Here is a 286,806-nt window from a genome sequence, read left to right as displayed (position 1 = left end):
CATTGCTTTTAGTTTTACAGAAATGTTCTTTTTGTGGAAATGGATAAGCTGTGCAAACATTTCCAGTGATGTATAGTTAGAATTCTGGGGAAGAGCACATCTGGCTGGTGTAGGTTTAATATAGAGGTGTAAATCAAGCTTTAGTGGCATCAAACTGAGATTCTCAAATGAAGTAAAAGTACCTCAAACGTCTACTTCAGCACAGTATGAGAGAATTTTGGAACAATATCATGCAATACTCCACAGAGGAAGTTGCATGTTTTACTTTTTAACAGTGGAATTTCCTAAAAAAGAATCCTAAAAAATCATGAAAATATGGACGTAAATATTGTTTCAATGGTTGTTTCAGAAGATTGTATTCTATTTTGAGCACACAAGGAGATCTAAAGACTCCATATAGAAGAATTAGATTGGCGTTATATCATCTGTTAGTGTCAGCTTGATTAAAAAAGGATGTGTTGAAGTATTTTGAGAGAAATGAGAGGAAGTTTTGCAGTGGAATACATTTGTGTTTCTGTGGATAGAGGGATTGGAGTGGGAGTAAACTAAGAAGGAAGAAAGAGATGCCAAAAGGATATTTTCTCATCATCGGGAGAAAATGAAAGTGGATGGAAGAGCTGGAAGATGAGATACGAGGGCAGAAAGTCAAGACGAGCTGTCGAGTCCTGTGGACCGATGGCAGTCTGAGAGGAGCACAGATGAAAAGAGGAGTTTTCTCCTTCTCCGTCTCACATTGTGTGACCTGCTCTGTCTCTCCCTGTGGGTTTAATCAGGCAGACAGTTGGTCCGACCCGATCCGGGGGGAGGTTTATCATCAGCGGGCATTAATCTGTGTGACAGGGGCTTATTAGATGAGAGCGACCACCCCTGCTGACTTACACAGTGGATGGAGCCGGAGCTGACAGAGAGAGGAGGCTGAGGTTTGGTTTGAGAAGCTACCTTCTTCTTATCTAAACGGATGGAAGGAATAAAGGGAGGGATTTATTTTTGTTTGCGCTGACGTGAAGGAAAATTAAAAGCGCAGGAGGGATCTGCTGTCTTTGTGTGGAAGGTCAACATCAGTCATATGTGCAGTGGAGGCTGCTGCTGCCCAAGTCAATATCATTACACTCCTGAGTGTGTGTGTGTGTGTGTGTGTGTGTGTGTGTGAGGCAGACACACACACACTCAGCACACATTCAGGATGCAACCTACATACAGGGTTTGTTGTGTTTGTTTTCTCTCCCCACTGCGTTCACACACGACTGGCTGATCTTTAGTGCTGATTACGTAATGACACAGCAGCTCTCCAGAGTTTTTGTTGCAGCAGAGTCTCTCCTGAGGCCAAGAGAGGATGTAATGAGACTCTTCCTTTCAATACTTAATAAACTCCTGGCTGCTGCGGCTTCTTTCGCTTCTTTTCTATTTTTTTTCTTTTTACCCAGCTGCAGTTTCCTTTCAATCTCCTGGAGTCATGAACGGTAGTTTTACTGCAGAAAGCAGCCAGAAGGGAACGTAAATCACCTGTGTTGTGATGGTGCACTGTGCTGAGTCACACCTCGCTGTGCTAACAAACGCTGTGGAGCAAGGCCAAGGTGATCTGACGAGGATTACTTTTCATCTTTTACGGATTTACCTTGGTCATCAGTTGATAGTTTGAGCATTAACTGCTGTTTTATGCAGTTTTCTGAGTGAAGAATTCATGATTAGGTGTTTGGATGCACAACATTGGACTTAATTTCCACTAAAGAGAGAAGAAACAAGTTTTTATTTGTGCTTTATTTGTGCTTGTACAGTTTCACTGGAAAAATGCTCCTCTCAAAACAAGAAAAAAGCTTATTTCAAGGAACTTTAAACTTTGAAATAAATGAAAAAAATCTGCCAATAGAACAAGTGAAAAATGGCTTGGTAAGGTTTCTTGAAATAAGATATGATATTTAGAATACTGAGATCTTAAAATTAGCTGGGAAAACTTATTTTAGCTATATTTTACCAGGATTGTCAAGCTTAGGTGTCTTAAAATAAGCCAGACATGCTTAAAAAAAATAGCAATTTTCACTCAATAATAGATTTTTGCTTTCATGTAACCTCCTAATTTGAGATGTATTAAACTTATTTTGAGTTTTCTTGTAAAATACAACTCAAAACAAGATAGTTTCAAGATTGTTTGACTTAACAAGATATTTAAGATGCATTGTCTTTAAACAAGTCCCTCCATCTTGCTGAAATGTCACTTGTTAAGTGAATTTATCTTAAATCAAGTGGGATGAGACATTCTGACTAAAAATAAGACAAATAGGCTTGATAGAATTTGAGTTTTTGCAGCGTTTATTCTAATTAATACTCATTTCTGTGCTGGCACAACAGCAAACTTTTTCAACAGTAGGAAATACTGAGTGTACAACAAGTATAACACAATATACCAGTACTAGCAGAAAGGTTTCACAGTATTCTACCCCAAAACTTTATACATCAGTTCTTTGAGGATGACAGAGTTTTCTAGAAGTCGTATTTCCTGTGATGTGACAGCAGGGCAGTATGTGTGTGAGAGTGCAGCGCTCTGCTTCCACTCTCTGCAGGCATCATGGGTGTGTCAACCACTTTTATTTCTCATCTCATAAGCACACTGCAGCTTTCATGATGCTACAAGACATGACTCCAAAAACATGCTCCGCTGCAGAGTGTGGTTTATTTTGTGGCACGCAAACTTTTTATCACCATCAAAATTCGATGAGACAGTTGATAAAATTTGAATTAACTTAATTAACACAATCAAAACTATTTCTGAATAAGCTCATTTTTTTGTTATTTAGCTAATTAGAAGGTGGTTGTTATTAAATTTGGAAGGCTATTTATTTGACATTTTAGTGATATCCAGTCATAAGTGATTGTTTCTATAATAAATAATCATGAAATTTGTAAAGAAATGATAATAAAGAACATAAAAAACATGATTTTTTTTTTTTACTTTTAATAAAAATTCATTCAAAGCTATATCCTATAGACTTCAAAAGTCCCTCAATTATATATTGACCCAGTACCATGATTCATTCCTCTTGTTTTTTGGCTTTTTTTCACGCCTTCTATCTGGTATTGATGTAGTCCAAAGTATATTCAGATTTTCTTTTTTTAATTCATGAAAAACCTGATGTTCTACATTTGTACAGTATCGGAATAAAGTTGTAATTTTGGTTTTGACGCAACACTAACATAATACATGGGTAAAAATGCAGTTTACAGTGATTCTTCAGTATGAATCCTGGCAAAAAGGCCAAAAAACAACATGAAAGAAAGAAAAAAACATCCATAGCAAGTGATTTGTGGATCTTTTTTGCCTTTGTCACTTCACAAAAAGTCCAGTTTTAACTTTCAGACTACAATTTGTGATTGTGATATTCCTCTAACAGCGACTAGAGATAAACAGAAATCAAAGATGACACAGTAAAAGTCGTGCATATAAATACTGTACGCTCTGAATTCATTAATGAAACTAAACTGGATTTAAGTGCATCTATTATGGAGCACTGTGTTACTACTTTTTCATCAATCCGCCATTATTTATGGAAAAGATGTCACAGTTGCTTTTATATTGTGTTCTCATGTTGGTACAGTGTAGAACTGCAACTGCAGGAAGTGGCTCTGAAGAAAAGTATGCCAGTGACAACATTATTCAGGAAGTAAATGTGCAGTATGTGTTATAAGAGATATCAAATCTTGAGATGGGAGCTTTTAAAAAACAGGTCAAGTCCTGCAGCAGAACATGTGATCGGCTGTTAGGAGGAAACACATGGAGGATGTTGCGACTGTACGAGTTGCATTCCAGGAAAAGACTCCAGGCTAATGCAATTACCTTCTCCAGCCACCTTACATTACAAGCGTATCACCGTCTGCCTCTTTCTCTGCCTTCCTTATCTGCTTTCTTGGCACTGCAACAAGCTGGCAGGTTGAGGCCGATGATTGACCCTCCCGAGCTGACCCAATTTTAGCGTTTCACAACACAAAGACTCGCACACATTAATCAGTACGGAGCTGTAGAGCAGGTCCTGCATGTTTGTGTGATTGGAAGAATGAAAGACTGAGGGGGCGGGTAGTACCTGGGGATATGGGTTCTACATAACAGCCTGCAGGCAAGTGTACAGAGCAGCATGTGTTACTGCGTATCTCCTTAAATCTTCCCTTTTATGAGTAGGTTTTTTGTTGTTTTTGGATTTTTTTTATTTTTAAATGATTATTTTGACTATAAAACAGGCTTAAATTCTCTACAAAATACAACATCTGGGTGAATATCTGCACACAGTTGGCAGTTCTTGCATAATAAGCAGCTCATTTGTGCTTTCCCGCCTTTATTTCTATCCTTATACTACCCATGGAGTGTGCAAACAGTGCTAATCCCAGCTGGATCTCATTTAGTCTCATGGCTGGTGGTCAGCTTTGTCTTAAAGCAGGAATATGAGGACTTTTAGGCTGCATCGGGACGCTGACATGTTAAATTATAAGTGGCTCCTGAAGTCTGGTGACGTCTTGGAAATTTTATTCATTTGTTTGTTTATGTTCTTGACATTGGCACTCCTGCGCTATTATAACATGAACTTTATGAGAAGCACAAAGAGCAGCCAAACTTGTTTCTTTACTTGAGAAGATCTGCTTACTGGAAGTCATCAGTTGCTTCTACTGAATTTGATTTCAATTCTGTTTCCTTTTTTGGTGTGAAAGCTCTTTGCTGTGATTTCTTTGCATCTTACTTTATTTTCTCTTCACTAAAATGTCAGTCAGACAGTGGCAGCAGTACTGTGATTACCTTTAATCGGTTTCGGTTCAGTTTTTTTGGTCCTGAAAACTTTCAGAGCACACATTTAATTTCCACTTCCTGACTGGTTTCTGTAGCCAGGAGGCCACCTGCTCTTTAGATTAACTCCTGATTCCTCCTGCATGTGGAACCGATCCTAAGCTCCTGCAAACCCTTTCTTTATTTATGACTCCAAACATCACCGGCAGTGCGGAGTTCATAAACCATAGAAGACAAACACACACATTTACATACACACTGTTTGCATAAAGCAATACGAGAGCTTTTCCTGCACTCACCCAAAGCTGTGTGTCTCCATTGTATTGGAGACGGTGTCAGGAAGGAAAAGCCCCGCCTCTTTATTTCCCCCTTGTCGCCCAGAGTGACGATGACGTCACAGAGGACCCTGGAGCTGCAGGGCATCGTGGGAAATGACCTTAAGACCTCTGCACATGAAGATCCACGCATTCAAATGTATTCACATTGTGTGCAGGAGTGTGAGGCAGAAAAAGAGAAAGAGATATATGAAATCAGGTTAGGGGGCTGGACTCATGGGAATCTCATCTCCAGACTTGGTAATATTCTACCCATGTCAGCGATTTGTCTCTCTCTCTCTCTCTCTGTGTGTGTGTGTGTGTGTGTGTGTGTGTGTGTGTGTGTGTGTGTGTGTGTGTGTGTGTGTGTGTGTGTGTGTGTGTGTGTGTGTGTGTGTGTGTGTTGGGGTGAGGGGAGAGATAAATGGATGAAGGCAGCCCCGGTGACATGATTAACGACTGGACATACTGTGTTCAAATGTTTATTCCTGCGTGTGTGTGCTGCTGTGTTTACACTCTCCATATGTGTCTGGATTCTGTTAACATTCATTGAAGCCCATGAAAATAAACTCAGTAAAATCTACTGTGTGTCTAATAGATGAGAGCCTCTCAGTATGGAGCTATGTTGCTTTGAGAAATGTGCACTGAGCAAAAAGGTGCATGAATAATAGCTCATTTTGTCTCCTACATTTGCATCCTCTATTGATTAACCCTCCTGTCGTCCTGCGGGTCAAACTGACCCGTTTTAAAGTTTGAAAATGTGGAGAAAAAATATATATTTTCACAGTGAAAACTTCCACATTTTCAACATTTTTGGAAAATTTTTGAACAATTTTTGGTCCAAAAAAAAGAAATGCTAAAAAAATAAAGTTTCTTTAAGAACATTCAGAAAAAAATCAACCAAAATCCAGCGAATTTTGCTGGATTTTGGTTGATTTTTTCCCAAATGTTCTTAAAGAAAATATTGGAACTTTTACTGATATGTATGGAATCACTTCAGATATTGTAAGGATTTTTTGGAAGATTTTTATTCATTTACATTTTTATTTTTTTTATTTTTAAAATTTTTATTTCTTGCTAAATTTGGGGATTTTTAAAAAAAAATACAGCTTTCAAGGGAAACTTTTAATGAATTTTTGGAATTTTCTTCCTGAAGATTTTGCAAATTCTCACAAATTTGGGGAATTTTTTGCTGAGTTTTTGGATTTTTTTCAGACAAGGGAACAACTTTTTTTGGTGCCCGTAAATGAAGACAGAGGAGGGTTAAAGTTCTTTAGTCTGTGATCAAGATGGTTTAGCATTAACATAGCATTACACAGCCTGTATTGTTATTTTTATCGACACCATTCTCACGTCTTTAGGATGAATATGAAGCTGCAGCCAGTAGACAGTTAGCTTAGCTTAGCATAAAGACTAGAAGAGATGGAAAAAGCCAACCTGGCTTTAGGGTTTATGGGTGCTGGGTTGCTTCTTGGTCGGGTTCTTGATGACAAAGGCAGCACTTTGGCTTTTGTACATCCAAATTAGCCCTTCCCGTTGCTTCCAGTTTTATGCTAAGCTAGGCTAATTGTCACATGACTGCACGTATTTTGGGTGCTCTCCAGTCCCCATACTACTTTATGGGATTTACCATGTCCCAGTACATAGTATGTCTCATGTCGTAGGCCAGAAATACCATGATGTCCAACTACAGCTTGTTTTCTTTTGCAATATGCAAGCCAGCATGCTTTCCTGGCGCATTTATCTGTGCAGCCAAAGGAATACACGTTGCAATGTCTTGTGCAATTATAAACAAACTTGAGCTGCCAAGAGTGCACAGACAAATGAGAGCTGATTTTGCACGGATATATGAGCAGGATGAGCGAAGTTTGAGGAGCAGTTCTGATGAAGGAAAATGTTCCAATTTTAAATCTAGTTCAGTTTTAGTTGTTAATTTTTAGTTCTAGTTTTAGTTGAGTGCATGTAACAGTCCTTACACTTAGTAAAGGCAGCTGCAGCACACACTGAAAATAAAGAAAAAAGGATGCAATTTGGAATGAAGCATTTATGAACAGACCTAGAAGTGGTACTAAGCAAGTGAGTTTCTCAAAACATTGAGCCATTCCTTTAAAAATTTTATTATACTCTACTCAATCAGTATAAGTGAAGACTGGATAGAGAAAATCAGCATTATTTTGTTGTTTTATTTAAAATCTTAGCCTTTTTTAGTTCAGAGTTTCCAATTTCAGTCAACATTTTGTACACTGTTCAGGATTATTTTATGTAAATGCTTCGTTTTTTTGCACAAAATTAAATTCTAATGCAATATTAGGAAGTTCAAATCCAATAATTCTAAACAATCCGTAGCCCTAATCGCTGTGCATCCAGTCAGAAAAGGATGGAAGTCTCAGAGGCTCACAGGGGAGCTGATGCTGACTAATTTGGTTGATCCAGCTTGCAGGCAGGAGGCAGGTTAGAAATGTAGAAATTTAACAGATCTGCCAGCATCCCTGAACAGCAACAGCACTGGAACACGTTCACTTGAAATATGCATTAAGCAGCTCAGCAGGGCGGTTATCTATTTGTTAATAAATTATGTGCGAAATGACGTGTACAGTTAATTTATTTTATTTGTTTTTTTTATCAGTGCGATAAGTAAAAGGTATTTGTGGGAAGCATGTTTTAAAATGGTTCATATATAATTGAAAGGTCGTGTTTGCAGAGGAAGATACAGGGAGCATCCAGGGTCTGAGTGTGGGGGAGGGAAATAGCTTATGGGTAATGCGGTCTTTATAGATACAGCTCCAGAGGTGAAGCCCACCATGCATCTAACGCAGCCCAGTGTGTGTTTGTGTGAGTGCATTATATATGGAGCTGTTTGCATCCTCCCTCTCTTGCTCTCCACAACTGATATTTTCTAAATGTCAAACCTGCATTATCTCAACCCCGCAGGCCGATAGAAGATCTATTTAGCTTCACTGCCACATCAGCAGAGGGGAGTGAAGCAGACGCATCCTGAAAAGGCATCAGGGACAAACAGCTCTGTGTCTGCGCTGTGTTTCAGCTCTCACTGTCACATTCTTGTCTTGAACTTACAAACATTTCTCCCAGAGTGTAAACAGAGAGTGTGCATTGCAGACAGGCAGTAAATGAAGAAGCCCCCTCCCTACTCTCTTCATCCACCCATAGGTGGGAGCATTGATTTCTGGTCAGGCATTAATCATATGAAGGACACAGAGGGAGAAAAATAGCTTTTTATTGATTTATTGGATTCCTGGGCTTTACAGTTTTAGTGATGAATTAGAATTTTGAATCTGATCCAGTATGACTGTTCGCTGCAGGCGTATTTGCAGAAGCATCTTTTAGGTCTAACAGAATTCCACATCCTCACTTTGTAATGCAGCCTTTCTGTAAATCTGTAATTTTACTGATTTACCAAAAATAATTTTAAAAAATTAAAAGCAGATTTTTTTCCCCATATTTTTGGAATACATAAAAAAATATTAATACAACTGCAAAAAACAGGTTGTGAATTTACAAAATAACAATGAAATTTTTTTTGACATAATGCACTTGCGATTTTATCATAATTTTACAGATGTTTCCTTTTTATTTAGATAAACTGTTAAGTCAAGCTTGAAACAAGTTTAAATCTATTACTAAATTTAAATACGATTAGTGACAACTCACAGAAAAAGAAGTTTTGGTTTAGAAATTTTGCATAAATTTGTTTGTAAAATGACAGATCTATCTACCTACATAATTATTATTATTATTATTATTATTATTATTATTATTATTATTATTATTATTATTATTATGCTTTATAGGTAGTTTTTTGGTTCTTACATGTGTAAATATACTCATATAAACATTAAACATACCAAAGAATATATGTGAACTCATGCAAAATTGATGCTAGAAACTTTCATTATATTAAAATTATGTATAATTCTATGTCATTTTAATTATGGAAGTATGGTTTTCTGTTATATGTAATGTTTTTTGGCACTCTAGCTGCAGGAATAGTGTATTTTTTTTGTTGCTGTTTTTGGTTATTGTTGTTTTCTTTTACAATGCACAATGACGTAGAAAAATCTGCAGAGTGCCCCTTTGATTGTAAAGGCATTTCCACGGTAACAGTTTCAAGTTGATTGCTTTGGGTACTTTCAGTCACACATCAGTAATAACAGCGCTGCGGTAAGAAATTTAATGCAAAGCAAAACAAGCTGGTGATACAGACGACTGATTCCATCGTCCTCTTCCACTTCACCACCTGAAGTGGCTTTAGGGATCCTGGTTTCCTGTTTTGGGCTGGAGGCAATTTCGAGTTGACATCTAATCAAAATGAGCGACATGCATTTTGAGCAGGAAACTGACAGACTGGGGAAAGAACGACTTCCAACGCTCAAAGTATTTTTGCAAGGAGAAAAAAAATGTGTAGAGCAGCTCGAGCTGAACCTCCGTGTTCGTGTTTTCCCCTGCAGGGAAGTGTAAAACCTGACCTAAACTTGATACCTGTTGCACAGAAACACTTCATGTAACTCAATCTTCTGTTTGTTTCCTCGGTAAGAAGCTGGTGTGACAACATTTCCTAAGAATTACTCTTTTTTTTGTTGTTGTTAATCAAAAGAAAACACAGATGAACCTGAAGCTACTCGTCCGATCCCGAGGCTCCAGCAGGCCTGAGAGCTGCTGGCTGGATGAACTCGGTCTCACCCCTCATCCTGCCTCCCTTTAAAAGTTTCTCATAAACAGTCTTCCATGACTTCTGCCTCACCCTTTAACTCCCCCCTCTGTGTCAGAAGGTTCTAGCTGCCTTTATCATCGGAGACTGGAGCTCAGGAAAACACCATGCTTCATGTTTAATGTTTTAGTGGAGCTTAATGGTGTGTGCATGCGGGATGTGTGTCGGCTGAACCATACGTGTGTGTGTGTGTGTGTGTGTGTGTGTGTGTGTGTGCGTGCTTCGGCTCTCTGACGCTGCAGTGAATCAGCACAGGACCTTCAGCCATGTAGTAATAATACACATCATTTATTTAACATTGACTGTCCCTGTGTGTGAGTGTGTTTGGGGAACAAAAGCTGTCAGCGTTGTATTTAAACGAGTGTATAACGTGTGTGACTGTATGTTGCTTTCTCACCTGTCTCAGATTACCGTGCTGCAAGATAGTGACTGAACAAAGATGCTCATTACTGTCACATAGCATCTTCTTGGAAACACACACTCAGGCGAGCCCAGCGTTGAATGCTTTACACACTCACAGAGATGATGTGTTGTGGTATGTGACAGCGCAGTATCCTCTGCTAGACATTACTATGATGCGAACAGCCACAGCCTACATATCGGCTTTTTCTCACGCACACAAACAGATGCATGACTGATGATAGAATTGCATCTGATGATAGGGATCGTGCTTACGTGCACACATTTGAGCTGATGAATGTGCACGCTCTCATTGAAGCACCGATAAGAATTGTGAGCGGTGTGCTTTCATTTCAAGATATGCTGTTTTGCCCGCATTGTGTATTTATGTGTTGCACTAATCTAGTCAAGTCAGAGTATTTATTGTTGAGCCAAGTGTTTTTTCTTCTTTATTACTCAACAAGTTTAAATATAAGAGCCTTTGAAAATTACTAATGCTGCAGATTTACCTGAGTTATTTAGATATTGTGGTTCAAATGTTGTAAAATTATATGAAATGCAAATATATCTGACAAAATTAAACTAAGGTTAAGACTCAACAGTATAACACATGAACAAGTTCAAAGATTCCCTCTGAGAAAACATATTTGTGACATTTTAGAAGAAAAACCCGTCCAGCAGAACCAGGCGCAGGGAGGGCAGCCGTCTGCCTCACCCAGTTAGAGCGAGGGTGAAGGGGAAAGAGAAAATAAAACCAGAGACAGACAACAAGAACACAAATACAGGTCAGATCTGTGCTCCTCCAGTACCAGGAATACCTGCAGAGAGACAAAAGGAGAGAACAAAGAGGACAAAACACAACTCAAACACAACACACAAAGATGAAATCAGATTGTCCTTAGAGGGCAGAAGGCTGAATGATTAAAGGTTGTATGGGATCTTTCCCATTTGAGTCCCATTGCTATAAATCCCTGATGTCTCTTAAGAAAATGTCTCTGATATTCTGTTGAGGTCACATGACTGATACAGAAGTCCCGTTCACACTACAATAGCTACATGTAGTCTCACTACCGTTTGTTTCTAACACCAAAAACACAGAAACATCCACTGGGGAACGCTGCAACTTTGCATTTTATCATTCAGTTACAAGTTGGGCCGTTGCACCTTATCAATCTGATTTTTCTTGAGATGTATTCAGTATAGTGAGGAAACATAGCACAGGATATCTGGAGATATTAGACCGACATCTTGCATTTGGGCATCATCAATGGAAAGCAAATCAAAGCACCTCCAAACTCCGGCAGTGACTGCTTCAATTGCAACTCTTTTAAAAACGAAATATAAAGGTGTGGATGATGACGAATCTACTCTAAGCAAGTATTTATTTTGAGCACCAGTTGTTTTCCTGGCACATGTCAATTCATTGTTTCTGCATGACTGATACGGACATTAAAAGCAGATTCCTGGATTTGTACTGAACACAGACAAACACAGAAACATCCACGAGAGGCTTTGACTTTACATTATTTACAGGAAACAGTAGCTAGTTACAGGTTGGGCTGTTCCACCTTCGTCAATCTGGTTAAACCGGAGATGCACCAAAGACAGTCAGTGACATAGCACAAGATATCTGGAGAAATTAAATATTAGGTGACAAATTTTTATTTTTTCATCTGAAACATGTTGAGGATCTTCATATGTGCTGCTATACTGATGTCTTAACCTTCAACCTCAGCAGCCAATTACTAAATAAAGGTTCCTACATGTGATAGACATTTGAGGGACGTTCATTTGTTATGGCTCTGATCTATTGTTGTGACACACCCTGATCCTTTAAAAGAAATGTTTTATTCATGCATGACTGTGTGTGTGTAGGAGGTGTGGCTCTAAAGTCATTCGACTCAACAACAAACTGAAGTCCAGAGACTTCTGGGGTCAGAGATTCATATCTTACAGACTAATTCTCATGTAATATTTCTTTCCCCTTTAGACATAAGAGTGTTTGTTTTGCGTTTCTTTCTTCCTCCTGCCTGACGGGTTTTTAATTTATGTTTCTTGCTTCAGCCGAGAGATTATATCACCCAAGTTTCATAACCTCTTCGATCATGAAAATCCATCTGAAATTAAATTTTCTAAAGTACATGGACATCCTGCCAAATTTAAGGCCATGCTTCATTAATTTCCTGGAAGATGACATTTCCATCCAGCAACACATTTTTCATCCAACTTACACGGGACATTTACAGCTCATCAGCAGGGAAAGCACATTTTACATGTCACCTGCAACATCCGTCATCAAAGCGGCAGTTATTGATAACTGGCAGTTATTTCCCCTGGAATTTGGAAGTCTTTCTAGATAGACAAATCTTTAAAATCCTGATGGTTGGAGCAGAGATGCGTGATGTACGACGCTCCATCTGCGATTTCAGTTTGGTCTCTTGATCCTGAGAGTCGCCTGCAGGACAGACAGAGATATCAGTTCTGCAGAGACTCTCAGCACCCGTTTCACCAGAGCAGAGCACTTAACCCATCGACCTTTGCTGCCATATATCACCTCAGACGCACACTGAACCGCAGCAGCAGCAGCTCTGCCAGTAATAGCAGACTCAGAAAATGGCCCTGGTTTCACGACAATTCGGTTTCTGTCCACCCTGCACTTTCTATCTCTTTCTCTCATGTCAGCAAGTTCATGGCTGATTGTTTCACGCAGACACAACAAGTCTTTTATTGATAATCAAATCAATCAATATGGATATTAAGAATATCGAGCCTTAAGCCCGGTTGTAATTTATTTTAACTCAGCTCACTTGACATAGGCAACTAGAAATTGCTTAATTTGTCATTTTAGTGTCAGAATTCGGTTTTATAGTTTGGGATTTAGATATGTGAATGTAGGTTATCATAAAAAAATGTAAAATACATTTTTCCTGCACATTTTTGTACTATATTTAAAAACTGGGAAATACAGTAATGTTCAAAAACTAAAAATTGTGAAAATAATGGCAAATATCAGAATAATCATGACTTTTTTTGCAGTCTAATTATACAGTCACACATCCGAGAAGAATTATGTGTTATTTGTAAATATACAGACTTTTGATGTGGACATTATGTAGTTTTGGCCTTTTTTACAGTCCATGTGTAATTTAATGCTGTTTTTTCTTTAATTCTATTAGATTTTGGTATTACTTGTAATTTAACAAAACAGGGAAATCTGTCGAACAATTTAAAAATCCTTAATACACACAACTGTTTCTTTCAAATTACAACAAATATTTGTAAAATTCAAATATTTTCACTGAAAATTGTGCAATTTATGGTCAAACACTGTAATAGAATAAATTACCATTTATTAGGTTATAGATATTTGACATTATTTGCAGATATGGCTTTTTTAAACTATTACATTTAGAATAATACTTATTTTCTGTGATTTTACCAGTTATTATCTGTGACTTCACAAAAAAAGGAAAATATGTCAAATAATAGTACATTTATAAAAAGTAAAACTATTAAAAGATGTCCTTTTTACCATCCTTAATAGTCAATAAATACTGATCCACCACATTTATCAGTTAAAGTGGATATACAGGGGTCTATAAAATAACAGAAGTCTCTATACTAGTACTAGTACTATGTCCTGGTACTATGTATGTTCCTGAGGGTGTGTTAATGGCTTTTAGTACAGGACTGTGCATTAGATTTAGTGCCAAACTTAGACATTTTGGAACAAAGACATCAGATGGCTTCTTTCTGTTTGCTCTTCATTCCTGGACTTTTCCCTCTTCATCTCTCCATTCCCTCTCCTCACTACCTTTATTTATTGAGACTCCCCTGTGCCTCTTCCTCTCTCTCCCTCTCACCCTCCCCCCTTTCTCCCCCCCTGTGGAGCTCCTCTTCTGTGATTTGGTGGTATGCTAAATAGCTTCTAAAAAACACACTCGCACGCTGAGCGAGAGAGGTAGCGATCAATTTGAAGGAGCATCAAAACAAACCTGGGATCCAGCTGACCTTGATAAAGCAGCCAAGTACAGAGGGAAGGATGGGCAGCAGGGAAACGGATAGAGGAGGGAGGAGAGCCGAGGAGGAGTGGAAGTGGGATTTTGTATTTCCAACAGGAAGCATTTATTGCTCCCTATGTTTTTTCTGTCTCTCTGCCGCTCTGTTTTGGAATCTCTCCATGTTTTCATCATGTCACTGGTTTCTGTGCAGCTGCAAGGTCGTCGTCCTGCTTCGATTCAAAAGTGTTATCAGTCGCTGTGGCGGTAAAAGTGTGTGAAAAGATCAGACTGCATGGAGAGAGGGGTCACAGGTCAAAGAGGGTGTCATGTTTGTGTCAGTGTCTGGTGAGAACCACTGGACTGGAACCCTTAATATAAATACACTGACAGCACCATGGTGAGGTGTGGAGTTTGTATGGTTCTAGCGGTGTGACACATGAGGGAGGTTGGAGTTTAGACTGTACAGTTCAGGAAGAGGCAGTTATTTTGGTAATGTGAGACACGGAGACATACAGAGACACTTGTGTCTCAGAAACAATGTGTCCATTGTTCTTTGCACTGAATGAAAAATGAAAGAAGAGGAGAGCATCACTCCCTGATGTGGGAGTGCCAGCAAAGTCTCAGATCTATGAGCAGTACTGTACCTGGAGAAAGGCCAGCGGGGTGATGAGGAGAGGAAATGTGAGGAAGATTTACACCGGCTGATAGATAGTAAAACACAGTATTACAGAGTTTTAATAGACTTTGGAGGACCATTCAATTTGCCTTTTATTCAAGCTTAAAAACCGCTGATTGGGGAGCTTGTTGGCATTCCCACAGCTCCCCTCACAAACACACACAGGCCCTCAGGGTTAGTCAGTTGCCGGTGGTGGTTAAGTGTTGGTCGCTTTGATCTGTGGTCTCTGTCAGTGGCCAGACTCAGTTCGACACACTGGCCACTTTGTTCTGTGTCAAGAATAGGCCTAGCCCTATCCACGATGAGCGCAACGGGTGCTTTGGAGTCAAATTATGTTGTTTTCAAGCAATTTATCAGCTTTGAAGGAGAGGGTTGTTGGGAAATTGGGCAATTCTTCACCATATGATTTATGTCCAATCCTATTACCAATGTAGGAAGTTGTATGGAGAGTGTATAGTGTGGCTGTTCATACATACAATAGACTGAATATTAAAGATGAACGTAGTCACTATAGCGATGCCCATTGATTTATCAATACTGCTTCAAAACCTTGAATTTGGAATTTGGCCATCCAGACGTAGTAAACAAGGGGTGTATCTGTCTGTAGAAGCTGAGGACACGACGCATGATGATAATGTTAATGTTTTAGTTTACCCCCACCCTGAAAACATTCCCTACTTTAGCATCTATTTTGCTCTGAATGGGACCATAATTTACAAAATGAACATCGTGCTGTATTAAAGAAGACTCAACACTAGCGATTGAGACCAGAAACCCATTAGAGAAGCGTTTACTGAGGTAACAGAACAAGTGAAAAGTAAGGTCATTTTCTCTATATAATCAAACTTCCATTTGCAGCCAGTGGAGTCGCCCCCTGCTGGCTGTTTAAAAGAATGCAGGTTTAAGGCACTTCTTCATTTTTCAGACCTGGAGGCTACATACATGTGTTATGTACAATCTATGATACAGACAAACCTCACAAAAGTCGGACTGTAGCCCAACAAATCAAATCTTAGTCAACTGAAATTGTACCTACTCTTCAACCAACTGATTGATTGCAAGGAAAAAATATCATATTATCTACAAAATGCTTATTAGCTTGAAGGAACTATACTTAGGCATTAAAAGCTAGTATTTGTGGCTTAGTAAACTATTCCCAACCTTATTGTTATGTACTGAAGTGATAACAGTCAGACTTGATCAGAGTGCAGCTACCCATAATCATGATGTCTGGAAATGTGTCTTAAGGAATGTAAGACATGCCTTTTGACTGCCAATATTAACAGAATGCAGCCACAACTACTTCTGTCAAGTAGTTCAGAGTTGACTCTGAGCAAATGTTCAGGTAAAGTTCAGGGCTGCTCACAGGTGGTATGTTCCAAAACATAATGGATGTATCCTGGGAGGTTATTGATTTTGCACTTTTCTTCGAATGAAAGTAGCGCCGCGGTAGTCTGACCAAAGTGAAATGTGGTTGAATGAGAGATTATCGACCAACCAATTGACCTGGAGACTACAGCTCTACAATAGTGTGCTTTATCTTCAAGACTTCAGGTTCTCCATGGGGAGACTTTTGAGTGCTGTTTTTCAAAGGTTTTCTTCACAGAGAATGACAACCTGCATGAGGTGAGGTGGGAAATGTAGTGTGTTTGACTTTCTTGCAGTTCTTTCTTGGGTCTTGCCGTAGTCCTGTAAACATAGTCCTGGAACCCCCTTCTTTTTACGTGTGGTCGCTGAACCTTTATGACTTCTAAAGGTAAAAATGACAAAAAAAATTATTTGGGAAACACTGAACCCTTGTATACTTTTTTACAGCCACAAAGGCGGATATAGTAAGAAGCGAGAACCTAAAAAACTTTGGCATTTGTTCTGACGAAATGTTCATGTGGGTTTTATTGACATTCTTGTAATAAGGTTGGGTTTTTAGGTGGCATGTGATGGAAATGTGGTCCTTGGAAACCGATGTTTATAACACCGTTTAGCAGTGTGTTGGTATGATTAGAGGGCTAGGTTGTGGTCTCTAGGATATCGGGTCACTTGCTGCGTATGTGTGTATTTCCGTGGTTGTCTCAATTGGCTCTATGGATGGAAAATTTTTTCACCAGATGGGAGGTAGACCTTTTTGGTTTCTAGTAATGGTAATGAGACATGTGCAGGACTGGTGTGCTTCCCTCGCTACATTTAATCGCTCCATGTTGTCTTCTCATTCCTCCAACTTTGTGTTAAAGTGCTACACTTTAGCCTTTGTCATCAGTCACTGGTGCTAAAGTCAGAAGAACTCTTGACACCTCCTCAAATGAGTGCTTTCCCTTTTTGCTTAATTCGGACACACAATCAGATCACTATTACTGACAGGACTTTTGACCTCTGACTCTAGCCTCAGAGCACAATGACATCATTACTGAGGACCAAAACAGAGACGAGAGTGGACAAGGTACATGAGTGGGTGAGAGGGGAAAATAGCAGAAAAGGGAGATAATGCCGGATACTAATTGTGTTGAGAGGGTTCACAAAGCCATTAGACTAACGCTGTCAACATAATCAGTGTCCTAGATTCCTCTCCTCTCCACTCTTCTCGGCCATGCAGGCTAAGAGGCAGCTAACTGATGTATCTATTATTGATTAGCTCAGTCTCCCTTCCCTATTGGCCTTTATTACTATCTGGTCCGCTAATGGACAAGCTGCTAGCTCGCTGCTCCATTTTTCATTATTTTGCCATCTTTTGAAAGAACAGGAAGTGTGTTGGTGAGCGACGTTGGTGCATGTGAGACAGGAGCTGAGTCAAAGCACACACAAGGAGTCATTTGATATCGGCTGCGTAGGTGTGTCAACACTGTCATTACCAGTGCTGGACAGGAAATTGGGTTTGTTAACCATTAAACTGTGGGATCCACATTTAAGACACACTCTCACAGTCACCGTTTGAGTCAATTGTCGAGTTCATTTAATGAGAATGTCATGTTGCCTACTCTGCATGTCTGGACTGTTTCCACTGTACTCTTTGTGGTGATGTCAACCTTTTCTCAGACATCATGGTTTTTCTGTAGAAAACCAACATAGCCCTGAGGGTTTTCAGTGGAAAGGAAGTCATAGATAGTTTGTGGTATTAAGGAATTTCTGGGAAACAACATCAAGACCGACTTTTTTTCCAAATATGTAAAGCATCAGCAAGCGAGAGATTAAACTTTTTACAGAAAATCATGCATCAGTACTGATTAGAATTGATCAGACTTACACTTATGTGTGTGTTGGTATGTGTGTGTGTATTTGGATTAAGGTCCTTTTCTTCCTTCTGGTTGAACAGCATGTCAACTCCGACCTTTAGCTTGTGACCCCAGAGGTCATCAGTATGTGACACTGACCAGCTGTTGCTTCAGCTTTTCAGAGTGGTATCAGTCCTGTGTGTGTGTGTGTGTTTGTGTGTGTGTGTGTGTGTGTGTGTGTGTGTGTGTGTGTGTGTGTGTGTGTGTGTGTGCGCGTGTGTGTGTGTGTGTGCGTGCGTGCGTATGTGTGTGTGTGTGTGTGTGTGTGTGTGTGTCATTGCATGCAGATGTTAGCTGCAACTGTGTGGTTTGTGCAGTTTTAATGAGAAATGTGTGGGGTCTCTGTGTGGTTGTGTGCACAGCAGATAAAGACGCATAGTAAAGTTTTAAGGCAAAAAAGAGCGGCAGAAGAAATGAAAGCAGTCGCATGGATTTCCCAATTACACAAGGGATACAGTGCGGTGGCAATGGCAGATACACATGCACACAACGTCACATGTTGTTGCAAACAAAGCTGCCCGTATCGATGTGCATTTGTGTGAGCATGTGCATCCTTGTGTACTAGCCCCCGATCACATACACATCAGGTTTGTGTATTTGCTTCTCTTTCATGCTGTTTCTGCCTGTTTTCCTCTCTTTGTCACTCAATCTCTTGTTGTTTACTCTGTACCCAAGGGACAACTTCTGTGGAAGCGCTATTACTCAACTGTACACAAGTCGTGTGTTCATTCAGTCAGAAACAATATCATCTTTCTCGTACTGTAAATTCTCAGGAGACAGAAGTTTGTTGTAGCTGATTACAAGCGGCGGCGTTGATTGTTTTACACATCTTTCTAAGCTTTAAGCACTTCAGACACAAAATACATGCTTGATCCCTGTACGGAAATTCTCTTTCGTTTTAATCCTTCCGCAGAGAAGTCAAAAGTCCGGCACAGCTATGGAAAAGCTGATAGTAATGCAGTGTCTTGCATTTCAATACAGCAGATGCTGGTGACTTAAAAGTGTTGGTAATCCAGCTATACACTTGGACATAACGCCATGAAAACAGCACGTTGAACATACAGCAATGAATGCAGAAGTGTTGTCGTTCCAAGAGAGACACCGTTCATCATATCTAGAAACAGTCTGAGAAGAAAAGATGACACTGAAACTGCTCATAATTTACCTCCGTACTGAGGCCATAGCCTGTTATGTGACTTCACAAGTACACACTACCTCATTTTACAGGGTGATGAGCCAAAAAGATTCAGAACAACTGTTCTATTGTAGCAGATATTATGACTGATCCTGCTCTGTTTGGACTTGGAGACACAGATTCTCTCCTTGTTTAGTCTGAATCCACCGGCCTGAACTAAACACAGTGATCCAGGTGTGTGTGTCTTAGTGTGAAAGGTGTATTCAGTGTAAGGGTGTATAGTCATTATATTGTCTTTAAAACAAACGTTCTGTTTTAACATATATTGACTGATAGGGTTCAGGTTTTACACCGGACCAGACTTTATTTTTCTTAGCTTGTTGAGGTCAGGACTCCTTATAGGCCCAGGTCATAAAACAATACAATATCCACTAGACATTTCATCAGAAGCAATAAGGTAATTGTATATCAGAATAAGAATGTTCAATAGTTTCACTTTAATGCATTAGATGTAACCACAATGAAAGCACATAACAACAATTGTGGTTGCTTTAACAATCCCTCTGGATCACAAGCCACCTGTGCAGATTTCTGTGCAGATTTCTGTGCTGGTCTGCAGCAGCCAGGGCTTCTCATCACTTTGTTGCACTGAGGATGAGATTTCTCATGGCCAGCCTGGACCAGATATCACCAACAGGCCTTGGAGTGCATTGCTTAGTTGGAGGTGGTGGGATACACATGCAGTAAATTGCCATGAGCTGGACTGGAATTCATGACCGCTGCATCGGGGACTACAGCCCCTGATCACGGGTCGCCTGCCCAGCCAGCTGAGCTATCCGGGCGCCTGTCCGTGGGTGTTTGGACCAAAAATCCTGTCTTGGTGGAGGCCGTGGCTACCGAGCACCGGTGGTTACCTTTTCGAGATGGGCTTCATGGTTTAAAAACATCATGACCCTGTGCGACACACTCCAAAACCTGATGAACGATGCCAGTTTTGGTGATACCTAGTCCAGGCAAGTCTTTAGAAATCGTATTCTCTCTTAATATCAGTCCTTTCTGTAAATGTATTTATTTGTTTTGGTATCGTGTTGCTAATAATTGCTAATAATTATCAATATTAACCCTTTGATGCACAACATGGGTCAAAAGATACCCATACTCAATTGAATATGGGTATCTTTTGACCCATATTGTGCATCAAACCTTTAACAGAAAAGAAGCATTTTATTGTCCTAAAATTGTCAGCTACATTGCTATTAAAAGTCCTGATATTTCTCCATTTTAAAGGACTCATGACTGCATAAAATATTCTTCCAAGATACTTATATTACGCAAGCGGATGTCCTTATTATATCTAGCTAGCTGTACAGTCTTACTTACTGTAAGATAAAAATAGCAGGGTTGTGTTGACTCAGTGACTCATTCATACAGAAAGTCTTTCTCTCTGTCTCTCTCATACACACTGGGCTTTATGTACACACACCTCCAGTGTGAGGGCTGCCGAATGCTGCCGGCGCCCAGCTTCTAAACCAACACACACACACACTCTGCACACACACACACACACACACACACACACACACACACACACACACACACACACACACACACACTGCACACATGCTAATCCTGCAGGGCATGGGCGAATTTAGGGCAATCCTGATTAGTAGTGCTACTGCTTATCACCCAGAGCCAGAGAGAGAGAGAGAGGAGAGGCAGCTCATAGAAGTTGGGGGTGGGAAGGCAACTGGGAAACTGGGGGAACTGAAGAGGTAGTGGGAGGCTGGAAACAGGGAGAAGGAGGTGAAAAAATTGAAGGTACAGCAGCATGGATTCACATATTTTTTATTTGAGTACTGTTCAGCTAAAATGATCTAAATACAAACATACCAATGCATCATGCACCAAGAGGAATCAGGGAATAATAAAAAGACAAAGCGAAGTAGCCGAGCTTTCATTGATGAAGTGGGAAAACAGCCACTGTGACCTCAGACCTCCTCCTCCTCTTCTATCATTTACTTTCTGACACTTTGATTCCTTCCTCCCACATTTCCTTCAGTCTCCCCCTTTTCTCCTCTCTCAGCCTTTTCCTTTATGCTTGATGATGCTCTGGTTCCCGCAGGACCTTAACTCAGTGTGCTGCTGCTGCTGCTCCCAGTGAAGCAGAACCTCAAAGGAAGATGCTGACGTTGTGTGTCGAGGTCATTTTGGTGTTTCTGATGTCTTCACCTCTGGGTGGAGAGGAGGAAGGCCAGGCAGTGGATGTGAACTACAAAGTGGGAACCACTCTCTAATCAGGCGCTTGCTTACAAGGGGTTTATGAGATGTAACTAATGTTCTTCCCTTCCACTCAAATATGTCTTGTTGCTATTTGTTGCTTCACTTTAGTGTCTGTGATGCACTGCGTTATCACAGAAGAGCAGTTTTGCAAATTTGTGCAGATATTTTCAGAGTTAAGGGGGTATTGTTCTTTGTGCTAATGTTAAATCTGAGTTTAAAACATGCACATATGAGCAGCAACATCACAAATCCACTGGAAGCTGTTCATTATCAGATTACATGAGTATAATACAGAAACCTGAGACCTCCAGTGGACTTTCTATCATCGGCCGATATGATTATTTCAAGTCGAGTATTTATACTGTATGTGTTCAAACCATAGGCTGTATGTAAAGTTGAATGAACCCTCTGTGAGGTCACCCATAGGTTTTCTGAATAGCAGCATTAAAGCTCAGGGTTGCAGTTCCTGACTACTCCTAACTCCCAGTTAATTAAATAATGAGCCAAAAGGTTAAGTGTGAGTGCAGCTGAGGCCAGGTAATTATCCCTAGGTGATAGACTGTCCTGTGACCAAGTGACCAATCCTTTAATTCTGCACAACTTTGAGCCTGAATGCAGTTTAAACAGCTGAGTTTTATAACAATTCATCCCCTGTACAGTTGTCAGAAACTTAGGATTTAGTTCAACAGAGCAAAATAGTTTTTATACCAGACAGTAAACTTGTGTATTTTTGCTGCAAAGTTAGACATTTTAACATGGGGGTCTATTGGGATTGACTGACTTTCAGAATCAACCTCAAGTGGACATTTGTGGAACTGCAATTGTTGGTGCTTTGCATTTTCTTCATTTTTGAGTTTGCTGCTCGCTTTCAATCTGGGTTTAATGTGTGCACGTACAAGCAGCGCTATTTGGGAGCTGTTCATGGTCCAAAATGCAGCTTATACCAGTGGAAACTTGAAACCTCTGCTCTGTCTAAAAAATGTATGTGCAACTAGAATGTATGTGACTTTACAGTGAGGAAGGAAACATTTCAGTTGTTTAAGTTTAAGTATTTACATAAGCAACATTTGCATATTCATATTTTGTGCATTTTTATAGGAGGGATTGATTCAGTTAATGTAGCTTCAAGAGTTGTTTTTGACAAAAGTATTTATACATTTATTAATGCTCTTTTATTACAAACAGTTTTTCTAGTGTATAAATAAACCTTATGACTGGTTTTTACTGTCCTTTACACTTTGAAATACAAAGGAAATGACTTCAGTGGGCCACAGTTCACAAAATGTATTAATATTGATAGTTACAGATTAAATATAGTCTTGCAAATATCTTTTTTTGCTGAACATTTTACCAACAATTTCTAGAGGGGATTTTTTCCAACCTGGCAGCACAAAACTAATTTCATTTAACAGTTGAAAAAGCTGTTCCATTCACATTATAAATACCTTATAAAATGCTCCTTATTTGGCCGAGGTACCCCAATGTATGCATCATGATACGTTACATTTTAGCTTTTGCTGCCACTTCCAATAGTTTTCACATGAAACAAAACTTTGCCACGAGTACTCCAGCTTCTTTACATAACCTCAAAAAAATCCCTAAATGTCTGCAAGGTGCTGACTTGAATTAAACGCCATCTGCAGCGCTGTTAACCACACCCCATTTCACTTTGAAAGGTCAAAACATATCGTGGTTTCCCAGTGTACTGTTTTCTAATGAGAAATCAACTCAGTCACGCAAACACTGACACTTTGCTCTAAGAGGACAAACTGGTTTTTCCGTTTAGATGTTCATTTCAAGGCCACTATTGGTTTTATATTTTAATATAGATGCTGTTAAAGGTCTTACGAGCTTATTACTTTTGACTTGATGAAATTTGCAGACATGCTGGCACACAGGCAACACTTGGCTGTGCCTCTAATATATCTAACTGAAAAGAAAACAAGCTGTGAGACAAAGAAAGGCCTCGCTACATGACTATAATGTGTGAGTGAGTGGTTGTGAGTTGGGAGCGACCTTGATGTTCATTATGTTGGGTTTGTTTGCACACTGTCATTTATACGCTATATTACACTGCATGGTTTGGAATTTAACTGTGACATTGGCGCATCAGTGTAAAATGCTTTCATCTTATGGTCTAATGTTGCTACCTGAGACATGTTAGTCTTACAAAAAGATAAAGCCTTCATCTTATTGGGCTGCTGCATTTTCTATCTGCAGTGTGTCTCTATGGATGTTATGTGATTACAAGCAAATGGACCCAAAACTGCAGCTGCAAACACTTCCATGAAATTAACTTTTCAACTTCAAGTGTGTCCATTCAATAAAACATGTCGCACAGATGTTATGCTTCAGTCTTTGTGGACTTCAGCTGCATTGAAATGCAGTGATTGATGCTAAATGGAGCCAAACGATGACCCGTCTCTCTGTAGATCTGGTGTGCACGCAGCTTTGATGCTTTGATGCCTTTGTGAGCCCATTTATAGCCCAAAACAAGGCTGAAATTGACCGTGACTACTACAAGATGAGGATTGTGTATCGCTCTTTGACTCGCTGTCTCTTCATCTCACGCTCAGATTAGACTGCGTGATGTGTTGTCAATCCAAAATCTAGAGGAAAATGTAAGATCGGACTTTGTGAATCATTTCATTTTAAATTCTGAAACGCCCTTCGTTGAACTCGCCTGAATAGCTGACTTCTGTCATCAGTCAAAGCAAAGACAATGAGCCACTTAGGAACAATAACAAGGGGTTAACCTAATAATACACACACACAGACACACACAATCTCAGTAACCATTTTCATTGTCTAGACGCTGTAACAGACACTGCATTTTTCTTGTTGTAAATTACATTTTAAAGAAGCCACTGTATGTAATAAACCATCGTGTCTGGGCAGCTGAATACTGTTATCATTTTATTTCCAGTTGTTGTGTCTTCATTTAAAGTGATAGTAAAGCTTCAAAAATATACAGTTATGCCAAAAATGATTCATACCTGTGCCAGAATTTGATTTATAGCAAATTTGTGTTTAACAAATAGGTTTCTTCTGTCTGGAATTGACAAAAACAAGTGACATAATCTTGTCTTTATGTTTAAAAGGCCGTGGACAATAGTATTCATTAAGCATTTACAGTATCTGCGTTTGCTAAGAAGATTTCTGCATTCTCCACTGGGATTTTGTTCCACCCTTCTTTGTGATGCTCTCCAGGTTTTTGAGGTTCGAAGGTTTAATTGTCACTTCAGTTTCCTTCTGGTTCTCAATGAGATTCATGTCTGGACTTCCAAAATGTTGAAATAGTTTTCTGTTAACCATTTCTAGACCACGTTGGCTGTGTGGTTCACATCATTGTCTTGTTGGAAGGTCCAATGCTGCCAAAGGCCAAGTTTTTCTGCAGGCTGCCTGATGTTTTCCTCCAGAATCTTTCCACATGATGACCTTTACTTTGACAAGGTTGCCTGGTCCATTTGCTGAAAAACACACACAAAGCATGCTTGACTGAGGGGATGATGTTCTAGAGTCCTTCTTCTTTCTTTCTCCAAACAAGAGCTGTATCCCTGTGTCCAAACAACTCCATCTTCATTGCATCTGACCACAGAATTAATCACCAGAAGCTTGATTCTTTGTCCAGCTGAGCTTTTACAAAGGCTAGGTGAGCCTTTGTGTGCCTGTCTTGGAGAATTAGTCCTGTTTGGTCGATGTCCATGGAGTCCAGCCTTGTTTAGTGTCTGCTGGAGTTCTTGCCAGACTTGCTTAGATTTTTCAAGATGGTGTTGGTGTTTGAATCTTCTTGGCCTCTCACACTATTTCTTGGTCAAGCAGATGTCACTTCTGGCTTCCTGCAATGCCATTGGAGAATTTTCACAGTTGGGAACTCCTAGTACTTTTGGTGATGCTTTTCACTGTGGCTGCTGGCACTTAGAAACATTTAGACATGACTTTATAGCCTGACACTGACATATTAACTTTGGTTTTAACTGTAATTTGCAATCGACTGTCTAGAGAACTACTGCAGCTGCTCTCTGTTTATAATATATAAGAATGATGTACAGCATAGTAGAAGTTAGCAAGACCATTTATAATGTCATAGAAGCTGCGTTTTCTCAAAAATATGCAACAAATTCAAGGGATGTAAATAATTCTGGATATCAAAAAGAAAAAAACATCTAGATAGTTTGACTGTATTAGTAACATCTCTAACACAATGTTTTACTGTCATTTGTGACTTGTTTATGTCATTTCCAGCCAAAAGAAAGCTATTTGTCAAATAGAAGTTCAGTATAAATACAGAAGGGTTGTCTCCCTTTGGACGACGCTGTTTGTCTGCGGTCATTCAGCATAATTCATGCTGAAGTGCTGGCATGGAGCGCTAGAGCCTGCTAATGGCAGCGCTGTCCAACGGGACAATCTGCCAAAAAGCTGGTGTATTCCTTCAACCTGTGAAGTACGTCTGGCCCCCCGGCTGCTGCTGAAACAATTCAGAGGAAACAGCAGCTGGAAAATTGGAAAATGGCTTTGAGTGGATGATAGTGCTATAAATGTGTGCTTCTGCAGAGTGTGCGATTGTGTGGCTGGTGCAGCTGTGTCCTGTGTCACTGTAGGTAGGGGCTGAATGTGTTCAGAGGCTGCTGTGGGTGGGGGCTGGAGCATGTGAGCGCCTCTCTGCATCGCTTCTCCGCATCCCGTCAGGTTTGATTGACAGATTAAGGAGGGGGAGTGTATAATTTATCACTTCCTGGTTGGTCCAGTCCCACAATGCCCTGCAGCCAGAGACCAAGGTTGATCCCCAAGAGCAAAAGTCAGTATATTAAACCCTTAATGGACATCCCCCACTTTAGTACACACACACACACACATATGCACACACAAACACACACACACTCTCAGAGACTCTGTTGGTCTCCCTCCCTGCCTGCCTGTCTGTCATGTTTAATGTATAATGAATGAATGATTCATGGCAGGGGAGAGAGTTTTGTATTTTAGGACTGCTTATTCATTTATACTCACACCAGTCGCTTTTTACTCTGGGTGTGATTTTTTTTAAGCACGTTAAAGGTCTCCAGGTTTTCTAGACACATTATGCGAATGATTTTTAACATGCCCTTCCTCATTTTATGGTAAAACCTGCATTTTCTCTGTAGTTCCACTTATATCCATGTTGTGAAAGCTCTTTTCTACAGTGACACCGTGCTTCACATGCATGCTTAAAGCTGCTCCGATTCATTGTTATAAAATAAGTGACCCAATTTATATGTACTCGGTAAAATGTTTAGCTTGTCGTGGTAAAAGAAACCCGTTATCACCTGCTAATCTGCACTTGCCCTTAGATTTGCATTCTTGTTATGCTTTTTAGTTTTGGTTCTCTCTCATCACTTTCATGCTGTTTCCGGCCACAGACAGCAGCTGTTTTAACCCTCCTTTTGTCCTCATTTACAGGCACCACAAAATATTGTTTCCTTGTCTGAAAAAAATCCAAAAATTCAGCAAAAAAATTCCCCAAATTTTTGAAAATCTTCAGGAAGAAAATGCTAATAATTCCTTAAAAGTTTCCCTTAAAAGTTTTATTTTAGAAAAATCCCCCATGTTTGGCAAGAAAATTCTTGTAAATATTTTCAAAAAATGAGTAAAATCTTCCATAAAATTCCTAAAAATACCTGAAGTGATTCCATATATATCAGTAAAACTTCTGATATTTTCTTTAAGAACATTCTCATAAAAATCGACAAAAATCCAGCAAAATTCGCTGGATTTTGGTCTTTTTTTTGTGAATGTTCTTAAGAAACATTTTTAACATTTGTTTTTTCCCACCAAAAATGTTTAAAGATTTCCCAAAAATGTTGAAAATGTGGACATCAGAAGTTTCACTGTGAAAATATATATCTTTTTCCACATTTTCAAACTTTAAATTGGGTCAGTTTTGACCCGCAGGACGGACGACACGAGGGTTAAGCAACCCACCTCTGGCAGACTTGCTGATCAACACCAAAATTAGTAGCAAAATTAACTGATAAACACATTGGAGCACTTAACAGTTAACCAGCAGCAGCTGGTGAAAAGCTAACAGAGCTAAAAGGAGAGTAAATAATGGCTGGCAAATACAATGAATGTTATTAGAACCCAGCTGAAAGATTACATTGTCTAAACTTAATTAAATAATATATACTTCTTTGCAGAAACATAGACTGTGTGTAACAGATGGATGTAGCCTCTGTTTCTGAAAACTGAAACCAGCATGGTGCCTTAAACCTGCATTCTTTCTAACAACCAGCAGAGGGCGACTCCTCTTGATGCCAGTAGAAGTCTGATCATATAGAAATTTAAGAGAAAATTACCTTACTTCTCACTTGATTTGTAACCACAGTATGTATTTTTGTAATCAGTTTATGGTCTTAATCACTAGTTTCAAGTCTTCTTCAATACGTCATGATACTCATTTTGTAAATTTTGCTCTAGTTTAGGTTAGAATAGATGACATATGTTGTAGGGCGGGGTTACCTTGTGGTTGCCACTTTGTAGTGTCTTAGTCATCTGACTTCAAACGACAAAATCCACAAACTAATGGATGACATCACAGTCACTATGTCCATCTTTTATACACACTCTATGTGCAATACAGTGGTTGAACTCCTTTATTCTATATAGATTCTACGCACAGAAATCCAGCCTGCTCTTGTTTGCAGCAACATATGTCCTTTCAGTAATGTTACACCACACATGTACATCTGCACTCACACAACACGCACATAAACGGTCAGGGCTGCTGTCAAAGAGGAAGCATTTACCCAAACTTGCACAGCATCCTTTTGTCCCTTTTTTACGTGTCACGTCAAATTTATTTATTCATTTATTATTAGTCCGTCCAACAAACTATGTATCGACGACGAATGAGATTGAAAAGAAGAGGAGATTCTTTTCTTTCGTGTGTGCCTGAATGTATAGGTTTAGAGGTGTGTGTGTGTGTGTGTGTGTGTGTGTGTGTGTGTGTGTGTGTGATGAAGGCAGATGGTGTAGCTCTAGGAATCATCTGTACATTAGGCTACACAGCAGGTGGTGGCATCGGGTGCACGAGTCCCACAGAGGCAGCGAGGACCAGTTTACAAGGACATCTCTGCAGACCTTGCCTTTGGCCCGTGTCACTAACGCTCATGTCTGCTTTGCTGAATCTGAATGTGTGCGCACGTGCATTTGTGTGTGAGTCCAGCAAGAGGTAATAAAGGCAGAGAAGTGAGTCTGAAGAAGTTTTAATCCTGCGAGGCAGCAGGGAGACAGACAGCAGATGAAGAGAAGCGACAAAATTGACAAAAACACGAATGCTGAGCGAATGAGACTGGGAGGTCTCTAATGTTTTATTGCCTCCCTTCTCATCTCCTTCAGCTTTCATTTGAAGTCACCTTTGATTGACAGATTTAGGAGACAAGTGTTTATTTCACCAGCTCGGGGTGTAAAAGTGAAAGAAGGACACCACACTGCCGAAAACTTTTAATCAAGGGCATCGAATCAGCAGCTGTGTTGTATTGTATGAGAAATGTGTGTGTTTGTGCGAGTCGCCTTCTGTCTGTTGTATCAGTCTGAATGCGCTTCCTCGCATTGGCCGCTTTTCAGGAAGTGCAGGCCCTCTGCGAGCAAATCAGAGCCACTCTTGCTATTTTACTGCCTGGAGGCTTTGGGCTGAACAGATGGCTTCTTAGTGAATGAGAAATGACATTCATGTGAAATGTTACAGGAAACAGACACAGACTGACTGGATGGAGGCAGGGGAGGAGAGAATGTCTGTGATTCGGTTACAGGCAGATGTCAGCAGGTTTGCATCTTTTTTTTTTTTTTTGCATTTCACAGAATAACACAAGCCGACATGCAGATGGGCTCTAAGTGGAAAACCCTGTCAGTGCAGAGTGCTGTTTATCAGAGCATCCTGATGCGAGTCCCATCCAGCGTGGCAGAAACAGAGGATGGTTGTACCAGTTTAAATCTGTCAGTCCACAGCTGCCAAATTAGGGGTCATGCTCCTTTAACCCTCCTGTAGTTCTCATTTACAGGCACCAAAAAATATTGTTTCCTTGTCTGAAAAAAATCCCAAAATTCAGCAAAAAAATCCCCCAAATTTCTGAAAATTTGCAAAACCTTTAGAAAGAAAATTCCAATAATTCCTTAAAAGTTTCCATTAAAGTTTTATTTTTTTTAAAAAATCCCCCAAATTTGGCAAGAAAATTCTTGGAAATATTTTTTTTAAAAAGAGTAAAAATCTTCAAAAAAAATCCTAAAAATATCTAAAGTGATTCCATATATATCAGTAAAACTTCTAATATTTTCTTTAAGAACATTCACATAAAAATCAACCAAAATCCAGCGAAATTCGTTGGATTTTGGTTGATTTTTATGTGAATGTTCTTAAGAAACATTTATAACATTTCTTTTTATCCACCAAAAGATGTTCAAAGATTTCCCAAAAATGTTGAAAATGTGGACATCAGAAGTTTCACTGTGAAAAAAAATATATTTTTCCACATGTTCAAACTTTAAACCACTTTAAACATGAGGGTTGAACTCCATTTGTGATCCCCCAATGGATTTTCCTGATTTTTTTCTTTCATGTAGTTCGTGTGCAGTCTTTAGTTGCACAGAAATATGTTAAATACACTGTGGAATAATACAGTGTGTGCTTTGTTCTTTCTTCTTTTTACCTCTCTCTAATTTCCAGCATCAATAAGTCAGTAAAATAAGTCCAGAAGAATGTCGTTTGATCTCTTCTTTAATATTAATGGAGTTTTTAGACGCTTTGATGCTTGAAAATTAAGCAGAGGATGCATGTGTCTGATTGTGTGTTTGTATAAGTAAGTATAAATATCCTAAAATGAGACTATGCAACCGGTGAAAGAAGATACACCTCTGTCTTCCTCTTACACATGAAAAAATCATGCAGAATGCTGCCTTCAGTTCAATTTAATGCATGTTTTTGCTGCTACAGTCTTTGTCTGTCATGACCAACAGTTAATAACAGTCCAGCTAATGTTAGCAAACCTTACATAGATACTGACAATCTGAAGTCACTCCCTGAATAACAGACTCACTCTTCTGTAGCAAACAATAAACTGAGATTTTGAATGCTACTAAATCACCGTAATATTCTGTAATCACTGACAGGAGTAATGTGAATTGTAGTTTTATTTTCTATAAAATGCTGTGAATCACATTGCAAAAAATACCACAGATGCTGCTTTTTTCTTTGTTCAATTGTGGGAATTTTTGAGGCCACTATGAAGTATATAAACTGCCTAAAATGACAGACTGTAAATGTAGTGCAATATATAAATATATATAGTAAATTAGTAGTGATTTCAGACACTTGTTGTTGTTACAACTTTAGTTTTTTTGTCATTGTTGCTTGTGACCACAGTGATGGTATTTAGCAAAGATAAATTAGGCTATATCAAATGATTTAGAGAGCGCAAAACAGCTCTTTACAGGAATACCGTTGAATGTTATTTTACTGATTTCTCCTGTTCTGTTATATTACCTATATTATCTATCACAGAAAAAGTTTACAAAACTGTAAATAATGTCTACATTTTTTAAAAATCTGCTTTTTTTAGGGAAAAAAATTATTTTACAATGTTTGTAAAAATGGGTTTTTACTGTATTTAAATCTGCTAAAAATATTATTTTTGCCAAATATTTGCTATTATTTCAAAGAAAAAATACATTAATAAAACTATTTTTAAACAGTTTTACAGTTTTGTTAAATTAAGGATAATATCTAGAAAAATTACAGAATAAGGTACTGTTTTACATGCTGACTGTAAAAAACAAAACAAACTGTTCTAATTTCCACATTAAAAATTCATATTTTTACAAATAGTTATTTCTATTTTTAAAATATGTGACTGTAAAATCACCATTTTTTAAACTATATTTAAGTCAGTTAAAAATATGATACTTTTACCGATTATTTTTACAGTTTTAACACTTTTTGAACGTTATATTTTACTTTTTTTTTTTTTTTTTTTACAAAGTTTGTTTTTTACACAATTAATTTTTTTACATTGTCATCTAATACACTTGATTTTTTAGGCTGATACTGGCATCAATATTTAAGAATTTTAAAAAATCTGACAGAAGTATATTGACCATTTTTATATAAACACAAGTAGTTCATATGGATCCCCTAAAATTGTAGATGTAAAGGTGCAGTGAGCTGGAGACTTTAGTTAAATACACCTAACAACAAGATCTTGCTTGATATTATACAAACAAAGTATATTATTTCTTTCTCAGTTTATCAGCTGTTAGTCGATGTGCGTTTGTCTGTTTGCCTCCAAGAATACATTAATAATATTACTTCACCTGAGGACAGGGTGCCTCAGCTTTTTCCGTGGTTCCCTGGATCTTGTGTTTTTGTTCTTTCACCTGCTGCACCTCAGAGCAGCTGTCAGATCAGCCACCAGAGCCATGCAGCCTTTCCTTCCTTCACTGCTCTTTATGGACATACTACTGTATTTAAAGCAGACGCTGTTGCTCTGACATTTTTCTACTTCCTGTTTCTTCATAATATCCAGAATGACTTTCCTCAGTAATGTCTGAATTAATTCAGATTCTCATTTCATGTTTGCATGTGTTTAAGTGATAATGAACGCAGCTTTTATATGAAGCCATTTGCCCATATCTGCCCTGAGCACAAACATGGGTGTCGGCTCCGTTACTGTCATTAGTCATCAAGTCTTTAATTGTGCAATTGCGGTGGGTAATGAATAAGCTGTAATAACTGTTTTGCTCGTGTTCGGTTGAGGTTAAATTAACTTCCTGTGCTTTACTCGGTTAATCTGTCATGAGATCTGTGTATCTGCAGCCCGGTCTGTGTTTGTAGTGTGTGCTGAGGTGTGTAACGATCAACAGGGAAAACTGCATATGAACAGGTTTGTGGTACGTCCTGAGAATTAGCGAGGCTGGTGGAGTCTGGCAGGATGAGCTGCTGCCAAGCTGGTTGGCTGGAGAAGCTGAGAGGAACGAGGGCCGAGGGGCAGCGGACCTGAGGGAGCAGGAGGACGGGATCAAGTCAAAACAAACACAAAATGAATCAGAAGGACTGAGTAAAGCCGTGACGCTGAGGAGCAGCGCGCTGACTGAGGGAACGATCTGGCAAAAAGTGGAAAAATGGGGTTGAAACGCTGCTGAGGTGTGAAGGTTGACGCTCAGCAGGGAGACTTAAAGCTCATCTTTACACACACCAAAGCAAAAGAGACAGACGAGCTGGAAAGTGATCATAGCGCCATCTAGAAGGATGTCTCGATGCCTGAAATGTATCTCGAGGAGAGGAGGAGCTAAGAGTGAGGATGTACAGGTGTTTCCTCTGCAGAAGGCTTTTTGGCACCCACAATGTATCACAGAGGTGCTTCAATGTTTTATGCATTTTTTGTTTTGTTTTTGAACATTTCTGGCCTGTTTCTGTTTCATGAAGCTGAAAAAAGGTCAGCATGTTAGGACTTAAAAAAAACTGCAAAACTTTCCTCACACACACACACACACACACACACACACACACACACGCTTTGTCCTCCAGTCTAAAGAGTAGGAGGGAGAGTGACTGACTGAGAGAACAAACAAGAGCTGGAACACAATTCAAAAGCTTTGGGGATTTGATTCATGTGATAGTTTGGAGATTAGGGACACAAATATAGATGATAGTATACATGATGTATTATGAAAAAGATGAATCCATTTACTATCCGATATCGTTCTGCATAATTTAGTTTATTGCATTTCTCCTCTGCAGTGTATTTTAGGCAAACAGATAATAATCTAGAAGGATGTTTCAGCAGCAGTGATGAAAATAAAAAGAAACAGAGCCATGAATGGAGGTTTGTTGTGCCTTTAACTGTACAAACAAGGGAAAAAGCTTAGTGGAAAAGAATGATAAAGACTCCGAGAGATTAAAGAGTTAATCTGTGGCTCTGATTTTGTGAGAGTTCAGGGTGAAACAAGGGTGACTCTCATCTCCCCCGTCTACTCTCATCCCTCCACCCCTCAACTTGTTATCTCTTCAGAAGCTCTTGTGTTTGATTCATCCCGTCTCACAGCTACATGTGTAACGGAGGAAGCAAACAGCTGTGTTTTGTTTTGTGCATCCTTTAGAATCTATTTTAGCTGCTCTCCTGACTCACCGTCTCTGTGTTTTTGGTCCACAGACACCATTCTGGGTCCAAACACCTTCCTGGGCGCCGCCAACTTCAGCACCTTCCTGCTGGATCGGTCCACTGGGATGCTCTTCCTCGGAGCCAGAGATGCCATACTGGCTGTGGACACCAACAAACTGAACGAACGGCCAAGAAAGGTATTTTTTGCTCATATTTATTGCATTTCACATGTCAGTTATTCTCAATGGGTCCACATCCTCCTGCTGACTCACATTAAAGTGATTAAAATGATAAAAAACAACCAATTTTTATACAAATTGGGCGTAAAAGGTCTCTTCTTGATGTCCATTTCCAATTTTTAAACTGGGGCTAGATCCACAGATGTATAGGATGTTTACAAGATAAAGAATTGTATTTTACAGACTGTAGATTTAGGACTCTCTGGGCTCATTCACTAATATATGTGTGCATATATTCATGAACAAAGTTTATATACACTTGTAAAAAGCATGTATATCAATGGCAGTCTTGAGGTTTTTTTTTCTTTTTCACAAAAGCCAATCAGGCATTTTGGTTCTTTCATAAATTTATTATAGGTCTTCTGGAAATATGACCAAATCTGCTGGGTCAAAAATACACATACAACATTAATATTTGATTAAATGTCCCTTTTCGGCCATTTTCCACCTTATTTAGGTGCTTTTGGTCACCGTCCACTGCTTCTGGTTGTATTTTTTAGCATTCCTCTTGATGCATTCAGTGCAGTTTAACTGAATTTCTTCTTCTTCTTCTTCTTCTTCTTCTCACACTTTTATCCATGTGCTAACATAACTGCACAAGGGTTTTCTAATCATCAATTATCCTTTCAACAGCATTAGCTAACACAATGTAGCATTAGAACACAGGAGTGATGGTTGCTGGAAATGTTCCTCTGTACCCCTATGGAGATATTCCATTAAAAATCAGCTGTTTCCAGCTAGAATAGTCATTTACCACGTTAGCAATGTCTAGACTGGATTTATGATTAATTTAATGTTATCTTCATTGAAAAAACTGCTTTTCTTTCAAAAATAAGGACATTTCTAAGTGACCCCAAACTTTAGGATGATCATGTATATGTAGAAGAAGAAAGAGGAACTCCGGGTGATGATTCTAACACTGACTACTAATCAGCTACTGATGATCTAACCAGTTCTTTCTGTTCTCTGTTTTCACTTCATCCAGATTGTTTGGGACGTACCAGAGGACAAGAGGAGGTCTTGTGTTGGAAAGGGAAAGACAGAGGTGAGACCTGAGCGTGTTTCGTCCCACACACACCTTCTTCTTTTGTCCAATTCAGCTCAAACATAATGAGTGGTTGTGATTTATGCAAACACTAAAGTGCTGTTTTAAACTCAGACAGTTGGGAAACTCGTCGCCGACACTCATTCATGCCCGCAGGAAGTCTGATTTACACTGACTCATATTATTTACTGTCTTGCAATAATCCGGCTGCAACCCAGGAAAGTCCTAGAAAGCACAGCGACTGCTAAAGTGATGTCTAAGTGGTGCCTGGGTAATATATCCTGATCCATTTAAATGCTCTGAAACTACTCTGATGCACTAATGTGACCTTTGAGGCTTAAATAATAATGATGTTAGCAGGCTTTTACTCAAATTAGTAAAGCATCAAACTATAAACAGTAGATTCCATAATGCTTCGATGAGTTATAAAGCTGTGAAATCTCAACCCAAATCGCTGAGGGTAAATGGTGATTTTCTGTTTTTTTAATGTAAATTAACAGGTTTTTACCTTGATGTGGTTTTTAACTTTATTGTAAAGGGACCTTGATACCTTATATGCAATAATCTGCTAATTTTTAGGATGTTTCTGGAATTCAATGTGATTTTTTCAGTTTAAGTAATATAGTCTTATTTATGTAAATCTGATATACTGTTTTCAGATTTAAGTCACTGTACATGTGTGATATTTCGAAGTTTAGCCTATACTGTATTCTCTATGCATTTTTTCTATATAAATTACAAAATTGTTAATGGTTTTTGGCCATTTTTTGCGTTTAAACCTGTAAAACCCACTGCTGCAGAAATACAAGATCAGTTTCATTTTTTTTAGATTTTCTAATATATATATATATATATATATATATATATATACATATATATATATATATATATATATATATATATATATATACATATATATATATATATATATATATATATATATATATATATATATATATATATGCATGTATGTATTTGCTCTTTTTTTTCTATAATTGGGTCTTACAGGGTTAACCACACTTGATAGACACGCAGAGCTTCTCAGCTTATCAAAGTGCATATTGTGTAAATATAGGTGTGATTTTTATTGTTTAAAAAACTCCAGATAGGACTGAGATGTTGTCAGTCAGTAAAACCTTCTTTTTTGTGGCAGGTAGTAAGCAATGAGGCACTTGAAATCCTGTGAAAAACATGACATTTTAGTTTTTCTATTATATATTCCGTTATGAACACATGCTGGAATGTTCACCAGATGGTTTAAATAACTCCATTTGAGAAGAATTAATCCTTCTAGAGTGATTGGGGTGATTTTGTGGGGCAGTGAAAAAAAAATAACGTAAAAAAAAAAAAAACAGCCTTTTGGGGCCTTTCTCATGTGGTGTAACACTTGCAAAGCCATTGAAATGAGTTTTTTGTTTTGTACAACATGCAGATCTGGCTTTGCATTTGTCATCCTGAGCTCTGCAGGGCTAATTTGAATGGTCAACAAACTCACTGCCTTTAAATGGGTGTAAATGATGCTCTGTCCGACAGCCTTTTCTTGTAGATTAGTGGTGGCAAATGAGAGTTTTCTTTTTGTGTCAAGCAGCAGAAGCTTGACGTGTTAAGGTTCATTTGCCTCACATACTTCCAGCACATATTCTAATGTTAATGCTGAAACGATGCGTCTTAAGCTACTCTCTCCCTCTACTGTCAGCAAATCCCATGAAAAGATGATAACTAACAATGAATTTATCCATCTACCAAGTGTTTCCAAAGCTTAGTTTGTTAGTTTAGTCCTCTGTGTCGCAGAAATCCACATGAAAATGACTCTTAATTACTAAAAACATTGCATTTCTCATTTAGAAAGAGCTCCATAGCCTCATATCAACAAAGCAGGGGTTGCTACTTGTTATTTGAGGGGAGAAAAAACTATCCAAAATCACCAAAGCTCTCCTTTAATTATGATCTGAATTGTGAGATTTCATGTGGCTGTGCATGTATTTGGTGCTACATTTGTGTGTGTTTTTCACAACCCCTTGCTGTTAGGCATCGGATGGGAAGTTCTGGGACTTACGCCAAGACTTCATCAGGGATGGGTGTGTGTGTAGAGATGCAGAAACAGTAAGAGAGGCTGTATGTGAAGTCACAGATGTCCAGTAACTGTCTGTGGAAAGTGATTAAATAGAGCGTACTGTACACTCAAGCTGTACCTCTCATTGTGCCGCCACCGAACTGCTTACAGTAAACCAACTGCACATTTGTTGAGTTACACTTTACTGATTTGGTGGTTTTAACATGCGGTGCCAGACTGAAATAGAGCTCTGGAGGAAAAAGAATATTCCCTCAAATGACCCAATAATGCTCCACTAACGCCTCAGTCCAGAGAAACGAGGTCAAATGAAAAGACAAACAAAGCCAACGGAAGGTCGGCGTTTCAACAGAAGGGAAGTGCAATTAGTTATGACCCATTTTATGCAGTCATTATCAGCACGGTTTGCTGCCTTCCAGTGTGAGGAGGTGAGAGACTGAGAAAGGCAGGAAAGAGCAGGGCTGGGGTTTTTTTTTCTGCAAAGACATCGATTACAAGATTACATGTGAGTCTGGGGGAGAGAGGGGAGGAGACTCAACAAGAGCACTGGAAAAAATGCCCCTCTCAAAACAAGAAAAAAAACTTATTTCAAGGAACTTTTACCTTGAAATAAGTGAAAAAATCTGCCAATAGAACAAATGATAAATGGCTTGGTAAGATTTCTTGAAATAAGATACGATATTTAGAATATTGAGATCTTAAAATTAGCTGAGAAAATTGATTTTAAGCTGTAGTTTACCAGGCTTGTCAAGCTTAGGTGTCTTAAAATAAGGCAGACATGCTTTAAAAAAAATAGCAGTTTTTCACTCAAAAATAGATTTTTGCTTTCATGTAACCTCCTAATTTGAGATGCATTAAACTTATTTTGAGTTTTCTTGTAAAATTCAACTCAAAACCAGATAATTTCAAGATTGTTTGACTTAACAAGATATTTAAGATGCATTGTCTTAACCCTCGTGTCGTCCTGCGGGTCAAAATTAACCCGTTTTAAAGTTTAAAAATGTGGAAAAAATATATATTTTCACAGTGAAACTTCTGATGTCCACATTTTCAATATTTTTGGGAAATTTTTGAACATTTTTTGGTGGAAAAAAAATGTTTCTTAAGAACATTCACATAAAAATCAACCAAAATCCAGCGAAATTCGCTGGATTTTGGTTGATTTTTATGTGAATGTTCTTAAAGAAAAGATTTTTACTAATTTTTTGAAAATAATTACAAGAATTTTCTGGCCAAATTTGGGGGATTTTTTAAAAATAAAACTTTCAAGGGAAACATTTAAAGAATTATTGGAATTTTCTTCCTGAAGGTTTTGCAAATTTTTTGAAATTTGGGGGATTTTTTGCTGAATTTTTGGATTTTTTTCAGACAAGGAAACTATATTTTTTGGTGCCTGTAAATGAGGACAACAGGAGGGTTAAAACAAGTCCCTCCATCTTGCTGAAGTGTCACTTGTTAAGTGAATATATCTTAAATCAAGTGGGATGAGACACTCTGACTCAAAATAAGACAAATAGACTTGGTAAGATTTTGAGTTTTTGCAGTGAGACTGTTTGTGTGTGAATCATGCAAAATCTGCACACTCATAAGGACAAATCTGGGCAGGTTAGCAGCTTTACTCAGCGCTTTGCTACTAAAAACAGGATGTTACCAAACTCAGGAAATCAGGGATGTTGAAATCATAAATGAGATGAGATTTCACTGGAGTTTCATGTCAGCACTGCAGAAAAACGTCAGTCTTTTTGGCACCAGGCTGGTCTTTAAATGGTGCACATTTCCACCAATCATCTGCCTCATCTCTGGAACTGGGTGATACATCTCCTCCTTTCAGTAGATAAATGTCAGTAAGCGTGAAAAGCTTTTAGCAGTTACGTGTCAGGATGTATAATTTCTACAGTGAAGTCATGGAAGCTTTTAACATTAAGGAGAATAATTAGCACCAAGAACACAATAGAATTCATTCGAATCAGACAGAAGAGAGCAGAGCCATTCGATCCGCCCCACGCCAGACTGTGAATGAAGCTTATTCATATGAATGAGGTTAATTTGGGCCAGTGAAATAGCTAATCCCAAGTTGATCCCATTGTTAGCATCCTGAGCTCACGTTCTCTGGCTCTGTGCGTCCGTCTCACGTGGGGACGTCCCAGCATGCCGTGGGGCCGGTGGGGAGGGCTGCTGATCTAGGTGACATGATCTGGGCATCAGAGGTGTTCAGGTCTCTGGGAGGAGGTGACTCAGGCCTGGAGCTCATCCAGAGCACACACACATACAGACACACACACACACACACACACACACACACACACACTACCAGCTGAATAAAGTGCCTGCGTCATGGCTTCATGGTTACTGGGGCGGGACCATGGGGGTGTTTTTCCATAACAGCTGCTGACTGAATATACGAAGAGGAAAAAAACAGAGTGGGCGTGAAAAAATATGTCATCCATAATCTGCTTTTTTGACACCAACAAAAGGAGCACATGTGCTTTTAGTGTGGTTCGTATAGATATGCATGGAAATGATGGTCTGTCAGGCCTGTGTGGGTCAGTCAGGGAGGGTGGTCTCTGCTGGTAGCAGTGGGTGGATCTCAGGTGTCACTCCCAGCAGTGGAGGTCTCCAATTTCCAGTCAGAATCATTGATTGTCGAGCCGTTCTCAGAATCTCCTCCAACCTTTCTCCAAAAACAGCAGAGTGGTTAATAATGGATCACATAGAGTCATGGATAAAACACATGATATCTACTACCAATGACATTTTTTGGTTTTGGAGGGAGACATAATTTAGTATATTTGTGGTGAAGCTGAGCCTTTGGACATCATTATGTTCTACTGTGCGCTATGTTCAGTAGAGTTGCTTTGTGTTGCTTTCATTTTATGTTTTCCATATTTTGTAACACAGTTATATCCCAAAATGTACTATTTTGTAAAATTCAGAATAGAATAGAATAGAATAGAATAGAATAGAATAGAATAGAATAGAATAGAATAGCCACTGTATTGTCAACCGGAACATACACTAGTTGGTGCACATCATGACTGAAATTTCGATGCAAAAAGCTCGCCATCGGACTGATAAAAAAACAAAAACAAAAAAATTGTTCTAAATAAATAACAATTCCAATACATATGTTAAAAAACTATAAATAAATATATATATATATAAATAGGTATATATAAATATATTCACAGATGCACACATCTATCTATCTATCTAACTATCTATCTATCTACACACATATATATACATACACACCTGTATACATACACATCTGCACATATTTATTCTACAGTGAAGATATTATTCTTGTGTTGTTGCAGATCCATCTGAACACAACATGTATTTTAGACACTGCATATATCATTACATGTCATGTTAACTGTTTTTTTAAATAAAATATAGATTCTATTGAACCTGGATGTAAAACCTCTCTTTATTTCTGTGTGTTTGTCTCCCCCTGCAGGTCGACTGCAACAACTACATCCGCCTGCTGGAGTTTCTGGGAGATGGACGCATCTATGTGTGCGGCACCTACGCCTTTGACCCCCAGTGTGTCTTCCTGGTTTGTGTGTTTACCTTCTCCATGTATATATTCACCGACTGGTTCCATATCTTTAGTTCATGGTTCAATAACTGTGAATAAATATCTGTGATAAGATCCCGTCACTCATCCATAACAGCAGACAGTCGTTCGCCCACTGCAGTGAATTTATTCACATTTGAAGTTTTTCTAGAACCTTAGTTGCTCACTTTTTCACAGTAATTACTAAAAGACTGTCTGTTCTGTGAATGTCAGGCGTGGGAGAGAATAATTAGAGTCAATTATGGAGAAATTTAAGTAGCGCAACTTAGCAAAAAGCACAATATCGAACAGACACCAAGGTGAGTTTTTGTACTGTAAGAAATTGCATATTTACCATTATTGTTGTCATTTTAACTCCTCTCTCCTTGTCGTCCTGCAGGAGGTCTCCTCCTTCACCCTGGAGAAAGCTGAGGATGGCGGGGTGAAGATGGAGACGGGGAAGGGCAAGTGTCCCTTTGAGCCCAGTCAGCATTACACAGCTGTTATGGCGGGTCAGTGCCTCTGGATTATTGACTGATTAATGGACTTGTTTTCTGGTAGATCAGCATGTCGACCTTTTACTGTATTTCCCATAAGAAGTAAATAAGAAGTAAATAAAACGCTCCTCTGTCTAGGTGGGACCTTGTACACGGCAGCCACCAGTAACTTCCTGGGAACCCTCTTCGACATCTCCCGGGCGACGGGCTCCGAGCAGGAACGCATCCGAACCGAACGATCCATCAACTGGCTCAGCGGTGAGACTCACACACACATTCACACACGCTAACACAAGGCTTTCACCGCTAGGTGCGAGTAAAGTTGTGTGTTCGTGTGCAGACCCAGAGTTCGTCAGCTCGGCCTTCATCGAGGAGACCGCAGACAACAACCCGACGGGAGACGACGACAAAATCTACTTCTTCTTCACCGAGGTGGCCAAAGAGTACGACCTCTACACCAAAGTCAAAGTGCCCAGAGTGGCGCGGGTCTGCAAGGTAACACGGCGTCTCTTGATTGGATGACTGACAGATTCCTCGATGTGCTTCGACCCTCATGTTCGTCTTATCCGTCTCTGTCTGTTCAGTCGGACGTGGGAGGGATGAAGACTCTGCAGCGACGTTGGACTACTTTTCTCAAGGCGCAGCTCGTGTGTGAGGACAAACCCAGCGGCCAGCGCTACAACATCCTCACTGACGTCTTCACCATGCAACACACTCCGGGCGACCCCAGCAGCACACACTTCTATGGACTGTTCACCTCCCAGTGGTAAGCTGAGGAGGAAGCAACGAAACCAGAGCTTCTACCTTATGTCATGTTGCAGTATTGAAAATGTAGTGTTTTATTACTGCAAAAAAAAAAAAAAAATGTTATTTGAGCGTCAGAAGAGTGAAGAGCAGAGAGATGGTTCTATCAGTAACAGGTTTTAAACATCAAATTTAAGTTTCCCTCCACATATTGTGACTGTGCATTGACTGAATAGAGCATGTAGACATGTTGTTTTTAAAATGACATGTCCTCTTTCTGGAAAAACAGACACAGTAGAGTTTCAGCTAAAAACTTTGGTGCAGGAGAAGTAAAATTTACACAATTGTTGATAGCTTAGTGATACTAAGGGAATGATAAAGATTCGTACTGAGAGCTACGCAACAAGATTGAACTTTTTCTCATTAAGATGCAATAATAAGTAACTAGAATCATCAAGTACCAAAAATATATATTATCCCTGAATGCAGTAACTACAAACAATAAATAGAAAATAAAATCAAAATACAAATCATGTTGAGGTATTAAACCTTGTGAGTCACAAAACCTACTCATGTGTTTGAGAGACGTATTTTATTTTTATTTCTTGGAGTTAGAAACTGTGACAAAAGGAGGATTTTTTTGTATTTTCAACTCTTCCAATGTTTCTTGAAAAACTGAAATGCCATTTGATTGGAAACTGAACCAAACTGAAGCTTAAAAATGTGATTTTTTTTGTTGATATGGCTTCATTCTGCATGTATCATTTTAACATTTGCCAAAAAATATTTGCTTTAAATGTATTTAGTTTAAAAAAGTTTTAAATAACTTTTATCATTAGTGACTCAGCTGCAATCGAGGCACCTCTCGGCTGAACGGCAGGCAGTGTTTACACAAAATGACAAAAAGTATAAAGAATTTTTCAGTTTTAAATAGTCAAATAAGTAATCAAAAATAATTTTTAAATGGTTTATTTTTTATTTATATTTCTGACTTTATGACTTTGTTGTAATGCACAAAACAGATTTTTGAGTTCTCTACTTCTAATTGTGGCTGCACTGTTTTCATTGAGGCGAAAAACGTTTTGTGTAAGAATTTTAAGAAAAGCTTAAAAAAAAGCTATTTCTTGGCTGTAACTTCATATTTACTGTACTGCTTATGAGGAATATCTGCAGGAAGGAAAATATACGTTTCCAAAACAGAAAACTACTACTTTATTATTAAACATCTTCAGAAGTCAACTCTTGATGTGACTTTTTCCATTTTTTTTCCTTCCAAAAGCAACAATTTCACCACTAAGCTGTAACTTTTCTTCTCTTTCTTCCAGGGAGCGTGAAGAGTTGTCAGCTGTGTGTGTTTTCAGTCTGTCTGACATCAGCAAAGTGCTGGACGGTCCCTTTAAAGAGCTGAAGAAAACCTGCGAGACATGGATCAACCCTGAACCCGTCCCCACACCGAGGCCTGGACAGGTACTAAACCACGTCCCACCTTTTCTATCGCTACTCAAACTTAACACACTTCCTTTTGTTGTACTTCTTTCCCCGCAATGACTGAGACGCAGCATTTTTCTCCTTCATTTTAGTGTTTAAACAACGCATTAAAGGCCGAAGGATTCGAGTCCTCCCTGAAACTTCCCGACAAGGTGCTGACATTCGTGAGGGATCATCCTCTGATGGAGAACAGTGTCACTGCAGCACCTGTGCTGGTCAGGAAGGGAGTGAGATACACCAAGCTGGCTGTAACTCTGACAGAGGAGAGGAGGGGAGCAGTGCTGCATCTTGGAACAGGTGAGGAGAGAGGAAGGCAGATGTGAAAATAAAAGAAGAGCGCAGAACACTTTGGAGATCTGCTCTGAAACTTGATGGCAAAATAAAACCAAATTAACAAAAAAAAAAAAAAAAAAAATCAATGTCTGACTGTTTCTGCGTTTTGTTGCAGACCGTGGGGAGCTCCACTGGGTGGCAGTAGTGGGCCAGAATGCCACCTTACTGCAGGAGATCCCTCTGTTCACATCACAGGAGCCTGTTAACAACATATTACTGCACCAGGTAGGGCACATGCATCTGTACTCCACACACAGCTATGCATATATTCATCTACAGTTCCTGCAAAAGCTCAGTTTTTATTTGTCAGTGACTGGAAATGTTCCCTGTGTTTCCAGGGCCGGGCTCTGGTGGGCAGCCCTCTGTCTCTGGCTCGTGTCCAGACTAAAGGCTGCTCTCTGTATCCGAGCTGTGAGGTTTGTGCCAGAGCCAGAGGCCTGGACTGCGAGTGGAGCGCAGAGGAGAAAGCCTGCAGGCCCGCAAAAGCCGAGTGAGTACTACAGGAATATCACAATGAACTGGAAGATGTCCAAAAATGAAGCTGAAAGGCAGACAGCAGCTGTATCGGGTTATAAAATGGCTTGTTGTTGTGCAGAAACTGACCTAGTTTTATTAAAGTGTGCTAATCCTCTGATACTGAACACGATTGTAGTTAGACCTGCACATATTTGTAAAGCAGTGGAGACATGAAAGTAATATGGTTGAAGAAAGTCATCCAAATCCACAAAATGATGAAAATACAATCCTCAGGTCAGTAGAGCCAAAGTCAAATCTCAGAATGATTCAGAAATTAACACATCTGTTGTGATTTTGTGCCTGTCCAGGCCTGGTCCAGGTGATATGGTGGACGATGCCCTGAGAAAGTGTCATGCAGAAGAGGGTAAGTGTATGCAAATGTGTATTTATAATTTAATTTGTAGATCACAGTTTTCTAAACGTTTTAAATCAGTGTAACATGATTGCAGATGTTATACCTATGAAGGGAGATTAGTGGTTCAGAGAGGTACGTTGAGCTTAAAACCAGAGCGTTCAGTGTTATGACGATGACTCTCTTTTAACCTTAAATTATGCTGCTCAGCTAATCTGCTCTGAAGGAGGTTCTGCTTATAGTTTCAGATTTGAATCAACTGTAAGAAGCGTCTCCCTTTCATTAATTCATTCCCTAATGATCCTCTGGGAGGAATGCAGATTCTCAGCTGAAGGAATATGTTCTATCTGCAAACCTGCTGAGCTGTATGTTAATAATAACACATTAGGAAGTCGTGAAGTTACAATTTCACACACAGGAGCCCGACATAAATTGAGTTCATGATGCAGAAATTGCATAATTATGTTTTTATGATTGGTCCAGATTTGCTGTCTAGCTGCTGGTACTGCAGCTGATAGAAGACAGATGAGAAAATCTATTAGTCTGTTCAATTCAATTCAAATAACTTTATTTGTCCCCAAGGGGCAATTTAAAGGGCATGCAGCAGCTTAAAAAAGGACAGCCAAGCAAGACACACAATTACACACAAAAAGACAAAACAACATTAAAAAGAACATTGGAGGTGCTGTTAATTTTAAAGTGCATTTTGTTCCTGATGTCTGAGACAGTAAGGTGCTCTTAATTGCTATGTTAAAAGAATGCATGTGTTAAAATACATTTTAAAAAGTCTGCTGAGCTGAATTAAGACCTGGACAGCCCTAGGGACAAAGGAGGACTTCCTCCTCTGCGTCCTGCAGCCTGGGCAGCGTAGTCTACGTCCACTCACACTCAGGACACAGAATGTGGGAGGAATTAGTGTTTAGTATTTATCACAGATCATATCCAGGCAGTAACACTAATTTCACTTTGATCTGACCTGAATTTAAAGTAATATCTTGCATTATGAGACAGTATCAGACTTAAGACTTCAATATCATGTTTTAATGTATGAGGTTTAAAGTTTAAGAGCGTTAATGTGGAGCTGACACATTAGAAATAAGCATCAAAATTAATATATTAACACGTGATTAACAATTTTCTTTCAGCATTCCTGTCTTATATTGTTTGCAGTAGCATGATTTCTGTTGTAGTAGGTGTTCCTCTTGACTGAAGTAGGCTTTGTGTGGAGTCACAAGACACATTTTACATTTTTTTTATTTATGTGAACGAGCACAGATTCTGAAGCAGTAAGCCTGCTGTGATCTCTGACTGGGGTTTTCTGTTTAGTCAGACAAAGCCTGGCTATGTTGAACTTGGAACAGTTCTGTTTCTCTGTTATTCAGCTGCTTCACTTCTCTCCTGCAGGCCGTTGCGCTCCGTCCATCAGGGAGCTGCGGGTGTCTTTGGGTTTGCGCCTCTTGTTGCCATGTGTGCAGCTGTCTCCACGGCCCTGTAGCTGGGAACATCCCCCCGACAGACACACCAGGCAGCACCACTCTGACCTGGAGGTGACTGTCACCAAGGACAGTCTGGGAAAATACGTCTGCACGTGTCAGGTACACGGACAGAAAACTCACTGCTTTTTATCTTTCACAAGGAAAAACAGGTTGTAGATGAAAATGACTCCTTTTCTGTGTCGTCAGGAGGCAGGACCAGGCATCAGAGAGCCCACCCCCTGCCGCAGAGCAGCCTATCAGCTCACACTAGAGGACCCCACTGCTGGAGGAACGGTAGCAGCATCCGGCGGTCGCCAAGTCCTCGCCATCTACATCCTCTTCTTCTTCTGCGGTTTTCTCTTTGGCGTGTTCCTCCTCTACTTTGTGACCCGCCGTCGTAGCATTTCTCGCCAAGGCCACCACCTGCCGGATAATTCGCTGTCATCGGAGAAGGGGCGGGACTTGCTGGGCTCCTCGGCCACTCCACAGTCCCCCAGCAGCGCCAGCCTGATGTCCGAGGGCTTCCGGCTGACGGAGAAACGGAACGGGACCACGACCTCAACCACGACGACCACGCTCCTCAGCAACCAGGGTAACGGTGGTCACCATGGCAACAGCTACAGCGGCACCCTGATTAGCAGCAACCCCAGCAACGGCCACGGCAACTCCCTGTACGCCAACTGCAACACGAGCAGCAGCGGGCTGAAGTTCGCCTCGGAGATTTTAGCTGCAGACTTGCTGGATGGAAGGACGGGGGAGCGGGAGAGGGTGAGGCCAGAGGGGGGAGAGAGGGAGTCAGGGGAGGGGGACGAGGTGGACGAGGGGCTGAGGGATGGGATGGGGGAGGGAATGAAAAAACTAGAGGAGGAGCTCAGCAGCTTTCCCATGTATAAATCATCAGCACCACTGGCTAAGTGTGAAGAAAGTTCGATATGAAACACATACTGCTGATTGCACCATTTTTCATCCTCCAAATGTACTGAATGCTACTGGAAAAAAAAGTGGCTACTGCCAAATGCCTTTGACTGGGAGCTGTGGCATGAAGAGAGACGACAGAGATTTATGAGAAATATAAGTTTAGTGTCTAAGCATGTGAGAGAGACCTGTTACGGATGGAGAGAACATGAAGCAGTGTTGGGAACAACTACTTATTGTGGGTCATCAGGATGAGAGCCACAGCTGAATAAATGTGTCAGATGTAAATATAAAATGTAAATATAAGCAGTCTGGAATTGACTGTGAACATGAAAGTGAGCGGGTTTATCCTGCATTTGAAATATTACCAAGAATCAAAGATGAAATGTCTACATGTGTAGACATGGAAAAGCCATATTGTTGTTCTCCTTGACTTGTTTTCTTGTTGTTCGCTCTCATTCACTTCCTGATGGCACTGCAAAGCAAAAGTGCACTTTTCTTGCAGCACCTCTCTGTCTCTTGCTGTTTGTATTTCTCTCTCTGACACACCACTCAAATCCCAAACCCTGATGGGTCCAAAGGCACCAAAGGACCGCTGAGCCATAGACGGCCCAGTCAGACTGCATCAGTCCTGGGCTTCCACCAGAGCGACTGAAGAACTCTGAACCCTCTGCAGTCTTCAGATGGTCACTGTGATGGGGCTATTCCTGCCCACACTGCTGCAGAGGTGAGGAGGCTCACAGATAGAAGGTTATCTATCAGATCTGAGTCAGTGTGGAAGGTGCACAGCAGATGCAAGAAACTGACAGCTGCCCACATCTGTCACCGTTCACATTTACCATCACTGAAGTAGAAGGAAAAGGACTTTCAGAGGATGGGAAATTCATTCCAGTCTTGAAGAATGGACCGTGCCAGACTCAAAGCCACCATCACCTCATTTTGTGTGTGTGGATTCAACATAAAGATGTTTTTGTCATGTTGTTTTGTAATAAAACATTTAAAAGTTGCTGTTGTCCTGCTGTCATACTGTCTGGTGCACACCTGGGTGTGGGGGAATGTGGGCGCCTCAAGAATCCACTTTTCTTCTCACGTGCTTTTGTGGTTTGACTTTATGAATATACAGCTGCTGTTAAGATTTCTTGGCAAGAATTAGATTAGAAGATTGATCACATGTCTGTAGGTCTACACTCAGTTGATTAGCTCAGCAAGCCTGGAAACTCTTGCCAGAAGTTGCAAATCTTACATATGTGCACTTCTATAAGATTTCCTCTTTTATATTTTTATGCTAGACTAAACTTATTGAATGGTGCAATCTGACATTCCACCAGAAATGCCTCAATTTTTATGTATATTGCTTTTTGCTTTTGATTTTTAGACTCCAGCAGTAAAACCTTGTGAGGACACAGAGCAGCTGGAACACAGCTGGAGGCACTCACTAGTTTAGAGCTCATTGATTACCAGGCATGAACATCCAGTGAACCGTGTTTCATGTTTTGGAGTACAACTTGAATTAGTGTGTCTTTTTAAGTAGTAAAAGCACTTAAGAGCATTTTTTTTGGCAGGTTCTGGGGCCTTTCTGTGTGGAGTTTGCATGTTGTCTCTGTAGCTTTGTGCTTCCTCACACAGTCCTAAGACATGCATGGTTTGTTAATTGGTGATTCTAAATTGGCTGGAGGTGTGAGTGTTGGCCTGTTTCTTTGTGTTAGTCCTGTGATGGATTGTGTCCAGGTTTTACTCTCCCCTTTGCCCAATATCCGCTGGGATAGACTTCAGCACTCCACGATTCTGTAATGGACAAAGCTGATGGATGGATGGATGGATTTCCTAGAAGTGCCCTCTCACGTAATTACTTCCTACTGGATAAATGCTCCAAAAGAGTTGTCAATTTTTGCTCCAGTTGCTAAAAGGTAAGACAAAGAACCTGCTTTCTAAAAAAAATTTAGACTTTATTTTGTCTTAGGGTGTCTTTTTGATGATGAGGAACCGGTCAGTGTAAAAGCCAAACATTTTGCAAGGACTCAGTGTGTTACATTAGATGTAATCCATCATAATCTAGAAATAATCAGAGGTAGAGCTGGAACTCTACTGCCAATTTATATTCTGTTTCTATTAATTTATTTCACAGACAGTGGAGCACAAAATACAAACATTAATTAAATGAAGTCCATCAGCTCTTATCCAGCTGCAAAAAACACCGCAGGATCAGAGTAATCTTTATCCACAGTACCTCTCTGTTCTTCTAACATGTCATGCTGGTTAAATACAACATGATGAATAGATGGATCCCAAAAGTTCCAATGACAGCAGGGATCCTCTTCATGTTGTCATGTATCTGGACTTCCACAGTGTGTCACACTTTGACAATAAATCAACACAAAGTTTACATACACTTGTCAAGACTATATATATCGTGGCAGTGTTGTTTCCAAACACTCTGAATTTTCTATGATGGAATCATTCAAATTCATGTATTTTTATCACAAAAAAACAATCATCCATTTTGGTTCTTTGACAAATTTATTAGAAGTTATAAAAGAACTTAATTTTTGGAAATATGACAAAATCTGTTGGGTCCAAAATATACATACAGTAATGCAATATTTGGTTAAATGTTTCTTGGCTATTTTCACCTCCACTGGGTGCTTTTAGTAGCCATCCACAAGCTTCTGGTTGTATGTTTGACTACTCCTCTTAACAAAATTGGTACATTTAAACAACACGGGCTTTCTGATACTGACTTGTTTCTTCATCACAGTCTAGTGGTTCTTGGTTGGGTTTAAATCAGGATAAGGGTCTAGAACCTGGTGAAAGCTAGTCTTAAACCTTAATTTAGCCATTTTTTCACCATTTTTGATGTGTCTTTGGGGTCATGGCCTTGTTGGAACACCCAAATGCACCCAAGACTCAACCTTCTGGGTGATGCCACAAGGCATAATACTACCACCACCATGCTTCATAGTAGGTTTGGTGTTCTTGAGGCTGAAGGGCTCACCTTCTCCTCTCCAGACATATTTGTGGTCATTGTGACAAAACAGCAGCTCCATTTTAGTTTCATCTGACCACAGAACTTTCCTCCAGAAGGTCTTTTCTTTGTCCATGTGATCAGCAGTCACCAATTTCACTATGAAATAATGGCAAGTCTCTCCAAAAAGTTTGCAGATACATGAAGATGCTGCATGATAGCATCAGAATGTCTGCATCAGAGCCCTTATTTACTTCACAATTGGACAGCGGAACAACCCCAAGACCTCACTCACAGAAAAAGGTCACAATGGCCAGAAAAGCAAATTGCTTGTTAAATCTGACGGGATATAGAAGGACATCCTGGTATTTTTGGTATACCACATTTGACATACTGTTGGGACATTCTAAATCTTCTTCTGGCACACTATTTAGTATAGGAGTATGGAAATTAGAAGACAACCCATGAGTCTGAGTGTGTAGACTGGGATTGGGCTCGAGATCCAGGTTAGTCCCAGATCTCAGAGAATCCCAGAGAACTGAACATAGAACCTTCAGGGAATGTCAGTCAGTTCCTTATTTGGTCGGTCAGTTCACCACTTTGGTCCAGACTAAATATCTTGCCAATGATTAGACTTGGAAAACAAGACATCCTGTCCTGATATTCATGGTCCTGAGAGGATACATTTCCTTTAGCATCATCATGTGGTTATTTGTGGTTCAGAGGGAAATATCTCACCATGTACTGGATGGATTGAAATTTAATTGGGTGCAGCTGTTGAAGCTTCCCTGATGATGAACTCTGCTGAGTTTGATGATTTAAGTTTTCTTCTAGTGCTACCAGCAGGATAGCATGTTTGGTTTAGAGTTGGATAACTGCACATCTATGATGATTTCCTGGGAAAATTCCAAACACATTAATTTCTTTTTACAGGATGAATCCTGCTGACTGCCGAACCTTTCTCACTGACAATTTTGAAGTAACTCAACAAACACTGATGGAACCTCTTCTTTTTTCCAAGGAGAGGATTTGTATTTGGACTTGATTCCCATGACATCAAGTCAAAATTTCAATTAATACACCCATTATGGTACATGACCAACACCAGCAATGCCAGCTGCATTTACACCTCATTTGTACTTTGTGTTTAGTGCTAATTAGCCAATGTTAGCATGCTAATACAATGCTGATCTAAGATGCCAAGCATTATACCTGTTATAACCAACATTTTGTACTTTCCAGAACCTTATACTTAGCCTAAATTTCTTTCTCATAAACCCAGAAAACATCCCTAAAATGAGCCATTGCCATCCTTGCTGATGAAAAGATATTTTTATTTAAGTGTAATATAACTGCAGACCAGCCTGTATTACTTAAATACCCTACACAGATGATTTTCAGAGGCGAGAGAGGACAGTTCTGTCTGGTCAAAACACATGAAGAAATTAATTGTATAATGCTCTTATATGCTGGTATCATTTAACAAAGCCTGAGCTCATTATATGTTGAATGCTGGTAAGAAAGAGTAGGTCAACTGCAGAGAATTAGTTGCATTTATGTCTAAAATCTGTGTTTAAATATATTCTGATCTTCATCTCAGTTTCCGTTATGAACAAACACAATCTACTTCAACTCGCAAATCAATGTGTTTTTCTCATCCACACTGAATACATCATTCAGACATTAACAGTATAGGCTGGAAACTATATGTGTACCCCTAAGCTCATGACACAGCAAGGACAACAACATTAATTGCTCTCACTCAGATAGTTTGCGTTTGCTGTGCTGCTGATCTCAAAAAAAAAAAAAAAAAAAACACACAGTGTGCCATCATCAGAGGGAAAATGATCCGGGTCTTTTACTTGACTGGAGTGATCACCATCGGAAAGTTATTCCCATCCGTGTGCGTGCAGGTGTTAAGATATGGGAGCAGTTTCTTCTTGGGAAACTTGCAGCCAGTGAACGAGTAGATGTGGGTTTTCATCCCAACATCATAAAAGCAAACCTCTCCCTCCTCATGGTCTACAAACACCCCGACCTTCTTGATGGTCTTGGAGGCATCGAGCTCCACGTGATTTTGGTCACAGGCTTTCAGGTTCTTCCCATCTCTCAGCGTCAGGATGACGTAGCCATTATCGAGACCGACTTGATACAGGCCTTTCCTGTCCACTGTTTCCAAGGCAACCCCAATGTCCCACGATGTCATACCTTCCACTTTCACCTTTGGACAAAGGCAGAAGAAGTTTTGGTGACAAATAAGAATGTCAATTATACATGTAATAAGCATGTTTCCTGCATTTGGGCGCAAACCAGGAGTATAGCAAGACATACAACAAAAGAATCGCAAAGATGCTTGTTGTCTTCTTGCTGAGTCTTATGAAAAAGATTTTCTAGTTGATTCTCAGTTTGTCCTTTGAATGACTTTTCATTCATTTGAGTAACTAACTGTTGTTCTCATATAACAATAAAATTGATTTATGTGTTTCATCTGCAAAATCCAATATGAACGATTGACTGTTGGGAACTTTTACTTGGATGGTAACCACTACTTCTAGTTGTTGAGATGTAACTACTTCAAAAAAGTCTTGGCCCACCCAGAAAAAAGGGGTGTAATTACCATTTTGGAGCATAAGTGTATAGGTGGCACCTCGAGTTAAGGAGTTTAGATATGTCTGGATGTTGTTTACGAGTGATGGGATGATGGAGCGTGAGATGGATAGATGGCTTGGTGCAGCATCTACAGTAATGTGGGAGTTGTACTGGACTGTTGTGGTTGAAAAAGGAGCTGAGCTGGAAGGTTTACTAGTCAGTCTACATTCCAAACCTCACCTGTTCACCTGAAAGAAAAAGATTGTGAGCACAAGCGGCCAAAATGAGATTCCTCTGTAGGGTGGCTGGGCTCAGCCTTAGAGATAGAGTGAGGAGCTCAAACATTCGAAGGGATCTCAGAGTTGCTGCTCTGTCCTGTTGAAAGGAGTCAATTGAGGTGGTTTGAACGTCTGATTGGGATGCCTCCTGGGAACCTTCCTTTGGAGGTTTTCTGAGCGCATCCACCTAGGAAGAGACCTGGGGTAGAGCCACAACTCACTGGAGGGATTATATATATCTAATCTGGAATGGGCACACATATGATTTCCCTGGGAACTGGAAAGTGTTGCTGGGTAGAGGAAGGTTTGGAATGACCTGCTTCATCTCCTGCCCCTGAGACCCGACCCAGGATAAGTGGAAGAAAATGGATGGATGGATGTGTTCTATCAGTGTCTATGAAAACGATGTTTGAAGCAATCAAAGAAAAAATAAAAGGCACACTTTGAGCTGGAGTGCTGGAGGGACAATGCACCGGTCCACTGAGCAAAGGAGGCAGAAGCAGTCAAAGGTGTGCGTTGAACTGCTGAACCATGAGCCTTACTTACCCAACCTTTGAGTTGTATCCGTTTCTTGAACTAAAATCTCAATTGCATCCATCCATCCATCCATCCATTATCTATACACTGCTTAATCCTCACTAGGGTCACAGGGGGCTGGAGTCTATCCCAGCTGACTCGGGTGAAGGCAGGGGTCACCCTGGACAGGTTGCCAGTTGTCGCAGGGCCACATATCGGGACAAACAATCACACTCGCATTCACACCTACAGGCAATTTAGAATAATCAGTTAACCTCAGCATATTTTTGGAGTGTGGGAGGAAGCTGGAGTACCCGGAGAAAACCCATGCATGCAGGGACCAGGGATCTTCTCGCTGTAAGGCAAAAGTGCTAATCACTACACCACTGTGCAGCCTTCTCAAGTGCATGTTCACCATTTTTAAAATGTTGTTGAAGTCACACTTTGTCTTGTCATGTTGTCTGGTGAGGCCGAGAACTTTTTGAAGTACTACCATGTATTTTATTTAGCTCAGGACTGATCAGAAAAATTCTAGAAGATTGCTGTTTGAATTAGAAAACAAAAAAAACATGAAAATGAAATACCACTGACCTCAAAGTAAAAGGCACCGGAGGAGTAGCCTTCTTTTCCCAGCACACCAAGTAGAATGTCAAACCTCTCTGGGTTGTCCGGCACTTTCTGAGTCAAACCTCCATTTCTCACTTGTTTCCCATCACTGGAGACGATGAGTTGATCGTTTGCTGTATTGGAGTCCAAAGTTACATCCACTGACACGAAACAAAAAGACAACAGCAAGTTAAGTTTATACTTCTTGATAAAAACTAGAGAGTGCCTGATGTATTCTTTTGTCATAAAAGTTTTACCTGCATATTTTTGAATTCTCTTTACCTCTGCATGGACATTAAAGAATAAATGTTAGAAAAATAAGGAACTCATGCTGAAATTAAGGTGATAAATATGTAAAGAAAATATTTTAACTTATCCTTGCCTTTTCTAACAATTTTTTTCGTCTCATTTTGCATCCTGTTGTGAAGTTCGAGGAGAAGTTTACTGACTCCATTTCTCACGCTCGCCACTGCTGAATCACTGTAGATGCTGATCTCTGACCAGTTCTTAGTAGTCGGTGGCTCACTCAGAGAATGCAGACTCTAGTGAAAAATGCAGGATAAATATTTAAGCTACTGCGCTGGATGCAAGAATGCAACAAGAAATGAATGTGCAGATTTTGGTTGTGCAGGACCTGTAGAAGACGGATGTCGTCTTTTATCTGGGAGAGATGATCCAGTTCATCTTTTCTGTCCTCCAGTTCAGAGATTTCCTCTTGAACATTGTCTTTGATAGTCTCGTTGCGACTTTCACTTTTGCTATGCAGCAATGTGATCGCTGACACAAGTCGCGTCTCACTTAATTGTACTGCTTCTTTGATGTGAGTGAAGATCTCCAGGACGTCCGCAATGTCTGTTGTGGTGTTCTCCTGTGGTAGAAATTTGCTGTGCAGTCTTGTTACATGTACTCAAGTTGGCTTTACTTTAGCATTTTTATTTCATGCAAGTGTGCAGCTCCAATACAAATCAGTGGGAAATATTGAGCTTATTTTTAAATATATTTTGTCTTTATTTGGCAGCTGCAGTTAAGCTGTTGAGATTTTAGATACTAAACTACCTCACAGCTGACACAAGTTTACACACTGATACATGAGTAAGGTGTTGTGAATGAGCTGTGGCCGACTGCAAGCACAGCACAGACTCTGAAGTCAAAAGATGGAGCAGAAACCACATCAATAGTTTGGATCGGCAGCAAAATTCAACTGGAATCCTTTCAAGCTCAGGTTTTGGAGGAGGGTCTTGCCAAGCAGGCAAGTTAAGCTTAGATTTCAAAATAAACTGTGATTTTTATGCGCAGGCTATTTGTTGTTTTAATAGTGTTGGGAGGCATGACAGCTCGGAACTTTTTGTTGGAAACTTTCAGATTTTCCAGGAAGCTTTCCTGAAAACTTTTCTTGAAGGTGTCTTTCTTCCAGAATTCCAGGAAATGTTCTAGAAGTTTGCTTTGTTTCTTGGAAACCTTCCTGCAATTTATCCTGGAAACTTTTACTCTTTATTTTTGTAAACATCCTTGGAAACTTTCCTGGTAACTTTCTCTCTTCTCTTCTTTCTATTTTTTTCTTGTAAGTTTTCTAATTTTCTTGGAAACTTTCTTGGAAATTTACTTTTACTTGAAAAACTTTACAGGAAAGTTTCTTTCTCTTTCTTCCTTTCTTTCTTTCTTTCAAACTTTCTTTCTTTCATACTTTTTTCTTTCTTTCAAACTTTCTGACTATTTCTATCAAATTTTCTTTCTTTCTTAAACTTTCTCTCAAACTTTTTTCTTTGTTTCTTTCTTTCTTACATTCTTTCAAACTTTCTTTCGAGAACTGTTGTCTATCTGGACAAACAACTACCTGGAAACGTCACTAAAAGCAGTGAAGATCCAGTTTCAGGCCAAGAAACCCAAACAGTGAGCTGAGATGTGAAGCAGCTCTGTGGCTGATGATGAATGCTTTTCGAGGTGTTTCTACTCGGTACTCACACTGAATAGTCATATCTGTCATGATCTTCAGTTTGGTTCAGTGATTTCCTGTTTTATTTTGAAATGATTCCTGTCCTTGTGCATTTCTTGTAGTTTTACTTCCTCTCTCTGTCTATTTGCCCTCATTGCTTTCACCTGTGTCTTGTCTCTCCATTTAATTCTTTCTGTATAGAATGTCAACTCCCCCAGTTTTCTGCCTTGGTGTTCTCTGACCAGACTCTCCTCCTTAGTCTTTCTTTGATTTGTTGTTTGGATTTCTGTGGACTTGACTTACCTGACTGAGCTCCATTGACTCATCAACTGCGCTCAATATCTTTCTCCTGTCCTTGATCTGCTGCCGCAGTTCAGAAAGTTCTCGGTCCACCTTGGCCTGGGCACGCATGTGTAACCATGTGAGTAATTCACATTTCATGTTCTTAATATGTGCAGCTGTTACTTTAGTTGAGTTTCACCATGTTACCTTTTTCTTTCCCAAGCGGTTCTTCAGAGGGACACACTGATGGTCTTTGTGGTTGGATTTGATGCACAACACGCACACACAAGTCAGGTCACTATGACAAACCAGTTCCAGAGGAGCTTTGTGCTGCTTGCAGAGCCTGTTGGTGAAACAAATGTTTAGGATGTATACAAAGACATTTAAATATCATATATAATATTTAAATATCAGCACAATAGTATGATAACAGACTCACGTATTGCCTCTTGATACATCATTAAGATAAGATTTTCTTTAAGATAAGAAATTCTTGTGCCAGATATTGCTCAGAAATAAAAAATAACATGTTAAATTAGGGCCTAAAAAGTAGAAACTCAATAAGATTTCAGTATGATGCATTACTGAAATAAAATAAGGGCAGAATACACATGATAATGAGAAAAAATTAAATGTTGCACCTCAAAAATGGGACAAAAATGAAATGTTGCGCTGGCAATGCAATGTAAATGTAATGTCATATGACAGTTATCTATCATACATCTCATGTCACTATAACGTCTTATGAATAATGTTGTAAAAGTGCACAATAAGTCCTCACTTTTGAGTGCACCAATCACTCAGTTTGTAGCTCACCTGTCCTTCAGTCGGCTGACAGGATCCAGCATCTCATGACTCTTCAGCTTTTCGTCATCTTGGTGAGGTTTCACGTGTTCAGAGCAGAAAGATTCCTCACAGAGCAGACAGGACTTTACTGCCTTCACTTTCTTCTCCTCTCCAGCACACACATCACACAGAATATCTGGCGTTTTGTGGGTCTGGTTGGTCTCCTCCGGGGAGGTTTTTGTCTGTTTTTGCCCGATCAGATCTCTGAGCAGGACGTTCACGCTCAGCAGCGGCCTTTTGTTGAAGGTTTGCTTGCAAAGTGGACACTGGATCGTGTCTAATGAGTCCCAGTAATTGTTTATACAGACTTGACAAAAGTTGTGTCCGCAGGGAGTGGAGACGGGCTCGGTGAAGTCGTCAAGACAAATACAGCATTTAAACATGGACTGCTGAGAGGTGGCCATGGTGTGTGTCGCCTGGTCAAATAGGATCTGGACAGAGAGGAAAAAACTTGATGAAATTATTACATCTAAGCACGACAAAGGCGAGCATGACATTGCTACAAGAGTAGTAAAGGCAGCGTGTGCACAGGAAGTTGAGCCATTAATACAAAAATAAGTCCAATAAATAGAGAATTAGACATAACAGCTTCCATATGGATAATGCTGTATGTGTGCAGGTTTGCTCTCAGCTTGTCAGTGAGTCAGTAGGCTTCATAAAAGGACTTACGTTTATCAAAGTCACTTCAGTAAATGTTTTCACGACGACAGCGGTTAGTTTCACTTTCACTTTTCCCGCAGCGCAGCACTAAAGAAAACCGTAAACTTGCTGTTTTATGTCTATTTTAGCGATCTTTAGCAGATAAATGTGCCGATGTTAGTTTAGTATTTTGCTAATTCTGAGGTTAATGAGTTTAAAAACCCTGTTTAGACTTCCTGCTCCAAAAGATTCACATGAACACCCTCTCTGTGCTGTGTGAGTCTAAACCAGGAACTGAGAGTTGATCAACGAAAACGAATAGGTTTAAAATACACATTGTGCCATAAAATATAGTCAGATCAGCTTCAAGTGAAAGCCTCCGATTGATTATACTTGCTTTATGGAACAGAAATAACAGAGCAGGAAGACAGATTAAAACAAACAAGACAATCTTAGAATCATACAGAGATAGGAGTAACATATAGATGCATAAAGGTACTACATGAATAAAGTTAAAACTGAAGTAACAAAGTTTTAAAAAGTGAACATATTTGTCCATAACTGCTCACATTAGTCTCGGGGTTCTTCTGTTTGTCCTCAGCGACCTTCTCTACCTGCTGCTTACATACAACAGGAAGAGGAATGTCACCTGACTGCTCTCTTCATTTTTTGTTTTTTTTTTTTGTTTGTTTTTTTGTTTTTTGTTTTTATTGCTCTTCAGCCATTCTTTCACAAAAGCTGCACTGAGAAATCCCTTGAACGGCATTTTGAAAGCAAAGGAACCACAGAGGACACATGGAAACAACCTGTGACAGTCCCACATGTTGCCTTACAGGATTTTTTTGTTATATCTACATGCATCAGGGCTGACATTCCTCAGATTACATGTCACCAGTCAGATACAATTTACTTTCAGGGGAAGCATTTCTTTTCAACTTGGCTACTTTTTGATGTGTGACGGAAACTTTTTAGTTCCCCATATGACCATCACAGTGTGACTCTACCATTTCAAATCCTTTAAACACTTCATGTTAAGGAAGTACAGTACAAAACCATATTTTTTTCTTTTCGAAATGAAAGATAATCAAGATTTCTTTCTGCTGTGTGGCACGGATGGTTAATCAAGCAACCAGAAAAGGAATAAATAAAATCACATGATTTCTAATTCTTCATAAAGGTCAGTAAATCTAGGACATGATAAAGTGCGCAAGAAGTTAAGGGAACTGAAACACTACACAGACATGTACTTTAAAATAAGATTTCAAACCAAGCAGCATCAAGCCAACGATGTTTGTGTTGTTTCATGTAAACAGCTGAAGTGTGTTGTGTTACTCTAATGTTGTACATCAAGTAAATAAAACTGTTCATGGAGACATCAACGTAACGTTTAGACAACCTAAATCTGATGAAACCAGCAACATTACCTTTCTGTGTTGTCAGCAGTCCTGAATATCTGCTGAGTCTCTGATGTTAAACTGGATAAAACAGTAAATCCACTCAATAATAAACATTGATTGACTGATTCACATGTTGTACGTCTTACTGCAGTGTAGACTGGAAAACTAAACACCCAAAATATGACCAAAATAAAGACTGACACGACAGTTAAATAGAATATTCAAACTGCAGCACAGATAAGCAAAATAAATCCTCTCCCCTAAATGTGAAGTGACGGCAGGCCTTTCTGTCTATCAGTGCTTGGAAAACTATCACTTTAAATGAACCTCTGCTGTTGATGCTGATACTGTGATGTCTGTCTTCATCTCAGGTGTCTCATATTCACTGAGGATCTTCTGAGTGAAGAAATGAATGGACGACATCCTCAGTGAATCATTTCCTGTTTAGCTTTCACTTACAGAAGGACAGACCAACTCTTTCAGCTGTTTATTATTCTCTGTTTTTTGCTTTCACATGTTCCATTTATTGCCTTTAACTTTGTCTTTACTTTTGTAGCATAAATACAATACAGAGTACATGTTGCTGTCATTTCTAGCAGAAATGCAGTATTTAAACATTCATTGTTACCTTTACTGCACATTTAAAAACTACATTATTTAACAATTCTGAACTAGAAATATGTGTAAATGCATGTAATAAATGGAGGAAATAATGTGTTGCCCAGCTTACAGTGAAGTGTAAACACTTAAGTCACAGGACAAGTTGTATTATAAAGAGAGGAGCTGAATCTGTGACTTTATTGTTATTACTGGGAGGATGAGGAGGACGTCAGTGCTGCTCTTCCTCACAGTGATGAAGGAGAAAACACTCTTCAGACAGCCACAGCTGGATGTTCATGTTCTCTGGAGCTCTCAGTTCACATCACATGTACAGGGTGGGCCATAAGTTTCCTTACATAGAAAATGTAAAATGCATATTTTTTTATGTTTCAGATACCCTAGAAGATGTGTTTGACGCTATCTTTGGGGGCAGTTGAAGGCCATGGTGTATCAGGTGAAGATACGAGTCATAAATCATCTCAAGGAACGTATCACCAGCACCATTACAAGCACAACTTCAACTGTGCTGATGCAAGTTTATCAACAGTGGAAAACATGTATTAATATGGTACAAAACAATGGCAATCATGCAGAGCACATAATATTTTTAAAAAATGGTTGTCCAACACAAAATGTTTATTTTTCCTATGTATAGAAACTTATAGCCCACCCTGTAAATGTTCCCAATGATGTAAACCAAGGCTGGAAGGAAAAGACGGTGAGGAAAAGATCTACAAGGTTCTTCCATTCCAACTGCTGGAACATCAAATAGAGTGAACACAGCAGAATATGAATATAACACAATAGAGTGTTGTGTTTTTGTCCTATTTTTTTGATCTTATGGAAATGTTTGGTTTCCTGGTTGAGACCAAAGAACATTTTACTGCCTTAGATGGACAATAAACTTTGTTCTTCTTTTTTCTATTCCAGTGTATTTTGATGGGAGTTGTAGAGAAAAAGGAAAAGATACTCGCTCTGATTACATGAGGTCCACACATTTATTTATCATTAACAGTGTTCTGTGGAAAAGCATTAATGTAGATGCCACAATAGCTACGTCAGTCTTTCTTGAGCAGTCGTTGGGTAAAACATGTTTTCATGAGTCTCTGTTCAACTATTGCACAAGTGAGCAGTTGAACAGTCGGTTCAAAGAACAGCAATAAAAGCACATGTATGTTTCCTGACCAAAGGACAAGCTGAATGTAAACGTACAGGGTTAAAAAGTGTGAAGCGACTCCTCCACTTCTGTTCGTCTCTGACAGACACAGACACACTGTGTGACAGCAGCTGAATGAAGTCTTTCCACATTGACTGTCTCTCTTGTATGGACACGTGATCAGGGCGGAGCTGGAGCGGCAACATCGTGCCTGGAGAGAGATTGGCTGATTCTACCTGGCACTACCTCGAGCAGTAAACACAAAGTACCTGAGAGAGGGATACGTTGATGTTCACCTGATCATGTCTCTGTAATGCTGGTGACTTTTAAAGAGCTCATGTTTTACATCTTACTTTGTATAGATAATATTGTCTAGAGAACATGGCAATAAATTCAGGGGCCTTTATTTGTAGCAATGACATGACAACGCAGCTGAAAATTGTTCACAAATATATCAACAGTGGCATTTTCAGCTCCCCCCACTTCCTTCTGTGAACCTCTGTCTCAACTCGGTGTGTCTTGCCAGGGAAGGCTGCCTCTCAATCGTCACTGGCTGTGACGGAGGAATCCTTTTTCCTCATTTTGGTCCTGGCAGCGAGGCTCCAAGAACACTTGCTGTAAAAAGCAAGGCTCCAACTCCACCCATAGCTAGTAGCTGCCACGTTCCACCTCCAGTTTATGTTGGCTGCGAGGCTGCACTTGAACTCACGATAGGTGGCTGCGAGGCTGCTCCTCAGCTCACGGTTGGTGGCTGCGAGGCTGCACTTGAACTCACGATAGGTGGCTGCGAGGCTACATGTCAGCTCACGGTTGGTGGCTGACACGTTCCACCCCCAGTTTCTGTTGGCTGCGAGGCTGCACCTCAGCTCATGGTTGGTGGCTGCGAGGCTACACGTCAGCTCATGGTTGGTGGCTGCGAGGCTACACGTCAGCTCATGGTTGGTGGCTGCGAGGCTGCACCTCAGCTCATGGTTGGTGGCTGCCACGTTCCACCCCCAGTTTCTGTTGGCTGCGAGGCTGCACCTCAGCTCATGGTTAGTGGCTGCCACGTTCCACCTCCAGTTTATGTTGGCTGCGAGGCTGCACTTGAACTCACGATAGGTGGCTGCGAGGCTACATGTCAGCTCACGGTTGGTGGCTGCCACGTTCCACCCCCAGTTTATGTTGGCTGCGAGGCTGCACTTGAACTCACGATAGGTGGCTGCGAGGCTGCACCTCAGCTCATGGTTGGTGGCTGCGAGGCTACATGTCAGTTCATGGTTGGTGGCTGTGAGGCTGCACCTCAGCTCATGGTTGGTGGCTGCCACGTTCCACCCCCAGTTTCTGTTGGCTGCGAGGCTACATGTCAGCTCATGGTTGGTGGCTGCCACGTACCACCCCCAGTTTCTGTTGGCTGCGAGGCTACATGTCAGCTCATGGTTAGTGGCTGCCACGTACCACCCCCAGTTTCTGTTGGCTGCGAGGCTGCACTTCAACCCCCGATAGGTGGTTGCGAGGCTGCACCTCAGCTCATGGTTGGTGGCTGCGAGGCTACATGTCAGCTCATGGTTAGTGGCTGCCACGTACCACCCCCAGTTTCTGTTGGCTGCGAGGCTACATGTCAGCTCATGGTTGGTGGCTGCCACGTACCACCCCCAGTTTCTGTTGGCTGCGAGGCTACATGTCAGCTCATGGTTAGTGGCTGCCACGTACCACCCCCAGTTTCTGTTGGCTGCGAGGCTGCACTTCAACTCCCGATAGGTGGTTGCGAGGCTACACATCAGCTCACGGTTGGTGGCTGTCACGTTCCACTGTAGTGGAACTTCAGGAATCCTGTGACCTTTCATGTTAGCAGTGAAGTCTCTGTCCACATGAGAATATGTACTTCTAAATGAAAATCTTATTTCCAGGTCACTTTTATGTGTGAAAAGTTCGGAACGGCACACCCATTTTTTTTTTCGGAAACACAACATTCGAGGGAGGGACATTTTCGGCTCCACCCACTTGTTGCTGTGAGCCTCCATCTCCAGTCAGTGTGGACTGCGATGGAGGACTGTTCTAACCTGCTGCTGACTTTGATAGAGGGCAACTTCCCCGTGTTAAAGAAAATCCAGAACAAGTGCTTAATAAATGATACAATTATCAATTCTGATCCTAAAAAACTGGATCACACTGAGCTCTCCCATGGACAATGAAGGATTACAAACACGGACACCAGTTGACATTCCACTAACAGTGTGGAGTAAAACATGTTTTCATGAGTCTCTGTTCAACTGTTGCACAAGTGAACGGTTGAACAGTCTGTTCAAAGAACAGCAATAAAAGCACATGTATGTTTCCTGACCAAAGGACAAGCTGAATGTAAACGTACAGGGTTAAAAAGTGTGAAGCGACTCCTCCACTTCTGTTCGTCTCTGACAGACACAGACACACTGTGTGACAGCAGCTGAATGAAGTCTTTCCACATTGACTGTCTCTCTTGTATGGACACGTGATCAGGGCGGAGCTGGAGCGGCAACATCGTGCCTGGAGAGAGATTGGCTGATTCTACCTGGCACTACCTCGAGCAGTAAACACAAAGTACCTGAGAGAGGGATACGTTCATGTTCACCTGATCATGTCTCTGTAATGCTGGTGACTTTTATGGAGCTCATGTTTTACGTCTTACTTTGTATAGATAATATTGTCTAGAGAACATGGCAATAAATTCAGGGGCCTTTATTTGTAGCAATGACATGACAACGCAGCTGAAAATTGTTCACAAATATATCAACAGTGGCATTTTCAGCTCCCCCCACTTCCTTCTGTGAACCTCTGTCTCAACTCGGTGTGTCTTGCCAGGGAAGGCTGCCTCTCAATCGTCACTGGCTGTGACGGAGGAATCCTTTTTCCTCATTTCGGTCCTGGCAGCGAGGCTCCAAGAACACTTGCTGTAAAAAGCAAGGCTCCAACTCCACCCATAGCTAGTAGCTGCCACGTTCCACCTCCAGTTTATGTTGGCTGCGAGGCTGCACTTGAACTCACGATAGGTGGCTGCGAGGCTACATGTCAGCTCACGGTTGGTGGCTGACACGTTCCACCCCCAGTTTCTGTTGGCTGCGAGGCTGCACCTCAGCTCATGGTTGGTGGCTGCGAGGCTACACGTCAGCTCATGGTTGGTGGCTGTGAGGCTGCACCTCAGCTCATGGTTGGTGGCTGCCACGTTCCACCCCCAGTTTCTGTTGGCTGCGAGGCTGCACCTCAGCTCATGGTTAGTGGCTGCCACGTTCCACCTCCAGTTTATGTTGGCTGCGAGGCTGCACTTGAACTCACGATAGGTGGCTGCGAGGCTACATGTCAGCTCACGGTTGGTGGCTGCCACGTTCCACCCCCAGTTTATGTTGGCTGCGAGGCTGCACTTGAACTCACGATAGGTGGCTGCGAGGCTGCACCTCAGCTCATGGTTGGTGGCTGCGAGGCTACATGTCAGTTCATGGTTGGTGGCTGTGAGGCTGCACCTCAGCTCATGGTTGGTGGCTGCCACGTTCCACCCCCAGTTTCTGTTGGCTGCGAGGCTACATGTCAGCTCATGGTTGGTGGCTGCCACGTTCCACCCCCAGTTTCTGTTGGCTGCGAGGCTACATGTCAGCTCATGGTTAGTGGCTGCCACGTACCACCCCCAGTTTCTGTTGGCTGCGAGGCTGCACTTCAACCCCCGATAGGTGGTTGCGAGGCTACACATCAGCTCACGGTTGGTGGCTGTCACGTTCCACTGTAGTCGAACTTCAGGAATCCTGTGACCTTTCATGTTAGCAGTGAAGTCTCTGTCCACATGAGAATTGGTACTTCTAAATGAAAATCTTATTTCCAGGTCACTTTTATGTGTGAAAAGTTCGGAACGGCACACCCATTTTTTCGTGAACCAGCCTACCTCAGCCACATATCCAACTGGCACTTCACCTGCTAGCCCCCAGCCCACTAGTTTCCCCGCTAACTCCGAATCCACCCCACGTTGTGTTAGAACTGGTGTTCTTAACCTTCAGTTGGGGAGTAATCACGGACAAGCACCCCCATCTGATCACCCCTCATATCCTGTTTCCCCTGGCCCCCTGGACGATGTTTGCAGCAAGTCTTCTTTTGAGGGGACCCGTCTCGCCTTCAAGCCTAGCTCTGGTCGAAAGCGGGGTCCCCGACACCGGAGTCCCCAATCACCTCCAATCTCCATTTCCTCTAGCGACCTGTGCTCCTTCCTGCTCGATAGAGCCCTTGGACTGGACAATTTCCACCCCAGTCAGATCAGTTCCCCACCTGAACCTGGACCACAGTACCCTGACAAGCCACCCTCCAGAAGGTCTTCCAGAAGGAAGAGAGATTCCAGGAGACCCCGGACCTCACCACCGCCGAGCGCCACAGAGGTCCCGCCGCCGCTGAGCGCCGCAGAGGTCCTGCCGCCGCCGACCGCCGCAGAGGTCCCGCCACTCCCCAGCGCCGCAGAGGTCCCGCCGCCGCCGAGCGCCGCAGAGGTCCCGCCGCCGAGCGCCGCAGAGGTCTCGCTGCTCCCCAGCGCCCAGACCTCGCCGCTTCCCAGCACCCAGACCTCACCGCTCCCCAGCAGCCACCGAGGTTCTGCTGCAGAGTCCCATCTCCTGACCATCTCCGAGGGGGTCGACGCTGTCGATGCCGCCTCACCCGTCTCCGAGGGGGTCGACGACGCCGCCTCACCCGTCTCCGAGGGGGTCGACAACGCCGCCTCACCCGTCCCCAAGGGGGTCGACGACGCTGTCGACGCCGCCTCACCCGTCCCTGAGGGGGTCGACGCCGCCTCACCCGTCTCCGAGGGGGTCGACGCTGTCGACGCCGCCTCACCGGTCTCCGAGGGGGTCGACGCTGTCGACGCCGCCTCACCCGTCCCCGAGGGGGTCGACGCTGTCGACGCCGCCTCACCCGTCTCCGAGGGGCTCGACGACGCCGCCTCACCCGTCTCCGAGGGGCTCGACGACGCCGCCTCACCTGTCTCCGATGGGGTCGATGCTGTCGACGCCGCCTCACCCGTCTCCGAGGGGGTCGATGACGCCGCCTCACCCGTCTCCAAGGGGGTCGACGCTTTCGACGCCGCCTTACCCGTCTCCGAGGGGGTCGATGCTGTCGACGCCGCCTCACCCGTCTCCGAGGGGGTCGATGACGCCGTCGACACCGCCTCACCCGTCTCCAAGGGGGTCGACGCTTTCGACGCCGCCTTACCCGTCTCCGAGGGGGTCGATGATGCCGTTGACGCCGCCTCACCCGTCTCCGAGGGGGTCGACGCTGTCGACGCCGCCTCACCCGTCTCCGAGGGGGTCGACGACGCCGCCTCACCCATCTCCGAGGGGCTCGACGATGCCGCCTCACCCGTCTCCGAGGGGCTCGACGATGCCGCCTCACCCGTCTCCGAGGGGCTCGACGACGCCGCCTCACCCGTCTCCGAGGGGCTCGACGACACCGCCTCACCCGTCTCCGAGGGGGTCGACACTGTCGACGCCGCCTCATCCGTCTCCGAGGGGGTCGACACTGTCGACGCCGCCTCACCCGTCTCCGAGGGGGTCGACACTGTCGACGCCGCCTCACCCGTCTCTGAGGGGCTCGACGATGTCGCCTCACCCGTCTCCGAGGGGCTCGACGACGCCGCCTCACCCGTCTCCGAGGGGCTCGACGACACCGCCTCACCCGTCTCCGAGGGGGTCGACACTGTCGACGCCGCCTCACCCGTCTCCGAGGGGGTCGCCGACGCCACCTCACCCGTCTCCGAGGGGGTCGACGACGCCGTCGACGCCGCCTCACCCGTCTCCGAGGGGGTCGACGCCGCCTCGAATGAGCCTGGGTCAGCTGACGAACCCCCTGGCCAAAAGACTATTGAGCCTGGGTCAGCTGACCAACCCCCTGGCCGAGAGACTGTAGAGCCTGGGTCAGCTGACCAACCCCCTGGCCGAGAGACTGTAGAGCCTGGGTCAGCTGACCAATCCCCTGGCCAAGAGACCGTAGCGCCTGGGTCAGCTGACGAACCCCCTGGCCAAAAGACTATTGAGCCTGGGTCAGCTGACCAACCCCCTGGCCGAGAGACTATTGAGCCCGGGTCAGCGGTCAGCCTCCCCGGCCCAGAGACTGTTGGGCCCATATCAGCTGACAGCATCCCAGGTCCAGTGACTGTTCAGCCTCAGTCTGCTGACCAACCTCCCAGCCAAAAGACTGTGACTGTGTCAGCTGACAAAACCCCTGCTCCTGGGCCTCCAGAGGGGTCCCGCCTTCACCTGATCCGGTTCCCAGGCCGGCCTCCAGCCCGGCCTACAGAGGGGTCCCGCCTTCACCTGATCCGGTTCCCAGGCCGGTCTCCAGCCTGGCCTCCCGAGGGTCCTCGTCTCGTCCGCCGCCGCCGGCCTCCCGAGGGGTTCCGCCTCCTTCGCCGCCGCCGGCCTCCCGAGGGGTTCCGCCTCCTTCGCCGCCGGCCTCCCGAGGGGTTCCGCCTCCTTCGCCGCCGGCCTCCCGAGGTGTTCCGCCTCCTTCGCCTCCGGCCTCCCGAGGGGTTCCGCCTCCTTCGCCGCCGGCCTCCAGAGGGGTCCAACCTTCGTCAGTCCCCAGCCCGGTCTCCAGAGGGTCCTCGTGTCGTCCGCCGCCGCCGGCCTCCAGAGTGGTCTCGCCGCCGGCCTCCAGAGTGTTTTCGCCTCCTCCGTCGCCGGCCTCCAGAGTGGTCCCGTCGCCTCCGTCGCCGGCCTCCAGAGTGGTTCCGCCACCTCCATCACCGGCCTCCAGAGGGTCCCCGTGTCGTCCACCGCTGCCGGCCTCCAGAGTGGTTTCGCCGCCGGCCTCCAGAGTGGTTTCGCCGCCGGCCTCCAGAGTGGTTTCGCCACCGGCCTCCAGAGTGGTTTCGCCTCCTCCGCCGCCGACCTCCAGAGTGGTTTCACCGCCGGCCTCCAGAGTGGTTTCGACGCCGGCCTCCAGAGTGGTTTCACCGCCGGCCTCCAGAGTGGTTTCGCCGCGGCCTCCAGAGTGGTTTCGCCTCCTCCGTCGCCAGCCTCCAGAGTGGTTTCGCCTCCTCCGTCGCCAGCCTCCAGAGTGGTTTCGCCTCCTCCGCCGCCGGCCTCCAGCAGTAAACACAAAGTACCTGAGAGAGGGATACGTTCATGTTCACCTGATCATGTCTCTGTAATGTTGGTGACTTTTATGGAGCTCATGTTTTACGTCTTACTTTGTATAAATAATATTTTCTAGAGAACATGGCAATAAATTCAGGGGCCTTTATTTGTAGCAATGACATGACAACGCAGCTGAAAATTGTTCACAAATATATCAACAGTGGCATTTTCAGCTCCCCCCACTTCCTTCTGTGAACCTCTGTCTCCACTCGGTGTTTCTTGCCAGGTAAGGCTGCCTCTCAATCGTCACTGGCTGTGACGGAGGAATCCTTTTTCCTCATTTCTGTCCTGGCAGCGAGGCTCCAAGAACACTTGCTGTAAAAAGCAAGGCTCCAACTCCACCCATTGCTAGTAGCTGCCACGTTCCACCTCCAGTTTATGTTGACTGCGAGGCTGCACTTCAACTCACGATAGGTGGTTGCGAGGCTACACTTCAGCTCACGGTTGGTGGCTGCCACGTTCCACCTCCAGTTTATGTTGGCTGCGAGGCTGCACTTGAACTCACGATAGGTGGCTGCGAGGCTACATGTCAGCTCACGGTTGGTGGCTGCCACGTTCCACCCCCAGTTTCTGTTGGCTGCGAGGCTCCACTTGAACTCACGATAGGTGGCTGCGAGGCTTCACCTCAGCTCATGGTTGGTGGCTGCGAGGCTGCACCTCAGCTCATGGTTGGTGGCTGCGAGGCTGCACCTCAGCTCATGGTTGGTGGCTGCCACGTACCACCCCCAGTTTCTGTTGGCTGCGAGGCTACATGTCAGCTCATGGTTAGTGGCTGCCACGTACCACCCCCAGTTTCTGTTGGCTGCGAGGCTGCACTTCAACTCCCGATAGGTGGTTGCGAGGCTACACATCAGCTCACGGTTGGTGGCTGTCACGTTCCACTGTAGTGGAACTTCAGGAATCCTGTGACCTTTCATGTTAGCAGTGAAGTCTCTGTCCACATGAGAATTGGTACTTCTAAATGAAAATCTTATTTCCAGGTCACTTTTATGTGTGAAAAGTTCGGAACGGCACACCCATTTTTTTTTTCGGAAACACAACATTCGAGGGAGGGACATTTTCGGCTCCACCCACTTGTTGCTGTGAGCCTCCATCTCCAGTCAGTGTGGACTGCGATGGAGGACTGTTCTAACCTGCTGCTGACTTTGATAGAGGGCAACTTCCCCGTGTCAAAGAAAATCCAGAACAAGTGCTCAATAAATGATACAATTATCAATTCTGATCCTAAAAAACTGGATCACACTGAGCTCTCCCATGGACAATGAAGGATTACAAACACGGACACCAGTTGACATTCCACTAACAGTGTGGAGTAAAACATGTTTTCATGAGTCTCTGTTCAACTGTTGCACAAGTGAGCAGTTGAACAGTCTGTTCAAAGAACAGCAATAAAAGCACATGTATGTTTCCTGACCAAAGGACAAGCTGAATGTAAACGTACAGGGTTAAAAAGTGTGAAGCGACTCCTCCACTTCTGTTCGTCTCTGACAGACACAGACACACTGTGTGACAGCAGCTGAATGAAGTCTTTCCACATTGACTGTCTCTCTTGTATGGACACGTGATCAGGGCGGAGCTGGAGCGGCAACATCGTGCCTGGAGAGAGATTGGCTGATTCTACCTGGCACTACCTCGAGCAGTAAACACAAAGTACCTGAGAGAGGGATACGTTGATGTTCACCTGATCATGTCTCTGTAATGCTGGTGACTGAGTCAGTCGGTGCAGCCTGTGAGGGAGGGCTGTTCTAACCTGCTGCTGACTCTGACAGAGGGCAACTTCCCTGTGTTAGAGTATTTTCAAATTATTTTAGCTAAATCTAGATACCATAAATAGCTGCAACCTTTGCTTTTTATTGCAATTGTTAACTTTTAAATGGTTTAAAATGTAAACAACTCTTTATATATTTTATTACGGAATTGTCTCAATCCTGGGTTCTCTGAAGATGGGAGTTGTAATCAAGTTTGTACACGTGTTTAATTTCAAAATGATTGTCATTTATTTATAATCATTGCCTTAGGCCGTGTGCTGTTTATTTCCTGCTTTATTTTGACATGTGTGACTTTTTTTCTTTATTTCCTGTCTCAGTCTTTTTTCCTTCCATTTTGATTGTCCTCATCTGGTTCACCTGTGTCCTGTCTCAGAGTTTTGCCGTCCTTCTGCCGCCCTGCTGGATTCCTGTCTGTTTTGTTTTGCTGTTTGCTGCCCACTTGTTTAGTTTCCTGTTTAATCTCCACCATGTTCCATCCTGACTACACAAGTATGCGCAATGTGCTCCTCGTGTTTACCAGGTTTGAGTTTTTGGTTCTCTCACTGGTTTTGTGCTTTTACATTTGGATTCATCCCTTTTTGAGATTCACATGAACTTTTAGTTTGGAGTTTTCCTGAATCCTCAGCAGCTTTCTGTTTGCTCCTCTGCCTTTGTAACTGCCATGTGTAAAAGAGCACCACATTTACACACAAGTCTCTAAATCTGACAAAAACAATGCATAAATCTCTGCCTTTGAGTATACACACAGATTAAGCTGTGAATATACAGAGTTTTATGCATCTGGCACCAGAATTGTATAATTTTGTGGAATGTGATCCCATCATTTTAATTCATTAGCAGTTCTCCTCCCAATAGCAGGTAAGATTAACATTGTCTAAGGTTAAATTGTAAGCAGATTTTAATATACAGTCCCTTCCTAAATGTAGAAGTTCTGCTGCATTTTGTACACCTAATATTCAACTCTTTGTCTATACTTTATGTTCCAATATTACCATATTAGACTTTCATTCACTGCCTTTACGGCATTGTGCCATTATCATGTGGAATAATTGAACAAATATGGTTTTAGATGCTTTTACAACCACTTCTAATCATCATAATCAGATTTCCCTTTACATTATCTTGCTTTTTCATGATGCACTCTTTTGTTTCGCCCCATGTGAGATCATCAGATGCCTCAAAATGTTAATGTTTTCATTCTGGATTTGCAGGAGCAGCTGAGAGAAAACTTTCAGAGACGAAAACCAGAAGCAGCCAGAAGGCCAGGAACTGAGAGTTGATCAACGAAAACGAATAGGTTTAAAATACACATTGTGCCATAAAATACAGTCAGATCAGCCTCAAGTGAAAGCCTCCGATTGATTATACTTGCTTTATGGAACAGAAATAACAGAGCAGGAAGACAGATTAAAACAAACAAGACAATCTTAGAATCATACAGAGATAGGAGTAACATATAGAAGCATAAAGGTACTACATGAATAAAGTTAAAACTGAAGTAACAAAGTTTTAAAAAGTGAACATATTTGTCCATAACTGCTCACATTAGTCTCGGGGTTCTTCTGTTTGTCCTCAGCGTCCTGCTGCTTACATACAACAGGAAGAGGAATGTCACCTGACTGCTCTCTTCATTTTTTTTTTTTGTTTTTTTTTTGTTTTTTGTTTTTATTGCTCTTCAGCCATTCTTTCACAAAAGCTGCACTGAGAAATCCCTTGAACGGCATTTTGAAAGCAAAGGAACCACAGAGGACACATGGAAACAACCTGTGACAGTCCCACATGTTGCCTTACAGGATTTTTTTGTTATATCTACATGCATCAGGGCTGACATTCCTCAGATTACATGTCACCAGTCAGATGACACAATTTACTTTCAGGGGAAGCATTTCTTTTCAACTTGGCTACGTTTTGATGTGTGACGGAAACTTTTTAGTTCCCCATATGACCATCACAGTGTGACTCCACCATTTCAAATCCTTTAAACACTTCATGTTAAGGAAGTACAGTACAAAACCATATTTTTTCTTTTCAAAATGAAAGATAATCAAGATTTCTTTCTGCTGTGTGGCACAGCAACCAGAAAAGGAATAAATAAAATCACGTGATTTCCAATTCTTCATAAAGGTCAGTAAATCTAGAACATGATAAAGTGCGCAAGAAGTTAAGGGAACTGAAACACTACACAGACGTGTACTTTAAAATAAGATTTAAAAACCAAGCAGCATCAAGCCAGTGATGTTTGTGTTGTTTCATGTAAACAGCTGAAGTGTGTTGTGTTACTCTAATGTTGTACATCAAGTAAATAAAACTGTTCATGGAGACATCAACGTAACGTTTAGACAACCTAAATCTGATGAAACCAGCAACATTACCTTTCTGTGTTGTCAGCAGTCCTGAATATCTGCTGAGTCTCTGATGTTAAACTGGATAAAACAGTAAATCCACTCAATAATAAACATTGATTGACTGATTCACATGTTGTACGTCTTACTGCAGTGTAGACTGGAAAACTAAACACCCAAAATATGACCAAAATAAAGACTGACATGACAGTTGAATAGAATATTCAAACTGCAGCACAGATAAGCAAAATAAATCCTCTCCCCTAAATGTGAAGTGACGGCAGGCCTTTCTGTCTATCAGTGCTTGGAAAACAATCACTTTAAATGAACCTCTGCTGTTGATGCTGATACTGTGACATCTGAAAACGCGTATTAATATGGTACGAAACAATGGTAATCATACAGAGCACATAATATTTAAAAAAAAAAACAAAAAAACGGTTGTCCAACATAAAATGTTTATTTTTCCTATGTATAGAAACTTATGGCCAACCCTGTAAATGTTTCCAATGATGTAAACCAAGGCTGGAAGGAAAAGACGGTGAGGAAAAGATCTACAAGGTTCTTCCATTCCAACTGCTGGAACATCAAATAGAGTGTACACAGCAGAATATGACTATAACACAATAGAGTGTTGTGTTTTTGTCCTATTTTTTGATCTTATGGAAATGTTTGGTTTCCTGGTTGAGACCAAAGAACATTTTACTGCCTTAGATGGACAATAAACTTTGCTCTTTTTTATTCTATTCCAGTGTATTGTGATGTGAGTTGTAGAGAAAAGGGAAAAGATACTCACTCTGATTACATGAGGTCCACACAGTTACTTATCAGTAACAGTGTTCTGTGCAAAAACGTTAATGTAGACGCCACAGTAGCTACGTCAGTCTTTCTTGAGCAGTCGTTGGGTAAAACATGTTTTCACAAGTCTCTGTTCAAATGTTGCACAAGTGAGCGGTTGAACAGTTGGTTCAAAGAACAGCAATAAAAGCACGTATGTTTTCTGACCAAAGGACAAGCTGAATGTAAACATATAGAGTTAAAAAGTGTGAAGCGACTCCTCCACTTCTGTTCGTCTCTGACAGACACAGACACACTGTGTGACAGCAGCTGAATGAAGTCTTTCCACATTGACTGTCTCTCTTGTATGGACACGTGATCAGGGCGGAGCTGGAGCGGCAACATCGTGCCTGGAGAGAGATTGGCTGATTCTACCTGGCGCCACCTCAAGCAGTAAACACAAAGTACCTGAGAGAGGGATACGTTCATGTTCACCTGATCATGTCTCTGTAATGTTGGTGACTTTTAAAGAGCTCATGTTTTACGTCTTACTTTGTATAAATAATATTGTCTAGAGAACATGGCAATAATTTCAGAGGCCTTTATTTGTGACAATGACTTTATAACAGCAGAAAGTTGTTCACAAATATATCATCAGTGGTAGGTGCATTTTCAGCTCCCCCCACTTCCTCCTGTGAACCTCTGTCTCCACTCTGTGTTTCTTGCCAGGGAAGGCTGCCTCTCAATCGTCACTAGCTGTGACGGAGGAATGCTTTTTCCTCATCTCGGTCCTGGTAGCGAGGCTCCAAGAACACTTGCTGTAAAAAGCAAGGCTCCAACTCCACCCATAGCTAGTAGCTGCCACGTTCCACCTCCAGTTTATGTTGGCTGCGAGGCTGCACTTGAACTCACGATAGGTGGCTGCGAGGCTGCTCCTCAGCTCACGGTTGGTGGCTGCGAGGCTACACGTCAGCTCATGATTGGTGGCTGTGAGGCTACACGTCAGCTCACGGTTGGTGGCTGCCACGTTCCACTGTAGTGGAACTTCAGGAATCCTGTGACCTTTCATGTTAGCAGTGAAGAATCTCTGACCATTGGAAAAGAAATACTTCTGAATCAGCATGTAGTTTACAGGTGACTTTATGTATGAAAAGTTCGGAACGGCACACCCATTTTTTTTTCGGTAACACAACTTCCGCGGGAGAGAAACTTCCGGTTCCACCCACTTGTTCCTGTGAGCCTCCATCTCCAGTCAGTGTGGACTGCGATGGAGGACTGTTCTAACCTGCTGCTGACTCTGATAGAGGACAACTTCCCCGTGTTAAAGAAAATCCAAAACAAGTGCTTAATAAATGATACAATTATCAATTCTGATCCTAAAAAACTGGATCACACTGAGCTCTCCCATGGACAATGAAGGATTACAAACACGGACACCAGTTGACATTCCACTAACAGTGTGGAGTAAAACATGTTTTCACAAGTCTGTTCAAATGTTGCACAAGTGAGCAGTTGAACAGTCGGTTCAAAGAACAGCAATAAAAGCACGTATGTTTTCTGACCAAAGGACAAGCTGAATGTAAACATATAGAGTTAAAAAGTGTGAAGCGACTCCTCCACTTCTGTTCGTCTCTGACAGACACAGACACACTGTTTGACAGCAGCTGAATGAAGTCTTTCCACATTGACTGTCTCTCTTGTATGGACACGTGATCAGGGCGGAGCTGGAGCGGCAACATCGTGCCTGGAGTGAGATTGGCTGATTCTACCTGGCACCACCTCAAGCAGTAAACACAAAGTACCTGAGAGAGGGATACGTTGATGTTCACCTGATCATGTCTCTGTAATGCTGGTGACTGAGTCAGAAGGTGCAGCCTGTGAGGGAGGGCTGTTCTAACCTGCTGCTGACTCTGACAGAGGGCAACTTCCCAGTGTTAGAGTATTTTCAAATGATTTTGGCTCAATCTGGATACCATAAATAGCTGCAATTGTTAATAACTTTTAATAGTTTAGAATGTAAACAACTCTTTATATATTTTATTACAGAATTGTCTAAATCCTGATTTCTCTGAAGATGGGAGTTGTAATCAAGTTTGTACACGTGTTTAATTTCAAATGTCATTTATTTATAATCATTGCGTTAGGCCGTGTGCTGTTTATTTCCTGCTTTATTTTTACATGTGTGACTTTTTTTCTTTACTTCCTGTCTGTCTTTTTCCTTCCATTTTGATTGTCCTCATCTGGTTCACCTGTGTCCTGTCTCAGAGTTTTGCTGTCCTTCTGCCGCCCTGCTGGATTCCTGTCTGTTTTGTTTTGCTGTTTGCTGCCCACTTGTTTAGTTTCCTGTTTGATCTCCACCATGTTCCAGCCTGACTACACAAGTATGCGCAATGTGCTCCTCGTGTTTACCAGGTTTGAGTTTTTGGTTCTCTCACTGGTTTGGTGCTTTTACATTTGGATTCATCCCTTTTTGAGATTCACATGAACTTTTAGTTTGGAGTTTTCCTGAATCCTCAGCAGCTTTCTGTTTGCTCCTCTGCCTTTGTAACTGCCATGTGTAAAAGAGCACCACATTTACACACAAGTCTCTAAATCTGACAAAAACAATGCATAAATCTCTGCCTTTGAGTATACACACAGATTAAGCTGTGAATATACAGAGTTTTATGCATCTGGCACCAGAATTGTATTATTTTGTGGAATGTGATCCCATCATTTTAATTCATCAGCAGTTCTCCTCCCAATAGCAGGTAAGATTAACATTGTCTAAGGTTAAATTGTAAGCAGATTTTAATATACAGTCCCTTCCTAAATGTAGAAGTTCTGCTGCAGTTTGTACACCTAATATTCAACTCTTTGTCTATACTTTATGTTCCAATATTACCATATTAGACTTTCATTCACTGCCTTTACGGCATTGTGCCATTATCATGTGGAATAATTGAACAAATATGGTTTTAGACGCTTTTACAACCACTTCTAATCATCACAATCAGATTTCCCTTTACATTATCTTGCCTTTTCATGATGCACTCTTTTGTTTTGCCCCATGTGAGATCATCAGATGCCTCAAAATGTTAATGTTTTCATTCTGGATTTGCAGGAGCAGCTGAGAGAAAACTTTCAGAGACGAAAACCAGAAGCAGCCAGAAGGAAGGTGAGTCAGTCGATTCCTGACATGGATGACGATGTTTGGAGACTATGTGCAAATGTAGCTGCTAAAGATATTTACAACTGTAGGAAACAAAGCAAACTTTCATGTAATTCTGTGCATATTTAGTTTGTTTTTGTCAGACTGACCACGTATTAGACGACATTTTAGAGATAATGTGAGACACTGTGTGCTTCATGAAGCCTTTGATTAAAATAATATGAGGAAGAAGCTGCAGAACCGTGAGCTGAAGGAGCTGATGATGTAGCTGCAGTGTCACATATTTGTCTTTCTCTGGTGTAATGTCTAGTGTATCTGTAAAACTCCTGTTTCTTACTATGGAGCTTTAGTTTAAGGATTTCATAAAATTGCCTTAATCTTCACAAAAATGACCAAAATAAACACATTTAACTAGTGTTTTTACAAGTTAAAACAGCTTTTTCCTTTCTTTGATTTGTTAAAGGCGTCTTGCAGAACCCTCATGTGTATGTAAACCACTGAAGTACAGCTGAAAAGGCTAAAGCTATTTGGCTTCACAATATTTTGTTATGAAAAGATCCCAAACTGTTGAATTTATAAGAAAAAGACATCAGATGCGGCTTGTTTCTGATCAACATTCAGTGTTTATTCATGAATTTTGCAGACTTTCCCACAGGTTCTCAAAGTCCTACTAATATCCAACAACCACACTCTTAGAGAAACCAACAAACGTCTTAATGGTCTGAAAGAGTCAAACTTCACAGTCCCCACCTCACTTCTACATAGATTGTGTATGGATTAATTTTACACCTCATACGTACATCGTAACACACATAATGCTCATTCTACAACCCGACATATGTTGAAGTCCACCAAAGAATAATGTGATAATGTGATAGTGAAACTGGTTGTACCCACAAAATGCACACAGACCAAATGTGATCTTTATCTGTAAGTGACAGCATGTGGTAAATGGAGCTAAAGCAGGGACAGTATAGGCTGTCATGGCCTTCATGATGCTGTTAATGGAAACTGAAGCTGATCAGCTCCATTAAAGAACATCAGGAGGAGAAGCATCGTGTTTTTCATCTGTGTAAATGTTTAAGAGACTTTAGTCCTGTTATAAAACGGGTTCTCTGTCGTCCTGCGGGTCAAAATTGACCTGTTTTAAAGTTTGAAAATGTGGGGGAAAAAAATATTTTCACTGAAGATGGAGCTGCTGATGTTCTGTCTGTGGAGTCTCCCAGCAGTCAGTGAGGATCTGGGTTTCTTCAGATGTCCCTCCAATAAAATATTGCTCAAATTTAATTTCAATTCCCAGTAACAGTCCTAAGAATACAACAAAGTTGTACTACAGGTAATGAAAACAAGACAATAATTCAGGAGAACAAAGTCAGCGATCGAGTAAAACATTAAAAGTCATAAAGATTAACTTTGGTCTTATTCAAACCAATTTTTCTGTGAACAATAAAAAAAATACACTGTGAGGCCGAAGTGAGACCTTAAGATACACGTAAAACTACTTATATCCTTTTTTAACCGAGTTTGTAGAACCGTGAGGGTCAGTGACAGATTTGCCAAGATTAGATTGCTCTCAGCGAGCTACAGTGAGTGAACCTGCTACTTCTACTATACTGGAATTTACCAACAGCTTTTAAATGTAAAAACGTACTGCAAGATAAAAACAAACTCCTCAGTAAATGCAGATGTGAAACAAACTGATGGAAGCCTTGCTGGACAGTTTGCAACACTTAAAATGTTGAGTCTCTAAGTTAAATTCAAACTTAGGAACACAAAAACAAAAGGCACCAATTTCTGATTTTCATCATTTATTGAAAGCACAAGTTATTTTACCCCAATTATCTATATCTGAACAATACAAATGTAATCAGTAGGAATGTAGACTGAACATTACATTATTGTCTATGTGTGTAAGTATCAGCAAAGAACATTTATTTAAATTTTCCACCATTTTAGAACAACTAGAATGTGAGACAGTGCACAATAAGAGAGAAAGATCAGAATTCTATATTCTTCCTTCTAATCTTCTCAATGTCACGGTCCATGTAAACCTTGAATTCTTTCCAGAAAGTACGGATGCAACCCATGAGTGCGTCCATTGAAGGAAAGCCATCAGGTAGAGATTTGTCCAATCCCTTCATCCAAGGGCTTGAGAGCATTTGGTCCACGAGGTCCATGTAGTCACTCATCATCTCTGCAATCTTGGCTGAATCTGTCATGCGCATCTCCTAATGGGGAAAATAAAACATCTGTATGACATGGTACAAACTCAGTGTGCTATGTTGTTAATTATATCACATCAGCTTAAATCCATCACTTATTACAGTTGTATCATCCTGTCAGAGTTTTCCATCATAAAGCTTCTCTGAGACACTGTTTTCTAAGCATTGAGGAACATTTCCACTGACCTTGAGTTCTTCCAGTTCTTGTTTTAATCTCTGATAATTTTTCTTGTGCTTTTCCTGCAAATCCACAGTGAAAATAGACATGTAGTTAGATTTGAGGACATTTACATGACAGCAGGTGTAATATGGTGCATGTTGTAACAACTGCAGGTTATAAAATAGCAAGATTTCAATCAACTTGAAATGGTCTTTCAAAGCTTTCAAATTTAAATCATTATTGTTTTTGGTATATTGGAAGCTGAAACAATCAATAATTTACCAGTTGGTCCACGTCGATCGATGAACTCACGAAGCAAACCAGACACAGCAGAGTGCAGATGAAGAACAGACCTTTGGTGCTTCTGGAAGCAGCTGCTCTGCTTCTGGACAAGTCTGCTGCTGCCATCACTGTTCTGAATTCAAGCTACAGAGCATGAAAGATCAGTGAAGAATTTAGAAGGAAATGCTCAAATTATACCAGAACCTGCAACTTTGTTAATTATAAACAAGAATATTGAAGTGTTTATAGTATAAAAGTTAGTTACCTGTGATGTGAATGGATGGTGATGAATGGAAAAATGAAGTGATGATGAACCACAGAATGCTTTTATATCCTCCTGGTGTCACCTCGTTGTTGACTCAACTCACCTTTGTGAGCTGCTGTTTTCCTATCTCTCATTCTTTATCACAGAAATCCTATTTGGCAATTCACTTTACGGGAATATCAGCTGGTGTTGTCACGTACAAACAATGTAGACACTCCTTCAACTTTATTATTTGTCCTTTGAAGGGCAATTTGCTATGCAGCAGTTACACAAGCGTCCACATTAAAAACAATAAAACAATAAAAAACACCAATTCAAGGAAATGTTTTAAAAATGTAAAGAACACAATAAAACAATAAAAACACAATAAAAACCAAAAAATATCACACAAAACATAGGATAGACAGGGACATTAGCAGCAATCTTGGTCATTTAATCAGGTGTAGTTGAGAGAAAAACAGTCGCTTAGTCAGCAGCACCAAGACAGAATAAAGTAAAGTTGTTGTCAAGGTTACCACACCAGCATATGATAGAAAACGAAATCATTGGCTGGAAAAAGGAACAGTAGAAGAGCTTCATTAGGGTCCTATGTACCTGAAAGTTGGCAAGCTTTCTCAGACAGAATAGTTGTTGCTGACCTTTTTTAACCAGCAATTTGCAATTTATGTCAAACTTGATTACAGTACCCAGATAGGTATAAAAGTACCAGTTGCACTGGCTCGTCATGGACCACACTGCACTGAGGAGCTGGGAGGAACCATCTAAAATCAATGAAGATCTCCTTTGATTTAGTAACATTGATCTGAAGGAAACCTTCTTTGCACCATAATATAAAATCATAAAGAACCTGCCCATTTCCAACTTCATCATCACCAAGCAAGCTGACGATTACCTAATTGTCAGCCTGCTTGGTGATGAATCTGTCATTGTAGTGGCTGACACAATGATTTGTGTATAAAATCAATAAAAAGGTAGATAAAACACAGCCTTGAAGTGATCCGGTGGAGGAGGCCAGTAGGCTGGACAGCGTTCCGTTGACCCTGACTTCTGATTGATTTGTAAGAAAATCAAGGATCCAGCTCACAAGACATGCATGAACACCAAAGACATTAACAAGCTTCTGTACCAAAATGTGAGGCTGGATTGTGTTGAAAGCTGATGAGAAATCAACAAAAAGCATCCTGTGTAACAACATTCATGTGTGACTTACCAAGAGATTCATTCAGAGATCCCCTTGTCTTATTTGTGACACTAGTTAATCTGCAAATATCTTTGAACTCTCAGAGCCTGAACATTTCCAAAGATTTCCCAAACACCCAGTAAACATGAATCTAGCAGAACAAGTACCAGAGAAGCTATTTAACCAGCCTGACACAGCCTCTATATATAGTGTTGATCCCACAAAAGTTTCATACAAAATTTTAAAATATTTTTGTCTATCTGTGCAGAATTTCATGTCCAATAGTCAAATTCCATCATCTATTAATAGGGTGGTTTTTTTTGTGTATCTCAACATAAAGCAACATATGTAGTATGGTGGTGTTTGTTTTTTCTTTATATCTACATATAACATTAAAAAAACAAACCATAACTGTAGGGAACCTCAGTCATTTAATTTGTTTATTTACAGACATTTTTTCCACTTTTAAATCATTATCAACTATTAGCTTTAGCCATTTTAGTGGTACTGTAGTGATTTATGCTCCCACAGGAGAAACTGGAAAGTGGTGTTGGAATAAGGATAAGTGGAATAAAATGGATGGAAGGATAATGACACTGCTGGAACTCAGTGACTGGCAGTAAGTGGTATAAATATATGTTTTTAATATTCCAATGTGGAGGTTAAAGGCTTGGAGCTGTGGCCAGAATGGGGAAGACTGATTGGCAGTATGGAGAGTTTCATAAATATTCAGTCTCTGGCACTGATACATCACAATCTTTAGGCAGAAGCTACAACTGGACCCAAACTCTATGCCCCAAAAGTTCAAGTTCACAGTGTAGTTTTTGGTAATTCTCATAGTGTTTGCTAATATGGACAACAAATTATACATAAGACAGCTAGAGCAGTTTCATGTCAAGTGTAGTTGAAGGGTTTGGAAGCAGAGTGGTCTAACCCACTTTCTATAGTTTTTGAGAAAAATGGGTTCAAAGTTTTGTGTTTTCAAGAATGGTCTAACATTCAAAGCACCACTAACACTATGTTTGGATTGTGGGTTAGACCACTTTGCCACTAAAATCTAGACCATGAAATATTACAGAAATGATGTAAAACTCAGTTCGGATTTTTTTTGGTGGCCTAGACCACTCTGCTTCTAAACATTTTACTTGCAATTTTACTTAAGTAGTGTGCTAGGATATGCATAAATTAGCACAAACAAATTGACAACTGTTTTAAAAATGGATCTCATAAATATACAAACAGCAGTTGCTCTTACAAATCTTGGTATTTGAAACTAGGGACAGCAGGTCTTTCAAGCTTTGGATGTCTCCACATGCTAAAACTGTATGCAAGTGGCTTTAGTTAGAGGACAATTCAGTAAATACAGTCACTTTGCTATGACATTTCAGAAACCAAAAACAAAACCATGTGAAATAATGAATTAAACTGCTTTGAAACCAGTCTCAGAACTTGCCTGGTCCCAGCTTTCAGTCTTCTCTTCAACATTCGTGTACACATTGTTGGTTTCCAGTGTTGCTGTCATGGCTTTGTTTTCTGGGAAAATCTACTCTTTAATATCACCACCAGGGTGCAGCAGTTGACTATAGTAAATGTTAAATGTGTCGCTTTTATAGAACACATTCATTTGTGCATGTGGTTGCATTACAGCTATTGATTTATGTATTGTTCTTTATATGTTGTCAGTCCAGTGTTGCCACATGATGTAAGTATTTGAATTGTGGACAGTATATGCAATTATTGCCATCCAACTGTATAACTACTCAGACTGAGTGTCAGATATTCTGGACTCTGTGTTTCAATGCAAGCACTTAACTAATTTTCCCTTTACTTCAGATCTGGAGTTAACATAATAATGTGCAATAACTACACATCTCTGTGCAACAACACAGTATTTATTACACTGTATACTTACAAAACGTGCATTTTACATTTATGCTTATACTGTTTCTGCCATTAGGGGACCCTAAGAGGTCCTCTGGTCCAGGCCAGTGATTCAAAGCATTTTTGACCACATATGGGGGACCAACACAGTATTAGGCAGATGGTCGTAATGTTATGCCTGATTGGTGTGTACAGTATGTACAGTGGACAATCCCACTACTACACTCAACTTAAATACCATCAATATATCAGAGCAAAGCAGACCTATTAGCCAAGTTACCACTTAGTTTAATGGCACATAAACAAATGCACAACCTCACGTACAGAAAGCAGAGGGAGAGCTCCAGACTGTTCATCCTCTAACAATCAATCGGGGGGGATTGACAGCGGCCTGTTGTGCTGCTTCACCGGGGTCCTGATTTCACAGCCAGCCTCCGTCACTACTGCGTCAGCACTGATGAGCTCAGCGTTACCGGCAGGGGAGGGGGGGAGGAAGAGTGAGACAGAGAGAGAGGAGAGAGAGAGGGGGGGAGAACAAACGGGGTGTTGCCGCCTCTGAGACACAATCACGCATCACACAGTAGCAGCAGCAGCAGCAGCAGCAGCAGGGCGAGAGCATCCCTCCATCCCCCCATCCGTCTCTGGGACAACAAAGCTGTTCTGTCTGGTAAATTATTGAAGCGCTTTTTCCCTCTCCTTTCTATTATTAAACGCAATCAAAAGCCGTACGGACGCCGAGAGCGACCAAAAGCGATATCTGGGTGTGGAGGACCGTGTCAGCACCTCGGACAGAGACCATGGCTCCAATGGTGGAGGAAGGAGCTCAGCTTGGTGAGTCCAAAAAAATAAAAATAATAATTAAAAAAACAACTCCACAACCTCTCATATATGTAATTTAAAGTTAAAAATAAAAAGAAAAACGCGTCACAACTATTGCTAGGGTCGTCTCCAAAAGGCACGCGACTCGTGTCAAAAGTGTTAGCAAGCGTTAATTTAGCTGATATTAGCACGTTTTTATTAAGCTCTAAAATTCAGCCTTTTCTCTCAATGTTGCCTGCTTATTCCTTTATTTCTGTGTGTTTTATAATCAGTAATGTAGTTTATTGTGTGAAAGAATGACTTAAGTGAAAATGAATAGCTTCCCCAGCCTCCATTTTGCTGCTGTAGCCGAAAAGCGAGTGCTAATTATCACTAAACCAACCGCTAGCTTGTACGCTTTTTAATATTACCAAAGCGAATTATTTTTTTTAATCATTATTATTTTTAACCTGGAATTTGCGAGGTGTTACTATGGAACAGGTGAAGCCTGGAAAGCACCTGTTTGTTATCTTTCTTTCCTCTCGGTTCAGCAGCTCTCACTCACCGCCCTCCCGTTGACACAACCATCTGTCTGTTGCTGAAAATCATTTCACCCAGGACACTGGACTGAAAAATTGATGAGAAGAAAAATATATGGGAGAAAATAGCATGTACAGGAGCTGTGATCTGCTTGCTGCTCCTCATATTGCTCACTCGTGGCTATCTCCTCGGTATGAACACTTAAAATTGATAAATATTCCTGGAAACCTGCACAGCAACAACATCCAATAGGAAACATTAGTTACATGTGAGCCTGGAAGATCAGAAATGGCAGCCACATGTCAAATTGTTACTAAAATTCATCTATTACTATTTAGTTGTGAGGAGAGTATAGTTTATAGGGTGATTATTGTGTCCCAAGAAGAGGAAAGTGTGAATAAATGATCAAAAAATGTTGCAGATCCCATGATGTAATGATCCAATACGTACATGTGAGCTTTGACCAGATGAAAAAGCTAAATCAAAAACACAGACGTGTGAATGACTGGCCCCCACCGCCACTCCTTCTCTCTTTGCACGGGTTAACCTGAGTGCTTTTCCACTGGGTAGCCCTCTTAGCTGCAGGAAATGGTCTGCATTTCCTGCATTGAAATAAACCTATTAAATCTGCCTGCATGACGAGGCAGCTTGATTGCTGTTGAGTCAAGAACTGAAGCAATTATTCCTGTAATATGTCTCCACTGTGATACCATAGGAGACTGCTAAGGGGAATTATGCTTTTAAAAGTACTACCACTGCTGAGATTGAGAAAATTTGATCAAAAAATGGTTACCATTTTCTTCGCTGTGCTTGAGCAAACCTTCCCCTGCTGTAGGAGGAATATAAGTGGGTGTAAAACAAGGTTTGTCATACATCTGATATCAGAAAGAGCTGCTCTTCCTATACAACCATAAGAAGTACAATTCTTTGCATAAAACAAATGCAATCTAATCTATACATAATCTATACAAATCTGCTCTGTTACAGAAGCATTAATGTTTACATTGCAGCTCTGCATATCATTGGCTAGTCCTTGTGATCCTCATAATTCTTGTGATCATGTGGATCTGAGTTGAGTCATTTCATAAAACCAGCCATCGAGAAATCAACCAGTCACAATCAACGTTAGGCAATTTTCCCAGCAGTTCATTACCAACAGTTTCCTGTTAATATACTATACCCATGTTTGGAGTGTGAGCACAGTAATGATGCTACTTGATCGGGGTTGAACAGATTGCGTTGTTTTCATGTCCCTCTGAGTCAAGATTGCAGCCTGCGTCAGTCAGAGACACCAAATGGATTCAGTTGTCTGAGAACAACAATAAAATCTGTTGAAGTTGTCCAAGCTGAACAATTGTTTCGGGGTGATTGTTTTACACTTGCTTGTTCCGCATGTTTGTTTGGAAGATGTAGTCACATCTGTTTAATTATTTCCCCCCCACTCCACCTCTCTGTCTCTCTCCACTCTTTCGGTCCTTCTCCACAGTGGCAGTGCCGGTGGGTGTTGCTGTGGTGAGCGTCTTCGGCCTTGTCTTCACTGTGTCAGCCTTTGCATGGATCTGTTGCCAGCGCAAAAACACCAAATCCCAGAAGACGCCTCCCTACAAGTTTGTGCACATGCTCAAAGGAGTTGACATCTACCCAGAGAGCCTCAGTGGCAAGAAGAAGTTTGCTGCATCTGCCACCACAACAGCTAACGACACCAGTAAAACTGATGTCAATGGAAACTGCCACACCGCGTCGCCACTGAGTCCGACTGGCACCGGTAAACCGGCGTCAAGTCCAAATGGCACCAGACCGGCTCTACATCTGGATCTGGAGAAGCGGGATCTGAATGGCAACTTTACCACCAAACCGTTTCATCACCACCACCAGAAGGTGCGGAGCTCCCCGGACCTGGAGCTGCCCTCTCCCCATGCAGGGTTCACCCAACCCGGTGTGATGGACCGCCGTGATCTCCCTTCTCCATCCAGCACCCTCTCCAGCCAGGCACCCACCCCGGCTGTGGACCGGCCCCAGGGAGAGGAGAAGGAGGGCGGGCTGGGGACCCTCCATTTCTCCCTGGAATATCAACCAGAGAGGAAGGCTTTCATTGTCCATATCAAGGTACTGCATGTGTCTAAGCTGCTGTTTTAGTGTTCATGTTGTATTGACAGTGAGATTTTGACCAAAGTTTGTATAAAAAAAAGTTTCACAAAGTCATAACTGTTGATTTATTTGACCTGTTAATCCAGGAGGCACATGGTCTGACCCCAACTGATGAGCAGTCATTGACCTCTGACCCCTACATCAAGCTGACACTGCTGCCAGAGAAGAAGCATCGCGTGAAGACCAGAGTCTTACGGAAGACTCTAGACCCCGCCTTTGACGAGACCTTCAGCTTCTACGGGATACCGCTGGCCCGAGTGTCGGAGTTGGCCCTCCACTTCATGGTTCTGAGCTTCGATAGGTTCTCTCGCGACGAGGTCATCGGAGAAACCTTGGTACCTTTGTCTGGGATCGACTTGACCGAGGGCCGTGTCCTCATGAGCCGAGAGATCATCAAGAGGAATGTTAAGGTAAGATCTGGAGCAAATGTTTGAACACTTTGTGGTGCATCCCTAAAAGCACTGCAGCAGAACAGTTTAGTCGAATGTAGCTCACTAAATATGAAGTTCTTTCACTGTTAACATATTAATCAGTACAGAATCATTCTGAAAGTCTGAGATTTCTGAAAATATAATGATATGTAAATCATAGGGTTTAATCTAGATCATTTAAGTGCAAATGTGTCCTATTATGTTTCCTGAAATCTTTCATAATAAAAAGCATTAATTTCACTCTAATTGCAACATCTGTATCTTAAATGAAAGTTTAAAATTGACAGTAATTGGCTTATTATACAAATGCATCGAAGGAATTCACTGAATCACTGTACGTGGCTCCATTTGGGTTAGAAAAGAGTTAATGTTTAATGAAGCGAATGGAGAAAGCAGATAGGAAGTGTATCCCTCTGTGGAGACAGAGACAAGATCTGTTTCAACATTATGGATTTGAAGCTGATGCTGAGGTCTGAGAGTTGTGCTTAAATGGACTGCTGTGAGTTTTGATAAGTGAAAGCCATTGGGGGTTTCTTTTTTTTTAATTAGTTTAATCAGTTTTTGATTTTGTCTATTATTCTAGTTTACTAAATTCAACAAATTCTGCTTGAGCTGATTTTCCTGCAAAACTGAAATGATATAATTACGTGTGATCAATGCATTTAACAGGTGGAACTGATAGCATATTTTCTTGCAAAATACCTGGCATGGAAACTCTGATTTTTTTTTAATGTTTATTTATTTAAACAGCAATAGATAATTAAAACAGCAATGCAAGGATGATGTATTTCAAATGGACTAATAGACTATCATGTGAGCCCTTTTACATTCCCAGTAGTATATTGAATAGATGGAGGGATATCCATACCTCACCATTATGGATCTGTGGGTAGATGGTCAATAGACTGATGCTCCAGTTCCTGGCATCTGGAGGGACCACAAATGTGTGGTAGCTTATTTCCAGTATGTTTTTTTCTTTTTAGAGGAATCATATACTGTGGAAACAAGAGCAACTGTTGAGAAGGGGGGTCATATACTGTGCTGTAGCTCTGTGAACACTTTGAAATGAAAAACCAATGTGTAAAATATGTCTCTGTTTGCTGTTAATGCATTAGACTGAGCTCTGGCTCCTGGTTTTGCTAAACAATCTAAGATGATGTCTACATCCTTTTTATCAGTCTGTGGTCTATAGAATGGTACTAAATGCTTTGGCCATACATGGGCGTCTCTCAGATTGCAGGTGGAATGTGAGATGTTATCAGTGTAATTACAGATTTGTGGGCTGATATTGTGCTCTGCAGAGCTTCTCTAAAATGGAAGGTCTATTCCCACAAGGTGGGAGTGGATATGTTCACACACATTTCCCAGGAGGAATATGAGCTTTCTATAATGCCTTTAATGATATCTGATACGATATGCAGTATTACTCAAGAGAAATATTGGAAAAAGGGAGTCAGATTCTGAGAAGTTTAAAAGCTTCATTTCCTCTCCACTGAACTCTCTCCATATTTATATCATCAAGAGGATCGTATTTCTTAACATCTCTTCTGCTCTGCTCATGCTAACATTAACCACATTTTACTCAATTCCATTTCTCATTTGGGTTTATTTGCTGTTTATCAGCTGGACTCGCCAATTGATTTCTTTATCCTGTGCAGCAGAATGAGAAACATTTTATATGCAAAGAGCCCTGTTTTGATGGATTGATAATATGGTTTTACAGAGTGCAAGGGGACCGTGAATAAATAGGATAGTTTATTAAGTATTACATCTAGTATTCAGTATTTCCATGTGGTTTGTGTATAAATCATGTAAAGATACTTATTTTAATTATTTTTAGCTGAGTTCTCTCGATATGAGCCGTCTAAGTTGTTCCGTCTGATGTGATGCAGCCTTTTGCTAACAGGGTGGTGGCTCTCTTTGTCCGTGTGGCATAGATTTTGTCTCGCTGCTTTGTGTGGGTCTGCATGGGTGTGTGTGTGTGAGCGCACAGCAGTTCATGGAATCAATACAGCACACAGTAAGTGGCACAGCCATCGTCTTGTAATAAAAAATAATAGGCAGTAGTTTTTGTGCAGCATCCTAGTCTCCCCAGAGGAATAATATAAAAACACATAGGCTGCACACGCACATCTGTATGTTGAGACCTGAATATCAGGTCAGGGCTTCGAAGTTGTCGGTGTGCTACTTCTCATTTCCATGGCAACCATGAGCGGAGGCGTGAGATCGTGTTAGGTGTGATCACACCAGCCTCTCTTGGGTGTGGACACAGATATAGACGTGTATGTGCATCACAAATGGTGGTACAGTAACAAAGTGACAGCCCGACTGAAGAAGATTAGGGAGCTTCTCGGTGACACATTATGTGCTGGTTAAGACGTGAGAACACACCAAATAAGCAGGTGACGATTATTCGTCTGACAGGCGTTCACTTGTCAGGACTGAGTGCATTTGCAGAACAAGCAGCAGCAGGTTTCCTCACATCTAATTATTTAATCAATTATTCATTATTATATAGACTTTCCAACTGCCACGCCCCATTATGTGTTCATGAATATAAATGTTTGCACTGAATATGTGTATACATTCTTTAAAGTTTACGCACTGAAACCTATTTACTCAACAGCATATTAAATTCACAACTGCATATTAGTACTGAGCTTTTCTTTTCAAGTCTAGCTTGTAAGCTGATGCACGAACAGTATCTTTTTCTCTGTCTTCTTTGACAACTGCCACACATTTCTGCATTCCACCAAACCTCACCCCTCATTTTTCCCTCTCTCCTCAGAAGTCCTCAGGCCGAGGCGAGTTACTGCTCTCCCTGTGCTACCAGTCTACAACCAACACTCTGACCGTGGTCGTTCTCAAAGCTCGCCACCTGCCCAAGACCGAAAACAATGGACCCACAGGTGAAGAGATTTTAACTGAACGTTTCAGAATCTAACTGCAGACTTAAATGCACGTATGCTTGCACTTTCTTCCACATAACCGTAAACAGATGAGACCAAAATCATTTGCTCTTCCTGCCACGCAGCCCAGACTACTTTAGATGCTGCGATTGTTGCCCTAATGACAGAGCCACCACACCAGAGTAATCTGATCAGGATGTGATAGAGAGCACTTTAGTGGCAAGCACACACACATGCACACAGAGTGTTTACATAGCCGGCCTCTTTTATCCTCATCACTAACATCCATCATTTCCGCTCTATTGATTGTTGTATTGATCTGGTTTAGGAATAATATGCCACTCTGCAACTGCCGCAGGGATTTTCACCACAGCTTTTCTTGCGTCTTCCTTCATTTTTTCATCTCCTCTTGTCATTCCTCTTCTCTAGATCCGTACGTCAAGGTGAACATGTATCATGGAAAGAAGCGTGTCTGCAAGAAGAAGACCCATGTGAAGAAGTGTTCCCCCAACCCGGTCTTTAACGAGCTCTTTGTCTTTGACCTGCCCTCCGAGGAGGGCCTGAGGGACACCAGCGTGGAGCTGCTGCTGATGGACTCAGACGCAGGCAACTCACGCTGCCCCAACACTGTTATCGGGCGCCTGGTGCTGGGCACATCGGCAGCAGGAACCCCCGGCGAGCACTGGAGGGAGATCTGCGACCACCCGCGTCGCCAGATCGCCAAGTGGCACGCCATGTCAGAGGATTAGGAAGCTGGGAGTGTTGGTGGATTCTGTCATCCATATCCGATCTGGTCCAACCAGGAGGGCGATGGAATGAAGATGGGCGGGATCTGACGTCCTGCTCGCCAGTACCCGTTGGACTTTTACCGGGGGTGGGTGGGGGAAAAAGGGGGAGGGGCCTTTGATGTTGTGGGGAGGATCATTTCAAGTGATGTCATCATTCAATCAGTCATTCAATCACTTATCTTTGAAGTTACTGGGGTTCGGCGGGAGGGCGGGGCATTACAGAAAAGGGAACCCCGTAGCTTTAAACGATCCCAAAGACCGTCACCGCAAATCACCTGGAAACATGCAACATCATCTCCATGGCAACAACCAATTGTCACTGTAACCGTGTGCAGTGCAGAATGTCTTAAATGTCGCTATTACTCTTCTTCTTTTCCTTCTCTTCTCCTTCTTCTCTTCCTTCAGCTCTTCCTTCTATAAATAGTAACCTATAGTTCATAGTACAAAACCAGAATGAATCACATCTGACAATGCTGTAAAAAATGTGGATTATTAAAGCTTATTTTATAATGACGATGTTTTCTTCATAAAGATGTAGATTGTTTTTATTTATGTTCTGTTGATTTGTACCTTTCTGGTTGATTTTGTTGAACATGTTTTGTAAGTATAAGTGGTATTTCATATATCATTACTGAAGTACAAGGAAGCCTAAATTAGGTGGTTTGAGAATAGACTGGAACAGACTGAGTGCATTGGGGACAGTAACTGTGGATGCATTTGTGTGTGTGTGTGTGTGTGTGTGTGTGTGTGTGTGTGTGTGTGTGTGTGTGTGTGTGTGTGTGTGTGTGTGTGTGCACGAATGTGTGCGTGTGTCTGTCAAAAAGAGTGTGCCGACACAACTGTGTGACTGTGTGAGTGTGTGTTAGCTCTAAAGAGATGTGAGCCACATAATGTTTACTGTAGGTGTTTTGTCCCCCTTACTGTGAGCACAAAGACAGCTGAAATGTAAATGTATGTACCTTACTATAAAATATGGCAAGTTCTGAGAAAAAAAAAAGAGTTTGAAGTTTTATTTCACGTCTCCCTGTGATGGCAGTTCCATTCGTGTGTGTGTATGTGTGTGTATGTGTGTTCAAGCTGACATTAATTCCACAGGAAAACATTTTAGTTCTTTGAAGGTTGAAGCTTAATGCATAAAGTTAAGGTTATTTGCCAGTACTGTCTCATTTAGGGTTGTTCTGTCTGAGGTAGAAGCCTATTTTTACAAATCACAATACTCCAGCACATAGTCTGTGTGCAGATGTGAGTTTTACCCCCTAGGGATGACATCATTGGGCTTCTTTCCAAGCCTGATGATGCAATAACTGCTGAGTGGCTAAGTGCTCAGGGATGAAGTCATCATGTCTGAATTTAATATCGGCTAAGTGGTTCGGCGAGGGGACAGCTGCCTCAGCATGCTTAGTCCCCCCTTTGTTCTTTATTTCTTCCTTCCATAAAACTACATTTGCAAACCTTAAATATCACCTTCTGTAGCCTCGCTGTATTCTGCCTCCTTTCCTACCTTCCTCTGGTCTTCTGTCTTACACTGAGTTACATCAGGTGTTTAATAGTGGAGCCTCTGGAGCAGCAGGATGTTCTGTCACTGTGCATTAGTGGTTCTGACCTGTCAGGTCACTCTCTGAGGCTGCTTTCTATTTTAAACCTCGACTCTTGAAGCAGAAAACTAGACCTGCGCAAGATGCTGCGTCCCTCTTCCAGCTGAACAGCTACAATTAAGATATTTACTGTATCTGATGATCTTATATTCAGACTTACTGTTCTGAAAAGCTCCACAGTTCTGTTCAAGGACACTTTATAATCAGCAGATCGAACAGTTATTCTTTCAAAGCAGATAGAATTTTACTACAGCAGCTAATATTCTTTGGCACTGATAACAATTACAAGTTGTGAATCCTTAGAAATTTAAATTAGCGCACTTTCAAGTAAAAAAAAGTGCCAACAAGTTAAGCTCATCTCCTTTTTTCATTAGAAGTGAAAGTTTTGAATCTTAACATGTGACTGAATGGTTTAACTTGTGATTTTCAGTTGGTGAAAACACCATTTTTAAAGCAAATGAACAATTACCAAACTGAAACCCCAAGTTTAGCTGACTAACTCTTCAATGGATTGCTTACTTCAGTCATTGAAATTATTTGGAAACTACCTCATACCTAATTGTACAGAAATCGTTTTATCTCACATAAAAAGGGTTACATGAGGGAATTATGTATGTTTCATAGAGCACGTCTCAGAGAAGTTGTGGGATAAAATTTAGCCCAAAAAGTGATTAGAAAAAAAACTTTGCAAACCAAGAATTTCAAGATTTTTTTTCATGTTTTCTTAAACAGTGTGGATTAATCAGTGAGTTTAGCCTTGAGGAGCAAACTCAAATGATCAATAATATATGACATGGCAATGACTGAACCAAAAAGTAACAAACACCATACTCTGTATTCATTTAAAGCTGCCAATCAATATTTTTACTTGAGCTATACTTGAAGGGCTCTGCATGATTTTAGTTTTCCAGTTGTTCTTGTGAACATAGTTTTAGCAAAAAACACTCCGATAAACACATTGTACCCAATCAGTTCTGTGCCAAATGGCAGAAATATGCAGTAGGTGAAGATGATTTAATGACTAACAAGCAACACATTTCCCTTAGGAGTTGGTGGAGACCAAAACGGGTAAAAGTGAGGTGGATACTTGAATTGCAGAAACCTGAGGGGTGCTGTGACTCAGGTGGTACGGCAGGTTGTCCTCTAATTGCATGGTTGAATGGACATCTCTGCTAAACTTATCCCAGATTTCTCCAGGTTTTGTAAGTGCACTCCATTAGAACCTTGATTTAACAGCCAGTGTTGCTCCATGTAGCCACTGTTTGCTAATTACTACAAGTATATGTCACGGCTGTGCTTACAGCTTATGTTTACCATTATTAAAGTTGTGTAGTTTCCTCTTTATATTTACACTCTGGGAATATGTTTTAGAGAACATGTCTTTTTAAGCTGTTGTAAAATAATTTAATAATTGTGCATACATATTGATTGGCTCCACTGTCTTGTAAACAATTTTTCCAGACCATTTGTCCAAACAGGCCCTAAATTCCACTTCTATGCCTCCCTTTGTCCATCTGTCTGCATTTTTATGAAGCCTGTGTAATTATTATCATTGATGTTGACCACTGTTGACCACACGGTCTCCGCGCACAGAAAATCTGCACTGCGCACAAAAAAAAATCCAACCTACCGGTAAATTGTAAATAAAATAAACACGTAACAATTCATTCTGTGCTATTTTTCAGTGTGAGTCAGTGAGTGACCGGTGACTGGCTGCTGCAGCCAATGATGCGATTCACATACGTATTTACCATAGACTGTATATAATGGTATTTACGCAGCTAATCAAAGTCAGGCGTCCTTATGTGCAGCTGCCGTTGTTCTCATAGATATGAATGAGTAGATAGGACACGCCCCTTTGAGCTGTGTGCTACAGCGAGGCTAAGCAAGTGGGGGCAAAGTTTCAGTGCATTCCGTTGATGTAGACGGCGTGAAACCGGAAACAACAAATATGCCGGCTAACTGTGCAGCATACAGTTACACACTACGTCGTACGATTGAGACAAGGAAACATGGAATGACTTTTCATAGGTAAGAATAGTTTTTGGCTCTTTTTTCATTATGAAATCTTGTTGACAGCTTCCAGTCTATGAGAGCTAACTAGTTAGCCACTAGCAAAACACTAAGGCGAGCTAGCAGCTTGACAACCAAATACCAGACGATTAATAGTAGCTGTAGTATAGTTGTACAAGCAGTAGTAGTAATATAAACAGCTGTTAGAGTCGTAGAAGTAGTATCAGCATTTGTAATAGTATTACAAGTTGTAGTAGCAGTGCCAGTATCAGCAGTAGTAGTGTACTATCACTACTACTAGTAGTAGTCACATTGCTATTACTACCACCAATACTACCAATAGTAGTTATAAAGCCTAACTCATGTATATCCAGATTACCATCTATGTTCTTCCTCCAAACCCATTTTATGATTGGGATTACAGACAGTTCTTTAGGACTGCTCTCAAATAATTGAAATGTTACTAAACAAGGTTATACTTATCAAATTAAATAGCTCTGGTCTCCAGTATATTGGCGAATTCGGTTCTTTGTACTTAATTTATTAGCATGATTTCTTTTTAATATGTTGTGTACAGACTTAATTACTTCTCTGTCTACTTTTCTTACTCCATGTAGGTTTCCCAGAGACTATGGGTTGAGGAGGAATTGGAAGTTTATCTGCTTAGACCTGGTGTCATTCCATCAGTGTTAAACTTCCCGGCTCATCTTGGAAGAGTATGTGCCAGAAAGACCACGACCAAGCAGCCTTGAGATCTTAGCAGCGTCTCCCTCAGGTGGGTGTCAACGGTGTTCACGGTCAGGTCTGTGGTAATCCTGTCAAAAAACAAAACAGAAAAAAATCTAGATTATAAATCATCATGTAACCAAAGCACTCTGTGTATAACATCATATTATAGGATGTAGTTCAGAAAAAGTCAAAGTATAGTATGCTTTACTCAAGAATAACATAGTATGGCCTGTAGTTCATAGTACAGCATGTTGGCAAGAAAAAAAAAACAAAAGCGGTGGTTCAACCAACCAAAAGTGGTTCAAAAAGCGCAAAATGATAGGATGTTGCCTAAAATTGTCATGTATGATATGTGGTTCAAAAAATGTCATAGTGCAGTATATTGTCAAAATAGTATGTAATTCAAGAAAACATCAGAGTATAATATGTCATCTAAAAAAATGCCATAGAATAATAATTTCATTGCACAATAAAAGTATAGTAACTTTTAAAACTGTTCAAATTCTTATATGTTGCTAAAAAAAACTAAAAAAACTAAAACAAAAAAAACGTCACAGTAATATGTCAATTAAAAAAACCTATAGTGTAGTGTTCCACCCAACAAACATCATAGTATAGCATGTCGCTCTAAAAACGTCAGAGTATAGCCTTTAGTCCACAGCTGTCAGTAGGTGAGGAGCAACACAAAAACAGTCCAAACGCTGGTTTCCAGAGGATTAGACGAGAATTTATTTGAAAGAGTAAGTTTACAACAACACAACATGTGAGGGGGTTAAAAACAAATGGGTGTTAGTAAAATAAAAGTAAATCAACAGAACTAAAAGTGAACTTCACGTTGACATTGATGGGCATTCCAACCAGGAACAAAGTAAAAGATAATCAATACAAAAAAAACTCTTCCTGTTCACCTCTTAAAACCCAAAAACACACCGCAGTAGCACCCTAAACTAAAACCACCAATGGGTTCCCTGTTTTCCTTTGTGAACAATTCAAAGGTCCCTCTCTATCTCCCCACACATCCACCAACCACTGGAACACATCTCCAAAGTTCTGCCGGGCCAGCTCAGCTTCCCCTCAGAAGAAGTGCTGCCACCTGCCAGATGAAGGAGCCTTTTGAGAGGCAGCTGGCATCGTGATTGGACTGTACTTTGGTCTGTTCCAATCCAGCTTCAGCTCCAGAGACAGCAGGTGGGACGAGTCAACGGAGGCTGGGTGGATGAAGGCATGCAGCTGAGTACAATCCAGAAAACAACAGAGGAGGAGTGCAGTGGTCCAGAACAAACAGATTAGCATCATATGTCTCTGAGAAAACATCATAGTATAGCCTTTGGTATGAAAAAAACGCCATCATATACATCGTATATTGTACAAATAACAAGTCAAAGCAAAGAGACATACATTGTAGAATTGTAGTAATTGTGGGCTGACTGATTTACTGATTATCAGTATTTTATTTTTTACTGATTTACGGTAATAAATACATTTAAAAATGGTGCTACTTTGGCTCTGAACCTTTATCTACCTGTGGTCGTTCTGTCTTCTGGAGTGATTTGATTGGTTATGCGTCACGAATAAAACTCCTTTAACTTAACATCTGTAAACAAAACAAAAACGTATCAACAAAGTTTTCTGTTAGAGATTGTGTTCTTCTAAGTTTAACTCCAAGATTTTAAATACTTTCATTTACTGCAAATGAATATCGACTCCAAATGTCTCACTAATAATCATTGTCAGCCTTAAAAACCCACAAAACACCCCTCTATACTCGACCACACTTAGTACAGTCCGGTTCCCCCTTCTATAAATCTGCTTGGAATCTTCCACTTCCTGTTTGTCAAAGTGGCCTTCTACCTGGACAGGATTTGTTGGAGCTCATGCAACAAACATTTTGGGTAACTGCACTTTAATATGGACACTGAATTAGAGACTGTTTTAATGAGACTGAGTTAAGATGTGTAGCTCTGTCATTAAATAGTAAATTATTTCTCTGAATTCACAGAGAAAAATCTGAAATGTTTGCTAGGTTAGCATCCCACATGTTCTTTGGTTCAGCTAAAGCTAACTCTCTCCAACTTCTGGATCTCTTGAGTTGCTTGTTAAAATATCTTGCTAGAGGTGCTGAAGCTCAGAAAATCTGAGATGTTTGTTCAGAATAAGCTCATTCTCAAGTCTTATCTGAACTCTTTTGTTTGAACTTTCCCTAAACTTAGGAGTTAATGACAGAGCAGCACATCCAGACTCAGTCTCATTTATGTAGAGATTAAACTTCAGTGTCATTCATTGATGTTAAAGTGCAGTTTTTCAAATGTTTGTTGCACATGCTCCCGACCAAACCAGTCCAGGTGGAAGACGATGTGAAGAGAAAGCTCCAGAGGATGAATATCACACATTTACGTTGGAAATAAATGTCCTTTAATTAGGCATTGTCATGCAAAAGTTGGATTTCCCTTTAATGATGTTCAAATATTTGTTGAGTGTTTTGTTGATGTTGGTTTCTAAATGTTTTTTGACACTCGGCCCCAAAGATTAAAACCTTTTACGGCTCACAAGCTGCAACAATTCACACATTATCAACTATCTTTCTGACTAAACTAAGATTAAAAAGTGAAAAACTGCCTGATTCCTGCATCATGAATGTAAATCTTTTTGTTTTTTATGACCGTAAACTGAATATATTTGGGTTTGACATTTTATAAACCAAAACAAGAAATGAATTACTGGAGAAAACAACAGTTTAATGGACAAAGAGAATGTGTTTTCCAACATATATTGCTGAATCACTCCAACATTACAAGATACATACAATTTTAATTCAATTTCATTTATATAACACAGATTACAGGTCAAATTGTCTGAAGACGCTTTATTTTTATATTTTTTTGTCATATTTAAAATATAACAAAGTAAGAAATTTAAACCTCTTGACTAATCCAATTTATTATTTGGTTTTTAAGAGACTAATCGACAAAATAACTTTCTCCACTAAAACTAATAAACATGAGGTCAAATAGAAGGAACAGTTTTAAATACTGCAGTCCCACGACGACAAGAATAAAGTTTGTCAACAAAAACTAAATCTGCTGGTGGATTCCATTAAAGTCCTAATAAATGATAATAAAGTGTGATACTAAAGGTTTGTGGTGCTAAAAATGTCAAAGTAAAGATATCATGTTGAACATCTGGATGGAGGTTGATAAAAGTTAACCTTCTTTCATTTCTCTGGAGCGACTCCATGGATTTTATGGATGGTGGTTAAAGACCTGCTCTTCTCGTGGTCTTCCTTCTAGTCTCTGTAAAAAGTCAGTCCATCCTGGCTGACTTCAACACCTCTTCATGACAAGTTGTTCTGCCTCGGACCTGGTGGAAACTCCAGAAACTGGGGAAAACCTGTCGAGACTCGAAGAACTCGTGGAGACTCGAGGAACTCGTGAGGCGGGGGAAGGTGTGGTGGGTGGTGGAGGGAGGTGGGGGAGTAGAGGGGGGAGGCCGCCACCCACCTCCCCGCCTACTCTCCGCCCTGACTCCACCCAGACTCCGCCTTGGCTCTGCCCATGTGATGATGTCAGCAACTACGATGCCAAAGGGACGACGAATTTATTTCTTTGTATCTGATCTGTAGCTCAGTGAGTTAAGGATTTACCTATGGAGCTGCAGGTCGCTGGTTCAAGACCAGACACTTCTTAAATTTTCATCAAAATCCTGACAAAGACAAAGAAAGAAAGTTGCCAGTGGTGGGTCTCGAACCTGCGACCTTCCGCTTGGTAGTCCATCCTCTTATCCTCCTGAGCTACTTGCTCAGATACTAATTCTTCTTTTTTTTGCGCATTTATCATCTATTTTTTGTCGTGTTCGAGTTTTTTTTTTAACTCGAGTCTCGACTCGACCTTTTTTCTCAGGAGGTTGGGCTTCAGCCTTTGTGCTGGAGGGTTGAACCCTCAGTTCCAAGACTTTCCAAAGCCTCCACACCTCTCGAGTCCTCAGGACCTGAGCTTTCACACAGTCTGAGGGCTGAAACTTTCTAAGTCCCACAGTAGTTCTCTGTTAGATTGAACTTTCACACAGTCCAAGGACTGATATCTTCTAAGTTCCTGAGTAGTTCTCTGTTAGTTTGAACCTTCAGACAGTCTGAGGACTGAAATTCAAAAAGTTCTTGTGGAGTTCTCTGTTAGTTTGAACCTTCAGACAGTCTGAGGACTGGAGTTTTAAAAGATTCTCAGTACTTCTCTGTTAGTTTGAACCTTCAGACAGTCTGAGGGCTGAAGTTTTAAAAGTTTCTCAGTACTTCTCTGTTAGTTTGAACTTTGTGGTTAACAGAAACCTTAAAACTTGTGATCATGAGTCTTGATTTCACATTTAGACCATCCATCTGAGTTCTTCTCAGACCTTCACCTGTGGGTTTTTTAGAAATCGTCAACAAACTTTGATTCTCTTCACTGAACAGTAAAGTTTGTGGAGATCAGAAGGTAACATTAGTTTGATAAATGCCTTCAACTACTATTAGACTTTATCTGGAAAGCAGTTTTCTGAAATGAGTTCTTAGTAAATCTGTCCACAATCAAACCAAGAACATAGAAAGAGGAAATGTTTGAAGAAACAGCTTGATGTTTTCATTTCAGACTAGAAAATGCTTTAATACCTTTATCCACTTTTTCTCTTTTTGATCGTTTTATTGTCTCTTCTGTTTAATTTGATCTTCTAAAGTCTAACTGGTGTCTTTTTAAATGTTTTGTCTTTAGTTTGATTCTTCTTAAATGTTTAGTTTTTCTCTTTTCTCACCTTTTATTCTTTTCTAATGTCTGATTTGATTTCGAAATGTTTTGTCTTTTTAATGTTTAATTGTTTTTTCAAATGTTTTATTGGCTTGTTTGAAAAATGTCATTTTCTTTCCCAATGTTTAATTTTTCACTTAAATCTTTAAGATTTTTCTTTTTAAATGTTTTACCATCTTTTAGTGTTCAATTTTCTTTTTAAATACTTCATTTTATTTTCTGTTTAATTCCTATTTAAAGTTTTATTGTCTTTAAGATTTAATTTTCTAATTAAACATTTAATTATTTAATTAAATGTTTTGTCTTTTTCAAGGTTTAATAATCTAATTAAATGTTTAGTATTTTTTAAAATGTTTATAATTTAATTGTATTTAATGTTTAACTCTATTAAACAGACAAAATATTGAATGAGATCATTCAACAAGATACAATACATGTAAGTATGAAATTAAACAAAATTTTTAAAATACAAATATTAAAAATTACAGATAAAATATTTTCCATAATTAAACATTTAAAAAATACAATTAAACAAGAAGAATATTAAACATTTTAAAACATGCAAAACATTTAGATTAAACCTTTAAAAAGACAAAACATTTAATTTAAAAATTAAATGTTTAATTAGAAAATTACATCTTAAATATCTTAAATCTTTTTAATAATAAAACTTTTTAAAAGTTTTATTGTATTAATTTTTTTCCTTTGATTTAATTGCTTTTTGTTATGTAGTTTATTTCTTTAATCTTCTTTGTCTGTCAACATTTTAACCCCAACCTTAAAAATGAAATAAACCCTTAAATCACAATGAAAATACTTCCGTTGTCACAATCATGAGTTAGTCAATTATTCAGTTTATCAATTCAACTTTATTTGTTTAGCACCTTTTACATAGATGACAAAACTAAACAAGCAAAGAGAAAAAAAAACTATGCTAAAACTATGATTAAAACTCAAAAACACACACACACACACAAAAAAGATTTAACATGGCAATAAAATATGTTGTGTCCAGGGGATAGAGGGAGTTTATTGAAGTCTTCTTGGGCTCACATGGGAAATCATTTAAAATATAAACTTGATATTCAGTCTAAGGAAACTGCAGAGCGACAGAAGAACCAACAATATCTCCTGTTTTCTCCTTTAATGAGTCGACTCTTCTTGTGCTTTCAGACCAAAGAACTACAGACTCTTCACAACCTGCTCAAACTCTTGGTACAGGACCTCACCACACGGGTCAAGAAGGTTTCCTTCTCCTCATTTCTACTCTGAAGCTCACCTTCTCCTGCTCAAACTGCTGACAAATGTTTCTGCTGCAGAGATGAAAGTTTTCCGGGTTTTCCCGGAAATCCGGGATTTCAAATTTTGTGAGTTCATTTCCGGGAATCTGGGAAAATTGATCGAAGTTTTCAGTGAAAATCAGAATTTGATTGATAGTATTCTTTTTGAAAACCTTATTGTTATCGCTAATGCGTTGTTTGTTGTTTATATTCCTGTACGGAGGCAGCCATTTTGAATCTCGTTCATTGACGCGATTCCAATCTAATGCTGAATACATTGCTGCGAGAATTTGCGAGAGCGGATGCACTGAATAGCGCCAGTTTTGAGTACAAAGGAGAGATGAATCATTGAATAGCGCTCATTGAATAGACGACCTTTGCTTTTGTGTAAATGTAATGACCCGTACCTGTCAGGACAATGTTTAAACAGGTAGACAGGCACGCTGACGTGCGTGCTATAGACGCGACAGTCAAGAACGCGTTCCGGTGGTCGTGGTTAGAAGAGAAAGATACGAACGGCGATTTCTTGTCTGAATATATCAGGAAATTAGACAAACCAGGTACGTTTTTTTTAAATTTTACAAAAATAGATATCAATATATTGATAGTTTACTGTGTCTTAAGGTTCCTGTCTTAATGATATTATAATATAATCCTTATAATAGATTAGTGACACATCTAGACTAGAGTATGAAATGATTAATATATGAAATATGGGGTACTAAACTACTGAATAGTTTACATTACTGAACATGTTAACAGGAATGTTTCCGCATTTTTATTAACATTTTCACAGTTTTGTGCTATTCTTTTAATGAGGGAAGGGGGTTATGAAATTCCGGGCTTGGCCCTTAGGGGAAGTTCTGCCGAAATTTTTTTCAGGTCAGGACTTAGAATATTTTTTTCTTTTTTTTTTTGAATGAATATTATTTGTGCATGTTTTAGAAAAGAAAGATATGAACGACGATTTCTTGTCTGAATATATCAGGAAATTAGACAAACTAGGAACTTTTTTTTTAATTTTACAAAAATAGATAGACCTCAATTTTTTTCATTTTTTTGAGTGAATAGATATCATTTGTGCATGCTTTTGATAAGATAGACTCCATTGAAGATCTATATTGTTTGGTCATTTTTAAATTTTTATCTTCATTGAATATTGCGTGGTCAGTTTAATTTTTTATATATATTCTTATTGTTAATAAAGACTATAATGCTATGTTAATTTAATTGTAACAATGACACTATTATAATTTATTATTCGGCACTCGCATAAGGCTGCCTTCAGCAGCCTCTTGGAGCACCTTCGGCGCTCACTTGGCAAAATTGCTTAGAAAAAAAATTTTCAGGGTTTTTTGCCAACAGCCACTTTCATCTCTACTGCTGCTCTAAAGTCTGGTCTCCAGAACTTCCTAAAAACTCTTAAAGTCTCTTCTGCTGCAGGTTGCTTTGTAGAACTGTTCCAGAAAACCTCACTAAACCACATGGAGGGACCTCAAGATAGTCATCCAAATGAAACCATACAAAAACCAAACTAGTACAACCAAAACGCTAAAGTCTCCTGCAGCCTACCAGAGAACCTCTGAGAACAGAGAATCAGGACAGGAACTCTTACCTTCTGGACAACCAGCCTTGGTTCACAAACAAGAATACAGAATGTGTCTGAGCAAAAACCTGTAAAGACTCACTACAGCCAAGATAAAGACACAACTCAGCTGCAACAAATCCACTAATCACTGCACACATTAGCACCATGTGCTAACTGTGGCTAAAGAACCACATTCACCAAGACAACTATCCAGTACAAAGCCCTAAAACACACCAAAAAACACATTAAAGACAATTTTACTGCTAGAAGCTGCAAGCAAACGCCTAAAGAACAAACTAAAGCAAAGGAGCCAAACCCGGTTCTGTGGTAAAGAGAAACAGAGGAAATGTTTGTCTGCAGCCACATAAAGCAGGAAGACACTGAGCTGCTCAGGTGTTCCTGATAACACCAAGCTGCTCAGGTGTTTCTGATAACACCAAGCAGCCACCTGGACAGCCAATAGGAACACAGCTTACTGGGACTCCAGAGGGCTGGCTTAGTGAAGGAAATTTAATTTAAAGTTGAAGCAGAAAGTTAACAAAGTAAGTTGAAAACCACCTTCTGATCCCTGAAATCTCTGAGTTTTCACACAAAGAACACCTGAACATGTCAAACTGGTTCCATAGTAGAACCATCATTGTAAAAACGTCATAGTATGGTGTGTTGTTCAAAAAACATTATGACCCGGCTGTCAGGGGACAAACATGTAAGAAACATGAGAACAGAGAGAACCCAACCAGTAGGTCACAGTTTATCATCCCCCAGTCATCTCCTGAAGTCCATATGGTGAGAGACATCAGTATCTGGTTGTTAATTTACCAGAGGATGCTTATAATCATGCTGATGTGGTCTGTACTCTACAGTCTTTTAGTGACTCAATAAATGCCTAAGTTGTTTTTAAAAATGCTTTTTAGTTTTTAATAAACATTTAACAGCCTATATGTAATCAATAAATGGCCTTTGCCTGTCTTAAGAAAAATTCACTCAGAACTCTGATATGTTAACAGTACTAAATAAATCAATAAATACATGCATACACACATAAATAAGTTAATACATTAACTGTGTTAAGATAAGATTTAGATTAAAAAAAAGTTGTTTATGTTTTTGCAGAATCCAGTATTGCTCACTGGTTGGTCATTACATTTTATTAGTTTGATTTCACTATTTAAAATGATGCCACCTCTTTTCAGACAGAACCTGTGATAATAAAACAATACAAAATTTTTAGGTCCGTGTTAATAAAGCACTTAAAGCTTTAAGTATGGCTAAATGCTTTTTTCAAAATTAAATATATCACTCCTTAGGTGGTAGTGGCCCCAAGTTCAGTAAAGTTGGAAAGATATTCACAGATTCAGACTTCCAGCATCAATAACTCATTAGATATAGGTTGTCAAAACATAAACGGTGCCTCTTTCCCATTGTTGCAAGGCAGACAATGTGCTACAAGCCCAGTTTTATCAAAAGTAGCTGTCTTTCAAGCTACAGGAATAACATTGGTGTCTATGGAGTGAACAGGGTCCGTCTGCAATTTGCAAAACCTCTGCAACAGTAAAGAGACAAATATTCAATAACTTCACTCTTATACATTGTAGTGTCACTAAAATCACTGCAGCCTTCAACTGGCTCCTGTTGACAAAGTGTTTTAACAGAAATGTAAATGCTGTAATTTGATTCTTTTAATGTACCATGTAACTTGAATGGATGTGATGCTGGTGTGACCACAGTGCACACGTCTGATGTTGCTCACAGTGGTCCAAGGGACGCTCAGGGAGTTTGTGTGTTTGCTCACACTCAGGAAAAATTACAGGGAACATTGATGTTGACAGAAAAAAAGCTGCATAGTATAATAAAAGACTGAATGAAGAAAAAATAATGGCTTAACCAATATAAAAACACAATAATAATAATAATAATAATAATAATAATAATAATAATAATAATAATAATAATAATAATGTCCTCCAAACAGAATATTGAACATAACAACAGTCAGGTGGAGAGATATTTATAAATGTTTTCTGGTGAAAGCAAATGCCAGTTGCATTGTGGCAAAACAATGACTGATTTGGTCTGTTCATTTGATTTAAGAGCCAGACAGACAGTGCAAGGCCAGCTGCCTCCTCAGCCTCTCTGAATCAGCTGTATGAGGAGAAACAGCGTATGTTAGAGCTTGCATGGGAGTGTGTTAGCAGCGAGCCCCTCAGGATCTAATCAAAGAATGATGCAGAACCAGACCCCTGTTCTTCTCCGTATAATCTTCGGTGACTTTACGGATGGACATGCTCTGACACACTCATGTACATCAATATGTTCGTCTAGATCAGCACCCCTAAGGTCAAGTCAATCTGATATACAGAGACGAGTCCAGAAATCAAATCACTCGCAGCAGAGTGCGAGTTATCTGCAGTGAGAGAATGTGTGTGTCCATATAACTGTGCTCTAGAGAGAGATTTGTTCTAATAAGGGAATGTCTGGGAGAGCACATGAACCCAATTAGATATCTGTTCTTATTAATGCCCCTCATCTCCACGGTTGAGCAACGTTCCTCTCACTATAAATATTTTTTTTTGTTGGCTGACACACTCTCATGGTTCTAGTGATAAAAAGAAAAAGAGGTTTCAGTGTTTATTCGCAGAAAAACTGCACAGGAATAGATTTTGTGGTGAATTCAAAGACGGGCTGCCCTAGCTTTGTAAAGAAAACTCCGTCCGACATTCGTTTTGTAACTCCTACCAAGTTTCAGACCAATTTGGCATATTGGACGGCACAAATAATATCAATAATATGAATGTCTCAGCTAGCAAAGACTTCAATAAAGAGCAAACAGCTGCCAGGCAACATTTGTAACACTGTTCAGTAAATAGAAAACACTGTAATTAGAAAGTCAAGTCAATAAAGCCCAATATCACAAATTACAAATTTGCCCTAAGGAGCTTTTCAATCAGTCTATCCATAGATGCTTTAAGATTCCGTAGGTTTATGAATTGTGACAGAAATAATAGGTTCTAGTAGCATAAATGTGGGGAATTGGGAATTTTGGAGTTCCTATATTTGAGAAAGAGTAGTGAATATGCAAGTATGCTAATCTAAACAATACTATTTAATCATTTAGCCCGATGCTAGCGTAGCCCAGTCTAAAAATGGCACTTTAGACTACTCTGGTTAAAATACAAATAAAGTAAATTTATTAAAAATGTAGTTTACAAATCAGCAATATGATTAAAAACGTCATAAAATTAACATAAATATATTCGCTATCTCATTAATATAAATAGTTAAAAATGTTTTAAGCCAACATTAAGTTTTTTCCTATTTGTGATAAAAAATTTTATTTGAAGCAAATTTGTTGGAAATGTACTAGTTTTCTGTCCACTACCTAACTTGTTCATGTCAATCTTTTATTTTCTGTAATTTCATTGAATGACGCACTTTAATATCCAATCTCCGGACACTTTTTTTTTCTTTTCTTTTTTAGGAATCTCTGGGCACTCGGCTCTTAGCGTTGAAGGAAGCAGTTGCTAACAAGTCAGTCTGATAAAAATAACGTCTAAAACAGGGGGATGCAGAGTCTACTGGTTTGTTTTGGATGCTTCTAACCTTATGTAAAGTGAGTACTTGATGTATTTTTTATTTTTTTTTGTACTCAGACGGAGTGTTTTGTACAGAAATGTAAAATGCTAACCGCTCCTAGTGACGTAGCATGCTAACGCTAAGGCTAGCTTGTGTGTTTTACTCCGGTATGCAAAGTACGGAGGTATAAATGAGAGTTTAAAACTAAAGAGGAACTTTTAAATGTACAGCAGGCGAAGCACACTCTCTTTGGACCCTGCTGTGGATGAGAAGTCATTTTGTCGACTCGTCTGTCCGCCGCCATCGAGCTCATGGACATGGTCACGTCTCAGGCTAGTCCTGTCGCCATAGCTATGGATTGAACTAAGGAGTTGTAAGTACCATCCTAACAACAGGTAGAGTAATTGGGTAACAAAAGGAAAATATTACAAATTGCACTGGACTTTAAGAGGGGGATCTTGAAATTGAATATAAAACAAAAAACCCCTACCTACCACTGTTTTATTTGTATTGTGAATTCTGTTGTTTTTACTAAAAATCTACTTTTTGTAGCATTTAAATTTACTGGGTTTGTGTCTTATGTTATTTCCCTGCCTTTAAAAAGAGAAGGTTACAGTGAGATGAATAGGTTTATAAGCTAAATTTAAATTTGGCATAGTGGGATTTAAAAATGAGTTTGTTTACCATTTTTCTGCTAAGTGGAGGCACTGTCAAATCGTAATTTACATTAAAATTTGAGGATAATTTTTCTGCTGTTTCTCCTGTTTACCAAAGTTTATTTATTAGGTAGTAAAAGTAGGACCCAGGACCCCGCCCATAGTACCACCACCACCACATTAACGAGAGTGTTAATACATTAGCTACATGGGATGGGTGTTACACTAGTAGTATTACTTTACGTATTTTTCAGGTATGCTGTGTTATATGTTTAAGATATGACTTAAAGCTCCTTTCTGGTATTGATTTTTTTCCTGTGAATATAGTCCCTTTCTGGATTTAAATGGTTCAGATGTAACTCTACACCGTGGCCTCTTCTAGAATGTGCAGATGTATGAAGTCCCTGCTCACCCTTCTTCCACTCGCTGCAGCTCGAGCACACCAGCTCACCTGTGACTCTGCTCAAACACGGTTAAACTTCTCAACACAATGCAATGACAAGCTGTGTTATTGGAGTGACTCAGCCAGACATGTTCAAACTGTAAAGACATTCTGAAGAATGTCATGTCTAGCTCCCGCTCTAAATTCATAGTTTCATTTAGTTCCTGTTTAATTTTTTGCGTTTCCTGTTGTGTTTGTACTCACCCTCTGGCTCAGTTGGTCTTTACACTCCCTAGTCTTTGCTTTCCTGTTGGATTTTTGATTCACTTCTGCCCTGCGAGTGATCAGGATTGATTCCTTTGATTTTTCATGTATGAAACCTTGACTGTCTGAATTCATGTTTATGAGACAGTCATTGCTACATTGCTTTTTTAAGGTGGAAATGCTCAGCCATGTCATTGACTGTTTCATAAATGATGTGCATCTAAAGAATATGGAGATCATAGGGGGTATTTAAAATCTCCCCATTCATTATGAAGCAGTGTCAGGTGAGAATGTTGACCATATTTGATGATTTCTCTTACTTTGACCAAAACCACACCTGAAGTTTGAAGTGCTAAGTATGCATGATACTTCTGAAGCCCACTTGGAAAAGATTAATCTTCAGAGGGAACAGATGGAATGAGGAGAGGAAAGTTTTCAAAGTGAGACTGCATGAGTGGTGGAGGAAGTAGATAGATGGCCGGAGGAAGTAAGACAAGAGTCAGACGGTGTAACTGGTACAGAGGGAGGTTGAGATATGAAGTGAGAGGGGACGGAAATTAGCATAAATGAAAATCATCATGTGGGACACAGTGAGAGTTGGACAATAGCTGATGTGTGTGGGTTTGCAGACAGCCGTCTGAGCATGTGTGTTGTTTGAGGGTCATTTGTTGATCATGAAAAGATGGCAAAGGTGGAATGAAGAGGCTGAAATAATGAATGAGTGAGAACTAAAGTTGACGACTGCTGTAGGAAACACAAGAACTATTCAAGGATTTGAACTTGTGAAGGACAAGAGTGCTGTTGAGTCAGAAGTCCTTGTATGAGCAAGGGATGAAGTAAGAACTGAATATGAGAAAACGAGAAACATTCAATTAGTCAACCCAACCATAAATTTTAAAATAAAATATATTTAAAATTGTATGAAAGGGAGCTTTTTTAGCATGTAATTCAAAAAAACTCACCAAAACACTTACTATTATCAGTTATTTAAACCATGAGGGTCTTAGTTCTGTTTTTAACTTTGCATTCATGAAATCAACATGCAATCTTCAAGCAAAAAAACCATCATAAAAACACATCCTTGCTCGATATAATTTCTAACAAACGTGTTGCCAACAATATTTCCCGGCATTTTGTTTCTTGAGGTTCCAATCTGTCAAGTGGTCTTTTGTGTTGCCAAGAAAAACTCTTAGTTACACAAGATGTAATCGATAAAAATTTTTTTGCCTTTTTGTGCATTTGCAGTATTTTCCGCATACGCCTTTTCAGATCAAGCATTTCATTTCATGCAACCCCTCACTTTAAGACCGCTCTATTGTGATGACATCAGAGGAGTGGCTGACGGTGTAGAGAGTGGATTTATTTATATAAGCTGTTATCAGTGAGGTATCTTTACCTGAGGTAGACTGTGGCAGACGGAGGGAGAGAGCGAGGCCAGGAGGGGTGGAAATGGATTCAAAGAAAGAACAAGAGAGATTAAGCAGAAGGAGAAATATGTGTGGTGACACAACTTCAAAGCGGCAAATGAATTATTAAGAGATAAAATTCTTAGACGTCATGGTGGAAAGTGCGTGCTGCTCTTTTGAAGCTAATCATCACTTTGCTTTGATCAAGCCTTAATCCGGGGAATGATACCCCCTCTGGGTAACACAACTTTGCAGGTGTATTGCTGTGTCTCGTTTGAAGCAGATCTGATGAACAGGCACCGTTTTTGGGTGTTTTTTGCTATCTTTATGGAGTCCTCAGCCTATTCTGGCAGCTGACGCTACACTTCTTTGAAATGATTCATGTGGTTATTGATTTTGCCTGAGTGATTAGTGTGACGACACATTCTCACTCACAGGTTCTCCCAAAGTTACTGGCATCGACGGCATCATGACATCAATATTTTCCTGGCCGGAGGTTATATATAAGACATTTTTCTGTTGTCATGTTGACTTCCGAGCTCCCTCAGAGAAGATGTGGGAGGATTTCTGAAAGCTCTGCAGGTTGTTGGTCTCAACCATCAGCAGCAGCGACTTCGCCCAGCACTGTAGGCAGGTGTCGGCTCTGCACAGCAAAGTTCACAGCTTTTATTATTCCCCAACAGCTCCTGGCGACATGTCCAGGGCTGTCTGGAGCTTCAGAGCTCTTTAGCACTTAGACCTCCCAGAGGACAAGTAGAAGGAAGGGGAGGAGGAAGGTACATAAGAGTAGAATCCAGATTCATGTCTTGAAAATTGGATTATTTCACTGCTGTTAACTTTAGTCTAGTAAGATATTGATGTCTGTAGGATATCTGTCGACTGCCATCTTGGTCTTTAGAAACAGGATGTAATAAGCAAAGGTAATCGTCATCCAACTCAAAAATATACCCTGCTTTATCCTCTTTTTTTTTTTTTTTTAAAACCCTAAATGGGACCATATTTTGCAACAAAACCCCCCCCACCATGCTGTATTCAACAAGAAAACTCTCAACTGAGGCAAGAACTCACATGAGAAGTACCGTGATTTTTCTCATAAACTTCTGTACAATCTGACGTCTTTTTGCCACCAAAAGAGTTGCGCCCTGCCAGCTGTTACAAAGAAAGCAGGTTTAACCCCTTGATGGCGATTGTCGCGAATTCACAACATACTGCTTTCATTCAGACTGCCGCCGAGATAGCAAATGCATTCCCCCAATGCCGGTTTGTGCATATTCAATACGTACCTCGGAACCTTTTGCAAGCACTGGTTTCTCGTAGGACCGGTCGGAGTGGGACCTAAATTATTATATATCTGTTATTATTATTATATATATGTTCTATATGTAACAGAGAAATTAACTATCTCCACTTAATTTAGCATCAGCTGGAAAGCAAAAACACATTTTTTTTAATAGAATTGTAAATCAACTCAGGTGTCAGGGGGTTAAGGCATTTCTGAAACTGGTGTAATTTTTCAGAGAGGGTGGCAGCCAATGCTTAGTGACGATGCATCAATCCATACAGTAAAGCTTGAAGCTTCTGCTGACAAATTACTGTGTAGTGGTAAGACGGCTAATGAAGAAACAGAAGACTCGTCATTGCAGACGACGTTGTATCTCATATTATCAGAAATGGTTCCAACAGCACCAGACATCTCCACCGCCTCAGCTTGATGGGATTGTATGTTTTCGTACTTTGGTGACTTTTGTGATATTTAGATATACTATAGGTGTCTCTGTCCTTCCCATTTTGTGGGCCACCTTACTTCTGTGCAACAGTGCTAGCTTCTGAGTAACTGTGTGAGCTGTGTATCTTGTTTATTATCCTTTAAGCTTGTTGTCTTTGAGTCAATAACATCCTGTTTGCTATTCCTTAAACATTACTGCAATCCAGTCACTTACAGACCCACTCTTGAACAACCATTATTATCATTTTTCCTTGCAGCCTGTTCCAGAAGATTTATCTGAGAGTTTCCATGAAGCTTTTCTAAAGCCTGTCCTTTCTTTAATCTTCACGTGACTCTTTGCTCAGCGTATCTATGTTCTATGGATATCCCAAAGCCTTTTTCTTTGCAAATCTCAATAACTTCCAATTGACCTTTCTCTGCAGGAATCACTGTGGGAACATTACAGTTGTGGTAATAGTGTGCCAATCTGTTAAATCTGTTTACATCGTAATGAAGATCAACTTTGTTTATCTCCGTGCCCAGCTTCATCCAGTGCAAGGTTCAATGCAGTCTGAGTCACGGTCATTATTATCTTGTCCACCACAGGCATCATAATCTTTCAGTGTGCTCCTCTCAAACCATCTCTCAGTCTGCCTTTGCGGAGAAATCTGTCCCCAGTGCACTGTGGGATGGAGGGGATGAGTCATCGTGCAAATGACCTTCACTCATGCAGACAATCAAACAGTTTTCACTGAGACCCTTATATTTGTTCTCCATGTGCTGCATGCATACCTCATACACTTATCATTTTTGTACAGTTGTCCACCCCATCATAACCCATCATTATCTACTGTGAAGGGACACTAAAATTAACCACCGCAGTCCTTATGTTTACATAAACACACAGACCGTAGTTTTAATGCAGATTGGAGGCTGGCTATTAGTCAGACTGTGGGAGCACAGAGAAGCAGATTAGTTTGGGGTTGATGCCATTAGAGAGGAAAAAGGCCGACAATGGTTAATGTATGCAAATGCTAAGTTTTGTGGTGTTGAAGTAGCTGCTCAAGAGATGAGAACAGAACATGTGGCAAATAGAACACAACTCCTCATTAAAAGGTTATTTTAAGACTCTTTATTTTCTTTCTTTTTTTCTTTTAATTTTGCAACATTTAATTAGTCAGTGTGATGACCCATGAATGCAACGGCTTCATTTTAATATCACATTAATGAGATAAGCAGCCCTGTTTAGTGGAAGGCTGAAAGTCTGCAGGTTTTCAGTCCGAGCAGCAAACAGCTTTGCAATGAGGAACTAATCAACTGCTTAAGTGTTTGGTAGGAATGAAAATTAACAGATTCTGTTTCGCTAAATAGTTATATTCCATATAATAAAACACATGCAGCCATCACCTGTGTATTCATGTGCAAAAAATCCTCTTCCACTTATGTATGCCAGTAAACAGTCTGTTCCCAAAAACACAAAAGGCATACAGGTCAGTTCTTAATGGAGCATAAATGTGTCTAGTGAACAGGGAATCATTCAGTCTAAAGGACTCATTCTTGGTGACCTTGAATGTTTTGTACTTTACACATGAATGTACCAATTGACTAAATAAGTGCATGACAGATTCAGAAGATGGCCATTTTTTTCAATTATTAACTTTTTAGCACACACAGCGATAGTTCTCATAAAAATTTACCAGTGCAGTGTGTGTCTATAGCCATAATATTGAACAATGCTTTTTTGCAACTTTTGTCTGTCTGAAATGTCTACGCCATCAGGTTCTCTGTGTTAGCACAAACATGTCCAGATGAGCTGCAGCCACTCAGTTTGTCTCATTGATTGAACTGGTCATGTTTAATGATCAGGAGCACAATGGGTCACTCCTTCGATAAACGTGGGACAACAAGAAGTTTAATGCTGCCATAAATTCAGACTTGAGCCATCTTGTTGGGTTTACGTTTGCTTACATTTAGGCAAAGTGAAGTAAGATGCAGAATATCACCTAAAATTGTCATGATTCCTAATGAAATTTTGAAATCATAAAATTAGTCTTTTTTTCCAATGAATATTCTAAGTAGATTTATGGAAATCGGATTGGGAGAAGTGTCAAGACTGTCATTTTAGTCATCATGGTTACAAACAGGTTTTGGAATAAAATTTTCTTTCTTCTGGAACAGAACCCGGACATCCTGGTGTTACAGGGACTTTAAAGTGAACATATGTACATTTGGAGGTTTGTCATTTTATTTTTGAGGTCTACTAGAATTTGTTTACATTATTCAATGTTTGAAAACGTATTTTTCTCATACTGTACATTGATGCAGAATCTTTTTTCCCCTCTGGGTTGGAAATGTTTGTTTTTAGCTCCTGTCTCTTAAAGACCCCCTCTCAACAAACTCTGATTGGTCAGTTGGTCTGGCTAGAATGAGGAAGGGGTTGCTGATTCCTGAATATAGTGATGTAGTTATAGTGAGAAAATAATGTTGGAGTGCAAGGAAGCTGCTCATTCTTTCTTAAACTAGCCACTGTGCATGGATGATGCAAATGGGTTACATGATGATGTAAATAAGTAGCTGAAAAATAGCCTGAACTTTAAATGAGGAGTTTCAGGCAGGTAAGGAGCAGTGTTTTCTGTGGAAAAAGAACTTTGCAGATCTTTTACATGCACAAAGAAGTGGCTATATAATCTGCTAAAGGAAGAGGAAAACCCCAAAGTGTAATATGGGGTCTTTAAAGGATTAAAAACAAACTGTGAGAGTACAAAATTTATGCTACCATCAGATTTTTGCAATACTTGCAGCTGAAAATTATTTGTTTATAGCTGTGATTTCAGACAGAATTGATAAACTGAGTGCCGTTAACTAATCTGACCTATAGCTTGTCTGCCTGATCGGAAAAATCCAGACAGAGTGGTGAGGGCTACAGTTAATGAAGTGCAATCTCTGTCACTCCAACCAATCCAGACCCAACCTGAGGCCTCACAGCCAAAGAATGATCAAGTGAAGGATCCATGTGGGTTGCCATAGCAACAGCATGAAGGCCACAGGTGCCCATGCTTGAGACTGGCAGCAAAGCGAGACGGACAACAAGATCCTGTTGGGTTTACGAGACGCAGCCTATAAAGCTACAACCACCTGGGGGCTGCAGGATGTGTGTCTCAGTGAGTGATTTAAACACAAACAACAGGTTAAAAACAGGTTGGCCGATCTCTTGCCTCGACATTACGGTCGCTGTCATGGCAACAATGCGTTGTAGTCCTTCCGAGGTATGACTGCGGTGGAGTGCAGGGAGAGGATAATACATGCAGAGAAAGAGGAGGAACATCAGGCAGGAGGCAGGAGATTGCTGGAGCTGTGAAACAGAGGTGGGAAGGAGAGGGGGCGGAGAGCTCGGCCAGCCTGAACAGTGTCACTCCATCAGCCTGGCGAGGAGGCAGAGGAAATGGAAGGGAGGCAGCCAGAGATAATGGGCATGAAAAGAAAAGGGTGGCTTGACTGCACTGATAAGTTTTCGCTTTCAGTGACAATTCCCAGCGCTGAAGGAAGGCCTGTCCCCTGATGTTAGAGAAGAGCTAAATGTTTGTGTTAAGGTGTGAAAGAAATAGAAAAATCTAGACTGGATATGTAAGAGTTAAGGGGTTAAACAACTTTATAGTAAGTAGTCTCTTGAGGTCACTTTGGCTAACATTATTTCTCTGGTGTTTGTTTTTAAAGCCACAGCTCAGGAGACAGACAGAGAGACAGGGGGAAAGTCACCACTTCCTGTTTTTCTGGTCACAAAGCAAAATCTCAGATGGTAAAATGGTGTTTAGAGTGTGAACACGATTGATGGATTGACTATGAAAGATGTGACAGTTGCAGCATGAGGCAGTTGCTGGTCGGAAAGCTGAGTCAGCACTCTTGAGGATTGCTTTGGATGAAAATATTCACATTCAAAGATAATAGACACTGCAAATGAACTGGCATTTTCAACCACCTTAGTCAAACCCTCATTAGAAACATGACTAATTTCTCTTCAGCGAGTTAAAATGAATTACTCATGAGCACCAAAAGATCACCTCAAGACAGGTGAAATCATCTAGGAATCACAGAAAATAAAAGCCTGTAAGACGTTTGAATGATCAGATTAATAGAAAACACTCAGAGGGTATGTGGGTGTGCAATCCTCAAGACTTGTTACTTTAACATCTGAATATTTTAACATTTTAACCTCCATCTTGATGCAAATTGATATGGATGTTTGACATCAACTGTGTACTTTGCAGAATCCCAGAATCTTCTAAAAATATGTGAATGCGTCCCACACAACTGAATCACACCCTTCTGAGTAATGAAACTGATCATGTCCATGTGAGTCTGTTATGTCGGACTAGATGTTAATATCCCTTAATTGCACCCCTGAGATATGCTGCCTAGACTCAGCGGGGCGGCTAAGTGAGTGGTGCTTCCATGGAGTTGGAGTCAGACAAATGTCGAAGTTACTCAACAGGACTTTCCTGTCTTGGTGTAGCATCATCTCCTGTTGCAGACAGGTTATCTTACAGCCTGGAGGTGAAGTGGATGGTTCAAGGCTCCCAGTTTGAACCCTGTAATTACACTTCTCAGTACGTGGTGACATCCTCTGGCTCACAAGACTTGCAGAGGGTTCAGGAGAAAATATCTGTGTCCTGGCTTTACCCCCGAGATGCCATTTGTTCCCTAAAGAGTCTAGGTGCAGTCCTTTCTCTTCTTTAAGTCACTGATTACAATCTTCAGCTCTTCTTAAGGGGCCTTTGCTTGTCAGAGTGCCTACCCCTCAACACTCTCGTTTTTACTAGTTGTTTGGATTCTGACTACAAAACGTCTGCAGACAACCTCAACCAGTTGAACCTTTGCTTTCCAGCCTTTATCCAGTCTTCTTGCACTTGTCCAATGCTTAACGAGATAAAGAAGATAGAATGAGGTTGACCATTGCACATGATCTGATCTGGGGATGGTGAATTCTCCTGGGAACATCTAAATCTGCGGCTGTCTTCTGATCACCTGTCCTGCCTAGCTGCTTAGTGTCTGGTCTTGATGTTGTGGTTCTAGTTTGACCCTGACCTTCCTGGATAGATGTTGTTGCCAGCCAGTGGGATGAAAAAGATGAAGGGTGTTGATGATTGTCCATCGACTGTCCAGCACTGTTGCAAGACACTGTAGCTTTGGTTTTGCTGACAGCATTGAGTGAACTGGTCTTGCAGCCCAACAGGATGTGGTTTAGTGGTGTTATAATTGCCAGAGGGAACATTTGTGGTTCTTTCTGTACCATTGACTGAGGTTTTTGGGAGATGGCAGAAAACTTGCTCTAACATCTCCTCCACATTCTTCCAGGATATTTTCTTTTTTGTCGACCTCCTCTTGCCCCCATATCTTCTGCACCTCAAGACTGATCATGTTTCTCTAGATCTGTCATCATTTTCGCAGGATTGCCTGACATAGGTACAAATGATGATTATAGTTAGCTACAATTACAGACTAAAATATTCTTTTAGCAGTTTATATCAAAATCTTGCAGCCCACATCTACAAGACTCTAGGAGCCAAGGATAGAAAAACAGTTCTGCAGATTTTTTACATAATAACTTTTTTGGAATATATTTGTTATATAACCATAACAAGTCTATTATGTAGGAGAAAAAGAAACAGAAGAACTGTTTCATATTGTCTGTATTAGTCTCTGCTAACATTTGTTATGTGGTGTTTACCCTGTGCAGGTAAACTCAGTGGTTACAAACAGGTGATACAAGATCTTTTGCTTGTGAGTACTAATAATGGCGCTTGACGTGTTTACAGAATGGGACTTCCAAAGAACGTTTCAAATGTGGCAGGAGCACTGTGGGCAGTGAAGCGTTGCACAAGAAGACTACTTTGACGGGATAGTGACCAAATTTAGCTTTTTTTATAGGTGTAGTCTCGGAACGTCTTGATTGTACTTCATATACTTTTGATTACCCTTGTGACACCTTGTATGAGTCCTGATCCCCAGTTTTGGAACCACTGTAAGACCAGAGGCAAAAATCTCATGATAAGAAGCCCTGCAGGCTGCACTGATTGAGCAGTTTACTCAATGTCGCAAGGCTTTAGATTGTTCACAGCCTTCTTTATCAGTAAACTTTACTGTGGTAATGTTTTCATTTGGTGAAAGAAGCATTCTGCCCAACTGTAGCTGAAAAGAGACTTATAAAAAAATTCCACCTACTTTTACATGCAGTTTGTGGATTAGCAGGAGTTCAGAGCTGTTTTTTTCATCCCCTGCATGAAGACATTTCAAAGACGTTTTGAAGACTTTTCCATAAATCCTCAAAGTGTTTCCTTCCCTTTCACTGGTATGGTGTTTATATCTCATATACATGTCTTTCAAAATATAAACCCCTATTCTGAAATAATGTGGGAAAGAATACATTTTTGCTGTGAGAGTAAAAACAATGTGTATTTTGTAGATTACCTGAAAGGTGCTTTTTATGTGATGGATAGTTTTTCAAATATTCATTATATGAGTCAAGTAAATAGGTTCCTTTAATGGGTAGTTTGCGTGCTGGTCTACATGGCTCAAGTTTTTCTGTAGGCTCCAGAACTTCAGCTGGCCTCAGGCTAGATTACTGACTGTCTCATTTTGTCAGTTAGCCAAAGGCAGTGTGCTGGATTTCTCCTCATGCTAGGATTTCACACAGCAGTCCATGGAGGGGTTTTACTATGAGTATTTCTGCCCACTCTTACCGCTGTTGTCACAATATCATCCAGTTTTAAGCCAGTATGAGACAACTAATGTAGGATCATCATCTGCCTGCTTTAGTCTTACATCACAATCAAGGCTTAGTTCAACTGTGTTGTTTTAAAGAAATGTAAAATCCTTGTACAGACCATCAGTGCTGCACTAATTCCCTGATCTACACCATGACTGATGATTTCAATGTATTTTTGATACGTTTAGTGAAATGTGCTCAGTGTAGCCTTTGAATTATTTACAATCAGCTGCTTTAGACATTCATCTCTAAGCAGAATGCAGAGCCAAATCTGTTTCTCGGATTAAATTTACGGTCTGACACTGCTTCACGATTTTTATTGCACTGTATTTCCACAGTTGCTTGCGGAGACAGAGGGAAGGTGTGGCTCGTGGTCTGCAGAGAGGAAGGCAGAGGAAGATCAAAAGAGCAGCCAGCTCTGAACACGAAGGATTGTGGAACGTGTGATGTGAGTGTGGGTGTGTGGGATTGGTGTGAATTTCATTGCATGAGTTTTCCAGCCTGAGGCGACAGATGAAGGCAGAGGAAAACTTCCTTTTGATCTCTTGCGTGCTGCTTCTGTGTTTCTTCGTTGTTATTTATCGCTCTCATCCCGCCGCATCTTGCAATTTTCTCGTAAAGATCCTCCCCTCTTGCCCGCTGTATCATGTTTCAGATGCTGCTCTTGTTGTCGACCATCCTCCCTGATCAGTCTCCACACATTCCCTGTGGACAGTCGTGGCCTGCCGTCACTCACACACACACACACACCCTTGATCTTTTGACCCCTGTTTCTCGACAACATCAGTCTCCTGCCATGTCAAACCGCTCAGCACATACATCTCCCATCGATCACTCCTCATGCTTCTTTTCCCTCTGACATTTTTTCATCCGACTCCCTTTGATTCTCACACACAAATTTATAATACACAATAAAACATGTATGTGATATTCCCTTTTGTTCTGAAGGATAACAACACTAACATTAGATGATACAACATGACTCACTTACCAGGACGCTGCACTGCATGGCAATGGGCAATATGGACACACACATTCAAAATGACCATAAGAAGGATGTTTAACCACGTAAGACACACCCACACACACACACACACACACACACACCCACACACACACACACACACACCCACACACACACACACACACACACACACACACACACACACACACACACACACACACACACACACACACACACACACACACACATTCGCACACATACGCTGCTCAGCACATATTCCATTCTGTCCATGTTTAAGGCTAAGCTCAGTCTAATCACCTGCTTAACCTTGAGCTATTTTCCCCTGAGGAAAATACAGAATCTGCCCCCATAAGGTTTAATGTGATTTTCACACTGACTCAGATGGAAACTGAGATTGTTAAAGTTGATTTAAAATACTGAACATTACCTGGTGGATTTTTACTTCGTACATCAGTGCATGTATTGATTTCCAATATCATTAATGCCCCTTAATGGTCACTTTTATTTGCTTTACGAAGAAAATGCTGTTTTTGGACCACAGTGATACCGATTAGAATATTTTATAGTACTTAAAAATGGTGCTGTTCATTGAATACATTGGAGAATTAAATACATTTGTTATTATTACTGTATGCATACATACTATAGTCTTTATTTTGTTTAAATTAAACTTTCCTTAAAAGACAAATATTAAAGATTTTTTTTATTGGTGTTAATATTAGTAGTTTGCTCAAAAAAAGGGCAATTTGGGGGGAGAGGTCAAAATTTTCAGAGCCAAATGTGTCCACTTTTGCATAAATGTGAGCTCACTGACCGAATTAGTATTTGACCCCGGCTTCTAGATTTGTTTTTTTTCCATCCTATTCCTGCTAAATCCTGCAGAGGGATGCAAAGGTCTGGAGTCCATCTGCGTAATCACCAATTAACCTGCCATGTATGTCTTCGGACTGTGGGAGGAAGCACCCGGAGAGAACCCACACAGTCTGCTAAACACCACGTTACCATGCCGCCCACATGAATGTTTTGCTAAATGAAAATGGGTTTCATGTTTTATCAGTTTGCTGCCACTGAGGACAGGCTTAATACCTTTGTAGCTGACCTTTGGACCTTTCTGCTACATAAATTCAGTTCTGTCATCATTTTAATGGAATGAAATGCATTGAATACTGTAATATCTCACATTGTTACGACAATAACAAACAAAACAGAGCCATCCCTTTTCCTGCCCCATTTGGCAAATCCAAATGGAAAAGCTTATAACGGGTCATTTCATCTCAAATAATCACAATTTTGGAACACAATCTGTGCAACCAACTCTGATTTGCCAGAATTGTTTCTACCATCAACTTTTAGTTTTATTTAATGTCATCAGTGAAATTTTAGCTTTATATATAAAATAATTTCCAAGATATTTTTAAAAAAACAGCTGGTTGACCCACTTTTGGCATAGTTTTTCTGATGTTGAAAATTGAGACTTGGAAAATTGAAATTTGGACCACAATATCTCAGGAACTATTGAAGATAAAAGCCTGAAATTTTCACAGTTTGCCTGCACATGTCACTGATTCAGAATCTGAAAAAATGGACAAGCGGAACAAATAATCTTTGGGTGAGTTGAAATATGAAAAAAATGAAGCTTTTATGAAAAATGCCGTCTTTGAGCACACATTAGCAAAAAAATAAATAAATAAAAAATGCAGTTCTCAAAATATAACCAAGAATATTATATTTTATTAATTAGTATGACCATATTTCTGCACTACATTTGAGAGGCAATATCTTCCAGTTTCTGAGAATGTGCTTGTTTGAAATGAGATTAAAATGCAACTTAAACTGCATCAATTTAAAAAGGGCTCAAATACATAATTTTGGTCCTCTATATAACTAACACATTGTTTATGCCAGATCTATGTCAATCACCACATACTTTCTACATCTTGTCAGCCTCACCTCTTTGAAATTTAGGACCTCTGGCTCTAATCTTGTAGGAGCTGGGAATGGTTGAATTGTGTAGAATTTATTTCTTCAAAGTGGTTTAAATGGGCTTACTTCATTATTCATCAGTTTCATAAAGATTAGTCAGGATTTCCTCTGTGTCAGTGTTACTGCACAGACTTAATTTGTGGTGTTTAACATGCAGAACAATGCACAGTCACAAGATGGTTGTTCATTGTGGAGGTCAGATCACATCAGAGAACACTTCACTCATAAGAAGCCCTCTGGAGTTCACAGGTGCCCGGCTCAGTGGATTAGCAGTAAACTCATGCCGCCGCAGTTGGTGTTAAAGAGGTCGTTTGCTTGCACGCTGCTGTTTGTGCAACTTCATTTACATGAAATTCAAAGTGAACAAGACGGTGCACTTTCCAACTCTCAGCTCAGGCAGCTGCAGCACAACAAAAGCTAAATATTACCCCCACAATAAATCCTCTGTGAAGCACGACAGCTTTAGATCCTACAGTTCACTACAACCCCAAACCAAAATTCTCAGCATGCGTGGGCTGCCTACAAACTACTGGCAATTTACTTTGTTTTAGGTGCTGGTAGCTCTCGCTCTGACACCACTAATCCAGCCTCCTCCACTTCTTGTTCCCCCAGATTTAGAGGCCGCAACTTGGATTTGAGGGGGTAAGTCTGGCCCAAGAACCCCAGAGACAGGCAGCTTCGGTGGGCTTAGCGGAGGGTCAGTGCTGGTTTGTGAGGAGCACAGAGGATACTGAGAGTCTAGACATGATCCCACTGGCTGGACAGAGAAAGAGACAGATTGTGAATGTGCTGATGCTGCACTGCAGAAATGTTGACAGGATAAAAAAAATATTCAGTTTTTCTGCTGAACTAAAAGGCTTTCCTTGTTGTGGATTTAAATTAAGAACCTTAAAATGCTGCGCTTTCAGTTACTGTCCAGATCAGATTTAGCATTGCATCTAGTCAGAAAAAGTGCAGGATGGAGGAAGGAAGACTTGGTCTAATGGTTTTCTGTATCAGTCGCAGCACAACCTACATGTTTACCGACGTACACAAACACAGGCAATCAAACCCTCACCGACACACACACACAGAACTGATCGTTAAGGCTTAGCCCCTGTAATGATCTCTTGTCTTCATGTGATGCTCCTGCTTAATTGCTCTGCCGCTGGAGGGAAGAAAGAAGGTTATCGACCGGTTCCACACAACAGTGTCACTCAATCACACGACTCTCTAAGGAGGCAAAAGGTTGGACCTCTGTGGGATTAAAACATCTATCTAGTCACAGCATTCTGGAGAAATTGCAATGGATATCTACACTAAAGCTAGATTATCATGTGGGCAAGCTGTTGTAATTGTATTGTGTGAGAATAGAAAGCTGTGGTTATATGAAGTTAAAAAAATTTCAAAAACTTCCATAATTTAAGATATTTGCAACAAAATGAGGTTGTGTGGGTACATTTCTTTTTTGTGTGTGACACTGATTATTACATTTATGTACGAGAAAATGCAAAATGAAAATTTAATGTGATGAAAAAGGACATTTTCTTAAAAGCTGGGGTAAACAATTTAAAAACCAGAACATTGGTTCCTATGAAATGTTAAGGGAAGCGAAAAGCGTGACAGCAATGCACTAAATCTGTGTTTTTTTTTTTACCCAACCTTTATGTACCAGTTGGGTGTCGCCTGCCCTCCAGCCTCTGGGGGCTGTAATGAGTCCATAATGCTTTGGTGCAAAGAAGACACAGTGGAGAACTCACCTTGACAAGCAGCACACAGGTGAGATTAGTGCTCTATACGAGAAGTTCTCAAACTCTGGCTTTTGGCTTTTACACGAAAACTGACTTTAGTGATGCAGGTAAACTTGTTTTTTTGGCTTTGACTGTGAGGCTGTAAAATATTTGCAACATTCACTGTGTTGGAGCTTTGGCTTTGGTTTGTAAAGTGAGCGAGCATGCAGTTGTTTATCGTCTCATCTTCCTCTGCCAGTTATAAAAGTGTCTTCAAATTTCTCCGGCTCTTGTTTGCTTCCCAAATGAGTGTTGGAATAAATCAAAGAAACCGCTTTCCAAGGCAGGAACATTGGGTTTATTTCACCTCCTAGATCTTTAGCTGCTTGTAAACTGAAAAAACAAGTTGAAAATAAGAAATGTTGTTCAAATTGCTCAAATTGAAAATGAGAAATGTTAGTTTTCTCTTCAGCCAGGCTCTGGACTATTTATTTATTTGCATTCAGCTTTATTTTTCAGCAGCAGCTCAGAGGAAGGAAGATAAAATGCTGATCTAACGCGGGGCCTTTGGGGAAAAGAATCCCAAACTCCCTGTCAAGCTTTCACTGAAAGCTGCTGTTTTCACAGCCTGAGATCAAATAGCTGACACAAACTCAATGAAAACTATTTTAAGATCAAGGACTTCATATCCAGCCTTTGAGTTTTGATAGGACACATAAAATATCTGGGTGTTTTATTAGAGCAGAAACAATGTTCCTAACAGTTCAGGTTGCACATTTATTATTGAGTTTTTTGAAACATAAACATGTTCACTCAAGTCTACTGGTCCCATAAACCACACCTGCATTACCCACAATGCAAGAGGAAGGGTCACAACATTGTACAGGCTTGCCGAGCAATACTATCATCAGTAACCAGCAATAACAAAAATACAGCTTTAAGCTAAAGAGGAGAAAACTGGACTAGTCAACTTCAGAAAACGGCTAAAATCAGAGGTCTCTGGTGATGACAAAGAGCTGCAGCAACAAATGAAATGCTGTGGTCAGTTCTACACAGCATCAAACATTTATGGCCTCCACAGAGAAGGTCAGAGCACTTTTGTTTGGTGTCGTGTTCAAGGACATGTTATAAGAGAAGGAAACTGAATCCACCGTAGGATTCCCAAGTGAAGGAACCACCAGGATACATCAGTGACTCCTCTTTAAATGCTAAAGATGGTCAATCCCACTGACTAGATGAGGATAATGTAGTTACAATAAGCTGCAAGGTAAAAACAAACCTCACTTTGGGTTAAGTGTGAGCTTCTTTTAGTGGGAAATGTTTCAGGACATTTTGGGGAGAGTCTGGTTCAGTTTTGTGGCTGTGATTTTAATATTGAGATGTAAATTAGAGCCTTGGTTTGAAGTTTGCTGTAGAAATTCATTTACAGCACTAGAAAATGTGAAACTTGATTCATTTTTTTAACCTTTAAGGTAGTTTCTGTGCTCTGTAAGCGCTATTAGAGTGGGTAGATGTTTCTAGCTCTAAAAAATGTCAAAGAATAGACCTTGTCCTTTCACAGAAGTACAACAAAATGGTTGCATGGGGGAGGACAAAACATTACACTGACAAAAATGAATTTGAAAAATAGGAGGCCAATTCTGTGAGATCTCCAAAACACACAGCAGCCTCCAAAAGGAGAAATCAGTTCCTCCAACAACAAAGTTTCAGTTCATAGATAAACAGTCAGTCATCAATACTGAGCATGTAAAAGGAACAAAACATTTGTGATTCCTTTAATATTGATCCTGGTCACTTTGAATTTCATCACACATCTATTGTCCAATCAAATTTGAGATTCCTCATGCTCACCTACCTATTACAAGCTGCTTTTGATGAGCGCCTAGATATGTTGTTTGTTTCAATCAAACAGATGAACTTAACTTTAGGGAATAGACTAAAAACTGTTGTGAATAGACTAAAAAAAGCCCACATGAAAACAGACTTTTGAATTGAAACAAATCTTTCATGAAATATATTGAAATACTTGTGATTCATCATGTGATACAAATCATAAGTCTTAAAGAGCTTTTATTTTGCACATTCCTGGCTCCAAACTGCTCTTTATTTCATCACTCCTGATGTCACTGTGATTAAACAGGTTCATTCTGGTTTCAGACAGCATCTAATCCCTGCAGTCATGTGCACAACACACAGCTGGTGGATCGCGTCCTGCCGAGGAGCTCATATTCTCAGGTGGTGAGTCACAAACACTCGGCAGTCACTCACCGCCTCCATGTTGTTTGTTCTCTTGTCCTCTCCTTCCTCTCTATTAATTTGATTGGATTCGATTTAAATGTCCTCGTTTCAAACAGCGCAGAGCTCTGATGTAGGGAGGCCTGTGTTCAAAATCCCTTCTCATAGTCTCCAAACTGGATTATATTTACTGTGGCTGCCAGTTCAGAAACTGTCTACCAGTACTGGCTTTTATAGGCTTTTACTGCAAGATGTGCACACAGAGGATGTACATTAACACACAGCTGAAACAAAGGCATTGAAAAGCAGTAGCACAGCATTAATTTTAAAATTCATTTCATACGCAATCCGTGTATGAAAGTGGCAGGAAAAGGAAGAAAGAAAAATCACCTTAGGGAGATATAAAGTAGCTGCACGGCAACCAGAGCTCTTTGTTTGCAAGGTTGGCAGCTTTGAATGTGAATATTTTATCACTGTAAGTCTCCATTCATTGTGTCCACTGATTAATGTTGCTCTGCTGATAGCACCTCACTGGAACACAGGAAGTGATGCAGACATCCTACCAAACAAAAAGCACTGTTTATGTCACAGTATAGGTAATGTTCATGTGCAGATTCATCCGGATCATGATAAAGCAGCTGGATTGGTTTCTGGTTCTTGAAGATGTTTCACCTCTAATCAAAGAGGCGTCGTCAGTTCTGTCAGATATTTATTATCACCTCCAGCTCACATCAAACACTAGACACACTCTTGTGTATTAAAACTTGTTCAATGAATCTGACTTTATTTATATAGAACTTTTGGTACAAATCAAATGTAACACAAAGTGCTTTACAAATGGATTACAGAAGGAATAAAAATGCATTAAAACCCCACACCCAGCATCATGTTATAAATGAAGGACACCAAAACACAGGGATTGAGGCACCAAGGAAATGCTGTTCTAAAAAATAACTCATACAGTGAGAAAACACCAGATGAGCTCAAATAAGATAAAATAAAAAAATATCCCATTTTAATATGTAGATATGCCAAGGACAAATAGAAGTCAAAATTCATAAAATCTGAATAAGAAAAGACTAAATAATAGAGTAAAATAGGTGAATAAATAGAGAAATCATAAATAAAATTAGTTCTAAGAAGAGTATTATATAAAATCCATCAAATTAATGAAAAGCCTGGCAAAAACAATTGGTCTTGAGTTTGCGTTTGAAAAGAATCTGTGGTGGTGAAACTGCCTGTGGAGGGAAATCAGGACTGCATCCTATGTAGCTGATAAGTGGTGCCCTGAACAAACTTTTCCCAGTTTAACTACTCTCTAAAAACCATCTGTCTTCTCTGTTCAGAAAGAGTGTTGCTTTTAAAGGAGCTGGTTTTGCATCTGTATGGACACAAACCTCCAGTCTGCCAATTCTTTGGAATTTCATTGTATTTTTACCATAATCACAGTACTGTAAAAGTATACTCTGAGTCTGCAATCATACCTGTAGACAGAAAAAGACAGAAGGACGTGTGTGGGAAGATGAAAGTAACAGGAGGTAACAAAGAGCGAACCAAGCGAGTGATTTGCAAGGGTTGCCGAGCTGGCCATGAAGGCAAATGGCGCTCCACTCATCACCCAGAGGGCTCTCCACTGGAGCATTATGAATGATACATCCATCAGTCATTCACCTCCTCCTCCCTTCTCTATTCTTTACTCTCCAATGCTTTTCCTAATAGGCTGTGAAGAAGAAGAGTACTTTTGCAGGGACACTCATGCTTGAGAAGTCGATGTTAATTAAGATATTGGTGTCGGCGTGCGCTCCGATGATGTTTAAGGGCAAAATTGATTTGCTTGGCTGATAGATAATAAAAACAAACAATGTGTGTGTGCATTGTCAGGTCTCATTTTGCTTGTCTTTGGTGGTGACAGCTTGATTTTAGAGTTGAGATTCAGGTCAGGAATTGGGTCATGAAGACTAAAGTTGTGCTTTATGTTTAGGGATGTGTTGAGTAAGAGAAAGTACTGTAAGACATATTTCAATAAGTAATTATGTCAGCATGAGATATTGATGTCAAGTCATTATATTAATGCAAAGTGCTGAGTTCATGAATTGGTAATGTTTCACATTTACTGAGAGAGAGGGCGCCTTAAATCTGCGTTGCTTGATTCATCTTAGTTTACCATGAAAGATAAACTGCATAAATTCCGTTGGGCCTGTTCTGCAGACTTCACTTCCTTCTAGGGTTTTTTTTTTTTTTTTAAAGTGTCTTTTGTCTTCAGAGAATCAAAAACATCATCAATTAAAGTCTGGTGACTCAATGGGCAGCGGTGGTAGGAAGTAACCAAGTTGCTTAGGTTAAGTTTTGAGATACATGTACTTTAGTATTTCTATTTTATGCCACTTTATGCTTCATTGCATTTCAGACAGCCTTTATTGCTCTCCAGTGGGGAAATTTGTAGTGTTAGAGTAGCAAAAAAAAAAGTTGCAATAATGTAAGGATATGAGAAGAGACAAAAGTGCTGTTGATATTGTACAAATTATTCCATGTCGAAATTCGAGATATTGCAAAGATTTCTCTGAATGTGGAAAGTAATGACATCCCACAGGATTATTCTACACTGTAAAAATGTTTGTGTGTTCTGTGGTGAAAAACTGTCAAACCATGACTATAAAAATCTGTAAACTCTAAAACTGTTTGATGCAGTTCATATAATCACCATAAATAGGTTAATCAGGAGAAAAATGTGTTTTTTAGATTTTATTTTCTCTTGAAAAAATACATTTCCCGACTCCTGCTCAGTTTTGAATGGAAAAATGCCATAATATGTGTAATAGTACTGTAATTTTTGCATTTGTTCTCAAAATGAATACAGTTTTTCCCAGTTAAATGTACATATTGTTGTACTGGTAATGGAAACATGCTGCGATATTTACAACAAGTAACATGGCAGTTTCTGCATTTATTATTTGTAAAAAATACAGTTTTTTACCGGTCAGATTGATGTACTTTTGTGTTAATAACGGACATATGCTTTAATATTTATAACAGCTATAACTGCAATTTTTGCTAAAAATACATATATTTAATGTTAAATACACTAACTTGTGCTGATAATGGAAAAATGCTGTAATATTTATAATAAGTTACACAAACTTTATTTTATATTGTATTTTCATGTAAATTTTCAGATTTTTAAAGATTAAGTTTTTTTTCCCCAGTAAAATATTGAATGAAGAAAGTTTTTAACCCTAAAATGAACAATATCAATATATTTCTTTACCGTAAATGTAGAAAATGTTTTACCGTAATTTTACGGTAGCATTCTGGCAACCACAGCTGCCAAAATTTTACTGTAAAAACAATTTTTTTCCCCAGTGTATATGAAGAAAAACACTGACATTGCATATGCAGATTCTTTCAAGAGTAGGAAATATAATATTTCACAGATTCTTGATATTATACGGCGTCTTTTAAATGTACAGAATAGTGATAATGAGCAGGTTTAAATGGACTCATGTTGAGCCACAGTGAAATATGACAGTGACAGTTTTAGTATGACAATTTTCCACAATAGATATTATAACAAGTTTGTAATGTACAGCACATAGTTGAAGGTTAGATTGGTGGTTTACAGGCTTTTTGACTTCTGTGTTTCAAAAGCGGTGTGTAGTTGAGGTCGCATTTGAGCTGCATCACGATAGTTCCTACATGGTTTCGTTTCAGTAAATGTTTAGAATTAAAGATTAGATTAAAAAATGCAAAAGCTGAGAACAGATGTGTGTATCAGAACTTTGTTTTTTCTGCTTTCCTCTCCCTTCAGATTTATCTCACCAGATATCCAGCGTCTTTGAGTTTTTGGAAAAGCGCTTTATAAATAAATTTATTCCCTGTATATAAAACTGTATAGAAACTAGTTCCGCCTGCAGCAGCTACAACATACTGCCGCCTCATAGATGCTTCACTGTTAATAATCTCATGATGTCATATATGATAATGAATCACGAAGGACGACGATAATTATGTACTTTTACTTAAATGGGATTTTTTCATGCTGGGCCTAATAGTAATGGTTTGTTTTTACATTGCTGTATTGGTACTTTTACTTCAGTAACAGATTTGAAAACTTCATCCACCATGGATGGTAAGAATATTTTTCACCGTTTGGACTTTGGTTGTCTTATCCGCGATTGCAAGTTTACTGCTTCATTCTCCTAAAAAGGTGGGACCGTGTACGAAAAACAGCTTTATAGTCCAAATATATTGGTAGCTCGTAGCAAGTGTGCAGAGCCAAATGTAAAATCTATTATCATCTCGATACTTAAGGCTTCTGCTCAATGTTTCCCTCAAGGTATTTCTGGTCAATATGTGAGTTTATAGATGAAGTTTTTGCATTTGTGTTGAAGTTTGCCTTTCAGTAGTACAGCTGTGCTACAGATAGGGAGTGTTTTTTGGCTTTAATGACAAATAGAGTCCAAAATGTGCGATTTCAGGGTTTTAAATTTGATGCAGTTGTTTTTCAGTGGCTAATATTGTCTCAGAAATCCTGTGGGAAGCTAATCAAATTATTAAGTATCACATTAAGCTGAAGTTGCACAATGGAATAAAGTATGCGTGTATGGGGGTGTTTCACTTACACAGATATGCATGCACACAGTTTTAGGAAAAGAACAATGAGAAAAATGCCCATCACCATGGAAACAGAAAGAAATAATTGCTCATTTCCCTCTTCTCTCCTCTATTCTCTCTCGTGGATAACACAGTCCTTGTATGTCCTTCCTTTTATCTGTCTGTGTCATTTGTGCCCCTCGACTGTCTTCTGTTCAGATTCAGCAATTGAGTCTTTAAACAGCTAGCAAATGTTGGAATGCTATAAGGTGATTAGCTCTTCCCGCGCTGACTTCTGGGGAAGCTTTGAGGTCTAAGTGCCATGATAAACAGTGTGAGAATTGCATCGTGAAGTCCAGATGGGCTGTAATTTTAGCACCTCATTTGTGATGTTATCAGGAGCCTCATGCTTCATTTACTTTGGAGATTGGATTCTTTCAGCCACTTCAGTAATTAGATATTTTAGTGGCTTTGGGGAGTTTCTGAAAACCGACCCAAACACTCACATTACCGTAGTTTTGATTGTTATCTGGTTTCTTTTTTAAGTGCAAAATCTGCCTGAGGTTAATAACATAATACTTGCAAATAATATTAAGTCATTTTGATGCTCAGTGAAATTGCTGGTACACCTGTGTTGCTCTGTTCTTGACAGATTCTGATGCTGTTGAGCAGGTTGCCGTGTTGAAACATTGTCGGATGCAGTCACTAATTGTATCAGTGTTGTTCTAAAGAGAAATTGAACTGTAGAAATGCATTGTTTTAGCTAATGATGTGACTTTAACTCTGAGAAATGTGGATAACTTTGTGTGACCTTGAGCTTCTTATGACAAGGCACGGTGTAACAATGTTGTAGAACCTACCCTCGAATGTTTGAGAGGTGATTTTGAGAGCACTTAAGACTCAGTTATGATCATCATGCAGCATGTAGAGATGAAAGCTGGTTGGTTGTTCTGTGGATGATATTCAGCGTGCCTGGCCTTATCAGTCCAAATAGCTTACTGTTTACAGAGCTTCATGGTTTTAACTCATTGTTTTATTGAGCGGCTCCTCTTTTGCCCCAAGTTTTTCTTTTTTAAATCATCTTCATCACTTGTTGGGAGTAATTATTATTTGTTTAGATGCACACAAGAGTTAAAGCAGAATTAGGGAGTTGTAGCTATGAACAAACAAAAGTTTACAGATACTTGTAAAGATGATGTATATCATGGTAGTCTGTAGGTTCCGATGACTCCTATTACTCTTAATTTTCTATAAAAGACTCATTGAAACCTGTGCATGTTTGCCACAAAAACACAATCTGCGTTTGGTTCTTTCAAAGATTTATTATAGGTCTTCTGGAAATATGACGAAACCTGCTGGGTTGAAAAAAAATACATGAAACGACTTGAATAATCAATTTTAGTGGTGAAGTGTCAACCAAGACTCACCAGATATCAGCTCTGCTATTAGAAGCTGCTGGAACACAGCTGTCATTGTCCACAGTGTTTAAATCGCCATGGGCTCAGAGGCTGCCAAGCAAGAAGAAAGATCTTCCTCCTGAAGTGGTATCTTAAAACTCAAATGACGGTTCCTGCTGTTTTATATTTTTGTGACAAAGACGCGCATTTCAAAGGTTCCAGTTGTAGAAATCATTGGAAACTCAAAACTACCATGATAGTTTTGTTCATGACTGTGGTTTAATGCAAGCTTTATGGCATGTACATGCACTTTCTGTCCATCTGCAGCATCACACACATAAAATTTTACACACCGGAGTTCTGCACAGTTCCTTGTGTCGACTTACAAGATGACAAATAACCCAAAAAAATAAAACCACCTGTGATGAAACTTGATTATTCATCCGAGCAAAGTCTTCACGTGGAATCCGGTCACGGGGTTAGTATTCAGTTACTGTACAACACCCCAGTAAGACATTAGCGTGCTTCACTGTATGTCTCCACCCTCGGCTTGTGTTGTGTTTATGCAGACAGCAACCTTTAGCCTGCGTTAGCTTGAAGTGGAAGGGACACAAATAGTTGTGCAGCTGCATGTGTGTGTGTGTGTTTATCATCTTAAGAAAACCAACACATTTTCAGGTCAAAGCCGACACTCACCTGCATCCATGCTTCTTGTTACAGCTCGCTGTGGCGTGTATCCACCCGTAGCTCCTTTCCCGAGCTGTGATTGATGGAACGAGCCACGCAGCAGAGAGAGGCAGAGGGAGGCGGATGTATTTATCGAAGCAAATAAAAGATGGATAGAGCGAGGGAGACAGAGGAAGCCGGGGAGAGGGATGAGCTGTCAGGGGCTCTTGAATGGCACAACACCTGCAAAAACAAGGCTCTTGAATCGCTGCTTCTGTGGCTCAGGTGGAGTGGAAAGATCCTCTTTAGATGCTATCTGACATGCTGTTATTACCTCCACTTGTGCTAATGGAAGTGCACCGACGCCCACACTTGTACACAGACAAATACATTACTTCTTATGCACACACTTCTTAAGTGGTAGAGAAATCCGCGCATTTTTCTGTCATTCAGGTCAAACTGTGCCTTGTGTGCCACTAGAACACTGAAAAAGGTAGACCACAAGTGATGGATTCACAGGTATGTGTGCACATAAACATCTGCATTGCACTTTTCTGCTCCCAGAGTGCTGTGAACTGTTCTGAAAGTGGAAACAAAATAGAGGGAAACAACACCTTTGATGGCAGTCACAGTGTAGGAATCTGAAGTCAACAGAAAGTCCAAAGTAAAGCAAGTGGCTGTCAGAAGTTAGAATCTGGTGTCGACAGGGTTTCCTCTCCAACAATAGTTTTCTCAGATAAGGCAGAGCAGCAAACATATCTGGATTATATATTACCCGTTTTGGAAAAACTGGAGATAACACAACGTCCACTAATGGCTTCACAAATGAAGGAAAGACAAACATTCATGTGCAGGGTGCAATAAAAAGTGGATGAGTAGCTTAAATGGACAAACAATAAGTAAAGAGATGTCATAGTGGGGCTGACGGAGAACAGGGGAAGGAGAAGACAGAGGAACATGGTGATTGTGAAATGTGAAAACAGAGCAGGAGAGAGGGATGGACCAATCTTCCTCTACTTGACCAGGGCCCATGGTGTCGGACTTTGTTCTATTCTGGCACGGCTGGTCGGAAGCTGAGTGAATACATCACAAGGCAGTTTATAAATTACCCCCTTTAACCTCACCAGAGTGGAAGGAGAAGAGATGAGCCAGAAAGAAGGGGGGAAAGAAGCACCACAAGAACAAACGTAGGAGTGAACAGAACAAAAAGGAGCCGCAAAATAAAGAAGAACTTTGAGGTTTACAGGCATTGTTTCAACAACAGCTGCAGGGATGTGGATGGAAACCAAAGCAGAGGTGGAGGAGGCCAGGAGGAGTCGAGCCAGCTCCAGACGTCGTGTGTTGAACAGTTTGCTCTTGTGCACTGGAGACATGGAGCACTTGGATAAGTACATGCAGGGTAGGAAAAGACTCACCATACATTGCTACATCCTGAAACTTCCTCTGTCTGCTCATCTGAAAGTATAAAAATGAAAAATAGCACGTTAATTTTACAAAAAGTGTTGGGAAAATCTGTTTTCTCATAATGTGATTAATTACAAAACTTTTCCAACAGAGGAAGCTTCAAAACATGTGGGAAGTGTTCAAATTATCGTAAATAAATGACCCAGAAACGCTTACACCACCATTAAAGCATGCAGATGTAATCATCACACAACTCCCACAGTGAATGCTGCTGCACATATCACCCCATAAAACATCATCATCATTAAAATCCCATCTTCTTCTCTTACAAAACCCTGAATTGGCAGCAAGAAATCCATCTGAGAGATGAGTTATGTGCTGCAGTTGGCCTGTTTGGCTCCACTTTTGCAACACTTGTGAACGAGATGCTGGAAAATCTTGTTTTCAGGGACTGTGTTTCACTTCTGTGTCCTCAGACAAGTGGTTTGTGCTGCAGCTGGCCGTGTGGGGCCTCAGAGGGGTGACCAGAGTGATTCTAGCCAACAACCCGCTGAGTGGGGCTCTCATCCTGGCTGCGCTGTACTGGGCTTCCCCCTGGCAGGGCCTGCTGGGAACTGTGGGCGTACTGGCCTCTACACTGACAGCTGTCATCATGGGCCAAGACAGGTGGGATGATGTGAAAAAACACCAAAACACTAAGGATTGAACTGATTATTGATGAATTAAATGCACTACTTCGGGTCTGATGCAGCCTCGTCTGTTGTCACTTTGAGGTCTCAGAAACGTCTCTCAAGCAGAAAAATAAAAACTGAACAAAGCAAGAAATTAGCTACTTTCACAGTGGCTAAGGCTACGCTAAGGGCTAGCAACTAAGTTAGAAGACAGCCACAGATTAACCTGAAACAGAGTCTGGAAAACAATAATACTTTAAGATCTTGACCTTAGTGGGCGATTGAAGTGATAGAACAGTGAAAGATTAATAAAACTGAGAAGAGGCAAGCTGATCAATCTCAGTTGACAATGTCCTCATTTAATTACTCTTATTTCTATTTTACATATTCAGTTACAGTCACCTTATTAGTGAGGAAGCCTAATTATGAATGACAGTTTCCCAGTTATTACATGCTGTTAAAGCATTCAACGCAATGTATATTGGTTCGCAGTATCGGTTATCAGCCCTGAAAAACCCATGTTTGTCGATCCCTAAAAAACACACAAATAATACAGAAAGCAAATAAAGATCACATTTATGTGTATGTATAATCAGTGATTTGTTTTTTTGAAAAACACAAAAAAGAAAAGACAATGTCACCCTTAAACTGTTTAAACATTATTTAAAATCTGAACCTGACCTTGTAACACAAGCTATAATCTACCCAACCTTAACTTCTATTTAAAATTCATGACAGCACCACCACCATGACTGATATTCCTGCGTACACCCACCACCTACTGATTTTTATTTTAGATCTTGTCCCAATATTTACACCACGCACACTGAAATATGCTAGTCTGCCACCTTGTTGTGCGGTTTTAAAAATAATTCCAGCTGAACTGAGGCTCGTAATGTTTTTAGGTTTGACATGCTGAATATATTTACCGTCACCTTGGGGCCTTGGCTCATTATGAGTGAACAGTTTATTTAATGGGGACTCATGAAAAGCTAGGCTAATGTGTGTTTTGATCTAAAAACAAAAAGCCTTTTCATGATTTCACTACATTTTTGTAACACAAATATGTCGCTCTTCTGTTTTCAAGACGTAAAATGCAGGATGTAGTTGTGATTTTGTGTTCTGTGTTCAGTGCCGAGGTGACAGGAGGCCTTCATGGTTTTAACGGCATGCTGGTGTCTCTGCTGATGGGAGTGTTTAGCTCGGCTGGAGACTGGTACTGGTGGCTGCTGCTTCCTGTTCTTCTGGGCTCAGCTACATGGTGAGACATGCATACTGCTGCTGCTCATGGCAGATTTAAAAATGAAATGACTAAAATATATCACTGTTTCTGCACATTTTATGGCTCAGGTAAGGAGATGACTCTGAACGGGGCTTTAAAAAGTCAGTGACAGATCAGCTTGAGATGATTATTTTAAAGGGCGAATATCTAAACTTATAATCTCACTGACAATTCAACCACTAGAACTTATGACAGCCTCTGCAGTCATGAAAGGATGTAGTTCATATCAAACAGCAACATTATCTGAGGCAATTATGACTGCCAATGGTGTTCAGGCAGACAGATTTATTATTTTAATCACTTTTTTAACAAAAATACCAAATGTGCTGCGGGCTCTGTGGAGTTAAAATGAATATTTTTCACTATTTGTATATTAAGACACTAATTTATAATTGCAGCCCTATTTTCCTTGATGAATTAGTTTTTTTTTGTGTGTGTTTTTGCAGCACCAGTTTGTATCCAAGGGAGCATTAGGACAATATTGCAATGCTAATGTTGATCAACCTGCATACATGCAGATTGATGTCATGTAATTAAGCTGCAGTGATGTAATTCCATGAGGGGTGAATACATTTTCATAGGGTTTGTATATTCATAAACACAAATCAGCCTTGACATTCAAACCACCTAATCAGTTCTGATCCATCAGCACATGGACGTAGGAGCTCTAGGGTGTCTGTGGTGTCTGGCACTGGGATGTTTGCACTGGATTCTTTGGTTTCCATGGGCTGCAGGCTGAGTCTTCCTCAGATTGCACTTGTTCCAATGCATCCCACAGATACTCACAGTTTTAGGGAGTCCAGATCAATCTCTTGGGCTCTTTGTCTAGTTCCTTAAGCTGTACCTGTATTTGTAAAAATAATATGTTCCTGTCACATCAGCAACTTTCATTTCATTAATAATGATCTACTCTTTCGTCCTCCATTCCTCTCCCCAGTGTCTTTCTGTTCAGTGGACTCTCCTCACTGTTAGACCGCTGGGACCTGCCGGCCGCTGTGTTTCCCTTCAACATCATCATCATCCTCTACCTCCTCTCTACTGGCCCAAACAACCCTTACTTCCCACACCACTCAGCTACACCACCCGGGGCACTGGAGCCCAACGGCACAGAGATTGTTGTTTTACAGGTAAGGAATTTAAAACGTGAAGGGGTAAAACCTGGCTAGAATGGTTTGAACAGTGAAACACCTTCCAGTAAACACTAGCTTGATGATTTGCGTGGATCTCGGATAGTTAAAATTATATTGGGATAAAAAAGAAAAGCTTCCTGAACATCTAGATACCTTTTCTAGATGAAGACCTAAAGGTGCAACATGTTCCTCTGAACTGCACTGCTGTATTGTCAGCATGGAAATGGAAAAGCTAAAGGAAAGTACAAGTGACTCAACTCAATTTTATGCTGTTCATCAAATGAAAAATCACCAGTTCTTACTTGGACACATACAGTCGCATTGTTGAACTTCATTTGTTACCAACTGAATAACTTCACATTTTGGAGCAAGAAACCAGAGTTTACAACACTGTTTGACCTTCAAGTGGACACGAGTGTCACATCTCGGGACAGGAAGCCCAATCAAGTAAATTGGCATCATGCTCTTTGTCAATTTAATAACATCTGACTGTGTGCAGGCGCATTGTCCAGTGGTTTTCATTAAGTCTACTTCAGGCTTTAGAACCACAGAGTTGCCTTCCATCAGTCTGGAGAACAGAATATGTGGTGCTGTTGAACTGCGCTGCGCTATACAAAGCTGTGTTTCTTTTATTCAGTCATCCTCATGGATGTAAATGGAATGAGTAACAGAGGCACCATCAAGGCCCTGGACATACCTACATGGGTATTGTTTGAAATCTAACTTTTTCCCGGTGTTTTGGCCTTTCATTGAAGTGCATATGCAGTTTTAAAAGAACTCTTTTCGAGGTGAAGATGTTCTTGAGCTCTGTTTGATCGTGTAGAAGCAAACTTTTTGTCTTGAACTTGTGTCATACTCTGCACCCTTATCTCACTTGGTGACATGAGGCAGTTTTGTGCAATGGCAGATGTGCCCAAAATGTCACCGGTGCTAACCTTGCTAACAGGACTTTTTTTTACGTTGACACATAAATATAAACTTCCACTATAATGAGACATGAGAATCAGTCAGCATATGATTCTGCACTTCATGCCGTTGTTGGGATTCTACAAGAACTTTTAATGTTTGGCAGGCTTTTGATTGACCAACATGGCCTGAGGGTTAGAATTCTGACCTAACCACTACCTGTTGGTTTAACATGCATGCTCTTAATGGCACTTCAGTTGTGTTTTTGCAACTTTGTGTTAAAATAAATTAGACACTGAAGTTGTGGAGTTTTACAAAATCCAGAAGCTATTTCTTGTGAGTTAGAGTTTAGAGTGAAATTCTACTGATCTTTAATGTGCTTCTTATGCAAATCGTTTGTTTAATGGTTTATGGTAAATAGCCACACACTCATCGCACTCACACATTAACAAGCCGGTAGGATTTTAAAATTATATTTTAACACCAATTAACTGTAAAGCTGTGGTTCGTTGTAACAAGGATTTACATTGATTCTCTTCTATCATAGAAAAATTCCTAGAATCTGCTCAGAAGAAAAATACAGTTCATGGCTCATTTTGCATTTTCTTTTCATTAGCACTGCAACAGACGAGCTGCCATCAAGAGGATATCTGTCAAAGTAACATTTGCAGTGATATTTAAACAGAGGCAGCTCGTTAAGCCACATAATAAGAACAGGTGGAGCTCATTAGTATAGTCTCAAAGGGAAATATTAGAAGTGATAGAATATATGATGAGGGAAGATCAGAAAAAGACAAATCCAAGCTGAACTAAGGCCAGAGTTATCCTCAGTGTGGTCGGCATGCTGCATCCCGGTCTCCAGAGTGAACAAGTAACTGATAAGAGCACAATATGCAAAAGATCAGCCAGCTATGACTCACCAGTTACTTAGCAACAGTCAGCGGTGGAGCTCCTGTTTGGAAATTATAATGAGCCCAAACTGTTTCAATTAAGAACTGACTCTCATTGTGTGGGTTAAGCTTTGTATGCAAGTTGAGATCTTGTTGATATTTTGTTCAGTTTCTGTGGATAAAAGTCTCTGAACTTGTGATGTGGTGTAAATATCATAAGTGTCAGGAGGGTTCAAGGTTTAAACTGAAGGGGATTTTAGAGATTAGAGATTCAGCTGTGAATTTGACAAAACCAGGGAGAAAGAACAAATAGCAACCGGAAGACCTGAATACTCCTGCTTAAAATACAGTTGATTGGAACCTTACTTGTACCTCTTAAAGAAAATAGTTGTCTTCAGCCGGATAATTCAGATGAAATGAACTTACCTTGAGCTTCTTCACACAAGACACGAGCCCAGACTGTCACCAGCTGCTGCACTCGGCTTTTGATCTCCGCCAGCCAGCTGGCATTTCAATGCTTGAAGATCGACTGAATTTTAATTTTGGAAGCAGGCAGAACAGATTACGTGATATGAATCATAAAAGTTGTGTTTTCTTCTGAATGTAATGAATATACATAAAGATTACTTCTTTGCATGTGTGTTTATGTATCACTTAGTGTCTGGCAGTATGTGCTGATTATATGGACAACAAAACCTCACATGGAGATACAAAAAGAAACAAATTCCTATAATCTGTGTATATGCATATTGAGACACACTGAATATGTAGTCTTAATAGATATCTTTACTGTTCTAATTGAGTACTTTAGCAGCACAGTGTTGCTTTAACTCCAATACAGTGTGAAAATGACATATATTATCTGCATCAGCCATTATTTTCATATTACCAGTGAGTCAAACAGGCATGTGCAATGTGTAAAGGTCACTCATAATGATGAACCCACAATGAATTATCAGCCAAATCTGCCGTTATCCTCAGCTCTGCTGGGTGAATTAATATGATTCAGCTAATTGTTTTGGTTTAATGTATGATAACTGGTCCCCTCTCTCTCTGCATTAGGCCTTTTTCCAGATTCCCTGCTTTGGGGGGGAAGCGATTTGACAAACCCACTGTGCAGTAGCTGTCTAGCACCAAACAGAAAAAAATAGCAACTAGCTAGTGAACATAGTGCCATATGTGGCTGCCAAAGAGAAAAAACTAGTGAATGCTGGATTTGTGTTTGCTGATTTGCCAGAAACATGCCACAGGCTGAATGCAACAAAACGTGTCTCCATGTGACAAGTACGAGTGTAAGTCTTTATTTACACTCAGAATGATACAGAAAGACAATTTAGCCTCCGCGATTTTATTATTAGAATAGAATAGAGTTCCTTTTATTGTCATTGCAATAAACTCTTAGTGCGTTATAAATAAATACAAAGTACAAAAGGTAGGTAGTGTGACAGAGTTCAGTTCTCTTATGGCTCCGGGGTAGAAGCTGTTTTTCAGACTGTTTGTGATTTGATGGACCTGAGGCATCTACGTAAGGGTAGTGGGTCAAACAGGTTTCCAGCATAGAGTTTGTCCTTAAGAATGATAATAATGCAAGGTACAGAAGAACTATATGATTGGAAAGGAGCAAGAAACAGAAAAAATAGACAGCACTGTGGAAGTTCATTTGAATTGTCCTTGTGGTCTGAGATGAATTCCAGATTGCCATCATGTCCCATATCCAGTTCCATCTGGGGACCACTGCTGCATGCCATCCATCTTCCTTTATCCCCCTTCTTCCTGTCTGTCTGAACTGTCTGCTACTGATGGAAAAAATAAAACGGCACAACATTTAAAAGCCCCCTTCAATTTTAGACTTCTGGGTTCCATACATAGCAAATCTTAGGAACCAGTCCTGTCAGCTTATAGGGTGGGGTTTTCTGCATCATTATTCTTCTACAGGATCATTTTCTGGTTCAACCATGTGTGACTGAATTACTCCAATATTACGACTTCCCATTGTGTACTATATCGTAGTTTTACAGTGTTGTAGATGAACTTCATTTATCTGCATATTCTAGAAAGACAGCAGTGTAGAGTTGCATCGAAGCCATTTAAGGCAGGAAGGGAAAAATACCTAACTATTAGTACAGATACTGATGCATAGCTGCATTTTTAAGGTGGACTTTTAAAGTTCTGATCAAAGGAGTTTCTGTGTTCTCACAAGTCAATCTGATCATTGTCCTTTAAAAGTCCCAAAAGGTGAAAATCCAGCGTTATTGTGTTTTGTGGTGGTTATAAACATGGAGATGTGAAATAAATGCTGTTAACATATGAAGACCATTACTTCTGCCATTCACAGTTAGTTAGCTGCCCAGTTTTACCAATCAGTAAGATTTCAAACCGGATGCTACCTCACACCTAAACCACCAAAACCTCTCAGAACGAGCAGTTTCCTCACAGCCCAAGAGGTTTGTTTACTGTCCAGAGCTGCTTAGGAAAGCACACAAAATGCTCTGCTGTTGGCTGCAGGAGTGAACACAGGAGTCTTCATGCACTCCCAGCATCTGAGGAACTGAACTGGGCCAAGTAGATTGATTTATTTTATTTATTACAAAAAAAACCTATGGGAAAATTCCTTAATGCAGTTGGCCAAATTGAACAACTGAGATTTTTAATTTGAAGAAAAGATGACTATTTACATGTTTATGTTTTTCGTTCAATAATAGAAATGAGCTTTCAGGGGTTAAATCAATGACCAAAGACAGTCTTTAAAAAATATTTGACAGAGCATTAGTTTGGAATTCAGCGTGAAATTCAATCTGTTCATTCACTACCTTTGATTAAACACTGCAGGTGCAACATTTCAACTTAGATTCATCTTCTGTTGTGCAAAAACACATTCTCTCTGTCTGAGCATGACCTTGCTTCATTATTTGTTCAAGGAAAAACCCCTCTGAACACAGCACTGCAGGCAGAGTCATGACCTGAGCAGACCTGTAGGCAGCTGTCTTGGCTTTAAACAATCTGACAGACACCACTGACTACAGCTGTTGGATTTATTTAGCTCACCGCCTTGCGTGTATTTCTGTACGCGATGATGTGCATACGGATTGTGAAGTTGTCTAAACTAGATTATCTCCGCTGACTAAACCCCGTCAGTGCTGTTCGGTGTCCTGAATATAGAGTCAAGATTTACACACAGGTCTATTACCAAGCATCGCACCTCGTGGCACAGTGTGTCCTTCACACTTCATAATTACTTCCCACAAGTTCCAGCTCCAGATATTTCTCTTTCTCAGGCCATTTTCCATTTATTTAATGTTCTATATATTCATATTCATTTCCCCCTTGGTTCCTCCATCTGCTTCTCTTTATAAATGCTGTCCTTTTCGTTTCAGCAGCTCCCTTCGGTCTGTTACTTATGAGATCTGAAACCTCTAAGTCCTTGTTTTTTTTTATCTCCGTTTCTCTGCTGCTATGCAAATTTTCCTCCTCCCACTCCCTCTAGCTTCCTCTCTTCTAATCACCTCTGTCTTTTCTTAATCATCCTTCCTCGTAGTTGATTTTACAATAAACAGCCATGTGACCACATTTCAAGGACAGCTCAGTAGATGTCCGTTATGGTGCTTGTGAAGCCATCTCATCCTCTCTTTCACCTCTCCTTTCTCTTGTCTCCTCCTCTATTTTTTAGCCATTTTCATCCCATTTTTCTTTTCTATTACCCTCCTCCCTCCTTTTCCTTCCACCCATCTCCATTTTCCTCCTTCCGTCTCTCCTCTGGTTGTCTCCAGAGATGGCGATGACGTCGGTCCTATTTATATTTAACGTCTTCAGTCACTCTGCTAAGGATGGCGCTCCGGCTGCACTACCATGTATTAAAGCTTACTGAAATGCACACACATACACAGAGACCAGTGCCAGCCATGTAATTAAAGAGCATTTATGACTTGTAAATACCAGCGACGTGCAGGTGCACCCATCACATCACCATGGAAACTGTTGTCACTGACTGTTAGTAGAGCAGCAGCGTATGCGTGAGTGTGAGAAAAGCTGACTTAGATGAAGAAAAACCATCTGAATATGTTTTTTTATGAGAGCTTTTTCCTGCTCTTGAATTTTCTGGTGTGTAATTGATACAGTGTACATGCTGCCTCAAAATCCTCCTCTAATCCTGTGCTGGCCCAGGTGATTCGTGGCATCCCTCTCGGCGTGGGTCAGATCTTCGCCTGTGGAGCCCTCGGGCCCTCCCTCCTCATCCTGGGAGCCGTTCTGCTCTACTCCCCCCTGCTGGCCGTCCACGCTGTGCTGGGATCAGCTGTGGGAACGTTGGCTGGTGAGTCTCAGTCTGTGTGGGAAGAATCCTAAAGCGCTACTGTATTCCTTGTAGATCACAAATGATAGCATACCACGGGCCTCATTAGAGGTGGAAGAGTCCTGTTTCTAATGATTGGTCATAGCTGGTGTTTTTAGGATCTACTCATCAACATTTCACTGAACCATTTTTGGTGTCATTACTAACAGGGAAGCTCCCAAACTTCACACATAAATGTCAGTTTACTAGTCATGAGGAGTACTACTCAGGCTGGTTGCATAATAATGTCCTCAGAGACTCTGGTGGAGCTTCGTTCAGTCTGAGACAACATTTGGAACAAAAGCCGGCGATAACAAGGGAGGGAGGACTTCTGTGTTTAATGCTTCAGAAGACTGCAACAAAAAAGATGGTTTTGGCAACATTTTTAGAGCCTGACCAGCAGAAAAAACAGGCTATCAGCTGTAATTTTAAAATATTTTTGACATGTTAGGCCTTTATTGTAGAAAGCAGAGATGAGTGCTGGAAAGTAACTTAGTATATTTCCTTCAGTGTTCTATCTAAACTCTTAAACACCAAGTACTTTCTACTCCTGTCACACTTTTCCTCACTGTGACATCATTTTTCACTGCAGCGTAAAGTCTTGCCATATATGGAGACAGTATAACCATGGCTAGAAGTAAGAAGAACTCCAAAATATCTTTAATGCAGTTTGACTAAATCATTGTGTCATAAACTTACGAAAGTTTAATTTCTTTGATTATTTATTTTACAAAAAAACTTTAAAGCAACATGTACTACATTTTTTCTATCAGTATTCTGTCAATACAAGAAAATGGAATGGTGAATCTTCACACTTTAAATATTTTACTACTTACAGTTTTAATTTGGATCCATCTATTCTGTCGCCACACAGCCTGCAGTCCAGCTGAATAGTCCTTGATTTTTTTTGTCATGTGACTTGGTTGCAGTTCAGTCACTAATGGTTTTACAGTTGCACCAACGAACGCAGAATTTTACATTTTTTTTTTACAGTATGCAGTTATTGCAAATGCTTTATTTTTTGCAAGTTGTTAAATTAGATATGTAGAATTAAATTATTTTCATCTCAGATTTGTTCAACTTTCCCAGTGGAGAAAGAGCCTTTAGAAGCTTGAAATTCCAGTGGTTCTTGGTAAATAGTTCAATAGATAACACACTTTTCAAGCACACTGGAGTATATCTGGGTTCAGTAGGTTAAGTACAGTTTTGAGGTACTTCTACTTTACTGAAGTATTTCCATTTTAAACTACTTAATACTTCTACTCTACTGCATATCAGAGGGAAACATTGTGCTTTCTACTCTGCTACATTTATCTGACAGCTTTAAGTAATATTTTACTCAATGGATTATACAACACACGTTTAAAATACAACACTTTTATCTTCTTCCAGTGAGTTATTTTCAGCTCCACTGAACGGTGATTTTTCAGTCTAAACGTCTCACATGGTTTAATTTCAATAAAACTTTGAATGATTCAGTTTCTCAAAGAAAATATTTAATGTCAAATATTAGTTAAAACATCAAAATCTCAAAAGATTTGAGTTTCTCCTTCTTTCTTTTTTCCTTCTTTCTTTCTTTTGCTGTCCCTTTTTTGAAATCTGACATAAATGAGTTTGAACTCCACCTGCAGCAGCCGACACACTCACGCTTCAGTAGTGCTGCTAATAATGATTCACTTTTACTTTAAGTAGGGTTTTTTATGCTTTTACTTGTGATGAACTTTTTTTTTGTTATTTACCAGCTAAGATCAATTGAAAACAATTTCTCATTTACAATGATGACCTAGCAAGAGGCCCCAGCAGGAAGAAAGATAGCAAATAAACAATACATATACCAAAAAAAGACACATAAGTGTTTAACCAGAGATTAAAACCACTCTAAACTAATGGTAGCAATTCAGTGAAAACGGTCAGAATGTGCAGTGGTTAGCTAGGGTCTGCTGCAGCTTCTGCTTAAAGATGTAAGGTGATGGAAGGATGGAGGATCCTGAATCGAACTCAAACTGTGGATCCATATCTCAATTCTTATGACATTCTCTTTAATTATCTGTATCTTGTGATGTCCCAGACTTGTGAATCTATCATTTATCTTGTACAGAGAGGCGTCCCAGATGACTTTGGGTGGCAGACAGGTACATACTGGTTAGGCTGCAAATCAATCACAGGGCTGACATCCATTTACATTCACACAATTAACCCTCACTATTGTGTCTTTGGACTGTTGGTCAAGCTTCATCTGGTTACTGGAACAACATGCTGCAGCCAATAGCACATCAATGGACCGTGTTAGAGCAAACCTTCCATTCATTAAACCAACAGACCGTAGGCTGAGCTCCTCAATGTTAAATTACAGTACGCTTTAATGAGGTTAAGGTCCGGTAAGGTTTATGAACCCCTCTGGCAGCAAGACAAAATGTCAGCAGCAGATGTATGAATATGAAACGAGCAGCATGCGGCATAAAATGTTAAGCTCTTAGCCAGTTCATTGACACAGCTGGCTCGTATACAAACACAGACCCGTGGCTGTGTTTGTCTTTTACATCTGCTTCTATTCAGGGAAAGACTGAATGAGAAAGTTCAACTCTGCTTTCGTCTGTAGTTCAATTCAACGTCAGAGGAATGCTTTTTTTTTGTGTGCGTTTGAGGCTATGAGTCATGCTGTAAAAAAATAAAAAAACAGGAGTTGGAGGGAGACTTGCACAAACCTGTGGATGCATGGTAACAGTGGCAGGTACACACAGCTGCAATGAAATAACAGAGTGATATGAAGGTAGTGAAGAACTTTAATGAGATGTGAAGGCAACAGAGCCAGGAGGAGACAGCATGGCAGCTCAATGCATACAGCAGAATGCCACCATCTCTTTATCTATCATCTGTGCGTTCTGTTTCTCCTTCTGTCATCATTTCTTCCTTTCTTTCTGCTTCACTGTGCAATTCAGATTTTATTTTTTAGATTTTCTCCTGCTGCTTCTCTTTTTTTCCAAGTCAAGATTTTAGTGAAATCAGATCTTCAGTAGCCTTTGAAGTAGTCAACCATGCTTCAAATCAATTCCAATCATCAACCCCCCCTCTAAAAGCTAAAATGTGACTGTTAATCTGGAAAATACTTCAGCAGAAAGTCTTGTCTCATTTTTTAGAAGTGGGGTCAAGTATTTACTGTAAGATGTCACCCCTGATGTAAAGCATGAACAATCAAGTGATGTATAGAGTTATTTTTTCTTCTTGTTATTCCAGAGCCTGGTTTTTGAATCTGAGCGCAATATTACATTTAATCATTGTTCGGCTTCCTCTAAATCCTGCCCTCTCTCTGTTAGCTCAAATCTATTCTCTGCACTCAGACACACTATCACCGCACAAATATCCCGCAGATTGAGTGCGTCCTTATTGCTCTCTGACTGCTTCTGCCCCCAAACTTCTGCTCTCAGTTTGGCATGAACTGCGTGAAACAACCCTGTCAACATTCCTTAACCACTAGAACACCAGCTGTGACACTGACCAATAAGACGATCACTGCAGTCGTCACTCTTTTTGAGATTTCTGATGAGAATACCACGCTTCAGCGTCCAGTTTGTTGCCCAGTAACAGTGATGGCATAATGAAGACTTGAAGCCTGTTATCATGAATGCATTACCTTGCCATAAATAGGTCATTTGACAATTAAATCTGAAGAAAGGGAGCATCCATTAAAATAACATACTTAGTGAGTTCTTTGGTTCGGGTGAATGATGCTGGTGAGTAACCTGATGAACCTGGCTGAATAGAACGCTGTAAAAAAAACTTACTTTATCCAGTTTTCTCCTGCAGAAAGGGACTGTGTAATGAAGCTACTATTAAATTTAGCTGTTCTAGTAAAAAAGTGTAATTCATGTAATAACTCCAAAAGTCCTACAAGAAAGTAAGCGAAGTGCATTAAATAAGGTCTGGAAGGCAGAATTGGATGAACCCAGTTACATTGTACCTGTAAGGAGGCAGTGAAGATTTCATTGGTCAGTATCACACATGGAATGTCATTGGTTGGAGAATTGTTTCAGAGAGATCTGAGAGCGAGGAGACACACTGAAACTGAAGTAGAGGACATTTATGCAGCAATAGTACACCAGACAAACAGCAGATTGGTACCCCAGCAGGGGCTGTTTAAAGGAGGCAGGGTTTAGACAGAGAGTGTTGCAAAATCATAAAAATAAGGCAATAATACACTTCAATGGAAAGATATTAAAATAACTCCATCGTAATACAAATAAAACAGTTTTTGTGGTGAAGTGTGGAGGATGAATTCAGTAATCACAGAGCTTGAAGAAAGAAACTGCTTCAAAGTGTGGAGCTAAAAGGAGCAGATAATTCTGTATTTCTTGTCCAGTGGCTGCAGAAAGATCAGATATTAGTCGAGCTGGATGTTGTCGTTTAGTATCCTTTGGACACATCGTCTCATCAGTGTCACTGATGCTCAGTGGATGGTACCATTGTTGATCTAGACCAAACACATCTCTTAATTATTTGTGATGTTTCCAATTATTGCTCCTCTAGAAGTTGGTAAGAACTTGGGTTGGGAATGTAGCTTCCTGGAGTTTCCCTTAAGAACTGCAGTCATTTCTGTGCTTTCTTTACAAGGGTGAAGATGTGCGACCGTCACGGCAGGTTCAGTCTGATTTTAATTTCCAGCAAACTAAAATTATTCTGCTTCTCCACCTCAGCTACACTGATGTAGAGAAGCTTGTGTCTTCTTTTTTCCAATCAATAATAAGCTCCTAGGTGTCGTTGATGTTGAGTATCAGAGCTTTTTCTGTGCACCGATGCAAGACTGTTGATTTTCTCTGGCAACAACTACAAACACCAAACAACAAACATCAAAATTAACAATAAGCAACAAGCAGCAATAGCAACAAGAAAAAACTAACAAAAATCAGTGACTGCAAACAGCAATAATATACAAACAACAACAAAACAAACTAAAGGACAACTATAAACAACAACCCTACAAACAACAAACAAAAGCAACAATAATACCAGGAACAACAATAACAACACTAAGCAACAATAAACAACAGTAACACCCATGAAAAAATAATAAACATAATAATGAACAACAACAGTAATTAACAACAGAAACCCAACTGACCTGAATAAATGTAAACGCTCACAGGGAAACAAGTGAAGCGGCGGCGGACAGTGAGGGAGTTAAGAGCGTGAATAAGTGCTACAAGGTCAGATTCAAAACTTAATCCTGCTTGACAGATAACCAGAGAGGCAAAGAAGGATCAGTGTCAGGAGACAAAGAAGAAAATGTCAGACAGAGACGGAGATAAGAGAGAAAAAAGGGATACAGTGAGTGAAAGAGGGGAAAGCAGAGAAGCAACAAGAGACGAATATGCTTAGAAACGCAGCTCAGGAGGCAAAGAGGAACCCCTAAATGATCAAGAGATCTGAAGATGTGTATATGTGTGTGGATTGACACCGAAGACACTTTGCACCCCTGGCTCTGTCTTTATTCCTCTGTCTTACCTCCCACGACGAACAGCGCTTTTTCTTCTTTCAACTTCTCTCCATCTCCTCTAATCCTTTCATCTGATCAACTTTAAATATTCCTCTCATCGTTCATTTCACTTGCATCATTCTCTCCAGTGCATCTCTGCATTCGTTATCCTTCAGTGCCTACGAAACACTGAGAGTAAGTTCAGGTTTGGTTTCAGGTTTATGAGTGTAGTGTCATCGTCACCAAGCTCATCGATAATCCATTACTAATTCTAAACTTAACCCACAATTGTCCAATCATAGCTTAGAAACTGTAGCCAGGCACTGCAGGCCTTCAAACTTTGGCTTCCTTGGGTGCGATGGTGCAAATTGAGGTGTAAAAAGAGAGATGCCGCTCTGGATCTTAAGAATTTTTAAGGTGTTGTCTTTGTAATCACCCAAAAAGGTGGAGAAAATAAGAATCAAGGCTGCAGCCCTGAATGTTTTATGAACAGCCCCTGATCTTAATTTTTTAGTTTGGTGCTTGTTTTTTCTCTCTCTTGTGTGTTTTATTTTAACAAAAGCCAGAATAAATAACAATAATTGTTTTTATTTTTGGAAAAAGCCCTGGATCTCTTCATCTGTCATTGCAGTCATGCCTTAAAGACCTTGAAATAACCCAATATAGTTCATCAACAACTATTTGTAAAAGTCTCGTCTGTTGTGGATTCAAACTATTTTCTGTCAGGTGGAGTATTTATAGATTTTTCCATTTTACATTTACAGCGCTATATTGTGCGGATAGATGTTTCCCAAAACGACCACCAGAATGTGAAATCTGATCAATAAAGTATCTCAGAAAATATAGCAAAAGGCAGCTGAGTAACAATGAAAACATAATTTATCATTCCATTGTGAGTTGCTGTAGTTAGATAAGTTCTAATTTGTCTATCGACTGAATTTTCTGTGTTTTTGTCAGAAAAACAGGCAACAGATTTGCTCAGATGAGTATTTATTGACTGTATGTTATGTTATGTTCTGGAACTTCATGGGTGAACTTTTTCCATCCAAGAGCTCATGCATCTCTTCTCCTGAGCTATTTAAAGGGTCGGTCAACCAAATTACTATTGAAAAATATTAGTGAAAAGTGTTTCTAAGGCACACCTTTATGTTTCACTATAGCTCTATGAATCATAAATAAAACTGATCCCAAGACACTAAATTAGAGAACCACTGCTCTGCCCTCACTGTGATAATTACTGAGAACATGGACTAAGCATAAAAATGATTTTTTAAACATTCACTTCATTGTGAAACTGTGAAGTAACATGAAAATAGGGCAGTTGTGATTATATTATTTGTTTATTCACCATATAGCAGGACCTGCTAACTAATTAATACCTCCAGTTGTACCAAAGGCAAGTGCATGTCATTAGTTACCCACATTATTCTGTAGGATTAAAGGTTATGTTCTGTAAATACGTACTCAGTAAGGAAAGATTCATTGTGGAAATCTGAATACAGAACTACCATTTTAGAGATTTTCCCTGTCTTGGTAAATTACAAAAAGTAAATATCACTAAAAATGTGTCAACCTAGACGTTAAATGTAAAAAAAATAACATGGCCAAACATGTACATGTCAAATCCAAAAATCTGTATTTTTACAGAAATTAAATTGTTCTTAGCTGTTTGATTTTTTTTTCTCTTATGTTAAAAAAAGGTCGTAAGTCATCAAGATTGAAAGATTTCACCTTTATTTATTTTAACTGTATTTTACTGTTTTAATGTGTTTACTCTGGCACCTTTGCTGTCAAGTCAGTTTCCTAAATAGAGAATATGAACATCAGATCTAACCACTGGTTTCCAAGACTGTTTTTATAGCAGACATTCCAACTATACAAGGGATTTGTTAAAACAAACAAAAATAGCATTTTAATTACATTTTTATTCATTTTAATACACAGATTAATTAGTTTAACCCTGATTTCTTGTGGGTAATGTTCTACAGACTGTCTGGGATGTGTGCGATAAAGTGAGCTACAGTTTCTCTTTGAATAATCTTTATTTAACATCAACACAGTGTACATTAACATCCCACTATAAACAGTGGCAGGTGGGAACCACAATTACACCCAGTCAAATAATTCAGTTCTGCAACTGATAGTGAAAAATACAATTATATAAGAAGCCCAGTTGTGCAAAGTCAAAAAATAATAATGCATTATTAAACGAGTAGCTAAAATCTAAATCAGCTGTTGCTCACAAATCCCATTATTTGCTGACTATATAAATTAGAGGCCTGATTTTGTGGACTTGTGTCTAAAAGTCAGTGACCCATAGGTTGAAAAATGACTGTGTTTTTCTGTGTTTTTGGGAATAATTTAGGCAGCAAGTGTTTCCAGGTGGAATCATTGTAGCTCTCTTTGACTAGTAGCCTCCTAATGTCCGCTTTGTCAGAGTCAGAAGAAGCAGAAATGACAGAGATACAGTAGCTCAGGTCGGACTCAGAGAGAAGAGATCCATATTTAGAGCTGTCACTCATAGCGTTGTGGTGTTAAATACTCCCATGAGGGGTTTCTGTAGGAGGAGATCAGGGGCTGAATGTAGGCCAGAGCTTCTCTACCTCCTGCTGCATCCATGTTATAGCAGAATATATGAGCAGTGCTTTATAGTGGGATCAGATACAGGAGGGATTAGAAAGTCACCTGCTTGGCTCTGAGTTCACACATAAATGGTGTTTTCCTGCAAGAATCTCACATCTGTTATCTGTGGTTTGACATATTGCAGATCAGGAGGAGAAAAGAAAGGAAGATAAAGCATTTAAAAAAAAAAAAAAGATCTTTATCCATGACAATATAATCTCTACTTGAAGCAAAACAGAGAAGCCATATAATGATATATGATAATGGCTAACACCCACTTTTGCAATTTTCTTTTTGCTATTGGCAGTTATTTTCAATACTGTACACTAATGGCCTTGAGTCAGACCTCTGGGTGTTACATAAGAGGCCTTGAGAAGAGCAACTGCCAGCGCACAGTCTGAAGCATGAATGAAATATTGACTGTAAAGGACTGAGCTGAACAATTTCAACCATCTATTTAGAACATTAGCCATTCAGGCGGCACTCAGGATTAATTTAAATAACTTTGGTTAATGACATTCCCCTCACTCTCAGTGGTAGTTTGTATTTAGAGCTAATTAGCAAATGTGATGCTGAAATGTTAAGATTTTTAATGTGAAAAACATAATAATCCATATTAGCATTGTCAATGTGTGAGCTCTGCAGAATGGTCTGATGGCACCTCAGCATTATTCTGCTATTGGAGTTTTTAAAAAATGCTGATTTGTTTATGCTTCTTTAAACAAGTCACAATCTTCTCAGGTGGTGCTAAACCCAAACTGCTGCTACACTTCTAAGCTGCTCTGGAAGAGTTTGTTGGGAATTTAAATCTGCTACAAGAAACTCTTTCATCAGTTTTATTCCTGACGATTCTGTCTGAGTGATACAGATTCCCCGATGCTGGAGTATGTCATATCTGTCGAGCTGTACATTAGTAATGCCACTGAATGACGTCATGCAGTTACAGTAGGAAAAATCTATGTACTGCATCGCCATGGGAACCGGCATGTATTCAGGTTGTGATTCAGAAAATGCAACTTTTTATGTTTGGTGTCGTGTCTGTTTTACAGTGCTGGTACTGCTGCTGATGGAACACAGATTAGAAAACTGATTAGTCTGCCAGTATTTATCACAGAGAATATGCAATCAATAGCATTATTTTCATTTTGATTTGGCTAAATATTAGAGTAATTTCCACATATTCTTCGTTGTGGATCAGTGTGAGACCTAAATGCAGTTCATGAGTATCCTGTTTAAATAAATGATGTTTAAAGTTTGAAAGCTCTAATGTGTAGCTGTCATGGCATTACAGATGTTAATGATTAGCAGTTAATCAAATGATTAGTAATGATCTAACTAGGGATGTGCGATAATGGCTTTTTTGCCAATAAACGATATGCCGATATTGTCCAACTCTCAATTTCCAATTCCAATATCGATAAATGTATATATTACCGATAAATAATTCCAAACAACAGACATATTGTTAGTCAGGCACAGGCATTATTTTATCGGTTTTCATGATATGCAAAAAAAAAACGATAATGATATTGACCGATATTGCATTTTTATGCCAATATCGGGCTGATAATATCGATGGGCGGATATTGTTGGACATCCTTAAATCTAACCAATTGAAAATAACTGATAGGGCAGATGACAAAGGGCATGCATGTCAGAAATTGTATTGTAGATTAGCTGTAGTACCTGGTTGTGCCACCAGATGGGGCTTTAACTGTTTACTACTGTAGTGATTTGAGGAGGCGATCATTCAGACTATGGGCAGTTCCAATAGATGGATACTTTATTAATCCCAAGGGAAATTCAGTTTGGCAGAATTGGTGGGGTTTAGCCAGTGAAGTGCCACCATGACAAAGATCTCTGTGATGGTTAAGGGTCTCCGGCCATGTGCTTTGGTGTACTAGGACAGAGCTCTTATTGCCCAGTGGCATGTATCAGTGAGCTGGTATAGCAGCGTATGTTGATTAGCATGTGAAAAAATGTCCACTGTACTCTGTGTTATTGATTAATGCATTGTTGATTGATTTGCATCCCTAAACAAAATCATTAATGATTTTTGCAATCATTCCTCTTTTGCATCATTTGTAGTAAATTTTCTACTGTAATTTTTTTTATTATTCATAACTCTCCATTATAGCCTGTATATCTGTGCTTTCTGTGGAGTCAAATGCCACCTTTTATGGGAGTCTGATGAAGAAAGCTGAGTCAGAAAATATAGATGATAACTCTCTTTGTGATACCTTTTTTTATGGATTTGGGTTTGGATTTTGTTGAAGCAGCTGACTCAAATAAATCCCGGATATGTCAAACTTAGGATGTAGTGATTGTGCCACTGCAAAAATAATGCTGGGAAGAATTGTTTTGGTGGAACTTTTGCATGCAGAGAGACAAGTGATGCCATTAAAATGGTCAATTCACTACTTTATTGCACAATCCAGATCTTCAGAAGAGTGTCGGTTGTTGCACAGACGTTGTTATGTGTTATTTGTGGTATATGTTATTTCCTGTAGTTAAGGGGACTTTTAAAACGGTAACACACAGTTAGCTGAAGGGACTTATGACCATAGTTTGGATCTGGTGAGTTGGACTGTGACCATGTAGACTTATAGTGTTATTACTGAATCTAATTACTTTTTAAAGAAAGACATTTTATGAAAAAAGGCCTGAACACCATCAGAACCGAGTCTCTTCGGTGGACAAATGTTGGTGGAAGCAGCAACTAACCACAAAGCAGTAAATCACTGCATGGACAAACAGTTCCCTCTACAACTCACGCTGCTGATACCTGGACTGGAGTTAACAAATGAGCCCCCATACCGAGCAATAAATTTAGCTGCATCCACAAACAGTTTCCCCCTCAAAGGCATCAAAGGACACAATGATGGATTCCCCAGCTGAAGGGAGAGCAGAGGCTGAAATGCAAAGTTACCAGTGATCCGCTAACACTGGCTTCATGTGCAGTTCATTTTAGTCGTTCATTCCATTGTTCTCCACTCAGTCTGTGGCCGGTCGCTGTGGTTTGATGCAGGCTGAGGAGACATACCGGGTTTGATGTGATTAGAGCACTCTAACTCATTCACACTGGGAGTGACTTGCATGCACACATATACTGTAGATACACAAAGAGGAGAAAAACCGTACAAATTTTCCCATCCTCTGGGGCCTTTCTCCCACTCTGCTATTAGTCTTTAATGACACCCTTGTGTGGGGAGGCAACGAGTGGAACAAAGGAGGGGTGTGATGAAGGAAACAAGGAAGGAAACAAGGGAGAAGCAAAAGGAAAGGATGGAGAGGAGATGAGGCAAAAGTAGAAAGAGCTGGAGCATCTACAGACCGTCTGCAGGAGGAGGAGTCTGTCAAAACAAATGGGGAAATGTAAAGGGGAGTGGAGGGCAGAGTGGTCCAGAGTGAAGAGGCAGTGCAGGGGTGTGGTCAGTCTGCTTCAGTACCAGACTGCTAAACTGCAGCTCCCACTGCCTGGTAATGAGGAAATCAGTCACAGAGCTGCCAGAGGGTTATTAATCTCCAGAGGAGCTTCCAAAATTTACAGTCCTGCTGTATTAATACAACAAAAATGAAGAGTGGTGCAGCAGCAGTCACAACATGCACAACAACTTACATTTGTGCATTGTTCTGTCTTTATCTGACTCTTTGGATCTGGTGCTACATATCAGTGCCATCCAGGGCCACATTCAGCTTAGTGCACGTGTGTGAATAATACATAACGAGAGCAAATGGATGGGTAGAGGGTAGCTCCTCTGCACAGCAAGACAGTGTTCAGTAATTTTTTATGATGTTGCTCTTACTCCAGGAGGTAAAAATACACGTTTCTCTGCAGGGTTTATGCTCTCACTAGCACAACTAGTGTATCTATCAATGAAACAGATCATTGTTTTCCATTGTGGGCCCCTTAACAGAGTCTTGTTTTAGTGTTCAGCAACCTGCAAAAACATTTTCTATGAGCTATCCATGCTGTCTGCAACTACACCGTGTCCTATCTGGGATTTATAATGTGCAGTTTTTGTGCACACTGTGCAGAAAGGGAGGAGTAGATTCAGTTAGTGTCTCAGCTCTCAGGGTGTCCATCAAAATCTGAAATATCACCATAACATCTGGGTGGATTGTTGTGATTTTTACCCGCATTTATCATCCTCAGATAATGCATCCTAATGGCTTTGGTATCCTCCTGACATTTCCTGGAGTTTCATCATGAGGCAAACATTTGTTGTTTAGTGATGGATTGCCATAAAAGTTGCTGCTGACATTCATGCCCCCCCTCAGGATGAATATTAATCATTCTGCCGGCACTGTGACTATTTATCTGCAGCCTACATCAGGACGCAGTTTTAATTTGTCCAATATTGTGATTCATGACCGAGTGACATGTTAATTAGCAAACAGTGGCGTGCTGCTGATGCAGTCAACTGCATTTCATTAAAAGGTGTTTTTGTGTTTGCACTTGTTTACGTAAATGAGGGGTTGAACCTGACGCCAATGCAGCCAGAAATACATGGTCATAATACTTTCAAAACGAGAGCAAATGGAGCAAAAGTTAGTGAATATCAGATTAAAAAATCTAGTTTTTCACTCCAAAAGTTAAACTCTTTCACAGCCATGTTTTCTTTTATATTGTAAAACCCACAAAAAAATGCAAAATTACATCCATCACTTCTAGCTACCCCAAAAAAAATCCACTAAATGTTACTTTAATGACCACATTTCCAAAGTTAGTGGATCCTACTGTTTAAGCCAGGGGTGTCAAACATGCGGCCCGTGGGCCAAAACCGGCCCTCCAGAGGGTCCAATCCGGCCGACAGGACGACTTTGTAAAGTGTAAAAATTACAGAGAAGACATTAACTGGAGATTGTAAATTTGTAAACTATAAATTCACAATAATTCCTAGACTATGACAAGTTGTTTTGATCATTAAGTAAAATACTAGATTGCTCACTGTTGTTTTGTCATTTTGCGCCTCATGTTTGTAATATTTAGTCTTGTTTTTGTTTTTTGTCTTTTTCTGTCTGATTTTTATCATTTGTCTCACAATTTTGTTGTTTTGTGTTTCCTTTTTGTCTCGCTTGTGTTTTTTGTCTTATATTTGTCATTTTGTGTTTTGCTTTATTCATTGTTTTGTGTATCCTTTTTGTCGTTGTTTCACGCTTTTGTCATTTTTTTGTCTCATTTGTGTCGTTTGTCCATTTTTTGACCCTTAGTAACTTTTTTGTCTAATTTTTTTGTCTTTTTTGTTTTTCATGTCATTTGTCTCATTTTTGTCATTTTGTGTCTCGCTTTTGTTATTATGTGTCTCATTTTTGTAATATTTTGTCCTCTTTTTGTTGTTTTTTGTCTTTTTAAAAGTAAAATACTATGTCATTCAGTTCCAGATACCCGTGACGAAATATTTTGTGTCTTTGTAGCCACTCTGCGATCTGGAAGTTGTGATATGTAAATAATAAACTGAAGCTGAATGTTGTTGAAATTGAATTTATTTTTATCAAAAAATTTCAGTTTATTCATAGTGTTTTGTAAAAAGATAATTTCTTAAATGTGAATATTTTCAGTACATACTTTTTTGCACTAAAATAAAGGAAACATTTGGAGTTGTTGTCATTTATAGGTTATTATGCTCTGATTTTACTAGTCCAGTCCACTGGAGATCAAATTGGGCAGAATATGGCCCCTGAACTAAAATGAGTTTGACATCCCTGCTTTAGGCACACAGTGCTATTGCATATTATATGTATGCTTTTCTGGTTTGGCAATCACCCATGAACTCACATAACCTGCAAACTTTGCTTCATCTCTTTAGTTTATTGGACAGGATGCAAGTAAAAAGACAATTTTTTTGTCTATGTGAGTATTAGAATGTCTAGAAAGTGTAGATATTTAAATATTGTGGAAAACATTCATCAATTTTGAGATTTTGCACCTGTTATGGATGAGGATGGGATTCAAAATGGCATAATAGCATGTGCACCTGACACATTATATGGGGACTTCTCACATGTCCACGCATGGATAAAACGCCTAATAGTAATATCATGTCTGTTGACAAGCTTGCGGTTGCAGCGCTTGCTGACGCTGAATGAAATTTATTGCCCTTTGCAGGTAAACTCAGTGGCCGTGCCCTTTCTGACCTCGTTCTGATTTTGTCGTTAATCTCCCTCACGTGTGGGTTGAGAGACGTGGTGCAGCTGGAGGTGGAAGCCAGCAGAGAAAATGTCAATACTCTCAGCCTCGCTGAGATGGATCTGGGTCAGCATGCCTCCCTGTACAGCCTGCATTTAGTTTCAGCTGCACAGTTTGTCTCATATGGACAGGAGTCAGAGGTGAGGCCGTGACCTGGTGTTCATCCAGCCTCCCCTCCAATACTCTGACACAGGATGAACAAAAACATGGTAATAGAAACTGTTATTTTGTGAAATTAAATGTAAACTATTACAGTTGAGGAAACCTGAAACTAGTATTTTGCACATAAAAGCTGCATTTGTGTGTTAAATCATTTAAAGGAAGTCTGCGCTTGATCTTCCCATGATTCGTACTGTCTCATTGCAGAAAAAGACAATAAAACCATATATTTTGTAGTGTATGTGCAGCTTAAAGAAGAGCAGACAGGCAGTTTCTTTGTCAGCACTCCTCTCTGTCCAGGCTCCACTCGCCACCACACAGCGAGCATCCGAACACAGATGGTTCATTCCAACCGGAAAAAAATCTGAAATGCTAGAGACAAAGTGGACAAATTAGGAATGGCTTCCTCAGTGATGCATCACATCCTGTAAACGCCGTTACACAAGAGTGCAAAGTCATCGCTGCTGTTGTCAGACCTTTGGTTCAGTGATGCAGGTGAAAATGTGCTGGACCATTTATTGTTATTTTTATTTGGTGTTAACCAAAAGAAAATCAGGAATTTCCTTATTAGGTTACACGCAAATTAAATGTTGCACTGAAGGCAACCGAACAACAGTGTGTGTCTGGCGCCACCACATGGTTGAGCTTAGTAGTGCAGATTGAACAAGACAATGAAGAGCTGTGTGTTGCTGCTGTTGTGTGTTTCTGCTTGTCTTTTTCCCAGGTCTGCCAGCAGCTGTGACTCATTTGTGTGTGTGTGTGTGTGTGTGTGTGTGTGTGTGTGTGTGTGTGTGTGTGTGTGTGTGTGTGTGTGTGTGTGTGTGTGTGTGTGTGTGTGTGTGTGTGTGTGTGTGTGTGTGTGTGTGTGTGTGTGTGTGTGTGTGTGTGTGTGTCAGGTTTATCTATGGCAGTGCGTCATGGGTCTCTGTACTCAGGTCTGTCGGGGTTTAATGGAGCTCTGGGCTGCATGAATGTCGGAGGACTCTTCTTCACCTTCAGCTGGAGGACTCACCTCTTAGCCATCGCCAGCGGTGACACAAAAACACACAAACACATTTACACACTGTTGTTAGCCATTATCAAATGTATACACACTGTATTATGTGACATTGCAGATTTATTTTTATTTATTTAACCTTTATTTTACCAGAAAGTCCCTTGAGATTAAAAATCTGTCTTCCGAGGGAGACCTGGCCAAGACAGCACACCATTTCAGAGAATGTAAAATGTTCACAGTATATGAAAACAATTAAGACAATTCAGATATACTTATATAAATAAGAAATATTGAAACAGGTTCAAACAAAAACAAAAGAAGGAAAAAAAATGATCAGGAAAAGCAGACGTAAAACAGATGTTGTAAACCCCCAGTATAAGACCTTTATAATAGTTTTTCAATTTTTCATTTACATTAACCTTATTTTAATTTTACAGGAATAATCTAACAGTCCAAATCCTTTGGCTCCTCGCATTACTAATGTCCTTACTGTTCTCAGCCACTAGGGAGCGACAAAACAACTTGTTTTATTTTGGTCTATGGACCATGATTCAAATATAATCCTCCTCAGTGTCTCTGTCCATGGTGCTGAAGCTTTCAAATGCTCTGCAGTCTTTATCAAACACACAATAATAGTAATAGGGGATAGCAACTCCATAGATTTAGTACAAAGAAAAGCAAGATTCCCAGAAGGCAACATAGCAAGAGTTAAGATAAAATTAAGAAAAGAAAAACACAATATGTTAAGGAATACAAGCAATAGCAATAAAACCCTTCATAAGCAATAGAAAACTTACTAAGCAAGCTTTAAAATGGGTTTTAAGAAGTGAGTTAAAAGCAGTCCTGTGAGGTTTATCTTCTCATTCAGATCCATCCAAACCAGAGAAGCACTCTAGATCTAAGTGTAGACTTTGGAACAGCCAGAAAAACTCCACCTGAGGATCTGAAGCTGCAGGCTGACTCTTTTGGGGTTAACTTAAATAATATGTGGGTTGGGGTCCAGACCCAGATGTGCTGTAAATGTGATAAGTGAAATGTTAAATCCATTCTTAAATGAACAACAGGGAGAAGCCACACTTAAAAGTTCTGGTGTTGTCTCCAGAAACCAATATCAAACAATAGCTGCTGCATCCTGAACTAGTGGGAGGCTAAAGACTTAAAGATGGAGTTCCAGTAGTCAAGCCTGAAGAAAAGAAGTGTGTGAATGACTGTTTGCAGGGCAGAATGTGAAAGCATCAGTTTAATTCTGGAAATGGTTTGTAACTTAAGGAAGAACTTTCTAATTCTGTCAGAATGCTCAAACTCACACTTCTTAAACCTTCACTTTTAGCTTCTCAACTGCACATTTTGAGCCATTTTTAGTTTTTCTGTATTTTTTCAGTTGTGCTCCTCCTGTGTTAAATTGTACCATTGGTCCTGTGATTTATTTTTCTTCAGAAACTCACTGGAGGCAAACAAACAAGACTACTTTTCTTAGTTCCTAAACCCAGACAGTTTACATGGGACTCTGTCAGGATCACCTGCTTGTTTGAAAAGCCTCCTACTGTGACTGTGACGCTGTGCAGTTTGTGCTTTGAGTCGTCCTCAGTGAATCATGAAGCGATTCTTCTGCTGAATCAGTCAGATGAGTCACACCTTCTTCAGGAGAGAATGAACCAAGGCACTAATGACCACAGATGGAAAATGTGCTCTTAAACTTTAAAAATAATGAGTAAACTCTACATGCGAAGAGGCTTTTTCAGCCTTAGTTTCTGTATATATTCCTCTCTGCTGTCATGATTCTCAGTTATTCCTCCTCTGTAACCTACTTTATCCCTCTAATTACCCAAACTGATTCCAAATCATTTTACAGTCCTTTTTGTTTGTCTTAAATGGCTGGAATTAAATAGAAATCCTGTCATTTTGTCAGTTTGTAGCTTGATTTAATCGCTCTGTTTAGACTGGCTTTCCCTTCTACTTCTGCTTTCACTCCTGGGTGCAGCTGGAACATCATGGACATGAGCACTGACCAGTTTGGCAGGGAGCTAATCTGCTCACATTAGGTAAATTGGCCTTAATTGAAGCTTCCAGAGTGTGTAGACTATCGGGGTTAAGTGCAGCCAGCTGCAACCTGGAGAGAGTTGAAGAGTGAATGTGTGGAGAATAAATTTAGTGTAATATTTCCTCTTCTGCCCGCAGCCTTCCTCTCTGCATACGTTGACATCGCTCTGAGCAATCTGATGGGAACTGTAAGTAAACGCAGAAGCCTGAACCACCCTTTTTCATGCCCAGGGTGCTTCCATTTTAGCTCGTTCTTTCATTTTGTGGAACAGCAGAAGACTTCCAACACGTGGAATGTTAGAGAGCAATATGAGACAAGCTGTAATTTATGGTCCAGTTCTGTCCTGTAATTAGTTCCACATTACTTTTGATGTTAAGAAAAGCAGCTGTACAATATTTGACCAGTTATATTTGGATTTGCTACAGCACTATAGAGTGTTTCTAATAGTTTTGCTCATACATTTATGTAGGTTTAATCATTTAATCAGAGCATCGATTCATTGTGAAGTGCTAAGCAAGTGTTTGTGTCTGAATTCAAAGATCAGGTAGTAGTAGTCCTGCCTTTATTTGAAAAATTGCAAAACTTTAAATAATCTTTAATTACTGTTTACTTACTTGTATAAGTAGCTATGAAGTACATAAGATAATGTGCAGGAAGCCAGATGCCAGGCAGATGTTAGGCATGTTCTCTTCACCATCCATCCATTCAAGTATATCAATTTATTTATATTAATTTAGGCAGTTTATCTGGTTGATGTGCATTAATTCTACTGTAGCGGTGGAAGAAATGTTTCTATTCTGAAGTGAAAATAGCAATACTACAGTTTAAAATATTGTTACAAGTAGCTATATTCATAATTGGTGTTAAGTAAAAGCACAAAAATATTGGCATCAAAATATAACTAAAGTAACTAAATTAAAAGTATTTATTATGCAAACTGGCCCAATTTAGAAGCATATTATGTTTTGGATGATCATTATTGGATGCATTAATGTGTACATCACTTTAATGTCACAGCTACTTTATATACTTCTAGTAAGGGTAATTTTAAATAGCACTTTATTTACGGAACTATTTTCATGGGGAAAAAATTCTAAATATGTACCTCAGATACATAGAAATTAGTTTTTAGGGGTTAAATCAATGGCCAGAGAGCAGCTAGAAGCTAAAACATTGAAGGGGAGAGAAGTCTAGACAAGTGCTGCAACGTAACTTAATCTCAAACGTATGCAGACGTAAAAAACACATACAGAGGTTACATTAATCATGGATGGGGTGTCCTGGTGGGGAGGATGACCGGTGACACTGCAAGGTGTTATTATGCAAAATCCAGTTTTTCATTGTTTTTAACACAAAACATGAGAAAAGACAATCCCATAGTTTCTTTCCTTTCGCTGTTTAGTGTCTCTCTGAGTGACTTGTTCAGGTTTGCGGCCTGTTGTGATGTCACAGCAGGATAAGACCTGCCCCCTTGGGTAGCTTCTCCTCTGGAATCCTCTCGGCCAATCACTGAACAGTTAGTCAGAGACAGGTGTGACTGTTGCCCTCTTACTCAACGGGTTTGAGGGCAACAGCTTGGTTGGATTTAAAGCCTCAGACACTTAAAGACTATATTTGGAACAGGGATGAAATCAGAGGTGGGATAGAATGAAATATCTGTGCAGGATTTTGAGCTGAAACTATTATTTCGAGCTTGAATAAAAGTTTCTATTGTGTTCTCCTGAACCTTCCAGTGTGAGTGAACTTGCTTACAGGAGATCCATCACACAGTCTACTTAAACGTTCTGTCTTACTTTACCTTCATGCATTATTCAACATCCTCTCTCTGCCTAGGTGGGTCTCCCAGCATGCAGTTGGGCAGCTACTCTGACAGCCACGCTGATGTTGCTGTTGACCGGCAGCTTAGCGGCGTACCGCATCCCTACTGGTCAAGTGATGGCGCCTGAACGCAACCTGCGCTCCTGCAGCCAATGGGAAGCTGGAAACACCACAGACAGGGAGAGCACAGATGTATAGTGTGAGGACGCTCAGAGTACTGCATCAGTACTGTAACTACTGATTTAGGTGGAGTAGACCAAACATATACAGTTAAGCCTAAATTATTCATACCAAATGTTGATTTACAGTGAATTTCTATTTGATGAATAGCTTTCTGACATGAACAAGCGACAAAGGCTAATAAGATATTGTTGTAGAGGTGGTAATGATACTTCAGGCCAAGTTTTATTCTGCCGAATTTTCTTCCTAAATCTTAATTTAGTTGTCTTTTTCTCATGATGTATTTTTTTTACCTCCCATCAGTTACCAGCCTCAGCCTGTTTATGCCCCTGGACCACCGGGGCTGAACCCTCCCTGGGTCGCTTCCAGCACCCAGCCTCCTCTTGTCCCACTTCTGCCGACCCTCTTGGAGCCCCCTCTCTTAAAGGAAGACTTCTACATACAGGACAAAGTTACATCTAAACTGAATTTACTAAGGGCTTCCGCAAAGAGCTTATGAAGTATAGAAATGCACCAAAGAGCCGAAGACCATCTTACTCCAGGTCTCGATCATACAGCCGCTCGCTCTCCTTTCTCTTGTTCTAGATCGAGATCAATGTCAAGATCTAGATCACGATCAAGATCCAGGTCTTATTCTTCGAGGTTGGAGGTTACCTTGCCCATCGCATGAAAAACACGTCCAAAGCATCACATTCCCACCATGACGGTTAACTGTAAGGGTGATGTTCTTGGGATTGAATACTTCTCCTTTGTTTCTCTGTGTCCAAACAACTTAATTTTCACCTCATCTGACCATGGAATTGATGACCACAAGCTTTCTTCTTTGTCCAAGTGAGCTTTTCTGTGCCTGTCTTGGAGAAATGGAGTCACAATAGTTGCCAGATTTCTTCAGAATCATCAGGATGGTCTTGGTGGTGGTCTTTGGATTGTTCTTGACGTCTAGCGCTACCATTCTTCCCAGTGCAGGAGTCACATCTGCCTCATACCATGACCTTGGAGATTGTGTTTTCATAGTGTGGGAAATCCTTGTACTATTTGATCACTTTGCACTGCGGCCACTGGAACTTGAAGACACTTGGTTACAATGTTATAGCATCTCTTCATCTAGTTATCAGCCTCAGTGTCCAGATCTCTTTCAATGATGAACCTAAAGAGCAAACTCACTAAACTTTTTAGCCAGAACTTGCAGTTGAGTAATAACTGACTACATGCTGCATCACCTTTTTTAGTTAAAAGTGTATTCAATAGCTTTAGAACATGGAAGGAAATACCAGGATTATTTGGAATAGTATAGAAGCTGTATTTTCTCAGAGATCTGTCACAATTTACAGAGGTATGAATAATTATTACTTGGTATTTTTTGTAAAAATGTAAAAAGTTCAATTTCACCTTCAAAATGTCTCACATAATGTCTTACCATCCTTAGTCACTTCTTTAGGCCAAAAATAAACCTATGGTCAAATAATAATTTACTATAAATCAAAATTTTGCTTTGATACAAATCTTTTGGCCTTAACTTTACATTTTTTATTATGAATATTTATATATATTTTATAGATAAAACACTCGTTTTTGACCATATTGTCACTAATGACTGTTAAAAGGTTTAAGGGAGACCTCACATCATATCACCACATCCACCTCATATCCTCCATGAAATGCTTAAAACTTTTATATAAGCCTTTGCCACCCTGTACTAGTTTTTCCTCACAATAATTAGATGTGATCATATGACATAAATATTATCCAAAAAGCACAGGCAACTTAAAGGGAAAGAAAACTTCTTTTAATAAGCATGAAAATCAACAAGTCAGTTCAATAAAATCATTGTTTTTAAAATGATGTTTTTTTTTTTTTTTTTTTTAAATTACACTTTTACTGTTATTGTCAATAAAAACACAGACTGACTTCTACAGTAATTCCTTTTTTTTCTCTTTGTTTTTTAACTCCTCCACCACCCTGCATAGACACTACATAGCACTCCACTGGAACTCATTGTAAACAGACTGTACATGTAACTCAATGCAGGCAGACAGTGAGACAGGTGATGTGTTTATGAAATGGACAGTCAGCTGCTGAAGCCTGAAGTTTAAAGGCAACTGTTGTTGTCATTATTACGATTATCATTCTTATTGTTGTCATGATTGCTCATCTTCACAATTCTCTTAAATGGAAAAAGCCATGGGTCGTTAGACTTTCTTTTTTTCACAGTGCTTCACGTTGCCTGTGTGGAGTTTTCATGTATGTCCCCCAAACACACACATGCCTACATTCACACACAAGTTCTTAAATTAGATCATAGCGGTGTCAAAAATACCAAAAAACAAAACCACAGGTCCGTAACGGGAAGTGACGGCTCTCTGTGACGAACAGTTACATCTTTTCTAGAGTTTTCTTTACATCATGCATTTCTAGTATAGTGCTTTATTGTCATCTACACAATTTCCAGCTCTGGGACTGAATTCTTTTATCGTGACGCACCTCACAGACGATGGCGATGACGTCGGTAATGAGAGGAAACATACAAAAAGTGCCTTTCAGTCTGTGATTGGTCGAGCATTAACGTAAAAAATAGAACTGAAATCAAAAGTAGAAATATAAATACTTGCAGTAGTTGTGTCTTCCTAAGCTGCGTTACAAAAAGATGAACATTCATAGTTCTACATACTTTCAGTTGAAGGTTTGATTGAGTGCTGTTGTGCTTCTTTTTATTTATTTTTTTAGCATGATTGTGTGTGTGTGTGTGTGTGTGTATGCTTGTGTTCATTATGGTTCAGAATAAAGGCAGAATGACACAGCGGTCTTAGTTTGTATATTTGGCACGCCCTCACACATGCATACACCACATACAAAGCACACACACATACACCACGTGTTGCCGGCGTGTACACACTACTTGCAATGTTTACAGTATCTGACAACTGTGTAAATGATGCGACATGAGGGAGAGGTATCTGTTTTATCCAATTGAACCAAGTGTAAACTTAAGTGTGTGTGTGTGTAGTTGTTTTTTGTGTTTTTCTTTGTTTTTCTGATGAATTTTAGCATGCATTTGCATTTTACATCCCTAAGATTTTACAGCTATAATGGCAGAGAGAAATCCAATAAAAAAAAATCGTCGCTTTTAGTTGCAATGTTAGAGCATGCCGTTGAAATTATATCTGTGTGTCGGTGTCAGTAGACATGTATCCCTACTCAGTGTTTTGTTCTTCATGCATGTAAACATTCATCTCTACTAGGCGAGTGTAAAAAGTGATGCCACGCCTGGGTCTGGCCTGGTGTTAGCAGGCTGTTGAACCAACAGGACAGGCGCCAGAAAACAACATCCTAACTTTTAAGAAAACAAAAGATCACTTTATGAAGAAAGCAGAGGGAGCAGAGCACAAGATTGGACACAGAAGCTTGATCAGTGTCATGTTTGGAAGATCAATAATACTCTACGGCCAGCTTAGCACAAAGACTGGAAACAGGGAAACAGCTAGTCTAGCTCTGGTAGTAACTTGTTTAATCCTTGTACTGGTAATGACAGGGAAGTAACTGAAACATTGATAATCTGGAACATAACCCGCCAGAAGTAGATTTTTAGGTTGAAAATATGCCTCTCCTCAGGTAGCATCATAGATCAGGTCACCTTCCAACAACAACTCTAAAGTTAAAGTATGAAAGATGCTAAATAGCTGAGGAGCTGCATGATACTTTATTGTGGTCCACTGTTAATAATGACAAAGATTGATTATTCTTGCATTAAAGGTCTTGCGTGTAAGATTGTACAGCAACTTGCATGTATTAATCAGTTTTCTATTGCCAATGTGTGAACAATTGTAACATGACTTCAAAAATGCCTATAAGTGACTGTAGACTGAGTATCTGTGAAAGACTTTTTTGAAAATGCAAAGGAAGTGATGTTTAACCCCTCACAAACATTAGATTCGAAATGGGCACAACCCAGACTCCTACACAAACTCAACCTCAGCATGAAAACAAACAAACGTTTTATCTAGTGAAGACTGTCTGGCCAAACAGGAATGCAATCCACATCGGGGGAAAACTAGCTTCAGCAGCAGGGCATTCAGTTCATCATGGGAAAACATAACAAATTATAATCCGACTCATTGGATGTAGACTTCAGGTACAGATCATCATGCGACTTTATCCTCCCTTACCTCCACATCTGAGTTACATTTTCATAATCTCCGCAGAAAAAAACAAGTCTTGCCAAGGTTTTGGATAGTGCAAAAAAGGCAGGCCTGCTTGAACTAGCTGGCAAATTAGCTAAGTTAATGATCTGTGTGCAAATGTTCCACCAGAACAATCCCACCGACAATATTTTGCCGGGGAACCATCCCTGCATCCTGGGCTTAGCACCACCAAAGATTATTGAGATTAGTTGTAAAGGAATACAAACAAGCAGGAGCATTTTTCTCCTCGAGCGGAATGACGACGAGGTGCAGCCAGACCATTATACACAGTGCAGGGGTGGTACGTTTGGCTCTGCAAGACTAGTCAAATCATGGCCTTGTATAGTCAGATCTACCTCCACCCTACATTTTAGTGCCGTGCCAGTTCATTTAACAGCCACTGGTATCATTAACAATTCATGTTTTTTTAAATTTTACACAGAGAAAGAGCAGTATGTTGTAGCTGCTGTGATCTCGCGCTCTGCTCCCATCTCAGTCTATCCTCCTGCTGCCTTCCTTGAAACTTGACGGAATCATGTAATCCTCAGACGGGGTGGAATCCGAGAAGCTTTGCAAAAGGTTTAAACTGAAAGCTTATTTTATGTTTTGTTAATCCCTCAGAAATCTCTGGGTTCATCCCCATTACTGCCACACAGACTCAAAGGAATCCAGAACTGTCCCTCAAAAAAAAAAAGGTTTCCTCTCTTGACGGAGGCGTCTTTGCAGAGCTTAGTTGTCTCTATGCTGTGCTGCACGTACGGTGTTTCTAACATCTTTCTGCATGTCTAAGTGCCTTCGTGTGTGAGTGTTTTTGCTGTTTGTGGTGTGGTGTGGTGGGGTGCATGTGTGTGACCGTGTGAGTGTGTGTTTTGTGTTCAGAGCAGCCTCCCCAGCACCACCCCCTCTCTGCTCCTGGCTTCTCCTCTGAGGATCTCCAGGAAGCCCAGTTTGGTCAAGAACTCCAGCCTCTGACGGTCTGTAGGCTGCACCTCACAGAACACACCCTGAGAACCTGCAAACAAGGCAAAGAAACTGTTAAAAACTAGTTTAAATGAACATCAAGTGAACATCATGACATAAGCAAAAATACACATGTAAGTGAGTAAAATTATACAAAACTTTTCACAACTACAGAATCACAAAGTGCTTTACAACAACAATAAAACAAGGATAAAAACAATAATGATAAAGGTAATAAATTGTTAAACGGGAGCAACAGCTAAAATACAGTGCATCAAAGAGAATATATAAAATAAAGTAGTTACAAGGCAACAAAAAGCCTGTCAGAATAAAGAAAGTTTTCAGCTGCCTCGTTAAAGCTTCACAGGAGTCGACCGATCTCAGCTGTAGAGGAAGAGTATTCCACAGTTTTGGTGCAAGAGCTTGGAAAGCACAGTCACCACGGGTTTCATACTTGGACAACAAGTAATTTTTGTTGGTCTGTCCTGAGAGCTCTATTCGGGATGAAAGAAGTTGGAAAAATACCGTGGTGATTGGCCAGTTAAAGGCTTAAAAATAAGCACAAGTATTTCAAAAGTAGATAAACAGAATTCCTCTATATAGGCTGCAGTAGATGATTAAGGAACATTTAACTGTAGAACTTCAGCATTTATGATTAGCAACTGCAAATAAATATTTTAAAATTCATCCATAATTTGTTGCTGTTGAGCACGGAGAGATTAATGCTGCTAAAAACAGCATGCACATTTTTCAAACCTTCTAACCCTCGTGTCGTCCTGTGGATCAAAATTGACCAGTTTTAAAGTTTGAAACTGGGAAAAAAAATAGTTTCACAGTGAAACTTCTGATGACCACATTTTCAACATTTTTGGGAAATCTTTGAACATTTTTTGGCAGAAAAAAAAATGTTAAAAATGTTTCTTAAGAACATTCACAAAAAATCAACCAAAATCCAGTGAAATTTGCTGGATTTTGGTTGATTATTTTGTGAATGTTCTTAAAGAAAATATCAGAAGTTTTACTGATATATATGGAATCATTTTAGATATTTTTAGGATTTTTCCGGAAGTTTTTTACTCTTTTTTTGAAAATATTTACAAGAATTTTCTTGCCACATTTGGGGGATTTTTTTTTTTTTTTAAATAAAACTTTTAAGGGAAACTTTTAAAGAATTATTGGAATTTTCTTCCTGAAGGTTTTGCAAATTTTCAGAAATTTGGGGAATTTTTTTGCTGTGTTTTTGGATTTTTTTTCAGACAAAGAAACAATATTTTTTGGTGCCCGTATATGAGGACAACAGGAGGGTTAAATAGAACCAACATCTGAGAGTTTTGTCTGAGACATGGCAGTTTCAGTGTTGGATTTTCTAAGTTTCTCTCTCACACACAGACACACACACACACACACACACACACACACACTCTCTGGGCTCACCGTTTGCTTTGAGTGCAGTGAGGAGAGCGGTGAGCAGAGTGCGGCTGACGCTGATGTCCACCAGCTCAGGAAGGGCGTCCAGTCGCAGCTGAGAGGGGAAGTGATAGAGGAGTGAGTCTGGATACTCGCCCTGGTCCTCCTCCATCAACTGGATCAAGTCCTGCACAGAGGAAAGCAGAAAGGTATTTGTAGTTTCCTACTTCTACCACTAGATGTGACTAATAAGCCATATTTTACAGGGAACTTTCAGCTAACAACTACACTCCAAGCAAACAGACAATATAAAGACTAATCGCCATCATAAATCCAAATTACAGTGATATAAATTTGAGGACATTGTAGCATCAACAGCAACAACAGTCTCCGCTGGATCAGCAGCTTTTATTTTGTAGAGACAGACCTCTTTAATTGGTATAATGTACTACTGTACAAGCAGCTGATAAGCATTTTTCCCCCCTGGAATGGAAATTGCTTAGTTTTGCTCGTTTTCAAGACAAAAACACATTAAACAGCTACATGGTGGTAAACTTTAATTGTGTTGAACTCCAGTAATATACTGCTATTCAACTGGAAAACTCTCACTTCCTTCACACCGGCGGCTGTGAATGACAGTCATCCACACCATTACTGTCAGTATTGCACCATGACGCACAGAGCGGCCGGATAAATCCTCTACAGCTGTCAGGGGATAACTGTTTGTGTTGTGCTCTTTGAAGTGTTTGTCACGATGGGCAACAGCAGCCGAGATTCCTACCTCCACTATAACTACTAATGCAGCCCTCGTTTTCTCAACATCGACACCTTTGTTGCACCTTAACTCTCCTGTTGTCTTCATTTACAGGCACCAAAAAATATCGCTTCCTTGTCTGAAAAAAATCCAAAAAGTCAGCAAAAAAATTCCCCAAATTTCTGAAAATTTGCAAAACCTTCAGGAAGAAAATTCCAATAATTCCTTAAAAGTTTCCCTTAAAAGTTTTGTTTTTAAAAAATCACCCAAATTTGGCAAGAAAATTATTGTAAATCTTTTCAAAAAATGAGTAAAAATCTTCCAAAAAAATCCTAAAAACATCTGAAGTGATTACATAGATATCAGTAAAACTTCTAATATTTTCTTTAAGAGCATTCAGAAAAAAAAAATAAACCAAAATCCAGCAAAATTCGCTGGATTTTGGTTGATTTTTTTTGGTGAATTTTCTTAAAGAAACATTTTTAATATTCCTTTTTTTTCCACAAAAAATGTTCAAAAATTTCCCAAAAATGTTGAAAATGTGGACATCAGAAGTTTCACTGTGAAAATATCTTTTTTTTTTTTTTTACACATTTTCAAACTTTAACGGGTCAATTTTGACCCGCAGGGGGTTAAGCACATTCCAGCAAAACCATCAAATCTGGTTTAGTGTAATTCAGTGGGATTCTAATGAACAGACTAGAATCAAAGAGAAATTTAGAGAGAATACTCCAGGTGGCTGTACGACACCATCTTAAATCCAGTCTCTCAGTGTGTAAGTGTTGATAGGTATATATGTGTTTGTTTTTTGCTTTGTTTACCTGTATGTGCCACTAGCTTCCCAGTGGGTTGTTCATCCTTCACAGAGGGATCCAGATGGTGTGACAGCATGCAGTGATACATCTAAACTGTGTGTGCATAATTCTACCTGATGTGTTATGTACACCTATAAGAAATCTTCACCCCTCTTGGAAGTTTTCACCCTTTTATTGCTTTTCAACATAGCATTATGGTTAATTTAATTTGGCTTCTGGGACAAGAATTTACCAAAATAAAGACACTTTCTTGTCACAAAGTGAAAACAGTCACCAGATTCAACACAGGTGCAGCCAGTTGGTGCTAGAAGTCACAGAATTATTGAAATGGAGATCATCTCAGTGCACTGAATGTATCTCAAGTGATTGTAGTATAAAGACCTCTGTATCTGGAAGGTCCAGTCACTGGTGAATCGGTGCTTCTGGCTGTGACTGTGCTATAATGGCAAAGCAGCACAAACGTTATTGAAAAGCCTAAATCAGGAGATTGATACCAAAGGAAAGATTCTCAGTCAGTATATATCTCTTGGAGTACACTTAAGTACATCATTAAGAAATGGAAGGAATATGGCACGTGTAAACCTGAGCGACCAAGCAGGAAAGAGACTAGCGAGGGAGGCCACCAAGACTACTATGACTCCTCTGAAGGAGTTACCATCTTCAACAACAACAGTTGCCTGTTCTTCACCACTCAAAGCTTAGTGGTAGAAAGCTCAATTTTAGTCTCATCAGACCAAAGAACCTTTTTCCAGTCTCCAATGTGCCTTAATGCGAGCTTTTTTTCAACAGTGACTTTCTCTTCACCGTCCCTCTAGAGTTCTGAAATAAACTAACTTCTTGTGCTGCATAACTCCCTCACATTCACCTGTGTGTTGGGGTGGGTGACATTCCCTTTGGGTGGGTATTTGTCCCTCATGGCGGGTATCCAGCTGGCCTGGCACCGCTTGGCAAAGGAGCGAACATCCAAGATGCCCAACACGCAGCCGCAAACACCCAGCTCATCCTCCAGAATGAAGCTGTACTCGGGGCACAACGCCAGGCACGGTCCAAGACATCTAGGGAATTGAAATAAGGTAATACATTTTTAAAATGTGTGAATACACTGTTTGCAAGTCATTCCGTTACGACAAACATCCAATGAACCTGTCTCCTTTTATATTTTGTCTCTCATGCATATGGACCTGTCTCCTATGATATCTGGATGAGCAGCACTGGACTCTTGGACACCCTGAGTCCTCAGGTGAAGTTGGCGGACCATCCGGTATAGCTCCACCTAAACACACACACACAAGTTTGGACATTCTTTTGTCTTTGTTAGGATGTAGCATTGACTTCCATTCATGGTGGACAAGCTAGCGCTAACCCTCATCTTAACCATCATTAATTCATACCTAACCCTAATTTAACTAAACCTCAGTTCACAACTAACTTTCAGAAAAAGTCTGAAAATGCCTGCACAGAAAATACTAGCATTTTAGACATGGTTGTGGTTTGTTAGAGCGTGTGTTTCCTGACCTCAGGGTTTCACTGCGGGACTAAAAATCTACAGGTGACTGAACAGTCAGGGTCCTTTGACAACTCTAAGATAAATTTTGCAGCATTTGTCTGTACAAGGTTAGTGATTGAAAATTCCATAAATATTTCATGACTTTCCAAGTCTGAGCATCTCCATGACCTAAAAAGCTCTTCAATTTACTCCTAAGTTGTTTTTTGAAAAAGGTAAGTAGTCCAAAATTTGCACTGACTGCATGGTGTAACTGTAAAAACAAATATTCCAACTTTCCCTGTCTTGAGAGCAAGTCTTTGACTTCTGTGATATTTGATGAATTATCATTGTGTTATGCGTGTGGGTGAGACTTCTCCTACCTTGTCTTTGCTGTGATAGGGCCTGATGTTGTAGAGACGAGAGGTAGGGAAGAGAGGAGGAGGATGGGTGAAAAGTTCACTGCTGCTGCCTATCGGGAGAAGCATCTACACAGCAACACACACACATTAGGCAGCTTCAAGGACTGAACTCTAAAGAGCCAAATCACATATTATTAAAAATTCAAGAAAGCAAGCACATGTACCTTCACAAAAACCAAATCCATCCATAAATTAGATTTCTAACAAATGCACACGTTACCTGCACCTCCCCAGACACGCCTCCTTTGAACACCCATGGCTCTGACTCCACTCCCAGGACGTCTGCTCCTGTGGTCTTCCCACACCCTGACAGAGACGAGAACCACATGTCACTGGTGAAAACATCAGCTTCGAGCCAACGGAAGGCCTGAAAACTCATCAGTGTAGATGGAAAGTGATCGCACGCCTTTAAACATTTATGCAAGCATAAAAATTCAGTGGTTTACAGCATTAAACCTCCTCAAGAGATGTTGGCTGAAATGAACTTTTTTCAGTTTTTATGCTGTCGTCATAAATATTTGAAGCACAACTGATGGTTCGGTCCCCGCTGCAGTGCTATCTGCTGAGCTCTGCTGAGCTCGTGCAAGGACGTAATGACTGAAGGTTGTATCGCAGTTGGTTATTTCAGGCAGTGACAGGGAGACAAAAAGCGTAAACGCCATGCCTACTCACAGTGGAAGCAGTTCCTCCAGGAGCCGAGGGTGGAGCTGTCACTCAACACTCGTCCATCTGAGTGACGTAGACAAGTAAGTGGGTAGAGTAAGAAAAAAGAAAGTTGCATTAAAAGCAGATGACAACAACACACTAACACAGAACCTCTCTGATTATCATTTGTTGTTTTAGCAGTATTACGAGCTTTAATATACAATACTGTATATGGGTCTTTCCAGAACTGGAGGATAGTTTATATCCCACCTATCAAATTTCAAATAATCCATCTACAAAATACTAAAACTTGCAGTTGTTGTGTAAATTTACTTGTCCTGAGACCAAATCTAAAAAAAACTATGAGAAAAGAATGTTTGAAAATATTTTTAAAATACAAAATAAGTCTGGAGTTTTCCCAAAAATGCCATTTTTCTCTTGTCCCACCCCCCTGATGACCAAATTGAATCTCAAATAAAACCGTTAAAATGACATTGAAATCTCCTTTTTTTTTTGGTATTATTTTTTTCATTGATGTCTCTTGTAATTGTGGGAACATTTTTTTAATCAAAATGATATTTTAAATAATAATTATTATGCATGGACCATGTGTCCCACAACCCTGTTAGCATAACCTTTTTAGCTGGTAGAAGAAAAAGAAAACTATTTATGTGTGTGTGGGATAGGAGGAGGTGAGATCGCGAGATGCTGTGAGATCGCGAGATTCAGTGAGAGTGACGAAATTCAACATGGCGGCTCCCAGCTGCTAGATGAGAAGTAAACAAATCGCCGTTATCTCGACGTATTTGTATTAAAAATAAATAAATAAATAAAACAACAACCTAACTAAATAGCCTGCTCAAGATCGGAAACGGTAGTGCTCACAGTGGAGGACCTTGAGAACTTTATTGACGACTACTTCGTCCGGTGCACCATGGAAGACGCCAACCCGAGCAAGAGGAAGAAAGCAGACTCCTCGACGGACACACAAGACTTGGAGGTCACGGATATCCAGGTAAGTGTTCTCGATCTATTAATAAGAAGCTCGATATTCTTAGTTTGCTTCACCAGGAGATAAAAGACCTGAAAGCAAGCCTGGAGTTCACCCACCAGCAGATCGAGATCTGCAGAGGGACAACACCGAACTCCGGTCCACCGCTGACAGCGGTCACTTCAGAGGTGAATACACTAAAAAAGAAAACAAAACCCTGAGGGAGACCGTCCTGGACATCCAGTCGAGGAGCATGCGGGACAACCTAATCTTTTCTGGTATTCCCTGAGTCCACAACGGATAACCCAGAGACCCTTGTTAAAAACTTCATGTGTCGGCGCTTAAAAATCCCTGCGGAAACTGTTAAAAACATCACTTTCCACCACGTCCACCGGCTCGGACCCCGAGGAGGAAACCGTCACCGTCCTATCATTGCAAAGTTCGAGCACTTCCAGCAGAAAGTGCTCGTAAGAGCAAAGGACGGGAGCTGAAAGGCACGTCGTTCGGGATGAACGACCAGTTTCCCAGGGAAATCAACGAGAGGCGCAAAGTATTATATCCCATCATGAAAGAACACAGACAGAAAGGTAAACGGACTGCACTGGTTGTGGACAAACTATACATAGATGGGCAGCTATTTCGGGAACCCTCCATTACCACCTGGCTCTTCTAAAAAAAAAAAAAAAAAAAAATGGCTTAAACGTTTAATATATCATTTAGTCATTTATGTTAGAAAATGTTATTAAAAAAAAAAAATCACAGATGTAAATGTCTCACTCTCCTAACCTACACTCCCCACTGGAGAACCCCCTCCTCCTTCTACTTTTCTCTCTCTCCCTCTCTATATGTCTCCCTTTAGCTCTCCCCCTCTCACACACTCACCCCCCACACTCTCACTCACACTCTATGTACCCCATGTTTATTGTGCTTGTATGTTTTATAATGTGTTTGTTGATAGTTTTTCAGGCAATGATGTGCTATTATATAATGTATATATAGATCCTGACCTGCTGTATACATCTCTCTCCAACACTCACAGCTCACAGACAGCAACAGACAGCTCACAAGGACACACACAGATGTTATATTACATTACTACATACTCAGTGAAAGAAACATCTTCTCTCTCTATGTTCAAGTTTAATATCGTAGCCTGGATGTTCATGGCATACGCTCACAAACAAAAAGAGTTTAAAATCATGGACTATGTCTCTAAATTAAAAGCAGATATTTTGCTCCTTTCAAGAAACACATTTACTACAGTCGGAAGAAAAATGTTTATCAGACTCGATTATAGTATTATCTTTTCATCTGTTTAAACAGCTAGACAAAGAGGGGTCTCCATTCTAGTCCATAAGAGAATTCCATTCACTTTAACAGTACAGTAACGGACTCAGAGGGCAGATATATTATTATCCAGGCAACAATCTTTAATAAATTATATTCTATTGTAAACCTCTATGCTCCGAATAATGATGATCCAGCCTTCTTTCACACTGTTTTCTCTCACTTAGCAGACTTATCCTGCTAACTCAATAACTATTATCGGTGGTGACTTCAACATAGTTTTAAACCCTTCAGTAGATCGATCTATAGTATCCAATACACGTAAAAACAGTCACAATCAGTTAAGTCATACATGACTATAATGAAAGATTTCGGACTAGACGACGTCTGGAGACTCAAAAACCCAACAAAGAGGGACTATACGTTTTTCTCTGCGGTACACAAAACATTTTTCAAGAATTGACTTTTTCCTCTTAAATAACTCTATCGCACATAAAGTCACTACTAAAATCCACCCAATCATTATCAGCGACCACGCACCAATATCACTCAGCCTGCAAACAGATTCCATCCCTAAACCTCCTCAGACTTGGCCCTCAACCATCTCTCTACTCAAAGACCCCAGAATTTGATCGAGTAATAAGGAGTGAGTGGGCAGACTTCTAAAAAACAATGACTCTGTTGACTTACCCCCATCTTTGCTTGGGAAACTGGAAAGGCCGTAATCAGAGGTAAAATTAATATCATACTCCTCATACAAGAAAAAAAAAGATCTACAAACAGAGAAAGAAAATTGAAGAAAAATTAAAACAACTTACAGAGAATTATGCAATAAACCCAAAGTGATCAATTATGGTCCGAACTACAAAATGCAAAACTAAACCTCGATAATATCCTATCCAAGAAAACAGAGGTTTTATTACAACAGCTAAGATTAATGATTTCGAACACAATAATAAATCAGGGAAAATTTCTGGCGAACCAACTCCAGCGCAATAAAGAAAAATCCTTCATAACAGCAATTCAGGATTCCTCAGGAAAATATACTCAGTCACCTCAGGAAATCAACCAGACCTTCTATAATTATTACCAGAGTTTATACTCAGCAGCAGTTAACCCAAACATAGAAGATATAGATAATTTTCTCAACAATTTAAACATGCCCAAACTAACGTCAAATTACAGAGACATATTAGATGCTCCATTGACTATGAAAGAATTACAATGTGCATTAGACAGTATGCCAGCAGGCAAGGCACCTGGTCCTGATGGTTTCCCTGCTGATTTCTTAAACATTTTTGGTCAATGTTAGCACCCCCTTTTCTTCAGGACAGTGACAGAGATTAAAAATAATGGTTATATCAGTCCGCACATGAATACAGCTGCAATTAAATTATTATTGAAACCAGACAAAGATCCTACGCTTCCCTCTAGCTATCGACCTCTGTCACTAATCAACACCGACATCAAAATTATCTCAAAAAGCTCTCGCCTCTAGGCTGGAGAAAATCATCCCGTCAATAATTCACAGCGATCAAACAGGATTTATAAATGGCCGACACTCCACCAACAACATCAGAAGACTTCTAAATCTAATCTCTTTGACGCAACGCCACAACAAAGAAGCTATTGTTATGTCACTGGACGCAGAAAAAGCTTTGACAAAGTCAATTGGTCCTTTCTCTTTGCTGTGCTCCACAAATTTGGCTTCGGAGAATCATTTATCCAGTGGGTATCAGCTCTGTACAACTCACCGAAGGCTACAGTCACCACTAATGGGATCACTTCACAAAGCTTCAGTCTGCAAAGGGGAACGAGACAGGGATGCCCACTCTCTCCCTTATTGTTTGCGATCTTTATCGAACCATTAGCAACAGCTGTACGTCAGAACACCGATATCAAAGGTATCTGCGCTCTGGAGTCTGAACATAAAATTAACCTATACGCAGATGACATTTTACTTTATCTACAAGAACCCAAAACTTCAGTAAAGGAAGTATTTAACCTCATCACAACCTTCTCGCGTCTTTCAGACTACTCCGTCAACTGGTCAAAATCAATTATATTACCTTTAACAGAAAACTCGTGGAAGCCCGCAGCCCAAAACTCGCATTATTCTTTTCCTACTGGCAACATCAGATATCTGGGCATAAATATTTCCTCCAAACTCTCAGAATTAGTTCACCTGAACTTCACTCCACTTTTGGACAAGTCTGTGATGATCTGAGGCGTTGGAACAACCTCCCCATCTCCCTTTTGGGACGAATAGCTACAGTCAAAATGAAAATATTACCTAAAATCAACTATCTTTTCTCCATGATTCCATTTAAACCCACATCAAAGTGGTTCCAATCGTTAGACTCCGCTATTGGTAAATTCTACTCAAAGAATAAAAAGGCTAAAATCAGCTTGACTACCCTCCAGAAGAATAAATCCGAAGGGGGACTGGAGGCTCCCAACTTCATGTATTATTATTTATCCAACCAAATACAATATCTCACCAAATGGATACATCCACATGAAGAATATAACTCCTGGCTAGAACTAGAACAGTTAGATTGTAACCAGATCAAAATCTCTGACCTTCCCTTTATCTCTTCTGCTCTTAAACATCACTCCTGCTTCAAGAACCCTATGATCGCTTCCACCTTGTCTGCTTGGTGGAAAGCACTGGAAATCACAGGCTCTCAATTAAAACCCAGTATACTCTCCCCAATCTGGCACAACCCTGATTTTGCAAACAACAAAATAGCTCTTTATTTCAGCACATGGGCAGAGAGAGGAGTCACTCACCTCCATCACCTTCTGGATGATAACACATTTAGGACATATATAAACTTATTCCAAACATTTGAAATAAGAAATGGAAATTTTCTTCAGTACCTACAGGTAAAGAAGACTATTACAAGTAGAATTCCATCGCTTCAGACTACTTTACAGCCAACGGATTTACAGCCACCTGAATTTGTCGACTACATTGTGAAACTCTCTCCAAGAAATAAGAAGAATCTCTCAAAAATTTATAGTTTACTCTCAAAGACACACTCTATACACCTACCAACTCAAAAATGGGAAAAAGACGTATCCAAATCTTTTGACTCTGATTTTTGGACCCAAATCTGTGAAAACACATTTAAAATGACTAAAAACACCAACTTACAATTGATCCAATTTAAGGTGCTTCACAGAACACATATAACACAATATAAACTGTATAAAATGGGCTTCTCACGCTCAGACACATGTACGCAATGCACCCAAAACATGACGGACACTTACTTTCACGCTCTGTGGCTTTGTACACCCGTCTATCAATTCTGGGTAACAATCACACAGAAACTCTCCAATATTTTGGACTGCGGGATTCCACATTCCCCGACCGTTTGCCTAATTGGTGATCTAACGCAAACAGCCCTTCCAGACATTCATATCCAACCCACACTTGCAGCTATCGCCATCGCCAAAAAAACTATTTTAGTTAACTGGAAAGATAAGAAAGCCCTCAACATCATCCATTGGCTGAACCTCCTCACAGAACACATTTCACTTGAGAGAATATCTGCTATCAGAAAAAACCAATTGGATTCCTTCAAAGAAAAATGGTCTCCATTTATTAAATCAATAAATATTAACCTATAGCCTCCGCTTGTATGTGGGCGTATGCCACTTCCCTCATAAAATTGTAATTATTATTCTGTCTGTGTGTATGGTCTGACTTCTGTCTGCTTTATTTCAGTTTATTAACCCTCTACCTTTTTAAGTAGGATGGCACCATGGACTTCAAGGCTGTGTGCATGCACTGGTGGTGTCCCTTCCCTATTGCTCTTGGGGTCGCTCTCTGGCTCTGCGGGGCCAGCGTGGCTCGGGCCCCTCTGCCTGGGGGTGGGTGTCCCCGGTGTCTCTCCCTTCGAGCCCTGGGTCTGCTGGGTTTGTGCGCTCTCCCGGGGCCTTGGGGGTGGCGGCGGCTGGTCTCTTCTGGGGCGCCCTGGCTGGCCCTGGGGTTTGGGGTGGGTCGGCCCTCCGGTCGCTCCCCTGTCCCTTCCTGCTCTGCTTCCCTCCTCCTCCCTCCTCTCCTGCCTGGCCGCTCGTCCTCGTCCCTCTCCCTCCCCTGGGGGGGCTGGGGGCCCTCCGCTGCCTGGGGGTCTGGCATGGGGGCCGGGTGGTCTCTCTGGGGGGGTGGCTCTGGCTCATCCGGGCACAGGCCTTGGTACTTGCCTGTGTGCCGCCACTGGAGATAAGTTTCTGCTGGCTGGGGGCTTCTGTCCGGGCCCGGTGCTGTCCTTGGGTGTGGTGGGGTGGGTGGGGTCTCGGTGGTGCTGCGGGGTGGGTGCCCTGCATCCTGGACGTGCCGGCTCCGGGGTGGGCGTGGGGGCTCGTGGCCCTCGCTCCCTGGTGGTGCGGCCTGGTCCTCCCTCCGGGGCAGGGTGCTGCATGCGGCTGGCCCGTGGTGGGGCTACGGCGTCTGCCGGGGCGCTGCTCCAGCGCTGCGACTTCTGGGGGTTTCGGTGCTGGCCGGGCCGGTCGGGTTCGTGTGGGCCCACCTCGGCCTCTTGCCTCCGGGCTCTGGGGGCCCTCTGCATCAGTACCGGTGGTCTTACTACCTGTCTCCCCCCGCTGCTCTCTCCTCATGGGCCGGATCCACACCAGACTGCCTCTTACTGTGCACTTCACATACTTCACACATCACTGTATATAGTTACTCTTAGGCACATATAGGGACACAACAGCTAGGGCCCCGAGAGCAGGTGGGGGGCGGGAACGATGGGCTCTGTGGTGGGGCGGATGGCAGGGCTCTACGGCCTTGTCTCTTCCCCATCACCCTCTTGCTTGCCTCCCCTGCTCTCTAATTTCTTTTTAATGCACCACACACACTCACACCTTGGGGGTAGGTCTGGGACGGCTCGGGGAACTTGGGCCAGGGTAGGCTGCAGAGTAGCCATCCTCTGTGGTCCTCTGGCCTGCCCCCTGGACGCCTCGCCCAGCCTCCCCACTTTTAATGCACCACATGACACTCAGGGTTACACTATCACGGTGCAGGGATAATGTCTCCAGTCTGGGATCGGGAGACATATTAATAGGGAGTAATTGGGGGATTTCACTAATATGGCCTCGCTGGTGGGACCCGGCCCCCTTATGGCTATGGGGTGGCGGGGGGTGGACCATCATCCATGTTGCTGTGGCTGGGGGGTCCCCGGGACCTGGGGGCTGTGGTCGGGGGGGGGTTCTCCTGCGTGCCCGACGGGTCCGGGCAGGTGCGATGGCTCTTGGTGGGCTGCGGGGGCTGGATTGGCCGTCTTGGTGGGCGCTGTGGCTGTGCTGCGGGCTGGTGGCATGTGGTGGCTCTGTCCCGGTGGGTTGTCAGGGCGCATTGCGGGGGGTGGGGGCCCTGGGTGTACTGCGCTCGCCTGGGGCCTGGTGCGGGGGGTATGCGGGGTGCCTCCCTGTCGGCGTCGCCGGGCCCCACCACACTGTCCATTTTTACTCTCTGGACTCGCATCGGGTCCCGGCTCCGATTTCCTCTGGCCGGCTCCCGGTGGTGGCCTGCCTTGTGATGGGCTGGTTGCCGCCCCTTCGGTGGGCCGCTCGGCCCCTGTGTCTGGCTTCCTGGCTGTGTGGGGCCGTTGGCCCCCTCGGGGGAGGGAGAGGGGATGGGGGTGGGCGGGTCGGGTGGTGGGGTGGGGGGTTCGGTGGGGGCTGGGGTGGGCGGGGTTGGGGTTTGGGTGGCGGGTGGGTCCTCGTGCCCCGGGCCGCCTGGGTCGGTCTGGGCGCGCTGGGGGTGTCGGTAGCTGCTCCCTCTTGTTCTCTGGGTCCTCGTCGTTCACGGTGGCCCCGGTGGCTCTCTGGGGGTGCCACCCTGTGGCTCCTACTGCCTGGGGGGGGAGGTGCCCTGTTGGCTTGGCCCTGCCTTGCCGTGATTGCTGTTCTGGGCTTCGGGGTTCTTCACACTTGCATGTTTGATCAGGTCTCGCCAGCTACTGCCGAGTCCCATTTCAGCAAATGATGGGTCCCGCCAGAATGTGCTGAGAATCTCTCCAGTCTCTACCCTAAACTCATTCTCTCTCGCACTAGCATCCTCTTCTGGCCTATTCTATTCTATTCTATACTATCAAGACACACACAATTATGGTGCTCAGTACCGTTTGTTCATTTATTATTGAATCTCTTTTTCTTTTGTGTTGGTTTGGTTTTCTTTTCTTTTTTCAAATTTTTATTTTTTTTTTCTATTGATGGACAGTTAGTAGTTGGGCATAACACACCACCTTACAATCTTTAATTGCAATAGCAACGCCTGTTATTTTCTATCCCTGTTCATCCTGTTCGTCCTGTTCGTCCTGTCCAGTCTTTGTTTCCCCCACACATCACTGAGGTGTAGCACTGCCCTCCCTGGCTTATAATAGGGAATTCTAATAAAGAAGGTCTGCTTAGCTTTCAGGGAGGGCCGGTGATGGTCACACACATGCACTAAATATTAAAATATTTGGTTGCAAGACTAAAATATGCATCAATCTCATATAATGTTGACTCCCCTTTTGTGGAGTTAAACAATGAGAACAAATGCAGACAAAAAAGAAAAAAAAAAAAAAAAAAAAAAAAAAAAAGAAAACTATTTATTTTTTTCTTTACTGTTTTCCATCAGTAAGTTTGTCCTCTTGGTCAGCAGTAACAGCTAGTTAAATATCTAGCTTCTACTCCTGAGAAAAATCTAACATTAGCATGGATTAGCAAGCTTGTTACTGTGATTAGAGTAGGGTTAGCAAACAATAATAATAATAAAAATTGTAACATTAATGTGTAAGCTGAGCCAATCAAGTCTTTGATGGTTTATTACTTATTATTGATGAGTATGTAGCATAAAATTGTAAAAGAGAAGCCCAAATGTCCTCCAATTTTGGACTGACCCATATAATCAAAGTAGAAGATAGATACTAATGGTATATTAACACAATACTGTAGGTACAGCATTATTTTACAGCACAACATATTATCCCTTGGAGTACAGTTAAGTCCATTATGAAGAAATGGAAGGAATAAAGCACAAGCATAAATCTGCCGGGCCATTCTTAAAAATTTAGTAACCGTACAAGAAAGAGACTAGTTAGAGAGGCCACCAAGACACCTATAAATCCTCTGAGGAAGTTGCAACCCTCGGCGACTGAGATGGGACAAACTGTACATAACGTAACGGTTGCCTGTTCGTCACCAGTGGAAGCAGGTATTACTACAAGAAGTCCAGTAATTTCTCTTTTTGAAACAGAATTAATACAGTTAATGTCATTCTGGATGAGAGTGACAAAAAGTAAGCTGCAGATGAAACAGCTCACATTAAATGTTGGCTCAAGTTTAGACTCTGAAGTCAACTGGAATAAGGTTCTTTGGACTGATGAGACCAAAACTGAGCATTATGTTTGGTGGACACCCCACACTGCACTTCATCACAAACGCACCATCCTCATCATAAAGCATGGTGGTGGCAGCATCATGAAGTGGGGATGCTTCTTGGCAGCAGGCACTTTGTGGAAATCTGTTTTTGCTTTGACATGAAAGAATCTTTTCTTGCAAAAAAAAAAAGCCAAATTAGATTGACCACAAGTGAATGATGAAAAGCAATAATGGGGGAAAACTTCCAAGGAGGGTGAATACTTTACTGTACACTGAAGTATGCTATGTTGTGCTATACAATAGTGTATTATACTGTTTTGCAATAATACTATACTATAACAAAGCATGGGATAGCACATTCTAAGCAGAGAATAGTGTAAATAGTATGGTGTGGGGCTGCCACTAACAACTATTTCCATCTGTCTATCTACTTACCAAGCCAGCATATGAAGGCCTTTGCCACCAGAGCTGTGTTCCTCAGGTCCCACACATAAGGGTAAAGGTCATAGAGTACAGCCCTGTTGGCTCCACCCACGACGCTGCAGTGGAGCTGAGCGATGTCTTCGCACAGAGACAGGAACCTGGAGGCTCGCCCACGCCACTCATCAACCTGAGGATAGAACCAAAGAGGTACCGCACACTGAAACATGTTGTTGGATCTGTAAACTAAATGATATGACTGTGATGCACATCATCACAAGCGCAACATCCCCACAGTAAAGCATGGTGGTGGCAGCATCATGATGTGGGGATACTTCTTGGCAGCAGGGATTATTTTTTTAGAAATCGAATTCATACAAATCTGCATTTCGAGGGTTGAAAATGGCTCAACACGCATCTAATGTTAAATCATTCTGAATCTTGCAAAGCTAATATTGACATACAATCAACCATTTTGGATTTATGCACATCATGAAATTTATATATTTAAAAAAAATGTCCTGTCAAGCCCATACCCTCAAAACTAAACATTCTCAAGAGTTGACCTTATTTTTGCTAACCTCCTACTGAGTATTTCAATGTCTGGGTGCAAGGGTTTGGACTTCACTTTCACTGTCTGTAGAAGCACCTCCGGGCTATATTCTTTCCTTTCAGCCATATGGCTCAGGATTGGCTGCAGATGGCAGGATGGTCCCTCGATAGCACCACTGTTATGTACAAGAGCTCCTGCTTAGCGGGGCTGGAGCCAAAGACTTGGTACCACAATGGTCCTACACAGTGGTGGAAGAAGTATTCAGATCCTTAACTTAATTTAAAGCACCAATACAGCAATGTAAAATACTCCATTACAAATCCTGCATGAAAAATTCTACTTGATTAAAGTGCATGAGTATCAGCTGCTGAAAAATGTAGTTAAACAGCAAAAGTAAAAGCAGTTGTTTTGTCACTCTGACTGATATAGTATTGGATGTGATACCAAATCTGTTATCAGTTTTTGTTTTTTTATTCTCTAAATTGATTTTTGATGACATGTTAGATCATTTGAACATTTATCAAACTGAAACCATGTGGGAAGTTTAGACAAAAAACAATATTTGATAGAGATCACAGATATCTGAAATAGAACTCTGTCTACATTTTGCTTTTTGTAAGATGACAGACAACAAAAAGGTTGGAGAGTACTGGTCTAATATTTAACCCTCCTGTTGTCCTCATTCATGGGCACCAAAAAAATTGTTTCCTTGTCTGAAAAAAATTCAAAAATTCAGCAGAAAAATTCCCCAAATTTCAGAAAATTTGCAAAACCTTCAGGAAGAAAATTCCAATAATTCCCTAAAAGTTTCCCTTAAAATTTTTTTTTTTTTTTTAAATCCCCCAAATTCGGCAAGAAAATTCTTGCAAATATTTTCCAAAAAAATCATGAAAATATCCAAAGTGATTACATATATTACAGTAAAACTTCTAATATTTTCTTTAAGAACATTCAAATAAAAATCATCCAAAATCCAGTGAAATTGCCTGGATTTTGGTTGATTTTTTTGTGAATGTTCTTAAGAAACATTTTAAACATTTTTTTTTTCCCAGATTTCCCAAAATGTTGAAAATGTGTACATCTGAAGTTTCACTGTGAAAATATTTTTTTTCCACATTTTCAAACTTTAAACCGGGTCAATTTTGACCCACGAGGGTTAACTGTGTTTAATTTTAAAAGCTTTTATGTTATCCACTGTGTAAAACCTTCATCTTCAACGTTACAGAAGCTGTCAGATAAATGTTGTGGTGTGGAAAGTACAATATTTCCCAATGAAATATAGAGGAGTGGAAGTAGAACATAGCATACAATGGAAATACTCCAGTAAAACACCTTAGAGGTGTACAGTACTTGAATAAATGTATGTTGCTTCAGGTTTAATGTCTACTTCAGGGAACAAGTGTTACGTTGTATCGGTGCATTCTGTGTGATCCTGTGTCACTGTTCCACTTTTCTCGGGTCTGGAGATGTCACTGAGTGACATTTTTTGAAACTACACAGTGGTTGGAGTGAGGTGCAGAGTTAGAGGTGAGATTAGGTTCGTAAACTAGGTCACATTCGTCTTGTTTGTCACACTGCAACTTAAAGATTCCACACAAAATCCTCACTGACCTTCTGAGGCGGGGCCTTCTTGCTGTTAATGCCGACCACGTGGCAGTTCGACTTCAGCCAGGTCAGATCCTGCAGCAGTTTCTGGGCTGACGGGCCGTGCTCGTGGGGCAGATAGTAAAGACCAACCAGCAGTCGTACCTGGGACTCACTCAGCAGACCCTTCCCACCACACAGCCCCCGTCCCTGGGCCCGCTGTCCCCGACCTCCGCCTGCCGGAACTCCGGGCCTGGATCCTGGAGGCTGGTGGTTGGCTTGGCTCGGCTGGTTCGGCCTCCTTTTCTCCCCCTCTCGGGGTTCCCTCTCCCCCTTGGTGGGTGAGGAGGGAGGGGAGCTGGAGTTGAGAGGGAAGACCGGGAGTTTTGCCACGGCGGCGCTTCCTCTGAAGGTGGAGGAGCAGTCAGGTCTGTCGGGGGTTTTGCAGCGAGATGTAGGGACAGAAGAGCGCTGGTCTGTCCTCGAGCTCTGCCGGCCTGGAATCATAATAATAGAAGATGATGCAGTTCAGGCTTAAAATAATTCAATAGGTCTACTTGAATAGTAAAAAGTATTAACAGCACCAGATCATTCCTGTCTGGTGTAGTTTTTACCTGCTTGCAGAGGTTGGTTGAGCTCCTCCATCCAGTCATGTAGTGCAGCAGACAGAGCTCTATCAGGACAGTACTCACACTCCTCATCTACAGCACAAAAAACATTACATTACAGCATCTGGTGAGGATCCTCTTCTAATTCATATTCGTAGAGTATCTCACACCCTTCGATCATTTTGCATAATCAGTCTGTCATTGCCATATACCACACTATAAGCAAAGTATTACCCCGTGGAGCTGCACAGCAAACTCTCACGCAGTCATTAACATTCCTCTCCCACTTCCAATCCCATTACAGGCCTCCACATCTCCTTTCAGATCTCCTCCCTTAAAGCCTATCTGTCCTCCAACCCTCTGCCGTGTTTCTCCTGCGTCGAGGGACTTTGCTCTCCGCTCATTTCTTCCTTCATCACACGCCGCAATTATTCCTCCATCATCACCTCTCCCCTCCACCCAGTCTTCAGAACATCACACGCTACACTGCTTCTCTGTTCCTGCAATTTTCCATCCGATTCCCTTGTCTGGCCCTGCTCTTCCTGGCTCTGCTTTCATGTATTTTACTGTCACAGCAAATGACAGGCGATGAATGTGATTCTGAACTTCAAATTAAGGTGACGCGGGGCCTATTATGTCTCTGCTATTGCACAAGTGTGACAGGATTCATCAAATGCAAAACTTTGGGAATGTACAGACATGGTGTGAAGCAGGCTGATGAAATGACTGCAATGAAAGCAGAAGAAGACTGGTGTGTAGGTCTGTATTCGTACTGTAACTGTAGCTGAGCAACTTTTCTAGGACAACAGATGCAGCTTTAATTCCTAGAAGTTTATTTGTTTGTTAAGTTATATCAGACAGAATTGTCTGGTGGTCAGAATATTGCTAGTTGCCCAGCAACACTGCCTTATTAAAATATTCTCTGGGAAGCAATGGGATTAACTGCACATGGATGTGGTCTGGCAGAGCCAATATTAGTTTATTAACTCTGGGCAGCTCCCGTCTCATTACTGCTCCTTCCTCCGTCCTCAATCCCCTCACCTTTCAGCTCCTCTTTCCCAGCTCGGTGCCAGCTTCCCAGCGTGTGCAGCGGGATGTAGTTGGCCTCAAACTCGCAGTTGGGGTTGAGCAGGAGGCCCCTCAGGTGGCTCCTCAGCTGAGGCTCCCGACCCTTAAAGGGCCCCAAGAAGAGGCGTCTGGAGTCGTAGTCGTTGGCGTGCAGGTTGTCCCAGATGAGCGGAGGACGCTGGAGGACAGACTCCACCTCAGCCAGACAGTCCACAGACAGCTTCCTGGAGATGACCTTAGACCCTGGAGGAACGGAGTGGAGGAAAGAGGTGAATAATGGAAGCCTTAAGGTTTGATAAACAGGTTGAGATCGATCACATAAATGAGATAGATAGATAGATAGATAGATAGATAGTCTACTGTAGTGATTTTTTTTTTAACTGTTGTGGGAGAAAAACAAGAGTCCCAAGATGCTTACATGACACAGTGGCAGATTTTGACGAACAGCTTTGTTGCATATTCTGCATGCCAAGCTGTCAGTGGGCTTTTTAACATAAACTCCCTGTGGCACTTCTCACAACTTATTTCAAAGAAGAGCAGGTGTTGCTTCTCCTTCAAAATATACAGAAAAAAACAACTCACAAAAAAAAGTGTCAGCCACTTTCCAAAACTTTAATGTCTTAAGTCCACCATAAATCTTTAGAAACGATATAAAAATACAATGTAAACTAATAAAACAGAGGTTTAGGAGTTAGCAGGCCAGGGAATACAATATCTACTAAACTACTGAAATAATTTTGTTTATTTTACCACTTTTCACTAACAAATGTAATTTTTCTGACCCACGCTCGAGCATCTCTCAATATTATCTCTAATATAAATACACAAGCAGCAAGTGTAAGTGTGAGTTTACTTATCCTGTAATGTTGATGTAAAGCTAAAAAACAATATAAAAAAAGACAAGTACAAATGTTATGATGCACAGTCTGACATCACTGCGCAATAAAAATGTTAAATATCATGTCACAAACGGTAAAAAAGCTACAATAGAAAAGCTTCCGAGGTAGAAATATAGAGACAAGCAATGAAATTGAAGAAATGAACTAAATGCGAGTAGGCGATAATGTGTGTGTGTTTCTGCTGTACTTCCGTATGTGTGTGGGCGGATGTTCACCTAAATGGTTTTCTGGTTTGTGGAGGAGGTTGTGAGGATTTGTGCCTGCACTCATTAGCATGTGCTGAGCTGTGTTTTGCCTGTATGTGTGTGTTCTGATTCGGTCAACTAATGAGGCTAAACAGCAGAACGTCTGCAGGAATACAGCCACATATACAGGGCTGTTGCTTGGCTCCTACCTGTCCATATGACTGTGATGTTGGGCAGCAGATCCTCTCCAACGGTCTGCAGGTAGGGAGACTTGGATACACTGGGGGAGCACAGAGAACCACAGTACTCTGCAGAGAGAAAGAAAAGACAGGGAGCTTCATGAAGATGCAATGAAAACTGCTGGTGTCACATTTTAGAACGTTTTTCACCTTCAGTCCTACCTGTAGGGCAGAATAGGAAGACAGGTGGTTCCCCCAAGAACCGGTAAATCTCATTGGTTACGGTGACCTGAGCATGGGCGAATGAAGTGAAGGCCTCGCTGTCGGCCTGACACATGGAGTGATCGATGTCGTCAAAGAGAATGGCAAACGCCTGGCAACCCAGGTCTGATACCTGGACAGGGGGATGAGGTTAAAGCACAAAATGGCTAAATTTCTGTACTATTTAACTGTTTGTAACGTAACATACCTGTCTCAGCTTGCGTTTGAGAAGCGTCAAGTCACAGGAAGACGAGAAGACGATGTCCTGACCGGGGGAGAGGGCGTAAACAAACCTCAAGCCTCTCGACTGGGCCTCGACTATGAGAGTACGCAACTGACCTGGGAGAACGAGAGGTAATTTGATTTCATGTATTTTAACCCTGTAAAACCCAGTGTTGCTAAAATATAACATCAGTTTTATTTTGCTGGCACTACAACTGCATATTCATTTTTGATTGGTGGTAGATTTGAAACCAGATAAGACAGATCGATCATTCTTTTTGCATATAAAATCTGGGGAGTTCCACTAACATTTTGCACATTCACCAGGTCTCAAAGCACCTTTTTATTGCAGTGATGGTTTTGTAAAAATACACAATAAAGCGCACATAACAAAGATCTTTAGACCACACATAACTTTTTTACCATTTATAAATTTGAGGGATACAGCTGTGCAATTTCTGTTTGTTTTTTAGGTTTATTGCACTTTTAAGCAATTTATTGTAGCAGTTAAGACATAAGTATTGAATTGAATACTATAATTTATTAAAACTTGGCATAAAAGGTTATATTGAAAAATAAAAAAAAAATAAAATTAAAAAAAAAAAAAACAAAAAAAAAAACCTCCAAAACACTGCACTTCAGTATGTAAAAATGGAAGAATATCTCCTGGCAGACTGGCACAATGGTAGATCTTAAAGGGTTAAATAAATGCATTTGAACAAGGGTAAAATTTTAAATACCGGACAAAACTGGGAAAAACACTGCCATTTTGGTTCTGGGTTTAAACTTGTTAGTTGGCTGGGTCTCCCTGTGCCTGCAGGAGTTTCCTCCATAGTCCGACATGTGATACTGTAGGTTAATTATTTGCCATTCTGTTGCCTGTATGTGTGCATGTGCATGATTGTTTTTCTCTTTGTTTTAGCCCTGCGATGAACTGGCAAACTGTCCAAGGTGTACCCCGCCTCTTGTCCAGTCAGTAAGCTTCAGCCCCCTGTATCCTCCCACAAGGCAAAGCAGGTACACCTAACGAATATAAAACTGCTACCAATATTTCCCTTTTCTCTTCTTTTAATGTATCTCTGAAGAAAATGCGCTTGACTCTGAGTATAGTGTATTACAAAAACATTATAAATGACAGCATGACAACCGTTGTTGCTTTTTTGATTAAAATGAAAAATAAATTGACCAGAAATGTCAAAAACCTCATGTTCATTAGAGTGAAAGACAGAACACAGAATGGGAGGAATGGGGAACAGAATTACATAATTGGGATGCAAAAATAGTAACTGTGTTGTGTTAAAGTTACCTGGGAAGATAACATATTTAAAAGTTCCATTTTGATGTATCTGTGGCAAAAATCCGTCTGACTCTATGAGTATAGGGTATCCCAAAAATAATATGTGATAGTGACATTGAAAAACTGGTATTATTAGCAGGTTTACGGTTTTAAAATACATTTTAAAAAGGCTAAAGAACTATTTACTTACAAAAGCCATAGTTCCTGTGCATAGCTGATGGAGGCTTGTTTGTCATTTAAATATTATTATTAAAGTTATTCAAAAATAATTGAAAGTAATCTAGTTACGTTACTTTAATATTATGATATGTGCTATGTAACAAGTCATTTGTAATTTTACTGATATACAGTTTTAAAGTAGCCTTCCTAAAGCTCCTACAAGTTTCATTTTGCTCCAAATTTTGCCATTTAAGTGATTTAAATTTACTTTTTATAGCTTTGTAGGGAAACATGCATTGACACATGAATGAATAATTGGCTTGACAGATACAGTAATATATGAATACTTACTTTCCTCTTCAGGAGAATAGACTTCTCTCCACAACAGTCGATGTTTCAGGTCGTCCTTGGGCCCGTACAGGTAGGTGTTCAACCCCCAGCTCTGCATCCTGGTGGAGAATGAACAGAATTAAAAGATGAGGTAGGCAGATTTTTTTTTTTAAATAAAGCTTTTAAGGGAAACTTTTAAGGAATTATAGGAATGTTCTTCCTGAAGGTTTTGCAAATTTCCAGAAATTCTGGGAATTTTTTTGCTGAATATTTGGATTTTTTTCAGACAAAGAAACAGTATTTTTTGGTGCCTGTAAATGAGGACAACAGGAGGGTTAAATATTGTAATTTGTATATTCATCTGGTTTAAATTGTCTTACTCTTTTACATATTTTGGGCCATACCTGCATTGTCAGTCAGGTAGGAACTTTGCCAGGAGAGAGGGAGAAATTAGGAGCTAATGAGGCGAGGACGGAAGCACAAAAACACAACAAGCTGCAAGAAATCAGATCCACCGCATTGATCGTGAGGCTCGAAGGCCGCCTCAGTTACAGGAAATGACCTCCTGAATTATAAATAGAGCATAGTACTAGCAGTGAAACAATATCTGCATTAGCATGTATTCATACACGCATATTCAAGCCCTCTCCGTTTCTGGACGTGGACCAGCTCTTGTCTTTCTTGTTGTTTGTGGGTGGGCTGCGTTCTCACTGTCTCTCTCTGCTTCACTTCCTGGACAGATGGTATGTAAGTCGCCTCCACAAAAGCTGCAGCCTACCTCGCTGAAAACGCACAATCACACACTTAACACGCTGCAGACACATCTCAACTCTGCCGGTCTTACACAACGCTCGGGGTATGAATTTTGCCTGCACCCCGCACTAGAGCCTAAAAAAGCCCGTCTATAAATAAACCTGGAGCCCACACACTCAGCTGCCGATACACTGGCAAAGTTTTGGAAGTCAATTTAATTCGGAGTCGCTTCATGGAGCAGTGATCGCCTGTTTGTAGCTGTTAAATGACAAACTGGAAGCACATTTATTCACCTGAAAATCATATTCTACCAACTTCAACATAGCTGTTTATTTAATTACAAATTCCTACAATTATTCCAGCGTGAATATCAGAAAAACCAGTGTGCTTGAATGATTCACTTGTGTATTTTTTTTGCATATATTTAAGAGCAGCAGAGAGCAGAGGGACCACGTCGTCTCTGGAGATGCATGCAGCTGTTACTATTGGCTGCCAAACTATAAAACTGTGTCATCGCTCTCAACAGGGATTTATGTTGTTCCACTTATATATAAGATCAGTGTGCCGTCAAGAATTAATTGGTTCCCTATCAGCTAGGAGGTTTACACAGGGGGTAATGTGAACGCACATGAAATGGGAATGGCACATCCTTCATTAGCGCATCAATTTAGAGTGGACTTCACATACAGTTGTTCCTTTACTTACTCACTGTGGGCTCATTTTTCACTTCAGTATAAAGTCTTGCACATCAAAAACAGCACAAACATGACTAGAAGTAGAGTCGGGTACTCTAGGACTAGGAATTAGATAAAAAATTCAAAAAGTCTCAAAGTAATACTGGCATAAATCAGATTTTTTTTTTTAAACTCACTTCTATCCTGATCTGTTCTCCAAAAAGGGCTTGATTTTTGTCATGACTGTTGGTCATAGGTGAGTCACTAAGATTTGTTTTGTTTTACAGAAATGGATTAATGTAAATTATTTATTTTTGCCGGAATTCTAAATGAAACATGTAGAAGAAAGTGATTTTGATGACAATTTTAAGCTTAGATTTGCTTAATTGTCCTAAAGGAACTGCATGTCACACATGGTTAGTTCAAAGACTGTCAGAAAGTTGAAAATCTAAGAAATTTTCCTGCTTTACAGTTTCTACCTGTAATAAATGGGGTCATTTTGGCAATTTTTAAAAAATATCTTTCGAAACTGGGGGCAGTTTTTGGGATTCATGTGGTTAAATGTCACTTTGACTGGAAAATGATCTCTTAATATTCTGCTGAAGCTTCCAGTCATGGAAATCACTGTCATGCTGAAAGGGCTCATCTTTTTTTGATGAAGATGATGAAACTGTTAAAGAAAACTGTCGTGGAATACTCATTATTGTTTCGTTTCATTTTGATTTAAACAGACTTGAGTCTGCTGTAGGTAAATTAGATAACTGCTTCTTGGAGTAACCAAACTCAATAGAACATTTGATTACTTTGGATGTTATCTGGCTTAAATGGGATTTTGCCCAACATTTTTTGATGCTTGAGTATTATCTGCTATTAGGAGCCTGTTGTGCCATTATGCTGGTATGTCTGAACAGTTCCACTGAAATGTGCACTGAAAAAAAGGTGTTGATGAGTATTCCTTCATTCTCCAGCGTTTCAGTGTTTTATGCTTGAGAGGTCTTTGAATCCTAAACATTATGTTCAATATTTATGAGCGCAAAACTTCGTGGTAATCTATCTGATAGCTGTTGAGATGCTTCATCTGCAGCCCTGCTGGCAACGAGGCTGAAAACAATATCTCTGGGATCGTGGCCCACATCCCATCTCTGACCTTCCCTCTCCATCCATCCATTATAACAAATGCAGCACATGTCTCGCCTCCTGTCATCCACAGCTGAGCCTCGGGAGCGAGGATGATCCTGCCCTTTGCTACGGAGTCATTCTGCATCACTGAACTCTCTCCTGTCTGCCTGGCGCTGAAATAAAGGCGTGCAGCTGGGTTCAGGCCCAGAGGCATCAGGTCAGTAGCTCCCGAGCTCACACTATTTATACAAAGAACGACACAAAAACATCCCTTCTGACCAGGTTTACCAGACATATGCATGGACATCTGGACTCCCAGATTGTGCGTACAGAACAGTGAATGCTTGCAAAGGAACATCGAACAGATTGGTGGCAGCAGAACTTTTTTTAATCCTGTGAACCCCGAAACAAAACCTCCCAGTGAGTCTGAAAGGCAAGTTATCTTATTTTTAAATTCCACCACTTATCAGAGCCAGAAACTGTCAAAACGGAAAGATTCTTTGAACAACTCAACTGCGAAGTTCTGTTTTTTGTTTTCAAATTAAGCTTTGTTAACTGCACATCGCATATTTCAGTGAAATCTCTTTATTCTGCCAGTCTCATTTATTAATTTGCAAAGAATAATGCACACAAACCAGATCCTGTATTAAACAAAAAGAAAGAAGAAACAATGAGTCCTGTTTAGCCATGTGAAAATCCAGTGACTTTTCGGCTGAACTGCAGGCTGTGTTTACACAGAGCAGAACTGTGGACGCAGATTAAAAATGTAAATATCATAATTAGAGCCACATTTTTTCCTCAGTATTGGTAACACCTGTGGACACTGGAAATATTTTTTACGTATTGATTCCAGTTTCTGCTTCTGTAAAAGAATTTTTAAAACAAATTTAATGTGTTTTTTCTTTTTTTTAAATGATTTATGGCATTATATCTTTGTCATACACATGGGTCAATATGTAATTGAGGGACTTTTGAAGTCCATGGGATATATCTTGCATACATTTTTATTAAAAGTTTAAAAAATGATGTTTTTTTATGCTCATTATGATCATGTCTTTACAAATTCCATAATTATTTATTATGGAAACAATCACTTATTAATAAAAAATGACTGGATATCATTAAAAAGTCAACTAAATAACCATCCAAATTTAATAACAACCACTTTCTAATTAGCTAAACAATAATAAAATTAGCTTATTCAAGAACTGTTTTGATCGTTTTTTTTAATTAAGTTGAGATAATCATGGCAGATATTTCTTTTTTTGGCAATATATCAAAGTTTATATGGAAAATGGCAAATTGTATTGCGTCTGAGAAATCACTTTCCACTAAGTTACCCGTTACAAAAATACCTCTCAAGGAAGTGTGTTAACTCCAGATCACATGACCTGCTGCACATGATGTCATTTCCTCCTGAAGAAAAGACTGGCCAGACTCCAAGGATTTCTGAGTTATTTAATATAAAGTAGTGGATTTATCGCATGTCAACAGGTTTACTACAATATCTTTATAAATAACTTTCAATTTTGCTCAGTTGTATATATAATATTTAGAAGAATCTTTCTGTAAAAATTCCATGTGGTGTTTGGTTATAGGCGGCCATGTTGATTTTAGGCCTGAAAACAGCAAAAATGTCAACCATGATACCTGTCAGCTATGTTACAAAAAGTCCCACAATTATATATTTGACCCACATAATACAATTTTGAGGTCTCTCTGCTTCTAGTCATGGTTGTGCTGTTTCCATACAGGACTTGATAATGAGCCCACTGAGAGCAAAAATGTAACTGGAGCAAAAAGCATCCAGAATAATTGGGATTCAGAGCGTTAAAAAGTGGTGGCAGACTCACCATTGGAAGAGAACTTTCCTCTGATCCATAGACCAAGGCCTCCCATAGAAACCTGCAGCAGAAAAATGCAAATGAAATGAGTGCACATAAGTCACATTACGGATGCAGCATGAAAAGCTATTAATTCATGGCTTCAGGACAACTGACACCTCATAAATTCTTACAGTAGAATATTTATCCATTCTACTGGGTCTGTTTACTATCATACTCTGAAACAGTCTATGAAAATCATATCATATATATCAAATTCCCTCTTTATTGACCAGTACATGAAAGCAAATATGCTATGTAAGCTCTGAAACGGACTTTTATTAAAAAAACAAGCTGCAAATGTAAATGTGATTCAGCACGTGACTGCTTGGTGGGACAAACCGCACAATGGGAATGAATAAACTGAATTTACTGCATTTTAGTAACTAAATTGTTCAATTAATTGATACTAACATGTATAATATATGATTCCCTGCACTGTATTTGTTTCATCTGTAACACTGCAGCATCTGTTTACAAACAGAACACAATTAGCTATACTGTAAAATTTAAAAAATCCAAATATTAATTTTAAAAAAATCAAGAAAGTGTGAAAGCCTGGAAGCAAGGATGCCAGAAATATGTTAAAAATTTTGGAATACCTTTAAAAACTTTCAAAAATGATGACAAATATATGTAAAATAATACATTTTGCTGATTTAAATACAGTATAATTGTGTGATTTTACGATCACATGCTGTAAAAGCAGTAATTATCTGTACAATAAGATTGAAAATTTGCAATTTTTCTGTCAAATAACAGCAAATATTTAAATGCAATAAAAGATAGTGTAATCTAACAGTTAGAATAAAATACCGAGTTTTGATGTGGACATTATTTATAGTTTTTAACATTTTTTGACAGTTCACATGTAAATTTTTCTTTTTTTCTGCGATTTTACTCAATTTTATCAATAATTTTTAAAAAATCATGAAAAACTGTAAATTATTCAAAGAATTACAGCTAAAAACTGCACAGAAATGATCATTTTTTGTACATCGTAGCATTAAAGCTGTAGCGCTGTGTATGTCGCCTGGTTCCTCCACTGCCTACTCGGTCACGTCCCTGCTACGACCGGCAGCGCCATAATTCATCTCCAGCTACACTCTCCATCACATTTTCTATTCTTAGAAATGGGAGCATCTCCAGTGTCCCTCTCCCTCCTTTGTGTTTTTGAATAAGTCTGCAAAGAGTGTGTGTGTGCAGCGACTATCTCTGTACAGTAACTGGGTCAGAGTGAGAATCAAATCAGATACACTCACAATGCCGACAGTTTTCCCCTGCACGCCCCTGGCGATTTATTGTCTATTTGGGCGTTCTTGTGTATTACATGTCTACCTGTGAGTGTGTGTGTCCTGTGGAGAGCACCTCACGAAGCCAAACTCAATTAGTAACTCTGCTGGATGCCACCACATGGGGCTGAAAACACACAGGCTTGAAGAGGCAGAAGAATTGGAGTGTGTGTGTGACACCAGTGTAGCTGAGATTCATAGAGGCGTGAAGCTGAGACAGCGGACAAACGACAAATACTCCAACAATCAGTTACTAGTGAAGTCATTTTACAAGTGATAAAGACTAAAATGTGAGTGGTTAAGGTGTAAATAACAACAATGGTCAAATAAAGGATTTGTTACTTCCCTTTCTGCTTTTATATCATTTAAAAACAGATATTTTGATGTTTTGGACTCACACTGAGACAAAACTGAACTTTTAGACATCAATCTAAGCAAGCTGCAATGTGCATTTTTTGTTATTTAGGAATACTTATTGGACTAAAAGTGCTTTAAAAGATAATAAGCATGTATAAAACAATAATTCCAAAGGTCTAAAGAAAAAAACAAAACATTAACAGTTGACCCATTATCAGACATAACATTTTTAAAAACTACATATTAAAGAAACAAGACAAACAAGACAGAAAGTTGTAAGATTGAATTCTAAAATAAAATAAATATAAAGTGCTAAAATATTAGGACCACTGGGAGCAACTTCAAGCCACAAGTCTTGAGATTTCACAGGAACATTTGATTGAAATAAAGTCTGTTTCAAAGCTTTGTAGCTTCCACCACAAAGGCAAAACCTCCTTTACCCAACAGGCTTGATCGCAGAACAGTTAAAAGTGATTGTTCTGAAGATCTAAGAGACCTTGAGGTAGAGAATAAAGGACAGACAAGTTCTATAGTTAACTTTATAGAAATAAAAAATAAAAGAATATTAAAATCAGCTCTGTCTTTAACAGGTAGCCAATACAGGGATGCTGGTAAAGGTGTAAGAGAGGACTGGTTTTTATGTCATTTACATGGAGATAGATGTCAATTTGGAAATATCCCCCAGCTGAAAGTGCAGTTTAACCACAGAGTTACTGTATTTGTCAAATTTCCATGCTGCTGAGTCAAAAAAAACACACCAAGATTCCTGAAAAGGCCATAGAAGTTGGCACTTTTTAACCATCCAGCACTTCATCTCCTGCTGGCAGTTTAGGATGGATGTAATAGAGGTGGAGTTGTCCAGACTCGAGCTTCAAAAAAGGAAAGTAAAATGGGCCTTAAGATGGAAACTTGAGGTACTCCACAAGCAATTGGGGTTTCAGAGGAGGAGCAACTTACAATTTTAGTGGAAATTGAAGTTGATTCAAACCATTTGATGCCAACTTGACCCTTGGGACAATGTCTAAAGACAGCACTGGTCATTGAAAACTCTGAGTGGAGCCGAATGTACGATGTGACAAGTCCAGAAACCTGATCGGAATTTTTCATTGACAGTAAGTAGGATAGATGCTGCATGTAAATTTGTATTATAATCCACATAGAAATAGAAAATACTGTGAGTTTTTTTTTCTTTTACCATAATATTTATTTCACTACTGGAATGCAGCTGTTGTTTCAAATGTGCTATACAAACAACAGTGACTTGACCTTGTTCATCGCTGTTTCCTGGAGTCATTTCTATTTGTGTTGTTTTGCGATCGTCACAGCCTGTGGCATTACAACCACTGATTAACAGTATTATCCTCCCCATCATCATCTCCAAAATCAGGAGGCTTCACTTGCATTTTTTTTTACCCTTTGAGGTCTTCAAACTGCCCTCTTCTTTTGCTGTTACCTTCACTGTCCCATTATCATCCATCATATTTCCTCACATCTTCCACAGCATCCCAGTCATCAAACCTCAACAGTCTCCTCATCCTCACCATCATCATCATCCTCATTTTCATTATCCAGAGCATATTTTTGCTTCCTTAAGGCTGCAGCTTTTCGACCAAACGTTATTGGATGCTTCTTTTTTTTTTCTTTTACCGCCTGCTCTTTGATCTCCACTTCAAGCCTGACTGATCACCACCACATCATCTCCCAAAGACCTCTTCCAGTCCCCGTGAACACATCACCGCCCCCCTCGTCTGCAGCAGGTGACAAAAAAACGATCGCCTGCATATGTAGGTCAAGCGGTGGTCTGCTCAGAAACCGTCCCCTGGAGCGAAGAAACAATCACATGATCCGGCAGGAGGTCAGTGATGAGAAGTCGTCCGCTCTTACCTTCCACCACCCCACAAAGGAACTGCTTCCTGTCCTCCTCCATCCTGTCCTCGGTCCTCCGGCCTCCCTCCGCTTCCAGTCGGCCCCAGAACCAGCGAGGCAAGACGAGATGCTCTCCCCGTCTGGCAGCTTAGATCCCGGGTATATTCTTCATGCCTCTCCTCGGTCTGCCTCCTCCTCCTCCTCAGCCTCTCCTTCTCTCTACATCGCTCCAGCTCCCGCGATGCGTTCAGGTGCTCGGCCGAAGCTCCGACATTGTTGGAACAATCACGTGATTTGTGATCAATTGTACCCATAGAAATAGACCCACTGACAAGAAAAGTGAAAAGTGGCCTCAAGGCTGTGCAACAACAATAAGATCATATTTTTAAACAGTATAGAAATAGAAAAAGTCCCAACGTCATAAATAATGAAGTAGAAATGTTGATGCTAAAGTGCAGTGCAGATTGTGCGAGAGTGAAGTTGTTTTATGTTATGCATGATTCAGTGTGCTGTAGCTGACACATGAGAGAGGAATAAAGGCAACATGCTTTAACGCTCCTGTTGTCCTAATGTCGGGCACCAAAAATATTGTTTCCTTGTCTGAAAAAAAAAATCCAAAACTTCAGCAAAAATATTCCCCAAAATTCAGAAAATTTGCAAAATCTTCAGGATGAAAATTCCAATAATTCCTTAAGTTTCCCTTATGTATGTAAAATGTGTTTGCATTTAAGATAATAAAAAAAGGTGACTTATCCTTTTTTCCTGAGAAAAATACACCTATGTAAAATAAATGTTTGTTTCCCACAAATGTCCAGAAAAATGCAGAAACTAATTCATTTAAACGCCAAAAATATTTCACAGTGTCTTGTTGAAAAGGACAACTTTTACTTAAAAGCATCTTTTAATACAATTTTTGGGGGGTTCTTCTTCAAATAAAGTATTGAAACCCTGGGAAGTAATTAAAGCAACAAAAAGAACATGCATAGTGGGTAAACTGGGTTGCTGTTAGCTTTTTATACTATTCTTCATCAAGAAAATGCCAACTTACTCACTTTAGTACCTTTTCTATTTGCTTTCATACTTCAGATTTTTCCCATGTCCGTGAAGGCAGCATCTACCTCCGGTCCGCACATGCGCAGTGGCCTCCTGCAAGTCAGATGGGCAGAAAAGTGTGTTTGTGTGAAAGTGCGTGAGCAACTTCCAAATGGTCGTTTGGTTCCAGCTTTTTTGTTTTCCGTAAATGGGTCATTATTTGTCAGATGATTGAATCTGTGGTTGGGAGGAATTAGTTGCTGTTTTCTGGATGCTTTAAAAAAGGCACAGTGAAAAATACTTTGCAGGAGGCTGTTGTGAAAACTGTCAGGAGGATTTTGTTTGGCATGTAGAGTATTATAGCATTTTTAAAACATTTCTAAATTGGTATGTATAATATCCTGTTACAGTTTGTTTGCTATCATTGTGAACAAATCTGACTCTGAGCACCCCTTGCTGGAATTACATTTAATTACACCGAGTTCTATCCAAGATGAAATAGATGCGTCACATTCTGTTGTCATACATGCACAAAATAAGCTTCAAAATGTATTTAATTATCAACTGATGATGGCATTGACATCACCGGAATCAGCTTTAATAGCCAAGTACATACACAACATGCAAGGAATTTTGTGAATAAGCAAAAGAGAGTAATAAATTAACTATAGAAAAAGTAAATACATTTTAAAAAGAATAGAATATTTGTACACAGTAGTGCAAAATGACAATTGCTAGAGTGAGACTTGACATATTGTGGTTCTTTGATACTATACAGATGATGTTCATACCCAAGAAAACAGTTTTATATTTCCCCGTTGGCCTCAGTTCAACTCAAGTAATTATTATTATTGTTAGTAGTCATAGCAGTAGTAATTGTTGTTGTTATCAGTTTTTTTAAAGATGCCCCTGAGAAAATACCTTAGTAGAAGAATGTGGTTCAGCTGGTTGATTCCCACAAATGCTTACTTGAGGAAGCAGTATATGCTGACCTAACATGTGCGTACATGTTTGGAAAACCTTCTCCAAATGCAAAATTAACGAAAGCAAACAGTTGGAGGATTTGATTCGTCAAATTTTTCAGCTATAGATGGCTTGTAAAGTTCATAAGCTTGTCTCTGAGCACTATACAGTGAGAGTAAAGTAGATATAAGTGAACTAGAAGCTATTTTGTCCGAACATTTAAGCGAGGAGCCATATCCATTGAGGTAAAGATTTCTGTACACTGTGCATCTGTTTCCTAGCCTTGACCTGTGTAATGCAAAAACTTCTGGCTGACACCTTTGTAAAACGGCGAGCATTATTATTCAGATTTCCACAACCTTTTATATCGCTAAAACTCTACAGAATGTTTTGATAATGACAAGAAAGATGTTGAAAAACACGAGTTTATTTCCTTATGAGAATCAAGTTTTGCTGTTCCTTCCTGCTACTAACATCTGCTTTGCGACTTCTCTGTCTGGTGTCCATTGCTCTGTTGATCTACTCTGTATGTTAACCTTTTGTCTTAAATGTGGTCACAGATCACTATTTGTGTCACTGTGAGTCTATTAGGACCAAAATCAGCAGCTTCCAGCCACTATAACAAAGCTACGATCGGAGTTGGCCTCCATGAAGCATGACAGGACCAGAAATGGCAAAGCAAGCAGGACAACTTCACCAAAAGTGTGAGTAATCTTAGTAAATGTAAGGATTACTGTGACTTGGATGATTGAGACTTTACACAGACACAAGTGTGAGTAGTATGACAGTAGTAAATATCTATCTATCTATCTATCTAAAGTCAGACTAAAAAAAAATTACAAAAATGAGACAAAATGACAAAAGAACAATGAGCAATCTAGTATTTTACTTTATGATCAAAACAACTGTTCAAGGTCTTGAAATTATTTTAAATTTATAATTTTACAATTTGCAGTAAATGTCTTCTCTGGGATTTTTGCACTTTACAAAATCATCCAACGGGCCAAATTGGACCCTCTGGTGGGCCGGTTTTGGCCCGCGGGCCACATGTTTGACACCCCTGCTGTAGAGGAATCCTGCTGCTGACCTTTACCTCTGACCTCTAACTAGTGACATTGACAGAAGCAGCGGTATGGACCATAGACTATATAATCAAATAGTTATTTATTTTATTATTATTTATTATACAGTCTGTGGTGTGGACAAGCACAATACTTCTCTTTAACATGATCTACTGGTAAAGCTGCAGTCCCAGTCCTAACCACAAGAGGAAATAGAACGCAGCAGACGCAGCACTGGTACAGCATGTCAGTATCAGTTATTGTCTGTATTTATTTAACCTGACTCTCTGAGGAGTGAGGAGATTAAATTATACGTGTTGTGTTCTGGTTCTGCCTGCTCTTAATGCACTTTAGTGAACACAGATGCCGGAAGAGATACAATACATGAAGTAAAGAGTAGTTACCAGTGACAGACCATGTTAGACAGTAATACATCAGATTAGGAAACCTGCAAATATGAGTGCACTGGACGATAACAATAACAGATCTGACAGCTGCCTTGAAACGTTTTATTAAACTGTAGAAATGAAAATGGAGAATCACATACAGAGCTGCTAATATGTTTATGTCTTCTAACCTCATAGAACACTGTGTTCTGCCCATCAAACTTTTAATAGCATCATCAGAACTATTAAACAGATAGAAGGAAATAACAGTTTGTTATTATGTTAATATGTCAAAACAAATCATAATTAAACTGCCAAGTTAACCCTCGTGTCGTCCTGTGAGTCAAAATTGACTCGTTTAAAAATTTGAAAATGTGGGTAAAAAATATATTTTCACAGTGAAACTTCTGATGTCCACATTTTCAACATTTTTGGGAAATCTTTGAACATTTTTGGTGGAAAAAAAGAAATGTTAAAAATGTTTCTAAAGAACATTCACATAAAAATCACCCAAAATCCAGCGAATTTCGCTGGATTTTGGGTGATTTTTATGTGAATGTTCTTAAAGAAAATATTTGAAATTTTACTGATATATATGTAACTTTAGATATTTTTAGGATTTTTTTGAAAGATTTTTACTCATTGTTGGAAAATATTTACAAGAATTTTCTTGCCAAATTTGGGAGATTTTTTTTTTTTAAAGATAAAACTTTCAAGGGTAACTTTTAAGGACTTATTGTAATTTTCTTCCTGAAGGTTTTGCAAATTTTTTGAAATTTGGGGATTTTTTTTGCTGAATTTTTAGATTTATTTCAGACAAGGAGACAATATTTTTTGGTGCCCGTAAATGAAGACAACAGGAGGGTTAAGAAGGAGTACACCACCCAAACATGAAAATGTCTTTTTAAAATATTTTCTCAATAGAAGGGTAAGAATAATTACCATTTACAGTTTGGCACACCAGAGTGTAAATTCCTTTGAACTAGAAGAGTTTCCCAGTAAAGGAGAGTTGTGGGGGGAAATCCCATGTTTTTGGGCAGCTCTTTCCTCTTAGCATTGTACTCATTACATAAAAGGGAGGTCCACAAGTTAATGATTGCAAAACAGACTGAAGCTTCTGTGTGATGCACAAAGATTAAAGAATTTAGGAAAGGAGGAAATAGTTCTTAACTGAGTAACTGCAAGGCTGCTTTTGACTATAGCAATTAAATTATGTAACAAGAGATGAAGATAAAAGTTAAGTAATAACTGCAGAACAGACTGAAAGCAATGCCCTATAAAAAAAAAAAAATCCATAGCATAGTATTCTGCAAAATGAACTACCAAAATATCTGCAGTATATTGTGGATCTGCTTGTATAGTTTGAGATGGATGACATTTAAAACATGCTTAGTAAATGTCTTTAAACTATAAATACACATGACAGTAAACTGGTAATTACTGCCGCTATAAATATTTTTACATTTTAGAACCTGTTTTTATAAATGGTAAATGACATCTATATGCCGTGAAGCGTGAAACAAAGGAGCGTGCTTGCAGATTTTAAACAGGTTGGGTTGGATCAAATTTACATTCCTTTCCATCTGAGCAGTGCAGAACAGAACGAAGACGGTTCATTTTCAGTCTCTGCTTTTGTTTCCTGATTCCAGCACCAAGGTCTTTGTCATAGCAGAGTCAGTTTTTCCCCCCGAATCTTAACTACACCCTCTGCTTTCAACACTCACAGGAGCTTCACACTGATACACATCAGGCAAGTTCTTAGTTACCTCAGAGCTTAGCAGCACACATTAACTGACTCTCAGGGACATGAGAAGTGCTCTTTCTTCCATTAGGAGGAGATAAACTAAATATCGGTAAGTAGAATCTACAAATATTGTACTTTACAGAAAAATGTATTTGGAATCTGGATACTGCCTTTTGTCTACAGGTGTATGATGTAAAATGTAATTGGATGAAAGTTTTTAGAATGGATAAATTAACAATACGCATCTTTTCAGAGGTTTAACTCATGGATTATGGGCTGGTCATCTTTGTGCTGACAGGTTGGTGCCTTTTGTTTGATTATTTTCACGTGTTTTTTTTTTTTTTTTATACAACTGAAGCAGTCAGTGCTGCAAAAGGACAAGTTTTTGTGTTTAGTGCAACTGAGACAAAGAGGTCAACAAAAAAAAAAAGACTTCATGAGTTGTAAATGTTGTTTTCTGTGGTGGATTGTTGATCTTTTTTGGGACAATGACAAAGAAATGAATAGATACCGTGGTGAGGAAGGTGTGACTCTACGTATTCTAAATACTGTCATAGCCACATTTTCCTTCATTTACTCACAACTGATTTAATTTCTCAAGGTGAGCTATGAGTTTTTCAGTCTCACCGGAATTCAGCAAATTCCCTGTTTTTGTTTTCACCTGGCAGCTGAGCTTGAACTCTGAGTTTTACCGAGACAGACTAAAAGTTGATCTAGCTAGACCTACAGTGAAGAGACTGGTTTGGAAATTCAGCCGGAGTGTTTGGATTTGGTTCAGCGGAATTGTGACACAAGATAATGTCAACGTGAGAAGGCAGAAATGGTTTTCGATGGAAGCGTTCATCAGCGACCCTGGAATTGTTTTTGTTTGCGTATGTGTCATCACAGCAAAAATGTGGTCCTGCAGACACCAACTGTAGCCTGAACTACCACAAAGGCTGCTTTGAATGCATTGGCAGGGGTTTATATGTCTGTCTATGGGCAGATTTTGGAAACACGATAGCATCACAACCAGACAAGATGCAGTCACGAAACTTTATGGGTGTGTATTTGAGATTATAAGAAGGCTGAGCTCAAAGACAGATGTGATCTGAGTAGCCACTGAGGATTCATGGGTCAGAATGTGCAAGTCTTTAGTGTCTTACAGTGGATAAATGTTTAACTGAATAAGCTAGAAACATAGGTATGAACTAATCATTTAATCATTCATTGTCAAGCTGCTTGTGGGTCCAGTTTATATCAGAAAAATCTCATCAATGAGGACGAAGTTTTGTAAAATCTCACAACAGTGTGGCTGATCCACAGTGCCTCTTTTTATTTACAGTAAAATGATACAGAAAGTCTACATACTTTATATAAAACTGAGGACTACAGATACCGAATGCGCTCTGTTTCAGGATCACTCGTCAGCATTTCTTTTGCCCAGACTCGTCAGTACTTCTTTGTGAGCACGTCACTGAACTGGACTAATGCTCAGAGTATCTGCAGACGTGACTACACTGATCTGGCCACCATAGAAAGCACAGCTGACATTGTTGATGTTTCAAACACCACATCCAATTACACAGGTAAGCTTTAAGTATTGCACACAGAACATACACACACGGTATACATGCAACAGCCAGGCAGCAACAAGTCTGTAATCCAGTAAATTATGAAATCAGATGTGGATTATGAAAGCACTTGAGAATATGCCTCACTCCAGCAATATTTTTTTTAATTTTCTGAACAGGCAAGGCTTGGATTGGTCTTTACGATGACTTGGAAAACAGTTGGAGATGGTCCTTTAATGACGGCAGCTTCTATGGTGCCGGAGAGGAAACGTATAGAAACTGGCTCTCATCTCAACCCAATAATGTAGGAGGACAGCAGTACTGTGTGGAGCTTTTGAGTACGAGTCCATTCTTTGGCTTATGGGGTGACAGTGAATGCAATATGACAAAACAATTCGTGTGCTACAATGGTGAGTTTCTACAGAGACTTAACAACAGACAAATGTATCTTCTACACAGCATTTCCAGAAACATCTACACATTCCATATGTGGAAATGACATGAGCAAATCTTCTACTTTTTTCAAGGAGATCAGTCAGCAGTTTCTGATGCTATTCATGACTTCTTTTCATCCAGGTACAGTGAATGGCACAGCATCGTTTGTTCTTGTTGAAACACCTTTAAACTGGACAGATGCTCAGATATTCTGCAGGGCGAACTATGTTGATCTAGCCAGGTACAGTATACACCGATGGAGACTCCATGACTTGATGCACAACTGAACAGACTACATTTTGATGTGTTGTGACCACAAGTTTTCAGGGCTTTATTTACATTATTTTCTATGATGTATGTATAAGTGAGGTGAGAGAGTGTTTGCAAAAGAACTACATCTTCTCACCGCGATGAGGCCCCTTTGCAGTGTTTCACCAAACAACTTCAATTTCAACTGCTTCAAAATGCAAATCACTAACTTGCACATAAGACTCCATTGTCTTAGTTGTTGAACTTGCTCCCTGACAGCGAAATAGCAGCACCTTCTGGTATAGTCTTGAATTTATAAATCCATTTTACCATACTGCACACTAGGGCAACGTGGTTGAAATAAAAAACAAACCATTAATCAAAATGTTTCCCCATTATCTAAGTAAGTAGACTACAAATGTGTGCATAATTCTGTAAAATAATCAAACTGATTAATGATGCAATAAACTGTGCCACAGCTGCAGTAAACATCCCACAAAATCTTGGTTTTTGTTGTGAAATTTGTAGATTCACAGTAGAAATGAATGAAATGAGAATATGATTCACTCATATACACTTTCACATTGTCACATTGTCTATTCTATGCAGATGGAAGATTATGCTTAATATATTATATGTACGATAAACTGATGGAAATCCACAGGTCAGATAGTTTGAGTCTTGTATTAGACTGGTGATATTCCTCTGTTGAGTTAAATGTTACCAAATTCTTAAATTGCCACATGAAGCACTGTATTATATTTCCATTAATCCATTGAATTATGAAGTGGACTTTGAAGTGTCTGTTTTTTAACCTCATCAGTTAACCTTAATGTTTATATGCTTCTCCTCACAGCATACGAAATTCCACAGAAAATGCCGTTGTCACATCCACAGCAAGGGGAAATTTCGTGTGGATCGGTCTGTATCGCCAAAAAGTGTGGTCTGATGGGAGCAACTCTCTGTTCCGACACTGGGCTGATGAGCAGCCAGATTCTGGCAGAGAGCGTTGTGTCGCTGCACAGTTCAATAACTCAGGACGATGGTCAGATGAAGACTGCTCCCTCGCTTTCCCGTTCATCTGTTTCACGACAAGTAACGTGTCTGATTTCTACTCTAATGCTAATAATTCAGAACAAGATAATCTGGGGGAAAAAATGAAATCAAATTCTTTTTAACATATTGGACTAATGGTCAGAACACTGCTATTGTGTTTTGTTATGATTATGACAATCTGATCTGAGAATTCATGCAGCAGATGGTAGCAAATTCATTAACCGTCGTGTCGTCCTGCGGGTCAAAATTGATACATTTTAAAGTTTGAAAATGTGGGGAAAAAATATTTTCACAGTGAAACTTCTGATGTCCACATTTTCAACATTTTTGGGAAATCTTTGAACATTTTTTGGTGGAAAAAAGAAATGTTAAAAATGTTTTTTAAGAACATTCACAAAAAAATCAACCAAAGTCCAGCGAAATTCGCTGGATTTTGGTTGATTTTTTTGTGAATGTTCTTAAAGAAAATATTAGAAGTTTTACTGATATATATGTAATCACTTTAGATATTTTTAGGATCTTTTGGAAGATTTTTAATAATTTTTTGAAAATATTTACAAGGATTTTCTTGAGAAATTTGGGGGATTTTTTTAAAAATAAAACTTTTAAGGGAAACTTTTAAGGAATTATTGGAATTTTCTTCATGAAGGTTTTGCAAATTTTCAGAAATTTGGGGAATTTTTTTTGCTGAATTTTTGGATTTTTTTCAGACAAAGAAACAATATTTTTTGGTGCCTGTAAATGAGGACAACAGGAGGATTAACTAGTTTAAGAATGGAAATGGGCTATCACAGCAATTATACATGACAACCCAAAGTATTATATACATTCCATCAAACAACTAAAGAATTTACAAATATTAACTTACTCATTTTTTTTTTTTTTTTTGTCTTAGTTCCACCCAATGCAGAAGGCTTCAGGACCATAGCACAACTTGAGACCAGCATCGCTCTGCAGTGGAATAAAGTGAACGACAATGTCGGCTTTATCCTGCAGTTTAATGGTTCAGAGACAAACTTCATTGCACCGGCTGGAGATGGACCAATCACTCATGCAGTGTCGTCTCTCACTGCTGGAACTTTTTACACTTTCACTCTTTTCTCAGTGTTTAAGAACGTCAGAAGCAGTGGAGTCAACATCACTGCAGCTACTTGTAAGATGTTAAATTTCTTCTTCTGTAAAGTCAACTTTCCGTGTTCTCATATGTTTGTGGTAGCCATTGTTAACATGTGGTAAATTAATAGCTAATTGGCCTTTAGTTAACAGTTATTTTACAATTAATAACCAGCAAAATGATAAGGTTTACTAATTATTAATAATGGTGTAAAAAGCCAAAGCTGATAAGAGACATTAATAACTTAATTCTGCTGGCATTAGTAATCTATTTATCAATAGTTTATTGTTGCAGAGGTTATAACAAACTGTTACTGTTTCCTATTGTCAGCTGTGGTACACATAATTTATATATTTATTTCATATTGCACCAACTAATGATAAAAAATATATAGCATTACTAATAAATAGGAAAGATCATTGTTAGTCATTTCATTGTTTGTTAACAGTAATATATATTAGTTAAAGTTTAATTAACTATCAATTTACCATCAATTGACAATTATTATGAAACATGTAGACGATGGACAAATGCAACCAAAGCAAATACAGATATTTTACCCTGGTCTGCTCTGGAGGTGCTTGTAATGGAGAAAGGGCAATCAAACCACTGCCCGACAGCCGTTTTTAAGGTTGCCGTTAACGACGCATTCAGTGAAGAGGTCAACTTGTGCTGCAGTGATTACAGTGAATATTGTGCTTCATTTCTGTTGGATCAAATCCATATGTACAGACTCATTGTTTTAAGGCTGTTTTCTGCTTTGATTTTGGTGAGAGGTACAATGAGACTGACTTCATGTCTGAATTCTAACAAATATCTTTTATCCATTGGTTGTGCTTTTTGTCCTTGCATTTGTGGAGCTGTAACTGAATCCACAGTGATGTGAGTTCACTCTTCTTCCTTTTCTTTCTCAGATCCTCCAACCACCGACAGCTTCAGATCAACAGGACAAAATGAGACCAGCATCACTCTGCAGTGGAATAAAGTGAACAACGATGTCGGCTATATTCTGCAGTTTAATGGTTCAGAGACAAACTTCAGTGCACCAGCTGGAGATGGACCAATAAATCACACAGTCTCATCTCTCTCTCCTGCTACTTACTACTTATTCACTCTCTTCTCTGTGATTGCAAACATCAGAGGGACTGGATTACAACTCTCAGCTGCTACTGGTAAGATTTTTGACATTGTCCATGTCCTCCAAATCAAGCCATGATCAATATTTACACCAGTTTTAAATGGACATGTATTCCTGGTCGTAACATTGTCTTTTTGAATTTTCTATTTGGCAACACATGCAGTAAAAGCATCTGAAATACAGTTCCTTTGGAGTTTATTATCGCTTTTAATTGTCAATCACATCTCTTGCGAAACCAAAATGTTGTGTGGTTTACACAAAACACTTCAATTTAATCAAAGTTTAGCAGACTGTTTTTTCTTTGTTTTTCTTTCTTTTCTTCTTTTTGGTAGTTGGGATCAGATTTTGTTCTTTTCAGATGCGCAGCTCACCGACTAATTACAAAAAAACTCTGGAGGCCACAGGTCAGATTTACAGAAGTGTAACTTCTCTTCTGTCTCAGAACCTCCAATCGTCTACAGCTTCAGATCAACAGGACAAAATGAGACCAGCATCACTCTGCAGTGGAATCAAGTGAACGACAATGTCAGCTATATTCTGCAGTTTAATGGTTCAGAGACAAACTTCAGTGCAGCAGCTGGAGATGGACCAATAACTCACACAGTCTCATCTCTCTCTCCTACTACTTACTACACATTCATACTCTTCTCTGTGTTTGAGAACGTCAGAAGCAGTGGTTTTGGAATCGTTGCATTTACAGGTAAGTTCTTTAATATGGGAACGATGCACTGCTTTAAATGAGTGAGTCATCGTGGTAGCTTTTTTTTTTTTTTACAGCTGGCACAACAATCAGCAAGTCTGATTGTGAGATGGAGCTTTAATCATTCTTTCTGTAAGTATTTTCTCAAGAAATTTTTTTTCCCTTTTTCTGTCTCAGCTCCTTCAAATGCAGAAGGCTTCAGATCAACAGGACAAAATGAGACCAGCATCACTCTGCAGTGGAATCAAGTGAACAACATTGTCGGCTATATTCTGCAGTTTAATGGTTCAGAGACAAACTTCATTGCAGCAGCTGGAGATGGACCAATAAATCACACAGTCTCATCTCTGACTGCTGGAACTAAATACACATTCACTCTGTTCTCTGTGTTTTGGCACATCAGCAGTGGAGTCAACGTCACTGCAGTCACTGGTAAGATAACTAACTTCAATGATGTGTTTTTAACTGGGCAAAATGCTATTGTTCTTTATTTTTTTCTTTTGTTTCCTATAAAACCTAGTATAAGACTGAACTAGTTTAACAACATGAATTATCACAGTGCATCCAACATGGGGAGATTTACCAACTAGTCAACAGCAGCTGGCAATCTGGATTTATGCCAAACTTATGGATGAAAGCAGGACATGTCAGATTCCACTGGAAACATATGTTTGCAATGAAAGACAGTTAGTGGCAGTGATCGGGCATCACTGAGCAGGAGGTAGATGTCGACAGATGAACAGCTGATGTGTGATTTCAATAACTTCTCCTTCAACAACCTTTAAAATTATTCAGGATGAATGAATGCAAACAGCCAAAATGAGTAAATGCTATTTTTAATTACAGCCTTATTACAATCATGTCACTGCTCCTTTTCTGTCTCAGCTCCTCAGAATGCAGAAGGCTTCAGATCAACAGGACAAAATGAGACCAGCATCACTCTGCAGTGGAATCAAGTGAACGGCAATGTCAGCTATATTCTGCAGTTTAATGGTTCAGAGACCAACTTCAGTGCAGCAGCTGGAGATGGACCAATAACTCACACAGTCTCATCTCTGACTTCTGGAACTAAATACACATTCACTCTGTTCTCTGTGTTTGAGAACGTCAGAAGCAGTGGAGTCAACATCGCTGCAGTCACTGGTAAGATGCCATGCTTAATTCATTTTGTAGTTAACTATCTTTTGTCATTGGCAATATACTAGATGGATAATCAAACATTTGAGTGTTTTGCAGAAATAGTTTTTCGGCTAACGATTGGTTTTTGGGCTTCATGCAATGTAGCGTCAGCAAACAAAATTTTAACTTTGCAGCAACAGTCACAGATTTTGATATTTTCTCTTCCTCCTTTCTGATCTTTGCAGCTGCATTTTAGTTTTCAATTACATTTCCTTGTTCCTTATTAACTTCTGAGCTCTCTTTGTCTTTTTTTCCATTCCTCTTTTTCCACGGCAACATTCACTGTCCATCCTACAACAGAAGGGCCAAGTAAGTACAAAGACGTTATTTTAAAGAACTTTATTATAATTAATATCCATTAATATCTACAGCTTTTAAAATCTGTTTCCTACCAGAAATTAGGCTTCAATAGTAGCCCCAATGTTAGATTAAAAACAGAGTGTAAATATCTACTTTATAGTTTTATAAATGTATGAAATAACAACAAATACTTGAAGTGCTTTTGAGCGAAGCCAACATAAATGTAAGTTTTTGTCAGTATAATTGCTGCATATATTGGGGATCAAACAATTTTTCATAAATTATGTCTGTTAGTTATAATAACTAACATAATTGGTTGACCTAAGGACAATATTTCATTCTGATGTAAGTATAATATTTACAGTTTTAATATATTTTAAATGATGTTTAATACAAAGCTTTACTATTGCAATACTGCATATCAATATTTCACACTGAGATGTTGTTATTTTATGTAACATAATGTGTTTTGTGTCAACAGCGTATGTTCTTGGACTGAACATCAAATTAACGTCATTAAATCCGCTGTCAGAATCAGACATGGAGAATGTTGTGGCAGAGGTGAGTCCTGTCACCACTGGTTCATATTCATGTTTAATTCAGATAATATAGAAATTATGTTAACAATCCTGTACGAACATTAACATTTTCTTGTCCTTTTTAAAAAAAAAAAAAATCTAGCTCTTCAGACAATTAGGTTTGTCACCAGAATTGCTTTCCCTGAAGATTCAGTCTGTTGAGCGTTGAGACCAATGAAGGAAAGGAGACATGAAACGAAGGAAAGTGCAACGCAAAAAAAAAAAAATAGGCAAACTTCTTTTCTCTTTATAAAACATCTCTTCATGTGACAGTATCAAGGATTGTACTCGGTCTTTTCTGTAAGTTTACACAGCTTAGAAATTATGAAGTATTTTGTCAGCATTAGAACTGTTTTGTAATTGTGTTATGCAGTGTGTGTTGAATTATTCTGTGTATTCTTGTCAACTGGAAATAAAGTGTGACTCATTCAAGTGTTTTCATGTTCAGTCCATAACACACTACAAACACATGCTCACAGTACAAATCCAGTGATACACCTGAGCCAGATTTAACTCCTCCCACAAAGAAAAAACCTGCAAAAGCTCTGGAGAGAAAAAAAAAGAGAGTCCCAGAGGGCGTGGTAGCAGCTCAATGGGAAGGACTTTGTGTTTGACTGCAATGCCAGTATTTGCCTTTGCTACCTCAGAGGTCAACTTTCACATTCAGGAAAACGGTAAGACCACAACCAGATGACAGATGAATACGTTTTAGCATTGTGATTATATAAATTCTGTAGTTTTTTATCATGTCTCTGCTTTGTTTTATGCCACACAACCTTCTATTTGAAGCCACTGGGTTTTATTTCCTGGTGGTGTGGGCAGTGTATTATGGGAAAGTGGTGTACTGATGCATAAGCAGGATTATAAATTACATGGGGTTGAAATAAGGAGGCATTAATGTCTCATTGTGGGTGTTTGAAGGTAATGTTTCTGAGTGAATAAGAGGCAGAATCATGTGACCATGCAGCTGGACTTTGGCCAGTGTGCAGCTTTGAATTCTTTAAGCTAATGATAAGGTCGTTCATATGTCTACCTGTAGCAGAAGAGCTTTAATCCTCCTGTTGTCTTCACTTATGGGCACCCAAACAATATCGTTTCTTTGTCTGAAAAAGATCCAAAAATTCAGCAAAAAAATTCCCCAAAATTTCTGAAAATTTGCAAAACTTTCAGGAAGAAAATTCCAATAATTGCTTAAAAGTTTCCCTTAAAAGGTTTATTTAGGGAAAAAAAATCCCCCAAATTTGGCAAGAAATTTCTTGTAAATATTTTCAAAAAATGAGTAAAAATCTTCCAAAAAAATCCTAAAAATATCTAAAATGATTACATATATATCAGTAAAACTTCTAATATTTTCTTTAAGAACATTCACAAAAAAAATCTACCAAAATCCAATGAAATTCGCTGGATGTTGGTTGATTTTTTTGTGTGAATGTTCTTAAGAAACATTTTTAACATTTTGTTTTTTCCACCAAAAAATGTTCAAAGATTTCCCAAAAATGTTGAAAATGTGGACATCAGAAGTTTCACTGTGAAAATACATATTTTTTTTCCCCACATTTTCAAACTTTAAAATGGATAAATTTTGACCCGCAGGACGACATGAGGGTTAATACAGTTCTTTGGTCTGTTGTCTGTAAGTGTCTTCATGTTGCATAGATTTATTATCAGTAAGTGTAAGTTGACTCTGATGTTCTTTCTGTCATCCAAAGGTCATGGCCTCTCCCAGCCTCCTTCTGTCCGAGGTGCAGTTTCAGTGTTACATCTGTCAGGATATTTTCTCAGAGCCCGTCTCCATCCCCTGCGGTCACAGCTTCTGCTTCACCTGCATCACGTCACGCTGGGATGACAGCCACGCCGTCAGCTGTCCCAAATGCCAGACGGTGTTTGAGGGCCGTCCGGAGCTGTGTGAAAACTCCTTCGCCAAGGAAATGTCGGAACAGATCCGAGCGAGACGGTGGAACGGTGTGACGTCAGTGGCGGGGAAACCCATATGTTGTGATGTGTGCGTGGGAAAGCAAACCAAGGCTCTGAAGTCCTGCCTGGTGTGTCTAACGTCGTACTGTGAGAGTCACCTGGAGCCCCACCTGAGAGTCGCCACCCTGAAGATGCACAAGCTGATCGAACCGGTGGCAATGCTGCAGAACAGGATGTGTAAAAGCCACCAGAGGCTCCTGGAGCTGTTCTGCAGGAGCGATCAGAGGTGCGTTTGTGTGCTGTGCACCGAGAATGACCACCGCTGTCATGACACCGTCCCAGTGGAACGAGAAAGCCAGGAGAGGAAGGTGAGGGGCTAAATTCAGTGCTTTGGAAACCTTAGTGCCTGTCATGCAATAAGAGTCCAACTTGCAGTTTTGTCTTTTATTCCTGCTCTGATGTTCAGGCTCAGATGAAAAGGATCGAGGCTGATGTTCAGCAGATGATCAAGGACAGACTACAGAAAGTGGAGGAGATCAAACTGTCTGTGGAGCTCAGCAAAGTGAGTTGACTGCATGTTTCCCTTAAGAAAAACAGTCTTTGTTAAAATGTAAGAAAAGAAGCACATATAAAAAGTTAAGACCAAAAATATTAAGGTGCATGCCAGATTTGAATTTATAGTGAATTTTTATTTGTCCTATAGACTTCTTCTTGCTGGAAATGACATAAACACGTGAGAAAATACAGTAACACATTGTGCTGGAGATATTAATGATAAATCGCTTATGAAACCATTTTCCGGATGGTTCTTTGTGGACCTGCCTGGATTTTAGTTTGATCATGTTACTTGTTGATTGTTTCAGATTTTTTTAAGCAAAAAGTCAAGAATTTGCTGCCTTTCTGGATTCTTTCCTTGATAATACATGTAATATTTTGGGTTTTGGACTGTTGGTCAAACAGAACAACATATTAGGAGAAGAAGAAGTCTCACTAGTTGCTGCTGACCAAATAATTAATTGATTAATTGAGAGAAGAATCTGCCAATAATCTGCTACTTACAGTTCTATTTTATGCTATTATCTGCCACTAAACAAAGTAACTCCAAAAAAATGACAAATCTTTATTATCTGAAAAACCATCCCCTAACAAAACAACCTTCTAAAGAAGTGTTGTTTTTCTGAGAGAATGGCAACTCTTTGGGAAAAATATATGTCAGAATAGAATTATTATTTTTAGAATCCATTTTTTGTGAGATTTTTTTCTGATTTTGTTACTTTTGCTTACACTTAATGAAATTACTTTTTCAAATCCCACAGGAAAACTCAAAGAGGGACATAGAGGAAAGCGTGGAGGTTTTCTCTGTTCTGTTTAGAATGATGGAGAGGAGTCAAGCTGAGCTGGTGGAGACGATCCGGAGGAAGCAGGCAGCAGCGGAGCAGAGGGCGGAGAGGCTCATCGGAGAGCTGGAGCTGGAAATAAGTGCGCTGCAGAGGAGAAGAAATGAAATGGAGCAGCTTCTTCACACTGAAGACCACCTCCATGTTGTACAGGTCAGGAGAAGGACAGTTGAGTCGACGCATAAATTAGCCTGAAAACACACGACGAGTAGCTGCTGCTTAATGAGAGGAGGATCAGTTGTCAGTGTTAATGTCTTTTCCTCTGCATTCTGCTCTTCTGTTTGTTAAAAGTCACGTCTCTTGTCTTTGACAGAGGTTTCCAGCTCTCAGCTCTCCTCCATCTGTCAAACCCTGCTCTGAAATCATTGTTCATTCACACACATGTCTGGGGGCGATAAGGAGAGCAGTGGCTGACATTGAACAGCAACTGCAATCACTAACCACAAAGCTTTCTATTAGAGGTTCGAATTCTGGATTTTTTTTTGTCAGAATCACTACATTATAAGACATAACAGCTTTTTTTCATATATGATCATGATGGCATGTCAAATACGTGGATGTGGTTTGTTTCATTTCTGATCCGATGTTCTTCTTCACTTCCAGAACATGAGAAGATGCAGCAGTATGCAGGTATAACTTGTCTCTCTGTTCTCTCTCTACTGTCTCTTTTGTCCCGTTTGCTCAGAATAATCGAAACGTGTCAATAGGTGTCCAAAATGAGAAAATAATAGTGAAAATGATTGATAATCTGACTGATACTCTCACAAATGCTTTTCAACAATAACTACAAAACTTATCATCAGTCTTTTTAAATTGCGACAACTTCTATTAAAATCATGTCAAACCAATGAACCACATTCATTGAGAAGAATTAGCTTTTCCTCTTACCAGTGACTGAATAAATGGCCGGATAAACACAAGTTTTTAAGGACTTGAAATCTTGAACTTAAGGTGCAGGAAAATGATGGAGTCAGTTTAGTTTAATACACTACACCTTAGCTTTTGTTTAAAATCAATTAATGCAGAAATTTCTGCTTATTTCACAGAAAATCCCAAATGTCAACACAATTCATCAAAAATGATGTTTGTAACTTTAAAGGTTTGTCTAAATTTTTATCCTGCCACCACACATTTAATCAAGTGGTGGTAACAAGTCTTGTGAATTACCCTTTATAGTTTAGGAGTTACAGATCCATTTATAAATTATTTATATTCTCAGTTTGTCTGTTACTTTACTGTTAGAAAAGGGGTATTTCCAAGTTTTGTAACACAGAGATAAACTGTGATTCAGTTTCCAACCTCAAAACTACAGATAAAAAAGATTTTTTTTGTTATAAATAAAGGGAAAATGAAGTTCCGTCTAAACTCTCTGTGTCTTCCAGATGATCTTCATCTGGACCCCAGGACAGCCAACCCTTGGCTGGTTCTGTCGGAGGATGGGAAACAGGTTCAGGATGGAGACGTTGAACAAAACCTGACTGACCTACCAGAGCGTTTTGACACGGCTCCGTGTGTCCTCGCCCTCAGGGTAAATAAAGATGTGGTTTGTGCATAAATGTTAGGTCTCTCTGTTCCATTGTCTGAGAAATGAATAGTGACAGTGATCCGACGCTCCCCTCTCCGGCAGGGTTTCACCACAGGCAGGCACTACTGGGAGGTGGACGTGGGAGACAAAACGGCGTGGGATTTGGGCGTAGCTCGAGAGTCGGTCAACAGGAAGGGTTTAGTCACTCTGAGCCCGGAGGACGGTTACTGGACAGTTTGTCTGAGGAAGGGCAGTGAGTACCGGGCGTGTGCAGGACAGGCCGAGCTGCTGTGTGTTTCTCAGAGGCCACAGCTTGTTGGCGTGTTTTTGGACTACGAGGACGGGATGGTGTCGTTCTATGACGCAGAGGCCAAGTCACACATCTATTCTTTCACTCAGTTCCGGTTCACTGAGGCCATGTTTCCCTTTTTTAACCCGGATATGAGCGACAGCAACAGCAACAAATCAGCACTAATCATCCGGTCTGTCAGTGAAATCTATGGAGGCAGGGATTTAGAAGACATTACGATATGATGGAAAATCTAGTGTCATAAAACTGTTTCTTTTGTAAACCACACAGCAGTATAACATTTCAAGCTTATCAGTCGCAAAGTACAAATTTGTTTGTTATTAAATTAAATTAAACTTAAGTAGCCATCAATAGTATGATTATTTTGGCAACATTTCATCCAGAGGTAAAATAAAATCTTTATTTAAAATCACAAATGGCTGATTAAGGAGTGAAAATGTACATAAAGTGCAATAAATACTTATTCTTCTTCAATAAATTCTGACTTACCTCAAACACTGATGGTTTCACTAAACAACTTTCAAACACTCCTTACTGGAATCATTTGTACAGAGGTTCAATTAGTGTTTTTCACTGTTATATGCTGTTGTCAGTTATGCTTTACATCACTATCTGAGTCAATATATAATTGCGGGACTTTTTGTATCATAGTTGACATTTTTGCTGTTTTCAAGCCTAAAATCAACATGGCCGCCTACAACCAAACATCACATGGCATTTTACAGAAAGATTCTTCTAAATATTATAAACACAATTGAGTAAATTTGAAATTGAAAGTTATTTATGAAGATATATTAGTAAACCTGTTGACATGTGATAAATCCACTACTTTATATTAAATAAGTCAGAAAGCCTTGGAGTCTTGCCAGTCTTTTCTTCAAGAGGAAATGACATCACGTGGAGCAGGTCATGTGATCTGGAATTAACACACTTCCTGGAGAGGTGTTTTTGTAATGGGGAACTTAGTGGAAAGTGATTTCTCAGACACAATACAATTTGTTATTTTCCATATAAAATTTGATATATTGCCAAAAAAGAAATATCTGTCATGATTATCTCAACTTAATAAAAAGACGGTTATTTAATTTACATTTTAGTGATATCCAGCCATTTTTTATCAAGTGATTGTCTCCATAATAAATAATTATGGAATTTGTAAAGACATGATCATAATGAACATTAAAAACATCAAATTTTTTACTTTTAATAAAAATTTATGCAAGATATATCCCATGGATTTCAAAAGTCCCTCAGTTATATATCAACCCATCTAATGCTTCATTCATAATATAAGTTACATTCGGTTTCCCTCTCTCCTTCAGTATCCTGTTCTATCTATTATAAATGCTTACACTCATCCTCCTCCCCTTTTTCTTCCTCCCTTCCTTTCTGCTGTCCAAAAAAAGCAGCACACCGAGCACAGATCTGAGGCCTGCGTTGCTCCAGTAATAGCTGTCCTCAGTCATCACAGGCAAACCACAAAACTGACTTCAGAACACATGTTAGATTTTACAACCTGACGCTCGCTAATCCGATTAGCACAGAAATAGGATTAGCCTCAAGGCAGATGGCAGCACTTAGATGGACTTGAGGATTGAATATTGGGAGGAAGCATTACACACAAATACTGCACACTCATGTATGTTGCTGAAATAAACGTACGCACACAAACACAAGAGTCATTTCAATTAATAATTTGACGCAGTTGTGAATTCTTGGAAGGATTTCGATTGGAAAGATGTCTGTTAGGACTGAGATGAAAAAGGGCTGTGAGAGAATGAGGGAGGAAAGGCTGAAGAGGGATTAAAACTGCTGTCATCCAAGCACAGGGCGGAGACACATGTAGAGAGTCTGCAGGTTCTAGTGGACACCGGGATCAAGAATAGACGTTCCTTTACCAGAGGCCGAGGCTAATTGGAGGGCCGACGGATATGGGTGAGTCAAGCTTCTTGTTAGCATTGTTTTTAGTGTTGTGGTGATTTTTTATTACACAAACACAGCAATGCATGTAGACTTTAAAACCACCATAAGATCAATGAATGTGTGTCGGTGTCATCTTGTGTATGAGCATTTCATCAGAATACAGTCAACATGATGGTGAAATCTAGGAAATGGATTATCTCTTAAGGCTCTATTATTAAACTAACTTGTCATAGTCACAATATTATTTAGTATGACCTTGTTTCACCTACTTTCCTGTTTGTAAGACCGGAGCTTCCTGATTGGCTGAGTCTGAGTAGAGAATAGCGATGTCGCCAGTGGTGGACGAGACGGCCGGAGATCTGCCAGTCAGAGATGTGGGACTGATGAGAGGGGGACTGATGCCAACTGTCCCAGGTTGGCGTTTATAATTTGTCTTTTTCTAATGTAGTGTCATGTTTTAACAGACAAATTATAGTGAACAGTACCTTAGAGTTGCAGGAATGAACAGCAGAGATCCTGAATATAGAACATAAACTTTAACATCCGTAGCTGCCGTATACAGTCTATGATAGCTACATGTGACTATTCAGCTATAAAAGGCTATTATAGACTTTTAGAATAGCAGACTATTATCCACACAACAGAAGACTGCCCTGTTCTTCACAATATCATCATTCATAATATAATTTGGCTTAAATTTGATATTTTTTCAACATTAAATATCATGTACTTAATTAAAATTTCATTAAACTGATTATGTATTTATCTAATTGCCAATCACTATGAGTGTCCTTTAAACCCTCTGCATACATGCACTGTAAAAACTGAAAAATTTTTGCTAAACAGTTTGTTAAAATTTAGTCAAAATGACCAAAATACATTCCTTTGTTAAGCTGCCGTATCCCTGTGTGTCACCTACTGCACAAAACTACTGTCATATTTTAATGTCAACCAACAAACAGTGTTTGCAGAGAGCTGCAAAGATAGTTATCTACTGCATAAATTATTTTAGGTCTACATTGTGATCAGAAATCTGAAATTTTAGCTTCAGTTTTTAGTTATGATTTACAGTCAATATTCATGGCAAGAGTGTAAAGAAGGTTTAGGCTTTTAAATTCCTGCAAATATCAACTTGCTGCTTTTTTTTCCAGATACTCTACGTGATGTCAGATCCTGGAAGAAGCATCACGCCATGAAGACAAAAGGTAGAACCACATTCTCAATCAGAGTTCCACTCAAACGTTCATACTTTAAATGGAAAGAATACAGTCTTTTTACAACTGAAGTACAGATCATTTTCTACTATTTGCACCTCCAGTTAACGTGTTTATACTTCTTCACGTGTCTGTCTCCAGCAGATCCTCAGCGCCTGTTTCGGTTTCCCAGGGAGCACCTGGAGGACCTTTGTCTCCGGCTGCAGGAGGAGAACAGCGTGCTGAGACAACACACTCGTACACAGGAGCAGAGGCTACGCAGGTAACACTCATTCACACAGAAAGATTAGCAAACACCGTTAACCTACCACCAGGCTCCTGTCACACCTTATTTAGTGAGAAGCTCAGTATGTAATGGAAGCAGACAGATTAACATTTTGCACTCCTTAAACTGTGCCAGCAGAATATATGAACTGTGGTCACTTTAACCCCTCTGCTTTGCTTCAGGATGTCCACGAGACTGATGCGTCTCCGTCAGGCCCGACCTGGGTCCAGTGGTGTGAAGGAGAGAGACATGGAGGACACCATACAAGAACTGGAGGCCAGAGTGGCGATGCTGGAGAGCCAGAAAGGAGCGCTGCAGAACAAACTCAGCCTGGCCAAGCAGCACATCATGGACCTGGGGGCTCGCACGCCGTACAAGTACAGTAAAGGTGTGTGTGGAGCTGAGTAAGAGTTTCAGAAATCTGCTGCTCCCTCTTGAAGCTCTGACTCTCGCTGTTCTCTTCCTCTCTATGTTGTTAGGTAAAAATCTCGAAGTGGAGGGTGGCGTCAGGAGAGCAGCCCAGACTGCACCACCAAGATATGGCCCCACTCTGGAAGACACCAGGGCAGAGATGGAGAGATTGTAAGTGTCTAGCGTGTAAAAACATTCATTACCTACTCTGGCTCATCCTGTAGTTGCTGTGTTGGCAAAAGGTAACGTTTTACACCTGCAAGTCAAGCACAGGGGTAACACTGAGAGACAGACCCACAATTATTACCAAAAGGATAATAAAAAGCTGTATGCACGGTTCATTCATCCACCACTGATCCAACCTACATTTATTCTTAATCTTCTATGATGTTCTCTGCTCAGGTCTGTGTGTAAATATAAGCCTACAGAAACAGCAGTGCCATAAAATGCATCGTTCTTAACCAATAGTTACTGTTGATTTCTAATCTAATATGGAACTCCCTGATTTACTCGAACACCATATAATCATTTGAGGAAAGGAAAAATTAAGCGGAGTCGTGATCTTTAGTCCTCCACAGTAGCCTACAACAAACCAAGCTGGTATTAACTGCAGCTGACACAGAAAGCATCGATTTAAATTAAAGCTGCAAGCAGCGTTCAATGGGCCCTTGACACGCCGTTTGAGGAAAAGTCACAATTTTCACCATGAATCATCATCAATGTCATAAGCTTAGGTCATTACATTTGAGGTTGATATGGTCAATTGGTTAACAATAGCACATCAAAGTTGAAATATCCTTCTCTGTTACCACCGGGTGGTACTATGACTGTGAATGGATGTTGGCATATGGATGCCATCAGGGCTGGATTCTGATCAAACATGTAAAATCTGAGGCAGATTGGAGCACGTAAAGGGGAGTTAGACAGCACTTCCTGTTTTATGGCCAAGCATCAAAGTTCAGGGGGCCGCCATGGCGACGCCCTGAGACTTTTGCAGAAAATTCTGATAAATCCTCATCATTAAGGCCAGTTGTGTATACACTGGCCAAAGCTGAGGTCTCTTGGAGTTACCCCCTATGAGGATTTAAGCCCTGAATTTGAGCAGAAATAACAAAAAATCTCAGTTAATGCAAAATGGCTGACTTCCTATTGGGTTTAGGATTTGGATGCCACTGACTCTTCTTGTGTACCCTGATGTGCTACATATGCCTCCCAGATCTCGTAGATGTAGATGAAGCGTCCCACCTGTGGTAGATGTTACAAATGTTGCAGGTAGCGCTAGGGAGCCATTTTTCTGCACACATAAAATCCCATAAAATATCGAATTTTTCACTGATCCTGATTTGTGGACAAAATTTCATGAGTTTCTGAGCATGTTTAGGCCTTTAAAATGCAATTCTTTTGGGTGCTTTTCAGTGCTCGAGCCTTAAGATTCTTTATCATGTCAACATGCATCATAGATCTTCTTAAAGTGTGATTCTCACCTCTTATCTTCTACCAAGTGCAGTGACACGAGAACCTCACAGAATGTCCTTCTCAACCTTCTTGATAGACTTCTCACCATCTATTTCATGAGCCACTTCCAGCCCATATGCCATTTTTGTTCCTGCATATATCATCAATACAGTTTATTATGGTGCTTTTCACTCTCCTAAATAATTACTATCATCATATCTTAGCTTCTTTGACTGTATATTTCAGTATATCTATTAAATATTTGTAAACACACCTACAATTAACTATAATTTCCGACATTGGACATCATATTTTTTCTTTCCCTTCTGTAAACTTCTGATCGTCCATCCATCGTCTATCCCAAACTCCCTCATGCTTCTGCCCTCATCCCCACATCTCCCCCATCCAGCAGGTCCAGTGTGGCGGAGCAGGTGAGGATGGCAGAGCTGGAGCTGACTGCTCAGGCGCTCAGGGACACTCTGAGGGAGAAAGAGAAGGAGATTGAGGGAACCGTTCGGGAGATGAGGAAACAGCAGTCTGACAGACACAGGTGGCTACAGCAGAAATACTACTACATTAATGTTACTAATGCAGTTGGTGCAGGCTTGACATTATTTATAGTCAAATGACATTTTGTGCATTTCCTAATTTATAAAGTATATGTGAAGTTGCTTTTATATGTTAATATATTTCTGTTGAAGTGCTTTACTTCGCTACAGTTGCAATCACAGCCATGACTTTGCAAAATGTGCACAATAATGTAAACTCAGAAGTAGCGCAACTGTACTTAAGTTTCAATCTGAAAGAAGCTCAATTTGACTGTAACTTGTTTTTTCCATGTCATGTTTTTACTCTTAAGCATTCTATTGCATGCTACCAAAGCTATGCTCTTATACTAAAATATATTCATATATAATGTTCTGTGGGTACATTTTCATGTACTCTTTCATCGAGGAAGGCTTTTATAGCTGTTTAAACACAAACAAGATAAGAAAAAGACATTGTTATGTTTTCTTTCCACCACTCTCCTCACTGCTGCTTCTGCTTTTACAACAATGTCAGTACAAATAAATCAAACAATCATAATGGGTTAATAATAAACTATCTCTTATCTCTTTCAGAATAACTATCAGAGAGAACGTGGATCTAATCCGTCTACAAAAGCAGCTTTCAGACAAGAGCGTTGCCCTGAGAGTCACCCAGGAGAAGTTCACTGACCTGCAAGAGGTTAGACTTCTTATCTGCCAGTCATTTATTCTGCAAATGTTTTTTTCTGTTGTAAATCAGCTTACTGGACATGCTTCTTTCTTTCTTTTTTTGCTTTCTTTCTTTCTAGGCTTATGAACATCAGTTAGAAGAGGTAAACATCTTGTCATATGCATGCAAATTTCAACAAGTAGTCCTTCTCTTTCAAATAATCTTGACTGTATCGTGTCTTTTCTGCAGAGTCAGAGGTCGCTGAAGGAAAGCCAGGGAGCTCTGCTGGAGAAAGTGGAGGAGTTGACTGAACAACTGAAGCAGGAAAGACAGAGAGCTGTGGCACTGGAGGGACAACTTACCAGCACTACTCTGTCTCTGCAGACACTGGACCAGGTACCACACCTAGATCTGAAGTTACACTAAGAGAAGACACCTAAAGGAGGCAGATATTTGTTATAAAAGTCTGGAAATCATGTCAAATGTTGTCGGCATTTTCAAGTTGTTTTCTCTTTTAGCTCCAGGAGAGGATTTCAGATGTGGAGGGAGAGAGGGATCTGATTAAAGAAAACTATGACACTCTACTAGAGCGGTAAGTCATTGTCCTCAAGGTACTCGGGCACATAAACACAGAGGTTTCTAAAAAACTAAAGATAAAGCACCTGTGACCTCTGAAATGTTTGGATTTAGTCAAATGTTAATGAATTTACCAACCTAAATAAAGCATCAAATCAATAATTGATTTAAGAAGACAAATCTTTATTGCAGGGTTAATTAAACCTGACTGTTTCATTCTTTTAGTACATTATCAGCCCAAAGCAACCATGATGGCCAGGCGAGAAAACCTAAAGAGGTGGACCAGAAGAGGGAGATGGTGGAGGAAAACATCGCCAGGATGGATATCCAGAGACTGGAGGAAATGCTGCAAGCAGAGAGGGAGGAGAGAGCCAGGCTGGAGATGGAGAAGGAGAAACTGAGACAAGATAAGGAAATATTAGAAGAGCAGAGGGAGCAAGAAAGAGGTAAAGAGCCTCAGCATGTTGCATCCTTTTCAGTTTGATATGAAACAAATGGATTAATCATGATGAATTTCATTTGAATCAGGAGACAAGCAAGAGCATCTGGAACGGGAGATTCTTCATTATAGAGAGCAGGTCGCTGCTCTGCAGGACAGACTGGACTCCGTCACCAAGGTCAGAAAGTAACAAGTGGATGAAACACTGCTGAGAGGCTATTTCACAAGAAAAACTCAGATTTTCTGCTTTTGTGTCTAAGCAGATCCCTTGACATGGTTTTAATCTTGTCTCTCTCCCCTCTGTTGCAGGAGTTTGATATGAGTGTGGAGGATCTCAGTGAAACCCTTTTGCAGATCAAGGTTTGGAGTCTCTTGTACTTTTTAGGATTGTTTTTTAATAAATAGACTAAACAAACTGGTCTCAAGCCAGTTTTGTTCCTGCACAGAGGCATTTTTTGGGTTCCCTAAAGAGGTTTTAGCCAAAGAAAACTCACCAGCAGCTAAATGATAGAGATAAACAATGATTGAGAGTAATCATTTTTAAAAGGTCATTCTTTCCTTTTATCAGGGTTTACTTTACTTAAACTTATGCTCACAATCCAAAAGGCTGATTCTGCATCAGACAAAACATGTAAAGCTATGTTATCCTTCCATCTACAGGCTTTTAGGATGCAGCAGGAGAGCAGGGAGGGTCTGCACTTCCTCCTGGCTGAAGGGAACGTTGAAGATCCGAGCCGTGAGCTGCTAAACATCCAGGCATCGCATGCGGAGACTGTGCTGGAGTTACAGAAAACCAGAAACCTGCTAATAGTGGAGCATCGAATCACTAAAGACCTGCAGGTACACACACATTTTCTGAACTGAAATCGCCACTTTTAGTTTTCATTTTAACTTTTCACGTCTCAATAAAACATTCCATCTCACCTCTAAGGAAGAGTTAAATACAGTGAACCAGAAGGTGGAACAAGAGCGAGAGGAGGACAGGAGGAGGATGGTGGAGAAAGACAAACTTTTATCAAAAAGAGCTCTACAGATCAACACTCTACAAGGTATAGCAGCAAAATCAACTTCTCTTGAATCAGTATAATCAACAGAACCCAATACAATTCCTTATTCATTGCTTCTGTAATGTCTGACACTGATTACTGACATGTAGGATGTAATGTTTGAACGTTTCCACTTTATTTAGAAGCAAAACCTCACGAAACCTTTCCATTTTTTATTTGTACCTGAAGCCCAGTTGAAAGAGTTGGCGTACAGACCGAGACACTACACACAGAACATACCAACGCAGTACACCTGGCCAGCTGGAGATCAGGAGGTGGTGCAGCCTGTTGAGGATGACATGTCATTTTCTCAGCTGAGAGCCGGAGAGTCGCTGCTGGAAATCCACCTAAAGGCAAACCCAGACTCTGCAGTGATGTTTTCTGATTTGAAGTTTTCTAGACGCTTTTCTTATGACACTCATATCTGTTGTTTGTGCACCTCCAGGCTGCCACCTTCACCCCTGCAGGACTTCGCATCATGGGCAGCATCCGTTCTGGAGCAAACAGAGGTGAAGACATGGTGACCTTCTGCACCTACAGCCTGCTGGACTTTGAGGTCCACTCCACTCCTCTGGTGTCAGGAACTCAACCTCACTACGGTTTTACGTCCCGCTACGCTCTGACGCCCCGAGATCTGGGCAGACTGGGAGGTCAGGGGTCAAGGGTCAGAGTGGAGCTTCACCAGGCCTTAGGAGGAGTCAGGTTTGTGACTCATGGAAGTGGACAAATGTCTGTCATGGGTGCAATGGAGAGGAGAGGAGAGCGTATCGGTGGACGTGTCAATATCACAGGTGAGCGAATGTTGTATACAGAAAAAGCAACGTAGTGGATTTGAAGCTTCTTCCCCTCCTTGTTTGGTAATGTCCACTGGTTTGACTGCCTTTCTCTGTCCCTCTCCCAGGACAGGAGGGTGAATTTGTTGGTGCTGTGGATTTCTGGGTGCGCCTGTTCCCTCCTGCAGAGCCCATGGACACTGTAGAGGAGAGCGGAGCTGAAAGGAAAACAGCAACACAGAAGAGTCCTCTGCAGACTTGTCTTGGCTGGCAAGACAGCAGTCATGAGGTACAACAGAGAGAAGAACAAAATTTGTCTTATTAACGTTTATGTTCAAAGAGGCCTTTTCGGCCAGGGATGCAAATTGCAGTCTCCTGATGATTTAAATACAATTATGCTGAAATGTGTATCCACATTGTGCATAAACACATCTCAAGTTCTCAGCTCATACTGCATATATTGTGCGATCTTTGTGTTTGTTGAGAACACGTGTAAAGACAAATGACTTGTCTGTCTTTGAACATTTCATGAATTCAGTATAGTTTTTATAACTGAAGGATGCGATCATCTTAAATTTAAAAGTTTTCATAGTTTCTCACCTAATAGTTGCAGTAGTTTTGGTTTTGTTTCAATTTTTGTCTGTCTAGCAACAATTTCTTGGTTAGTCTGAATAATCCACACAGTTTGATTTGAATTTGTTTCTCTGCAACCACTAAGTTCTGATGACAACTATTTACAGAAAGGTTTAGTGCAAAATGGTTTCTGTAGGGAGATTTTTAAAGAATTTTTGGCCGCTTTATGCCTTTATTTGCTAATGAAAGTGGAGAGAGACAAGAAATTTGGAGAGAGAGAGTACAGAAACAAAATGTCCAAATGTCCAAAAGTCCAGGACAACTGGGAATCGAACCAGGGGCATACAGCTTAAGACATTTAGTATCCTAACTACTCATTTATCACATCACCCCAGAAAAAAGGAAACTTTAAAAAAAATTTAAAAGTTGTATATGCCACAAATGACAAAATTAAAAAACACATCTTTGCAGGCCAGTTCTTGTTCTTTTAAAAAACTAAAAATTCCCACTACTTCCACATATTCGCTTAATGCTTTTGATTTGATCTGATTTAATCGTTTTTGGGGTTTTTTTGTATTTGTGTTATTAACGGGGGTTTTCTGTATTTTCTTCTCTATTGTGTCTGTATGTGTTGACCTAGTTGGCAAGCTTCTGTATTCAGTTGTCTATGTAGAGATAAATGAAGTTGCATTGAATTAAATTGAACTGAAGTGGTGGCAGAATTTGTGTAACTATTAAGTCCTTGATACAAAACCATTATAATGACAGCTACATAATATTAGCCTTACTAACCATTAAGATGGTTTTCTTCATAATTTGTCTGAAATCACACTTTAAACTGCGATATTCTGCCTGTAAACATGTACAGGATCTGTGTTTATGACATTTATGTATTATTTATTGCAGGAGTTACACGACTATGGTGGAGGAATCCCCAATGAGTTGGTGGTAATGTTGGAGCGCTGTGTGGGCCTTAATGCTCGGTGGCCGGGTCTCCTCCCTGATGCCTACCTGACCTACCGCTTCTACGACCTTCCACCTCACGTCTCCAGAACGGTCCAGTGTACCACTGATCCGGTGTTCAATGATGCCATCAGCTTCCCACTGGCAGTAACTGCTGATGTGCTGCACTACCTCAGGTATGCTAGTTTGAATTAAGGACGTGATCTTGTCAAGTTTCAGTTCTTGTAAAGTCAATGCTTTCAATTATGCTAACAATATTTAACTATACTTTTGCCCAGGTCTAGCAGTCTGTGGGTTTATGTGTTTGATGCCAGTGATGAGCAAATACCACCAGCATATCTGGCCAAGACCCCTGTCCCCCTGCGAGCCCTGGCTACAGGCAGGGAGATAAGAGGTGAGTGGTGGTGGAGGATATACTCATATCCTTTACTTAAGTAACGTCAGTTTAAACACAAGACACCTGTGCTCCAAACAAAAAGGATGTGCACTCAATGAAGGATCTAGGATCCCTGACCTATCCCTATACACACCAGTGAGCAGTGATTCCTAACACATCTCTGGGGGTCATCGGGTGGAAACCTCCCTTCAACGGTGTTTCACCTATTTAGTCCCATAAAACTTCCAGGAGGCTAGGAGGTGAACTCTGGCGTCCCAGATTCACCCCTCTAGTGCCAGTTCACACTGCTTCTACACAATCCAAACAACACTGCTACGTTCAACTGGCCCAGGCCCATTCAGGAGATGCTCCAGATAGCAACCAGTGCCGATGCTACCAGTTAGCTAGTGCAAGATGCTGAATACCTAGTGCCAACTGCTAAAAAGTGACAAAGAAACTATACTTATAAACTCTCCAAACCCCTCTAAATGCTGATGCTAGCTGCAAGACTACTACCACATCCAAAGCAAACTTACCACTGACAAAGAAACTATACATAATGCTGATCTCTAATTGCTAAAATACTTCACTACTAATGATGCAACACTTTAAAAGTACTCTGTGACAAGTAAAACTCCTGTAACTGCATGTGAGCATTGTTTTTATTCCTGCATTAATGTAAAAGAAGGATGTTACCGTTGTAGTTGGTTGAAGTGAAGCTCCAGTTGAACTATATTGCATTCAACTGCAACTACTAATTATTTTTTATTATGGATTAATATGCTGATTATTTTATCCATTAATTGATTGATTGTTAAAAATAATTTAAAATGCCGTCGCAAGTGCTCTAGTCTAGACAATTATCAAGATAGTCGCCAATTGACTGTAAAATGACAACTGGTTGATTGACTAATCGTTTCAACTGTACTTATGTAAACAAATTTGGATAGTTTAATTTAGAAAGAAACTACATATTTTTAAAGTTTTGTTATATGTTTTGTGAGCAGAAATATTAATTTGTAAAGTTTTGTGAAATAGAAATAGAGAGAGGCATGAAAAGAAATTGTATGTTTGTACAAAAATTTGTACTTTTGTAGTTTCATTTCACCACTGGACATGAGTGAGAGAGATGGTGGAAGCCAGCATGGTTTTTGTTAAAGTTGCATTATATGACAAACATTTCACATAACTGGTCCCATACTATCAGCTTTACTAATGTCTGAGGTCTTTCCTCTAAACCTGTTCAAATACGAGAACAACCATATTCACTTGTAACAATCCCCAGTGTATTAATAGTCTCAGGTGGAAGGGCAAACTGATCTCTAGAGAACTTCACCAGCTGCAGTTTAGAATCAATGTTCTATCAAGAAGCAGCTTCGTTCAGCAGTTTGGAAATGTTTCTGTCCATCCTGCCAGGTGATTATGTTCTGAGGGATCCAGCCGGTGGACCTCGAGGCACGGTCAGAGTCATGATGAAATGGAAATACCCCTTCCAGCCACAGGTGGATGGTTTGTCGGGTGAAGTTGGAAAAGGCAGGGCGATGGAAAGCACTGAGAAGGAGGCTGACTCATCACAGAAACCAATAGCCAAACCCAGAGTAAAGGTGATACTACTTATTTCTGTTATGGCCAAACATTTGGGAAATTACCAGTAAAGCTCTCAGGAGATGCTTTTGTGTGTTTTACATGAATACACTAACAAAAAGCAGTGTGTAAATGCTAAAATATGATACTTGTATGTTGAAAGACGCTTCTGTTCTCTAACCTAATTTCTGTTCCTCTTTGGCTTCACCACAGACTCAGCAACCTGAGCCAAGAGAAACCAAAGCTGTGCAGAAAGAAATAAAATCCTGGGTAAGGTTTCAGGTGGAATTATAGGCGGATGAGTGTTCTCAGCACACAATACGGACATGCATGTGGGCTCATGTATTTGTCTGCTTACAGCCTCGACCTCCATCTGTCAAACAGAAAAGCTCACAGGACCTCCGACCAGAGAAAATCACCTTAGTGAAACCACCGTCTACAGACAGAAAGAGATCTACAAAGAGGTCACCTGAACTTCACCAGAGAACACCTCACCTGACACCTGAGCCCAGACTGACCACGCCCTCTTATTTACCAACTACCAGGTGAGATACTGATTAGTGTTTTTCATTTCATTTAGATTTTGATGTATGTTTGTGTACAGGCTATTCACAGAGCTCAATGATACAAAAGATGTTAACAGATTTGAGTAGTTGAGTAGAAATGAGTCCAAAATGAACCTAAACATTAAAAAAATCTGATTAAAACACTAAATGATTGTATTCCTCAACCGGTGCTTACAACAGTCACAATTTTGCCCTCTATGTGATATGTATAAGATATTAGTAAAAGCAATGAAAATATCCTGAAAGTATTTTTTTAATTTCATTGAAGATCTTCAGAGGGAACGTCTTCCAGACAATCACCAACGACACCATCGAGGAGAAGCTCTGCAAGTGATGCCAGGACTCAGGTCAGCTTGTTTTCTGTTTCTTAAAGACACGAAAACTGCATCCGGTAGAATCCTTTCCAGTCAAAGCCACGTTGTGCAACGATAATTGAAGCAATTTCGAATGAAAAGACACTAAATGGGAACTTGTTGGTGAATGGGCTCATATATCTGTTTTCCAGGAGTTTCCCTCTGTGGATCAGGTGTCAGTGGTTGAAGAAGGTGAAGAAGAGGAGAAGAGCGGGAGTGGTAACTATTCACAGGCACATAATAGACCTACTTTGAGTTTCCTGCAGTAATTTAAAGCCTCATTGTGCCATTGCTTATATATATACAAAAAATGATGATATCATAAACCATCTGACTTCAAAACCTTTACATGATATAGTAGTACAATATACACGTGAAGCTATTGCATGCTACAGGGCTTTCATCTCTAAATTCTTCTCATGTTTTTCTTTGACTATACAGCTGCTGCAGGAGACAGTGACGCCCCAGAATCTTCAAGGTCAAGTTCCTCACAAAGCGACATTATCGTCATTTCACCTAAGAGAAAAATGAGGAAGGTAAGATTGAAGTGTCTAAGTGAGATGGTGATATGTGTGAATGAAGGAGGAAAATTTAGCACCACATGGGGCTGTTACTGTGCTATTATACAGTATACAACAGAGGTGATATCAAAATATTCTAAAATCTTTGTACCTCTCAGCACAGCTGGCCAGCGGCAAATGGGTTCCCCCCAAATGAGTCGGGTTCTGCTCAAGGTTTCCTTCTGTTAAAAGGTAGTTTTTCCTTGCCGCTGTAGCCTTAGGGCTTGGTCTGGGGGTTCAGGCCACATGGATTCTAAGCGTCTTGACAGAATCTGAATTGTATTTGGTGCTACATACATTAAATTGAATTGAATTGAATTAAATTGTACCAATGCTCAATAACTGCATTATATATAAACTGACAAGTAGTATATTTCCTATGAACAATCACAATAAATAAATTAGAAAGACTATATTGAATTCACAGCCCCCAAACTTTGTGCAACCAAGTTTCTACTTTGGGGGCTGTGATTAAAGATTAAAAGTGCTAAGGAGAAAAACAAAGCACGACTCCTCCAACAAAGAGCCTATGAGCACTGTTCAACCTACAGTACAAGTACTGCAATTACTGTAAGGGGAAGCAGTTTTGAATCATTTGTATGCAGATCTGCAGCAGAAAAGTTTGACCTTTTCTTTCCATTTTGATGGTGTTTCAGGGAGACAAGCTCAGAGTTGAGATTCTGTCTCTGACATTTGAACCATCCTCACATGTGGCGATGGATGAGTCGGTACAACGTGTTTATGTGGAATATCGGCTGCTGGGTGTCCCGATGGAGACCACGGAAACACCGATGTCCCTCCGCAAACCCACCACGGGGGAGGAGATTCACTACAACTTCACACGAGGTGAGGGTGAAACTTTGTTGGCTTTGTGTTTATGAAGTTTTAGATTCTAAGATCCTTCATAAAAGCCTGTCTTCCTCCCTCTCAGTGATCTATGTGGATGGTTCCCAGTCTGCTCCACTCAGGCAGTATCTTTACACCATGCTGGAGGGCACTGACCCCAACCAGGGCAGGTAATGAAGTGTTGTTGGTGTTTTATCTCTGCTATTTACGCATATCTCCAACCCCATTTTACAAAATGATTCATGAATGTGTGTGTTAATGTGTGTCATGGCAGGTTAAAGTTCACAGTAGTCAGTGAGCCGATGGATGATGAGGAGGAGTGTGTGGACGTTGGACATGCTTTCCTGGACCTGAAGGAACTACTGCTCACTGGAAATGATGTCATTGAGCAACAAATCGACAGTAGGTGTTGTGAAAGTGTGCTGTATTAATTACGTGGAGTACGATATTTGTTGATGCCACTGAGCTAAAACACCAAGACTCTTCAAGATAATTCAGACTAGTGCCAATTAACTTTAACTTTATTAAAATCCTTTCATCCAATGTCTTGTGTGATGTGATGTATAAAACATGGAGTTTTCTTTCAGTATTTCTAATATCTGTGTTCCCCTTTCCTCTAGTTTTGAGTCTGGATGAAGACAAGGAAGTGATAGGAAATCTGAAAGTGTCTCTGGAAGCGGCCAAAGTGTTGACCGGAATATACCAGGAGTTTCACCAGAAAGACAAGAAAGAAGAGAAGACAGATGAAGATGAGTCTCAAGAGGAGGAAGAGGAGAAGAAAAAAGACCAGATTCAAATGATAGATTACGATGATGACAGCGACTTTTACTGAATGTAAAAATGAATGGAGCAGTCTTAAGCACAAGGAGGAGTCTTTCTTTATCTGTTTGTAGCCTCTTTAAGATTTTAAAAAGCAAAGAAATAAAGAGTCACTTTTGAAAGACATAATAGGAATTAATGTGAAGATTTTTTATAAATGTGTGTGCATTAACCTCCCAGTTTATTGATCCATCTATAACGTATATATGTTTATGGGCCCAGGTAGTGTTAATCTGCTGGGCAAATAATTGTGCCTAAAGGTAATTACACAAGGGACGCATGCAATCACTTTTCAGAAATTTTGAAAAAGTATATTTCAGTTTTATTTTAAAAATGTGTTATCTACAATACAAAGGTCAGTAAATCCAACACGCAACTTGATTGTCCGACGGTCTTTGAAAGCGTCACCTGATTGGCGGCACCTGCGTGTTTCAGATTAACGGCTAAAACGACTTATTTACACTTAAATTTTGAAGCTACACGGCGAAGCGTTTTCTTTCAACTTGAAGTTGTGAAAGGAGTATCAAACTTTCTACAGGAGTAAGTTATTTAATTCAAATTAAGTAAGTTGTGCCAATTTACTCTCATGGTAAGTCGGCTAACGGTAGCTAAGTGTGTTTTAAAAAGTAGCTAAAGATACCGAGAGCAAAGTAGCTTCAGTTTTAAAATGGCGGTTAGGAGTTAGCTATAGCTGTAAATTTTATCTACGGTTAGCTTCTGGATTCAACACTGGTAAGTATACATCACTTAAAGCTAATGTAAGTTGTGCAGAAGTCACTTAATTTCCCTAAGGTGGTATTATTAGCATACTAATGCTAATTTCTTAACCGTCTTTACTAATGCTAATTGTGGCTAACAAGCGGTGTAGCCTGTTTGTTGCACTTGGGCCCACCTCACTAAACTCCAACTCTCCTGGTGAATGGGATAGATTTTTACTAATATGTATGCAGTCTTTTGAAATAAACAACAAATATTTTTCTCAAATTTGACATTTCATGCACGCCTGATGTTTAAAATTATTCATAATCTTGGATCCTCTCCTTTCAAAAGATGCCTGGTCCACCCAGACAGAAGCAGTTCAGTTAGGACTAGACTAGAGGAGATGGGCTACCAAAGTTCAGAAAGACAGCTTTTTGGTTAATCCGTGTTGTCAGTTAAAGCTGTGCTGAAGTGAAATTCAAACCACATTACAGACTCAGCGGGCTTTGGAGTGTTTAAAACCAGCCTCAAGGTTTGACTAAAGTGCCACTACCAATGAAAGATTTTCATTTTTTGTATAGTACGTTGTACATGTACGTTTTTGTATTGTTTTATAAACTGTATTTATTATTCTGTGGTAGTTTTTTGTCTCCTGTCCAGCAAAAACGGATGCAAACTTGCTGCTAACTCACTCTTGGTGTGTTTACTTTCAATTATGGGTTGTCTCTGCAAAATACATCGTTAATTAATAAATATAATATATAAAAAAATCTCCAGTTGATTGCATACAAATCAACAAAAACTTTTTGTATTATATGTTGTTTAAAATTAAATAATGTACTGCATATATCTAGGAACCCTGGAAAAACTTGTTGATATATTGGTGGCAAAGACTTTTAGGGATTTTGGACATGTTCTCTTTACAGTCCATACATCGGGAAATACTGCCATGATTTTAGGAATAAAATCTTGTATAAATCAACCTTTGACTGATATCTAGACAAGCCCCTCTCCTGAAACCTTTAGAATATAAATAGGAATCCAACTGGAAAATGTGGAGTTAAGTAGATATTTCAGGCTCAGTATGAGAGGATAAAACTCATGATAAAATGGCCTTTAAAGATTTGTGTAATATTAAATCTCCAGACACAAATAGACAAAGTAGTAAATTAAACACCTAAATGTGTATTTGTGATGTTTTTACTTTATTACTGGAAGACGCATTGTCATAGCAAAATCTCAAAATTGACCTGTGCATGGAAAAGAAAAAAAAAACTTTGCCTGTAGTGTCTCGTCTTAACATCAACACAGAGAACGTCATTTGTTAATTGGACCTTTTACAGTCATAGTGTTTTAATGGGAAGGAACCACGGTGTTTGGATTTGTGATTAACAGGAGGAGGCAATGATGCACGTGAGCCACCAGGAGGCCAGCCAGCTGCTCCATAACAAGTTCATTGTGGTGTTGGGAGACTCCAGTGAGTAACCGTTAAATCCTCCTCTATTAAATTATATTTGAACCGCTATATACCTAAAACTGTCTTTGCAGCAAGCAAGGCGCGCTCATGTAATTGCAAAATTGGTTCCTCTTGCTCCTAAATCAACTGGCAGGTAGATTAACTTGTGCTGTCGCATTTCAAGCGGTGATGTTGACTGTCCATGTGCCAAGCTGATTTTAAAAGTCTAGTTAATATATATTGAATGTAAGGGCATTCTGGGTTGCAGAAATTTGATCTTTGTGTGTATTTCCTCCTCAGTTCAGCGGTCTGTATACAAGGACCTTGTTCTGCTGCTGCAACAGGAGAAATATATCAGTGCACAACAACTGAAAACCAAGGCAAGGACTAATATTTATCAGCTTGAACGGGATCGTATTAAAAAAAGTGCATACCACTGGACAAAATATCTGTTTGCTGTATAAATATAATTCATTATTATTGCAAGAATATTTCTGTTTAATAGTATAATTTCTTTATGCTTTAATCACATAAAGTTTAGCATGGCAACATATCCACTTGAACTTTAACACGCCTTTTATTTTAAAAACTTGTTTTTGTCCCAGGATAAATGTCATTCTGATTTCTGTGATGGGTCGATCTCTCCCTGCTTGATCTGTTGTCCTCACACTTACTCCTTCAGGGGGAGATGAGCTTCGAAAATGACTGCCTGGTGGAAGGAGGCTGCCTGAGCCAAATGCACAATGGGCGTAACTACAGAGAGGTCCGGCAGTTTCAATCAGACCACCATCTGGTCCGCTTTTACTTTGTGACACGCATCTACTCGCACTACATGCAGAGCATCCTAGAGGACTTCCAACATGGCATGAAACCAGATGTTGTCATTGTCAACTCCTGCGTTTGGGATATTTCAAGGTGGGTAGGCGGCGTAACCATCACCCAGCTATCAATTTGATATTTCCACAAAGTGGTTTTGTCATTTCGGAGCAACTGAATTCAGAAGTTTGGGGAGTGAGTCCTGTGCACAACAGAGTTAGATACAAATCTTGCATTAGTGCTGCAGTGTGTGGTGGTCAAAAAAGAGAGACGCAATGGCAAAACTTGCCGCTCAAATCCAGAAATCCTGTGAACCCCCTAGCAGTCTGTAGAGTAGGAGCAGCAGGACTACAAGATTACACTGTCTGGGTGGTGCACTGTGTCCTTCCAGTTGAGGTTTGCCGTTTGTTTTCCTTAGCATCAGTGCAGATTCATGGAAGATGGGTATCACAGGTCTTAAGAGAACCATTTTTTTGTTGTAATGTTATTTTTCACATATAGATTTTTACTCACCTGCCAGTTCATTAGGTGCACCTGTGAAATCTGGACTTTTAAACTGGACTGCATTACATTTGAAAGTGTTCCTAAATTTTTGCCCTCCTCGTGTACATTAAGTAGATCACCCCCTATGATCACAGTAGAGGTAGAATTTTTGACAATGTTAACAAAAACTGAAAATGTATTAACTTTAACACATTTTATACAGCTTGGTGTAACTCAAAGTGCTCCACAAATGACTGATGGGCCAAAAATAAAAGGACAGAACAAGTATAGAGTAAAAACACAGCAAGATAAAAAGGAATAAATAAAAGAAAAACATAAAAATAACATAATTAAAACCAAGGTACAGTTAGATTAAACGTCAAAGCCTTAAAATGCAATGAAATAGCAAAAACTAGAATTTAAAAAAATAGATTTAAAAGACAAATAGGTTTAATTGAACATAAAACAATAAAAAAGTAAGAAATATCTATAAACCATACTTAGTCAAGAGCCAGACTGAAGAAGTGGGTTTTATGGGTAGAGTCAAGCCTGTTAGAAACAAGTATGTATCAGTTTTTGTCACTCAGAGAAAGAAATGTTGTACTTCAATAATATTTTTGAGGTGCTTGGAGGCACGTTTGGTCACTAATCCAACAGAAGCCTTAAAGTTCAGGTCTGAGTTAAAGACTACACAAGAGTGAGTCAATGGAAATTAAGTTTTTTCTTAGCCCTATTGTAGTGACCAGTGAGTGTATTTGTGTTGGGTTTTGTAGATACAGTTCCAGGTGGATCAGTGACTACAAGGAGAACCTAGAGAAGTTCTTTGGCAAGCTAAGGGACATTATGCCAGAAGAGACACTGATTATATGGAATCTCACCATGCCCCTAGGGGAGAGGATCAGAGGTGGCTTCCTGGTGCAAGAGGTACGTCATTCACAAATGTCCGCACCATACCTGGACATGGAAATCTGGTGGTGTTGGATCAAGTTGACACATTCACTTTTAAAAAGTATCACATTTTATACCTCCTTACTGGGAGTTCACACCAACTGTGAGACACTTGTAGTGGATAACTAGGACTGCAGCTGTCACTGTCCTCAGAGCCAACTGACTTCATGGTTTTCAAGTAAACTTTATCAGAATAATTCAAGTAAATAATTCTGTTTTTTATTTCTTACTTTTTTCGCCACTTTCACCCTTGCAATATGTGTGTTTGTTCATAGTAGAAACTTTAAGCTCATTGTGAAACTCATCACTGTAGATGTAGTTATTAATTTCACATCATGTACACAAAAGATGACTTGCTCAACTATATCATAGCTAGATAAATTTTTTTCTCCACATGTCTGAAGGATAAGAGGCTGGTTTGTCCATTCTGCTGCTCTGTCAGCCTTAAAGCTTCAGCTTCTCTCCTTGTTCCTCTTCAGATTGAACACAAAGCCGCCCAGCTGCGTTACGACGTCGTCGAAGCCAACTTCTACAGTGGGACTCTGGCCGATGAGTATGGAATGGACGTGTTGGACCTCCACTTCCAGTTCCGTTTCTCCTTGCAACATCGTACAAAGGATGGAGTCCACTGGAACGCCCTCGCCCACCGCAGGATAACCACTCTTCTGCTGCAGCACATTGCAGAGGCCTGGGGGGTGATTTTGCCCAGTACCTTGACATCTGATGGTGAGGAAGTCTGCTCACACACACAGAAAGGACAAAGTAGGCTCTCCTACCATAAGCTGGGACTTGTTATGGTTTATTTATGTACTCAATTTAAGCTGAAATGAGTTTGTACTTTCTAGAGCACACTGAAGCTACTGATCAGCAGCCAGCCCGTGGTCGTGCTCCAGAACTCACAGGTAATACATCAGATCATGCTGATGAAGATTTATTCATTAGTAATGGGAAAGCAAATATTTGTTATATGAATCACAATAATCTACATGAGGACATATGTTAGTCAGCTGTCGAATTTTATATAAGACGACTCGTCACGTTCCTCAGGTTTACTGTCCATCAACAGTCAACTCATTTTCAAATAGCATCCTACACTAAGAACTTGACTATGCAGTTACAGTACTGACCAGACAGGTTATCAAATCACAGTAGAAATAAAATCCATGTTGGAATTAATTATTTGAGATTCCCCATTGGATGCTGGCTTCATTTTTCACTTGTTCTAAGTTACGTAGCATACCTAGAGCTTAAATTAATCTGAAATCTGCAGACTATGACAACATGAAAGTTAGTTTCCAGAGAGTGACCACAACATTATTTTAAATCTGATGAACTTAATCAGTTCTTGTGTCAGTTTGCTGGTTCATGTCATGCTGCTTTATCTGAAGTGTGTCTCCTCCATAGGTGCTTCAAACTACTACTACCCTCCGCCGGGAAATCTTTTTTCTAACACTGGTAAAGCATCTAAATGGACAGGTTTTTTGTTTTGTACTTAATGACTGTTTTTGTGTGTTTGATCTGTGATTTAAATGCAAAAAAATCCTTGAAATACTTGATGTCTTCTGGGTAGTTTCATTGTCTCATATTGGTTGTTTATTATTCTGTTTCAAGCAAATCCAGTCCAATTTATAAACCTAGACTTCCTTATCGTAGCTCTTTCAGAATGCAGCGTGACTGCCATCTAAAAAAACAAACAAAAATAAAACAAACCTAAATGTTCTCTCACTGCAGTGGAGTTTTATTCGGTGCCTAAGCCATGAAGCAGGTTGCTGGAAACAAACTTTACCCCAAAACAATCCCTGGAAAATATTTCACCTTGAAGACTGATTACTCATTTCTTAAGAGAATTTTACTTTTTGAAGTGGATTATTTTAACCACTTCTGGACACTTTGAAACATCCTCTTACCTGGTCAGGATTTCTTAAACATTTCCTCTTCTTCTACCATCTCTTTACCACCTCTTGTCTCTTTTTCAGGGCGTTACGAGGAGTCCTACAGTGATTCTTTGCCTGTGAGCTCCATGCACTTTGAAACTCCCAGAGGTCACGTCCCACTGCAGCCTCTCCTGCAAGCCCATCACCATGAATACAGACAGGATAGACAGGGTAAGTGTGTCAGTATACCTGTGGTAGAATGAACTGGTAATGTTTTGTCCTTCAACCACATCACCCAGGTCAAATTCCACTCTAGGATTTTATTAATGTGTCCCATACGTTTTGCAGACTGGGACTACAGGTCTTCCAACTACCTGTACAGACCGAGCCAGGCATACATTAAGAGGAGCCGGAACAACCGTCAACACTATACTCCATACACAAACACCAAAACAAGCAAATACTCACATCATCATTATTACTGAAGTGTTCACAAGCTTAGTCCACTATTTAGCATTTGTTGTGCTTCAGTTGTTGCTTTAGTGGAACTCAACTTTTTTTTTTCACCAGCTCTCTTAAATTTTGAATTTTGACATATTTTTAATTGTGCAATCTTTTTGCGTCAGTTGCTTCACTTCATTTAAGCTGACTAAAATTTCAGGATCGCACTGTTTGACTTATTTTAAAATTCACTTTTTACAATTGAGCGTTATGTCATACCTTATTTTAACACAATGGTTCTAGTAGTCTCTTCACTGGTCAGGTATGGTATAGATTTTTTTTTCCTTATAGGCTTTAAGACTTATTTCAACATTCATTATCATTAGTGATTTTCTGTGACATGTAAAATCAGAAGTGGTTGAGAAACTGCTTTGGATCTGTTTTCCCAGGCCAGTAACGATACAATAAAAAACTTTATTGATTCTGGTTGACCAAACTGAACACTGCTCAATTTTGAGAATCCTCATTCATAAGAGCTGGCATTGGACCTTCAAATTAGACTGCAAACTTCAGGAGCGTTTTTTTTGTGTGTCAAAACATGTTAAACGTGTTAGATAAGAACTTCAATAAATGACATTTTTTGCTCTGAAGTTGAACTGCTTACTTTTATTGTCTGAATTACTACAAATACAAAAGATACAAAGGGAAACTGCTCTCAACTGGTGCAAGTACAGTAAAAATGACTTGTTAGTTTTCCCCAGTTTCACAATGAGTTGTCAAAATTGGTCACAAACTCTCAATGATGAAAACAAGACACCTTCATGTGACATTCAATAGTCTTGGACTTGTGAAAAATGATCCAACACCAATCAGTTTTACATCAATATAAAGACCCTGCTGTCGGTCAATTGTATTAGTGCTATAACTTTGCAGATAAAGTTTCCTGAGAACAGTGGAAAGCAAAAGAGATAAATAGAGGAAAATGTTGAAGTGAAATGTTAGCTGGAACGAGAACAGGGATTGGGCAAAGGAAAACAAAAAAAAATAAGCTTTTCTTGATGCGCTGTCGATCACAGCTGCAGGCCAATGCAGCATCTTAGACCATGAGGAGACGATGCACTTTGTGCAGCTGCTGCTGTGACAGGACGAGGCGATGTACTTGTTCCTGTCCACGGGTGCATGGGATGGCAACACGACCTACAAACACTGTTCCTCCCTGCTTCTCCTCCTTGGCCTGGGAAACGACACAAATATACTCATGATAAAATTGTACATTTGCTAATGTGCAGTTTCAGTCTAGTAATAAGTATTAAAATCTTGTGAATAGGAAAGAAAACTTTGTTGAATCATGTAGTCGATGTATTCGTTGGCACTACCTTAACAAAGGAGGAGATGGGGAACGTGGCAAAGTCAGAGGAAGCCTTTGCTCCAGGCTGATATGAGACCACATGTTCAGCTACCTCGCCCTGAAACAGAAAAAAAGTTGGAACGCAATGTTTTCGAGGACTGTATTTTGTATTGCTGGTGGACGTGGTAAAAATAAGTCTTAAAGTGTGACCTTGAGCTTGTCCAGAGCATCACTGAGGTTCTGCAGTCGAGCGGTTTGTTCCAGCAGCTGGGCGCTGGCACTAACTGGAAGAAACAGGAGAGGAAGAATGAACTGGATCTGACACCAGCAGCAAACGCATACACAAAAGTCTGCTCTAGAAACTAAAATCAATGGTAAAAGGAAAATGTATCCAATGAAAACAGGCACACACACCTGCTGTCTTTCCAGTAATGTCCACCACTTTAACCTCTGCACTCAGTTTGAGCAGGGTGGCCAGCAGCTGGTCGGTCCGACGATAGATGCCTGTGTTTAGTCCTTCTGGAGGCATGGAGCTTTCTTTGGACACTTGTGGGAGTCTGGGAGGGCAGAGTGGTGGCAGGGAGGCCAACTGGGCTCTCATCTTTTCTGCCTGCAAAGTAAAATGTGGTCCAGGTCAGCATAACTGGGGTTACAGCATCACAGTATGATAATAATTTAAATCCAGCGTACCTTGAGTCTGTTGTTTTCATTCTTGAGGTGTTTAATGCTGAGTCTCTGGGCCTCAACCTGCTGCCTGAGGAGAGGAGAATCCACCACCTGCATTGGTCCTGCCATGGATGGAGGCACACCTGCTGGAGGGAGGAAAAGTAAAATGGTAAGAGACGTAAAACTGACATCTTGCACTTGTCTTTTGACATTGTCTTTTTCCCCAACAAACTTTGGAGACTATTACATAGTTAGTGCCTGGTGGGAAAAATACACTTACATCTATACAATTAAAACTTCATGCACAACCTGATTTTCTAAAGGTTAAGTAGGCGGATGTTGCATCTTGTCAAACCTAAAATGCCAACATTTCCACCTGCTGAGAATACGTGGCCATAACTGCACAGTAATTCACCTCCTGCAGATCCCTGAACGATGGAGGCTATCCCAGAGGCAGGAGAACTTCTTAGGCCTTCGATTGTCATCTTTGACTGGTTATTAATGCGTTGTTTCAGCTCTGCCTTCTCTGCCTCCAGCTGGTCGATGTCAGCCTGCAGAGCGTCCATCGTCTCCTCAAACTCCCTGAAGATGAGGAAAGGAGGTTAGCAAGGAGGGAAATAGGAATCATAATAGAGAGATGAGAGAAAGGTGATGAACACTCAGGATCTTTATCATTCCGACTTTTCTTTCTTCTTCAGCAGGGCGAGGTTCTCATCCAGTTTGGTCTGAATCTTCTCCACTCGTTCATCAGCATCTTTGGTGGAGGTGTCCAACTTCTTCTCCAAAAGGCTCAGGCGGACACTGGCCTCACTCAACTCCTCACCCTGGGAAAGACAAGGACACCAATTATATATGTTCATTCATCATCTACTTTCATTTTGACAGATTTTTTTGCATGACATTTCTTCAGTGTGTTACCTTAATCTTAAGGGACTTCTTCAGCTCCTTGATGACTGTTTCTCTGTCTTCTAGTTTGACTCCCAGACCCTCAGCATCAGTCATCTCAGCCCTGACAGTGGATGCTCTTACCTCCACTGGAGAAGTCTACAGACAGGAATGGACCAACGCGAGTTTTCAATGTCTGAATTTTGAAATACAACATGAAAAAGCGAAGACATACGCTTACCTTCCCCTGTGGTTTGTCAGCATCATACTCTCCTTCCTGCATGGCTGTAGCCATCTTGTTCATGGTGGCAATGACAGAGCTGCACGACTGTCGCAGTAATTCCGGGCCGTTCACGCCATGTGTGCCGTAAATCTTTAGGAACAGAGTGCGGATGCAGAGCACAATGAGACAGTAGCATTTTATATCCACCTCCATGTAATGCAATCACTACTGATGTTCTGGATAACGTTCAGAACACAAGACTTAGTGTCTTAAAATCTTAAAAATAAACCTGACATTATTTGGTGCATGCCTATTGTAGTTTATTTGATTACTACTTTAGAGCAGCAATAAAACAAAAGTACACTGTGATATATAATTACCATATGTCTGACAACTTGACTGAATTTGAATGTTTTAATAATACATTTTGCACTGCTATGTTGTTAAGAGGAATCCTGATTATATGCTTTAGTGGTATTACCTGTGATTATCAAGAAATGCCCTCATACCAAAACTCTAACAATATTTAAACATCACCAAGGAGTCTGTTGTTTATGTGTAGCGTGGACTGAACAATCGGCCACAACTGCTAAATATGACATTACCTGCTCAACAACTTTGCAAGCAGTATCCTCCAGTCTGAGAGCATTGAGACCCTCCTGTTCTCCCAGAGGAGCAACCATCTGAGCTCCAGCTGCAGTCACCTCCTGGAGAACTGCAACCACACGGGTCAGCTGGCGCCTGCACTCCGTCAGCGTCTCTGACACCTGCCAGGTGAGACATGACGCATCAGTCAAACATGCACTGTAGTTAGCTCAGTTAGTCATTTAATTGTGTGTCTCGTGTTTGTTTCTGTACCGGTGGTCCAAAATTGAGAGCAGCAGGAACTCCAGCGACATCAGTTCCGGGCATGCGGCGGCGGATCTTCTTACAGAACTGTCTGATGTCTGAGCAGGAAGTGTCCAGGTCCTTCAAAAGAACCGAGAGGCCAGAGCCGTCCTGTCCTGCCGCCAGGAACGCCCGCAGACGAGCCACCTCCACTCCCATACAGTCCAGGGCACTCTGGGTAAACTGGAGGTGAGATGGTGCAATTAGAGAAAACCTAGAACTATATTCTTATCCTGTTGTTTCTCCAAATCTTACTAAACAATCGAAGCCTCTTTTGAAACCAGGTTAGAATGCAGAATTCTGTTTGCTCTGTATTAACAAAGTCAAAACAAGCTTGAAGTACCTTAATATGATCAGCCAGCTGCACTGTGCAGTCTTCAGTGTGTTCAGCCAGATGGACACTGTACAGTTGCTGGAAGAAATAACAGTCGTGAGATACATTTAAGAAAATACTGTATCTGAATAGTTAGATATTGTCCATGAAATGTTTTAGCCATATGAGGATGTACATACATAGACATACCGGTTTAGGATATGTTTTTGATACATTTGATAATAGTTGTACAATGAAGGTTTAACGGACTGAATGAGATGTATAAAAAAATATTCTTTGTTACCTGATAGTATTTAATGGCTTTAGTCAGCGGTTCCACCTGAACAGTCTCATCCAGTTGGTCTTTATGCAGCAGGTCTATGAAATAATCCAGAGAGCGCTCATGGAAGCTCATTTCAGTGTAGAGAGTCCCCATGCGCTTAAAAACCTCCACGCTGCAGGTATTCAGAGCCCTAGAAACAAACACATCTAGCTGGTAAATAAGGTACATAGCAACAGATTGTCATCATTCTAGAGGTTTTTACTTGCACAATACTTCAAATTTCTTCGATGTTACTGCTTACTGCTCATATTTGTGCAGGGTGGCCTGCAGCAGACTGAGGGAGTAGACCAGTCCTGAAGCAAAACTGCGCTGTTCTCCTGGAGGCCCTCTGAGCCCTGCTCCCTGGACCAGGTTCCCGTTTAAGTCAAACTTTTCCTGAGCCTGTTTACTGATCAGTTCAGCCTTCAAGCCAGAGAATACAAGTACATTAGTTCCAAAACCGACTGACTACAATTGAAATGGGCTGTCGGACGACCTCATACCTTGCAGATGAGCCTGGGGATGAGCAGAAGCACCAGAACACAGTCGTGGTCTCCACCGTGACGCAGGAAGGAGTCCGGCATGAAGGAGGTGAGGAGGGACACCTGTCGGTTGGACTGAGCCACTTCCATTTTCCTCAGCTCCATCTCAATAGCCTGGAGACACAGAGATTGTTGGTCTTTAAGTAGGAAAATAAAATCAGCAACAACACTGGGGAATTAGGTAAACTCAGCCATCATGCAGATTTCCTACCTTGGCATAAGCCTTGGTCTCTGCAAACTTGATCTTGAAGTCAAACAGCTCTGCAGGTGGTTGCTGAACTTGTTCTGCATTTGCATTCTGCTGACTGATCAGCTCCCTGTTGGCATCCTGATGGGCAGAAAATAGCTCACAGTGTCATGGCATTCACTGCACAAACTGCAAGTCTAATGCTTTAACAACTAGTGTGAATTCTCTGCTGCTACCTTGACAGTGTTGTGTGTTTCCTCTATCCACCTACCTGAAGAGAAGCAGTGAGCTCTCTGTATTTACTGATGGTCTGCTGGTAATCAGCCACAGTCTCCTGAGCAGCTTCTACCCTTTTGTCTGCTTCTCTGACCTTCGCCGCACTCATGTCCAACTGCTCCCTCAGCTCCATTTCTGTCTCTCTGGCGTTCTCCTGGAGCTCATCGTTCATCTCATTGATAGCTTCCTATTGGCACAAAAAAAAAGGGGTCCAGTGATTGGTTGATGAAAGGAACATGGTAAACATCCTATTTCGGTCCTTTTCTTTTACTTTTGCATTATTGCCTCTGGTTACGTTTACCATCCTGTTGGTGATTCATCAAATGACTGTTGATTATTAGAGTATCTTGGGCTGTCCTATAAAATACACAAATCTCTGGTGAGAACACTGAAGATAAATTAGAAATGCAGCTGCACTGACCAGATCAGTGACTGTTTCTCTCAGCTCTCTGACTTTCTCTTCCAGGTCAAGGTTCCTCTCCGTCAAGGTCTCCACCATCTCCTCTGACCCCAAGGCAGCATCCACCTGGTACATGTACACACACACACACACACACACACACACACACACACACACACACACACACACACACACACACACACACACACACAAATACAACAGAAGGTATAAACTGTAGATATAGTTCAATTTTGACTTACAAATGTAGTCCTTGCTTCTTTTATACATCCATAAATCTAAGCATTTTTGTCAGTAACTATGTTTGAGTATATTTTTTTAATGTAAGTAATCATGTAAAAGCACCAGCTTCATCTGTATTCATTCTCTATTTTCATGTCTCCCTGTCTTCACCTGCTCCTTCAGTTCATCAATGGTGGCTTCTGCCTGCTTGACTTCTTCCTGCAGTTTTTCCTTCTGAGTCCTCAGAGTTTCCAGCTCAGTGTTCTTCTTCTCCATCTGCTTCTGGAGCTTCACATGTTCCTGTTTCTCTGAGGCAGACAGATCACGCATCCTGAGCAGGAAGCAGAAAGTAGTGATTTTTTTTAGTTGTGCAAACTGTTTTGAGGCTTGTCTTCAGTGGTTCTACTACAAAGTAATATACTTCGATTTCTATTTAACTGTATGATGATGACAAAGTATCCATGTTTCTATCAAAATCTTTCACTTTTTCATGTTATTATGCATCTATAACTTTCTCAGTCTATACCTTCAGTTCAAAGGTACTTCTAAGAGACAGTTTACTGACCTGACCAAAGCCTCCTTAAGCCTGCTGTTCTGCTCTTCCAGCTGCTTGACTTGGTAACTTGAGGCAGCTCCATCTGAGCCTATGTAAGAAAAATAAAGGGGTCATGGTCAGTAAGATCACTGAGAGAAAGAGTAACAGACAGACAGTTATAATGCGCAATAAGTCTTTTTGTTTTGTTTTGTTCATCCTCAACGCGGTGTCATTTCTCCTCTTACACACCTTTCTCTGATATCTCATGTCTAAGGATCTCCAGGTCCATAGAGAGCTCCTCCACCTTCTCTTTCAGTGTGTCCACCTCCACTTGTAGGGACTCTGCTCGCTCTTCAGCCATTTCTTTATCCAGTGTGGCCATCTCTATGGCATCTGCTGTATCTGACATCTCTTCCATGTAGCGGTCCTTGGCCTCCTGTGCTTCCCTGGCGTCCTACGAAGAGCAGAAGGCAGAAAATAAACATTAGAAAGAGAAGCATGGAGGAGGAGCTTCTTCTTTCATTTGTACAGGCTTGGAAAATTTAAATTTCATCTTTGCCACTGCACATTGTAAAAATTCTGACAATGTTATTTGGAGTTAAAAGAAATAATGAATACTGTTTTCTTCTGAGTACCTTCTTGGCCTCTTTGAGTTGTTTCTGCAGATCAGTCTGCTGCTCCTGCATTTTGGTCTTCCACTCTTGAAGCTGCTCCAGTTGGATCTTGTGTTTCTCCAGCTCCTTCAGCTTGGCCTTGTCCTCAGTTCGCTTCATCTTCAGAGTCTCCAGCTTCTCCTCCAGGTCCTTCACCTGAGCTCGCAGTGACTCCTCCTCCTAAGAAGGATCGATGGGCAGGTGATCAGCAAATTTCGTGGATTAAGTGGGCTTAATTTATTTCCCCGAAGTAAAGAAATACCAGAAAACCTTGATTGAGTTCCACCAATTAAAACCCAGAACAAAATGATAAATGTAAATTGTATTACTCCAAATTTATTAGCAAGTACTGGAATTAATTTTAACCTCTACACACCACCTCTTTACAGAGAATAAAGAGCAACAGAGACAGATTAATTAATTTCCTCCAAACACAGTAGTGGAAGTAGTGAAGTATTTCTTTCAGTGTCTTGCCAAATTAAAACATGTATCACCACCATTAAATTCACCGTGAAGACAGTTCAGAACCATAGTAAACATTTAAGAAGGTGTATTTAGGGTCATTCTCCCTCTGATGCAACGTGTTTGTTAGTTAATTCATGCCGGGTGTCATCAGCATCCATGTAGCCATTAGAAAACTCTACCTGCTTGGATATGGCAGGTTCCCCCTGGTCAAACAATAACAACATGGATGAAATAGAACAAAAATATCAAAATGATGAATAGGATGCAAAAATGAAATGGTAATGTACTGACAAAGCTGGAGGGACTGAAAATGAACCAGACTTTATTGTTCTCCGTTTGTTTCCAGCAGTCAGTGATCTACCTTGCTTGGAGTGGCTGGAACTGCGGTGGCGGCTGCTGCAGGAGACCCGCTGGGCTGAGGCACGACAGGAGCCCCCAGAGCACCCTGCTGGGATGACAGACCGGCCTCACTCACATCACCAGACAGAGACGTCGAGAGACTCTCACGAGACGCCTGTCGACAAAGGCAGACGTGTCAGAGAGCAACAAGAGGAAGAAGGTGAGGAATGAAGCAGACTGAGAAAGGAAGGATTGGCATTGTGTTAGTATTTACATGTCAGTAAACAATGCAATCATCAAAGCAAGTGTTTGTGCCACTGCTAACATGCACCTTGGATAAACCCAGTGATCAATTCCTGAAATCTTTTGTTAAAAAAATACAATAATCTTCTTGATTTCATGTGTTTTCTAAATCCAAACATATCACCTCCCAGTGTCCTTTTCAAGGGATGCTATGCTAAAACTTCTCACAGACACCGATGCACCTGTGCCACGAAGGACTACACTCTACAGCTTTCACACCCTGTGCAGTGCCAGGTGAGGTTCTGTGATATGACTGAGCGTACCGTGAGCGACACACTGGAGCCTTTGGGGAAACGTACCAAGAGGGAGGGGAGGGAGGTAGTTTCTGTGAGACGTGGTGTGCCCCACTGCCACAGCAGGATCATAGAGACTGTGTTAGGACTCTGATGAGGTACTTGGAGACTAAATGCTGCAGTTACCTTTAAGCTGAAGAATAAAACCTTGTCGTACTTTAGCTTCAACTTACAAGTCAGTTACACTAAAATCTCATTTTGATTATATTTATACGGTGTGTGATGTATGTAGTGCAGAGACGTACAATCTGCTTTTGAAAATAGGTAAAAAAAAAAAAAGTTTCTACCAAACAAGACACCATCACCATCTAAATGCCTTTAGTAAGATGTCAATCATTTGAAGGTTTGGCCTTGATATAACTATCACCCTGATAAAAAAAAAAAAGAAAGATAAAACCTAAAAATAACACGAACAGTATGAGCGGCCACTCTAAAAACATTCTGTTTTGATCCCATTTGACCTCCAGTCTGCTGTAGACAGGCTCACCTTTCCAGAACGGCGGGTAGAAGACTGGAGGAGAGGAGGAGGTGAGGTGTAGAGAAAAGGATGGACACACACACACACACACACACACACACACACACACACACACACACACACACACACACACACACAAAGATTCGCACACACATCCAGCGGCGAAGCAAGATAAGAGATTAGCAGCAAGTAAGAAGCATGTAAACTCACTGTTAGCTTAAAGTGACCGATCTTAACCTTGATGGCTGCATGCACCAATTAACACCACTTTGAAGAAGAGTTGTTTTCATTGATTTAAGGCACAAGAGCAGAATAAAAATGCAAATTCATGCAAAAAAAAGAGGGGAAAATTGTGGTAAGATGTCATTGAATTGTGAGGCTACAAGCAATGGTAAGGATCATGATGACTGTACAGTATCACAAGATGCCTTCACCAGATTTTTTTTAAAAAGTGAGAAAATCAAGAGAATATTTAGCAAAAATAACATGAATCAATCACAAGTTATGTCTTTAGGTCCCGTGCAAAAATCAACAGATGGGAAATAGATTTAGGTGCAAAAGATGAGTTGCCACATTAGTGCAATTCACAACAAGAACCAAGGCAAAGCAAACGTGCTGAATTTAAATGTTTCTACCTTAACGTTCTTAACGTTCACTGGTATCTGCAAAAAGTATTCAGAAAAAAGAAAATGAGAATTCAGCTCAAAAGCTGAGACACAAAACAGAAACCTGTTTGTGTAGTTGAAGAAAGAAAAGAGGAAAAAAACTGGGGGAAGTTTCTGAAACAAAACACTCTGGTCACAGTCACACTGTGAATGAAATCCCACACAGAGGCTTGAAAGTCATTCCATCACTCTTTGTTCATCTTATTAATCACCTTCAGTACATTTAAACTAGTATTACTCCACAGAAATCATCTTCATTTGTTGAAGCGTAAAGAAAACCCACAAATTTACTGAACTGACAGAAAAGCAGTGAGGTCCTCGTTGGTTCTTTACCTGCTTGGTTGTTCTGGGAGTCTCGGGAATGTCTGGAGAAAAGAAATTAAGAACTATTATCTACTCTTCCTCTTTTTTTTTTTTTGTTTACTCTGAAGCACTGTGTCTTGGAAACATGAGTTTTCTGTGCTCCTTGCTCACCTTTTTGTTTTGGTATCTTTGTTGTGCCAGACTCAGGAGTATCAGGTGAGGTGGCACCAGAGCCTTCTTCCACCACCTGGATCTGCACAGAGTGAAACGGGAGTGTAATCAGGTCAGCATGACAAAAGCAGGAACAAATTACCACTTACAAATGTCCATTTGTAAATAAAAGAAAGGCTAAGGAAATGTCTAGAATAAACGGCAGTATTCACAAAAGATGAAAGTCTGATACATTTGAACAATTTATGCTAATCAAAGTATAATGGAGTTATTATGTCCCATGATATTTCATGTGTCTGTTCTCATGCTTACAACTACAGGAATGACTGTCAGCGACTGATGTTAATCATCAAATACTGATGTGTACAACAAACACTGATCATTATGTCACTAACCTGGGACTGTCTGACGAATATGCCATGATTTTCCTCGCAGGTGAAGTAACGTTTCCCCTGCACGGTGCCATCATTCTTGCCTTTGGGCTCGTCCAGTATGACACCCACCCATTTCCCAGAGGCGAAGAGGGTGGTGCCAATGTAGGCGACAGTTCCACGCTGACCCTTTCCTGTCACCTCTACTATAGAGCCAATCTGAGGAGAGGAGGTGAAGATATGAGGATCAGAGACAGTGAGTCACGACACGCGAGATAATTAACGGATTTCTGATTCATTCATTTTGTCTAAATTACCTTGGGAGGTTTCCCACTCTCCACTGTTCCTGAACTGCTCATTTTGCTGATCAGTGGGCTGGTCAGCTGAAGAATTTGGGGAATACAGGTTGAGAAAAAGAGGCAGAAGGATTAAAAAATGTGGATAAAAGAAAGAAGAGGAATGTTGAATGGCAATGGCAGGGAGAGAGAAGGTCATTAAATACCAGATAATTCAGTATTTAAATTAAAGCATTCTTCAGGCATGATGTCTTTCTATGTCTTACACTTGGTCAAGCAGAAATGACTTTGTGGGATTGTTAGATACATTTTTAATAGGCCTGCAAAGATTGCAAACAAATAGCCTTGATTTATGTGCAACAGTAAAGTTCTATTGTTCTCTCTGTCCAACTATTACTAGCAGCCTTAGGAATTAAAAATATTCATGGACAAGATAGTCCTAAGGCTGCAGAGCACAGAACCACGCGCATGTACCAGTCATATGTCCTGGACAAGAACAGACATCCTAATAAACACGCCGTGTCTCTGCCTTGCTCGAACAAAGATGCTCATTCAAGACAAACTAGGGCTGCAGTACGAATCTAATCCTTTTATAGAGCTGTAGGGACATGTGAATTCATGCTACCTCACAGTTTTCAACCACAGGGCAGAAAACCAGATAGAAAAGGTTTATTACGTCTCGATAATAGAAGGTGAAACACTTAAACTGGGAGATCATTTTTAAGAATCTACTTAAATGAACATGACTTTGGATTAATGAGGAAAGAAAACCAGTTAAATGTAAGGACAGTAACTTTATCTTCTCTACAGGATCATCTATATTTGTACGTAAACTATATTTTTACACATTTGATCTGATGAAGACTCAACATGCAAGGAGGTGAATCCTGCATCCACTTCATGGTAAGTGCTGCAAACCCTTACTTTTTATATGTCTTATTATTACCTTTCAAATGCATTCATCAAACCTCGCCTATGTACAAAATCAAACATTATTAGATGTTAAGAGGCCTCGTTACTCACCCTGGGAGTATAAGAATGTCGTCTGTTCAAAGCCATGATTAAAAGTTAATTGTATTTCACCTCTGGAACAAAGACAGAGCTCAAGTGCTAATTTTCCTCTATTTTTGCATCCCTTCCTCTTTTCTGGAAGGAGATGACAACACAGGAATTTCAGGGAGGGATCTTTGTCAAGCATCATAAAACGTCAGAGCTGATTTGAACTGAGAAAGGGAGGGTAATAGCTAGCTAGCTGTTGTGTCTCTTATAGGAATGACACATGAATGTTAGCTTGATACTTTACATGAAGTCACTGAGATAAGGATTAGCTAGAGTTTACATTGATACAACTATATATTTATTTGACACTTACTCGAGAAGTATGAACATGAAGAGAAATTGTGGTTTTTTTCATTAGTTTATACATTATATGCTTGTATTTCATAAAATAATCGACATAATATAATCCTTAACAGACTATCAAACTGAGCTGAACAATTTGGGAAAAATATCTGATGAGAACCTAAAAGATATAAATTGTTCCAAGCATGTATTTATTATATGTACAAAGGGCACAAGAGATAAAACAAAAAGCTGTGATTGCGTCAGGCTAAAGAAATAAAATAGTGACAATAAAAAAATGAAATGATTTCAAATTGAAAATAATAGGACCTTTAGATAAACAATCTATGACAGTAAAATAGTTAGGTAATTAACTTTTAGGCATCAATTTTAAAAAGTTACAGAGGCCCTTAAAGACACGGACAGATTTTTTTTTTAACTGTCATTCCTGATCATGACAACAAAATATTTATTCATTTTCAGGGTTTTAATCCTTTAAATTCCACTTTGTTTACATGAAATCACTATTCTGGATTATCTTGCGGTAAGACGATTTTTTTTAATTAATATTCCACCTAGATATATGTCAATTATTAGCAACTACATCAATTTTGATGCATTTTTTTGGTTTGTTTTTGAGCTACGTGCAGGTTAATAAAGCCATAATAATTAGCAGAATCGGAAAAGCCTTTAATGCCAAGTGAGTTTGCACACACAAGGAATTTGACATGGTGTATAGAGTTGCAGTACTCAGCAATAACAACAGACAGCAAAAGAATAAATATACAAATCTAAATCTGAGAAATTCTGAATAAAAAATGCTATAAGAAGTACTGTGTAAAAGTAGGTGTAAACAAAGTACTGTGAAAGAAAAAGACATAAGTTTGCTTTAACCAGGGTAATAAATTAGAGAAAAAACAATAAATACGAATAAATAATGGGTCAGCTGTGTTGCAGAATGTTTAGCCTGGATAGCAGCCTTTGTGATAGCAGTTTTATGTGGTTTGAAATCGATTAACTGTTCAGCCTTACGAACATATATTATTAATGAGCTTAATTAGTCATTCAATCAGTTGCCAACTAATAAACAGTGGCTAGCTAAGAGTAGCTACCATTTGTTCGCGTGGTACTCCTAATTAAAACGCAAGGTGTTAAATTAGCTACTCGAAGGATTTATTGTTTTTCTGCCATGAGACTTGCAAAACACAGACAAGAAATGCGCTAACAGCTTTAGCTGTAACAAAAAAGGACAAAGTACCAAATGAGAAATGTCATGATACACAAAACCATCCTGCTTTAAAGTCGCTGCATTGTGCTACATTCACAACAATCCTCACAGCCATACATAAAGAGGTTTTTAAATAGCTATCTGTCTATTTTAGTATTTATTTAGAATAGCTTTATAACGCCCAGTCGGTTTGTAACGTTAGCCGGTTAGCTAAAGCGACCGAGAACATCGCTATAAAGACGCTAACAGAGATTAGCTGTATTTTATAACGTAGCTCACCTGGAACACGGTCTTTAAACTGAGCTTTTGGATGTGTTCATGCAGTTTATAATCCTCTGTTGTGACTTCTTGGATGCCAGTTTATAAATCCGGGAGTCTCTTCCGTTTTATTGACAGGCCACTTCCGGTACCAAAAGATAAGCAGAAGAAGAAAAGTGAGAAACAAGCAGCGCCTCTAGTGGCGGCAGGAGTTGCTGCATATTAAAACCTCCATCTGACCGGAGAACTCGTTGTGTAATTGTTGTTTTCTGAGATTTTTAGTCCAAATGTGAATAACAGGGCATAAACAATGTCAAGATAGTTTACGGTAAGTTTAAGTTTAAGGTAATAACGTACTTAATAAATACTATTAATATTAATTATACTTCACGAAACCAGCATACATAAAAAGTAAGCTGTAATATTTAATGTTAGACTGTACAAAGTGCATTATACATAGTTGCAAAACACATGAACATATTAATTTTGGAATGATTGATGGATTAAGCCATTAGTCCACTGAATTCCTTTGATTTCCCTTTTTATTGAGGGAAAGTGTGTTTTAAAAATCTGGTTCCTGTTTCCCCATTGTGAGAATTTGATCCTTTTTCAGTTTTATATCATTGGTCATTTTAATTTCTTGGTTTTATTTTATTTTTGGGGGACTATAAAAAGGTTTTTTGTTTTGTTTTGTTTTTACTTTCAGTCAAAATGAGCAATTTCACAGCATTATTTCCATAGAAATTACCCTACTTCTGACATCATATACACACTATAAGATTTGTTGGAATATTGAATTCTTGCTGGAATATTTGTCTGTCACCTCAACATTAAAATATACTTGTTGGAAATTAGTGGGTTCATCAGTTAGTCCATTGAGCTATTTTGATTTATCACATTAAAAGGAAAAAATCAGGTTCCTACTCCTCCGATATGAAAATTTTATGTTTTTCTTGGTTTTATATTGTGGTGAATTTAATTTGTTCGATTACTGCTGAACTAAATCAGCAATTTTAGGCTAATAATTCACCTCCATAGAAATGTGATGGACATAATTCACTCTTGCTTGATCTTTTATACACACTAACAAGCCTGTTGCAGTCATAAATGTTCAGTGGCTCATATAAATATTTGTTAATCACCTTAATATTAACATTTAAGTGTTGCAGTGTTTAGTGTGTCGATTAGTTTGTCCACTGCTGTTTGGGCTTGTATTATTAAGGGAAAACACCAAGAAACATGTGTCCTAAGTTTAAATTTTTCTTGGTTTTATATTGTTGTACATATTAATTGATTTTTTTTTTTTATTATTATTGTTGGACAACACAAGCCATTTTAAAACATCATTTATTTAGAAAATGTAATGGACATATTTCATTACTGTGAAATCGTATACAGAGTAAAAGTTTTATTATTAAATACTAAACTGTAGGGAATGCTTCATGTGAATATTAGTGTGTTACCTTAAGATTAACATATTAGTGTTACAGTTTTTAGTTTAAATGGTTTCTACTTTTCCAGTTTGAGAATTTGATGTTTTCTTAGTTTCATATTATTGTGAATATTAAATATTTTTTTAACTGTTGGACAAAATGAGCAATTTTATGGCTTCATCTCTTTAGAAATTATGATGGACATATTTAAATATTTTCTATACATGCTAACAGGCCTGTTGTAATATTAAATGTTTAGCTGCAGATAGTGTCAATATTTGTTAATCAGCTTAACATTGTGCATTAATTAGGAGGTTAATTAATTAGTCCACTGAGCTTGTTTGAATTAAAAAAAAAAAAACACTTTCCTGCTTCTTCTCTTGCTTTATGTTGTTGGAAATAGCTTTACTATTCGGCAAAAAGAGCAATTTAACCCTCGTGTCGTCCTGCTGGTCAAAATTGACCCGATTTAAAGTTTGAAAATGTGGGGGAAAAAAAGTCTGTATTTTCACAGTGAAACTTCTGATGTCCACATTTTCAACACTTTTGGGAAATCTCTGAACATTTTTTGGTGGAAAAAAAGAAATGTTAAAAATGTTTCTTAAGAACATTCATCAAAAAATCAACCAAAATCCAGCAAAATTCGCTGGATTTTGGTTGATTTTTTTGTGAATGTTCTTAAAGAAAATATTTGAAGTTTCACTGATATATATGTAATCATTTTAGATATTTTTAGGATTTGTTTGGAAGATTTTTACTCATTTTTTGAAAATATTTACAAGAATTTTCTTGCCAAATTTGGGGGATTTTTTAAAAATTAAACTTTTAAGGGAAACTTTAAGGAATTACTGGAATTTTCTTCCCGAAGGTTTAGCAAATTTTCTGAAATTTGTGGATTTTTATTTTTTTTTTGCTGAATTTTTGGATTTTTTTCAGACTAGGAAACAATATTTTTATGGTGCCCCTAAATGAGGACAACAGGAGGGTTAACAACGTATTTTCATAGAAACTGTGATGGACATATTTCAGTGTTATTTAATATCCAATTAACTAAATAATTATTCGGTAAAGTAAAGAAATAGTTGGGAGATAGTGGGTGGATGTTAGAGGAGTGAATTTAACTTAAAGACTCATCAGATTTAGAAATATCTAGATTTAGAAATAGCAATGCTGCATGTTGGGGATGGATGGTCAGTGCATGTATCCTCTGGATGCATACTGACGTGGAACCAGCCAGAGGCCCAGCTAGCCGACCAATCAGGAGGCGGAGGAGAGGCTGGTCCTGGACCGGCTGGCAGACAGACAGACACCCGGGACAGAGCTCCGGCCGCAGCTCAGCCCCGTGGCGGTGACAGCACTGACAGCGACTGGACCAGGTCCGACTTCACCACGTCGTCCCTTGAGCGAAAGGTAGAAGGATTTTTTTTTTGTGTTTCTAGTGGGACATAAATGTAGTTTTAAAACACTAACTTCTATCAAACTTTTACCGGGTGTTCATTCTGCCTGTTTTGATACACTCGAGTAGGATGGCTCAAAAGTTTCCAAACTAGCTAAAACACACAACTGTACTTCCGGTGTTGTGTTTCAAAATTAAACAGTGTGGCTGGAATAAATAGAAAAGCGATACTGGTTGAGGCGCTGTAGTTTTATTGTGAAGGCAAAGTTTACATGCTTCCGGTATTGTAGTAGCGTTTTGTTGCTAACATGACGAGCAGCTGTCCCGCTGTTGGCAGGCGGATTTAATTCGATATTCCGTGCTGTATCGTTACTCCACCGGGTCCGGTACGTTCTTTCGGTGCTAATTAATTTGTCAATACCAATTCAGGAGAATTTTGCTCAAAAGTCTAAACAAAAGCCGAGGAATTTAAAGGGAATAGTTTAGTGCCGATGGAGGGTGTGGAGTCGAAGTGTGACACGTTACGTCAGTCGTAGTTTCGCTCTGCAGAAAGTGAACGATCAACAAGTGGTCTGGAGACATCCCAGTCTGAAACAATCAGGACAGAAACATGACGAGCTGCCATCATTTATCTCCAGTTTCATCCTCATCTTCATCACATCAAAACAGAAAAGTCTGCATGTGGATGTATTTGTGGAGTCTTTATAGAGAACACTCCAGAAGATGAAATGCGTTAAAAACATAGCTGTATTTCTCAAAATACTAATAATATCACATGCACTTGTTGTTTAAGCTGCACTGTTGCTCTGGCCAACTTATTTTCTTGAAGCTGGTTGTTGAGGGTGTGTCTCCACGTCTGACAGAATCGAGATTTTCATATGACATCGAGCATTTGTTGAATTCTGGAGATACTGCACTTTATGTGGACATAATAATGAATCATGTTTGTGCTTGGTAGTGCTTCATTTTCTAAAATTCCTCTGCGGGGTGGAGTAAGTAAAAGGGAAACTGAAAGTACAGACAGCTTCTACAGCATGATTCAGTGGTATTACTGTAGTCATTTATAAGGCTTGAGATCAACAAGAGAGCACTCTTATTAGCCACATCAGTCGAATGACAACTGAAAATGACCTTTCTTCTCTATCGATTAAAGCTGAGTGGTAGACTTGTGTTTGTTTTGTTCAGAGATAGTGGTTATATCTAAAAAGCAAATAGTGAAGTTGACTGTCATCTTAATTATGTCTCATTCATGGTTCTGAACCAGTATTCATAGTCACAGGTGTTGTCAGTAACAGGGATTTAGCCTAACTGATATACACGGTGTGTTTCTGTTACTAAAAAACTTGCCCAACCAGTCTGCCAGTGGCCCACGGGGTGAACTAAGTACAAACGATCACAGATTTGCAAGGGTTTGTGTCATTATTAGCCTACCTTAACCCTCCTGTTGTCTTCACTTATGGGCACCCAAAAAAATATTGTTCTCTTGTCTGAAAAAAATCCAAAAAATCAGCAAAAAATTCCCCAAATTTCTGAAAATTTGCAAAACCTTCAGGAAGAAAACACCCATAATTCCTTAAAAATTTCCCCTAAAAGGTTTATTTTTTCAAAAATCCCCCAAATTTGGCAAGGAAATTCTTGTAAATATTTTCAAAAAATGAGTAAAAATCTTCCAAAAAAATCCTAAAAATATATAAAGTGAATACATCAGTAAAATTTCTAATATTTTCTTTAAGAAAATTCACCAAAAAAATCTACCAAAATCCAGCAAACTTTGCTGGATTTTGGTTGATTTTTTTGTGAATGTTCTTAAGAAACATTTTAACATTTCTTTTTTTCCACCAAAAAATGTTCAAAGATTTCCCAAAAATGTTGAAAATGTGCACATCAGAAGTTTCACTGTGAAAATATATTTTTTTCCCCACATTTTCAAACTTTAAAACGGGTCAATTTTGACCCGCAGGACAACACAAGGGTTAACAGGTTTTGGAATTACAAATTGCCAAAATGTTGCCATAAATGCAGTTTTATTTGCTTCTTTGTTCATTGATCTACTTTATCTCTCTCTCTTTTTGACTTTTTCCTCAGATGGCTGACGTGGAGCTGGTGAAGAAGATGCTGCGGGCCGTCCTGCAGGCCAACAAAAGTGGAGTGTCGCTGTCACGTCTGCAGACGGAGTATAAGGAGCTGACCGGGGAGCAGATACCACATAAACACATGGGACACAACCAGCTGGACGCTCTGCTGGCCAGCATGCCCTCTGTGGTCCGCATGGAGCGCAACCGCACTGGAGAGGTGTGTGGTTGGCTGGGGCAGGGTGGCTGAAAGATGGATGAATACACAGACAGCGCATTTTAATGTTTACCATCATGGTTTTTCTTATTTATTTCTCCTTCTTAAATGTCAGAATCTGTCTGAAACTGGTTGTTTTCTGTTTCATTTTTGCCACAGAATGCCTGTTTCTAGTCAGTTCTAGTATTTCAGAAAAAAATAACGTTACTGATTAAAGTACTGTAATCAGTTGTTGCATTCAACATTAAAAAAGTAACTTTGTTCAAAAAATTCAATGTGAAATGCATCTTAAAAGAGCATTTTCTATTTCAGTGACAGAAGTATTGCACAAATATTGACCAAACTGTCAAAAATGAATACTGTTTAAGGAGGTTATCCCTCACATTGTGATTTCGTTGGCACCCCAGATTCTTCCTCGTCTGACCCACAGACAAACCTACCCAGGAATTAGTCTGATTCTAGGACCCTGTGAGGATTTACAACTTGCGATGCTTCTAATATTTTCACTGCCGGATCTGCATTCTGTGTCTAATAATTAAGCATTTTTAAACAACAATGTATAATTTGAAAACTATGCACATCTGTCAAAATGAAAACTTTGACAGTAACTAATACATTTTCAAAGCTATCTCCAACACACAGATGATGTTAATCAACTGACCTTAGCTGTAGTTAACTAGTTATATTGGTGTCCTATCACATCTCTGCATAATGACAACATACATAGCTGAACCCTCTTCATCCTCAATAGACAAAACACAAAAAGTCCCAAACGTTATTTCAGATAATTCCATCTCATTGCCATTAATATCTGCCTGTTGCACTGTCTCCATCCAGATGGTCTATTTTGCCTCAGGGGCCAATGAGACGGCCCACATAGCCAAGGTGGTGGCCCGACAGCGTAGCTCCAAGAAGACAGGCCGACCCCACCTGGTCAACACCCAGATGAGGGTCAAACCGGCTGCTCCGCTCGTCCTCAATGGTAAGATTAAATTAATTACAACTGCAATTAATTGTATTCAATATAAAAATGTCAGCAAGTGGTGAAAAAATGTCAATTTGTGTTTCCAAAGATCATGTCCTGAAATGTCTCGCTTTATCCCGAACCAAAAGATCAGCCTACTCTCATAGAGGAGTAAAGAAAACAGAAACTATTAAAATCTGAGAAGCTACAATCAGAGAATTGTCAGCTTTAAAAAACAGCTTCAATCAGTTATTATTAAAATATTTGGCAACTGACTTTTGTTGCAGCTCTACTTTAAATCTGAGTTATTGGATGAAATGTTGCATCAGTTCCTGCTATGCTGGGAGTAGAACACAGATAACTATAGCAGTATGAAAAAATAAATGATCTGCATGTTTGATTTTTCTTCTAAAAATGTAGTCAGCTCCTAATTTAAGTTACATTTATGAACAAGCACAATCTGCAACAACACACACATCATTTTAGTGTTGTCTGGAAGCTGTAAATGGCTACAAAATAGTCAAAAGAGAGTTTAGACAGTCATTAATACAGTTGAACTCATTTCATACAAGTGGAGAGGATTTCACACTGGGGCTTCTCTGTGTAAAAACAGGCCTCCAGTTGAATTTTTGAAAGCCTTTAATTCTTAAAGTTCCACAGAAGGCTGCAGATTTAATCAGTAAAACATATTTTTATTTAAGATCGGATTTAAGATAGACTAATGAATAGTCTGGTATTCTGAAACAGAATAAAACATGTTTATAGAGAACTTGAATGTCATTTAATGTGAACAACTGGCTTCTTGTCTGCACTGTTTAAAACTTGTTTGACAACATAGTAAAAAGAAAGCAGCATAAATGTGAGCCTGTTTGGATGAAGGTCAACACGGAATCCAAGTGAATTCAAAACACGTCAAGGTAAAATAGTCTAAAAATCATCATTTGCATAATGGAAAGTATCTACAGGTTCCTAAAATGCCTGAAAGATACCAAGATATGATGCCAGTTGTTTTTAGAAATGGCAAAGACCTGGATTTGACTAGTGGGACACCAACTCCATATATCTACTGTATAACATCCCCCCATCTGTATGTTGATGATGGCAGAGCAGTTTGGTTTTCTTGCCGTTGTGATAGATAGATAGATCGATAGATAGATCGATAGATAGATAGATAGATAGATAAATACATAGATAGATAGATAGATAGATAGATAGATAGATAGATAGATAGATAGATAGATAGATAGATAGATAGATAGATAGATAGATAGATAGATAGATAGATAGATACTTTATTAATCCCGAGGGAAATTCAAGAATGTTCTGGGCTTTTTAGACAAAATGAATGATTCCAGCACAAAAAATAGGTAGTTGTTGAGCTGTGACATGCAAGCGGCTGTTTGAAAAGTTTACCATCATCTGTTTCTCTATCCGTCTGAACAAATTGCTTCCCAATCAGTGAGTTCTCTGAGATGATGTCACTTAGTTTGTAGATGTCTCAGAGAAAATGTTCAGTAAACTTTAAATAACGTCGAGCAAGTTTAAAATTGTGAAATCATGCGACTTCTCAAAATTATTGTGTTCCTCCGGCTGCTGAATATAATGGATTAGTCCTAGAAGGCTTTGGTGTGGCAATTTTCTCCTTATGACAGTAACATGGTGTTGTCCAACCAATAAGAATTTGATCAGATTAGACTATATCAACCAACAAATCAACCTGTTGGCCTGGAGGCTGCAGCTCTAGTCAGGTAAAAACAAAGAGCTGCATCTAAATGCATGCTCTTAGATATGTAATCTGTGTCACGGTTTTACCATCAATGCCCACAACTTGTTTCTTTAAAGGACAAAGAATGGTCATGGAACGGCCTTACTTGGCAAATATGGTCGCTCTTATTTTGTCAAAAGAAAGTCATTTCCAAATCCATGTGCACACTTTGAAATCCGTGGGCAAGAGTACAGTTTAACCAGAAGTACAGATTTATAAATGGCATTGAGTAGTTCTGTATGTTTCCTCTCTCATTTAAAAAAAAAAAATGAACACATTTTAATACTACGAAATACCAGAATCGTTCAAATAAGTACTTTTTTTCCAGTACTAATTTTCCAGACTCGTCTCACTGTTCAGTGAAGTAGCGCTGCAGCAAGAGAAAAATAGAGCTGGTGTCCAGCAGCTGCAGCAGTACTGTGACAATGCAACATTAGCAAATGCTTTGTGTGGTGCAGCCTGACAGACTGTGGATGAATGACTGGCCTCTTTTAACCGTCGCTCTGTGGAGACCTGCAGTCCTATAGGCACTAAGAATATCACACATTCACACAGACTGGTACACAAGGCATCAGCTGTACAAGCATGTCAGCTCACACACACCGCATACATTTCTGAACCTTTATTCATGGAATAACCCTTTCATAAAACTACCACACATGCACATATGCAGTCACACTAACAGGAAGACACACGGAAACGCAGATGAGTTTCTTTGCTTCAGTTGCAGCGCTGACACCTCTGCCAGACTGTGATGCTGCAGAATATGTTGAGAGTCAGAGGAGGAGGTGGGAGTGCAGGGAGGATGGAGAGAAAGGGGAAGGGAGGAGGAGTGGCAGGGAGACGGTCGGAGGAGAGGAAAGACAGGGATGGTGAAACGGTACAAAGGGAGGGTGGGGGAGGACGGATGACAGGGAAGGAGGGAGTCGGAAGGAGAGAGAGAGAGAGAGAGAGGCAGAGTTGGGTGCTGGAATTAGAGGCTAACGCAGCCTATAGCAGCTGAGACTGAGCTGCAAGCGAAGAGAAGCTGATTCACAAATCAACCATCTCTCTCTCCTCCACACTCTCTTTCATTCTGCCTGGGTTATTGATATTCAGGCAGAGACAGACCAGGGACTGTGTGTCCATGCCGGTGAGGTGATGCAGCGTCTGCTCTTACTGAGTGTGTGTGTGTGTGTGTGTGTGTGTGTGTGGGTGTGTGTGTGTGTGTGATTGTAATGGCTGTATTTGCATGTGGATTCATGCCTGCGCCTGCTAAGTTTCTGCTATGTGTGTCTGTGTGCAAGATTCATTCATTGATTAATTGGTTGATTCATGAATTGACTGACTGCCAGTAGCTCAGAGGGTAACCACAGAATAAGATTTAGGCGCTGAAATTGCAGATTGATGACTTTTGAAGACGTGCTGATTAAGCTGCGTGTTGTCGGAAGATTTGAGGAGATTCAGCGAGAACAGAGTGGATGAGAAAGCAGGAGAAAGTTCTAGATCTCACTGAGAAAAAAAGAGATTCAGGAAACAGTGAAGACAAGAAGAAGAGACTGTGGGAGGAAGAACTGAAAAAGACAGAGAAATGTGGGAGTGGAAGTGACTCAGGGTTGTGAACAGCAAGGTCTACTGGTGATGTCATGTAGCAGAAATGTGATGTCAGGCTGTGATGGAATGATGTAATATTAAAGTGATGAGGGGCTAATTTGTGCTGTGTTTGGATAATTGCACTCTGACTTTTGGACTTTATAATGGATATACAGATAATAGTATGTTATTTGTTAGTTATTATTCACAATCACTGTGACACAAAATACAGTTACGCCCATTTAGAAGGTTGCTTTTGTGTTTTAAATGTATTAGAAGTAGTAGTAAATGTTCAACATTTTTGAAAATACACCTATTTACTAAATTGATGTCTCTGAAGCTCAAAAATACACACACACACACACACACACACACACACACATACATATATATATATATATATATATATATATATATATATATAGACATATATATGTGTGTGTGTGTGTGTGTAAAAAACTTTTTAACCTTTCTAACATCTCCATACAGTGTTTTTTATATGTTTGAGGACATGTCAAACATGTCAGCAACTGATGACAGTTTCAAAAACATGGATTTAGACTTCCAGGGTTTCAATTATAACTAACCTAAGGAGCAAATCCTGTAAACTTGCAGGGTTGGAGAATTCCATGTCATTATTCTTCCTAAAAATTGATTTCCGGTTCGAACAAATGAACAGCAAAAATACATTTTTAGATATTTAAAGGTTTTTTTTCTTTTTCACAGTTTTTTTTCATATTTTTGAAATACACAAAAATATCAACAAAATGACTTTTTAAAAATACTTCGCTAATTGTGAATAATATTAGAATTTACATTTTTTAAAAGAAAGTTAACATTTTTTGACATAAAAATCCTATAAAGTACACCTGCAAATGAAGCATAATTTTACAAATATTTCTTTTTAAATTTAATTTATAAAAGGGTTCAATTCAAGTTTTTACTGTAAATATACACACGTAAATATTTTTCAGTAAACATTTAAAAGACAAAAAATTACACATGACTTTATGTGGAACAAAAATAGAAAAAAAATTATGAGGTGTTTTTTTGTGTTTTGTTTTTTTCTCTGGGTACTCCAGCAGGCAGATAGATAGATAGATAGATAGATAGATAGATAGATAGATAGATAGATAGATAGATAGATAGATAGATAGATAGATAGATAGATAGATAGATAGATAGATAGATAGATAGATAGATAGATAGATAGCTTTATTGTGGATCAGTGAGTTGTTGGTAGGCTGCCTGTCTTTTCCCTGCCTTCAGTCTTTATGCTAATGCTAAGCTAACGAGCTCCTTGCTATAGCTTGATGTTTGTCATATATAAGTAGTGTCTATCCTCCCATCTAAATCGTTAGTAAATAGGTGTATTTCTTTGACTTTCCATTCCCATTTATTGTACAACCCAGTTGGGAGTTTATACTGACAAATCCCAGACTGCATGTGCAGGATCAGTTTCTCAACTTTTGAAAATGATGTTTTTAATTTCCAGTTTTGTGTTTCACCGATCGGAGCTGTGATGTTATCCACTGATGCTGAACTATCTAAGACACTGTGCCCTCCAGACAGACAGACAGACAGACAGACTGTCCTGCCTCAGCATCAGGTTCAGCTGAGTCAGGCTGTGTGTCTGTGTGTGCTCATGCTTGTGTGTTTGTGATCATTTCAAGTCCATAGTTCCATTTTTCTTCTTTGCTCTCTGTCTCTCTCCACAGCCAAACCTCAGACCTCTCTGAGGCAGCCGAACCACCGCGGGCGAGGTGGGGGTAGAGGAGGTGCAGGCCGCGGGGCTGGACATGGAGACTTCAGACAGGCCAGAGACATAAGGGATGGCCAGTCGGAGGGCAAGACTGGGGGGCATCCGAATAAGATGTCCAATCAGAACACAGCCAACAGAAAAGGGAACCCACCTGCAGACAAGTGAGTGAGGGAGACGGTTTGAAGGCAGACGGCAGTAAATACAGAGAGAAAACTTAGTCATGAATGTGATTGGTTTTATGGTGGCTGGTATGGGTAAAATGTCTCTGTAAAATGATAAAAATCTTCAATGTTGACACAGAAAACAACAAAATCCGGATTTTGCAATTGCAAAAAAACACACAGTTTTCAGCTCCTATGCCATTTAAATTCCAGCTCTACATATTTGTGGGGTTTTATAGTCCAATTATATGTGGAAGTCACCAACTAGGATTCCACGCTGCTTTGGAATCCATGTAGAGGAATGCAACTGTGCTCCGAAAAGCCAGATGTGATTCCAGAAAATTTCCTTTAGATTAACTGTGACTCGTTCTTTCTTTCTTTCTTTCTCCCCCCCACCTATGTGGTCTGAGCTGAAATAAAATAGGCTGCTTTTGAATGGAGGCCTGGTTGGTTTCTGAGTGGAAAACTGCCTCCCTGCTGCTGCTTATTCAGTGCTGGCTTGATGATGTTCTCTCCACATCATTCTGTTTCTGTTTCTCTGTATCTGTCCTCCCTTCCTCTTTCCTTTTTTTTTTTTTGCTTGCTATCAGTCATTCACTGTAACCCTACCTGACTTAAACATCTGATTTATTGTTGTTCAAGATATCGTCTGTTTCTGAGTCTAGATTAATTTGGCTCTTTGACTGATTCATCCACCTCCATCCGTCCGTCCACTGTGAAAACAACTGACATCAGTCCTCTGTCCATGTCACTGCATGTGTCCAGTGTGCTGCTGCCTCTCCACAGCACAATGGGGCAACGGGGTGGGAAGGCCGGTGTGTTGACAGGGGACACGAGCCCGGAGTAGGGGGACGTGAGCCCTCTTTAATCCCTCTTCTATTCTCTGGCAGATTAACGCTTCTAAACCGACACAGAGTGAATCAGCACATCTCTCTGTATCCCTCTAGATCTTCTACTGGGCAGGCCGGCGTCATCATCATTTGTGTGTATGTGTGTGTGTGTGTGTGTGTGTGTCTGTGCACATAGCTACAAGTGCACTGTGGCAGTTCAAGCGGCAAATTCGGCAAACAAAATGAGCCCTGCATTGAATTACAGTTTAATATGATCTAACTTTTGTTAAAACAGCAACACACAGGGAGTGATTACAGAAGGTTTTTCCATGCCTTATATAGGAGAGGTTTTTGGGGAATTGAAGCAAATGCCAGCTCATTTTCAGGAATTCAGTAAGAATTCCAGTTTATTTCACCTCGTATTTCCCAAATAATGCAGCTATTGTGCCTCCGTTGCAGAGATTTGTGGAAAATGGCATTTTTCAGTGTTTTAAGCGTTGTTTTTCAAGTCAGACTGACAGTAAATGCAGAAAGTAGCCACCTGAACAGCCTTCTCTCTATCCTGTACCATCTGACCGATACTATCTGGCCTTTGTCTTTTTGATTTTGCTGATGTTCAGTGCCTTTTCACAGTATGACAATGTTTATCAAAGCTGCAGATTCATTAGTAGCTCTTTGCAGTAACAGTTTTCCGGATCGGTCAGTAGCAGAGCAGTGAGAACAGGAATATCCCCAAGGCAAACTGCCTTTCAGGGCATTCTGTTGTCTTTCTGCCTCACATGTGTGCAGATAAATATGCTAGTGGTGATTAAGTCAGCTAGCAAGTTTCCTCAAATAGAGATCCCTATTGCAATTAGCAAAATGTCCACTCCAGGAAGCTAATTTCTGTTTTTAACTTCGGTCTGACTGAAAGCAAAAGATTTCATGTGAGAATTTTGGCTTTGAAAGCTTTTTTTTTTGGTTCAGTTCTCATTTCCCTGAATCTCAATATCAGATGTAGAGAGTGCGAAGTTATCATGACACTTATCAAGCTACATTAGCCACAATAATGGGAAATACACCAGGCTGAAATGATCCTGAAATCTCTTTATAGTATGCCGGTGAAGTTGTGTGTTGAGGCTGGGTAATTTCTGGGTGACTTGAAGCTGTAATCTAATAAAGTTGTTCACAGTGAAGTCAGGGCCTTCTTTCTCAATAAAGGATAAATTGTGGAGGCAAATTCACAACAAGTGCAGCCTTTAGTCTAGAAGGTTCCCAGAATAGTTTAACCACAACCAAAAGCTTGAGCTTGACATCCCAACATCTCACATCACAAAGTTTTAGATGTCTGTAGATGTTCAAGTTATTATGAGGCCCTTTTCTTTCTCTCTATATGTTGTCTAGAGACTAAAGGGAAATTGTTCTTGTTGTCCTAGTAATAATACCATAAAATATATAGATTTAATGCAAATAAAAATGAACTACGAGGCATTGTTTGTGCCTAGTTGTATTATAGAATATGCTTCATCTGCATTGTAATACTTTATGCGCTCTCAGTTGCACTAAGTTGTGGTGAAATATCCTGCCACAGTGTGTTGTTACCACCTCCACTAGCTACAGAGAAAATCTAATTTAGGTCAATAGGCTTATATTGTTCATATTATGTTCTGTGATCTGTGAATAGACGGTAAAGTTAATTACAGCTTCTCTCAGCCATTTAGGTAAATAGCCTCTGTTTATTGATCTTTCGCATCCATTATTTGCTGTGTACATGGGTGAGCCAGGAGTTGTGAGTGATGAGAGAGATGAAGCAGGGATAGACAGGCTGAATCCAGAGTGGGACAAATGCAAAGCAAAGCAGTTACATCATTTAGGTGACTGATCTGAACAGCAGGCGTGATGAGGAGAGGGGGAAAGAGGAGGATGGAAAGAAGGCATGACTGAAATTAAAATCTGTTTAGCAAAAGTATACAGAAAGTGATGCATATTTTAGGCAAAGTAGATATCTTGGCAGTATGTAAATCCCTATTTGGATACATACAGAACAATGTAGTGTGCTATATCTCAATATTAATGGGTTGTGATGCCGAAGAAAAGCCACAAAAGACTCAAAGATGTTTCCAGAGTCATTTTTGAAGATCTCACAGAGCCACATTTAGCCGAGACTTAAGGCTAAAGACTAAATTGAGTTATTTTGTTCTTAACTTTACTCAAGAATGTAAGGATGACACAGGAGGTTGAGGTTTTACACATGTAAGATAAACTAAATTCCCAGTTTCTTTTACTTTTGAAGCCTGCAGAAAGTAATTCTCCTGCTGGTTTTGTTCTCTTGTGTTCAGGCCAGACAAGAGGATGACCCTCCCGTCACGGTTTCAGAAGGAGGTACACGCTCACCTTTCCAGAAACTCCCAACAGACTGGCCGTAAGTAGGACAGACTGCTTTTCATTGTGCTAAAAATAGATTTATGAAGCTGTTTGTCCTCTAAACCAGCAGAAACATTGGTAAGAAACAAATTACTACCCACCTTCTTAAGAAACTAATATTTAAGTATCAAAAACTGTCCCTCTCTGTCTTATGGACCTTCATGGTTTTGTGACATGTAAAGGAATTAACAGTAAACCCATCTCACCTGGTTCTGTCTGTAGGCCTGAGGGGTTTGAAGCTTCGTCAGCTGCCTGTGCTGTCTGTATCAGCTTCGTCCTGTTTCACTCTGCACTGTGCTGCAAACATTTTTCTGAGCTAAACTGAGAATGTGTTTGTTGTCATGCTGCCTGTTTTTGAAAAAGGCCTTTGGTCTGCATAGCCTGAGGAAAAATACTGGCCTGTAATGAACCGAATAGCACAAATGTTGAAGGCTCCAGCCGTTTCAGTCGTGTTTATTTCAGGCCCCTGAAGACAGGAGACTGTTGAAGCTTTCATATGAGCTGGTTTAAGAGCTGAAGCTTCCTATCGTAAAGAGATGTCCCTGAGTGAGGAGGAAATTGAATTATTGTGAGGCCTGTGTTAAGGGACAAGGCTCAAACTGATTATCTTCATTCTCCAGATTCTCACTTTAGTGTAGATTACATTAGAAAAGTGGCTGCCTTTGTGGAATTTTTGACATTCTGACCACTTTTTGAAATTAAGCTAAATAAGGTTACTTAGAAAATGTGCCTAGCTTTGGTTGTGTGTATACAGTGCTGTGAAAAAGTGTCCAACCACCTCCCGATTTCTTCTATTTTTGTGTTTATCTTGTACTAAACTGTGCTAGATGTTCAAAAAAATCTGACATGAAATAAAAGCCACCTGCATAAACACCAAATACAAGTTTTGCAAGAAGGTTATCTAATACCAGCTGAGCCCCCTTAGTTACATAATCCCAAAAAAATCTACCAAAATACACTGATAACTGGTTTTCACTTAAACAGACCATTTTTAGAAGCACAGAGTTAGCTAAAAGCTCTCACCAGTAGTACGCTCTGCCAGAATGAAAAATTACAATTAAAAGGTTATTTCTAAGGCTCTGGGACTCTTCACATTTACAGTTAGAGTTATTATCTATTAATGGAGAAGACTTGCAACAATAGTTAACCTTATCAGAAGTGGCTGACTTTCAAAACTTCCTCCAGTGACAACTCCTCAAGGAGTCACAATAGAGCCAATAAAATATCCATGTAACAGCAGGCGTAGGAGTACCTCGCCTCTGAAAGAATATAATTTTAGTCTGATGGAGTTTAGTCTGAGATACACATGAAAAATAGTAGAGATCAGGAAGGATTGCTGTCATAATTTGCCTTCTGTTTCTTACTTTAGATTCAAATCGCCCACGTCTCAGTTTTGAGAAAGCCATGGAATCCAGCACTTCCAGGAGTAAAAGGCTTGATGTTGGAGAGTCTGTTATGTTATTCATATGTATGTAATCTCTTCCTTCTTCTCTATGTTTTTTTTCTCCAATCTTCCAGCACCCATGAATCTAAATGAGAGCTTTGGTTCAGGGAAAGGGAAACCGTACAACCCTCAGCAGGTCCAGGGTCGCATCAAGGAGATCCTGGGGAAGTACAGTAATGGATTCTGGGTGTCGAAGCTTCCTCAGATCTACAGAGAGCTGTACAAACAGGAGCTGCCCACGGAGGCCATCAAAGACCTGGAGAACTGGACACACATATGCACTGTAGGTACTCATTATGATACAGCATTTATTTGTCATGCTCTTATTTTGAAAAATGCGTTCTGCTTCAGTAATAATACCAAACAGAATTTATATGATGAGACATTTAAAGGCAACATGAATATAAATCTACAGAGTGGCACAAGTGTGTACAGGTTGACAGATAACTGCAAAGGTCATTAACATGGAATTAATTTTGTATTTACAAGAAAAACTACATTTTACTCAGTATTATTTAACTATTATTTCAATAAATACTTAATTTTATTACACTTGCTATAGGTGAATGTTAGGAATTAACTGTGGTTAAAGAAAAATTTGCCATTTTTGAATACTTGAAGGTGAAGTATCTCCACATGTACTAAAATTGACCAGCAGAAATTTTTGTATAGATATTAATGATTCCTAGAAGAGATACCCTACTGACAGACTTTTCCTTTAGCACCGTCATTAGGTTAAAATTTCAATTTGTCCAGTACTTCATCAACAAATACCAGCAAAACTAGAGATATTCCCATCAGCCTCAGTTGTATATTGTGTTTCGTTAGAATCTTGTGTTATATTTAGAATGCTGCAGAGCTGCTAGAGAGATTTGAGGCTCTCAGTCTTTGTTACAGAGAAATAAAGTGCTAATAACATGTTAATTAATGAGTTTTAGACCGGCTGTTGAGCTAAGCTAACCGTCCATATTGTACAGGCAGACATGACAGTGATATTAATCCTCTAAATTAAATCCTAATAATTAATCAAACTGGCACATCTCGCAAAATGTGAAACTATTCCTTTAACAGCAAAGTATTACAAATGTTTTGTACACATTTGTTCATTAACATTCTAGTTATGCGTAGTCTGTGATGTAATATGTTCCATTTTTCCTCTAGATAGAGAAAACCTGCAGCAGCAACCCATCAGAGCTGCTTCTTTATCCCGCTAAGGAACAGAACACCACATCCTCCCCTTCACCCATCCATAACCCAAACCCCACCACTGCCCCGACTTCAAACACCCCCACAGACAAACCTCTTCAGTCCCCCGCCCAGCAGAGACCCCCCAGCACTCCTGCAGCTGGCTCTGGTTCTCGATCTCCTCAGTCTCCACCATCGTCCTCCTCATCTCCCAGCCCTCCCTCGTCTCCTGCGAGCCTCAGCCCTGACCTGAAGCAGAAACTGGAGGAGCTGCTGGTGAAGTACTCCAATGGCCTCTGGGCTCATGCACTGCCCAAGCTCTTCCAGGACACCTACAAAGTCAGTAACACTGTGATGCACTATCATATACATGTCTGATACAGTTGATCATTTTCTTTTTCTTTTTTTTTGAAAGACCAAACTGCCCGGACATGTCCTGGAGAACCTTGACCTCCTCTCTGACATCTGCACCATCGACTACCCGATGCCTGACAACCCCAAGAGGGCCATCCTGTACAGACGCTGCAGTGCTGGAGGTGGAGGAGGAGAGGACGAGAACTGCAACAGGAGGAACTCCTCGACCAGCGAGGAGGAAATGAGGATGAGGAAGGAGCTGGGGAGGAGGCTGAGTAATCATGCGGTGCCTTCCCTGCAGATCCCCAAAGAGGAGTATCCTTCTGTGCTGGTAGTGGAGGCCACCAACACCAATGGAGTTATACTCAGGTAGGAGAAAACTGTGTTAGAATGCACTTTGAAGACGTGACAGATCATAAACCTCTGACTGTCTGCCTCATCTCCTCTCTCAGGTACATTGGTGAGGGTTATTCTCAGGCCCAGGAGTCTATGGAGGATGAAATGAGGGAATTTTATGGCTTGGACCAAAGCAGCCCAACTCCTTTAGCGTCTCCAGCCTCGGGTCAACTTGTCGCAGTCAGAGCTGAGGAGGAGGAGGAGATTCTGAGGGCACAAGTCTGCGAGGTCATGACTGACAAGGTCAAGGTGAGAGGTCACAAACAAAAAATAACTAAAGACAAGCAATGAGAGGATATGTTAGTTACTGCTGCCACCTTTGCTTTTGGCTCTGCAGGTGTACTATGTGGATCATGGCTTCTCAGAGGTGATCAGCAAAACCAAAGTGTTTGAGCTGCATGAGAAGTTTTTCAAACTACCTTTCCAAGCCACCAAGTGTAAACTGGCAGGTGAGTCTTAACTGAATCATCAGAGTAATCCAGTACAGACAATCCATTTGGAACTACACACCACTATATTGTCTCTTTCATCCTGGTTATTTAAGTTTATGTGTGTGTGTCCAGGCCTGGAGCCGTTCTGTCAGGAGCCTGCAGTGCTGAAGAAATTTGAAACGATGGCAAGCGGCAGGATCTTATTGGCCGAGATCCTCGAGAGAAGGCAGACTCCTCTAGTTGTCCTGTATGACACATCACAGGATGATGATGTGAACATTAATGCTGCGTGCAGGAAAGGCCTGCAGGACAAGACACTAGCGAGTCCTCTACAGGTACAGGAAGAGTTAGTGTGTGCGCATGTGTCTGGATGAGTATACAGCACAGTGAACTTCTTTCTGTGGCTCTCCTCAGGTGAACAGTGCTTACATGAACGTGACCGTCAGCAGCGTCTGCTCAGATGGGACCATCTACTGCCAGCTTCCCTCCAGAGGTCTAGCCAAGATGAATGAAATACTGGAGAATATAGAGACGTACTTCCACTCACAGGTGAGCACCGTGATTCATGTGATGTCTCAGGGCCTTTTTGTGCTGCCCCTTAATCTGTTGGCAGCACTGTGCAGCGGATGCTTTTCTAGGCCCTTTAAACCTCGTGGCTGCGGCTCTAACATTTTACATCAGTATTTATGCAAACTAAGTGTAGAGTCTGTATTTTTAAGGCTGGATAGTTCCTGCAAGACTGCTTGGTATTTTCTACATGTAGATATAGTGTATATGTGAACATTTAGCATACAGGTAGAATAGATAGAAGATGGAAGGAAAGTAGAATTTTTAGTTATCTTTACCAGAAATGAATGAACAAAACTTGATGTGTTTTATACCTGATACTTAATACCTATATGTCTAATTCATACTTCCACCATACAATATATAAAAGCTCTTATTTTAATTCAAAATAAGTTCGATGAACAGCTTGAAGTTTTCATCGTGTTATATTCAAATTCATCTTATTATATTATTATGGAACAATTATGACGGCTGTGTAATTACATAGGACTGCAGCTAAAAGAAGTAATATCTTGTTATTTTTAATTCCAATACAAATATGCAAGATACAGCCAATATATTGCACTGAAGGACTCATTTCATGCCTGCTATGTGAGAAGTCTCTTTTATTGTAATGGTACGTAACATACTGTAGATGTGCTTGTGTTACTGGTTTTATTTTTGGCCTATGTGTGTCCTCTTAGTCTGTTGCTGCACCATTTTTGAAACAGCATTTCACAAAATAATCTCACCATATGGTCTGTTTAGTTCATTTATATCATACAAACCTTTGCCCAGTTGCAATGGAATTGTCAGTTTTTCCTGGGACTTTTTGCCTATGCTGTAAACTACAGATTTATTCCATAATTTAAAGAATTTATTGACCCAATTCTTTGGTTTTACCAGATTTTTTTGTAATATATCACACTTCTCTTTGTGTGGTTTTACATGTTGCCCTTTTTTCTTTACAGTGCAACTATTCTGCATATATACTCTTAATTAAACAAGATTATTATTCCTAATTGAGTCTAAAGGGTCCACACAAATGTGTTGTATGCTACTAACAAGAAAAAAGAGAGAAACATATATGTTCCCTGCCATGCACAAGTGTTTTACTGAGTGTGTTCATCCCAGAATGTTTAATTAAGCAAAACGTTAACAAGGAATCAGTGAAGTCAATGAGGACTCATCTTAAAAGCCTTTTGTGAATGTACCTGTGCTGTGTTGCTACTCTCAAACTGTGTTGTGGACAGATTGAGATTAGGTTGATAATCTGGAGTTAAGACATTGCCAAGCCACTTAATCTGTTGGCAGCACAGCGGAGCGGATGCTTTTCTAGGTGCTGTCCTTTAAAGCTTGTAGTTGCAGCTCGTTAGCATTTTACGTCAGTGTGTAGGCAAACACAGTGTTGAGTGTGCCAGTGTATTTTACAAAGGCTAGAGAGCTTTTGCAAGGTTGCACTGTATTTTATAAACCCAAATAGTGTATGTGCACCACACTATCATACCTGAGAAAAAAGATTAAAACCTCAATAATTTTTGTAGTTTAATATTTGGTTTGGTTATGAATAAACTGTTGTATGATGAAGACGGTAAGAGGACTCCACCAGGATTAAACCGCTCATACTTCTAACACACATTATCTGTATTCCTTTAACCATCAACAACTGCACATCTAAAGCCCATATGTTTGATGTCATTGCAGTGTAGACCTGCAGCAGACTGGGTGGACCAGTGAAATGTTTGTGTGAGCGTTTACAGTACCGATTGCAGCCATACACAGCAACATAACCAGTCCTGAAGGAGCACAGTCAAACTTGACAGTGATGACTACTCAGTTTTTCAATTTACATGCAAATGAAACATATTTTGTTCCAGGTTACATCAGAGTTCCTGGTATCCAGACCATTTTGTGGGAAAGGATGTCTGGCTCGCTACAAAGGCAAATGGTCTCGTGTCGAGGTAAGATAAAACAGTAGAGGTTGTGAATCATTAAACACGTGATAGGTGTTGGTTTGACTGAAGATATGAAGTTGCATTTGCACAAGAGAGGCAGGTGTGGCTGCTTTTACGAGTTTAGATCATAAAGAATGGCTTAATAATACAGCATTTTGGACTGTGATGCACTTTATTCTCACACTTCACCCACTTCTACTTCTCTTGGCTGCCTTCTGTCCTCTACATCCAAAACCACTCACTACCTGGCAATGTTGTGCTGATCTGCAACACTACCAAGCCCATAGTGATTAATGGCAATGACTCCTTTAAATGTAATATCAATCAGTTGCAGCAGAACGATATCAGCAGCAGTTATATTTAATGGTCCGTACATCAATATATTATGTAAAGCTGTTTGTTCACTTCTATTATCATGAAGGATTTTGTTAACATTTTTAAAGTTTTCAAGAATATGCTGTGTGTGTTTCTATCTTTAGATTACCAACCTGCATGGCAGCAGAGTGCTGGACATCCTGTTCATTGATGTTGGTGTCCAGGCTTCTGTAGAAGTGATTGAGCTGAGAGAGATCCCACCGCCGTTCCTGCGTGACCTCATGGCGATACCGCCACAGGTCAGTATCTACGTCAAGACAAATCAAAAGAAATAAGAAAAGGTCATACGAGGAGTGATCAAAAAGCTCTAATATTCTACCTTTAAAAATCAAAACGATATAAAATTCTTAGCACTCTCAGCAGTTCTGCAACATTTGTAGTACTCCCAGGAGGTCCTTTTGTGTAAACATGTCAATATCATCTGAAATGAGCACTTAATCTTTTAAACTGTGTCAAACTTCAGCTTAAATAAGATTTTGAGGAAGAGGAAGAAGTCACATCAAGTAAGTAGAGCTGCTGATTGTGGCTAAAAAACAGATGAAGGATGCTCATCTGACACGGAAGAATGAAGTTTTCCTCGCAGCTCCAGTTTGATGTCCCTGAAAAATCCCAAATGCAGACCTACCAGGGGTCACAAAAGTTGTTTACGTGGGTCCTGCCGTTTCTCACACATGATTCAGGAAAAAATACAGTATCTGAACTGTTTGATCACTCCTTGTCTGGCACATACTGTTCTTAAATCATTTAGTGTCATATAACATAAAAAAATGACAAACCAACATCCTGTGTTTAGGCTGTGAAGTGCTGCCTAGCAGACCTGGCTGTGAGTATTGGATCCTGGAATCCAGACGCTGTTCAGTGGCTTCGAGAGAAAGTACTTAACACCACTGACTGTAGCATGAAGGTAAATGTCTTCTGTCTTGCCCTTTTCACACGTGTCACCATAATCAGGTGTTTGGATCTTCTGCAAATGGAAGAAGATGATCATGATGGTTATTTGGTCCAGAGATGCAAAGACCTCCATAGGTCCTTGAAGCACACTGCAATGTGGAAAACTAATTTCTTTAAATTACCCAAATTAACGAATGTAAACGGCTGACTATCACCGTAGAGTGATGTAGACTCTGAAAACAAGCATTTATGAAAAATACTCTAACATGAACAAAACATTAAAGGAACTTCAGACAAGAAAATACTAATTAGTGATGTTTTCACATTGTAAATTGCTTACCACTGTTACTACTAGTCGTGTTTTTCTCCCACTATTTTCATAGATCTCTTTCCTTTGTTGCATCTTTCCTCCTTCTGTTTTTCTTCTTCCTGTACATCCCCTTAAGGTGGCCAAGGTAGATGAAACCAAGCACTGCATCTATGTCCACTTGTTCACCGACAAGAACTTCCACGACTCGACCCGCAGCCTCAACCATCAGATGGCCCAGTCTGACCTGTTCAAACAACAACCAGACGTCTTCCTGACAAGCCACAGGTTTCTGCTGCTTATTTATTGATCGGTGTTCTTCCTCTAGCTAGCTAGCTAATTTCTCACCTAAAATTAAAAATGGAATGTAATGATGTAATTAAATTCCACAGCCCCGCAAAGATTTCTGCACCCACCGTATCCTCTAAGACCTCCAGCAGCAGTGAATCCACCAATGGCAGTCTGACATCAGCTTCTGTCCCAGTCAAGCCTCATCTCAGGAAGGCCCTGTCAGGATCCAGGAGCAGCGGAGGAGGAGGAGGAGGAGGAGGAGGAGGAGGAAGAGGAGGAAACACCACCTCCTCCAGCCCGCCAGAAACACCATCATCACCATCGTCACCCTCATCACCCACATCCCTTCTCCAGCTGCCACCACTGCTAGAGCTGCCCCCAACAGGTAAAATTATATATATTTTTAAGCAAAGAAATTAGTGTTCTACTGCTTATTACTGTATGAACTTTGGCAAAAGAAGTGGTGTTGGATTTAGGGATTGAATGTTGGATTTTCATTCCTAGGAAACAACATAGATGTCTACGTATCAGTGGCGTGCCATCCAGGCCACTTTGTGCTTCAGCCATGGAGAGATATGTATAAACTGGTGGTGCTGATGGGAGAGATGATACTCTACTACAATAAAACTGAGGAGAAACCACTCAACATAGAGAAGAATCAGATATACGCTGCTAAAGTGGATAACAAGTGAGTTAAGACACGAGTTCATTTCATCATCTAAATTTGATGACAGTATTTTGTTTAGACCTCGAACTGTCTGGATACTGTTTTTAGACCCAGTGTAAAATAAATGAGTAGAATTTGCTCCTCTGTTTCCATTAAGTCTTCCCTCTGAGGCATGTACATTGTCCCTAACTTCTTTTTGTGTTTTACATCCTACTGTTCAGCTGGCATCGTGTGTTAGTGAAGGGAGTTCTCACCAATGGGTTGGTGTCTGTGTATGAGTTGGACTATGGTAGACACGAGCTGGTCAGCTGCACCCAGCTCAGAGCTCTGATCAAAGAGTTCAGACAGCTGCCGTTCCAGGGAATCACTGCTCAGCTGGCTGGTGAGTAAACTGGAGCTGCGATGGCTGCGACTAACGTCACATCCAGACTCGACTCATTTTATCTGCTGTTCTCTACTGGTACTCATATACACAGAGTATTAGTAGTGACATTTAAAGGTGCAATATGCCAGATTTTGAACAAATTTACAGCATTAATATAGCAGCAAACAACTCTCTCTGTCATGCAAAGATATATCTGTATATATAATCTGAGCCTCTCCACCTGTCCTGCATATTAGTGCATGTGGGTTCCTCCCTTTTGGAACTGTTTGTAAATGTATTGCATTTGTGTCCTCATTTCATTTTTTCTCAGTATAGATGTCTCTGCTGCTGTTTTGCAGCTTTCCACAGCTACTCTGTCTGTTTCTATGCATGGAAATAGACACAAATGAAGTGGAGCAGGACAGACAGGAGCAAAGTCAACGTGAGACAAATTAAGTGAAATATAGTACAACATTGCTCAGAAATAAAATATGAACCATAAGCTTTCATTTATATCTCATACATAAAAATGATACACGTGCTCATAATGGTGTTAACATCAAATAAAAATACATTAAAGGTCCCATATGGTGAAAATCTGTTTCTTACTGTGTTTTGCGGTTACAAACTTGGAGGTGTAAAGCAAAAGCTATTAAGACACTTATTTCTGCCATAGTTGTTAAACAGATTAACAACTCATTACATTCATTGTATGTTTACAACACTGGTGTTGGCGTTGGTTATGTTTTGTTGGACGTCATTTACAGAAAATTTCTGGACTCTGAATGTCATTTACATCATCTTTAAGGTGGAACTTAATCTATACCTAGATATGATGAAATTATGTTGTAAGCTTTCTTTCCATGCAGCCGAAGACGTTGGGATACCTGCTGCTGCATTCCAGATGCTTCTTTATTGTAATGCTATACATTTGTGACTAATGTGAAAGTGAGCTTAAGCTCAGAACTGACTCGTTCCTCTCTGTCTCCACCCACAGGAGTGAAGCCGAGGCAGTGGTCAGAGGAGGCTTCCATCGTTTTCAGGAACCACGTGGAGAAGAAACCCCTGGTGGCCCAACTGGAGGCTGTACAGGAAGCCACCAACCCGTGGGACAGGAGGCTGACGGTCTTCTTAGTCGACACGTCACAGGAAGAAAGGGACATCTGGGTGCACGACATCATGGCTGAGTTTGCAGAAGAGCTGACCAACGAGCTGTAAGCAATAGGAGATCACTGAGAAGTCTTACTAGCCCAGCGATTGTCCTGTTGTGGATAGACGAAATAGAAGAAGCTTATCCATCTTTATCCATCTACCATTTAGTGGGACCGAAAGAAGAACACAGGGATGATTAAAAGAAAGAGATTAGGGAAGTCACAAAGAAGAGGTGAAACTGAGAGGTTTGATAGCATGTAGAGACCAGGATTGGCACAAAGTCAAGAGGTGAAGGCGTTGTAGCAACTTGTGTTGTGTTGTGGGCTGTACATCAAAGGATGTTGTGATGTGATTGGAGTTACTGCAGTGTGACTACTGGATATATGCCCATTCATGATGCAGTGGTTTAGACCATAGCTGTCAAAAACACACTTAGAATACAAAAAAGCTATCCGATGGCTCCATAACAAGCTCACAACGCTGTGGAAATGATGCAACATGCAATCTTACACCATCTGGCTTTAATCCAAAGCAGCACCCTGAAGTTTGCATCCAGTTTTACTGCGTACCATCCTGGAAAAGCCTGAATACCCTCAACCCTGCCAATGTGAATGCAGTGCAAAGTGAAAAAATACAACCAAGCAAGTTCTCACATGCTCAGAAAACTTAAATGCATTTGTTTACAAAGTCTGCTTTTTGGATGGTATTTCTCATTGTCACAAAGTTTACAAAAATCAGAGCAAACATTCCCTCTAAGAGGAGGAGAAATGGATGAGTCTGTGAGGCATAAGGAAAGAGACCAGGAGGTGATTTCAAAGTTTTGGGACAAATTTTTCAGTTAATTAATCAAAACTCAAAGACAGAATGTGAAATGTACCCAAATGAAGTGTTTACACTTTATGAGAAGCAGGTTTTGTTTGAACCTGCTCCACTTACAGAAGAAACAAGTCACAAAAGTTAATAGGATTTGATGAGTTATTCTCAGTCTGTTTATCCCAGCATCACTTGTTTCAGCAGTACAAAGTGTTCTTTCAAATACCCAAATCATGCATCAAAGTTGCACAGTGACCAGCTGTGAACAAGTTCATGTGATTCTTTTTTTCAAGTGAAGAACAAAAATGGAACATATCCAGAGTCCTGTGAAGCCGATGGCTCATCCAACTCGTGTCAAACACTGATTCCTCTTTGACTCTTTTCACGGGATTGAATATTTTCTTCTCATTTTTCCGTTTCTTGCCTGACAACGAGAAAAAATTTAAATTTGAGCAGATTCCTTGTGCTGCATGTTGCAGATCTTCCTGAACTGTTGAACATATGGTTTGATGTTATAATAATAAGCAGTTTAAGTTACCAGTAGTGTTAAGCTTGTAGACTTTCAAATAGGACATAAGTTCTTCTTATGGTTGGTTTCTGTGCCAGCATCAAATGTTGGCCTGATGTGAGATTTGATTCTGAAATGTGACTCTTTTTTTTTATTTTCTCCTGACTCAGCGGCACCATGATTTTGGATGTGCAAACGCTTCTCCAATTCTAAAGACAGTAGACCTGACAAAGCTAAAAGCTGCATTGTTCTTAACAAATGTCAAATGACATCGTTTTATTTATATTTAACTTATATTCTCTAGATGCAGAGAGACACAGTATCATTTCCATTTTGTTTAACAATGAAACTGGGGATAGTAAAAGATACGTTTTTTGGAATAAAGTCTGTTTGAGAGGTAAACATCTTCAGCCCGTTCAGTCATTCCTTGTCTAAATCATGTATCAGTGACACAAATGTTTTAATTTCTTTAATAAAATAGCAAAATATTTCAGTCGTATTCACAGATCACATCAAAAGGTTCATGGATCGACTAAATTAGCATCTGATGCCACTCAGGAATTACGCAGTATCATTCCACTTTCTTAGCAATTCATCATTTAAATAATTGTTACATAGTTAGGCACACATTATGTGATAGAAGTCTACGCCTATGTCACAAGCACAAGTTACAAAAATTGAGACTGGATTTACTGCTGATTCACAGACAGTCTAACGATTAGCGAATGGAGAGCATCATCACAAACTCTGAAAAGAAGAAAGACAAAAGAGCGAGTTGCATAAAAATCTGGTCATAGTGCAGAGCATGAAGGATGATAAATGTGCTGAACTGTTTCATCCCACCTTCAAAGTCAATGTTTCCATCTGCATTGATGTCCAGCTCCTTCAGGATCTCCTCCAGTTCTCCTTTCTTCAGCTTCTCCCCCAGCAGGCTCTTAACTGCCTCCTTCATCTCCTCTTGGTTGATCTTTCCGTCTCCATCGAGGTCAAACTTTAAAAAACAACAACAACACAATCTTTCTATAACTACCTAGATGTATTTAGTTCTTGGATGCCATATGTGAGCTTACGTAAACGATTTTATTTCATCTGACTCTTTCTTTCCACTCTCAGTAATTGAATAACTATCTAAATTGTGTCCTTATTATCTGACTGACCTGTACGAAGGCCGACTGGAGCTCCTTGAGTCCCAGCATGTGAGCAGTTTCTCCCATCATCCTGGGTCCCATCAGTTCAGTAAAGTCTTCAAAGTCCATCAGCCCGCCCACTGTGGTACATAAAGAGGCTTAGTGGTAAAAACAGCCCAACAAACTGCACCGACTCAATAAAAACCCTGGTTAAATTGATCAAAAAGTCAAAATGTCTTACACTCAGTGCACATTTACTATTTCCTAACTTAAATGTTGTGTGTATTGTGTTGTTTCATGAATATTTAGTGGTCTTAATTCCACATATTTTTGAAGTGTGCTCTCGTCAGACTCACTTCTCATCTTGATCTGTTGGACTATCTCCAGCAGCTCCATCTCAGTGGGCATGTATCCCATCGTCCTCATGCATTCAGCCACATCCTTGTAGTTCAGGTAGCCATCTTGGTCATAGTCGAACTCCTTAAAGGCCTCATGGAGCTCTGTGAGAAGGATAGAAAGAGATGTCAACAGTTCTGACGTGGCTAAACTGAAAAAACAAAAATCTATTATCTAAAGTTCATTCATCTGTAAAGCAGACTGGTAGAAAGGGACAAATTCAATAAGGAAAATGTCTCTATTTATATCTAAACTACTCCAACCTTTTTAACCCTCTAAAACCCACTGTTGCAAAAATACATCAGTTTTATTTTTTTATTATTGTTTTCTATTATATATATTATTTATTTTTGCTCATTGTTTATATATATATGAGCAAAAATAATGTAAAAAATAATATATATATAATAGAAAAAAAATATATATACACGCAACAAAACCTTAAAAATATCTTTTTTTTAAACTATATTTTTTGTGCTCATTTTCAATCTTTTTTTAGATTTGTGTTTATATATGGATCAAATTTTTTAGGGTTTTTTGCAATTTTTTTTCTATATTTGGGTTACTATATCTGTATATACAGTTTTTGAAAGTTTTATTTATTTATTTATTTTTTGCTAATTTTTCATATTGTAAAAAATGAAGGCCGTAAAGTAGAAACTCAGTGCAACAAAATTTAATATGCCTGTGATCACTGGGATGCAAGTCAGAAAAAGTTTGCCAGAAAATTGCCAGAGAAATTGAAAAATGTGATTATGAGATGTCACAAAGATGTAGAGAGATACAGAAAAATTGTTGAACAATGAAAAATCAGTTAGAAAACAGCTGTCAGTAGTAATCAGGAGGTAAAGGACGAGTCATGATACCACTAATCAATAAGTAATCAGTGCACTACTAGAACAATCCAACACTGAGAAACAGACGGGCTTCAGACTTGGCAGAGGGTTTATGAGTGGAGTTCTTGTGAACGCTCAGGCAATATGTAGAACATTAGATAACATCAACCTCTAAGGAAAGAGCCATTGCCTGCTGTTTGGTACAAAACTGCAGGATTAAGTTTTGTTAAAAGACATAAAAAGAAGCCTGGAGAAGATTCTTTGGTCCGATGAGACCAAGATGAATTCGACATGAACCCTCCAGGACTACCACAGTCAATGCCTGGTCCTGACAGCGAAGCACAGAGGTGGAAGTGTGATGATATGGGGCTGCATGAATGTCTTCAAAAATAAGGATGGACATATGGAAAGGAAACCTGTGCTGGTTTTTGTTGCACTGAGTTCCTACTGCAGGGCCTGTATTTTCATCTGATGGACGGCTGTGGTAGTGAGACTTACCATCTATTTCAGCCTGAGCCAGTTCTCTGTCCTGCAGAAACAACAATCAAACACAAGCTGCAGTTTAATCTACAAAGTGGAAAGTCAAGGGTGTATTTTTAACTGTGCATGTTAATGAAGGGGGGAAAATAAAATGTGTTTATCAATCATTGTCTTTTCTAAGGCGACAATAGATGTCTTATCATTTTAAAGTTGAATCGACCAAGTAGTTGGACAGCGCTCTTCTTCATCGTGACCCTAATGAATAGTGACGTTAAGCCTCAGCTAATGAGCCTCTGATGCTGCAGACACACCAAGCTTAGCGGTGGCAGCTCCAGAAAGATCAGCAACAAGCCTGAAACTACACGACCTGGCTTCCACCTCACCTCTGACTCTGACATTTTAACACATGACGTCTGTGTATTATGGTGCTTGAACTGACGACTCTGGAGACTTAAATCTTATCTTTCATTTGATCTATTCTGTAATTAAGTGTGAAATCCCTTCAAGATAACATGAAAAATCCTACTTTTTTAAATTTTAAATGAATAAATGGGTATCGGCTACTTACCGCCCCAAAAACACTGTCGAGCACAGAGTTGTAGACTTTGGTCTTATTCTCTGTGTTTTTTTTGCTGGACTTTTTTGATGCTTTCTTGGGCGCTTCAGAGACTGAACCAGAAGGTGAGGGTCCATCTTTGCTAAAAAAACAAAAAACAAAAAAAACACAAAAAACAACAGAGAAAATCAAACCATAAAGAACATTTCATCTATCTTGAAAGAAGGCAGTTGTTTGGTTAAAAGTAAAGAACAACACCTCAAATTAAACTGATATTGTAGGTTTTTGAAGCCATTAAAGAAGCATAAGAATCAACTGGGAAACTATATTGATGTTTTCCTATAGGTCAGACATTATCATGGCGATGCATTATTAAAAGATACAGTGTAAAAATGTGCTTCATTCCATATTTTACTGTAAAAGAAAAGTTTTAACCTTTAAAACCTTGAAAATGTACATGAAAATAGCATATAAAACAAAGTTTGTGTAACCTATAATAAATATTACAGCATTTTTCCATTATCAACACAACAGTTTGTGTATTTAACATTAAATATATGTATTTTTAGCTATGACCACTTTATAGCAGTCATAAATAGTAAAGCATATGTCGGTTTTTAACACAAAAGTACATCAATTTGACCGGTATAAACAATATCTGTGAAAACTTGCATTCTTTTGAGAAATGAATGCAAAAATTACAGCATTGATTTGCATTTTTTTCCCATTAAATAACTGTGAAAGTGTAGAGAAATGTATTTTTTTCAGGAGAAAAACATTTTAAAAAACAGTTTTCTCCTGCTGACCTTATTTAAAGTGATTCAGTGTGATATAAACGGCATCAAATTGTTTTAGAGGTTACAGATTTTTATCGTCATGGTTTGACAGTTTTTCACCGTAAAATTTACAAACATTTTAAAACACAGTTTCTATCCATCTGAGGAAAATGGCCAAACACAGCTGCAGCTTTGTATGAATTTAAACGTACCCTTCTGTTGAGGCGGAGTCGATGGAGGTTGTAGAAGGGGTCCTGTCTCCTGTGGACATGCTGTGGATGAACATAAATAAACTGTCTGTCCACTCTTGATCTGCACATTTTAGTTGCATATCTGCATGCATGTTTTGGCATGTTGACAAATATTGTAATAAATGCTTCATTATCAAACTTCAGCTGCCGTCTGTCACCATCAATGTAAGCTCCTTTCAGCATCTTCAGTTATGTTTTCTTACCTTATCCTCAATCCAAACAGTGAGAAACCTGTCAGAAGTCGAGCAGCTTCTCGTCTTTCTCCTGTGCCCCACTTGTGTTGCTACTGGCTGCACAGCATCCCGTCCGTTCTGGTTTTTCCTCCTACTCCTGACCTCCCACCGTCAGAGAGGCTTAACAGGTAAGTACCTGGCTAAACGTGCAGCCAACAGTTAGAAAGCAAAACGTGGAGCAGCAGTGTGACTGATGTGACCTTTAAGAGCTCTAATTCCTGAACTGGTTCAAACCGCAGCTTTTTTTAAGCCTTGATTCTCAGAACCTTGATTTCTCACTGAGCCTTTGGTCTTGCAGAGTTGCTCTTAGTTCTGCAGTGAGAAAGTCTTTTTTTATTGTTTATTTACTTATTTGGGAACAATGGCAGATTGAAATGTATAAATACAGTGTTAATGCATGTTTTTCAATCAACACTAAAGTAAAAGCTGCAGATTATTAGGGGCTACTTGAGATCCCTCCAATGAAAAGTAACAATCCAGATTTGTAGGGTGCTATTATTTTTATTATGAACATACAGTAAAGAGTAACAACGAGAGGCATAAACATTAACTGTACAGCAAAACAAAAGGCTGTAAAACAGAAAAGGACATTTAAAATAACTGCATATTTATTTACTTAACCCTCCTGCTGTCTTCATTTACCAGCACCAAAAAATATTGTTTCCTTAAAATTGCTATATTCTTCTGTCATTCAAAACGTGTTAAAGCCCTTCAAAAAAAGGAAAAAAAGCCACGTTTGACCACAAATTATGAGATATTATTTTACTGTTTTGTAAAATTCTGATTTATTTCATAAAGTCATTTTTTCAGTCACATTAAGTGTTTTGTTACAGAGATTTTTCAATTTTATAGTCTCACAGTAGGAAATCTGCAGCAGTCGTCCCGTTACTACACACATAAAATGGTCTCTAATAATTAAAGTAACTTCCAAAAGATGAAAACAGATTAAACACATTTTATTGTTCTATTTTAAGCTGCTGTAGTTTAAAAAAAAAAAACTATCATCATTAGTAAGCAGGTTTTCTCCGATTATTATTATTATAAGTCATTTATTTAGGTTACTGTGCCGTGGGACTTTATTGCTGCACTTTTTCTTCTCCTCTTTTCCTGGAATATTTAAATAGTATTTAAGTATTTCTATGGAACACATTTGCATGTAATTATAGCTTCAAATCATCATAAATAACACAAATTCCAAGGCACACAATTTGGTAGAGATTACTTTGCACAGGTCCTAGATTCAAGGTCCAAAAACCACAGCGGTGCACAATTTAACACACTCTAAAACCACACAATAGACTAAGAATATGATGAAAAGAGAAGATAGATTTAAATATAATAGAATCATCATCAACTAAAGACAAAAGACGTGAGGATAAAATGAAATAAAATAAAAATAAATTGAAATGAGTTTTTAACTAAGCACAGTTAAATTGAGAGCACAATTTCTCATATCATATATTGATTTTATTTTGAAATAACTTCAATATAATGCAATTATCAGATTGTAATTACCAAGACTTGCTGAGCTGAGCCCCTATGTATGTTTATTTTTAGTATGTATGTATTTTATCAAGCTCTAATGACACTGCTTTTACATTTTTCTCGTGTTTATCTCATTTGTATCAAGATTTAATTACAGTTTGTTTATTTTTTCGGTTAATTAAACCAGCAGGACACCAGCAGGACACGTGACCTCTCGCCTGTAGTTCCGGTTCATTTGCACACGGCCCGCTGCGCACGTGCAGGTTAGCCTGAGCTAATTGCAAAGTTTGGAGGACACCTGATGCAAAACGATGAAAGCTTGCTTGGTTTTCTCAAATTTAGTCGCTTTGCAGTAAATTTATCAAGACGTTTTTGGAATATGTCGTGTTATACAGAAGGGGAAACCAAATGGAAACTTTTTGTTGTTTTTTCACTTTGGACGTTGGCCATTAATGGCGCACATCCACTTTCCTCATCTCAGCAGGTGAGTTTTCTGCAGCTTTGAAAGTATATCCAAACGTTTGTAGCTTAATAAAGTAACTACATTCTTACTATACACGCTTTTGTTTGGTTTAAAGTTGTTGAAGATGTGACGTTATCAATAAAAATGTGAAGTTTGTCCGTAATGTAAGACTAAAGTGGTAATTGCTGCTTAAATGCCTAATAGACTGCTGTGTTCAAAACGACTTAATTTGAGATTTGAGGCAGCAGAAAGTCAAGTTTTATACATTGTCCCGAGTTTTGTGGGTTTTTATCTTAGTTAAAGCAATTTTTGGTGTAAATATGTGCGCAGTTTCTTACGTTTTTGTAAACCAGGTTCCCTTCCTCAACGGGTTTAGAACTCATGCAGTTTCTCTGATTGTCCACCAGGTGGCCCCAGAGCCCACAGTGTTCGTTTTGTTTACCGGTAACTTGACTTCCTCGTCACAGTATTTCGTTGCTATATAACGGTTTAAATAGCTTTAAATGGACCCGTGGGGATATCAGGTGAAGTCTCATGTTTTGCACATTGTGTTTTATTCCGGTTTCATTCCGCTGGTTTCGGTGAATTCACAGAAATACGGTGTTTTACAGTCAGTGGAGCGGTAGGTAGTTGTCACGTGCACAGTCTGGCACTGTACTAGCGTGTGGAGCCTAGCAACAGAAGGCTAGTTTGGAGTGTGTCTAATTGTAAACGTGAAATTATGAAATTTCGTATGTTTTTGACATGTTTGTATATTTTTTATTGTCTTAGTTTTCACGGTGTCGGCACAAAACTTTAACTCCGAATTAATAATTCCGAATTAAAAAACTTCACGTAAACATGGCGACTGTTTATGTGCTTCTGCGTTCATAGATGAAGCTAAAGCTTTAAAAAAAATAAATAAATAAAAAAAGCTCTCACTCATTATACAGCATGTACATGTCAGTTTGAAATGTAAACCAAATCCAGTGCTATTTGTTGAGCCAAATGTTTATATTAACTTATAAAATCGAAAACGAAGCAATCCCGAAAGTACTGTGTGTCACACGCACACAATGCGGCAAAGCATGCTGGGTAAATGTACGATTATTAATCACTAAAATATCGTTTTGAAATCGGTAAAATAATTTCAGACGAGTGGTGTGAGAGCATCATATTATGTGTTGGTGACGTTTGGGCGTAAAATCGTGGTGCTGGTAATTTCTGTGACACCGTCAGTCTGACTTGTATGCGGCTGAATGACTTGCCACAGCCGGCCATGTACAACTTATACTTACCTAGCAGGGGTCATACCATGATCAAGAAGGTGGTTCACTCAGGGTGAGGCTCAACCATTGCACTCTAGGTTGTTCTGACCCCTGCAAGTTCTCCAAATGTGACAGTCCTGACTGCATAATTTTTGTTAGTGGGGGACTGCATTTGTGCTGTCCCCTGACAACGTGGAAAAATAAAACTGACATGTTCTTGTGAGGTCTGCATAACATAGCAGTGGTTTATGGAGCTACAGTCAGTTTTGTGTGTGTTGGTCGCTGAAGGTTTTGTCATGTATTTCACACTTGGGAAGAATGCACAAGTGTTCGTTCTCTAGATTGAAAATAACATCTGTATTTATGTTTTAGTGGGACTTCTGGCTGTTTGAAGAGAGCTGGATCTTGAGCCATTCCTTTCAAAGAGCTATTCAAAAGACTAGCTCGTTACATTCATTTATTTTTTTACTAGTTAACATTACTTTATTTATATTTTTTATATACATATAAATATTTTATTCTTATTTATTATTTGTATATCATTTTTTCTGTGTTGTTAAAATGTTCTTGTGGCTTACATTGTTTTTGTCATTGTTAAAATACATATGTGTGTGTGTTTTTCCGACAAATATTGCATTGTGCTCTACCTCGTGTCGTCCCCAGAAAAGTGCATCCAGATTCTGCTTTGTTCGCTTTGAATCTGACATGTACGAACGGCTCACAACTTCTGATTAGTTTAGTCTACAGATGTTTATGGTGACTACAGACTCTAGACCAATCAGAACGCCTGATTGTCTACAGTGACTGTAGACCTTTAAGCATTCTGATTGGTCTAGGGTGAGGTAAAATAAAAATAAAGTGAAATAAGATTTTTTTTTTAAAAGATATATGCATATATAAAAATCAACAGAATATACAAGAGTGACAGTATTTTTAATGAATTTTTTTAAGAGTATGCACAAATGTGCAAATGAGAATGTGCTTGGATGTGAAAATAACATAAGAAGGTGCAGATTAGTTTACAGATATAATGAACAATGTTTAGAATGTGAAGTGTTGATCTCATGTTTCAGCCAGAGGAGAAAAAAAAATTCTTCACCCTTTTTTTCATCCTGAGAATTTTTATTTTAACTTAAGCTGCTGGAAATGATATGATGAGTGAGCAGCCTTGGCAGAGTACTAAGTACTTGAGTGCTTTTCCAGTCATTGTAATGCTTTATTAGCGACACATTTGTTGGCATAAGCTGTGATTTTGTTTGGTTCAGGAAATATGAAGGAAAATGCATAATTTCTTTATGGCAGGAAGTAAAATGGGAGCCTGGCACAAGCCGCTTCTGCCCAACACTGTACCAAGTTCAGTGCTTCAATGGAAAACGGAACATCTCACCTGAACTATCAGGAAATGTGTCGTGCCATGTGTCTCTACTTAGGCAACCTTCCAGTGATGTTTTACGCCGTTGATGAAGAGGTTGAAGGCAATGATTAGGTAGTGGTGTAGTGTTTGTTGTCCTTAATGTTAATCTTT

General features: G+C 39.9%; 12 protein-coding genes, 1 long non-coding RNA gene and 1 other non-coding gene across 31 annotated transcripts in view; 10 read left to right on the top strand and 4 right to left on the bottom strand.

Moving 5' to 3' along the window:
• sema4f (sema domain, immunoglobulin domain (Ig), transmembrane domain (TM) and short cytoplasmic domain, (semaphorin) 4F) overlaps positions 1 to 47,927 on the top strand; it is a 67,105-nt gene extending 19,178 nt beyond the window's left edge. The window contains exons 2-15 of the mRNA XM_023297224.3: positions 33,739 to 33,884; positions 34,912 to 34,971; positions 40,503 to 40,601; positions 41,002 to 41,113; positions 41,237 to 41,356; positions 41,439 to 41,593; positions 41,683 to 41,864; positions 43,168 to 43,309; positions 43,423 to 43,627; positions 43,779 to 43,888; positions 44,002 to 44,153; positions 44,488 to 44,543; positions 45,936 to 46,126; positions 46,214 to 47,927. Of these exons, the coding sequence (XP_023152992.2) occupies positions 33,739 to 33,884; positions 34,912 to 34,971; positions 40,503 to 40,601; positions 41,002 to 41,113; positions 41,237 to 41,356; positions 41,439 to 41,593; positions 41,683 to 41,864; positions 43,168 to 43,309; positions 43,423 to 43,627; positions 43,779 to 43,888; positions 44,002 to 44,153; positions 44,488 to 44,543; positions 45,936 to 46,126; positions 46,214 to 46,942 (2,459 nt within the window). The 3' untranslated portion in view covers positions 46,943 to 47,927. The remainder of the gene's footprint in view (positions 1 to 33,738; positions 33,885 to 34,911; positions 34,972 to 40,502; positions 40,602 to 41,001; positions 41,114 to 41,236; positions 41,357 to 41,438; positions 41,594 to 41,682; positions 41,865 to 43,167; positions 43,310 to 43,422; positions 43,628 to 43,778; positions 43,889 to 44,001; positions 44,154 to 44,487; positions 44,544 to 45,935; positions 46,127 to 46,213) is intronic.
• Positions 47,928 to 51,196: 3,269 nt separating this feature from the next.
• On the bottom strand, positions 51,197 to 73,065 carry LOC111587297 (zinc-binding protein A33-like). The gene is made up of 9 exons (XM_055007950.1): positions 72,757 to 73,065; positions 56,904 to 57,364; positions 56,295 to 56,430; positions 56,109 to 56,204; positions 54,507 to 54,740; positions 54,202 to 54,414; positions 54,130 to 54,154; positions 53,858 to 54,033; positions 51,197 to 52,104 (listed from the first exon to the last, which is right to left on the bottom strand). Exons 2-9 carry the CDS (start codon positions 57,335 to 57,337, stop codon positions 51,742 to 51,744), a joined length of 1,677 nt encoding a protein of 558 aa, XP_054863925.1. The 5' UTR covers positions 57,338 to 57,364; positions 72,757 to 73,065; the 3' UTR covers positions 51,197 to 51,741.
• Positions 73,066 to 82,434: 9,369 nt separating this feature from the next.
• Positions 82,435 to 90,277, top strand: syt4 (synaptotagmin IV). Its single transcript, XM_035941309.2, has 5 exons — positions 82,435 to 82,709; positions 84,703 to 85,322; positions 85,451 to 85,774; positions 88,584 to 88,704; positions 89,134 to 90,277. Exons 1-5 carry the CDS (start codon positions 82,676 to 82,678, stop codon positions 89,451 to 89,453), a joined length of 1,419 nt encoding a protein of 472 aa, XP_035797202.1. The 5' UTR covers positions 82,435 to 82,675; the 3' UTR covers positions 89,454 to 90,277.
• Positions 90,278 to 92,981: 2,704 nt separating this feature from the next.
• On the top strand, positions 92,982 to 95,323 carry LOC129348097 (uncharacterized). Its single transcript, XR_008600517.1, has 3 exons — positions 92,982 to 93,118; positions 93,718 to 93,875; positions 94,825 to 95,323. It is a non-coding gene; the product is annotated as an uncharacterized LOC129348097 (long non-coding RNA).
• A 9,624-nt stretch (positions 95,324 to 104,947) lies between these two features.
• si:dkey-183c6.7 (urea transporter 2) lies at positions 104,948 to 161,786 on the top strand. 4 transcript variants are annotated; one of them, XM_055007655.1, is made up of 14 exons: positions 104,948 to 105,076; positions 105,270 to 105,412; positions 116,554 to 116,663; positions 120,838 to 120,941; positions 123,050 to 123,130; positions 131,045 to 131,179; positions 131,661 to 131,850; positions 132,988 to 133,116; positions 134,075 to 134,264; positions 140,225 to 140,372; positions 155,728 to 155,862; positions 158,007 to 158,056; positions 159,703 to 159,886; positions 160,171 to 161,786. In XM_055007655.1, exons 6-13 carry the CDS (start codon positions 131,053 to 131,055, stop codon positions 159,883 to 159,885), a joined length of 1,152 nt encoding a protein of 383 aa, XP_054863630.1. In that variant the 5' UTR covers positions 104,948 to 105,076; positions 105,270 to 105,412; positions 116,554 to 116,663; positions 120,838 to 120,941; positions 123,050 to 123,130; positions 131,045 to 131,052; the 3' UTR covers position 159,886; positions 160,171 to 161,786. The 4 variants fall into 4 exon arrangements, with proteins under 4 accessions (XP_054863630.1, XP_054863629.1, XP_023150601.1 ...); XM_055007654.1 differs by having other exon boundaries at positions 159,703 to 159,933; XM_023294833.3 differs by having other exon boundaries at positions 159,703 to 161,786.
• Positions 161,632 to 196,128, bottom strand: si:dkey-183c6.8 (protein O-GlcNAcase). The gene is made up of 17 exons (XM_055007651.1): positions 195,917 to 196,128; positions 192,354 to 192,405; positions 187,976 to 188,073; positions 186,155 to 186,285; positions 185,908 to 186,079; positions 185,716 to 185,814; positions 184,396 to 184,665; positions 183,361 to 183,447; positions 182,774 to 183,243; positions 180,625 to 180,799; positions 170,559 to 170,615; positions 170,107 to 170,192; positions 169,848 to 169,952; positions 169,163 to 169,254; positions 168,847 to 169,036; positions 166,440 to 166,599; positions 161,632 to 165,057 (listed from the first exon to the last, which is right to left on the bottom strand). Exons 1-17 carry the CDS (start codon positions 195,957 to 195,959, stop codon positions 164,921 to 164,923), a joined length of 2,424 nt encoding a protein of 807 aa, XP_054863626.1. The 5' UTR covers positions 195,960 to 196,128; the 3' UTR covers positions 161,632 to 164,920.
• LOC111582212 (tenascin-like) lies at positions 189,657 to 209,818 on the top strand. 2 transcript variants are annotated; one of them, XM_055007653.1, is made up of 15 exons: positions 189,657 to 190,717; positions 196,985 to 197,083; positions 198,454 to 198,597; positions 201,338 to 201,382; positions 202,482 to 202,652; positions 202,817 to 203,047; positions 203,214 to 203,313; positions 204,178 to 204,416; positions 205,273 to 205,530; positions 206,406 to 206,663; positions 207,072 to 207,329; positions 207,507 to 207,761; positions 208,215 to 208,817; positions 209,290 to 209,369; positions 209,490 to 209,818. In XM_055007653.1, the coding sequence occupies exons 4-13, from the start codon at positions 201,349 to 201,351 to the stop codon at positions 208,532 to 208,534; spliced, it is 2,124 nt and encodes a 707-aa protein (XP_054863628.1). In that variant the 5' UTR covers positions 189,657 to 190,717; positions 196,985 to 197,083; positions 198,454 to 198,597; positions 201,338 to 201,348; the 3' UTR covers positions 208,535 to 208,817; positions 209,290 to 209,369; positions 209,490 to 209,818. The 2 variants fall into 2 exon arrangements, with proteins under 2 accessions (XP_054863628.1, XP_054863627.1); XM_055007652.1 differs by lacking the exons at positions 189,657 to 190,717; positions 196,985 to 197,083; positions 198,454 to 198,597 and adding an exon at positions 200,070 to 201,193.
• Positions 209,819 to 209,927: 109 nt separating this feature from the next.
• On the top strand, positions 209,928 to 215,619 carry btr33 (bloodthirsty-related gene family, member 33). Its single transcript, XM_023290788.3, has 8 exons — positions 209,928 to 210,060; positions 211,096 to 211,668; positions 211,767 to 211,862; positions 212,617 to 212,850; positions 213,011 to 213,158; positions 213,301 to 213,327; positions 214,080 to 214,225; positions 214,325 to 215,619. Exons 2-8 carry the CDS (start codon positions 211,099 to 211,101, stop codon positions 214,754 to 214,756), a joined length of 1,653 nt encoding a protein of 550 aa, XP_023146556.2. The 5' UTR covers positions 209,928 to 210,060; positions 211,096 to 211,098; the 3' UTR covers positions 214,757 to 215,619.
• Positions 215,620 to 215,744: 125 nt separating this feature from the next.
• Positions 215,745 to 230,600, top strand: rpgrip1 (RPGR interacting protein 1). Of its 3 annotated transcripts, none has more exons than XM_055007645.1 (31): positions 215,745 to 216,467; positions 216,740 to 216,869; positions 217,607 to 217,660; positions 217,814 to 217,931; positions 218,117 to 218,322; positions 218,414 to 218,516; positions 220,210 to 220,350; positions 220,922 to 221,027; positions 221,137 to 221,160; positions 221,247 to 221,393; positions 221,516 to 221,589; positions 221,799 to 222,019; positions 222,102 to 222,190; positions 222,322 to 222,372; positions 222,673 to 222,852; positions 222,944 to 223,061; positions 223,248 to 223,405; positions 223,498 to 223,849; positions 223,960 to 224,120; positions 225,311 to 225,543; positions 225,646 to 225,761; positions 227,160 to 227,347; positions 227,541 to 227,597; positions 227,688 to 227,872; positions 228,162 to 228,240; positions 228,399 to 228,465; positions 228,688 to 228,782; positions 229,463 to 229,652; positions 229,738 to 229,822; positions 229,927 to 230,054; positions 230,273 to 230,600. In XM_055007645.1, the coding sequence occupies exons 2-31, from the start codon at positions 216,782 to 216,784 to the stop codon at positions 230,482 to 230,484; spliced, it is 4,026 nt and encodes a 1,341-aa protein (XP_054863620.1). In that variant the 5' UTR covers positions 215,745 to 216,467; positions 216,740 to 216,781; the 3' UTR covers positions 230,485 to 230,600. The 3 variants fall into 3 exon arrangements, with proteins under 3 accessions (XP_054863620.1, XP_054863621.1, XP_054863619.1); XM_055007646.1 differs by having other exon boundaries at positions 217,811 to 217,931; positions 227,712 to 227,872; XM_055007644.1 differs by having other exon boundaries at positions 217,811 to 217,931.
• Positions 230,601 to 230,782: 182 nt separating this feature from the next.
• Positions 230,783 to 237,832, top strand: fam113 (family with sequence similarity 113). Of its 3 annotated transcripts, none has more exons than XM_023290758.3 (10): positions 230,783 to 231,011; positions 232,566 to 232,647; positions 232,927 to 233,006; positions 233,309 to 233,541; positions 234,699 to 234,849; positions 235,353 to 235,599; positions 235,719 to 235,775; positions 236,278 to 236,328; positions 236,850 to 236,978; positions 237,096 to 237,832. In XM_023290758.3, exons 2-10 carry the CDS (start codon positions 232,575 to 232,577, stop codon positions 237,230 to 237,232), a joined length of 1,158 nt encoding a protein of 385 aa, XP_023146526.1. In that variant the 5' UTR covers positions 230,783 to 231,011; positions 232,566 to 232,574; the 3' UTR covers positions 237,233 to 237,832. The 3 variants fall into 3 exon arrangements, with proteins under 3 accessions (XP_023146526.1, XP_023146534.1, XP_023146543.1); XM_023290766.3 differs by having other exon boundaries at positions 230,783 to 231,203; XM_023290775.3 differs by lacking the exon at positions 236,278 to 236,328.
• A 7-nt stretch (positions 237,833 to 237,839) lies between these two features.
• On the bottom strand, positions 237,840 to 251,349 carry LOC111582149 (dynactin subunit 1). 8 transcript variants are annotated; one of them, XM_055007647.1, is made up of 32 exons: positions 249,374 to 249,507; positions 248,372 to 248,437; positions 248,079 to 248,273; positions 247,684 to 247,765; positions 247,543 to 247,574; positions 247,186 to 247,206; positions 246,554 to 246,577; positions 246,037 to 246,120; positions 245,493 to 245,645; positions 245,311 to 245,334; positions 244,649 to 244,846; positions 244,263 to 244,467; positions 244,044 to 244,122; positions 243,650 to 243,809; positions 243,260 to 243,364; positions 242,834 to 243,025; positions 242,587 to 242,703; positions 242,337 to 242,489; positions 242,096 to 242,256; positions 241,816 to 241,984; positions 241,542 to 241,610; positions 241,169 to 241,381; positions 240,916 to 241,077; positions 240,329 to 240,460; positions 240,121 to 240,246; positions 239,884 to 240,026; positions 239,618 to 239,784; positions 239,227 to 239,345; positions 238,951 to 239,146; positions 238,747 to 238,820; positions 238,565 to 238,654; positions 237,840 to 238,422 (listed from the first exon to the last, which is right to left on the bottom strand). In XM_055007647.1, the coding sequence occupies exons 1-32, from the start codon at positions 249,407 to 249,409 to the stop codon at positions 238,285 to 238,287; spliced, it is 3,885 nt and encodes a 1,294-aa protein (XP_054863622.1). In that variant the 5' UTR covers positions 249,410 to 249,507; the 3' UTR covers positions 237,840 to 238,284. The 8 variants fall into 8 exon arrangements, with proteins under 8 accessions (XP_054863622.1, XP_023146489.1, XP_035813523.1 ...); XM_023290721.3 differs by lacking the exons at positions 246,037 to 246,120; positions 249,374 to 249,507 and adding an exon at positions 251,199 to 251,349 and having other exon boundaries at positions 239,227 to 239,348; positions 247,180 to 247,206; XM_035957630.2 differs by lacking the exon at positions 246,037 to 246,120 and having other exon boundaries at positions 239,227 to 239,348; positions 247,180 to 247,206; positions 249,374 to 249,506.
• Positions 251,350 to 253,582: 2,233 nt separating this feature from the next.
• On the top strand, positions 253,583 to 277,841 carry tdrd7b (tudor domain containing 7 b). 3 transcript variants are annotated; one of them, XM_055007648.1, is made up of 20 exons: positions 253,583 to 254,020; positions 256,092 to 256,298; positions 257,133 to 257,277; positions 262,315 to 262,519; positions 265,668 to 265,750; positions 267,271 to 267,479; positions 268,358 to 268,720; positions 268,797 to 269,104; positions 269,188 to 269,380; positions 269,469 to 269,580; positions 269,695 to 269,897; positions 269,977 to 270,111; positions 271,986 to 272,069; positions 272,543 to 272,677; positions 273,232 to 273,342; positions 273,776 to 273,924; positions 274,029 to 274,312; positions 274,432 to 274,615; positions 274,816 to 274,976; positions 275,956 to 277,841. In XM_055007648.1, the coding sequence occupies exons 1-20, from the start codon at positions 253,778 to 253,780 to the stop codon at positions 276,174 to 276,176; spliced, it is 3,735 nt and encodes a 1,244-aa protein (XP_054863623.1). In that variant the 5' UTR covers positions 253,583 to 253,777; the 3' UTR covers positions 276,177 to 277,841. The 3 variants fall into 3 exon arrangements, with proteins under 3 accessions (XP_054863623.1, XP_054863624.1, XP_054863625.1); XM_055007649.1 differs by lacking the exon at positions 253,583 to 254,020 and adding an exon at positions 254,308 to 254,392; XM_055007650.1 differs by lacking the exons at positions 253,583 to 254,020; positions 256,092 to 256,298; positions 257,133 to 257,277 and adding an exon at positions 259,992 to 260,156.
• Positions 277,842 to 277,885: 44 nt separating this feature from the next.
• Positions 277,886 to 282,206, bottom strand: si:cabz01076231.1 (calcium-binding protein 2). Its single transcript, XM_035943240.2, has 8 exons — positions 282,057 to 282,206; positions 281,815 to 281,874; positions 280,839 to 280,968; positions 280,289 to 280,319; positions 278,915 to 279,058; positions 278,589 to 278,698; positions 278,275 to 278,422; positions 277,886 to 278,178 (listed from the first exon to the last, which is right to left on the bottom strand). Exons 2-8 carry the CDS (start codon positions 281,871 to 281,873, stop codon positions 278,150 to 278,152), a joined length of 651 nt encoding a protein of 216 aa, XP_035799133.1. The 5' UTR covers position 281,874; positions 282,057 to 282,206; the 3' UTR covers positions 277,886 to 278,149.
• Positions 282,207 to 285,303: 3,097 nt separating this feature from the next.
• LOC111588594 (U1 spliceosomal RNA) lies at positions 285,304 to 285,468 on the top strand. Its single transcript, XR_002748196.1, has one exon. It is a non-coding gene; the product is annotated as a U1 spliceosomal RNA (small nuclear RNA).
• Positions 285,469 to 286,806: the final 1,338 nt, after the last annotated feature.

This window comes from Amphiprion ocellaris, chromosome 23 (assembly GCF_022539595.1).
Source record: "Amphiprion ocellaris isolate individual 3 ecotype Okinawa chromosome 23, ASM2253959v1, whole genome shotgun sequence".
Classification (NCBI taxonomy): domain Eukaryota; kingdom Metazoa; phylum Chordata; class Actinopteri; family Pomacentridae; genus Amphiprion; species Amphiprion ocellaris.
The sequence above is the reverse complement of the archived record's forward strand: the minus strand, read 5'-3'. Positions and strand labels throughout refer to the sequence as shown.

Bases quoted from the DNA above. Each gene is read 5' to 3' on its own strand.
- tdrd7b (XM_055007648.1), top strand. From the start codon at position 253,778: ATGCTGCATGTTGGGGATGGATGGTCAGTGCATGTATCCTCTGGATGC. The intron at 269,381-269,468 runs GTGAGAGGTCAC...TTGGCTCTGCAG, and splicing joins TCATGACTGACAAGGTCAAG to GTGTACTATGTGGATCATGG. The intron at 272,678-273,231 runs GTCAGTATCTAC...TCCTGTGTTTAG, and splicing joins TCATGGCGATACCGCCACAG to GCTGTGAAGTGCTGCCTAGC.
- si:dkey-183c6.7 (XM_055007655.1), top strand. From the start codon at position 131,053: ATGTGGATGGAAACCAAAGCAGAGGTGGAGGAGGCCAGGAGGAGTCGA. The intron at 131,851-132,987 runs GTGGGATGATGT...TTCTGTGTTCAG, and splicing joins GTCATCATGGGCCAAGACAG to TGCCGAGGTGACAGGAGGCC. The intron at 140,373-155,727 runs GTGAGTCTCAGT...TGTGTGTGTCAG, and splicing joins AGCTGTGGGAACGTTGGCTG to GTTTATCTATGGCAGTGCGT.
- syt4 (XM_035941309.2), top strand. From the start codon at position 82,676: ATGGCTCCAATGGTGGAGGAAGGAGCTCAGCTTG. The intron at 85,775-88,583 runs GTAAGATCTGGA...CTCTCTCCTCAG, and splicing joins TCATCAAGAGGAATGTTAAG to AAGTCCTCAGGCCGAGGCGA. The intron at 88,705-89,133 runs GTGAAGAGATTT...CCTCTTCTCTAG, and splicing joins CGAAAACAATGGACCCACAG to ATCCGTACGTCAAGGTGAAC.
- LOC111582212 (XM_055007653.1), top strand. From the start codon at position 201,349: ATGGATTATGGGCTGGTCATCTTTGTGCTGACAG. The intron at 205,531-206,405 runs GTAAGATGTTAA...TTTCTTTCTCAG, and splicing joins CAACATCACTGCAGCTACTT to ATCCTCCAACCACCGACAGC. The intron at 207,762-208,214 runs GTAAGATAACTA...TTTCTGTCTCAG, and splicing joins CAACGTCACTGCAGTCACTG to CTCCTCAGAATGCAGAAGGC.
- si:dkey-183c6.8 (XM_055007651.1), bottom strand. From the start codon at position 195,959: ATGGAGGAGGACAGGAAGCAGTTCCTTTGTGGGGTGGTGGAAG. The intron at 192,406-195,916 runs GTAAGAGCGGAC...TTTCTGCTGCAG, and splicing joins CCTTTGTGGGGTGGTGGAAG to GTTTCTATGGGAGGCCTTGG. The intron at 180,800-182,773 runs GTCAGTGAGGAT...TTCTATCCTCAG, and splicing joins AGAAGGCCCCGCCTCAGAAG to GTTGATGAGTGGCGTGGGCG.
- btr33 (XM_023290788.3), top strand. From the start codon at position 211,099: ATGGCCTCTCCCAGCCTCCTTCTGTCCGAGGTGCAGTTTCAGTGTTAC. The intron at 211,863-212,616 runs GTGAGTTGACTG...CAAATCCCACAG, and splicing joins TGTCTGTGGAGCTCAGCAAA to GAAAACTCAAAGAGGGACAT. The intron at 214,226-214,324 runs GTAAATAAAGAT...CCTCTCCGGCAG, and splicing joins CGTGTGTCCTCGCCCTCAGG to GGTTTCACCACAGGCAGGCA.
- LOC111582149 (XM_055007647.1), bottom strand. From the start codon at position 249,409: ATGGCTTTGAACAGACGACATTCTTATACTCCCAGG. The intron at 247,575-247,683 runs GTGAGCAAGGAG...TCTTTTCTCCAG, and splicing joins AAAGATACCAAAACAAAAAG to ACATTCCCGAGACTCCCAGA. The intron at 239,147-239,226 runs GTACGCTGGATT...TTTACTTTGCAG, and splicing joins ATGAAAACAACAGACTCAAG to GCAGAAAAGATGAGAGCCCA.
- si:cabz01076231.1 (XM_035943240.2), bottom strand. From the start codon at position 281,873: ATGTCCACAGGAGACAGGACCCCTTCTACAACCTCCATCGACTCCGCC. The intron at 279,059-280,288 runs GTAAGTCTCACT...TCCTTCTCACAG, and splicing joins GGCTCAGGCTGAAATAGATG to AGCTCCATGAGGCCTTTAAG. The intron at 278,423-278,588 runs GTCAGTCAGATA...TGTTTTTTAAAG, and splicing joins TCCAGTCGGCCTTCGTACAG to TTTGACCTCGATGGAGACGG.
- LOC111587297 (XM_055007950.1), bottom strand. From the start codon at position 57,337: ATGGCCACCTCTCAGCAGTCCATGTTTAAATGCTGTATTTGTCTTGAC. The intron at 56,431-56,903 runs GTGAGCTACAAA...TTTCACCAACAG, and splicing joins GTCAGCCGACTGAAGGACAG to GCTCTGCAAGCAGCACAAAG. The intron at 54,741-56,108 runs GTAAGTCAAGTC...TTTCTACCACAG, and splicing joins AGTCAATGGAGCTCAGTCAG to GAGAACACCACAACAGACAT.
- fam113 (XM_023290758.3), top strand. From the start codon at position 232,575: ATGATGCACGTGAGCCACCAGGAGGCCAGCCAGCTGCTCCATAACAAG. The intron at 232,648-232,926 runs GTGAGTAACCGT...TTTCCTCCTCAG, and splicing joins TGTGGTGTTGGGAGACTCCA to TTCAGCGGTCTGTATACAAG. The intron at 233,542-234,698 runs GTGGGTAGGCGG...TGGGTTTTGTAG, and splicing joins TGCGTTTGGGATATTTCAAG to ATACAGTTCCAGGTGGATCA.
- rpgrip1 (XM_055007644.1), top strand. From the start codon at position 216,782: ATGTCGCCAGTGGTGGACGAGACGGCCGGAGATCTGCCAGTCAGAGAT. The intron at 222,853-222,943 runs GTACACACACAT...CTCACCTCTAAG, and splicing joins GAATCACTAAAGACCTGCAG to GAAGAGTTAAATACAGTGAA. The intron at 229,653-229,737 runs GTGAGGGTGAAA...CCTCCCTCTCAG, and splicing joins TCACTACAACTTCACACGAG to TGATCTATGTGGATGGTTCC.